The sequence below is a fragment of the Glycine max genome, chromosome 12, assembly GCF_000004515.6.
Source record: "Glycine max cultivar Williams 82 chromosome 12, Glycine_max_v4.0, whole genome shotgun sequence".
Classification (NCBI taxonomy): domain Eukaryota; kingdom Viridiplantae; phylum Streptophyta; class Magnoliopsida; order Fabales; family Fabaceae; genus Glycine; species Glycine max.
Window position 1 is genome coordinate 1,012,268 of NC_038248.2, and position 266,486 is coordinate 1,278,753.

General features: G+C 32.1%; 38 protein-coding genes and 1 non-coding gene across 70 annotated transcripts; 22 read left to right on the forward strand and 17 right to left on the reverse strand.

Moving 5' to 3' along the window:
• Positions 1-1,663: 1,663 nt before the first annotated feature.
• LOC100819480 (uncharacterized) lies at positions 1,664-5,007 on the reverse strand. Of its 2 annotated transcripts, none has more exons than XM_006591938.4 (4): positions 4,674-5,007; positions 3,854-4,091; positions 3,588-3,692; positions 1,664-2,561 (listed from the first exon to the last, which is right to left on the reverse strand). In XM_006591938.4, exons 2-4 carry the CDS (start codon positions 4,035-4,037, stop codon positions 1,819-1,821), a joined length of 1,032 nt encoding a protein of 343 aa, XP_006592001.1. In that variant the 5' UTR covers positions 4,038-4,091; positions 4,674-5,007; the 3' UTR covers positions 1,664-1,818. The 2 variants fall into 2 exon arrangements, with proteins under 2 accessions (XP_006592001.1, XP_003540017.1); XM_003539969.5 differs by having other exon boundaries at positions 3,863-4,091; positions 4,674-4,973.
• Positions 5,008-8,214: 3,207 nt separating this feature from the next.
• LOC100778509 (probable tocopherol O-methyltransferase, chloroplastic) lies at positions 8,215-11,723 on the reverse strand. Of its 2 annotated transcripts, none has more exons than XM_014764404.1 (6): positions 11,289-11,723; positions 10,596-10,765; positions 10,006-10,110; positions 9,590-9,817; positions 9,392-9,494; positions 8,215-8,641 (listed from the first exon to the last, which is right to left on the reverse strand). In XM_014764404.1, the coding sequence occupies exons 1-6, from the start codon at positions 11,491-11,493 to the stop codon at positions 8,538-8,540; spliced, it is 915 nt and encodes a 304-aa protein (XP_014619890.1). In that variant the 5' UTR covers positions 11,494-11,723; the 3' UTR covers positions 8,215-8,537.
• A 4,193-nt stretch (positions 11,724-15,916) lies between these two features.
• On the reverse strand, positions 15,917-19,678 carry LOC732543 (gamma-tocopherol methyltransferase). The gene is given in 6 exon segments (NM_001249796.2): positions 15,917-16,195; positions 17,805-17,907; positions 18,046-18,249; positions 18,648-18,752; positions 18,893-19,062; positions 19,267-19,678. Coding segments are annotated over 6 exon segments (1,053 nt in total). The 5' UTR covers positions 19,634-19,678; the 3' UTR covers positions 15,917-16,091.
• Positions 19,679-22,340: 2,662 nt separating this feature from the next.
• Positions 22,341-23,901, reverse strand: LOC100780640 (protein CDI). The gene has a single exon (XM_003539982.5). The coding sequence runs from the start codon at positions 23,422-23,424 to the stop codon at positions 22,678-22,680; it is 747 nt and encodes a 248-aa protein (XP_003540030.1). The 5' UTR covers positions 23,425-23,901; the 3' UTR covers positions 22,341-22,677.
• A 1,354-nt stretch (positions 23,902-25,255) lies between these two features.
• Positions 25,256-27,851, forward strand: LOC100780115 (protein PARTING DANCERS). 3 transcript variants are annotated; one of them, XM_041007315.1, is made up of 8 exons: positions 25,256-25,362; positions 25,466-26,374; positions 26,477-26,565; positions 26,654-26,749; positions 26,843-26,937; positions 27,008-27,048; positions 27,139-27,222; positions 27,569-27,851. In XM_041007315.1, exons 2-8 carry the CDS (start codon positions 26,141-26,143, stop codon positions 27,716-27,718), a joined length of 789 nt encoding a protein of 262 aa, XP_040863249.1. In that variant the 5' UTR covers positions 25,256-25,362; positions 25,466-26,140; the 3' UTR covers positions 27,719-27,851. The 3 variants fall into 3 exon arrangements, with proteins under 3 accessions (XP_040863249.1, XP_040863250.1, XP_040863251.1); XM_041007316.1 differs by lacking the exon at positions 25,256-25,362 and having other exon boundaries at positions 25,862-26,374; positions 27,148-27,222; XM_041007317.1 differs by lacking the exons at positions 25,256-25,362; positions 27,569-27,851 and having other exon boundaries at positions 25,862-26,374; positions 27,148-27,316.
• An 842-nt stretch (positions 27,852-28,693) lies between these two features.
• LOC100780646 (origin of replication complex subunit 3) lies at positions 28,694-42,547 on the reverse strand. 2 transcript variants are annotated; one of them, XM_041007318.1, is made up of 19 exons: positions 42,491-42,547; positions 41,831-41,878; positions 40,404-40,535; positions 39,389-39,607; positions 39,069-39,243; positions 38,701-38,870; positions 38,481-38,611; positions 37,852-38,125; positions 37,653-37,727; positions 36,969-37,036; positions 36,795-36,888; positions 35,286-35,494; positions 34,801-34,870; positions 32,658-32,743; positions 32,024-32,101; positions 31,280-31,355; positions 30,470-30,597; positions 29,451-29,627; positions 28,694-28,899 (listed from the first exon to the last, which is right to left on the reverse strand). In XM_041007318.1, exons 3-19 carry the CDS (start codon positions 40,476-40,478, stop codon positions 28,794-28,796), a joined length of 2,211 nt encoding a protein of 736 aa, XP_040863252.1. In that variant the 5' UTR covers positions 40,479-40,535; positions 41,831-41,878; positions 42,491-42,547; the 3' UTR covers positions 28,694-28,793. The 2 variants fall into 2 exon arrangements, with proteins under 2 accessions (XP_040863252.1, XP_006592003.1); XM_006591940.4 differs by lacking the exons at positions 41,831-41,878; positions 42,491-42,547 and having other exon boundaries at positions 40,404-40,595.
• Positions 42,548-43,242: 695 nt separating this feature from the next.
• On the forward strand, positions 43,243-43,321 carry LOC112998623 (small nucleolar RNA snoR117). The gene has a single exon (XR_003263717.1). It is a non-coding gene; the product is annotated as a small nucleolar RNA snoR117 (small nucleolar RNA).
• A 5,506-nt stretch (positions 43,322-48,827) lies between these two features.
• Positions 48,828-52,879, forward strand: GRF13 (growth-regulating factor). The gene is made up of 4 exons (XM_003539994.5): positions 48,828-49,228; positions 50,042-50,402; positions 52,095-52,498; positions 52,578-52,879. Exons 1-4 carry the CDS (start codon positions 49,018-49,020, stop codon positions 52,583-52,585), a joined length of 984 nt encoding a protein of 327 aa, XP_003540042.1. The 5' UTR covers positions 48,828-49,017; the 3' UTR covers positions 52,586-52,879.
• A 1,117-nt stretch (positions 52,880-53,996) lies between these two features.
• On the forward strand, positions 53,997-61,973 carry LOC100788295 (GPCR-type G protein 2). Of its 7 annotated transcripts, none has more exons than XR_417017.3 (13): positions 53,997-54,379; positions 54,475-54,683; positions 54,864-55,114; positions 55,456-55,534; positions 56,111-56,199; positions 57,063-57,155; positions 58,391-58,417; positions 58,566-58,652; positions 59,576-59,647; positions 60,554-60,684; positions 61,250-61,401; positions 61,509-61,571; positions 61,664-61,973. XR_417017.3 is itself a non-coding variant. In XM_003539996.5 (12 exons), coding segments are annotated over exons 1-12 (1,407 nt in total). In that variant the 5' UTR covers positions 53,997-54,164; the 3' UTR covers positions 61,511-61,973. The 7 variants fall into 7 exon arrangements, 4 of the variants coding, with proteins under 4 accessions (XP_003540044.1, XP_006592004.1, XP_006592005.1 ...); XR_001383708.2 differs by having other exon boundaries at positions 61,514-61,571; XR_005887531.1 differs by lacking the exons at positions 61,509-61,571; positions 61,664-61,973 and adding an exon at positions 60,461-60,485 and having other exon boundaries at positions 61,250-61,384.
• A 1,128-nt stretch (positions 61,974-63,101) lies between these two features.
• LOC100781187 (uncharacterized) lies at positions 63,102-71,497 on the forward strand. 4 transcript variants are annotated; one of them, XM_014764405.3, is made up of 12 exons: positions 63,102-63,677; positions 64,050-64,115; positions 64,676-65,524; positions 65,812-65,897; positions 65,998-66,092; positions 66,278-66,580; positions 66,756-67,268; positions 67,525-68,218; positions 68,332-68,562; positions 68,674-68,798; positions 69,439-69,809; positions 70,237-71,497. In XM_014764405.3, exons 2-12 carry the CDS (start codon positions 64,113-64,115, stop codon positions 71,269-71,271), a joined length of 4,305 nt encoding a protein of 1,434 aa, XP_014619891.1. In that variant the 5' UTR covers positions 63,102-63,677; positions 64,050-64,112; the 3' UTR covers positions 71,272-71,497. The 4 variants fall into 4 exon arrangements, with proteins under 4 accessions (XP_014619891.1, XP_014619892.1, XP_014619893.1 ...); XM_014764406.3 differs by lacking the exon at positions 63,102-63,677 and having other exon boundaries at positions 64,044-64,129; XM_014764407.2 differs by lacking the exon at positions 63,102-63,677 and having other exon boundaries at positions 64,085-64,129; positions 64,749-65,524.
• A 5,719-nt stretch (positions 71,498-77,216) lies between these two features.
• Positions 77,217-79,482, forward strand: LOC100500201 (alcohol dehydrogenase-like). Its single transcript, NM_001251466.2, is given in 7 exon segments — positions 77,217-77,319; positions 77,474-77,616; positions 77,772-77,809; positions 77,953-78,355; positions 78,460-78,696; positions 78,831-78,989; positions 79,102-79,482. Coding segments are annotated over 7 exon segments (1,128 nt in total). The 5' UTR covers positions 77,217-77,285; the 3' UTR covers positions 79,216-79,482.
• A 4,417-nt stretch (positions 79,483-83,899) lies between these two features.
• LOC100798341 (alcohol dehydrogenase-like 2-like) lies at positions 83,900-85,988 on the forward strand. Its single transcript, NM_001255479.2, is given in 7 exon segments — positions 83,900-83,979; positions 84,117-84,259; positions 84,379-84,416; positions 84,551-84,953; positions 85,075-85,311; positions 85,476-85,634; positions 85,753-85,988. Coding segments are annotated over 7 exon segments (1,131 nt in total). The 5' UTR covers positions 83,900-83,945; the 3' UTR covers positions 85,870-85,988.
• Positions 85,989-88,648: 2,660 nt separating this feature from the next.
• Positions 88,649-90,875, reverse strand: LOC100500200 (8-hydroxygeraniol oxidoreductase). The gene is made up of 7 exons (XM_006591944.4): positions 90,720-90,875; positions 90,423-90,565; positions 90,230-90,267; positions 89,685-90,087; positions 89,344-89,580; positions 89,051-89,209; positions 88,649-88,938 (listed from the first exon to the last, which is right to left on the reverse strand). The coding sequence occupies exons 1-7, from the start codon at positions 90,751-90,753 to the stop codon at positions 88,825-88,827; spliced, it is 1,128 nt and encodes a 375-aa protein (XP_006592007.1). The 5' UTR covers positions 90,754-90,875; the 3' UTR covers positions 88,649-88,824.
• A 3,710-nt stretch (positions 90,876-94,585) lies between these two features.
• LOC100801886 (8-hydroxygeraniol oxidoreductase) lies at positions 94,586-97,000 on the reverse strand. Of its 2 annotated transcripts, XM_014764410.3 has the most exons (8): positions 96,860-97,000; positions 96,354-96,496; positions 96,196-96,233; positions 96,003-96,054; positions 95,652-95,896; positions 95,317-95,553; positions 94,920-95,078; positions 94,586-94,821 (listed from the first exon to the last, which is right to left on the reverse strand). In XM_014764410.3, the coding sequence occupies exons 5-8, from the start codon at positions 95,880-95,882 to the stop codon at positions 94,708-94,710; spliced, it is 741 nt and encodes a 246-aa protein (XP_014619896.1). In that variant the 5' UTR covers positions 95,883-95,896; positions 96,003-96,054; positions 96,196-96,233; positions 96,354-96,496; positions 96,860-97,000; the 3' UTR covers positions 94,586-94,707. The 2 variants fall into 2 exon arrangements, with proteins under 2 accessions (XP_014619896.1, XP_014619894.1); XM_014764408.3 differs by having other exon boundaries at positions 95,652-96,054.
• Positions 97,001-99,978: 2,978 nt separating this feature from the next.
• LOC100305987 (molecular chaperone DnaJ) lies at positions 99,979-103,705 on the forward strand. Of its 3 annotated transcripts, XM_026124523.2 has the most exons (8): positions 99,979-100,349; positions 100,966-101,043; positions 101,152-101,227; positions 102,042-102,115; positions 102,236-102,306; positions 103,078-103,180; positions 103,249-103,292; positions 103,387-103,620. In XM_026124523.2, exons 1-7 carry the CDS (start codon positions 100,320-100,322, stop codon positions 103,264-103,266), a joined length of 450 nt encoding a protein of 149 aa, XP_025980308.1. In that variant the 5' UTR covers positions 99,979-100,319; the 3' UTR covers positions 103,267-103,292; positions 103,387-103,620. The 3 variants fall into 3 exon arrangements, with proteins under 3 accessions (XP_025980308.1, XP_025980307.1, NP_001235922.2); XM_026124522.2 differs by having other exon boundaries at positions 103,078-103,292; NM_001248993.2 differs by lacking the exon at positions 103,078-103,180 and having other exon boundaries at positions 100,046-100,349; positions 103,387-103,705.
• A 1,391-nt stretch (positions 103,706-105,096) lies between these two features.
• LOC100802936 (putative gamma-glutamylcyclotransferase At3g02910) lies at positions 105,097-106,235 on the reverse strand. Its single transcript, XM_003540023.5, has one exon. The coding sequence runs from the start codon at positions 106,008-106,010 to the stop codon at positions 105,429-105,431; it is 582 nt and encodes a 193-aa protein (XP_003540071.1). The 5' UTR covers positions 106,011-106,235; the 3' UTR covers positions 105,097-105,428.
• Positions 106,236-108,839: 2,604 nt separating this feature from the next.
• On the reverse strand, positions 108,840-114,960 carry LOC100782802 (golgin subfamily A member 6-like protein 22). Of its 2 annotated transcripts, none has more exons than XM_006591946.4 (4): positions 112,027-114,960; positions 110,212-110,688; positions 109,689-109,861; positions 108,840-109,601 (listed from the first exon to the last, which is right to left on the reverse strand). In XM_006591946.4, exons 1-4 carry the CDS (start codon positions 114,716-114,718, stop codon positions 109,050-109,052), a joined length of 3,894 nt encoding a protein of 1,297 aa, XP_006592009.1. In that variant the 5' UTR covers positions 114,719-114,960; the 3' UTR covers positions 108,840-109,049. The 2 variants fall into 2 exon arrangements, with proteins under 2 accessions (XP_006592009.1, XP_006592008.1); XM_006591945.4 differs by having other exon boundaries at positions 110,212-110,703.
• Positions 114,961-119,511: 4,551 nt separating this feature from the next.
• On the forward strand, positions 119,512-126,300 carry LOC100804529 (prohibitin-2, mitochondrial). 5 transcript variants are annotated; one of them, XM_041007322.1, is made up of 10 exons: positions 119,512-119,738; positions 120,057-120,230; positions 121,026-121,142; positions 121,890-122,060; positions 122,239-122,451; positions 122,876-125,343; positions 125,429-125,546; positions 125,712-125,762; positions 125,875-125,988; positions 126,076-126,300. In XM_041007322.1, the coding sequence occupies exons 2-6, from the start codon at positions 120,057-120,059 to the stop codon at positions 123,068-123,070; spliced, it is 870 nt and encodes a 289-aa protein (XP_040863256.1). In that variant the 5' UTR covers positions 119,512-119,738; the 3' UTR covers positions 123,071-125,343; positions 125,429-125,546; positions 125,712-125,762; positions 125,875-125,988; positions 126,076-126,300. The 5 variants fall into 5 exon arrangements, with proteins under 5 accessions (XP_040863256.1, XP_040863257.1, XP_006592010.1 ...); XM_041007323.1 differs by having other exon boundaries at positions 122,876-124,501; positions 125,247-125,343; positions 125,712-125,988; XM_006591947.4 differs by having other exon boundaries at positions 125,712-125,988.
• An 826-nt stretch (positions 126,301-127,126) lies between these two features.
• Positions 127,127-131,014, reverse strand: LOC100783872 (anaphase-promoting complex subunit 8). Of its 2 annotated transcripts, none has more exons than XM_006591949.4 (5): positions 130,807-131,014; positions 130,356-130,662; positions 128,727-129,977; positions 128,507-128,643; positions 127,127-127,471 (listed from the first exon to the last, which is right to left on the reverse strand). In XM_006591949.4, the coding sequence occupies exons 1-4, from the start codon at positions 130,926-130,928 to the stop codon at positions 128,554-128,556; spliced, it is 1,770 nt and encodes a 589-aa protein (XP_006592012.1). In that variant the 5' UTR covers positions 130,929-131,014; the 3' UTR covers positions 127,127-127,471; positions 128,507-128,553. The 2 variants fall into 2 exon arrangements, with proteins under 2 accessions (XP_006592012.1, XP_040863255.1); XM_041007321.1 differs by lacking the exon at positions 127,127-127,471 and adding an exon at positions 127,514-128,112 and having other exon boundaries at positions 130,807-131,002.
• Positions 131,015-136,140: 5,126 nt separating this feature from the next.
• On the forward strand, positions 136,141-138,641 carry LOC100810757 (protein RGF1 INDUCIBLE TRANSCRIPTION FACTOR 1). Its single transcript, XM_003540036.5, has 4 exons — positions 136,141-136,618; positions 136,835-137,053; positions 137,524-137,739; positions 138,048-138,641. The coding sequence occupies exons 1-4, from the start codon at positions 136,616-136,618 to the stop codon at positions 138,279-138,281; spliced, it is 672 nt and encodes a 223-aa protein (XP_003540084.1). The 5' UTR covers positions 136,141-136,615; the 3' UTR covers positions 138,282-138,641.
• A 6,305-nt stretch (positions 138,642-144,946) lies between these two features.
• LOC100814339 (zinc finger CCCH domain-containing protein 16) lies at positions 144,947-150,939 on the forward strand. The gene is made up of 10 exons (XM_003540042.5): positions 144,947-145,205; positions 145,508-145,745; positions 145,952-146,043; positions 146,981-147,076; positions 147,699-147,792; positions 147,991-148,208; positions 148,840-148,895; positions 148,993-149,176; positions 150,146-150,218; positions 150,566-150,939. Exons 1-10 carry the CDS (start codon positions 145,171-145,173, stop codon positions 150,602-150,604), a joined length of 1,125 nt encoding a protein of 374 aa, XP_003540090.1. The 5' UTR covers positions 144,947-145,170; the 3' UTR covers positions 150,605-150,939.
• A 1,394-nt stretch (positions 150,940-152,333) lies between these two features.
• LOC100816996 (uncharacterized sugar kinase slr0537) lies at positions 152,334-155,542 on the reverse strand. Its single transcript, XM_003540047.4, has 5 exons — positions 154,998-155,542; positions 154,174-154,436; positions 153,596-153,713; positions 153,228-153,436; positions 152,334-152,911 (listed from the first exon to the last, which is right to left on the reverse strand). Exons 1-5 carry the CDS (start codon positions 155,346-155,348, stop codon positions 152,467-152,469), a joined length of 1,386 nt encoding a protein of 461 aa, XP_003540095.1. The 5' UTR covers positions 155,349-155,542; the 3' UTR covers positions 152,334-152,466.
• Positions 155,543-157,807: 2,265 nt separating this feature from the next.
• Positions 157,808-161,644, forward strand: LOC100819127 (uncharacterized). Its single transcript, NM_001254307.3, has 5 exons — positions 157,808-158,350; positions 158,430-158,647; positions 159,386-159,484; positions 159,868-159,941; positions 161,100-161,644. The coding sequence occupies exons 1-5, from the start codon at positions 158,065-158,067 to the stop codon at positions 161,326-161,328; spliced, it is 906 nt and encodes a 301-aa protein (NP_001241236.1). The 5' UTR covers positions 157,808-158,064; the 3' UTR covers positions 161,329-161,644.
• Positions 161,645-166,566: 4,922 nt separating this feature from the next.
• On the forward strand, positions 166,567-170,117 carry LOC100775288 (uncharacterized). The gene is made up of 2 exons (XM_003540053.4): positions 166,567-166,796; positions 169,866-170,117. Exons 1-2 carry the CDS (start codon positions 166,642-166,644, stop codon positions 169,987-169,989), a joined length of 279 nt encoding a protein of 92 aa, XP_003540101.1. The 5' UTR covers positions 166,567-166,641; the 3' UTR covers positions 169,990-170,117.
• A 5,590-nt stretch (positions 170,118-175,707) lies between these two features.
• LOC100777446 (WEB family protein At3g02930, chloroplastic) lies at positions 175,708-179,794 on the forward strand. 2 transcript variants are annotated; one of them, XM_003540056.5, is made up of 3 exons: positions 175,708-176,022; positions 176,550-176,754; positions 177,142-179,794. In XM_003540056.5, exons 1-3 carry the CDS (start codon positions 176,006-176,008, stop codon positions 179,470-179,472), a joined length of 2,553 nt encoding a protein of 850 aa, XP_003540104.1. In that variant the 5' UTR covers positions 175,708-176,005; the 3' UTR covers positions 179,473-179,794. The 2 variants fall into 2 exon arrangements, with proteins under 2 accessions (XP_003540104.1, XP_014619898.1); XM_014764412.3 differs by lacking the exon at positions 175,708-176,022 and adding an exon at positions 176,038-176,146.
• A 2,529-nt stretch (positions 179,795-182,323) lies between these two features.
• On the reverse strand, positions 182,324-184,083 carry MYB101 (transcription factor MYB101). Its single transcript, NM_001361048.1, has 4 exons — positions 184,026-184,083; positions 183,655-183,926; positions 182,754-183,530; positions 182,324-182,614 (listed from the first exon to the last, which is right to left on the reverse strand). Exons 2-4 carry the CDS (start codon positions 183,918-183,920, stop codon positions 182,599-182,601), a joined length of 1,059 nt encoding a protein of 352 aa, NP_001347977.1. The 5' UTR covers positions 183,921-183,926; positions 184,026-184,083; the 3' UTR covers positions 182,324-182,598.
• Positions 184,084-189,528: 5,445 nt separating this feature from the next.
• On the reverse strand, positions 189,529-190,696 carry LOC100305838 (uncharacterized). The gene is given in 2 exon segments (NM_001250500.2): positions 189,529-190,030; positions 190,461-190,696. Coding segments are annotated over 2 exon segments (486 nt in total). The 5' UTR covers positions 190,645-190,696; the 3' UTR covers positions 189,529-189,728.
• A 4,335-nt stretch (positions 190,697-195,031) lies between these two features.
• On the reverse strand, positions 195,032-199,795 carry LOC100780110 (mitochondrial import inner membrane translocase subunit TIM22-like). Of its 2 annotated transcripts, none has more exons than NM_001255272.3 (5): positions 199,505-199,795; positions 199,040-199,233; positions 198,334-198,524; positions 198,157-198,229; positions 195,032-195,491 (listed from the first exon to the last, which is right to left on the reverse strand). In NM_001255272.3, the coding sequence occupies exons 2-5, from the start codon at positions 199,200-199,202 to the stop codon at positions 195,406-195,408; spliced, it is 513 nt and encodes a 170-aa protein (NP_001242201.2). In that variant the 5' UTR covers positions 199,203-199,233; positions 199,505-199,795; the 3' UTR covers positions 195,032-195,405. The 2 variants fall into 2 exon arrangements, with proteins under 2 accessions (NP_001242201.2, XP_025980319.1); XM_026124534.2 differs by having other exon boundaries at positions 195,190-195,491; positions 199,369-199,668.
• A 218-nt stretch (positions 199,796-200,013) lies between these two features.
• On the forward strand, positions 200,014-202,750 carry LOC100784398 (binding partner of ACD11 1). Its single transcript, XM_041007324.1, has 5 exons — positions 200,014-200,236; positions 200,973-201,073; positions 201,183-201,258; positions 201,495-201,569; positions 201,809-202,750. The coding sequence occupies exons 1-5, from the start codon at positions 200,231-200,233 to the stop codon at positions 202,427-202,429; spliced, it is 879 nt and encodes a 292-aa protein (XP_040863258.1). The 5' UTR covers positions 200,014-200,230; the 3' UTR covers positions 202,430-202,750.
• A 2,658-nt stretch (positions 202,751-205,408) lies between these two features.
• LOC100784925 (TOM1-like protein 1) lies at positions 205,409-208,023 on the forward strand. The gene is made up of 3 exons (XM_026124630.2): positions 205,409-206,323; positions 206,783-207,121; positions 207,350-208,023. Exons 1-3 carry the CDS (start codon positions 205,805-205,807, stop codon positions 207,746-207,748), a joined length of 1,257 nt encoding a protein of 418 aa, XP_025980415.1. The 5' UTR covers positions 205,409-205,804; the 3' UTR covers positions 207,749-208,023.
• Positions 208,024-208,863: 840 nt separating this feature from the next.
• Positions 208,864-213,426, forward strand: LOC100784931 (probable arabinosyltransferase ARAD1). Its single transcript, XM_003540561.5, has 9 exons — positions 208,864-209,383; positions 209,454-209,627; positions 210,077-210,234; positions 210,322-210,469; positions 210,949-211,064; positions 211,147-211,285; positions 212,180-212,290; positions 212,537-212,605; positions 213,075-213,426. Exons 1-9 carry the CDS (start codon positions 208,946-208,948, stop codon positions 213,204-213,206), a joined length of 1,485 nt encoding a protein of 494 aa, XP_003540609.1. The 5' UTR covers positions 208,864-208,945; the 3' UTR covers positions 213,207-213,426.
• Positions 213,427-215,260: 1,834 nt separating this feature from the next.
• On the forward strand, positions 215,261-220,606 carry LOC100785985 (cellulose synthase-like protein D3). Its single transcript, XM_026124590.2, has 4 exons — positions 215,261-215,502; positions 215,956-216,854; positions 217,300-218,107; positions 218,211-220,606. The coding sequence occupies exons 2-4, from the start codon at positions 215,986-215,988 to the stop codon at positions 219,957-219,959; spliced, it is 3,426 nt and encodes a 1,141-aa protein (XP_025980375.1). The 5' UTR covers positions 215,261-215,502; positions 215,956-215,985; the 3' UTR covers positions 219,960-220,606.
• On the forward strand, positions 220,044-221,406 carry LOC106795252 (4-coumarate--CoA ligase 2). Its single transcript, XM_014764632.1, is given in 6 exon segments — positions 220,044-220,058; positions 220,425-220,523; positions 220,525-220,630; positions 220,855-220,965; positions 220,968-220,999; positions 221,377-221,406. Coding segments are annotated over 6 exon segments (393 nt in total).
• Positions 221,407-222,960: 1,554 nt separating this feature from the next.
• Positions 222,961-226,947, forward strand: LOC100788478 (ATPase family AAA domain-containing protein 3-B). Its single transcript, XM_003540076.5, has 8 exons — positions 222,961-223,311; positions 223,397-223,492; positions 223,839-223,949; positions 224,029-224,338; positions 224,713-224,803; positions 225,154-225,487; positions 226,006-226,154; positions 226,335-226,947. Exons 1-8 carry the CDS (start codon positions 223,063-223,065, stop codon positions 226,846-226,848), a joined length of 1,854 nt encoding a protein of 617 aa, XP_003540124.1. The 5' UTR covers positions 222,961-223,062; the 3' UTR covers positions 226,849-226,947.
• Positions 226,948-228,428: 1,481 nt separating this feature from the next.
• LOC100305499 (uncharacterized) lies at positions 228,429-230,992 on the reverse strand. Its single transcript, NM_001249322.2, is given in 3 exon segments — positions 228,429-228,802; positions 228,944-229,028; positions 230,787-230,992. Coding segments are annotated over 3 exon segments (312 nt in total). The 5' UTR covers positions 230,904-230,992; the 3' UTR covers positions 228,429-228,692.
• A 1,152-nt stretch (positions 230,993-232,144) lies between these two features.
• On the forward strand, positions 232,145-233,606 carry LOC100794624 (protein HIGH ARSENIC CONTENT 1-like). The gene is made up of 6 exons (NM_001254954.3): positions 232,145-232,222; positions 232,497-232,577; positions 232,692-232,765; positions 232,947-233,017; positions 233,108-233,161; positions 233,282-233,606. Exons 1-6 carry the CDS (start codon positions 232,206-232,208, stop codon positions 233,420-233,422), a joined length of 438 nt encoding a protein of 145 aa, NP_001241883.2. The 5' UTR covers positions 232,145-232,205; the 3' UTR covers positions 233,423-233,606.
• A 1,869-nt stretch (positions 233,607-235,475) lies between these two features.
• LOC100798342 (transcription factor-like protein DPB-like) lies at positions 235,476-238,889 on the reverse strand. 7 transcript variants are annotated; one of them, XM_006591817.4, is made up of 10 exons: positions 238,581-238,889; positions 238,427-238,509; positions 237,941-237,984; positions 237,689-237,751; positions 237,437-237,583; positions 237,249-237,317; positions 236,984-237,082; positions 236,416-236,486; positions 235,912-236,116; positions 235,476-235,829 (listed from the first exon to the last, which is right to left on the reverse strand). In XM_006591817.4, the coding sequence occupies exons 1-10, from the start codon at positions 238,724-238,726 to the stop codon at positions 235,758-235,760; spliced, it is 999 nt and encodes a 332-aa protein (XP_006591880.1). In that variant the 5' UTR covers positions 238,727-238,889; the 3' UTR covers positions 235,476-235,757. The 7 variants fall into 7 exon arrangements, with proteins under 7 accessions (XP_006591880.1, NP_001357819.1, XP_006591883.1 ...); NM_001370890.1 differs by having other exon boundaries at positions 238,427-238,512; XM_006591820.4 differs by having other exon boundaries at positions 238,601-238,882.
• An 8,695-nt stretch (positions 238,890-247,584) lies between these two features.
• Positions 247,585-249,634, forward strand: LOC100800989 (scarecrow-like protein 4). The gene has a single exon (XM_003540097.5). The coding sequence runs from the start codon at positions 247,680-247,682 to the stop codon at positions 249,123-249,125; it is 1,446 nt and encodes a 481-aa protein (XP_003540145.1). The 5' UTR covers positions 247,585-247,679; the 3' UTR covers positions 249,126-249,634.
• A 4,016-nt stretch (positions 249,635-253,650) lies between these two features.
• On the reverse strand, positions 253,651-262,348 carry LOC100785992 (D-xylose-proton symporter-like 2). The gene is made up of 14 exons (XM_003540563.5): positions 262,082-262,348; positions 261,196-261,293; positions 260,120-260,198; positions 258,217-258,276; positions 257,988-258,054; positions 257,784-257,908; positions 256,431-256,532; positions 255,876-256,244; positions 255,739-255,786; positions 255,573-255,635; positions 254,881-254,961; positions 254,563-254,661; positions 254,263-254,400; positions 253,651-253,890 (listed from the first exon to the last, which is right to left on the reverse strand). Exons 1-14 carry the CDS (start codon positions 262,112-262,114, stop codon positions 253,759-253,761), a joined length of 1,494 nt encoding a protein of 497 aa, XP_003540611.1. The 5' UTR covers positions 262,115-262,348; the 3' UTR covers positions 253,651-253,758.
• Between the last annotated feature and the right edge of the window lie 4,138 nt (positions 262,349-266,486).

Consider the following 266,486-nt stretch of genomic DNA (forward strand, 5'->3'; position numbering starts at 1 on the left):
TTTATTTCGAGAGCTTTGCCTTTTTGAAAAATTACTATTTTTTATCATTTAGTTTCTTGTTCTTTTAATTTTAAAGCATATTATCTTTGGCACTTTATTCTTTAACATTCTTTATGTTTCTCTTATTTTACTTTTATCGAATATTTATCCGCTTTCTCTTTATCTTTTCAAGTTCATTTATTTTTAGCACTTTATTTTTACTTCGCTCTTTAATTCCTTATTAATTTAATTTCCTGGTCAACCTCTCTAGTTACCAAATATTTTGTCGTCAAACCAACAATATGATAATTTTTCAAAAGTATATAATTATCGTATAACTTGACACTACGTAACATAAATCACAAAGGTACAAAAAAAAAATCTCAATCTCTTCAACAAAACTTATCACAAACAAATTGGTAATTATTGGAAAGGTAAATTCTCGTTGACACAATTCAAAGATCCTGTGCATTTTGCGAATAAAGTAAGGTTGATAAGAATCTTAGTAGCTTATGTCATGCCCATTCCCCGATTTCCACGTGGGAGTGTGGGGAATTAAGACAGCTAAAAGTCGTATTATTGTTATAAGAATGCTTAAATGCGTGGTATAATGTATATGCATAAATGATGATACGAAGACTCAGTCAGGGATCATTGACTTGTTAGGTTTTTATATTAACTTCAACACAACCCTATGAATTGCCAGTTTCAGCCTATTCGCTAGCATGAACACTGCAGAATGAATAAGCATTTAATGTGGACTTTCCTGACCCCAGGCGAACACTTTATGTCTGGACATTATGATTTTAAAATAATCTTGGTAACATTTATATTTTTTTATTATAACTATTTATATCTTTTTAAGTCATGTAATTATGCTCAAATTGATAGAACCTCTGGTTGATAAAGTTTCTCTTTCGATTATTTAATAGAATTACACATTTAGAGTTAAAAGTTGAAATAATCTTACATATGTAACTTTTATCATATATTACTATTATATTACAACTATTAAGTGTCTGGAACAATTAACCCAAGAGAAAAAGATAAAAATTTTATTACCTGTAATGATTCTATTTAATTTAAACAATATTATTTTCTTTAGTCTCTTCAAAAGATTTTTTACTTTATAATAAATAATACCAAACAAAACCCAAATATGTTATTTTATTTTATTTATTATTTTTATATAATAACTAATTAATTAGTATCCAACATAATATAACATGATTAATATATATATATATATATATATATATATATATATATATATATATAATCTTATCTATGGTTATAAATTTGATCCTCATATATGAAAAAATATTTATTAAAAACAATTAATCTCTTAAATAGATCTTAATACCTTGAAGAAATCATGTTGACTTTTGTCCGAGACATACCTTTATTAAAAAAAAACTAATCAATTAATAACATTTTAAATATAAATAATGTGTTTGTCATGTATTAATTATTTATAGTATTCCTCTCAAAAAAATTTAAGTAGGAGTCAAAATTATTTTCTTGGTACCACAACTCTCTCCAACCGATTGCCAACCAACACAAACCCCACATGGCATGGCCAAGTTTGTCTCGAAACAACCTATTGATAAGAAAAGTTTCATTTTGTCATACATATACAGTGACAAATATAAATTTTCTATTTCTAAGACCATATGCATTCATCTCATTTCAAATACCCAGCCCTCTTTCATTCCTTAGTAGCATACATTGCACAAACTCGAAATATATTGAGCTAATTACAGAGGAAATAAAGAATGAGGAAGACAGTGAAGATTTGTCAAATGTAAAGAACCAAAGTATTCACAAACTTAATAGCTTCTACAAAATATTAGGCAGCTGAGAATCCAATCTCTGCTGCAATTCCCTGATCTTCAGAGACAGTTCTGCCTTTTGCTCCTTGTAGCTCAGGAGCAAGTATTCTTTTCCTTCTATTACCTCTTTCAACTCTCCTACTTGCCTTTTCAGCAATTCAATTCTCTCCTCCTCATCCCTTAGTTTTTCAGAGGACTCACAATTATTCTCCCCATCAAGATGCCCATTTGAAAGGCCATTTCTAATCTCAGTAGGCAAAACTGTCACCTTGGAAGATTTGTCATGGGGAACAAATCCAACACAGTGATCTGCAATTGCTTTTCGTAGCCGTTGGATCTCTCTCTTGGACTCAAATAAGTCCCGGTTTGTAGCATCAAGCTGCAATTGCAAATGAGAAGAAAGTCCCATCTGAGCATTGAGGGAATTTTGCAATTCAGCCATTTGATCTTGCATTTCTAGTATCATATCATCTCTTCTCTTCAACTGTTGCCGCAGTTTCTGTATGACTTCCCGCTTACTAAAAATATCAGAACCAGATTCTGATACACATGGTGAATCTGAGCAGTTTGAATGGTGGAATGGCTTTGAAGGCAGTTCAAGACGATCAGGAGAGCATGCCCAGACACCATTTTCCTTGCTAAATTCAGCAGCAGCAGGAACTGTCACCAAAGGGAGAGCCCCATCAAACTCATTATGCATCTGCATCTGACCATTTGGTGGGCACTTTAGCTCCATGGTACCCCCAGTTCCTGTCCAAAATATTGTCACATTGATACTCAAAATCTAATTCAGATGCAAACCAAAACAGAACAAGAAGCTTAAAAATTAGCATCCCTGTAAAACAAGCCATAAATTGAAGGAATTAGGTGAACAATATCACACAGAATGCAGAATCAGATTCACAAACTACAATCACCAATTATTTGCAAATGACTCATGTACAAAGTTGACAGCATGTCTCAGCCTGCAGTCAACTTCAAATGGAAGCCCATCAACTTGTACTCATTTAAGAACATGTAAATCCAGGTTTGCTTTAAATATCTGAGCTATTTGTGTAGTTTGCATCTCTTTGCTGGTAAAGAGAAGAAAATCTGCTGATATCAAACAAAAAGTTTTATCTCCATAACTGCAAATGTTCAGCAGCAGACAAGATCAATTATCAAGTGCCATAGGCCACTGAGCTAAAATTTGATTCAGAATGTTTGGCTCATCTGCTTAATTAGAACATTGCTGTGTCCATCCCCACCCTATCTTATGAGTGCAGGTAAATAAGCTGCATCTGCACACCACTTCATAACCTCCAACTTCATGAGGAAATTCTGTATATTATTATTATTAGCACATGTAACAATGGCATTCAATAGTAGTGCTAACCATGTAGAACTGGGAGCAGAGACAATAAATATATAAATAAGATGAGAACAAAACTAAAGAAACAAAGATGAGTAAAGAGATATTTGATGAGCAATAAACATCATAACACATCAGGTATGCAGATGAGGGGAAGATGCTCCACTAACACAGTAACACTCGGTATAGAACAAATAGACCATGATAAGGAATGCAGTTAACAAGTCTAAACAAATAATAAAATAAAACAGCATAACATCCTACAAGCAAACATTAATACACATCCAACATAATTCAAAATTCAGAAACAAAATCTAGCCAGAAAAAGAAATTTTCTAAATAAGAAAGAAAAGTACAAGAAAACATACTACAACCAGTCATCAAAACTCAGCAAATAAAAAATGTCTTGGAAGCAGATAATAAACCTGAAATGCAACCGAAGCATCCATGATTATCTTGCGCTAGGGAATATCCATTAGACTGCATAAAGCAGTCTGCGGAGTTTTTTGTGTTGGTGGATTTTCCATTTCCTGTAGTAACAAACAATATGAAGTAAGAATCCACTATAGACCAAGGCACTATACCTTTTTAAGTTAAGTTTATTTTCCCACTTAGGATAAAAAAAAATAATAACAAGGGAGGGGAAACACAGAAGGGGGAGAATGGTGTCCCCCCAAAAGTACATAAGGACCTTTCTGACCAGTAGTTGCATTTTGCTTCGGCTTCGAGTCAAGTGCCTGCTTCAACTTGTAACCAAGGCGAATGGATAGAGTACTCAACAAAGCACCAGCAGCAAAAATAAGCCAGTTAGGCCCTTCAATTTGAGTATTATTTGCCTTATGAGCTCTAGACATCCCACTGGTTTGTGGTTTCATTTCAAGAGCTAAAACAACAGAACAAATTGTTCTTCTGGGTTGTCCACGAAGAACCTACACAAACAATTACCAATATCTCATTACCTCCATAAGACACACACACAGAATATATTCTAAAAATTTCATTACTATATTACCTTCTGATACCATAAAAAACAAATTCACCTATCCATATATTAATATTGATATTTCCTCATCTGAAAATATTAATCCCACTCCTATAAAGTGGAAATCCTCCTTGCCCCCCTATTTGGGGCTCTATCTACTGCCACCGTTTCCCCCTATTAAACTTCAAAAGACTGTTGAAACAGATTATAGTTTTCTGCTAACATTAAAACATTAGATACATTGGCATATTAGAAAAACTCAAAAGACAGAACATGCAGTTCCCACAAAGATCTCAACCATTTCCGTTCCTTAAACCCTTGTCGTCTTTTTTCCTCCCATTTCCAGCCTTAGATCAAACATTATCGTCACCCAATCGAGAAACGCTCCATCGGAAAGCAGTGCCAGTTTTCCAAAAGCAAATACACAAAGAAAAAGCGATAACAAAAACAGAAACACAAAAAAAGAAGAAAAAACAAAAGAGACAAAGAGAAGGATAGATAGATAGAGAAAGAGAGAGAGAGAGAGTACCTGGGAGGTCTAAGAGCACATGGCGGTGGTTGAAGACGATGAAAACAGAGTGAGAGTGGAAGGAGCCAAAGGGAGAGGGTTTTTGCCCACAGCGGCTAACGAAATGTGTCAAGAGAGACACACACTGCAGTGGGAGAGAGAGAGAGAGAGAGAGAGAATGGGTTTCAGAAAAATAAATATTTGACTGGTAAAAAAAGAAAAAAGAAAAACAAAATAATCAGATAAATCAATACGAAGATGCGAAAAAGAAGAATATGGTTATCGCTTCCACGCTACGAACAACCTCAACACAAACATACAAACATACTTTATTCGCTGTGCCACACTAAACACATTTTCATAGTAGTAACCCTGTTTTTGTTTTAAAAAAACACTTCTATAATCTATGCAAAAAAAATTGGCCACAAATGGACCAAACAATAATTTGGCCACTGATGTAGTATCAAACAATAATGACACTTTATGTATAAAAAAACATAATGCCAGTTTTATATCCGAATAAAAATAAATGTGTGTGCTAATTTATTTAATTTTCAAAACTTTTGTGGATGGCTTGATTTCAAATTTTTGGTTTTTCCATGGAGTTTTGGATATTACTTTTTTTAAGGTGCAGAGATTATCGAAATAAATTTTATCTCTTAAATTTATTTTTTTTGCATTCCTGGAGCCAAAAATACAACGTGTTTAAATAAAATTTAATTGAATCTATCCACAAAAAGGTAATTTATTAATAGAATTTATACTTTTAATGAAAATTTAATTTTAGGAGAAATTTCATCATAAGTTAAAAAAAACACCTTTATTATACATTAAAAAAATAATAAAAAATATTTATAAAACAATCAGACGATCTTAGACAATATTCTTGCTGCAACTCCAAAAAAAGGTGAATAATAAGGGAAAAGTTAAGATAAGTTTATTTTTATTTTGAATATAAAATAAAATATTTTAAACATGCAATAGTTTATTTTAATATAAACTACCATACTACTTGCATGTCATGTATAAAATTAGCTATGGTATAACAAAGATTAACAATAAATTTTCTTTAGTATTATTTATTATTGATGAAATGTATATAAACTTTATTAAATAAAGCATAAATTAAGAATATTTAATAAAACTCATATAAAACTTTAAAACGAACATAAAAAAGCTTATTTATTTGATATGACATAATTTTATTAAATAAAGTGTAAATTAGGATTATTTTCTGATTGGAACTTGAAACAAAATTTCAACGAGAATAAAAAAACTTATTTATATTTTTGCATAAAATAAAATTTAAACAATGGGAAATTTTTGCCAGAAAAAAAAGTCTCATGCTCAAACAGAATTTCTCTACTAAGTTTTAAATAGAAGAGGAAATAAATGCAATAAGATTTTCATTCATCCAATTGAGACAGCCAAAATACTTCTGAGAACTGTCTAATAAAAGCCAACAAGAAATTGAGTCGGAAACAATCAGCCCGAACAAAAGGTATATAGGTTTTTGACATATGATATGGCTAAGGTAGGAGACTTATATTCTAGACCTTCCCTAATTGTATAGTTCTTTTTTTTAAGAAAAAAACTCAACCTACCTCTCTAATCCTTGTATCTTTTTTTTTTGTTTCTTCCTCCCTCAAACCCTTCGATTTCTTTTTCTCTTTTTCCCGCAGCACATCCGCATTCTAGCATCAAAGGTTCCATTTGAAGTGTTCTTCCAATAACGAGAAAGGTTTCAGCACTCTCCTACTCCAACCGTCCATGCCAAGTACATTTCAGCACACTGCACCTCCCTTCTTTTTTGTTTTCTAGAATGACCTTTCCGAAAAAAGGTTTCTAGAACACCTACTCCGAAAGTAACACCTTTTCCAGAATCTGGAATATTTTTCTTCCAAATAAGCCTTTCGAAACACATTTCTGGAAACCAAAAATCCTTTGAGGAAAGCCTATTCTGGAGTGCAGGTACTTCTTTTGGAGTGGGATTTCTATAAGCCCAATATTGTTTTCTAGAACATCTCTTCTGAAATATCATTCTTGACATTTACTTCCCAAATGAACGTTTTAGAAAAAGCCCGCCAAAACACCTTTTTCGAAAGCTTATTTGTTTTGAAAAGCTTTTTGCAGAATATATTTTTTGCTTTCATAAAAGTCTTTTTGGAACATCTTTTCCTACTTACGGAAATGTTATTTCAAAAGTATTTTTTGGTTATGGAATGGTCATTTATGTCTAATAAAGTTGACATGAATATAAATGATATCGTTAAAAATGAAGATTATAGCAAATTTTTTACAACTATGAAGATAACAATATCAACATTATAATTAATAGGTAGTTTGTTTAATTGTTGATGTATTTAGCACTTGAAAGGTGAACTTCGACCAAAAAAATATTGTATGTTGTTTATGTAAGTTTTTGATACTCGAGATGAACTATTGAAATGAGTTTGAAAGATTGCATTTGAGTTGAGTTTTGTTGTGTTATCTTGAAGTTTAACACAGGAAAACAACCTGAAAGGAAAACATTTGTCATCTTAGGTGGTGAAAGGGGTGACAAATATAAAAAGACACAAAAATGGTCACTAGGACTAAAAAATGTGATTATCTTTTAAGGTTGAAAGGAAGGTCACTAAAGACTGATGGAAGATGGATACATAGAATTTTGTGAGTCTCATAATCATGATGTTGTTGAGTCATTAATCAACTATCCATATGTTGATCGACTAAATCATGATAAAAAGATCATACTTACTAATATGATATCCTAGTTTTCTTTTTTTGAGAGAAGTCTTAACTTTGGTTATTGATCCTAAAAAAAATCATAGATATCCAAAAATTTCACGCATCTCAATATCAAGATGTGACTAGTGTTTGACAACAAATCACTAGGATAGGTAATTATTATTAATCCAAAGCCAAATATCTAATTTAACTATAAATATTAATTAGATTCTCGTGTCTTCTTATCCTAACATATTATTATCACAAAATTTTATCAAATTTAAACGTTAAACTCTTCATAAGTGTCATCATCTTTATAGTTGGAGTAGCAAACCACTAAAAGAATTACTCAATTTGCGTATGAGCCTATTATTTTGGACAACCTTAAATCATGTCAATAAAATGTTGATCATATTCATCTCAAGCATTCCATGACACGAAGATTGAGAATGTTAGTATCACACTAATTGAATCGAGAGAGGCTTTAAGGTAAGTAAGCAAACAACATGTACACAACTTTTCTTACATTAATAACTTTTTCAACTATTACAATAGTTTAGTATTTTTAGAAATAATTAACATTGATTTGGTGAAAAAAATACTAAGATCCTAACTCCACCTATAAACAATAAGATTAAAGGCTATAATTTTGATCAAGATGGTATAAATTAAAGAGAAAATAGGTGATGCACTTACTTCTCATCCAATAACAAATGACTGTGTATTTAAAATAAGTTTGTTAATATCATCTCAAAAATATATCAATCCTGAACTTTTTTATCAATTAATAATATAAAATTATTTTCCAATTCATATATAAATATTAAACTCTAAATTAAATAAAACACGAGGTACTATTATTGATGCCTTTGTTCAAATGGAAATTAAACAGGAATTAGCTTACATCTTCATATTGATCATACGGCCCCTTTAACGCTCAATAGGATCTTGATTATTTCTTTTCGGCTACAATATAATGTCGAAAATAAAAAACGAACAAAGACAGTACCAAAAACTCCCAGGTCCCACCCAATTGAATTCGTTTTTTTTTTTCCTCTTATTTAAACAACCGCTCATTATATATACTCTTATACATTTCCCCGTCACAGTAAAACATGCACTAGATTCTATGAAAACGCTATACTCTGCCTCCAGTTATTATTCAGGCTTTCGACATGTAATGATGGCAAACTTAATCAGATTCTTCTTGTATCCTTTTATCATCAATGGCATAGCCAAAGCTCCCTTTATGGCTTTAAGTCCTGGACCAAAAAGTATCAAATTAAAACAATCAGGTCGACAAGAAGTTCCTAGTCCAGGCCAAAAATAATACTACAAAACACATTTCAAGAAACTCTGCAAGGAAATCCGAAATCCGCCTTTGGCAGCAGATATATATAATGAAAAAGATAATTTGTATATACGAGCAATATAGTGTGAGATAGATAATCGTTATTTATAATTATAATTGTTCTTTATTAAAAGTACAAGAAAATTAAATGGAAGCTGATTCTAAGCAGGGGAGTATTTCGAGTTTTTGTTTTTTTGTTAAGCCATATAATTGGTTAGGATCTGAGGGGTCGTTAGTTAGAATTTTCTGCACTTTGAGGGACTTTTATATATAGTTGGGATAATATTGTTTTGTACCATGGGTTATTTTCTACTCATACTCATGTGCGGGGTATAAATAGTTAACCAGTGGGCTGATTAAGGGTGATTATACGTTTTCTTTTTTTATATGGGTTTTAGGTACTTCTTATACCTATTATTAATTTATATATATATCTTTCCTTGTCGATAAAAAAAAGCTAATTTACTCGTCATTTGTATTCTAATGAGATGCTTTTCTTTGTAAACATCATGCAATGAGTCATATATGTATTTTGATCTATTTCATCGAACATAACGCAAATTAGTCATGTTCTTAATTAGCTACATAAAAGTTATTGTGTATGGAAGTAATTGTTAAAAACAGTACAGGACTAGAGATAGGAGATGTAGTTTGAGCTTACCACTGCGCAAGAGTGAAGTGAGGCCATTCCATGTCAACGCGGAGCGTATCACTGCGGGCCAAAAGGGAGCAACAAAGCGAGACCAATCTTCTGACTTGATGTCCTACATAACATATATAGCAATTACTATGCATATGTTATAGTAGCAACACAACTTGAACTATGTACATAGTAATCGTATTCGATTGCAATGGGTACCTGAAGTGACAGGGATTGGAGCAATTTGACATAATCAGAAGCTGAGCACCAAGCTGGAAGGTAATATGCATCGCAAATCTTCTTCAAGAGATCTTGCTCCCATGGATGTAAGGATTGTTCATCAGGGCCAAGCTCCCTGTGGCACCATGTTACTATTATTATAGTGGCACCTGGTGCTGCTACCCGAGCTAATTCTCCAACAAACTGTCGGTTGCACCAAGTGGAAAGCTGAGATGAGATTAACAGTGTAGTACAGATCATAGAAAGAGACATTCAACTGTAAAGTAATTAATTACTACTTAATAAGTGTGTAAAGCAAATTAAGGGAATGATTAATCAGGTGTTAGAGAATAGAAATAATGGGGCCAACCACACAATTAATGAATATACACTGCAAGAGAAATTAAAATTGAAACCTTAGCTTTGTCAGGCATATGCTCTCCACTCTCCATGGACCACACCAGATCAAATTTCCCATCCGGGAATGGTTGCTTTAGAGCGTCAGCAACCTCAAAGGAAACCTGCAATTACAGACACATGAAAGCAAATGCTAGAAATTAAAAACATGTGTAAAATAGATACTAGAAATTAAAAACCTTAAAGTACTACTAGCTACATGTGCATAGATTCTGTAGCAGTTATTAAGAACGTCCGTACATGCATAAAATAGTGCTCCTTTCGTCTATAATTATAATATTTTTTTAAATATTATTTTTTATATGATTTTTTTTAAAAAAATTAGATGTATTAATTATTTTTTTCTTATAAATTTTTATTTAATTATTTTCTCTCCAAATATTAATAAAAAAACAATTAAGTTAATACATATATAAGAAAAAAAATAAAATGATAGTACAATCAAATGAAGGATAGGTTTAATATGATTAATTAAATTAATTTTTTTTCTTAAAAAACATAAATTAATTGAAAACATCTTATAATTAGTAATGAAAAAATTCCTAAATACTAGTACTAGAAATGAAAAACATGTCGAGAAAAAGAACACCTTATCATCCAATCCTTGAGCAGCAGCAAGAGCATTTGCTCTTTGAGCTTGAACAGGACTCAGAGTAATGCCTACGCTGGTTGCTCCAAATTTCTTGGCCAGGTATCTGGAGCTGCCACCTATGCCACACCCAACATCAACTATACTCTTGGGCCATTTACTACGCTCCTCTGACCATTCCAAAACAAAAAATATACTCGTCAGTTCCATCCACTTTCAAACCACTGAAAAAGAGTATATAAAATTCATATCTTAAAATCAAATTCCAAATTACAACCATTATTATTATTTAACAAATCATGACAGTATCTTCGCCGGAAAGAAAATAATCATGACAGTATACCCATACTGCATATATGTGTATGTAGACACACACTATTCCATAAAATATTTAATTTAACTATATATAGGTCATTTGCACAAAATAAAAAAAAAAAGTCCAAGAGAAGTTAGAAAAATAAATTGTATGATTTTTTTAGTTCATGAAAGAGAGAGGCCAAAAAGACTCAAGTTTTGAAGAAGTCGTCAAGATCTGATGCAAAATAATGCTACTATTCTTTAAAGATTTTAAACTATAGCAATGAGGTCGCGTGCATCATGTAGTCCATATTGCATCTGGTGGGAGTATATGTGTAAGCTCTTAAATCTAATAGAGTTTTTTTACTCAATTTCAAAAATAAAACCTAAATATACCAGAAACAGAGGCAAAGCGAAGAGACTCTTGGATCATTCGGATCTGAGCAAGACGATGATCCGAAAGCGAAACAGTGGAATCCGGGTCATAAAAGCCATGGTGCATGTGGTCGCCCCAAATGTTCTCCCATAAGCCAGAAGACTCGTCGTAGAACTCCGCGATTCCCTTCTGAAGTTTCCCCTCCTTCTCCTCCTTCCCTGCCATCTCTCCTCATATATCACAATCAACTCATCTCAACTTTTTATAGACAGCTATACTATCCTCCTCAACGTGCTTTAACTCTTATCCAATCATTACTATGTATATACTTTATCACCACTCTTCAAAATCCAATAAACTATGAGTTTAATATCTATCAACAAAACTAAAATAATTTTACCGTCATCTAATTTTACTCTACATGATTAGTATTTGTGAGTGTATATATAACTCTTCTTCTGATAAATTATTCATTCAGGTTTGTAAGAGAATTATTTACCGTCGTTATAATTAAGTAGATGAGATACTCTGCAGGTCTGGTAGAGAGGTCATGCAACAAGCAAAATAATTTTAAACTGAAGAGACTTAATTAAGATTGTCTCCTTGGAGTGAGAGTAATTAATTATCATCATTTTCTACCGATGCACTTGGATAGGAATTTTCAAGATATGCTGCAAGAAAATTTATAATCTTAATCTGTTTACCATGGTAAATATTTGTTAAGACGTGTTTTTTTTTTTATGAATGTATATAAAAAAAATTGTCAAACCATGTACTTAAATTTGTGTTTGTATTGTTTTCTCTATCCTGTACTTTATGTTGTGTTTTTCAAGTAGATGATTCTTGTGTGAGAGTTTTCTTCAATATTGATATCAGAGCTAATGATATATTTTTTTTATCAGTGAAAATAAAAAAATATCAAAATATTTACAACAATTTATATATCCTTATTTAATCAATTGAAATAGATCCCTTGACCAAGTTAATGGTATATGTAACTAAGTGGCATGGATGAGGCCAGAGTTATATATTAGAGGGAGTCGACGAGGCCAACAACTATAAGAATTAAATTTAACAAATATATAAGTATTATATTTTTAAATGATCAAATAACATGTAATAAAAAATATATTTGAAAAAAATGTCTTTTTTGTGATTTATATTAAGAGGAAAATACTATTTAACTTATCTAAAAAAGAAAAAGAATATAATTAATTTTACAATAAATATTATAAAAAAAGAATAAAATATTTTATCAAAAAACAGAGATGAGGCAAATAAAATTAAAATATCCTTATTTTGCGAAGTTGTTATGTCTTGTAATCCATAATATTCTACGCCTATGCCTGGTTTTGATTGACATTTATAGTTTACGAAATTCATGTACTCCAAAATTTAAAAATATGGCATAAGATACAGTTGTGTAATTACTGCATCTATTTTTATTGTTAAAAAAGGCCTCTGGTATGAGAAATACTAGGACATGCATCATGCATGTAGCAAAATGCGTATAGTGTTTTATGCACAAATATTGAACAATAAATTAGTAAGAAATCAAAGGGCACTCAACCTATTTTCCACATACCAAACAAAAGAAAATGTAATAAATAATGGCTGGCTAGATGAGGCAATAAGCAATAAATGAAATACGTACGTATGCTCACTTAAACAATAATAGTAATATCACAGCGGTACCCAACCAATTGCAGATCGATCCCACGTGAATCAACTGACTCTTGCATGTGCTTAACAAACTGATCCTTGCAGCAGTTACGTACTCTAAATTAATTTGGTTATTTATATTTATGTAGGTCTTGTAGCTAACTCTCTTGAGGGTTCACAACTTTACAACCTTCTTTGCACACCATTTTTCTATGCTGCCCTTTTTTCTTTTAATTTACAGGTTTTCTATGCTCTCTTAACAACCTCATATATTTCCACCTTCATTTCTCTTGCATCTCTTTTTTCACTCTTGTTAGTCTCGTTATTTCTTTTTTTTTTTTATCATATTTTTTTCCTATCGCCTTTAATACATCTCAAGTAATTGTCAATTTCTTTTTCTATTCATATTGACACCTTGTTCTATTTATTTCTCTCTTCACTTGTCTATTCATCACCAACCAAAGAATTACATAGATAAAATAATTATAATAGCTACCAAGATTTATTTTTTTGGAAAATATTTTTAGTAGTGTTAGAGAAATCTTTAGAAATAAAATAATCCGTGAAACTAAATTCAAGAATCGATTATGCGTAGAAAATGTGTTAGTGTCTCATGACATCTTTCCAAAGATAATTACTATTAATTAAATGTGCAAAATTAGATTAAATTTAAAAATAATTATTTTACTCCTTTAAATAAATAAATGACTTTAATTTATATGGTTTGATTATATATAAGTAGAACGAAAAATAAATGGCATGACAGTTTGATTCTTTTGCTCCTACGTGTCTTCTGTACATTGGAAAACTCAAAAGTCACATAAGTTCTTTAAAAAATATTTATAATTAATCTGGTTTTATTTAAGTATTATTTTTTTGAAAAAACAAAAATATAAATTTTAAAATGGTGGGAGATTGTATTGTCTTCATGATAACAAAAAGGGATCCAAAATGATTAGCAATAACATCTTTTTTTTTTTATAAAGTATTTAACGAATAGCAAGATCTTTGCAGTAACCAAACAATTAGAAGAAGATTTGAAATGGTTATCACCAACAAGTTGTTTTTTGTTTTCTAGTTTGATAGGTATAAGGATGTAAGACAGGTACCACACATTGATATAAATTTAAATGGCAGAAAGCAATTGTATTAGGATTTGATAGAAAAGTAAAATGCAATAATGTAAAGAATGTGTGTGGGGTAAGTGCCTTGATAATTGATAGAAGATTGAATTGCATACGTAACAGAAATATTTTCTGGACATCCCATGTGTTATTATCTACATCTAGTAGAAAGAAAGAAAAAATAGAAAAAAGTGATAAATATAATAAATATTTGATTTGATAGCAAAAGAGAGAGAACAAAACAAAAGAAGGGGTGTTTAAAATAGTATTTTAAAAACTGTACCAGATTAGTTGGTAAATTCGATGGAAACACTAGTTCAATTTTCTAAGAGGATCGAAAATGAATCAAAACCAGTGTGACTTGGGTTGAAATGAGTGAATCTTTGGTTGAATTAGGTATTGCTTTTTTCAGAAAAAATATGAAAATTCTGTTATTTTTTGTGAATTTTTTGATTATTTTTAAGACATTAGAGATTTGTTTGTGTTTGAAAATTACTTATGGACTTGTATTGAGATAAATATTGATTGTTATTTGAGATATTAGGTATTTTATAATAATGATCATTTTAAATATTTAGAATATTGAATGATTAAATTATGATAATTACTTTTTTTTTTTTTTTTTTTTTGATATATACTGAGTCAAACCGATTTAACTAATAAAACTCCAAGTTGCTTAGTAACTCATTAATCGTGTGTCTTGATCGGTTTGATTATCGGTCCCTTCCTTAAAACATTACTTTAAAATATTCAGGGTTTCTAAGTATAATACTCTAAATATAAAGGTGCCGAGAATAGATAAGTAAATTACAGAAACTAAATGGTGTCAAATAGGTACTAAGATTTGATAGAAAAGTTGACAAGAGTGTGAATAATTTTGTTCTTCCTTTTCTCTTTGCTTCAATATATAATAAGTGTAGTATAATTATATATATTACAACCTTTAGTGTAAGCATGATACTTGTTTTAAACAATTCTCTCCTTTTCTTTTTCTTCTGTATTTCAACGCTACCATGAGTTGAGTGGAATAGATGCAAACACTACCCTAACCTCTAACCTGGAGGTGATCCTTGTTCAGGTGCATTTGAAAAAGAAAAATCTTATTTTTAATCTAAAGAGTAAACAGGGGATATAATATGCTTAAAATGACCATACATAATTTCAAATAATTACTGCTTATTTCAAAAGTTTAATTACTGCTTTTCCTATGAGAATAAAAAAAGTAATCATACAATCATATATATACATGATCAAAATTATTTTTTTAGTAACATGATTATTTTAAAAAAATCACAACATTTTAAAAAACTTATAAGACAATGAGTCTTTATTTTGGGTTATTATTATAAATGAGAACTATAAATCTAGATCATTTGATCATATATAGATGATTAAGATTAAGTTAGATAACGATCACATAAACATTTAAATAAGTCATGTGCATTTTTCTTTTAATTTTGTTCTTTCAAATTTGATATAATGATTTATATTTACAACTCTAATTTCTGACCGGAGGAATGTTAAAAATAACAAATAACAACACACTTTTTGACATATTTCTTTTAACACACTTTTTTTAGTAGATCAAAATTTATAGTAAGATCCACACAATTTTGTAGTTTTTTTTAACAAAGTTCAACTAAACAATAGAGAGTATATTAAATAATATGCAGAAATTATTGATGCTCTTTTGCAATCACATGTGCATGAAAAAAAAAGTAGAGAATATATTAAAAAAGGCGTTAACTAACATTTCTCTTTATCACCTTTACGATGTTTTCACAAGTCACAAATATTAGTTTTCTATCTCTATATATACAATACTTCTTTTTTAATTACTTAATTATAAATACTCGTGCCACTTATTTAAGTAGATAATATATTTTCGCCAATCATAGGAGATATTGCATATGTAGAAAACTAAAATAAAAATCGAACAACCCCTTTCATTTATTTTTTCTCTTGTTTCTCAACTATCGAAATAAACGACCTGTTGGAAACTTGCTTCATTCTATAAAAGTAATCCTGCCTCTCCATTTATTCAGGTTTTCGACATGTAATGATGGCAAACTTAATTAGATCTTTCTTGTATCCCTCTATCATCAATGGCATAGCCAAAGCTCCTTTTATCGTTTTTTGTCCTGACCAAAAAGTAACAAAACCAAAATCAACAAGTTCAACAAGTCGTTTAATTTCTAGTCCAGGCCAAAATAATAACAAAGCATGCACTAACAAGAAATTCTGCAAGGAAATGCAAAAGTCCACCTTGGTAGCCGATATATAATTTTGGTTTAATTATTCATTTTTGCATGTAATTTCATCATTTATATTTTTTAATTTTTATAATTTTAAAGTAAATTTTTATAGAGATTAAAAGAGAATTAAAATACAAATTATAAGGACTAAAAATACCATTTTTAAATTATAGGAACTAAAAGAGAATTAAAATGTAAATCATAGGGACTAAAAAACCCACTTTCAATTATAGAGATTAAAAGGTACGAATCGTGAAACTATAAAGACTAAAATGTACAAATCATAAAACTATAGAGAGAAAATAAATAATTTAACATATAATTTTTCTATGATTCAAAAAGTTGATCCGTGCATATAGCAAAGTCTTAAAAGAAGATCTAAGTCCATTTTAATTTTGCCTTCATTCTTAAGAGTGAATAACTTGAACATTCTTTCCTTTTACTTAATTATTACATATTTTCTTATTTTGTAAGCTTTGTTTTGTAATTGTAAACCTTTTTTATCCCTCTTTAATTACTTATTCATTCAACGAAAGTTTTTACATGATTTCTTTAGTCAATGTTAATTTTTTTTTTTTATCAATCTTAAAGCATAATGGGATATTGAGATATTTAAAAATCACCAATAAAATAATCTTTTACCGATTAAACCAATTTTTTAAAAATTTTCAAAACTGGAAGTTTCAAATGCCTTATTTTTATTTTAATTTAGTTTTTTTTATCAACAGTAAATAGTTATCTATCATTTAAATTATTTTTTTTAATTTACATACTTTATACTTTACTGGTATTTTAAAATAGTCATACTCCCAAACTTGAATGGACTTAATTATTCAGAGAGTGACAAGCCTAAACTCTTATTAATCCTTGCGCCAGAGATGAAGACTGAGTTTTTCATTAGTCATTAGGCCTTTTTTATGCTTGCTTGATTGCTTCACTTAAGATATATTTGCGAGTGAAACTTTAGAAGAAAAAAAGGGAAAGACAATTTATTTAAAAATCAATTATGAGAATTTTATGATGTTATTAGAAATAAACCAAAAGTAAGGATATTAAATTTATGTTAATTTACTAATTTTTTAACTTTAAAAATTAAAAAATTGGCCTCCTCTTCTTTTCCCTTAAAAATTTAAACTACCAAACATACTCAAGTCAAGTAGCATAGCTAAGATGAAAGGAATATTTGACAGAAGTGGAAATAGAAGGAATGTAGGATAAAGTTTCTATGACTGTCCTCTCATTTTCACTCATAATCCTCATCAAGTAATTTGATTGAATCATTTATATATATAAAAGATATTTTCTTGTAAATATCATGCACCCTGTCTCTGACTCTGTTGCATATTTTTATCTATTTCGCTGAACATGAAGACTACGTTCTTAGTTGTAAAGGGTTATCTAGTGTGGAAATAATGATCAGTGACATAAGACTTGCAAGTTGCAATAGAAGATGGGGGGGTTTGTTTTTGAAATGCAATATAAATTCCAAGCTTACCACTGCTCAAGAGTGAAGTTAGACCCTTCCATGTGAAGGCTGAGCGTATCACTGCTGGCCAAAATGGAGCAACAAAGCGAGACCAATCTTCTGACTTGATGTCCTACATAGCAAGCAAGTTAACATAGCAACAAAACGTCAACTATCTACACACAAAAATTCAACAAAACTTAAACAATCATTATATAAATATATATATATATATATATATAATGAGACAGCACTTAGGCATATTGAATACCTGAAGTGACAGGGATTGGAGCAACTTAACATAATCAGAAGTTGAGCACCAGGCAGGGAGGTAATATGCATCGCAAATCTTCTTTAAGAGATCTTGCTCCCATGGATGTAAGGATTGTTCGTCAGGGCCAAGATCCCTGTGGCACCATGTTACTATTATTATAGTGGCACCTGGTGCTGCTACCCGAGCTAACTCTCCAACAAACTGTCATCAGTTGCACGTGTTGTGTGTGAAGCGGGAAACTGATGAGATGAGATTAAAGCGTACAAAATAGAAAGAGACATCAAAGTAAACCACACTTGAGAAAGTAAGTTTGGGTTTTAACTCAACACTACAAAATTGGTTTGTAAGTTGAAAATTGATTTCCACTTATATAGTTTATGTAGTCACTATCTATCTTTACATATGGGACTACAACATATCCAATTATTCCTCATGACTACTTTTTAAGTGGAACTTTTAATATATCCCTCTATTTAGGTGTGACCACACACAAAGGGCAATTAATAATTAATCAGGTGCTAGAATTTATTTAACTTAAAAAATGAGTCGAATCTTATCACAAGTAATTAATATTGCAATAAGAGTAATTAAATTAAAACCTTAGCTTTGTCAGGCATATGCTCTCCACTCTCCATGGACCACACCAGATCAAACTGGCCGTCAGAGAATGGTTGCTGTAGAGCGTCAGCAACCTGAAAGGAAACCTGCAATTACAGAAACATGAAAGCAAATATTATTATACTTGTATATTTATATAGTATTATATGCATAGATTCTATAGAAGTTATAAAGAACCTTGGAATGCGTAAATATAAATACTAAAAACATGTCGAGAAATGAAGACCTTATCAGCCAATCCTTGAGCAGCAGCAAGAGCATTTGCTCTTTGAGCTTGAACAGGACTCAGAGTGATGCCTACACTGGTTGCTCCAAATTTCTTGGCCAGGTATCTAGAGCTGCCACCTATGCCACACCCAACATCAACTATACTCTTGGGCCATTTACTACGCTCCTCTGACCATTCACAAACAAAAACAAAAACAGATGAGAAAGGTAGTAACCACTTTCTAATCACTATATCTTAAAATCCAAATTACAACGATTCTTACTAATTACTCAATTAATCATACATAACAGTGTAACCATTCTGTGAGCATGTAACAAAGACAGTGGAAGCTACTCGGCTAGCATGAGTGGGCTTGTAGAAAATGAAAATACCAGAAACAGAGGCAAAGCGAAGAGACTCTTGGATCATTCGGATCTGAGCAGCACGATGATCCGAAAGCGAAACAGTGGAATCCGAGTCATAAAAGCCATGGTGCATGTGGTCGCCCCAAATGTTCTCCCATAAGCCAGAAGACTCGTCGTAAAACTCTGCGATTCCCTTCTGCAGCTTCTTCTTGTCATCCTTCTTCGGCTTCTGCTCCAATACTATCTCCCCTCTCTCCGAGCTCGCTGCCGATGCCCGAATAGGAGCCCACGACCTGGGTCCGACCCGGATTCTGGCGAAAGTGCGAGGGGATTGGGAACGGAACGTGTGGATGTGGATGCATGAGATTGTTGGGATCCTCACCACGGTGGCCATGTCACTCACGGGTGCCCAACCTTCAATAGTCAATTACTAATAAAGCAACCCAAAATCCAACGGTTGCTGTCTATAGAAAGAATTTTTATTTTGGTTTCATTTTTTTTTCATATTTGATCCTCCAACTATTATAATATTATGATCTTGCTCATTCAATCAATCTTATGTTGAATATTTGTTTAACAGATTTTAAATATGATAATAAATTACTTGCTTAACACATGATACTACCATAATTTAATTATACTCTTGGTTACTCGTGAAACTTTCATGTATTTTTTTTTTATTATTACTTCAAATTTTCAATAAGAAGTGATATCTACATAATTTTATGATTTTAAATTTTTAATCAATTTCACTCAAATTAAAAAATACACTACTACTATAGTAAAAAATATTAAAAAAATGTTTAGTAACATTTTTTTTAAAGCAAAGGTTCTATTATTGTATATGCTTAGGCTGAGACGCTGAGTACAAGACCGTCAAGACGTACCTACCCACTTGAAAGTTGTCTAACTAACATTTCAAAATCATTTGTTACTGACATTTCTTAATTTTTATCATTAACTTTTCCTCTTAAGTTGTGTAAAATAGAAGTACAAAGTATGAGGTATTCCAATTCATAAATTTAACTTAATTATTTAAATCAAGTTAAGAAAAAAAAAACTTACTTAAATCAGTGATATATAAATACCACGTGCCCTTAATCACTTTCTTACTTTAAAGGTCAAAATGATGAGTGTCATAGACTGTAGTTGTAGTCATTAAATGCTAATCATTTCTCTTAAAATTGAAATCCGAATTACTGAGTTGGAGTACAGTGACAGTAGTATCATTAACCAACACAATCTATATTGCTGGGCAAGGAATCCTTCGAGCACTTGAAAACAAAACAGGAGTGAGTAATGAGTATGAGCCATTTAGTATTATAAAAAAATATTTTAGTAAAATTAAACCCAAATTCCAGATTCCAGAGTTTCTGATAACTGCAACACACGGTCATAGGATTGGACTTTGCCGCACGCAAGTAGTAGAGTCCAAATTCCAGAGTACCAGTCGGTATAAAATATACCCGAAAATAGCAAATCATTCGAAAGTGATATTTACAATTAATATAAGCTTGGGGGAGGTAAGTGCAGAGATAGGGGATGAAAGGTGTGGAATGTGGATGCATGATGGTTGGCTCCTTCCATTTCTAGTCCCTTTCATTATATCACTATGACACTATTCATAATCACCAACTTTGCTTCTTTTTTTTTTTCCAGCCTTTTTTGTCGTTTATTTATTTTGTCAATTACTAAACTGCTAAAAAGATCAAGGAAATATAAATAAAAAAATATTCAATAAAATTAAGGAAGAGTAAATGTTGCTTTGTTTTCTTCCTATTTCTAATCTTGAATCCTTATCACTATACCGCCATCTGTAGAAAATAGTTCAGAATCTTTTGCCTTAAGCGTCTCAACCATTGCCTTGCCGGTCTTAAAATGTTGAGCATTCTTTTGTCATATTACTTTTGCAAATTCTAAGAAGTAACACTAAAACACTGGTTAAGATCAGAGTCGCGATCAATGTGATTAAGATGTTGCAAAAATTGAAGTCCGTTGTTTAAATACGATATTTTAACTTTAGTTTGTTTTAGACTAAGTTAAATGAGTTATACCTACTGCTTAATGGGCCAACTAACAAATTGGAGGTTTTCTAAAAATATATAATTTCAAAATTTGTTATACTATTTTAATGTTGTCAAAATTAACTAAAAAGCTAACGGGAAGTTACAAAGTTAGTTGATAGTTGAAAATTAATTTATTAAATTATAAGTGTTTTGTAAAACTAATTATTTAAGTAGTTAAAAGTATAAAATAACAAAAAAAATAATAAAATTATGATTTTTTAAAAAGAATATTAGAAAATTAAATAAATATATTGAGAATAAAAATAAAATAAAATATAAAAATTTAAAAATTAGAAATTAGATTTAAAAAAATATTATTTTAAGTAATGTATCAAAAAATATTAAAAACTACTTAAAAACTATTAAAAGAAACTTATTTATGAAGTCGTTAATTAACAAATTTTTTAACTAGTAAAGAAAGTTAAGAAAGTTAGAAATTCACTGCAATGCATTTTCAAACATAACCTTAATTTTATAGATTGTTTTTCATATCATAATATTTATACTTTTTAACATTTTAATGTATATTTTTGGTTAAACAGGCCAACTCGTTATCTCGTGGCCGAGAATGAGTCCAATGTAAGCTACTGTTTCACGAAATAGTTTAGAGAATTACTTTTTGCACTACCTGTATTTCTCTTTTTAAAACACCCCATTCATTTCTCTCTTTTTAAAAGTAAAAAAGAAAATCCTAATGAGTGCTTGTTCTTCTTTTTTCTCTTTTTATGCTTATCTTTCCTTAATTGCCCCCTTTCTTCTACTTTCCTTTTCTTTGTTCCAAGCCTTAGGGTCGGCAGCCGCCGCGCCATGGCTCATCGGGTCTCTGCGTCGAGGGCTAATCGCTCCACCTCGAATGTTGCTGCATCGAAATGGAAGTGATAAACGAAATGCATCCATTTTACCAGAAAGAACGCTGGATTTGGTTTCAAAATATTTGACTTTTAATTGTATGGCTATATACTTGTTTAGAGACGAAAGAAGAAGTACGGTGAAGAAGTAGAGGAGAAAAAGAAAAGGGGAAGAGAGAAAGAGAAAAAAAAGGATAAAATTGGAAAAATAACATAAAAATATAAAAAAAGCAAAAAAAAAAAAAACAAAAAATGATAGTCATTGATTTTAAATCAAAGCCACGGATCCTAGCTTTGGACCAAGCCGCGCGTAAAGAGAATAGAATCGAGAATCTTGTTCTTGTGATAAGATCAATGCATTGATTGCGTACATTCCACACACCAAACCACAGCAACCCATATAAACATCCAGACCTCTCTATGAACCATATTGCCCTGGCAGAAAGATTGCTGATACGAAGTAAAAGCGAAACCATCGATCCAAGTACTTCCCAGAATGTATTTATTGCCACAATTAAGCTGATTCAATTTGTAATTGCTTTTTTGGCCTCATTGTTCAGGTATTCATCCCTTTCATTAAGCCAGAGATCAGCAAAATCACAGTTCTTCCAAGCTTCAAACCATGGGCCCCCACGAGTATAATGGATGGCCCTAGGTAAAGTACTCGGGTCACTCTCGACAACCCTGTTATGCCCCTCAAGGAAGTTCCAAACAAATGGAATGGAGCCAATTTCATCGTCTTGGAGCCACTGAAACCTGTGAAGGAAAGCACCCGTTTGTGAGTTCACAAGGTCAGGAGTTAGAACACGGTTCTTGGGATGCCCACAATTATACAGCACCATAGAAGACCAATTCTTTCTGGGGTACACGGTTTGCACTGCCCCATCCATTTTTGTGGTCTCTTTTGGAGCATAATCATGCTGAACACACATGATAGCATACTTTTCATCAACAATAAGGTCTCTCAGCTCCTTAATATCTGCTAAGTAGAGGAAGTCACAATCCACAAACATTGCCCAACCCTCGTAGTTGGCCAAATAGGGAGTCAAGAATCTCGAGAAGGAGAATTCGGTGCTCTCATATTGGCCCTTTTCGCGCCAATACAAGCCACTTTTTCTCAGATCTGATTGCTTGATTGGTATGATCTCAACGGGGATCGAAGACTTCTTCAAGATGGAGTAGCGGCATACCTCAAAGGCAACGTCTTCACGTGAATCATACCCCACGAAGATCTTGAAGGGCTTCACGGCATTCCCGTTACTCAAACTCATCTCAGCAGCACAGTTGAATTGAAATGTTCCTCCCTGTTCAAACCCCAACAATAATAAAAGAAGATAAAGTCAAATTCTTAATCTAGAATGAGATCAAAATGACAATTTCCCGGGAAAATTGTACAAAACGGAGGCTAAATCTAGTGCCTAGCTTATTTCCAATTGTGGAAAGGAGAGAGAGAAACTCCATATCATACAATATAACCAGACAAAAAATGAGCATAAAAAGAAATAAAATAACAAAGAATAATGAAAAGTCAAATAGAGTAATCCCAATTTAGAAGACAGATAAACGGGAGCGGAAGCTACTTATTTTGGATGATAAGTTATAATGTGGGTGCTTCTTATATTGTCAAAAGAAGGAAAAAAGAAAAGGAAGTTGTGGGTGATTCAGTTTGGTCAAATAATTTCATTTAGTTTTAGCCACGAGAGAGTATTTAGCTATCTCGTGATGCATGGTCATGGACAAGACATTTCAAGGTAGGAAAGAGAAAAACGTGTCAAATGAAGCACTTTGAGTATCTAGGAGGGGCCCACGTAAATCCGCTAGCAATCCGCCAGTCCAATGGTCTTCTACTACCATTTCCATATTAGCCGAAATATCTTGATAAGATGATTTGTGTCAAGAAGAATATGTTTTATGTGTTTCCAAACTAAAATTAAAGTAGGATAAACTGAGTTTCAAGTTGTTCCAATATACACAAGACCTATTTAACCTGATGCAATTCTACTTTTAACCGCTCAACATCTGAACTATGGGTTAAATCTTTGATAAGCAAAATTATCTTATTTTCACTAAATCATTTTGCTACCATTAATCTTGAGTCGGAATAGCCAACCACGATCACTAAGTATCAACCCGCCTAAACTTTTGACACCACTACTTTCTTTTGATCGATGCTATTTATTCATGTTTTTTTCTCTATTGCTAGATGTTAATAATTAGTATTATTATAGAGAATTCAAATCGGTGATTTTTTTTTATCATTAAATCAAGCTTATATTTCTACTTATGTGGTTTTATGTTACAAATTTTAATCAATTTATCAACATTTTCTCTCTCTTTTTATTTTATTTCTGTTACCAACACATACCAAATCAATTTGTAAGTTAGATTTGAATAATTTTCCTGGAGTCTAGCAAATAAGTGTGTTAAAATATTAAGAAATATTCTATACATTATATCAAATATCTTTAATTAATTAAAAATATTAAATTAATATTATAAACTTTTTATTAATATTTTTTATATTTTCTTACAATGTTAAGGTGTACTTATTATTATTTGAAGGAAGGATAAAAATAAAATTTAAGGATCAGTTAAAATAAATTAAAGCTTAAAGTAGTTATATGTAAGTATAGTTCAAGAATCACTTAAGACGAAACTAGAGTTTGAAACGTCTATTTGTAAAAGAAATAAAATTTAAGAGAATTAAATATTCTTTTTCGTCTTAAAATAATTTCTAATTAATTAATAGCATAAAATATTTATATTAGCAAAGTATAAAAAATATATTCCATTTTATTTGTGAAATGTGTTTATTACTTTTCTAAAATGCATCTAAAGACGGCTAATAACATTTTTTTTTTAAATATATAATCTATTATTAGTTAATATTTATTACAAATGATTATGAAAAAATTATTAAATAAAAATGAGAATTACATTACTTTATATTTTTTGACTAACAACAAAAAAGTATGTTTAAAAAAGTTTGATACACTAATATTTTTCAAATACACTCGTTTTGATTGAATCTGGAAATAAAAGAAATACATATTCACGACGAAAAGTATATATAAATTGGTTGATATTCTTGGCGGGAAACACCTACATTGCGTGCTGGCGATCCAACTCGTATCACCGCCTCGTTCGCTCTGATTTCTGTGGCCGTAACCATCAGGCGCTGCCGTCGCAGCAACCTTCATCCGCCGTCGGTATGAGACTCTCTTCTCCTCTCTTTCGTTCGCTATTTGAATTCGCGAGAGGGAAAGAAATCACGTTTTGAAAACAGACTAAACGCTTCTTCTCCATTCACAGTTCTCTCTGCGATTGATTCACATATGGATATATCCCTCAGAGATTCAACTCCCTCGCTTTCCACCTTCTCCGGTACCAATGTTTCTTAATTAACCGGAAACAATTTTATTGCTGCTGGTATTCTGCTTGTTAAAATTGTAAATCGCATTTATCTGTGACGCGGAATTGATCTCATTCCTTCTGATGCTGTCATACTGTGACTGTTATATACTAATTTGAAGCAGAGGTTCATGATATTGTATCTCTATTTTTCCTTTGAGATCTGCTTTCTATTTAGGGAAGAAGAAAGATGACTAAGTAGCAAAAAACTTATGTCCTCCATAGGTAGAATATTTATAAAATCATTATAGATTTTCGTTTTTGAGGGAGAGGGATCTATTGATTCTATTCCCTGTTAGACGTCGATTTTAATTCTTTGAATATGATATTCTTGTTTTCAAGTAAGATTTTGATAGGAGGATGAAGTGGTTTGAGGCTTTTTTGAGCATCTTTTAGGAAAATTGTTGTAAAGAGAACTAGTCTCATCTGATTGATCCAAGGATCTGGTATAGCATGTGGAATTTGATTCTCCACGTAAAGCCCCCACTTGAAGAAACTTAGCAGTAATGCTTTTGATTCTTATCTTGATGGGTTGACTTTTAGATATGTGGTTTTTTAACCCTGTACTACTCAATAATGATAGCTTGGTGGAGAGCTTTGTTGTGCGTTTACGTTTCTAATCACTACATAATGCATTCTCTTCTTAACTTGTTTAGAATGAGGCCATTATTAGATATTGTTGTAGGTACAGCTGGAGTCTGTTTGATGAGAAATGCATGGAAAGAGGACCAACATCCATCGTTCATCAATTTTATCTCCACTTTCCTCTCTGCAAATTCCTTTCGCCTAAATTTTGTCCCAATCGCCCCGGTAATTGGCAGTTTTTGTGTTTTTCCCCTGTTCGTTTTTTTTTTTTTTTTTGCTCCTTTCAAATAACGGTTCAACGTTGAAATATGAGGAGCTTCCTTATAGGACTTTATATTCAATTGTGGGGGTTTGTCTGTGGCCTTCATTTTTGTGACAAACTGGGACTGCAACAATGTTGCTCCAATCTTCAACAGGTAGGCTGCTGTTATGGAGTCATTGCCTGGGAGTATGTTTGAGTGGTTAGTTATGAGTTTTATGTCTGATCCTAATTTTCTCATGCAGAGTTAAGAAACTGAAGATGCAATTTGCGCGTTTTTACGTGGTCATCACATTCCCGGCAAAAGAGCAAATTGATTCATTTATTCAGTCATATTTCAAGTAAGTTTTGCTACTTGTGTTCTGATTGATATGATTTTCCATGTATGTCTTGGATAATGAAAGAATAAGGAACATGGTTATGGATGCATGAAGATTTGGGATGGTGATTGGCAAGCCTACATTTGTGTCAGTTCAGGACTTGGAGATGGGGTTTGAAAAGATAGTAAAAATAGCTCATTCTTCTGGAGGTAGAACCAGAAACTTCAAACTATAATGTGTTGTTCGAATTCATATTTCTCATTCTCTATCTAATTGCAGTATACAAGCAGGAGAGAATTGGAGAAAAATTGAAAGCTGAGGTCAGTTGATTGATTCTACATTCATTCATATATGTCCCTTCAGAAATGAAAATAACATATTGATGTACGAATTTTGTTATGTTTTTGAAGAGAAAGCAGTTAGTGCAAGGAATGAACTTTTACCTCAAGGTGGTTACATCCATCCCAGGCATTGACAATCACGATGCCAATGCGGTAAATTCCTGTATTATGAGGCAACTACTCTTCATATTAGTTTTCCTATTTTTTCGTGTTTCCACCCAAAGTTGCTAAATCCCAGGATTCTTGATCGTATAGGTGTTTAAAACTCGCTAAGGTATAACAGCCATATATATATATATATATATATATTGAGCATTCGTTTTGTATATTTACTGATGATTGCCCTCATGACAAAGTTTTAAAATTGATGCTATATTAGGCTCGTGCAACTCACTCGTCCTATTTATTGGGATAGTATACCACATTTTGTCACGTGTGAAACCATGGTAGCCATGCATATATAGCTTGAGTTATTTGTTATTCTGATCGCTCAATTCAGCTTAGTCAAGCTATTGGTTCTGTCCAAGCAATTGCCAAGGCGTCAAAAGAGCAAATTCTAGAGAACACAGATCTTTCTACTGACAAGGCAGAGATGGTTTCAAGGTTTCTCAGGGACCCGAAGTTTTACTTACGTCCCAAGATTAACTGATGGCAGAGTAACAATGGAATCTAGGTTGTAGTTGTTTTTGCCCAAATGAAATAAGCAGCTCTTTTGCACTGTTTAAATATGGGATAATTGTTAACTTCTGTACAAAATAGTTCCAATTTTTATCGACTGGCAACCATCATGAGTGAGAAAGAACCATATCATTTTGTTTTCGCTGATGACAAGTAGTCTTAGATATTTGGTTTTAAGTATAAATTGATGATAGACGGAAGGGTGGCCGAAACACTTGTAGCCAGTTAGTCTGTTCTTAAGTTATGAACTGTATTTAAAATGTCAAAAATAGCACCCAACAAAAGGAATCAACAAATGAACATCAATGTAATGACATTCAAATTCGAGCCTTGTGATCTGGTAGTTATATAAGGTTAGTTTGTTTAACCTTATTTGTTGAAATAAGCCTTTATTTTAATAAAATAAATTATTTTTTATTTTTTAAATATGTTTGTTTAAACTGTTTATACTTAAAAAAAAAAAAACATTTTTTTACGTATTTCATGCAATTTCTATGTTATTTTACACCCTATAATAATTTCTTGTAAAAAGGATATTGTTAGCTTCTACTACTATAGTTCCTAAAAATAAATTATTGGCTTTTGATCTCATTTATGAAAGTTGTGTGATCCTTATTTCTCTTTTGGTTTAGTTCAATTTTAGTTTTATTGGCACGCTAATATTGGGATATTAATTTTTATTACATTTTTTTTAGAATATCTTGATACGAAAGGGTTTAGAATATCTACGTACTAAACTGTTTGGAATGGAGCTTTTTCTCTAAATATTGCTGACAAGATAGCATGAACAACGCACTTCTGCAAAGAAATAATCTGTAAATAATAAATACCTTTTATGACACGCACATAATCTTTAGTTCATTTTTTCCGGTTACCATTTATTTATTTACCTTTTTTTTATATTATGGATCAGGTTCATCAATTAAACAATCAGCTGTATAGAGTATAGACCATAAATAATTTGGTAATATAAGAAAATACAATTATATCACATTTTAATGAGAAAACTAGGAAGACAATATGAAAGTAAAGCAGTAAATCTCGTATCAAAGTCCAAATGCTACTCTTTGAGCAAAATCCGGGCGTCTCTTGCTGGGCATTCTAACTAGTCCAGTAATCTGCAGCTCAGTAACTGCCCTACAAAAGCGTGCTCTATTGCAAACAAAAATTAAGGATTGTGACCGAGATCAATAAAATGTATTGCAATCACTGCAACTAGGGAGATGAAAATGGGAAATATACAGATACAAAATACAATAGGCATATCCTACATGCTAAAATCCTTTAAAGATCAAGACTCGAATCTGAACTACTATCATGAAGCACTGGAGTTGGCCTACAATTTAAAATCAGTTAAAGAACTCCGTACACTAGGTTCCTTTTAGTATAATATTTGTCTCTAAAGCAATTTCATGGTAGAAATCAGTTATTAAAGAATATATTTCCACTCAATATTATGCATTATGGTTCTTCAATATGGGACTTACATTTCTGGATCAATTTGAAGGATAAAGGCAGATATAGCAAAGATAAGATGGAATCATGGAAGATTGCAAGTTAAAATGCATGCGTGTATGCAATAAAAAATGACACGTGATATTATAACTTCAGAACTGCTAATTTGGGACAGACATCTAGCAAAGCACTTGAAGTAATACAGCTCATGCTGAGTGATACTGTGAAATGGAAAATATAAAGGATACTGAATCGATGCTTCGTTTTGGTCGGCAGATCCATTTATATCTTTTCTCTTCTTTGATGAGGGGGATTGCTTTGAATTTTGTTTCCGTTTATTTTTATGTTGAATAACAATTGTTCTAAAAGACTGGAACCAGTCATGAAGATTGATAAGATCTCCATGCTCTTGAGCCAGAGAATACCTGTAAATAAAGAAAAAAAGATACTAACATCAACTCACCTACAAGTAGAAACTTAAAGCTAAACGAAAGAAAAATTTCAGAGCTCCATTCTTATAGAAGCCTACTATTTATATTCAAGATTTAAGTATACATACAAGGTCGAACATGTTAATCAAATGTCAGCCACCAAGTACGAAGCAGGGCTTAGAAATATGTGTAAGAAGGAATAACATTGATTGAACTTGGAAATCTTTGTACTCCCACCCTCCCAAGAAAGAAAAGTAACAACCTTTTGGCATTTAAAATGAAGAGATAATTTCTTTTTGGGTATACAAAAGTTTAAGAGGGGGGATTGCCCCATACTGAGGTGGGCATGCTTTATAAAAGACAACTCATTGCATGAGGCTCTCACTAGGTGCGCAGTTTGGGAAAGGTAGATGTAGGCAACCTTACCCCTGCAAGCAGAGATGCTTCCAAGATTTGAACCTGTGACATCCGGTTACAAAGCAACAACCTTAATGTTGTGCCAAGGATCACCCTTGTTAGGGCATAATAGAGATAATTTATAAAAGAGGATAATACTAGAAGGATTCAGAAAGTATGCAAGTTGAGATAATTCTCACTCATCCACATTATTGAAACTGTAGAGCATATGGGAGGGGATATACTATAATTTAGGATATATTTATACTAACGAATTAGGATAAGTACAAGTCTAGTACAACTAAATACAAATCCAACCAAAAAATAGTTAAGCTATTAAAAAGATGGAAATAGCTATCTGAAAAAAAGCAAAGGAAAACATTATTGAAAAGTTGCAAGAATTGGAATGCTGTAGGCAAAGCACTCTATTAGATACTTACATAATTGAGGAGTCATGCCTGGATGGCAATAGGGCATTGCCACTCTTGCTACAACAGCTGCACCTTAAAATCTTATGGAACTCCAATAGATCAACTTGAATTCTTCTTCTTGGATCTCCAATCAAAACCTAAGAGGAGCAAGAGTTAATTAAAACTGCAGAAGAACAAAGAAAATTGTATAGAATTTAAATCTAGTGCCTTAAACTTTATACAACCTACATGCATTATAGAAATCCCACATATAAAAAAATGTATGCGGGAATGGAATCTTATTATTTGAAGTTCAAATAAATAAAGATTGGTACACAACATGCCCATTTTCAAAATGTGATAACAAACAGACATGCTGCTCCTGCATCTCATTCATGACGCATTTAACCATGCCAAAGAAAAATGAAATTTAGTCAGTGGGAAGCCCATGGGCATGTAAATTGGGATAACAAATGAACCTGGACCCAGTGGGTTACCCGCAAATGAAAGTTCATTTTGTTGAGGCTAACAACAAATATTATGAAGCTGCATTTATGAACAAACTAATTAATGATTAATGCCCTTGTCCTAGTTGTAACTTGTAAGCATAAATAGGATCTAATGAATTGGAAGTTGTGTTGTGATACAAGAGAAAGGATTTAGATCCTTAGTCAAAGTTGGGATTTAATTTGCAGCCTAATTTACTCATCTCATCAGTTAGTCAAAGTTGTGTATGAGCTGGCAGTTGCTATATCAGGCTGCAAATTAAATCGCAACTGTACATCTGTGAGTAAAGTAAATGATTCATTCAGTGGAGAAGATAATATTTGGATGTCTTACCAATTGAAGCTTCTCAACATTCTTGAAGCAGAAAATTTCATGGAAAGGCATGCCTTCAACGGGCTTCAAAAAATTTCTGTTCCATGAAAAGAATAACCAGTAGCCATACTTAAATACTACCAATGAGGAAATAAGAATATATTTCTATTTTACTTTTATACAACAATATAGCAAAGGCAACAAGTCAAGCTCTTCATATTTCCACTATAAATTTTGCCAACAAGTCGATGTAAAACACAATCTACTAGAAGTTAACTGATTGTGTTTGATACTTGATTACATTCATGCTAAACTATTGCAAGAGGCTCGGTGATTATAAATGTCACCTAGTTAGAGATATCAACTTCAAAATATAAATATTAAGGATGATAGAATCTTGCATGATTGATGGGAAAGCTGATCATGCATCAACTGTTTTATAATCTAAGACATTGATCAAACTATTGCCAAGTTTTAATTAAATTTGTTCAGGAAAAACAAAGAAAAGGGGATGCGGGAATAATGTAGGCAAACTAACAAACTCAACCAACTGCTTTTCTTTTCCAGTCAAGATTAAAACTCAAACCCCTTTTCAAAGGGACCTATTCCTTCCATTTCATATCTTTAGCATCGGTCAGGCAAGCTGAGTGCTTGACAATAGCTAGATTTAATGTATAACGCTGCTAATATCAAGTCTTCCACCATCAGTCAGCTTAAACAGGGAAAAAACGCAGTTAACGATACATAAATGAAAAAAACACTTACCTAAGTAGATAATCTAAAAATGCGATAGCTTGTAAATTTAACATTCTCGCATCCTTGTCAATGTTTACTGGATATCTCCTGGAAATATAAATAGTTGCATTCATTATCCCACAAAAAAACCAATCACATGCATTTTTTTTAAATAAAATAAAAGACTCTGTTATAACAAAAGAAGACTGGATTATATCTCAAACCTTTAGAAAAGCTTTATTTTAATATCAACCTTTACACTTTTTCATAAAATATGAATGATGGCTTCTTGTTATTTGTTAAAAAATAAAAATAAAAAAGAACAAGTTACAGTGACACCCCTTTAGTTTTACTCTAACTACACAAGCACCCCCTCTGTCTAACGGTGTTGACTTCTGTTAAATTTCTAATTAAATTAAGCACATACCCCTGAAACTCAAAATGGGGTCTCTTCACTCTCTCATTCCCCTCACACAGGTTCTGAAGGATAGGACGGATGCTTTTAGATATAACTGGAGAGGATTACATAGAATATAGAATCTATATCTATTATGTATTTGGACATGGTACCACTTGTACATATTAATGAAAGTTCTTTTTTTGGCTTATCTAAATTGTGATCTATAAGGAAATAACAAGGAACAAGAAAGAATTAGAATGTTACTTGGAATTGTCCTTGGAACTCTTGCGTGAACTCTTTCCATCTTCACATCTTACTGAAGATTGCAAGATTTTCAATTTCTCATGAATCTGCAAGAATTTGTTATTTGGAAATTATTTGCTTTGACCAGGAACCAAGTTATACAAGATTTGTGCATTTGCTATCTCGATGAATGCAATAAGAAATTGGCAAAACGATACCGATAGATGATTGATAGAGTTGTCCTTTCAAACACAACACAATAAAATCAATAGTCTGTAAATCACAAGAGTAGTTATGTACGTCACTTCTACACCAACCATCTAATATATTTTTCTCATTGAGAAACATTATCAACGAAAAAAATAAAATTATTCCACTAGGTGAGGTTGACTACATAGATCACACAATGTCTTTTAGTCATTCAACTCGGTTATCTATGAAAGCAACATTAACAAGGAAGAAACATTATCAATGAAAGCAAAATACCTAAATTACAGGAACCTTTGAAACAATTGTCAGTACTTAGTGGACCACCATATGGAAGAAAAATAAAGCAATTTGTCATATCTTACAAATTATAATGCATAAAGCATTGTTTTCCTTGTCAAGCCCACAAATCATATAATGAATCAATCATTTGTTCAAACACTTGGGAGTTGGGATGCCCCCCAATGTTTCCAAAATTCCTACACTAAATAGACCAGAAAGTTGAGCAGTGTGAGAGTGTTAAACATCCAGCCTCACGGCTTATAAAGCATATTATAAGTGCTTTGCATGGTGTCCAAATCTACGAAGAATCATTAGTAATTATTATCCAGCTAGGTGATATAACCTAGAAGCCTCAAGTTGCAACTTTTTGAGAAGAGCACCAGTTATGAATTTATTCTGATTTCAAGAATGAATTTTAAATCTCAAATTTTCAGGATCAAACATCATAAGAATCCAAATTCCAAGTTTTTTAACCCACAAGAATATTCAAGAAATAAGTCACGCAAAACCAGAATTGGTCCTAACTCCAAAAGCATGTTTTTAAAAGATGTTTTCAATGAGCAGCCATGCTCATCAGCCTAGCATCACCAATTCACTTTAATATGATATGCTCTCTTGCTAGCCTAATCCCAATGTGAGTAACTATGGGCAACTATTAACTTCCCATAGGTAAACTCTATAGCCACTTACCAATTAATACAATGATTTTAATTTTGAACCAAAACAACAACAGTAATAACAATACATGACTCTTAGATAGCTATAAAATCCTAATAGGAATCCTGAAGAAAAATAAAAACAAAAATAAAGGAGAGTAGTAAAAAGACATGGCTAAGTGAGAGTAATGTGATAAACTGATAATTCAAAGAAACAAATGCATATTACTCCCAAAGTAACTTCCAAATAAGTTGAGTTCATAGAAAAACCAGTAACTGATGCAGTATCCAAATCAGAAAGGAGTTAACTGACCATCTTAAGACCCATGGGTGGGCCTACCCACCATATTAACTAACTTGTCTATTCAATTGTTCCAAAGCTAAAAGATTTTAAGCTTTTAAACAGGGATTTATAAATTGTGATCCTCCCAAAAAAAATCCCTCTATGCAAAAACAGAGCATTTTGAGCACACGACACGGACACAGACACGTGAACACCTGTAATGTCCAAAATATAGAATGTAATACGGGTGTCGTGTCGGTGTCGGACACTGACACGGACGCGTGTCGGACACCGGACACGGCAAGGGGCTGAAGTGTCCGTGCTTCATAGCACACAACACTAATCATCTCCATTGTGATGTAATTCACTGATCTACTTAGAATTGTCTAGTTCAGAATTACATACTTGTGGGGAAATTAAAAACTAGTTTTAATTGGATATCAGTCACTACCAACTCTGCCAATATCTACTACTCCTTTATAGTGTATAATTTAATTCATTGCAGTTACTAAAATCCATCAAAGATGCCTGCGGCAGGTTGAGGTCAATGAGTACACTTAGCTTGCTGACCTTCTGTTGGAAGCCACTAAAAAGAGAGCATAAGCAATATCATCATCTAAGATGTCAACATTTAATAATTGGATCCAATTACTCCAAAACATGGTCTCAACAAGGAAAAAAGTTAATTCAGAAAAATTAACATTCCCCACAACCATATATTCAAGTTTAAACATACCTCTGAAACATCAGCAGTAAGTTTTTCCCAACTCTCAATCAACTGATATAGCATCCCTGTAGGGATATCCCTGCATAATTTCCATTTTCCCATTAAAAGTATATAAATGTATGAATAGACAAATAAAGAAGGAAGGAATATTTCAATTTAATCTCAATGATTATCAACACCAGCTATTGTGATGTTATCAAATTTTTTTGTTAGAATATTTGGTCTCCTACTCCTATTCTTTTTTGAAGTCAATAGTTTTCTATTTCTTTCCTATTAGATTCAGGCAATAGAATACTTCATAACCTGGTCTTGACCATATAAGGAGGTATCTGTATGCTTCAGATGTCATCTTATATATAACAAAATAGATTTTATGGCTTCCCTACCCATCCTTCCTCCTTTTCTGCTTAAATATGCTCTTAATTAGGAACAAATATTGCTCTACATCAACAAGTTTTTTTCTGAAAGAAGATAAGCATCAAATTCCTAGTTACCTCACTTTGCATACTATTTTGCCAATAATACCACCGCTTTTCATGATGGAATATTGTTGTCTGGGATCATTTGTTGAGGACAAATCACGATCTTTTTCATCCCCCACATGACAATCAGAAACCCTTGAAAGGTATAAATCTTGACTGAGAGCTTCACAAAACAAATCCAATAGTCGCACTCTGCTATACTTTCCAGCTTCATATAGGCACTGAACAAAAGGAAAAATCAGGATCATGAACTCCAACTTAGCCACGGCAACAACTAATTACCAAACAATTTCAAAAGAAAGAGTTTAGGCAATCACAATGAATACAATATTTTCCAAATTTTTTTATTGGCAGATGAAATCATAGCTACTTGCAAGGCAAAATACTAGAATGTCCATCTGCCATAAAAAAAAAAGGAATAATCAAGAAAAAAGCTTCATCAAAAGGAACAGGCATGGAGAATATCAAACATACAAATATAAAATTCAAGATCGTCTCATAATCCTTCCATGATAAGATATCATTAAATAACTATGATACACATTATAAATATATGGTTACCATGCTTTAGGATCCAGAAAGCACAACCTTAAAGATCAAATAATCTCCATATTTTGGTTTAGTTTTTATTTTGGGATGACTGTACTCATTCATAACCTTTACTAAAAGCTGTTAAGAGTGTTTGGCCAGATTGAAGGTTAACCTCCCTCATCTACACCCTAGTTAATGCTTCCTTCATTTGCTCTATCCCATTAAACCCCAACACTATCCCACAGGTACTACTCACAGCACCCAAATAGCCAAAATTCAACCTAAAACTACAGTCCTATTGCTCCCCTTACCTCACATAAATCTGATGAACCCCCAACTGGCCATTTACTATCTTTGATTCACCCTAGAAAATTCGAACTCTGACTTGTGAAATTCACAACAACGATAGGAAAAAGGTGAGGATGCATATCCTAACATACACAATTTCCCATATAGTTAGACAGTTGTCTGTTAGACTTCCGATATAGTTAGACAGTTGTCTGTTAGTTAAGTTTGTTGTTGCAGATAACTGTTTGTTAGATCTGTCAATAACTGTTGATGTGACAGTAACTTATCTTCTCAGCTTGTAGCACAAGCTTCCATTGTAATATAAATTCCGTACCAACATTCAGAATAACAAAATGAAAGCATTTCATATCTAATTTTGTGTTCTCTTTTCTTTGAATTCTCGATCACAAACATTAATGAAGATTCATCCAAAGGGTATGAGTATAGTTGACAACATGAATTACTTTATCAATTTAGTGTCCATATTAAAACTTCTTTTCCTACTCAGTTACGAAAATTTTCAGTAGTAACTATATAATGTACCAAAAAGCTACTTTTTGGATTGTTTGGATTTCTACGGTCATCAATTGATCAAGTTGTAATTTAGAAGATTAACAGAAGAAGTTTCAAAAGCAATAACCAATAAGACTATAAGAGTGGATGATGAGTGCACAGGATCAAAAAGCAATTGCTAAATCTTACCAGAACTGCAGTGCTCCATAGCTTCTGCACTGTCACCAATTCTGACAAACCCTCAGACATGCTTTTTTGAGTCGGATGATCAACTGTTTGATTCCTAGATTAATTTTAACCAAGGGGTAAACTCATTGTCAAGCAAATCTAAATTAGAACAAGAAAATTTTTAAACCGTAATACCTTGCACACAATGGAAGTTCATCTATGTATTTCAAGAGAGTCTCGGGTGATAGTGCAGATTTTCCCTCCTAACAACCCATTTATAGTCAACCATTAGAATAATAAAACAAACAGTAATAAGATGACAAGAATTATTTAAAAAGCTTGACAAGAACACCCAGCAGTTTGAAGCTTGGATGAAATACCCATGCCCATAGGGTGAAATGTCTAATGGATCAAACACTAAACCAACCAAAAAAATAAAATTAGACCAACTTGGGCTAAATGACACTACTTGAAATGTTTGAGAATGAAAATATGCACACAAAAAGAATCCTAGTTTGCTGAGAGATGTGTGTGTGTATATATATATATATATATATATATATATATATATATATATATATATATATAAGAATTGACAGATAGTACAAAAAAATGGTTCATGATGAAGGCTGCAGCCAAGCCAATGGTGACAGATTACAGGACAGCTTCTAAGAGCTTCTACAACAAGCTAGAAAACACTACAACTTCTACAGCAAGCTAGAAATATAAAACATTAATAAAACATAATCAAACAACAACTTTAACAACACTAAAATAAGTAATCAAAACACTAGACCCAAAAGCTATGTAATTATGAAGTCAGATTTGAAAGAGTAAACTCAGAGAAAAGATAATTCATTAGAAGAGTTCAAGACAAACTTTCTGATCTTCAGCGAGTGTTTGCCCATGTATGACACTTAGAGGTTCCATTGAGAAATGTAATAAGCAAGCTACCTGAAAGATATAGTAAAAAAATATAACATGTAAAAGACTAGGTTATATACTCGGTTACTATGTACATAATTCATACAATGAAGATACAGATAACACTCAGTAACCCAAAAACTGCATTATTAACCTTCAAAGCTCTAATAAAGGATGTCACTGTCCCATCCTGGTTGATGAAGTAGTTTCTTAGGAAGACTGCCACTTTATAACCAATACTAAACGTGGTGCAATGTTTCAGAAGAACAGCCTCAACAATTGCATCCATTCTCTCGACTGGTGTTCCAAGCATAAACCTAGAGGGACACAAACGCTCAAGAGCATGTGATGGCAGAATGTTTCTGGAGGCATCCACTGTCGTTGCAACTCCAAATATGAAGATGATTGGTACCTTGACAACCCATTCACTAGTAGAAAAAGAGGAAGAAAATGAAAACCATTTCATATCATCTAAGCAAAAGTCACCATTATACATTTAAAATAATTAAACAAATATTACAATCTCCAAATGTCAAAGAATACACAAGGAACATATAAGCAGGGAGGCCTCAACAGTTTTGGACAGTACAAAATAGCATTATTTAAACCACATAGCCAACCCCACCGAATGGGAAAAGGCTTTAGTTGTTTTATATACATGGTGAGGCCTCAACCATAGTTGACCTAAGCAAAGAATAACCAAATCAAATATTCAAGATGAACTTATCAAATCACATCACAAATATATATAAAAACGTTCTTGCAAAAGATGCTTAAGCATACCTCAACATCAAGATAAAATCAGTTAAGACTGATCCACAACATCTCTCCAAATCATTAACGATCAGCAACAGTGGTTTATTGTAGTTGACTTGTTCTCTATACCATGATGCTAAGATTGATATATCAGCTGACTGCTCACATCAGCATTAAGAAAAGGAAAAAGTAAAGGAGACAGTACAAGTAGATAGAATCAATGAATTTAAATACAAGAAGCACCCACATCAATAGCACACCCAAGAAACTCTTGCAATAAGGCTTTCAAGCAACCAGCAATCCCATTTTTTGATGAAAACTCCAGTGATGAAAGCTTAGCCACATGGCATCCATGGGATTTCAGGAAGTGACCAAGCTCTTCAAATGTCAATATATCATCAACGAACTCTATGTTTCCTGCCAATCATAATTCAACATTAATATTTTCTTTTGAAATACAAACATTGCTTTCACTCCTCATACTAGAGTATGATGACCAGAAGCAACTCAAGTAATCCACATGCTCATGGAATTGATAAGCATCTGTCTTAAATTTACCCAGTTTCCAAGAATCAAAGCATTCAGGATATTTACCAGAAATGTGAACACACTTACTGGTAGAAACGAAAGCAGTGAACATCTGCCCAGGAGTAGTATTATTTAGAGTGGGAAAAGACCGAGTTGCTTCAGCAATAGTAGGTTCTCCAAGCAACTTAGTAGCGTTGAAGCACTCCAGAACCCATTTTTGTATATCATTAAATACAATGGCATTGAGATCTCTTAAAACATCCTGCAGTAGAAAGAAGACTCTTCACTAATTTACTTGCTGGATCACTCCAGGGTAAAGAATGAAAATAAATTTTATTGCCTACGCAAATATACAGCAAAACCAATTACAGTAAGGTACAAGATTTGGGGGAAGATAAATAGAGGACCTTAATGGTAGATTCAATCTTTGCCCAAACAATGTCAAAAGCTTCAATCTGCAGTTGCTGAAACAAATGGTGATCACATTCTTCAGTCATTCTTCCTCCAAGTTTCTTTGCACCTTGTGGAAATGATGAAGATAACTCATTTCTCTTCCACAATTTTCCCTGAGCTGTTGGTTTTCTATCTTTTCTCCGGGATGAAGCTTTATGAAGAACAAAGAATGGCTATTGAACAGAATCCAAATGAAGTTTAAATCAGCACTCTGCCCACATTAGCTTGAAGGTAAAATCTAACTAAGAGTAAAACCGACTTCTACAGTTCTACATATAACACTTGTTCTTTTCTAGCTTCCCCCATATTGTAAAGAACATATTAACCAACAGGCATCACATATTTTTTTCTTAAAAAAAAAGGAAGTCTGGCAACTAGAACTACTACAATGGATTGGAGACACCGATCCATCATGAAAATATTTTTATAGAGGTCAGATTCGACATTATTCACTTGTTATGATGCGCGAATGAATTACTATCAAACAGCGACTATAATTGCATTTAAATTTTGAAATTAGTCAAATTGCTGATATACATTTCCAATCAATTTCAAATGCGAACCAAATACAAAAACGAAAAAGTAAAACCTAGTTAGGAGTTGAATAGGCGAAAACAAAAGACAAGCAGCCACGTTATTATTCTCACCGGATATAAAATCAGGAGCCAGTATAACTAACTGGAGCAGTTAAAATTAAGATCAACAAGATAAAATCGAAGAGAAAAGCGCACGCCACTCATCTATGAGATATACCTAAGGATACTATTAAGCATCATTGAGGACCGAACTTAATAATCTTATCGTGGAGAACAATCACTAGCCATTTAGAGTGAAGCAATATTCGAAATTATTAGTAAAATAAAACACTGTTAAATTGGACAAAGGCAAAGCGGAGAGATATGTACAAAATAATCAGAGTTTTGGGGGGGGGGGGGGGGGGGGGAAGCAAAGGAAAGGAGAAGAGAGAACCTGAAAATCGTTCTCTACGACTTCGGATGTTGTTGACGGAGGCGTTGAATCAGCGACACTCCGAGAAGGTGCCATCTGATGAAGATTTGGAATCTGCTATCAACACACGCGAGAGCGAAGAGAGAGAAGGCCCTGTTTGAAGAAAATGAGATCGAGTCGCCACTGTTATGGCGGGAAAAGACAAGGGTAATAATGGAAAGTACTATTCCACAGCCTCAACCCTCCCGCTAAAAACGTTTCTTATCTACGTAATTTTTTTTTTGAGCAAAACGTATTTTTTTTTTCTCTTCCGGAAACACGTGGATGTATTTGCTAGAGGGGGATAAAATAAAGTATATATAATTGCATTTTTTATTCTTAATTTTTTAATTTTTTGATGAATTTTATTTTTAATTTCTTAATTTGGCATATTATATTCCTAACTTTTAAAAAAATTATAAATTTTATCCTCCATCAGTTGTCCATTAATAAGGAAAAAAATTAAGAGTATAAATTTTTTTAAAAATAAAAAATTTAGGATAAAATTTGTCAAAAATAAAAAAATGAGTGTAAAACTTACCAAAAAATTAAAAAATAAGGAACAAATAATGTAATTATGTTAAAAGTATAATGATGGAGGGTAAAATTTATAAATTTCTAAAGTATTAGTAGTAAAATACACTAAATTAATTTATTGGAAGTGAAATTCATCAAAAATTAAAAAACAGGGATAAATGTGCAATTAAGCCAATATATAAGGGCAGAAAATAAAAAAGTTGAATTTCCTTGTAGTTTTATCAAATAATATTTTTTTATTATATCCAAATAAATTTTAAACAATTACAGTAAATTCATCTAAAATATTGATAAATATAATTTATTTTGATAAATTTATTTTTGAAATAAATTATAGACACAGATGATCATTACTATAGACTAACCATTCTATTAGCCAAGGATATGTAAAAAACAAATATTTATATAGTACCTGGATATATCAGGTAGGCTACAAAATATATTTATATAAAAAAAAATTATTAAAGTAAAAAAAATATCTTTCATAGAATAAGGATATTCTGATAATTGTATCATATATTCCTGTAAAAATATAATGTGAACCAAATAAATGTTTTGATTATCTTTGAGAAAATAAAAAAGTTTCTCAATAAATTTTAATAATTGACTAAACACAATTTTTTTAAAAAAAATACTTATTCAGGAATGTCAATTCTATCATTATATTTTTGGAAAAATTATTCTCAAAAATCGAATTAGGTATCCTAATGCCTTAAAAAAATGTGTTATGCAGGATTTAGTTTCAATTTTTTAAAAGATATTAAATGGAATAATATATATCATTTTCAAAATATCAAATTGAGATATAAAAATATTATATGTTTGGTAGTTAAGATAACTATTCTCTCCTCTTGTAATCAACCATTTCTAACCTGATCCGTATCGGTTAAGTGCTTCCATGTTATCTCCAAAGGCCGTTCCTAAAATATAAGTTCCATAACGACATGATCTCAGATTTCCTCATAAAGTTAACACATTTCTCACTATATAGTTTGTATAAACGAGGAGAAAGCCAGACCTAGAACTAAGACTTTACAATAGCAGCAAACTATACATCAGAACAATATCAAAACAAACGTACATATTTAAGAAAATTCAACTATAAGGTGTCAATTTGGTACAAGAATGCAAAAAGAGATTTTGAACCATGACACTCCCATACTAATATAAGGGCAGCAGCTCAAACCTGTACGTGAATAGGGAAATCTCAAAACACATTAGGGTTATTCACTACATCTCTAAATTAAACATATAGTTATTTTGTTTAGACCCTTGTAGATAACCTCATTCAAATTAACATTGAGAGACAAATTTTGAAGAGGAAAGCAAGAAACTGTAAAGTCCATTTTATTTTCTTCATCTTCATTGACAAGCAAGCAAGCTTTTCAATTTCTTCCTATTACTCCTAACTTACCAAGCATATATATCCTAAATAATCACATGCCAAAAGTAAAATGCTCTTCACATGATCACAAAAAGGATCATTCATAAACAAATGAATATGTACAAAAGGAATAGGGAAGGAAGGTTACCTTTCCAGCTTTTGAAGTCTCCAATATCATTCGAAGATGACGTTTTGGATTGAAGTGATAATCATGATACATCATCATTTGATATATATATATATATGTGTGTGAAAATAGAATTGTAATTTTAGTTGTTATGTTTGCATAAAAAAATATAATTTATTTGTTATTATCTTATATTTATTACTTAATTATAATTTTCAATTTTCAAATAAGTATTATTAAAAAAAACCATCTTCGTGGAAAGTTTTATCTTCTAAACTTATGTTAACTTTAAGATTTTTTTTTATTCTCCATCTAATATAAAGATATATATTAAACTAAAAAAATGGAAAAGAACAAAGACAAGACAGTCTATTTTAAAACTAACTTTTTTAACTTATATTTTAAAGTATTAACTTAAGTTAATTATATATTATTTATTTATTGTTTGGGAGGCAGTCTTGAATTGGGCTGCCAACAACGAGCTTTAACGTCAAGCCCAGTATGCTCATGTACAAATGAAGGATCTGGGCCGAAATTAAAAATGAAGGATACAACCATAATAATTACGCGCAAAAGAAAATTAGGGTTTCATACTTTCATTTCGTTGTGGCCTATTTAATCCGTAACCTAGCATTTCCAGTTCTCCACAGACCACAGCTGCGCTACTTTCTTTTCTCTTCTATTTTATGAGCTTTACCCCCCCATTGGCCATTGCGTTGTATTTCATATTTCTACTTAATTGCAAGTCTTTGTTCAATTCTACTTTTGATTTTGGCCTGTGATGCATCAATTTGTCCGTACCATCTGAGACCTTGTCTCTGATGAATGCTCAAATTCTTTAATCTGAGGCCTCCCTTGCCACTTTGCTCTCTTAATAATTGATAATCGATTTTTTTTGTATAGCGATGGCATGATTGTGGACAGTTTAATTTTGAATTTTTTAATGATATACTGATTTTTTTTCTTCATTCTTTTCTATGTTGTTTTCATTTATTTATCGAATTTTTCCTTACCATTGCTTGTTTGTGAATGTAAAGGCAACAAATTAGAGTCTCTGCGTTGCTTATTCAATAGCGATTTCAGCGCTGTACGTTGCCGATAAAATTTTTGAGCTGAGATATTGTCGTGGGTCCCTTTAGGCTCATGCATTCAGATGTTCATACACTTTCTTCCGATTGTTGTCAATGGAAATCTTTGCTGGGAAATTTACATTTTTGCACGCAGGATATAATGAACAAGTGTGGCCTGTTTGGATTACAAACATGTTTTTTTAATTTCACTTTTAATCATAATTTTGTTTAAAAAATCCTTTATATTCTTAAATGAGTTAACTCGTACCTTTTTGTTGTCATCTCCTTTAAAGAATATCCCTCCACACATTTAAACTTAATATATAGTGATAATTTTTTATTGTCACAGTTAAAAAAGAATATTTTTTTTCGTGAGCTTGTCAAGTCATTGACTTTATAGATTGATCCCTATTTAAGAGGTTAAATATTTTCCAAAATTAGAGAACTAATTTTTTCAGTGTAATGCCATAATCAAAGATCGAAACCACATTTTTCTCTTGTTATTGAGAAAGAATGTTATGCATTTGTAACTTATAAAATAAAGACTAAATGATAATATACGTAGAAAGTGAAAAAAATGTTAAAATTGCATATATACCTAAAACAAAGAAATGAAATATAACAAAATATGGGGTGTTTTTATTATCTTTTAATAAAAAAAAAAGACTCTTCCCGTAATGAGAATATTTGGCTACTAAATGTGTTGTCGATTTTATAGGTTATACAAAAATGAGTCGAGAACTCCTGATAAAAGAAAATCTGTTGGAATAGGGTTTGGGTCTGGAAAGGCCCACACAGGTCTAAAATCTGGATGATAATACTCGATGGGTTAAAGATCAATCTCAAACGTGCTTTATGTGGGCTTACGTATGATGAAATCTGTGCTCTTTGTGAAGTCACATCGAAACTGTGGAACATATTTTGAGGGATTGCAGATAGGTTAAGTTTAAGCTTGTGTGGATAAACTTGTGCAGACCTTTGTCTCATTGGAACATGGTTGGTTGTATGGCCAATCTTTGGCATGATTTTGCGGGAATTGACAATCTGCAACGTTAAAAAAAAAAAAATTCTCCCATACTTTGAGGGTCAAGTTAGTGCGTTAATGTAGGGGATGGGGAGGCATGTCTGTGAGTGTGAGGGAGGGGAAAGGTTTGTGCATAAATGGGTGTGGGAAAATTGGTGGGGGCAAGAGTGAGGGAATGACTAATGGAGAAAACGTGGAGACATATCGAAAAACTTCGTTTTCCTCTTTTTTCAAATTCCTACCGTTGGATTCTACCATTGTAGATCCTACAACAAATAAGTTAAGAATCCAAAGTGGGATTCTACTGTTAGAGTAAAAATAGAGATAAGTTCTTCCACTTTACATGGAACCCATAAAAAATGCCTAAAAATATAAAATGAATTAAGATGTTTTAATATATAATCGAGAATCCCTTTTATAAAAAAATTATGAATATTATTGTTCCAAACTTTGTTCATAGTATTTAGGTGTAATAAACCAATGTTATTCTTATACCACTAAACACAATTAGATGTCCGCAAGACCTAAATGAGATATAGGGTTGAGAACCTTATGACCCTACATCGATTATCATACAAACGCAAAGCAAAGAGTTTAACATGTATAACCTAAGTGAGAATGATGCTAAAGGTCTTGGGTATACTTTCTAACTTATGTTATATAAACTTCCTCCTCCTATAAAATATTGACTTGAGCGTAGCTCTTACAAGTATACCACTAAAATTCGATTTGTATGGATCAATATTAATTATGTTCGAATTTCCTTCTGATTATTTTAAAAAAAAATATTAATTACACAAATACATTCATGATTATTGTTTACGGGATGGTTATGTCTATAAATTACAAATTAGTGTTTTAACTATTTTAGTGATGCTTGTAAAAAAAACCATTTAGTGATCGATAATTTTATTACTTCATATAAAGTAGTAAAGTCTCTCAGTAGTATCTTAATTCTCATTACTTGGGGTTGTTTGGTCATGTGGAAAAGAAAAAAATGAAACAAAACTTATTCTTGAATATTAATTTTTTCCAGCAATCTCTTAAAACTATAGATTACAAGATTGACTTAATGATAAATAGAGAATGAAATGGATAGAGATTGTGTGTTTGAATCTTCTCACTTTACAAATATTAGTGAGTTTTCATTTGATAAATTCATCCCTTTATTTATAAGTAAAACTCACTAAAATTTGTGATTTTTAACTAGTTAAAGAAGTAAAAACAAAAAAAATCTTATTAAGATACCTAAAAATATGTTTTTATATGATTTAAAAAATAATAATTTTTAATTCTCTAATTAGTATCTTTAAGACACTATTTAGGTATTCAATAAATTTCACATAGAATCACAATCAAATTCACTTACTATTAGGTATCCAATAATACAATCATAATAATTCATCGAGAAATTTGGTACGTATTGCATAATTATTCAATAAATTAGTCTTATAGATGAAATTGTGTTAAATATTAAAAAAAAAATCTGTCAACCAAATTGAAGCAAAATTGTCTCCTGTAGTTCATATGCGTGATTTCTATGATTAAAAATTAAAATTAACTTAATTTATGACATTATTAATAAATTAATTAACATAAAGTAAAAATATTATTTTATAAGAAATAAATTAACTAATTATATTTAAATTAATTTTTAGTGAAAAATATTGAATAAAATAATTTAATATATTTATTATGTATTTCAGTAAAAAAGTAATATTATTATATACATATTAATCAACCAAATTTTAGTATATAAAATTATTAAACGTAGAGCCAAAATAACATTTTTAATAAATATATTTAGCTAATTAAATTTAAATGAATGTTCAATTTTAAAATTTGAACTTCATAATATAATTATTATTCTTATAAAATGATAAAAAAATGTAAAATAAAAAATATAATAAAAACAAAAGAAAAAAAATATAAGAATGGAAAAGTAAAAAAGAAAAAACATATAAACACAAAGAAAGAAGAGAGAAGGATAAAAAATAGTGAAAAGAAAAAAAAAAAAACAAGGAAGGAGGGTGCACTACAAAGAAAAGACAAAAAGCAAAATTACAAATTTCATCCCATTATTTGATCCAAATTTATAATTTTAGTTTCCTTATAATTTAATTCACTAGATTTCTAGTTTTTTAGAATAATGTTATTTTAGTCTTCAACCCTTGAGATTGGACGTTGACGGTTATGCCAACGTTGATTGTCACTGTTGCACGTTTATTAGACGTTAATTTTATATACTTAATTAACGTCAAACTCCAATAAAATTGTGACAAATGACAATTAAGATAAGTAATTAACCATCAACCTCTAATTCGGAATTGGAGAATAAAATAATGAAATTGTAAAAAATTAGGAGACTAAATTTGTAAATTAATTATAAGGGATCAAAATTGAATTGTGAGACAAATAAAGAGATCAAATTTATAATTTTGACAAAAAAAGAAAGAAAAAAAAGGAAAGAAGAAGAAAGAAACTCAAGGGAATGAGGGAAGGGGTATGTGGGAGAGTGAGGGTGTAGTCCATTGTACCGTTCTAGAACTTGATAGATTTAAGAAGTTTTGTTATTGTTTTTTTTCAATTTCATTTGAAATTCCAAACGTCATCTCAATCCACTCCAAATTACAAACCTGAATCCATTTCGAATTTTAAATCCCCAAAACCCCAAATTTAAGAATTATATACATACAATACAATTGACACATAGGTTTAGGGGTTTAGTTTTCTCAGATAATATGTAGAAGACAAGTGAAGCCAAAGAAACAAGATAGGGCATAGGGGTGTGGTCCTTGAATGATGAAGTATGGGTGACCAAACAATGAATAATTGAAGCATCTTTGACCATTGCTTAAGTTCGTGTCTGTTCAATAATATAGTCCCTTTGGCTAAATAGGTACAGGGTACATAGGCAATGATACAGAAACCAATAAGCCTAAAACTGGAATTGCACGCATTTTGCATTGGTTTGCTTTGGACCACATTTACAATTTTGATTTTGATTTTGTTTTTTGGCAATCTGTCTCAAAGAGAAAGAGATTGAGGCCCACATCGAATGTCACCCGCATTCCGGCAAGTAGTGGATGGTTTCCTCCAGCGGTGGCCAATTCATTCATTCTAAAATATCTGTCACTCGTCGGTGGGTGCTTTGCCTTTGGGCCACTGGGCCCGCAATTACTCCAGCCCATCACGCCTTGTTGCTGTCCGTTATAGGGTAGCATAATAAAAGTAGATCAACAAAATGAGTAAATGACAGCAAATGCTACAAAAAGAAAAGAAGAAGAAGAGAGAGTAAAAAACACTTCCTCTATTTAAATTATACTGTATATGGTTTATATATTAAATAATTATCTTTTTTTACCAAATATTAAATAATTATCAATAATTTCAGGATTTATCCATTTTAAAATATTTATTATTTCAAAAGAACATCTATTACTTAATATTTCATTAATTTAAATTAAAGTTTACTATCAAACTGAACTTAAGTATCACTTTTAAAATAATTGTTACGTGACAATAGTATGATACCATAAAAAAACTTTTATACTGAGTGAATTTTTATGATTTTTTTTTTAAATTATGTTTGTTTTAATTAAAATAATGTTTTGTTACAACAATTTGTTTTTTTTTAAAAAAAATTAGTATGTTTTCTAATTAATTTAGTGTAGTAAAATATTTTTTATAAGCTTTTATGTTTAGGAAAAAATATTTTTAATTTGTTCTCATGACCATAAGAGAAATTTTTTTCACAGTTAAAGTTATATGATTGATGTGAAAATTTGTAATTTTTTAAAATACATCTGCATTCACAATCATGTAAAATTCTAACAAGAAAGAGAATTGACTCGAATAAAAGTTAAAATTAAAAAATAGATAAATAAATAAATTTGTCTTAAAAAAAATGATATAAGATAAATTTATTTTTAAAAGATAAAAAATATAAATTTAATTTTTGATCTTCTAAAAAATATAAATTAATCTTATTATTAAATTTATGAGACTATTTTATTTTTAAATTATGATGTTCAGAGATAACTTTAATAAAAAAAAATTATATTTTTTATAATTAATTTAACATAAAATTATAAAATTTAAAAGATTAATTTATTATTAAATTATTTAGATTGTAATTTTCATATTTAAAGATTAAATTTAAATTTTTGATGAAAGAACTAATTTATCACCCATAATACTTTCAGGCAGGAATTTGGTTAGAAGCTGTAAATATTAAGGATGAGTTTTGACTTGAATGCAAGTTTACTTTAAGTATTAATTAGTTGGAGCATCACAAGCAAAGCAAACCCAAATCCAAATGGTTCCTTCCGACAAAGCTCGATCCGAGTGTGATCTCATGTTTCGGCTCTAACTATGTTTGATTTCGATACCCAACAAGAGTGTCGTGTTATTAATAGGACTAAGAGTAGCGCAAGTAGACAACAGTGGAAAACATGAACATCAGTGGCGGAGGAGGAACTGTGATGGGTTTCAGTAGTAATGGGAGGTCCCCATTCACAGTGTCTCAGTGGCAGGAACTGGAGCACCAAGCTTTGATTTTCAAGTACATGGTTGCGGGTCTTCCTGTGCCTCCCGATCTCGTCCTCCCCATTCAGAAGAGCTTCGACTCTACTCTCTCTCACGCTTTCTTTCACCATCCCACACGTGAGTTCTCTCTAATCCCGCTTCCTTTGTTTATGATAAATTAAAACTTGTTTTGGTAATGTTTACCTATTTTCCATTTTATGTGAAAGTAACTTCAATGCTTTTCCTTCAACCCTAATGACTGCATATGGCTATAATAGCCCTTTGTCCCTGAATGATCCAGTGAGCTTATTTATAGTAAGGATACGTTGATCTTGTTCGCTGGATTGCCATTTAAGAAGGTGACCTGATCCAGAACAAATTATCTTTCCATTTTTGGAGGGTTTTTTTTTTTGTAATTATTAGGCATCTTTCGTGTGGAGTTTCTTTTGCCTTTCTGGATGAAATTATTGAGACACAGATTTGTAATTGCTGATTGGGTTGTTTTCTGTTGTCAAATTGAGTAAGGAAAAGAAAAACCAGAACTTTTACTTTCTGCAGTGGCAAAGAGATTGAAAACTGCTCGCACTTGTCTATTATCCTCGGGAAACTTACAACCTTAATATAAAAGGAACTGAAATTTTGAAAAGCCTTATGACTACCCACTAAAATCATGGTTTAACATTTAAAAAATAACCAACTCCACATAACAGTAAATATTTTAAAACATTTGACTTAGTGACAACTACTCCACATCAGTAGTCCTAAACGCGTCATCTAACACTTTCCTTCTCTCCAGCTTTCTATTTCTATGCTTATGGAATTGCATATTCTGTTCTGGAGGTTTTTCCATTTTGTCTTTATTGCTGCCAAATGAATGGCTCTTGTTCGTTAAGGTGGGGGATGTGTTTGGAATGTTGGTAATAAAATAGCTGTGCATGACTAACTTTGCAGTGAGTTATTGTTCCTTCTATGGGAAGAAGGTGGACCCTGAGCCAGGACGATGCAGGAGGACTGATGGAAAAAAGTGGAGGTGCTCCAAGGAAGCATACCCAGACTCCAAGTACTGCGAGCGCCACATGCACCGTGGCCGCAACCGTTCAAGAAAGCCTGTGGAATCACAAACTATGACTCACTCGTCTTCAACTGTCACATCACTCACTGTGACTGGTGGTGGTGACAGTAATGGAACTGTAAACTTCCAAAACCTTCCCACAAATGCCTTTGGTAATCTCCAGGGTACTGATTCTGGAACTGACCGCACGAATTATCATCTAGATTCCATTCCCTATGCGATTCCAAGTAAAGAATACAGGTATAGACATTCTTATCATATTTTGCACCCATTGTTGCTTGGAGTTTGAAAAATACTTAAGCTATAAAGAATAGAATAGAAAATATATCTTTAATTAATGTCGTTTTGCTTGGCATATTCAATGGAACTGCCTATACTTCTTCACATTCTTGAGTTTTAATATTTTTATTTGAATTTGTTGCAGTTTTTTATAAATACTGTGAGTCTGCCAGGATAGATTTCTGATATGGGGATAGTGATATGCTTTTATTGTGCATTTCTAATTTTGGGACAGAGATATGCAAGCATTATAACTAATAACTAATTGTTAGAATGCTATTCACTGCAGAAGTATCTACATCTTTGTGTATATTGTCAAAAGAAAGACTAGAGCTGTTGGCTACCTTGCTTTGCTTCAGCTTCTGTATTATTTATTTTTTTCAATGTTGATGAGGGAGGAGAATTGTAGTTTTTCATTAAATCCTGAACTCTTATTTTGTTTATTTCCGGTTGCTGTTTTATGTTCTCTTTTCTAGTGTTGGGTGATGCTCTGACATGTGGAATAGGTACTAGATTTAAGAGACCTTCATCAATGAAAATTGTCTACAAGCTATGTCTTGTTGAGTACTTTGTGACAAAATTGTGAGAAAGAGAAATGATCCTTTAATTGTCTCTTTTCTAGTCTTTTTGTTTTCTGGCACTGATTTATTTCTGAATAGAAAATGCATATTGAAACTTTTTTTTTGGCAAAATGTTGAGAAACATTTTAGCATGCTAATATGCGGCTTGGTTGTCCATCTGCAGTAAGTATCTGTCATATGGGGATAATAAGAAAGGTAGGTGTACACGTCATGGACTGAATGGTTTCTAATTTTTGTTTGGGTAGAAAGGATGCATTTCCTTCAATGCTTATCAACAAAAGGGTGTCTCACACTTTCTCTTCATGCACTATTATATATAGCTGTGAATTTTGTTCTGTTCCACACAGCCATATTAATTTGTTCTTTCTTAAATAGTAAGTTGCAGATTATAAGACAAAATTATTTCTATTCCTCTGAATATTTATATGATATTACAATTAAATAAAATTGATAACACTTTGCTGATGGGTTTTCGTGAAAAAAAGACAAGCTGATAATTTATTCAAAGTTTTGACTTTTGCAGTTTTGCCAAATTTGGTAGGGAGACTGCAGTCTGTCATTGAATTCAAAGATTTTATGGCACTATGTGAAGTTTGAACTTCTAGTGTTTTTCACTTTTCAGCACCTTTCTTTTCTCCTTATGTTTCATTTCATCCAGCTTAATTAGGATTTTGATCGAGTAATTTCATCATATAATAGTATTTTTTCTATAATTCATTGTTACTGCCACCATATAATTTCAATGTTGTGATGTGAATTTATTCAAAATAATGAGACCTCAAAAGCTTTAATTTCATTGAATAATCCTAGTACATTTGTAACTAGGAGAGCATTGGTGGTGACCTTGTCTTGTCTTATGCTCTTTGCCCTTTTCTATTTGTTTCTTTTGCCAATGTCATGCAATCATTATCATGATTATTTGTTTGTACTATTCAGCTTGCCAATAAGGCATGTTGTTCTATTGTAATGATATGTTTCCTGTATAATTAAATATGACTGTGGAACATGTTAGCAGAATCAATATTAATTCCTTATCCCTTAAACTGTGGGCAATTTTACTTGAACTAAACAGGTGTCTTCAAGGACTTAAATCTGAGGGTGGTGAACACTGCTTCTTTTCTGAAGCTTCTGGAAGCAACAAGGTTCTCCAAATGGAGTCACAGCTGGAAAACACATGGCCTTCGATGTCAACCAGAGTTGCCTCTTTTTCTACATCAAAATCAAGTACTGATTCCCTGTTGCATAGTGATTATCCCCAACATTCGTTTTTATCTGGTGAATATGCATCGGGAGAACACGTGAAGGAGGAGGGCCAGCCTCTTCGACCTTTTTCTAATGAATGGCCTAAAAGCAGGGAGTCATGGTCTGGTCTGGAAGATGATATATCCAACCAAACAGCCTTCTCCACAACTCAACTCTCAATATCCATTCCTATGTCTTCCGATTTCTCTGCAACGAGCTCTCAGTCCCCACATGGTGAGAATGAGATTCAATTTAGGTAAAGTTTCAGCTTCTATGTATGGATTAGCTGAATCTTGTAATTATATTGTTGCAGATAATTAGAGCAGTCCTTCAAGATTTTCAGTGCAATGTTATGGAAGGATCAAATAAGTCTAGTAGTAGATGTGTGGTCCAAAGGAAATCCCATGTTCAAGTATTTTCATTCAAGCTGAGCTGTTGTACAACTTTATGGAACCTCAGCCATTTGTTATAAGCAAGACCATAATCTTCTTATTTGATGGTGGGTATTTGTTGAACCTTGGAACATTCTTGGTTTTGTATCTAATGAAAACATAAATACTTCGTACTGAATGAGTTTATGCTGAATAAAGTCACTAGTTTTGTTCATGAATTAATGCATCCCTTAGAAGTTGGAACTCCAGTTGTCTGTGCATTTTGCTTTGCAGAGGCCTCTCTCTCTTCGTGGTTTGGGTGCAACCTTGAAACTCATTTTTTTTTTCTTTTGCACTCAAGGGATTAAACGTATCAGAACATTGGGATTGGGATGAAAATGACGGAAATCATCTCATCCAGGAAACAATTTGTAACCAAACTTATTGCGTTTTTTTGTAAATGTTGACAAAATTGATTAATTAGTTTCTCGAGAATATTAAAAGAATAAACAATTATATCTTTAAATATAAGCATTGTAAAATATACTAAAAAAATAGTTTTAGGTTGATTAAACACACCACTAAACACGTGGATTAACTAAATAAAGTAGGATTAATTGAGACGTAGTTGGCGGTTTCAGCTTAATAGTGGTATATAGTTTTTTTTTTTAATAAAAGTAGTATTGAGTTTGAATCTTAAATACGCTGTATTAGAAGACTTAAGAGTTTTAACTCCTGTAATAATAGTTGTATATGCTTCAAGAAAAAATTGTCCACAAAAGAGGATACTTTTGGTCGATAAAAAAAGAGTAACTAGTATTCATTTCGTCTCAATGACTATTGTTAAATTGAAATTTCCATCAACGACTTATGTTATTTCAAGTCTACTTTTCTATCTCTATAAATAAATATAAATGAGAATTCAAGTAGAATATATTGAATAATTGTATATATTTTTATACTAATATCGAATTACGAATTGTCATAATAGTGAAAAAAAATTAATATATATATATATATATATATATATATTATCTAGAAACATTTAATAAAATTTAATTATTTTATAATGTTATCGTATTTATTAATGTAATGTTATAATAAAGCACATTTTTATTGGAATTTATGTAAAAATATTTTTCATTAATAATATATAAAAATGAAACTCAAATTAAAAATAGTTTATTTTTATAATTATTTAAAAACTTATATGTAAGATGATATTTTGAATTGATTAACAGTTTAAAGATCTTTTCATATTAAATTAAAATAAAATGAAACTCTAGTAAACTAGTAATTAAATGATGCATTGATAAAAAAGTAATCTGTTAAATTAGCAAAAAAATAAAAAATAATGGAAGTAGAATTGAATAAGGAGTGGAGATGAAAATGCAAATGAGCTTAGCATCAACCTTTAAAGGGGTTGTTATTGATGAATTGAAAGTTGTTGTTGGATTAGTGGATCTGGTCTGAGGGAGCGAGTGATGGTTGTTGATTGGATTGAGAAGAGAAAGTAATTGGAGTGAGAAATGGGTTGGGGAAGGGGAGTGTTGGAAGGTGTGGTGGTGTTGGGATGTCTGTGTTTATTGGGTTGGGCGGGTCTCTGGTTTTTGAACCGTCGACTCTACAAAGAGTACGAAGAGAAACGTGTCCTCGTCCAAATCATCTTCAGCGTCGTCTTTGCCTTCTCCTGCAATCTTCTCCAGCTTGTCATCTTCGAAATCATTCCCATCCTCTCCAAAGAGTAACCCTAACTCTAACCCTAACCTACCATCAATTCAATTCATTCTGATAATCTCTTGAGATTTGTTTCTCTGTTCTCTGTCTGTGTGTGTGCAGGGCAAGAGTGGTGAACTGGAAGGTGGACTTGTTCTGTTTGATCTTGTTGCTCGTGTTCCTGCTCCCTTATTACCATTGCTACTTGATGCTAAAAAACAACGGCCTCAGGACCGAGAGGGCTGCGCTTGGTGCTATTCTGTTTTTGTTTGCTTTTCTCTATGCCTTTTGGCGCATGGGCATTCACTTTCCAATGCCATCTCCTGATAAAGGTACTACTACCTACTACTTGCTCACCTCTTGGAAGCACTGCTAGTGGAATTGAATTGGGTGCAATGCAACTGATTTGTTTATTTAGGTAGTAAAGTGAAAATTGTGTAATCAACTCACTGCTGATTGGTTGCCTTAATAGACACTGCAATTAAAGAATATGGTTGATCCTCGTGTTTCAGGTTTCTTCACCATGGCTCAACTGGTGAGTAGAATTGGGGTCATCGGAGTTACTGTCATGGCTGTGCTATCTGGTTTTGGTGCTGTAAACCTCCCATACAGTTACTTGTCACTTTTCATCAGAGAGATTGAGGAAACAGAAATCAAGGCCTTGGAAAGACAGCTAATGCAATCGATTGAGACTTGTGTATCAAAGAAAAAGAAAATTATTCTTTGCCAAATGGAGATGGATAACAAGCAAGGATCTGAAGAGGTGATTAGATTTTTATGTTTTCCTTTCGGCATGTTCATGATGGTCGATGGGTTTTTCTATTGATATTGATATCTATGGCCTTAATAACAATTAATGATTTACATATATAATAAATATATTGACACTTGCTTTAGTTTCATAAATTAAAAGAATTTGATTTTGTAAATTTCATTTGATTTGAATTGGAAAAGGTGTATTTTCCTTAAAGGGGAAAGTTAGCGGTATGCTGAAATAAATAACATATAAAGGTTTGTTTGTCAAGGCATAGTGGTGTTATCCTGTTTTATTTGTCATTTTCTTTCCTATCATTTTCTTGCTTAATCTGAACTTGTTTGTTTCAGAAGTTAAATGCTAGATCTTTAATTAAACGAATTGTTGGTACGGTTGTTCGATCCGTGCAAGAGGATCAAAAAGAGCAAGGTCAGTTTTCTTTAACTCTTAAAAGGCCATTTGAACCTTCCACTTTTGAAATCTAAATTCCAGGGAGCCATAGTGTTAAGAATAGAACAAAGCAAGCAAAAGCTGTTTACTGAAGTACGACAGAGAGGCTGAAAAGCATCTATCTGTTTTTTTGAAAATTATATAATGAGGGTGAATTTATGCAGTGATTTGGAGCCTATGGTCGGAGACTAGTGCTTGAGTTTTCTTGGAAAATCTCTTACCAACCATTACAACTTCTTCGAGAAAAGTGTCTTTAGTTTCCTGGCGGTTCTTGGCTAGTGGCTATTTTATAGGGATTTCCATATTGAATATTTAGAGAAATGGAATGTCTCTGTCTTTACATTTGTAGGATAGTGTGTTTAAATCTGATTGGAATTCAGAAGCAAAATTTGCTTATTTGAGGGGTTATACGCGAAATTCTTATTTTGTTGGAATACTTATTGTGCAGTGATTTCCTTATTAGTGGTATTTCTAATTGTCTAATCCTATTTTTGTGTAATTATGTTAGAGATATTACTAATTACAAATTTTAAACTATTCTTGTCAAATTTGTAGATATTAAAGGCTTGGAAGCAGAAGTTCTGGCCTTAGAAGAGCTTTCGAAGCAATTGTTCTTAGAGATCTATGAACTTCGTCAAGCAAAGGTTTACTATATGTTAGATTTACCCTTACTTTTTAGAATTGTGTATGTAGTCATATTTAATTTCTTGCACCCCTTTGATCAATCCTCATATTATAAGCCCAGTTTACGTTAAAGTAAATTTCAGCACAAAATAGTTATGTGTTGTGCTTTTATTACGTTTCAAAACCCAAATGGCTTGTGTGTGAGAGTTTGTTAGAGATATAAATGAAACCATTATGTCTCCTTTTTGAAGAGTTTGGACTCTTGCTTCTGCTGATGATGATGTGTGTGTGCATGTGCATATCCTCCTCAGTCACTATTCCAAATTTCCAATATGAAGAAGTTTCTCCGTGTTAAACCCCTTTGGAAATGTAAAGCTTGCATGAAGGTTTAAGTTCCTCATATGAACAATGTTTCTCAACAAGGTCAATGCCAACAAGGTAATATTATGGTGCAAGGATGGAATATCCCACAAAGCTCTCTCCTGATATCTATATCATGGCAATGAAACATGTTTTGGATGTGAAATTGATGCCCAATGTTAATCCGACAGTTCTGCTGTGCATGGATTTGTAGTTTGCAATGGGGTCCTGCTTAAGGGTTCTGCAGCTGCTGGAATGAAACCCTGAGGATTGGAACCTGCTTCCAAACCATGATTATCTTCACCAAAAACTGTGGCATTGTCCTTTAAAAAAACTGAAAAGCAGTGTGACCAACTCCTTTTTTAAAAATGTAGATGTTATAGTGAACGATAAAATTATGTGTGTAAATTGTAAAAAAATGGCTGACTTCTTTTTCTATCAAAATACAATGTGATTGAACTTTGTCACACTTTCTTATATTTTCTTCTTTAATCTGATTATTGGGAAAACTGGTGCTTTGCAGGAAGCTGCTGCTTATTCTCGAACTTGGAGAGGACACATGCAGAATCTACTTGGCTATGCTTGTTCTGTATATTGTGTGTATAAAATGATCAAGGTATTGTGTTGTCAAGAATCAATATATTATAGGCTATAAATATTTATTCTTTGAAAGCTAATGGTTGTAACTGGTGGATTGGAGCTTTCTTAAGGTATAGATGGTTTGCATGATCGATTTGGAAATCTATTTACTGAATAATGCTGCTTAAACTAATTGTGAATTTGTTTGATAGCAACATTCTCCAAGATTGAGTAAATTGCTAATTATATTAGGATTTTGACTCATTAAATCTGAGCCCAGATAAGGCTTATGAAGTAGGATTCTGTGTTTTAACATCTGAATTGCAGGAGTTTGGTGAATTTACTAAGAGAGGAATGCTATAATTTTAAGTAAAGAAAAAAGAAAGCTTTCTTGTCTGTTTTTGTCTTTTAGGAAAGATTCCTTGTCCTATCTGTATATTATTTTCTTTTTAATTTAATTCAAACAATAGTAACAGTAATAAATAAGAAATAATTTCTAATAATTATAGGAAATGATTATATACATTTCTTGGAGGATCAGCCATTCAGCCTACACTAGATAATACTATTTCTAGATCATTTCTCTCTTGCAATTAATAGGTATCTAGGGAATAATGATTTTTTTCTTAATTTTTTTTGCATCTTATCAGTTATTGTGGCACACCATGCAGTTATAAGCTTATGGTTAAATTAGTTTATTAGTCCTCTAATTTATTTTTTAGGTTCTATTTGGTCCTCTAATTTTTTTTGGATTCAATTTAGTCTTCTAATTTTTAAAATCGTTTCAATTTGATCCTGCCATCTAAATTGGGGCCAACGGTGTTAAGAAACTGCACTTTGTGGCTGCTTTAAATCACTTGGTGACGGTTTTAAATCGCTACAAAACACACATTTAGACAGTAGGACCAAATTTAGACGACTTGATCACTCAAATTTAGACAGTGGGATCAAATTGAACTGATTTTAAAAATTAGAGGACCAAATTGAACTAAAAAAAAATAGAGGACCAAATCAAATGTTAAAAATAAATTAGAGGACCAAAAAACTAATTTAACCTAAGCTTACAGCTTGTATTGCTTCTCTCTATTATGGATTCTATCCTGTGTTGGAAAGTTCAATTGAGGCTGACTTAATGTATGATATTTTTTGTTGGTGGCATCTGTCTGATGATAATAGCTGTAATAATATTTTCATTTCTCTGGCAAATGAGTTTTCTTATTATTTTTTAATTTGTAGATAATGTTGCTTAATCATTTGTTTTTTTTTTGGCAGTCATTGCAAAGTGTTGTTTTCAAACAGGTAAATTGTATTCATCAATTATTCTTTGATTTGATTATATCTTTCGTTGTTATTAAAATTTTCCTTTTATAATTACTTGTTCCTAGCTTTTGGACTGACTCTTATACTGATAATGTGCTTCTTCGGTGATAATGTGTTTCTATGACAGGATGGTTCTGTTGATCCTGTGACAAGGACAATAAGTATATTTCTTCAGTTCTTTGATATAGGAATAAATGCAGCCTTATTATCACAGGTTAGAGTCCAGTTGCTTGCCATTGCTTTCTAGAATTAATTGGTGGCTTTCTAGTTTCTTCTCAATGTGTTTCCAACCTCTGATGCGTTCTGATTAAAGATCAAAATGGGCATTTTCTTATTTTGTAAATGTTATATGTACTAAGGTTGAGTTGTACTCGTCCTAAAATCATTAGGATAAATATATATATTGAGAGTCTGATTACAGTTAAGTTAGAGCACCCCATTCACTCTATTTTCTCTGTCTCAACATCCCTTAAATCTTAACAATAAATATCTTAAAGTTTCTATGAGAAGTTGCTCATTAAATTTCTATTTTGTTATAAAGTTCAAGAATTTGCTTTGGATTTGTTTATTATTGCTGCTTTTGAGATGGATAACTTTCTTTGTCCACTTTTGGTTGATCCTCCCACTAATCATTAATCAGTAATCACCACTGACCCTTTCAAAAAAAAGTAATCACCACTAACACTTTCGATGAGGAAGCAGAAATAGCTTCCAGCTTACATAATAGACTTGTTGAGAAGTAGGAAATTCATGAATTAAATTAGCTCTAATTTATACGCCATTGCATGCAGATCCCTAATAATTCTTCTTGTTCGTAATTTTTTCTGTCATTCAGAACTTTATTAATTGGATTAACTGGATTAACTAAATACATTCTAGTAAGATCATATATGTACTTTCTAGTTCTCACTAGTTACTCATCACATGTATTTGCTGTTTTTTTTTATTTGGATTTTTCCACAAAAGTTCTCTTGTTGGTATATTTTGCTAATTGTAATAAAAAATATTAAGTACTTAGCAGGATTTTAGAGTATTATATTTTGTGAATTTTCAATTCTTTGTTCTAAACTTATTCTAAAAATTGTGTACTGCATGATTTGATGTATTTCTTTCTTTTTTTCCAATTTTTTTGTGCAGTATATTTCCTTGCTATTCATCGGAATGTTGGTTGTGATATCAGTGCGTGGATTCTTAACCAACCTAATGAAGGTATTCCTGCTGCTTTCAATTGCTAATTTTTTTCCTTTGGATGTTGCTTGGATTAGTTATATTAGTAGTGTTCTTGATAATATTACAATCTGCTTTCATCCTCTTTTGTTGGGGGTGGGACAGTTGAGCTGTTGAGGAAAGAACTGACAATTTCATTGAAAGGAAGCTAATCTTATGTATAGTAGCAATATATGGCTTTGCACCATAAACACAGATGGAAAGTTGGAAGGCTGATTTTTGCTTACAATCTAGGATGATCTACCAATAGGGACAGATCCAAAAACTTATTAAAGGGGGACTGAATTTTTGTTTTTCTTCCTTTAAAATTGTTTAAATGTGTAACTTCTAATAAATAATAATTTTAAAAAAAATATTTACTACTTTTACTCATAAAATTTAAACTTTCAAGAAGCAATCATCTTATGAAGCTTGAAACACTGGAATCCACAATGGAAGAGAGCTTCTAGTTCTTCATTGAAGAACTAGATTTTTGTGTATTGGCTGTGGATAAATAATTATCATAGTAATTTCTTTTAGTAATTCTATTTGTTTATTTTTAGGTTCATTTGGAATAATTATGGTAGAACTACACCACTAAAATTATAGCAAGTTACTATATGTCATGAGTTACTGTTAGTTTAGAAGGATTTGTGCTTGGACAAGCTTTATTATTTGGTGTAAACCATGAAACGTCTTCTTTCAGTTTTGAGTGTAACTTCAAGGAAGTTTCTTCTTTTGTGGTTGATTTGAGATTTATCTTGTGTATTTAAGAGTTCGGCTATGATTATATCTAGTCCTATATCATGTGTCCAGGTACAGTTTGGCTTCACTAAATACGGTAAGAGATACAGTTTGTATTGTTGACTTGTTATAAAGCCTAACTTCCATTTTTGGGGTTGCATGCAGTTCTTTTTTGCTGTTTCAAGAGTTGGAAGTGGATCTTCAAGCAATGTAGTTCTGTTTTTGTCTGAGATAATGGGAATGTATTTTGTATCTTCTATTCTTTTAATCAGGAAAAGCTTAGCAACTGAATACAGGTATAAGTAGTAGTTTGCATTTATTATGTTTTAAGTGATTTGAATAGTAGAAAATAGAAACCTGTCCTGCATAAAATTTTAGATGTTATTAAATTTTACCTCTGGGTGGAGATAACAACACATTAATATTTGGGTAAGAAAGGTACACTGTAATGTTGAGTTTGTTGGCTAATAAAGAATTTTCTTTTACAAAATAGAAAAAAAGTTGTCAACAAAAGAAAAAGTGAGAACATGATGACATTTTTGGTTCGAAAAAACCTTTTTTAGAACCAAATAATCCCTGAGGTTTCCTGACATCCTCATAAAAATGCAAGAAAGGGAGAAGATAAATGGAAATGGAAGAATGAACAGCACCAGTACTCCTCTTAATGTCTATACTATCAGCAGACTGGTTTTTATGGTTCAAAGTAGCTGCTGACTAAAGTATGGGCCTGTCAGTTTGTGGCACTTGTCTTGATTGATGCAAATTTGGCATGCATAAACTGTTATTATTTCATCAAACTTCCCTGGTTTATCAGGTATTTGTCTTAACTCTTAATTATGTATAATCTGGATCTCTTGGCAGGATTATTATTACAGAGGTATTGGGTGGTGATATCCAGTTTGACTTTTATCACCGATGGTTTGATGCAATTTTTGTGGCTAGTGCATTCCTTTCACTGCTTTTACTTTCTGCACATTATACATCTCGCCAAATTGACAAACATCCAATTGATTGTGAGTGCAATTCTGCCACTTAAATCTGAGTTAATCTTCTTTCATGCATTATGAGTTCCACTTGATAAATGAATTACTTACCATGTTCTCTATTTATTTCAATGTAGAACAGGAAACATACTCCGTAGATGCATGTATAGTTTTTAATGCCTCGGGAGGTTTGATATCAGGCCAGTGAACATATATGTTTAAATCTTCCAGATGGATGCATTTGAATTCATTTGATAGCTGATAGAGGTCGTTCAATTTTTTTATGTGCCAGTGAATAGCTTGTTAGAACATCTGATGCTACTGGAGCTAATCACCAGTGAGAGGGTTGATATTGTTATAGTTAATATCAACAGATGCGCATTGTGCAAAATCTTTTAGTATACCCATTTGTTTTTGTTGATTTTCTGAGCAGAAATATTGTTGGACAATATGTTGAATGTAGATTTGCTTTTGCATTGTTAAGTATAGAATGAATTGGATGAGAATAGTTTTTGCACATGGGATTGGTACCATAAGAACAGATGAATAGTTATTGGCGATTGGTAATTTTGGATTATCAGTGGTTGAAATTCCCACTCAAATACTTTGGCCGTTTGTTTGTCTTGAAAATTTTCTTTTCTGGTGTCAGTATATCTCTTATCTAACTTGGTGATTGGCCATTGTATTATCTTTACTTATAGTAACGAATCTGACTTGATTTTAGTGACCAACAAGGCTTACTCCTCGTGGTATTGCTTGTGCTAGACGAAGATAGAATGAATGACAAAAACAATGCGTCTTAAGTGGCCTTAATTTCTAATTTGTCTTTGGATTTAACAAAGCCTCCATATTTTATGTATCTAATTCAACAATAATTGTTGACTCACCAACTTTTAGTAACTTCCCTTCCCATCTATGACTATGATGAAATCAAGAAAGGTGTTGCACTATTAAACCAGAAAAGGAGAAAAGAGAGTCATTAAACGAGAAAAGGTGTTGCACTAATAAATTCTAATTAATCATATAAAGATTGCTATAGAGTATCAAAGAGAATGTTAACATTTTCTTACTTTTTTTGTGTGTTTGGTCCTCTCATAATCAAATATGTTTTTTGTTTTATTAAACAAAAATCATTTAGTACCATCATACGTAACCTTCTATGATGCAATAATTTGTGAAAAATTGTATAAAGCAATAATATATTTTAACAAATTTTCCCCTAAACTATCTATTGTTTTACAATATTTAATTATGAAATGAAGCATTAAGAATATATAATGTTAAATAAGATAATTAATCTCATCGTTATTTTTAAAAAATTTATTAGTTTTTAATCTTTACGTAATATTTTAAAACGCTTAAGTATTTCACAATTAAGGAATGCTTAGTCCATCATCATCTCCCTTCAGCTTTCTTACATGTTGACCTCAATAAACTCCTATTTTGTTACTTATATGGCAAGAAAATTTGAAGATATACGCAAAAATGTGAGGCTTGCCACAGCGGCGTTACTCCCTGCCCCACGCCACCCTCCTCACGCGCACCTTTCCCACGTGTTCCCAGTGACTTCACACGCAAACTGGCAATTCGCAACACGCGTCTCACAATCCTCACACGTGCAAGCTGTACCTTTCATTTGTTTTTTATTTTAAAGTTTTTAAAACAAACAGTAACCGATAATTAAAAATAAAAAAGTAAAAAAGAATCTTACGTGGGAAAACCCGTATAGAATCTGCCAGGAAAAAAAAATGAAGGCCGAAAATGAAATTGTAGGTTTTTGCATTTACTTTTTTTTGCGCTGGTTTTAATTTTGTAAAAAAATTTCAGAGAGAGTGAAAGCAAAATTTCTGGAGCAAGAAGAGAAAACCCATCTGAAACCCACACAGAATACAAAACAGAGAGAGAGAGAGAGAGAGAGAGAGAGAGAGAGAGAGAGAGTTAGAGAGCGTTTGGTTAAATGTAATTCTCGTGAGAAAAAAAATTCCACTTCAGAGATTTATTCTTTCGCCGCTTCAGATCACAGACAGAGAAAAAATTATGTGTTGATGTGCTAATTTATTAATTATTCATAAATGCAAAAGGATTGTATCAGATCCTCTTAAATTTCATTTTGTATATCCTTGAATTCGCATTCAGTTGGTGGTCGTTACGGCTAGTCGAAGCTCTGATTTTCCTGTTAATTCCAAGAGAGGTTTTTGCGACTCGAAACGACGTCGCATAAGACACTTTGCGCTTGATTATCATAAGCAATGGCTCAACGTTAGGGAAGCCTGAGCAATGCGACCAACGTGGTTTGGAAGGAAGAGGCATGTCAATTCATTTCTTGTTAGGGTTTTTATTCTTATTATTCGGAATTTTTTCATCGATTTTTTTGTATAATTCTCTCGGATTTTTGCTTTCCGTTGCATTGATACAAGAACATTGGAGAACATGGGTTCCTTTTCTCGTAGCTAATTCAGTGTGTTTTAGGGTTTGATTTGTCAGTTGGAGGGATTTTGGGATTTGTAAGAGATTTTTGCTTTTTTGCGTCATTGGTTGACTGACTAGACCTGGCATTTTTAGTTGGTTCCAATTTTGCAATCACTGATTTAGTTTTCTGTGTTTTTACATGCTTGCTATTTATTGTTGCAAGTGATAGTTGTTAATGTGGTTTGAATTTCCTTTGTAGATGACACCAGTTTTGAGAGGAGTTTTCATATGCAAAGACCTCAATATAGAGTAATCACGATGTTCAAGAGAATATGGTGAGATATACAGGGTAATTCACAGCCTGTCCTATTTCTTCTCTTATTTCAAGCCGTTTTTGTAAATAGATCTGAAATAGTAACCTTATTTGGATCACATTATCTAATAAGTTTGTTTTCTCTCCATTATTTTCCTCTTCTTGCTTGATGGGACAATTGAATGCTTTTGATGATTGCGCAAGTTGCTTTGAGGGTCTGACTACTTTAGATGCTCAAATCTTGGTTACTCACAATTTTCTTGGAAACTGGAAAGTAGTTGCGTTCTTAAAGTTCTTCCATTAGTATTTTCTATATCTTCACTATCATACCATTATTTATGATTATGTTTTCCTCTCCTAAGTAGTAGAGCAATATAAACATTGGAAGCAACAACCAACAATCTTCCTTTTCTACTATTTTGTGACGCCGGTGTTTTAGTTAAGGTGCAAAATTTTTACAGTCGACTGGAGGGAGTCTTAGGCTTGTAAAATGAATTAGCAAGAGCTAATTTCCTTATAGTGGGAATCTGAATTGAAGGTTTTATCTTTTTTCTTTTTTAAAGCATACTTTGTTTATTTTAGGTATCACTCAAATCTGGAAAGAAATTTGTCAAACATTCTATGATTCGGAACGCTGATATGAGACTCGAATCAGGGACTTGTAATGTGTGCTCAGCTGCTTGTTCATCTTGCATGCATCTTAACCAAGCTCTCATGGGGTCTAAGGCTGAAGAATTCTCTGATGAAAACTGTCGCTTAGGGGAGGCTAATCAGTATTGTAATGAGAGTGATAGATCTTCTCTTGGGAGCAGAGCTTGTGAAAGGTTGAAGCATGGTGTCAGTGAAACCAGTCACAGGCCTAGTGTTTCTTCCACTCAAGATTCTCTATCTGAAAATGCTGAGAACAGTCAAGCCTTATCAGAGAAGTATCAGGATTCCAAGTGTTTAGAAAGTCTAGATGATAGCACTTCATGTATCAGTAGGACCAGTAATGCTAATTTAGCGAGCAGTAGCTATCAAATAAATACAGACAAAATAAATATATCTTGTAGTTCAACTTCAGTTAGTCACTTAGTGGCAGAAGGATCTGGAAATGGGCCATCTGTTGACATGTCTAGTTTGTCAGAATGTTGTATGGAAAATGTTGACTCATCATTGACCAAAGAGAGAGTACCTATTATTGTTCCTGGCGAAAAATCTCTGGCAGATAAGGAAAACCTAAATAATGGTACAGCCAAGGTTTCTATAGAAATATGTCAAAAGTCAGAAGCAGATACTGAAAATAATTTTGATGTTGCTGAAGATGTTGATCTTAAATTTTCTGCCCATGATGGACTGCATGAGAAGGTTGAGGAGCTGGTTAAATCACCTGGCAGGGCTGAACCTCAATCGGAAGATGAGAGTGATGAATCAGATGTTGTTGAGCATGATGTGAGTACATTTCCTTTCATTATTTTAGTTTGTTTTTCATCAAAATTAAACTTGATGGAGATGAAAATGGGAGAAGTAAAATGTAATAGTTTGAAATTTGGATGAAGATAGATATATGCATGCTCAATTATTTTGAGGCCTGTGGTAATGCCAAACAATCAACCCAGTTTATAAATATTCCACATACTCCTTTTCATAATCTCTTTACCATAATTGTTGTTTTTCTTCTCGTAAACTTTTCTGATGTTGCTTATTGAGTTTGTTTCCCCTAATTGACTGGGAAATAGGTAAAAGTATGTGACATCTGTGGAGATGCTGGTCGTGAGGATCTACTTGCCATATGTAGTAGGTGCAGTGATGGTGCAGAACACACGTATGTTCAAGATCCTTTTATATTACCTCTTCTTATCTTCTATCACATTTTTGCATGGTTCTTTTTAGCTAAAATGAAACTTAACATTATCTATGAATAGCTACTGCATGCGGGAAATGCTTGAGAAGGTCCCTGAAGGGGACTGGTTATGTGAAGAATGCAAGTGTGCGGAGGAGACTGCAAATCAAAAGCTAGGTAAGTTTGAGGTTGTTTCTATACAGCATTTTTTATTTTTTAAAAAATTGTGCATGATATTGAAAATGAGTGTCCTTCAATCTGTGAAATTCTGCAGCCTTTATTATTACTGTAGTTTGGGTAGCACAAGTTTTCAAGAGCCCATATCGGTGCTGACAAATTTGTGAAATTTAATTGTGGTTTAGATATTGAAGAAAAAAAAAATCATGAAGTTCGTTCAACTTCACGAATTTCTGGCAAAAGACCTTCTCAAAGCATGGAAATAGCTACAGCAGCAAAAAGGCAAGCTCTTGGATCGAGCACAGGATCACCAAAGGCATCAAGCCCCAAGAGAATAGTCCCACTGTTGCGGGAATCTTCATTCAAGAGCATGGATAAAGGAAAGATGAAATCTGGTCAACAGATCCCCATGTGTAACCACCTCGGTGGCAATGACACAGAACTTGCCCGTTCTCTATCCACTGTCCCTCGGGGTCAAAATGCAAGGAGTATGGATTTATTTGACATCTATTGAGCTTCATTACAATGTTCTACTTTATTTTCTTTGTTCCTTTGATCCTTATAAGCAGCTATGGATTCCATGGCAAACATATCTTGTCTCCTATTTCCCTGAGTTTCATCTTTTCGTTTATTTAAAGCCTGATTTTTTGTTCCTATGAATAGGTACATTGCTGAAATCTAATTCATTCAACAACTTCAATTCCAAGCCAAGAGTCAAACTTGTTGATGAAGTTATTCCCCAAAAGCAGAAAGGGGGTGTTGAACATATTTCTAAGAATATGGAGACACCTGCTGGAATGATAAGCAAATCAATGTCATTCAAATCCTCGAATTTGGGTCGTTCAATTGCTGTTGAATCAAAAGTTAAAATGATGTCTTCTAAACCTGGAACTGCTCGGGATTTGAAAGCATCAAGACATACAAAAGATTCTGCTTCATTTGACAGGAAATTTCTGTCTAAGATTGATCGACCTGTCATTTGTTCAACCATGGTTAGTTCTGTTGTTTCCACATCAAAGGGTGATCAGAAGCTTACACCGCATGGCGAAACTGCTAAACCTTCTACAGTCAACAACAATCGAGAGTTTAAGGTCAACCAAGATGGAAAATTATATTCATCATCGAAATCTATCAATAATACAAGCAGTAAAAGTCCAGAACCTCAAGTTAGTTCAGGTGTGACTGTGATCTCGATTGGAAGCATATTATTCTTGTTATATTATTTTAATTTTTCAACCTTCTTTTAAATGGTTCAGTTAGCTGCTTTTGAAATTTCAGTTTTCTATGTGGTAACAGCATTTTCTATGAATTTTTCTCATATTTTAATTTTAGTAGGAACATCTTCCAATGATGGATTTTGTGCTTGGAACTAAGTGGACTATGTTTTCTGCAAAGATGATTTCTTATTTAGTTATTGTTTTGAATTTTGCAGATAGAACATCAACAAGTGTCGATGAAACTCAACAGGATAGGCTGCCTCGATCACAAGATACAGCTAATCAGGTTGACAAAACTAAAGATAGTTCTAGTGATCATGTGACATCAGGTGTTACTAATGCTTCAAAAAGCTCATTCTGTCGTAAATGTAAGGATTTTGGCCATGCTACAGAATGTTGTACAGTTAGTGGTACGCAGGAATTTGGTGCTGAATCATCAGTCATTGCCACAAGTAGTTCAAAAGATGAGATGCATGAGGGAAATAGATTGAAAGCTGCAATCCAGGCAGCTTTGCTTAGAAGGCCTGAAATACACAAGAGGAAAGAAGCTCCTGACCAAACTAATGAGTTTCCTACATCAAGCACTGGTTTGAAACGAGAAGTCACTTCTCAAAAGCAAGTGTTGGTTTCCAGCACTTTGAAGAATGGTATATCTGCTGAAGAAAGCAATATGAAGCAGGAAATCATTGAGAATTCTACATTTGAAACCTCCAAATGTCCATCTGCCAATGATCTGAAACAACTTGAATTTTGTAGAACTGATGTTTGCTCTCAGCTGAGAAAGTCGGATTCTGCTGGTCCCACTTCTGGAAAGCCTGTAGTGAGAGACGACTTTCCCAATAATGCCATGGAAATATCAAGTATTCTTTCAAAGATGTCAGTCATTCCAGAATATGAGTGCATCTGGCAGTATGTAACATCTTACGATGAGCTAGTTTATCTTTTGTTCTGGATTGCTCTTGTTGTATTACTGTTCATGTTTTGCCATCAAGTGTGTTTTATGAGTTTTGTTGTTCATGCAGGGGTGTCTTTGTGGTGCATAGAAATGGAATGCCTCCTGACTTGTATACTGGAATTCAAGCACATTTATCTGCATGTGCTTCCCCTAAGGTTCATGAGGTAGTGAAGAAATTTTTACCTGAAGTTTCGCTAAATGAAGTTTCTCGTTTGAGCGTATGGCCTTCACAATTTCATCAAGGTGGTGCTAAGGAAGATAATATTGCTCTTTACTTCTTTGCCAGAGACATTGAAAGGCAAGAATATGAATATCACTCTTCTATTGAGAGTAGGCTTTGAAATGCAAACATATTTCTTTGTTTCCTATCTTGTAATTATTTTCCTTTTTTAACCATTTTCTATTACAGTTATGAGAGGTACTACAAGGGTCTATTGGATCACATGATTAGAAATGATTTAGCTCTTAGGGGGACTTTTGATGGTGTTGAACTTCTCATATTTGCATCTAATCAGCTTCTGGAAGATTCACAACGTAAGAAATTATTCTAGACTGTTGCTAAACAATCCCTGATAGTAGGTAGCTTGCACATGATGTGTCTGGGTTTGGTGTTGGGTTGAAGTTTATGCCTGCATTAATGTTCAAATTCTCTAGAAATTAAGTTCATATGCAATTTTGCAATGTCTTGGACAAAGACAATGGAAATTGTATCTTACAAAGAGTTGCTTACATTTGTTTTATATTGTATTTTAGATTTTTTTTTGTTATAAATGATATAGCTATTTGTGGAGACTTTTCTGTATTTATACCTGATGCTGGTTGGTAATGCCCCCATTCATTTTGAATTAGAATTCTATATGTTATTTTATAAGATGTTGGAATTCTTAACACGACTCATCTGGATGAAATACATGAAGGTCATAAAGACTGGTAGTGCTTTATACTGAATTTGGTTTTGGACTGAAGTGATGATTTGTTGTGCATCTAGTTGGCATTTGCTTGTTGATAGTGTTATGCTTTGGCCTGTGAATTTTCTCCCTTTTGGTCATTGGTGGAGTGTGCTCGCTGCTCAGTTTGGGCTGCTTGACAGTTTACTTGCATGAAATTATAAATGCTCATCTATGTAGCAAGGTTTTTCTTAATAAAAAAATCAATTGCTTAAACCGTCTTGCAGGTTGGAATATGTTATTTTTCCTATGGGGTATATTCAGAGGGAGGAGGATCAATCACTTGGATTCCACAAAAAAGATATGTATTCCCAGTTTGAATGTGATGCCAAATGAGAAAGATTTTCCAACTGCTGTAATGACTTTGTCTGAAACTCAGTGTTCACCTAAGCACATGGATAAAGAGTCCATTGACCAAGGTCACAATATGGTTAGTAGGAATTTTGATGGCAAAGAAACTATTTTTGACCAGACACATTTGGGTTTACAAGTAAACTTAGAGAGACAAGACACTAGAATCAACACCAAATCTACATTAGGGATTCCGACCATCAGTACACAAATTTGTCAAGAAGTGAATTCCACTGGTTCGTCCCTGGTAATGTTTTTATCCTTAAATATGTTGCTTGATAGATTCAAGAGTTTCTGTTTGCCATTTGATAAAGATCTGCTTACATTCTGTCAATATTGTGACCTGAACTTCTTCTGTAATAATTGAGTTAGAAATTCTATTTTGATCTTTTGGATTGTATAGAGTATAGACTATGTACAGATTAGTTTTTATAAATTGTTTTATGCTTGGATGATTCTACAATGAGGTTAAGTTGTTAATTATATAAACTTGCCCATCATTCAATTATTATACACAAGGAAAGATTAAAACATAGTAAAACAGGAAAATGCTACTATGAGATTTCATGTTAACCACTTTTTAGGAGGAGAGAAAACAAGTTATAAGTGTTTTATGAAGTGTCCTGCTGCTATTCATCTCATTGTTTTTTTTTTAATATTTTTGGTTTGTGCAGAGAGACAGTGTACCAAAGCATCGACAATACATAAAGTCTAAACCTCCTGAAGCAATGGGAACTAGTGTAAGTAGTAGGATTGTGGAAACAAAAACTAATCATGATATTTCTGTTAAGCAAGAGAACTCTTTGTCTTCGGGGATCCATTCCGTTGGTTGCCAAGAGATAGATACTGCAAGCAATATCAGTAAGGATAAAATTTTGGACAGAACAAACAATGGTGAGAATCAGCAAAGGCCTAAACGGAAACAGATGGAAGATGATCTCGATATTAACGTGGAGGCAACGTTTCAGAGAGACCTGACTGTGAAAGCCGTCAACTGTCAGCTACCTAATGATAAAAAAGTTAAGCATATAGATCTTTCAGATACAGTTGTGGAGGCTTCTGCAGTTAGTTGTCAGAAAATGCCTTGGAATGAGGTAAATGGCAAATTTGAAGACAGAGAAAGTTATAGCAGGGAGCTGCGAACAAGTTTTGGTGGAATTCACGGATGTTATGATTCTGGAGCCTGGGAATCTTTTAATGGTAGTTCTGCATCACTTGTAAATGATCTTGGTTCCTGTTCTTTAGGGGAGGACAAACGGTGTAAAGAACCTTGTGATGAGAAAATCATCCACGAGGACTTTGGAGCGATGGAAAGAACCTTCTTTCCTGTTGATACTCGTAAAAAAAATGACTTGGGGATGGTGCTGAATAGCGAGTCACTGAATGAACCTCGTGAGTACGTGGACCAAGTTCAAGTTGGGATTCCAAATCTAGAGCTTGGTTTGGGGGGTGAAACGAAACCCTCACACAAGGGTATGCTGCCTTTCTTTGTTGGTGCGGTTCACAAGAAAAATAACCAGGAAAAGATTCCAGAAATATTGACATACGAGCGAGAGGATGAGAACGTTGCTGCATCTCTTTCCCTGTCTCTATCTTTTCCATCTTCAAACAAGGAACACGTCAAACCTGTTCCAAAAGCTGAGCCTTTGCCGGGTGGGCATAATGTGAATTCGCCGTATCTTCTTTTTAGGAGATTCACGGACAAATAAATATGCTGAGTTGCTAGTTCTAAACATGTACATTATCTTGTTCCATCATGTATGTAATCGTCCAGTGAGTCCTTATACAAAGGAGACGTCCAACTGTTCATGTGCCCAGCAAAATAGTATAAGTTTTTTCTTTTTACTTCTTTGTTAAATACATGCTTTTGTACTGTCTTTTTGGTTTCAGAACGCATAGCTACGGCTATTTGTATATAGAGAGAATTTCAGCCGATATAATTTCATTAATGTTAGGACATTGCGGATGACTATTTTTTATGACAGGGTTTCCTTTGTTCCTTGCTTCATCATCGCTCTTTCCAGTTGTAATTAATGAGCACTAAGTGAATTTGTTTACTAAATTTTTCTGTTACGTTGACCGCGTAGAATCACTGCATGATATTGAAGTCTGTTGGTTCTAGGTATCATCATGTCCGACCTGAAATTAGGCTATTGTGAGCAAATTTTTGTATTCATTCTCCAACGTCACCCTATTTTTTCTAATCTCTTTATTTTTCATCACGTCTTTTATCATATCTTTCACTTGCTCTTTTTTTTGTTACCTTTCCTTTCTTATTTCTCTCTTTCCTCCTCTTATTCACTTAATTCTTTTGGTGTAGATGTTGAACTTTTTCCTATACTTTAATGCTGTCATGCTGTTCTTGGAAAGAGAGGACCAAGCATTAAACAAAAAAAAAAAGATAAGCCAACTTAATTCTGCAATTGATGATGTTTCTTCACGTTTGAGAGGTGGCAAAAACGTACCTTCTGCATAGCTCGGAAGTGATCCCGTAAGTGGAAGCTTAGCATGTGAGGTCTTTCCTGTTGATTTTTGTTTGTTGCTCTGATGTCGGTGATACTATTAAGAAATTGATGATTATCTTTTCCACACAGTTTTTATTTTATTTTATTTCAATTCTGTTTTGCCGGACTATTCTGCACTATTTCCTTCCCCTCCCCCCTCCTTTCCCCTACTTCAATTGTGAATTAGTGTGGGTGAGTAATTGGATTTGAAGAGAAATTTAGTTAGTATTTGAAAAACTTCTCTAAAAAATAAGTTTATGATCAAACTTAATATAAAACTACTAATAACGCAGGACATTTGTTTTTGTTTTACTATAACGTGCTTTTAATTCTTAAGGACACTAATAGCATGTTTAGATTCACTTTTTAGACGTGATTTTTAACATGTCAGATGTAAGAAATAGTTATAAACAAGTGCGTATTTGATTCAGTATCTCGGACCCATATTTTATGAATAATTAAGTCAATTGATACAAAAACAATTATTTATTGATCTGCTTTGGTAATGTGCGTCCAAACCGATCAGGCAGGGATTCAAACATGGGGAAAGTCACATTTGGTTGAAACCAATTACCGATGATTTTATTTATTTATTGTGCAAGGGTTTGGCCCTTTTTCTGAACAAGTTCATAAATCTTATCTATATTCTTTATGGTTCCGAAAGTAAATATTTATTTCCAGTTTTTTTTTTCTTTTCTATTTTTTAACAGCAAATTGTAGTTGTTAATATTTTTAGTTTTTATCATCAAAGAAGTTGAGTTGTTTTCTATGATTTGATAATTATTGATAACTGAGATTCGTATGATTTGTTATTTCCGTTAATCCATGCACATTTTTTTTTCTCTGTTGTCCTTCTAGACTTGTGCATTCCTAACATTGCATTTTGTATATACAGGGAACAGGGAAAACAATAGTAATTAGTGTAGGAGCTGAACCTATTTTGCCAGTAGGTCTTTTTGCCATTCTGCATGGTAGAACTTTGAAAGGTACTCTTTTTGGAGGGCTAAAAGCCGTATCAGACCTTTCAATTGTAGCTGAGAAATGCCAGAAAAAGGTTATCCTCTAGACATTTAATCGTAACGGATTCACTTGTCTATGTTTTTTAATCCTGGTGTTCAAGTGTCTAATAATGATGATGGTGGACTTTAACAGGAATTTCCTCTTCAAGAACTCTTCACCCATGAAGTCACATTGGCCGATATAAACAAAGCATTTGAGCTAGTAAAACAACCCAATTGTGTCAAAGTTGTCATCAATATGTCATAGTAGCAATTGTTTCTAGTGAAACAACCCAATGGTGTGTCTCAGTGTGAGTGTTATTTATTTCATTCTATTTTCTCTGGAGCTTTTATTTATATTTAAAATAAATGAGGTGGTGGTCCCGTAAATTTCGAGTGGGCACACGTAAGTTTCTGAATTCATCATAACTTCTTTTCAAATATAAACTTCAGTTCAATGGAACGTGAAATGTTCAAAAAGATATTTTAAATGTGGTTGCAAAATATTTATTTTCTCCTTTTCCTTTTATCTGATCGATTTGGTTAAAAACAACAACTAAAAGTATATACGATACAGTATAAGTGAGTTAGGTCTACGGCTTTATAGATGGCGTATATTTGATTCTTGTATAGATTTCAGGAAGAAAGTCAATATTTCCCTCATAACTTGAAGAGAGACAGGGGAGTTAAAAATTAAAACATTGTAATGGATTATGCTCACCTGTAAGACGAGTTCTTCTTAAATATCCATCAATATAGCTCGAAGAGAGACGGAGTACTAATTAAAGTTTATTTGTTATTTATTGTGCAACAATATAAATAAAAGTTAAAAAGTAATATAAAACAAAAAATACTCACTTTCTTAGCTTGGATCAGTACATGTTTACATTTTTGGTGTGCACCATGTTTAACGTGCTTAAGAAATTCAATTTTGTTTGCTGGTTATGGACTAGATTTAATTATTTTGAGAGAAATCATTACTTATTAAAGAGTTTTTTTTTATTTTTTTAGAAAGTTAACGAAAAAATTATTATTTTGTAGACGCGGGTTTGGACCATTCTGTCAACCTGAACTTTTCTAACCTATGAAGAAAAGTTTTTGTTATATCCACTCCCCTTTTTTTTTGCCAAGTACACTTCCCTTTCCCTTTTTCAAAAGTCAAATTACGTAAATGACCTTTTTCTTTCAAAATCTCACGCTGAGACACTCCCCTTGTATTTTATCCCATTCTTCTTCCCCAAATTTGTTTGCTCGCTCACGGCAGAGGCACTCCCCCTCTCGGTAAAGTCATTTTGTGGGTGCTGCAAGCCCTCTTAAACCCTAGCATGTTGGGTTTCAATTTGAAACCACAACCAACAAAGTTTTTGTCAATTCAGCGAGACAAATAGCTTCTTCTGCATTGGGTTCCTATCTGCACCACCCGAAGTTATTCATCCCAATTTAATTCACCATTTACGTCATCATATCGTGAATTCTCTAATTGCTCACTAAACGACACTGTGAATACTGAATAGGGAAAACTTAACTCCTTTGCCTATTCTCCCTCTTCCTCTCTGACGACCTGTGACGTCACCGTGAACATCCAATACAATGGTTTTTGGAAAATGTGTTTATTTGTAAATTACAGAATGTAGTTTTTGGAATATTATATTTTGTAATCTGGCAAGTACTTTCCAAAATAGAAAATTTGATTGACAACTCACAACTCACAACTCACAACTCACAACTCACGTTGAATTTGTGAGAAAAAAATATGAATTTGATAATGTAAAATAAGGAGATCAAACTGAAAATTAGTCTGATAGCAGGAGAGCCAAAGGGTCTAACTTAAAAAAGAAGAAAAAAACACGATTATCACGTGACATTTGTCCAGTCATTAAATATAGCCTTCAAACCTTATCTTTTTTGACGGGTTTCGTTTCAAGCCTTATCTTTATATCTTTCAAGTTGTGATCCATTTCGGTTATAATTTTCGAAGGATTTGCACAAATATTTATTTATTAGAATAAATTACAACAATATATTTTGAAATTTTGGGTAATCACACAAGTATTTTATTTTTTTAATTATTACATTCACCTCTTTTACACAAGGGTGAAGGAGTGCTAGTTTAATATTTTAAAATATATAAGAAAATGTTAGTATAATATTTTAAAATTTTAAACAAAATTAATGTAGAAAAAAAGATAAAATTATATTTAATTTCATAATAGTTTTAAAAAATATTACTGTAATTTTTTTAATTTATTAATTACTGTATTATGTAATTTATTTTATCTATTTTGTTATCTTTCTGTCTCGTACTACTGCTTTCGTCATTTCTTTCTTTTCAGGAAGGTCGGGTCACTGCTACTTGCATTATTGTTGTACCTGTATGTTACTTTTGTCGTTTGATAGGTAGATATTTTTGCTTGATTTTGAGTATATTATTAGGATTTCGATTGCTAAGTTTACATGTATTGCAGTTCAGGAGGGATATCTTCCATACAAACAAAATCATTATAAGTTTAGCTTCAAAAAAGAGTTTACATGTATAGAAAATTTTATGTTAGTAGAGATTAATATTTTTATGAATTTTTTTTTTTTTATTAAAAAATACATTAGATTCACTTAAAAAAAATATAATTTTGGTTATCTTATTTAATCTAATATGTTTTTTTGATTTTTTCATTTTAAAATAAAAATATTTAATCTTCTAATTTAGATATTCTTAATATTTATTTTTCTCCCTAATGTTTTTGAATGTGTATTTTACACATTACTTACGCAACTAGTCAAAATATTCCTTTCAAACTATTATTTTACAATATTTATTTATACATTTGATCTACTAAACAACTTATTATTTTTTATCCATATTCTAAAGAGAAAAAGATTATGCCCCATTAAATTATCACATATAATTATGTATGGTAAGTTTATATTTTTATAATAATTTTAACTAAATGATAATGTGAAATTGGTTTATAGTATCATTACATGACCATTAAATTTAAGTCTAAAATTATAACTAAAAAACAATTTAATTTGATAAGAAATATATTTATTTTAGAGCTCATTTTATTTCTTCTTTTATTAAAAATTAACTTTAAAAATAATTTTTTGGATTTCATTTATTTTTTACGGTTTTAAAGAAAATCAAAATAAAAAATATATTATACTAGTAGTTATTTGAAAGCTTGTTTAGTACGTATTTTTTTTTTTTGGAAAAAACTATAACTGTAATTAGTTGTTGTAAAAATATACAGTATTCTATAACTATAAAAACATTAAAAAATATATAAAATTGTTAGAAAATATTTTGAGTTTGATTTTCATAAAGTATTATATAAAAAAATTATATTATGAAAATTTATTTCAAATACTCCATAAATAAAAATGGCATGTAATGCCACTTAACCTGACAAAACCCTGAATTGGGCAGAAAACTTTTCGGTGGAACACACAAATATTTTTCGAATAATTGTCAAACATTTATCTTATTTTATTATAATTAATCTGAAGTTACCCAATTAATAAATAATATTATATCTTAAATATATAATTAGAGGTTTGATTCCTTCCTATCTAGAACATGTTCTAATAGTTTGATTATTACAATACCATTAAACGGTTCCGAATTCGAGACATGACACAGGTTTAATTCCTATTTTTCGTATAAAAATATATATGTTAAGAATTAACTTGTTAAATAAATTTTATTATTTTAAGAAATTAATCCTATGGACCCAAAACTTTTTATTCCGAATTATATCAAATCCGATATTTTAAGAAATTAATTCGTCGTATCCAATCCGATCCCACATAATAATATTTTATTACGAATTATATCAATTTTGGACATACCTACTACAATATTTTTTAATAATTTTGAGTATATTATTCATCTTATTTTATACATTATACCTTTTTTTAGATTATAAATAAATTATATAAATTTACGAGTTTATTTTTGATATATTCTCATTGTTTTTTTTTTACAATTTTAACCAATTAATTTTTTAAAATAATTATTAGACAAAATAACAATCTTATTGTATATAAAAATACACGACTGAATAATAAAATCAATTAAATTCTAAGTTTGTTGTAAAAATAGAATTTTTCATTTGTTATTATTTTATATATAGTTTGCTATGCTTCCTTTTTGTTATGAAAAAGGGAGTGCCTGATAACCCATAACCGACCGCACCACCGTTTTCCTTTGCTTTGCGTTCTACAATGTCGAAAACCTCAGAGATTATTACATGCAAAGGTATCAATCAACCATCAAGCATGTATTATATATGTTTAAATACTTTCATTTTTCAGTTTTGTTATACAACTTTTTCTGTAGTATATTATATATAACATATCTCCAGTTCATTTTGTATAATTATATGTATGAATTTTTGGTTTGAGTATTGTAGCTGCTATTTGCTGGGGAATAGGAAAACCTGTGACTGTGGAAGAGATACAAGTAGACCCTCCCAAAGCCACCGAAGTTCGAGTTAAGATGCTTTGTGCCAGTATATGCTCCACAGACATCTCTAGCACAAAAGGATTCCCACATGTTAGAATCCTTTCAAACTCATGCTAATTTCACTTTCAGTTTCAGTTTGTTTTCTCTAAGAAAGAAAGAAAGAAAGAAAATCTATTTTCTTCACCGTTGTTCCACTATATATATAGTCTAGATTAATTACTTACCAAAAACAATCTAATTTGCAGACCAATTTTCCTATAGCACTTGGACACGAAGGAGTTGGGTAATGAATCTCAACAAACAGTACATTTGTTGTTACATTTTCCTATAAAAAATAATTAAGAGTCTCAAAATATTTTTGTTGTTACACTAACGTATCTATATATAGTTATCTACTAATAAGATCATGTGTTGCATTAATGGCAGTATTATAGAGAGTGTCGGTGATCAAGTAACGAATCTGAAAGAAGGGGATGTGGTAATTCCAACATACATAGGCGAGTGCCAAGAATGTGAGAATTGTGTTTCAGAAAAAACCAATTTGTGTATGACATACCCAGTAAGATGGACTGGTCTAATGCCAGATAACACTTCAAGGATGTCCATCCGAGGAGAGAGGATATACCATATTTTCAGTTGTGCTACATGGTCAGAATACATGGTTAGTGATGCCAACTACGTTCTCAAAGTTGATCCAACCATTGATCGAGCTCATGCCAGTTTCATCTCATGTGGCTTTTCAACTGGATTTGGAGCTGCTTGGAAGGAAGCCAAGGTTGAAAGTGGATCCACTGTAGCTGTTTTTGGTCTTGGGGCTGTTGGATTAGGGGTATGAGTAAAATAATCTTAGATATATATGTTAGTATTTTTGTTCTAACTTTGTGGCTTCAAGTTTGATTCAGGATGAGAATGACCTTGTGGCTTGTGCTGCAGGCTGTAATTGGATCCAAAATGCAGGGAGCAAGTAGGATAATTGGAATTGACACAAACGAGAACAAGAGAGCAAAAGGAGAAGCTTTTGGAATAACTGACTTTATAAATCCGGGTGATTCTAATAAATCTGCTTCAGAATTGGTCAAGGAACTAAGTGGTGGAATGGGTGCCGACTATTCTTTTGAGTGTACTGGAGTTTCCACTTTACTCTCTGAATCCTTGGAAGCCACAAAAATTGTAAGTTTCACCTTATCAAAAACAGTTCGGTTCTTTGGTTTGGTCCAATAATTGTTGATTTATTCCATTAATACATGCACATTAGTTTTCTTTCTCGTCCAATAATTACCATTTTTTTTTGGTATATACTACAGGGAACAGGTAAAGCAATAGTAATAGGTGTAGGAATTGAAATTACTTTGCCATTGGGTCTTTTTGCCATTCTGCTTGGTAGAACTTTGAAAGGTTCTGTTTTTGGAGGACTCAGGGCCATTTCAGACCTTTCCATTTTAGCTGACAAAGGCCACAAAAAGGTTATGTATCCTCTAGACATTTAATTTAACCATAACGAATTCACTGTCTACTTTTTTCTTGGACATTTCTTATAATGGTATTGGACTATTTTTCCTTCTTTTTTTTTTACAGGAATTCCCTCTTCAAGAACTCTTCACCCATGAGGTCACATTAGCAGACATAAACAAAGCATTTGAGCTACTAAAACAACCCAATTGTGTCAAAGTTGTCATCAACATGCCATAGTCATATTAGCGCAATTGTAGGTAATCTTCGGCAAAGTTTGAAAAAGATTCACGTTTCACTCTTTATCAATTACCATTGTCTCTCTCTTTGTCCTTCTCTATGCATGTGTGTATGTGGAACCCAGATCCTCTGCCACGATCCTACCACCTACAATAGTATTTTGTCCGTTTCATTGATCCTACGACTATCCAAGTAAATCTTTCAGTAGTTGGATTAATTCAATGTCTGAGACTAATTTTACTGTATAATACGTACTGCATATGATAAGTTTACTCTTTCATTTTTTAAAAGCTAGAAGAATTAAAGGTACATATTTTAAAAGTTTGAAGATCAAATTCATCACTATGAAAACATAAAAATTTTGGTTTTATTTGACCAAAAATATAAGACTAGAAACATATTTCCTTTTTTTTCTTTTTTCGTTACAGAGGAGGGCTTAAGGTCCGAAAGCAAATAAACTAGAGGAAAGAACCATGGGGGACATGCATTGGTGGCCCTGTAAATTTCTGAACTCATCAAGACTTTTTTTAATATAAACTTCATTTCTTTTGAAAATATTACAAGAAATGTAGAATTTTCAAAGATATTTTAAGTGTGGTTAGAAAAATATTTTATTTTCTCATTTTCCTTTTTTCTACTTGAATTAGTTTCAAACAACACGTAATTAAAAGTTTACATGATATAGTTCATGGTTATCAAATTCGTTAATTCTTAGAAGTTTAAGAATTCCCTTGTTCTTTTATGAGTTGATTATTGAGTACTTTTTTTTTTATAAACTCTCATGCAAATTCTATAAACTTTAAATAAACTTGATAGACTCTCGAATTTATCATCGAATCAACGAGTTAGCAAGTTAAAAAAATTAAATAAAAATATAAGTCATTTTTTATTGTTTGCTGAATATTTAGCATTCAACATTCATTTAGTATGATATTCTTAAATATAAAATTCTTACTTTTAATAATATGAAATTCTTGTTCTCTAATAACATCAAACTCTTCATTAGAATAATCTATCACTCCTATAACTTCTATAAATTATTATTTAGTGATGATATATTATTACTAGACTTGATTATTTAAATATTTTGAACTTTATGATTTATTATTTTTTGTTAAAATATTTAATTAGTATGTTATTTATAAATATTTTATTATTTTTATATGAATATGAGTTGAATCTATGAAATTGTCTCAAATTTACATAAACTGTTTGAATTTGATAACCTTAATTCCCCGGAAGTATGCTAGGTCTAGGTCTTTCAAAGAAGATGCTGTACGTTTGATTCTTAGATTTCAAGAAAAAAAGTCATTATTTCCCTATAACTCGAAGACACGGACAAAGTTAAAAATTAAAATCTTGTACTGTATTATATCAGTTACTGATACGACAAATAAATTAGTCGTACAGATAATAATGAGTATCGTTTTCACAAGGATGTGATTTAACAACTAATATAATTAATTATCATTTTAAACGAGTGATGAAATTGAATTGTGTAACAAATGACTATCTTTTTTTAGATTTAGTTAAAGGCTAAAAATAAACAAAACAATTATAAGCAATACTAAAAATATTTATTTTAATTGGTTGAATTAACTACATGAATTTTTGTAAACTTTTTTATCTATCTTTGATTTTTACAAATAAAAAAAATTTTAAAAAATACTAAGCCAAGTCAAGAAATTAATAGGCAAAGTGGGCAGGTTCGGAGTATCTTAAATTATCTCTGACTGTGATCTTTTTGAGCCCTTAATTCCTTCTAATCATGTAGTAATTGACGTGAGTTAGGACCCTTCTATGAACCTGAACTAATCTAACCAATAAAAAAATTGGGTTACTTCAAGTTATTAGGCCGCTTTGGATTTAAATAAGCGAAATTAAAGACATTAAATTCGGTATTGAATTTCATAAATCTAACTCAATGAAGCTTGATCCTAATTGAACATGAATTTGTGAATTCTCACACCACCATCATATTCGTTGTTCTTTCCAAATTTAGTTACACTAGCTTGGTTTGTTTTAGACTTTAGTTGTCGAATGTTCGTTATTATTATTTGCATGTTTGAGTTATTATTGGAGAACTTTTTAAAATATTTTTGAAGGAAAAAAATATAAAGATTATTGTTGTATAAAAGGTTTAAATGCCTTTTTAGTCTTCAAAATATGATAATAGTTCATTTTTAATTGAGTCCTTTAATATAATATTATGATTTTAATCCGTCATGATGCAATATGCAAAAATAGAAGAAGAAACACATTTATATTTATATTTGTTAAATTATTAATTTATTGTTTAATATAATAAGAATATTATTAGAATTAATTTATCAATAATATTATTAATTATAATATATAATATAGTTTATTTCAATAGTAGCATATATATTGCCAATTTTAGTTGCTATTGCATATATATATATATATATATTCATAATTATCCGTCAAATGATTACTGTACGTTTAATTTCTTTTCTCTAATCGTAACTGAATGAAAAAAAACTCAATTATTCACCTTTCAATAAAAATATAATAGCCATGATTTTTTTTAATTGTTAAAGTTTAAGTGAGTTCAATTTCAAGAAAATAATTATGATTTATTATTAATAACATATTTACAAACTATTTAAATGTATAAAATTAATGTGATTATCAGTTTATGGTTCTATGCAAGTACGAGTCAACCTACTAATAAATAATAACAATAAAAATCATTATAAATATATTTTTGAAAATGCGATAAATAAGTTGTCACATTAATATATTTCACATTGAATTTATCAGGAACAAATTTGAATTTTTATTTTTATTCCTTTAACAATTAAATAATCTTAATCTAATATTTTTTAATTTGCAACAAAAAAAAACTACATTTAAAAGGTGATCGTTTAAATTAAATGCCATAATTCAATATTAAGATAAAAAAATTAATGTTTGTGAAGAATTATATTCTTTTGATATTTATATAAGAGTTGCAATATATATTTATACATACATAATAACAAATAAAAATGTATATCTTTATTTAAAATTCAAAATATTTTATTTTAATATACATATAAGATAATTTAATATTTGATTTAATTACCCTTTTAATCTTTATAATTTCTAAATTTATTATTTTTAGTCCCTATAATTAATAAATAATTTTTTTAAATCTTAAAATTTATATCTTAATTTTTAAAAGGTCTTTCTCATTAAATTTATTTTAACTTTGTTGGTTAAAGTTAAAGAATTTTTTATCACTAAAATATAAATTTAAAAATTAAAAAATACTCATTAATTATAAGGATTAAAAAAATAATTTTAAAACCTATAAAAAGTAAATGCGTAATTATACTTAAATATTTTCTTTACACGCTCACGAGTCCCGAGTCACGAGTATACTATCGAAAATCGTATAACAGATGAAGTATTCAATTTTGGTGGCCAGTATTCTAAGATGGGAAGTTTTTGACCGATTCGTTTCAATCTGTGGCCGGTTTGCATTTTTAAAGCAGACGAGCAATTTTTTTCATAATCTTGTAATATTTATTTCTTTAATAATTATTTTTTTATATTTTTAATTCCTATTCGAAATTAAAAAATAAAATACAATTATCAAATATAATGATTTTAATAAATAAAAAAGATTATTTGCCCATAAAGTTCTGAATATTTCGGCAATAATGACACATGCAAGAGAAACAGTGGTTGATTGGCAGATGGCAGGGTATTCAAGTGAATACTAATTAATTATAATCTATAAACATGGAATGAATAATTGAATATGTTATCTTTAAAAAAAAAATTGTGTACTGTTATATAAAAGTTAACAAACTCACGTTCATATGACAATGGTGATAATATAAAAGTTGTTTACATTCAATGCATATATATATATTTAAATATTCTGAAAACAAAATATTTATTTAAATTTAAATGTTATTGTATTTCTTGAGGAGGAATATATTGTTATATTTGAATCATGGTGCGTTTGTTTTTTATTTTAAAAATTATGATAAATGTGTATACGTTTTTCAAAAATTAAAAAATTATTGTGTTATAATATTTCTTTTTTAAAAAAATAAACAAATGGGGGCGTAATTTTGAAAGTTTTTGGTGTCAAGAAAGCTAGTTGCATAAATTCTTTACGTTAAATTACACGAGTATTATATTAATCGTGAAATTATTTTTCTGTGATGTGCATTGTAAATTTCTGAAAAATGTCTAGAAAAGTAGATAAAAACCTTGAGATTTCATTTTTATGTCAGCAGCCATGTTTTTTTTTTTTTTTATCGTATTCCATTTTGTATTCTTCGTTCTTTGATTATGAGTGACATGATATGACCCTCCTTCTTAAAAAAAGAAAAACTTGGATTTCCATATATGAATTGAAGTTATCACTAAAGTTGACAAAGAAATAAAATATAGTAGTTCAAATCATGCTAAGGAAAAAAGTCTGCATCGTGCACTTCTCATAAATTAAAAAACTTAATTTAGAAGCAGCCGTCACTACAAACACTGCTCCCACAAGTTGTAAAAGGTAATCCATTTCGGTCGTCATTTACGAAAAATGTTACGTGGAGTTTGTGCAAATATTGAATAAATCTTATTCTATATCATCCAAAAAAAAAACCTATTTTATGACATCAGTGACCAGCTATTCTTTTATAAAAAGGAGGGCAGCAGCACCCTTAGAACCATTTACACTTCGTTTGATTTAATTAAGAAACTGCATTTCTTCTACAATGCCAAACACCTCGCAGGTTATTTCATGCAAAGGTATCAACTGTCAAAAGCTTGTTTTAATTTCCATATTTCATGTGACATTGTTAATTATGCAAAGGAGGTAATTAAGTTGTCTCTGCCTTATGCATATATAATATATATGCGTTAAAATTTTGGTTTGTGTATTATAGCTGCAATATGCTGGGGGGCTGGAAAGCCTGTAACGGTGGAAGAGATACAAGTAGACCCACCAAAAGCAACAGAAGTTCGAGTTAAGATGCTATGTGCCAGTTTATGCCACACAGACATCTCAAGCATTCAAGGATTCCCATATGTTAGAGTCTTTTCAATTCTATGCTTTGAGTCTCAGTTTGTTTTCTCAAAAAAAAAAAAAAGATATATTTTCTTCATCTTTCTTCCACTAATAGATTACCACAAACAAATTAATTGCAGATCAATTTTCCTCTAGCACTTGGACACGAAGGAGTTGGGTAAGCTCCATAAATAATGCCTTTCTCTTTTTTTTTGTTCCTATGTATAAATATAATAATCAAGAGACATAGACTTTTTTGCTGTTGTTGTTGTTATGACTTAATTGTATCTTCAATCAATGTGTTAATTACAGTGTTGTAGAGAGTGTTGGTGATCAAGTGAGAAATTTGAAAGAAGGGGATGTAGTAATTCCAACATACATAGGCGAGTGCCAAGAATGTGAGAACTGTGTTTCAGGAAAAACCAATTTGTGTCTGACATACCCTATAAGATTGACTGGTCTACTACCAGATAACACTTCAAGGATGTCCATCCGAGGCCAGAGGCTACACCATGTCTTAAGTTGTGCAACATGGTCAGAGTACATGGTTAGTGATGCCAACTATACTCTCAAAGTTGATCCAACCATTGATCCAGCCCATGCCAGTTTCATCTCATGTGGGTTTTCAACTGGTTATGGAGCTGCTTGGAAGGAGGCCAAGGTTGAAAGTGGATCCAGTGTAGCTGTTTTTGGTCTTGGAGCTGTTGGATTAGGGGTATGTATAAAATGAATCTTGTATGTTTGTGTTGGACTGTCACTTATTTTTTCCTTCTGAAGTTTGAAGCTTGAATTTTGATTGTAAATGAGATTCACCTTGTGACTTGTACGTGTTGCAGGCTATAAGTGGCGCCAAAATGCTGGGAGCAACTAAGATAATTGGAATTGACAAAAATGAGATGAAGAGAGAAAAAGGAGAGGCTTTTGGAATGACTGACTTTATAAAGGCTGGTGATTCAGCTAAATCTGTTTCAGAATTGGTTAAGGAAATGAGTGGTGGGATGGGTGTGGATTATTCCTTTGAGTGCAGTGGAGTTGCCCCTTTACTTACTGAATCTGTGGAAGCCACAAAAGTGGTAAGTTTCACCTCATGGAGCAGTTTTGTTATTTGATATTTTGTTTTTTGGGTCAAATATTTTCTAATGATTGAGATTCTACACATACTATTGTGTTCCTTTTAATTTCCCTCACTCTTATAATATTTTGTGTTCCTAATTATTGCTTCCATATATACATGTAGGGAACAGGTAAAACAATAGCAATTGGTACAGGAACAGAACCTATTATCCCGTTTGGTCTTACTTCCATTATGTATGGTAGAACTTTGAAAGGTTCTGTTTTTGGGGGGCTAAAAGCCATATCTGACCTGTCCATCGTAGCTAACAAATGCCAGAAAGAGGTAACGCTCTAGACATTTAACTAATTATATAGAGTAGGTACATTTTTTAGATTATTTGTCACGTATATTTTATGTTCCTTTTAAAATTCTGATGGTTGTGGTATTTCCTACTTCACAGGAATTCCCTCTTCAAGAACTATTCACCCATGAGGTCCCATTGACAGATATAAACAAAGCATTTGAACTATTGAAAAAGCCCAATTGTGTGAAAGTTGTCATCAAGATGTCACATTGACAACAGTTTCCAGAATAAGACAAGAAAACTTCAATAGAGTGCAAAGATTCATATGCAATTATACGACTTTAGAGGATAATAATATGAGGCGTTGTTATAAAGACGTTGGTACTAAAAAATGTGTGATGATATATCAACATTACTATTTTATAAACATTCTATTATTTATTACTTTTTTCGATCTCTTTTTTTTTTTTTTTTTATCACGTCCTATATATTATATCTATATTTATCTCTTCCTCTCTTTTGAGTATAGAATTGTAAGGCGGTATTCATGAGACATTTGCCAGAAAATACGGGACATCATGTTAGTCATCCAAATATTCTGGATGTCAACTCAGTCTCTATAGTTTAAAATATGATTTTGTCCAATGTTTTTTATGTTGTTATCACTAGCATGTTTTGGAGGAGCTTTTAAAAGTATCTTTGGAGCAAAAGATACAAAAACCATTCTTATATAAAAATACGTTCATGAGGATTGAACAACAACCTAAACATGCTATACCTCTCTTCTTAAGATCACATATATAAGAAATCTTTTGAATCTTTTGTCTCAGTATTTGGGCAGACGAGTGTTTCTCTGGTCAGCTCAGCTTCAGCAGAACAGTGTGTTTGATTGTATTTATTATAAAATATTTTTTAAGAACTAAATTCTACAAAGAATGAGAAAAATATGTGAAAATGTACAAAAGAACTCGAGTAGTTGATGGAAACTGAAAGTAGAAAATAATAAGAATTAATAATATTTTAATTTTTATTTAGAAACAAAAAAAAATTAAAAACAATTTTCAAAATCTAGTCTATATCATACAAAATTTTGTTTATTTGTTTTAAAAAATACAGAAAATAATTTCAAATTATACGAGATAAAAAGATTATAAATTGAACCTTTTTGGTAGAAAATTTAAATTCTTTTTCTAAAAAATAAATTTATAATTTATGTTTATAATTTAAAAAAAAATATTGTCTTCAATTCACAATTCAAGTTGACTAACCAAAAATATTTAAATACCAATCAAACCAAACCAACCAAAAATTGGCCAAACCCTACTTGGATCTACTTCTAAAAACTGGACCATTTTTTATATAAATTACGTCAAACACAACCAACCAAAAATTGGCCAAACCCTACTCGGATCTACTTCTAAAAACTGGACCATTTTTTTTTATATAAATTACGTCAAACACTCATTTGCATTAACCAATAGCTATATATTTTCCTCCATCTCCAAATAGAGAATTAGTAGTCCCTCTATTTAAATATAGGATTTTGTTAACAAGCTTCCTAAAATTATGGGTTAAAAATAAAAGTTTAAATATATTTTTAATTCTTATAATTTAACATTTTTTTTTACTTTTCATCCATGTTATTTTATTTCATTTTTAGTTCTTACAAATTATATTTATTTTATTTTCTCTTTAAAATATTTTACATAACATTTTTCACTATTTAAAGCATAGCGCTGTCTAAAATATTTTAAGACAAAAAACAAAATAAAATAATTTACAAAGACTAATAAAATAAAATTTTACAAGGACCAAAAACATAAAACACTAAATTATAATGATTAAAAATATTAAAATTATATAAATGTACAATTAAATTATAGGAGTTGGGTAATGAATATTGAAATCTAAGAATCAAAGGTACAACATTTTTGGAAGACGTAGATCTAACATACTTCGAGTGAATTAAGATTGTCAAATTTGAGAGTTTATGTAAATGACAATTTCATAGACTCGACTCGTAGACTCAATTCATAGATTCGTAAGAATTTACTTCATATAAAAATAATAATAAAATATTTATAAATAACATACTATAGGAGTGGTATGGAGGATAATACATCACCATTAGACAATAATTTATAGAGGTTATAGGAGTGGTATGGAGGATTTGATATTACTAGAGAACAAATATTTGATATTATTAAAAGTGAGAATTTTGTATTTAAGAATAACACGCTAAATGAAGATATGTTAAATGTTAAACAGTAAGAAAATATTGTAAATGAAGATATATTGAAGGCTAAATAGTCAGCAAACAATAAAAATGACTTATATTTTTATTTAATTTTTTTAACTTGCTAACTCGTTGACTCGATGATAAATTTGAGAGTCTATTGAGTTTATTTAGAGTCTATCGAGTTTATTTAGAGTTTATAGAATTTGCATGAGAGTTTATAAAAAAAAATTTACTCAATAATCAACTCATAAAGAACTAGTGAACTCTTGAACTCGTAAGAATTAACGAGTTTGATAACCATGAACTATATCATGTAAACTTCTAATTACGTGTTGTTTGAAACTAATTCAAGTAGAAAAAAGGGAAACGAGAAAATAAAATATTTTTCTAACCACAGTTAAAATATCTTTTGAAAATTGTACATTTCTTGTAATATTTTCAAAAGAAATGAAGTTTATATTAAAAAAGTCTTGATGAGTTCAGAAATTTACAGGGCCACCAATGCATGTCCCCCATGGTTCTTTCCTCTAGTTTATTTGTTTTCGGACCTTAAGCCCTCCTCTGTAACGAAAAAAGAAAAAAAAGGAAATATGTTTCTAGTCTTATATTTTTGGTCAAATAAAACCAAAATTTTTATGTTTTCATAGTGATGAATTTGATCTTCAAACTTTTAAAATATGTACCTTTAATTCTTCTAGCTTTTAAAAAATGAAAGAGTAAACTTATCATATGCAGTACGTGTTATACAGTAAAATTAGTCTCAGTCATTGAATTAGTCCAACTACTGAAAGATTTACTTGGATAGTCGTAGGATCAATGAAACGGACAAAATACTATTGTAGGTGGTAGGATCGTGGCAGAGGATCTGGGTTCCACATACACACATGCATAGAGAAGGACAAAGAGAGAGACAATGGTAATTGATAAAGAGTGAAACGTGAATCTTTTTCAAACTTTGCCGAAGATTACCTACAATTGCGCTAATATGACTATGGCATGTTGATGACAACTTTGACACAATTGGGTTGTTTTAGTAGCTCAAATGCTTTGTTTATGTCTGCTAATGTGACCTCATGGGTGAAGAGTTCTTGAAGAGGGAATTCCTGTAAAAAAAAAAGAAGGAAAAATAGTCCAATACCATTATAAGAAATGTCCAAGAAAAAAGTAGACAGTGAATTCGTTATGGTTAAATTAAATGTCTAGAGGATACATAACCTTTTTGTGGCCTTTGTCAGCTAAAATGGAAAGGTCTGAAATGGCCCTGAGTCCTCCAAAAACAGAACCTTTCAAAGTTCTACCAAGCAGAATGGCAAAAAGACCCAATGGCAAAGTAATTTCAATTCCTACACCTATTACTATTGCTTTACCTGTTCCCTGTAGTATATACCAAAAAAAAATGGTAATTATTGGACGAGAAAGAAAACTAATGTGCATGTATTAATGGAATAAATCAACAATTATTGGACCAAACCAAAGAACCGAACTGTTTTTGATAAGGTGAAACTTACAATTTTTGTGGCTTCCAAGGATTCAGAGAGTAAAGTGGAAACTCCAGTACACTCAAAAGAATAGTCGGCACCCATTCCACCACTTAGTTCCTTGACCAATTCTGAAGCAGATTTATTAGAATCACCCGGATTTATAAAGTCAGTTATTCCAAAAGCTTCTCCTTTTGCTCTCTTGTTCTCGTTTGTGTCAATTCCAATTATCCTACTTGCTCCCTGCATTTTGGATCCAATTACAGCCTGCAGCACAAGCCACAAGGTCATTCTCATCCTGAATCAAACTTGAAGCCACAAAGTTAGAACAAAAATACTAACATATATATCTAAGATTATTTTACTCATACCCCTAATCCAACAGCCCCAAGACCAAAAACAGCTACAGTGGATCCACTTTCAACCTTGGCTTCCTTCCAAGCAGCTCCAAATCCAGTTGAAAAGCCACATGAGATGAAACTGGCATGAGCTCGATCAATGGTTGGATCAACTTTGAGAACGTAGTTGGCATCACTAACCATGTATTCTGACCATGTAGCACAACTGAAAATATGGTATATCCTCTCTCCTCGGATGGACATCCTTGAAGTGTTATCTGGCATTAGACCAGTCCATCTTACTGGGTATGTCATACACAAATTGGTTTTTTCTGAAACACAATTCTCACATTCTTGGCACTCGCCTATGTATGTTGGAATTACCACATCCCCTTCTTTCAGATTCGTTACTTGATCACCGACACTCTCTATAATACTGCCATTAATGCAACACATGATCTTATTAGTAGATAACTATATATAGATACGTTAGTGTAACAACAAAAATATTTGAGACTCTTAATTATTTTTTATAGGAAAATGTAACAACAAATGTACTGTTTGTTGAGATTCATTACCCAACTCCTTCGTGTCCAAGTGCTATAGGAAAATTGGTCTGCAAATTAGATTGTTTTTGGTAAGTAATTAATCTAGACTATATATATAGTGGAACAACGGTGAAGAAAATAGATTTTCTTTCTTTCTTTCTTTCTTAGAGAAAACAAACTGAAACTGAAAGTGAAATTAGCATGAGTTTGAAAGGATTCTAACATGTGGGAATCCTTTTGTGCTAGAGATGTCTGTGGAGCATATACTGGCACAAAGCATCTTAACTCGAACTTCGGTGGCTTTGGGAGGGTCTACTTGTATCTCTTCCACAGTCACAGGTTTTCCTATTCCCCAGCAAATAGCAGCTACAATACTCAAACCAAAAATTCATACATATAATTATACAAAATGAACTGGAGATATGTTATATATAATATACTACAGAAAAAGTTGTATAACAAAACTGAAAAATGAAAGTATTTAAACATATATAATACATGCTTGATGGTTGATTGATACCTTTGCATGTAATAATCTCTGAGGTTTTCGACATTGTAGAACGCAAAGCAAAGGAAAACGGTGGTGCGGTCGGTTATGGGTTATCAGGCACTCCCTTTTTCATAACAAAAAGGAAGCATAGCAAACTATATATAAAATAATAACAAATGAAAAATTCTATTTTTACAACAAACTTAGAATTTAATTGATTTTATTATTCAGTCGTGTATTTTTATATACAATAAGATTGTTATTTTGTCTAATAATTATTTTAAAAAATTAATTGGTTAAAATTGTAAAAAAAAAACAATGAGAATATATCAAAAATAAACTCGTAAATTTATATAATTTATTTATAATCTAAAAAAAGGTATAATGTATAAAATAAGATGAATAATATACTCAAAATTATTAAAAAATATTGTAGTAGGTATGTCCAAAATTGATATAATTCGTAATAAAATATTATTATGTGGGATCGGATTGGATACGACGAATTAATTTCTTAAAATATCGGATTTGATATAATTCGGAATAAAAAGTTTTGGGTCCATAGGATTAATTTCTTAAAATAATAAAATTTATTTAACAAGTTAATTCTTAACATATATATTTTTATACGAAAAATAGGAATTAAACCTGTGTCATGTCTCGAATTCGGAACCGTTTAATGGTATTGTAATAATCAAACTATTAGAACATGTTCTAGATAGGAAGGAATCAAACCTCTAATTATATATTTAAGATATAATATTATTTATTAATTGGGTAACTTCAGATTAATTATAATAAAATAAGATAAATGTTTGACAATTATTCGAAAAATATTTGTGTGTTCCACCGAAAAGTTTTCTGCCCAATTCAGGGTTTTGTCAGGTTAAGTGGCATTACATGCCATTTTTATTTATGGAGTATTTGAAATAAATTTTCATAATATAATTTTTTTATATAATACTTTATGAAAATCAAACTCAAAATATTTTCTAACAATTTTATATATTTTTTAATGTTTTTATAGTTATAGAATACTGTATATTTTTACAACAACTAATTACAGTTATAGTTTTTTCCAAAAAAAAAAAAATACGTACTAAACAAGCTTTCAAATAACTACTAGTATAATATATTTTTTATTTTGATTTTCTTTAAAACCGTAAAAAATAAATGAAATCCAAAAAATTATTTTTAAAGTTAATTTTTAATAAAAGAAGAAATAAAATGAGCTCTAAAATAAATATATTTCTTATCAAATTAAATTGTTTTTTAGTTATAATTTTAGACTTAAATTTAATGGTCATGTAATGATACTATAAACCAATTTCACATTATCATTTAGTTAAAATTATTATAAAAATATAAACTTACCATACATAATTATATGTGATAATTTAATGGGGCATAATCTTTTTCTCTTTAGAATATGGATAAAAAATAATAAGTTGTTTAGTAGATCAAATGTATAAATAAATATTGTAAAATAATAGTTTGAAAGGAATATTTTGACTAGTTGCGTAAGTAATGTGTAAAATACACATTCAAAAACATTAGGGAGAAAAATAAATATTAAGAATATCTAAATTAGAAGATTAAATATTTTTATTTTAAAATGAAAAAATCAAAAAAACATATTAGATTAAATAAGATAACCAAAATTATATTTTTTTTAAGTGAATCTAATGTATTTTTTAATAAAAAAAAAAAAATTCATAAAAATATTAATCTCTACTAACATAAAATTTTCTATACATGTAAACTCTTTTTTGAAGCTAAACTTATAATGATTTTGTTTGTATGGAAGATATCCCTCCTGAACTGCAATACATGTAAACTTAGCAATCGAAATCCTAATAATATACTCAAAATCAAGCAAAAATATCTACCTATCAAACGACAAAAGTAACATACAGGTACAACAATAATGCAAGTAGCAGTGACCCGACCTTCCTGAAAAGAAAGAAATGACGAAAGCAGTAGTACGAGACAGAAAGATAACAAAATAGATAAAATAAATTACATAATACAGTAATTAATAAATTAAAAAAATTACAGTAATATTTTTTAAAACTATTATGAAATTAAATATAATTTTATCTTTTTTTCTACATTAATTTTGTTTAAAATTTTAAAATATTATACTAACATTTTCTTATATATTTTAAAATATTAAACTAGCACTCCTTCACCCTTGTGTAAAAGAGGTGAATGTAATAATTAAAAAAATAAAATACTTGTGTGATTACCCAAAATTTCAAAATATATTGTTGTAATTTATTCTAATAAATAAATATTTGTGCAAATCCTTCGAAAATTATAACCGAAATGGATCACAACTTGAAAGATATAAAGATAAGGCTTGAAACGAAACCCGTCAAAAAAGATAAGGTTTGAAGGCTATATTTAATGACTGGACAAATGTCACGTGATAATCGTGTTTTTTTCTTCTTTTTTAAGTTAGACCCTTTGGCTCTCCTGCTATCAGACTAATTTTCAGTTTGATCTCCTTATTTTACATTATCAAATTCATATTTTTTTCTCACAAATTCAACGTGAGTTGTGAGTTGTGAGTTGTGAGTTGTGAGTTGTCAATCAAATTTTCTATTTTGGAAAGTACTTGCCAGATTACAAAATATAATATTCCAAAAACTACATTCTGTAATTTACAAATAAACACATTTTCCAAAAACCATTGTATTGGATGTTCACGGTGACGTCACAGGTCGTCAGAGAGGAAGAGGGAGAATAGGCAAAGGAGTTAAGTTTTCCCTATTCAGTATTCACAGTGTCGTTTAGTGAGCAATTAGAGAATTCACGATATGATGACGTAAATGGTGAATTAAATTGGGATGAATAACTTCGGGTGGTGCAGATAGGAACCCAATGCAGAAGAAGCTATTTGTCTCGCTGAATTGACAAAAACTTTGTTGGTTGTGGTTTCAAATTGAAACCCAACATGCTAGGGTTTAAGAGGGCTTGCAGCACCCACAAAATGACTTTACCGAGAGGGGGAGTGCCTCTGCCGTGAGCGAGCAAACAAATTTGGGGAAGAAGAATGGGATAAAATACAAGGGGAGTGTCTCAGCGTGAGATTTTGAAAGAAAAAGGTCATTTACGTAATTTGACTTTTGAAAAAGGGAAAGGGAAGTGTACTTGGCAAAAAAAAAGGGGAGTGGATATAACAAAAACTTTTCTTCATAGGTTAGAAAAGTTCAGGTTGACAGAATGGTCCAAACCCGCGTCTACAAAATAATAATTTTTTCGTTAACTTTCTAAAAAAATAAAAAAAAACTCTTTAATAAGTAATGATTTCTCTCAAAATAATTAAATCTAGTCCATAACCAGCAAACAAAATTGAATTTCTTAAGCACGTTAAACATGGTGCACACCAAAAATGTAAACATGTACTGATCCAAGCTAAGAAAGTGAGTATTTTTTGTTTTATATTACTTTTTAACTTTTATTTATATTGTTGCACAATAAATAACAAATAAACTTTAATTAGTACTCCGTCTCTCTTCGAGCTATATTGATGGATATTTAAGAAGAACTCGTCTTACAGGTGAGCATAATCCATTACAATGTTTTAATTTTTAACTCCCCTGTCTCTCTTCAAGTTATGAGGGAAATATTGACTTTCTTCCTGAAATCTATACAAGAATCAAATATACGCCATCTATAAAGCCGTAGACCTAACTCACTTATACTGTATCGTATATACTTTTAGTTGTTGTTTTTAACCAAATCGATCAGATAAAAGGAAAAGGAGAAAATAAATATTTTGCAACCACATTTAAAATATCTTTTTGAACATTTCACGTTCCATTGAACTGAAGTTTATATTTGAAAAGAAGTTATGATGAATTCAGAAACTTACGTGTGCCCACTCGAAATTTACGGGACCACCACCTCATTTATTTTAAATATAAATAAAAGCTCCAGAGAAAATAGAATGAAATAAATAACACTCACACTGAGACACACCATTGGGTTGTTTCACTAGAAACAATTGCTACTATGACATATTGATGACAACTTTGACACAATTGGGTTGTTTTACTAGCTCAAATGCTTTGTTTATATCGGCCAATGTGACTTCATGGGTGAAGAGTTCTTGAAGAGGAAATTCCTGTTAAAGTCCACCATCATCATTATTAGACACTTGAACACCAGGATTAAAAAACATAGACAAGTGAATCCGTTACGATTAAATGTCTAGAGGATAACCTTTTTCTGGCATTTCTCAGCTACAATTGAAAGGTCTGATACGGCTTTTAGCCCTCCAAAAAGAGTACCTTTCAAAGTTCTACCATGCAGAATGGCAAAAAGACCTACTGGCAAAATAGGTTCAGCTCCTACACTAATTACTATTGTTTTCCCTGTTCCCTGTATATACAAAATGCAATGTTAGGAATGCACAAGTCTAGAAGGACAACAGAGAAAAAAAAATGTGCATGGATTAACGGAAATAACAAATCATACGAATCTCAGTTATCAATAATTATCAAATCATAGAAAACAACTCAACTTCTTTGATGATAAAAACTAAAAATATTAACAACTACAATTTGCTGTTAAAAAATAGAAAAGAAAAAAAAAACTTCTTTGATGCTATAAAACTTACAATTTTTGTGGCTTCCAAGGATTCAGTGAGTACAGTGGAAACTCCAGTACACTCAAAGGAATAGTCCACACCCATTCCACCAGTTAGTTCCTTAACCAATTCTGAAGCAGAATTATCAGAATCACCCGGATTTATAAAGTCAGTTATTCCAAAAGCTTCTCCTTTTTCTCTCTTGTTCTCATTTGTGTCAATTCCAATTATCCTACTTGCTCCCTGCAATTTGGCTCCAATTACAGCCTGCAACTCAAGGTAATTCTCATCATGAATCAAATTCCAAAAATTAGAAGAAAAAAAAAACCGACATAAACATACAAGATTATTTTATGCATATATACCCCTAATCCAACAGCACCAAGACCGAAAACAGCTACAGTGGATCCACTTTCAACATTGGCTTCCTTCCAAGCAGCTCCAAAGCCAGTTGAAAAGCCACATGAGATGAAACTGGCATGGGCTCGATCAATGGTTGGATCAACTTTGAGAATATAGTTGGCATCACTAACCATGTACTCTGACCATGTAGCACAACTTGTAATATGGTATATCCTCTCTCCTCGGATGGACATTCTTGAAGTGTTATCTGGCATTAGACCGGTCCACATTACAGGATATTTCAGACACAAATTGGTTTTTTCTGAAACACAGTTCTCACATTCTTAACACTGGCCTAGGAATGTTGGAATTACCACATCCCCTTCTTTCAGATTCTTGACTTGATCACCAACACTCTCTATAACTCTGTCATTAATGCAATACATGAATTTATTAGTAGATATAGATTCCGTTTATGTGACAACAACAAAAAAAAAAGTCTGAGACTCTTGATTATATTTGTACGAAAATGTAAAGATAAAGGTACTATTTGTTGGGATTCATTACCCAACTCCTTCGTGTCCAAGTGCTAGAGGAAACTTGCCCTGCAATTAATTAGTTTATTTGTGGCAATCCATTAGTAGAAGAAAGATAAAGAAAATGGTTTTTTTTTTTATTGAGAAAATAAATTGAGACTCAAAGCATAGGATTGAAAGCATTCTAACATGTGGGAATCCTTCGGTGCTTGAGATATCTGTGTGGCATATACTGGCACAGAGCATCTTAACACGAACTTCGGTTGCTTTTGGTGGGTCTACTTGTATCTCTTCCACCGTTATAGGCTTTCCAATCCCCCAGCATATCGTAGCTACAATAACCAAACCAAAATGCTTACATATAATATAAATGAAGCGGAAAATGAGATGTCTTATCTATTACGGAAAAGTTGCTTAAGAGTATCTTTAATGTTGGATCTTGGGATAGATCTTAAGTTGAACATCTAATTTTTCTCAAAACCAGCAATAAAAGATCCCTTAAAATCTTCATGTTGAAGATCCAGTTCTTGAGAAAGAACTCTATAGATCCTCATAGTTTTTTTTAAAAAAAATGTATTGCTTATCTGATAAATAATAAAATGCGGAGAGAAAAATGATAGGAAAAAAAAAACAGTTGAAATGAAGAAGAACAAAAAAAAAAGTAATAAACATAAAACATGTTTGACGGTTAATACCTTTGCATGTAATAACTTTTGAGGTTTTCGGCATTGTATTGTAGATATAAAGCAGTTTCCTAATCAAAGCATAAATCAGACGTTGAACTGCAAAGCAAAGGAAAGCAATGGTGCTTGCATTTTTCAGGTGCTGCCGTCCTCCCTTTTATAACAAAAGAAAACCTAACTGCAATTTTTATTGTTTTTATAATAAATTTATAATGTAATTAGAACATGTGAGACAAGTCTCTTGATTTATAATGCCCATTATTAACTAATTGCAATTATGATCTCATATTTTTATATCTACACATGTTTTAGAGTATGGAAAGAAGATTCTAAAGTCATAAGAACATTAAATTATGCTCACATAATTGAACATGATAATATTAATAAGCCAACAAATTTGTTTTATTTACTTATGTTGACTCATACTCTTAGCGGCGCCGGCACTAAAACCCGTTTTAACGTTTTATAAATTAATATTCGGAATAATTATAATTATTGGCCAAAAAAAAGCTTTGGTTCCACCAAAAAATTTCTCCCCACTTCTTTGCTGTCATGCCTGTTTGATTTTTTCTATCTTCGATACTGGAATCTTCTTTTATCTAAAAATAATTTTTATTATAAATTACTTTTTTGTTAGCAAATGTTGAATGGTAAAATAGTACATTTTTCATTGTTGTGTTTGATTTTATCTCTCTACGAATCGAATATTCTTTTATCCAAAAATCACTTGTTATTAAAAATCTTTTTTTTTTCAAATATGTTAAAAACACTAATTTAATTAAAATACATTAAGAATATAAAAGGTATTTTCCACTATAATTCAATCATATATCGTGAATATGAAAAAATATTCATTTTTATAATAATTATCTTAAAATCATATCTAAAATATTTTTTATTGGTCGATTATATGAAAATATTTGTATAAAAAAATTGGGAAAATTAAATTTGGAAATACTTTAATATCAAAATACTATTTTTAGTAATTTTAAAAATATTTTTTTATTATAAAACTAAATTGCACTTATAAATTTTTCAAAAAAAAACTATAAAAAATTATAAAGAAGCTTAAAAAAATATTTTTAACTTTGATTTCCTTTAAAATGTTAAACAACAAAAATTAAAGGTTTAACTAATATGCAAGACCTTACAGTTGCGTCTCATTTTTATTTAAGTTTCCATATATAGTTCATAATCTTTTAAAAAAATTCTTTACAATTTTTTTTAATCAAATCCTTAATTGTTAAACCCTCTGTTCCTTTTTAATTTTTGGGTTTTTGTAAAAAATAGTTTGGTGCAAGGCTTTTGGAAAAAATTTGTTTCTACTAATTTATTATTTACAAAATTTAAGATCACATTAATTACATTAATTCACAACCATTTCATTAGAATCAACAAAATTTATTGTATTTTTTTTATACATAAGAACCTTAAAAGACAAATAAAAAGAAAATAATCATACCGTTAACATGGTTAAAAAGAGATATTAAGTAGACACAAATTCAACACTTCAAATTTATACTCAATCAATAATAAATTACAAATGCAAAATAAAAACAAAAATTTGTCATCTTGTACAATAATGAGGGAAAAAAATATTCATGCACAAGATCATCACTGACGAGTTTTTTTTTTCAGCATCCTATCGTGCGGAATATCTACCTTTGATAGTGAATAGAGTTATCAAATGAGTCTGGCCCAATCAGCCCACAAATAAGGCCAGGCTGGACTCTGAAAAATACAGTCCAAAATGAGACTTTTTCGACTAGGCCACTTAGTCCAGAGGATTAATTGGGCCCAGGCCTGGGTAGGGTTTCAGGCTAGGGGTGTGTAAAGAAATGGTTCGAATTGAATCGGATGGTAATTAAACCTAAATTGAATTGATTTTTTTTTTTGAATTAGTTCAAAAAAATGAGTGCACTATTTTATAAAACCACTTCTTTAACCAAATTATTTTTACAAAATCAATCCAGTTAACCGAATTGATTTTCATTTAAATATTTTTTTTTTGAAAGAAATAGTTCAAAAACTAATTTGAAAATCAATTCAAAACTGATTCGACTCTTATAATCAATTTAAAATTGGTCAAAAACTAGTTCAGTTTAAAATCAATTTTTTAAAATTCGATATTAAACTAATTTCTAAATCAGTTTGACTAATTGGATATAAAATTGAATTAGTTAAAACAATTCAAAACTAGTTCAGTTTGATTTTTTTATGGAACTAGTTTTTGCACACCATTGAGCACTACTAATGTAAAAAAAGAAATAGTGAATCAAATATGGTATCGTGAAACTTAGCCTTTCTTTCAATTCATTTGTTTTTTATACTTTTGTGATCCTTGATGTGATGGCCCTAATTCATTCCTTTTACTTTTGTGTGTTGGGGGTGATTACACAATGCACCCAATTTATTGCTAGGTGCACCCTTAAAAATTTTATATTTCCTTTTTTACCCTTTCTTCATAAGCAAACCCTACTTGCCTCTCCCCCAAACCTCCATGACCACTGTGCCTAACTACCCAACACTGCTACCTCACCCAAACACTACCACCCAACTCCGCCTCCACCCCACACGGTCACCCACCATCGCCACACCCAAAAAGAAAATATTTCATCCATCATTCATTAAATTTTTTTGCTTAAATAATTTTTTGGTCCTTATAAAATACTCTCTTTAGTTCTTATTATAAGTCACTTACCAACTAAAGTCTGACAACTATTAATCAATGATTGATTCTTAATGATCGATAAAGTAAGTTGTTTATGGAATAAAAAATAAAAGATATTTTAATAATAGGAATCAAGGATGCAAATGCAACATTTAAGGATTGATTTAGTGATTTTCTAGATGACTAATTGTGGCCCAACATAAATAAATCTAAGGTGGTCTGCAACTCTAATTAATTTGCAAGAAGCGTGAACTAAAATTTGAATATAAGATGACCTACAACTTGATTTATATTTACTCAGATCTTAAAATAAGTAAAAACAAATAAATTGTGTAGGTTGATAAGTTTATGTTATTAAAATTATGTCCAAAATATCCTATGTTTAATTGAAAATTTATTTTCAATTATTCTATTTTATTTTTTATATCAGATTTCCATTTCCTTGAGAATTTTACCATGGTGAACATGTGCGACGCATAACATTAGAAAGAGTCATACCAAAAGGAAAAAATACAGAAAAGGGAAAAAAAATCCCTAAACGCCATCCGAATTTCCCAATTGTGGCATAGGAATGTCCTCCTGTTTTGTCTTTCACCACACAATTTCCCAATTCTAATTTTGTTTTCTCTCACACACACACTCCTTCCAATCTCCAACTAAATACTATTCTTCAATTTGAAGCGTGTCTGTAGTTGGTTGAAGCACTGTGGTATTGTTCTGGTTTTGGTCTCCGAGGTTTGTATCGGAATCCGATGTATTATGCAAAAGAAGCTGCGCATGTCGACCCCATTTTCGTAGCACATGGCTGCCGCTGATAACACCAACCCAAAGGTATTACAAGTAATCTCGGATTTTCAATCTTCCTCTCATGTGATTACTCTATTTGATTGCTTGGGAATTTTTTAGACTTAATTTTTACCCGAATTCATTGCGATTATTGAAGTTGACATTTTTATTTGAATCCAATTATCTCTTCTTCTTTTTCCTACCCCACCCTTTCCTGCATTCTTTTCTGCTGAGTAAATCATAACCCTTTGGGACTGGGTAAAAGGAATGTCATGTATTTGAGTAGAATGTAGTTGGAGTTGAGAGGAAGACAAAATATTGAATAAAATTGCTGAAGTGAGTAATTTAAGTGTCTGGCAGATTGCAGTAGTAGGTTTATCTGTTAATTTGATTAGTTGATACTGCTTTGGAGAATTTTCTGAATCCTATCTCTGATATTGTTCAACACACTCTTTCTGCAACTAGAGATGGTTTGATTTTGTTTGCTATCTTGAAACTGAAAAACTCTGCAACTTTCCTATTGGCGCTTGAAACTATCTTACTCTGACTATGCCATCATCACTGCATGTAGTAAAAATGTTAATTGATGAGCAGGAAATGTCTGTGACTCTTTGCTGTTGTTTTCGTGTGCTCATGATGGGTCTTTTTACTCTATTTCAAGGATTATTACAAAGTGCTGGAGGTTGAATATGATGCAACCGATGAAAATATCAAATTAAATTACCGAAGACTCGCGTTGGTTGGTAACCTACCTTTTTATTAGTAGCACAATTTTTCAAACTGGAAATTTTCTTTTCTACAAGTTTGATTTACTACCGTGTACACATTGGTTCTATACATTTGATAGAAATGGCATCCTGACAAGCACGGAGGTGATAGTGCTGTTACTGCAAAATTTCAAGAGATTATTGAAGCTTACAATGGTAAAAAAATTCCATACTTTTGCTTTTTTCTTGTAAGCACATAATTTAACAAGCTGCATTCTTCTGTCTTCCTCCAACTTCCTTATCATTAGAATTCCTGAAAATGGAATGTTCTTTTCTATCTTCAACACAATCACAATATACAAATGGTTATAGTAAAAGGACAAGTGTTAGTAAGCACAAAGATTGTGGTCCTTCATTAGTTTGGATATGAACTTTCACCTTGTTGTCAAGCTTTCTGCTTCTCAGTTCTACTTGTTCTGATACTTCTTAAATACTTCATTTCATTAGTTATACACTTCTGTATCCAGATGCCAACGTAACTTTGTAAGCATGTGAACTTGATTGCACTCCTTGTGGTGACGGGAAAGTTTAGAAGATTGAACATGATGATAACAAAATTCAATTCCAAAAAAAAATTGAGGAAAACCCAAGTAATATATAATATGTTATATATACTTAAATCTGTATACCATTAACATACAATAAATGATAATGAGTTTTTATATGTATGATAAATCAACTATCAACTAGTTAAATTTAGGAAAATATACTTACAGGATTGTCGACTTGCCTACTTGAGCATTGCTGGCAAACTCAAAATTGATTCTGTAATGGAAATTACTTTAAACTTTATAAATAGGTCTGTAAGTGGTACTTCTTGTGGATTATTTTACTCCTTAGCACCACAAGGTTTGACCTAGAGCTGTGTTTCTCCTGCATATGGTTATGATTTAGAAAACAGTTAGCTGCTGCTTGTAAATGATTATAATGATTTTCTTGTTGACCATTGTCTTTCTTTGTTATGTAACAGTATTAAGTGATCCTGCCAAGCGTTTGGACTATGATTTAACTGGGATATGTGAGATTGAAAAATATAGCTTGCAGGTATGCAGCGTAAATCTCAATTAATGTTTGTTATCATTTAATTAGATTTGCTATTGATCTATCATCTTGGTTGATAACTCCTGTACTTGCCTTTGGTGGGCTTTTCCCTTTGTAACACAGGAATATCTTGCCAGATTTAAAAGCATGATTCTTACCTGCAATGGACTTGGTATCAATCAGACAGACAGATGGTATTTATTTTGATTTTTTTTTCCTGTCTTTCTGTGCACTGTTGTTCAATGGCAGAGGTGGGATTCACCTGCTATAAAGTCTTGAATGTAACCATCTATAATGTCTTGAATGTAACCATAACAAATCCTGTCGATCTATGAGGAATTTCAAAATGAACAGGACTAAAATCTGTTTCTAGTGAAAACTTGCATTACCGTATAGAGAACTATATAATTGGTTCTTTCCACGCAACCACTTGAACTTTATTTTCTCTAAAGCCCAACATTTACTTCAAGGGCTCTAAAGTCAAAACTATATTTTGGATGTCAATAAAGGTTTTAGCCATTATGTGGGGGAATGTGTTGTGTTATTTTTAAGTGAGCTAACACAATTAACTAAAAACTGGCATAGGATGCAACTCGACGTAGATGTGCTCAAGGAGTATGATAATTTTGGTCGCCACAGCTTTGATGTGATACTTTGTAATCAATCTCAGATCCGAACCACCTTGAACAGTTGAACAACAGATTTAATATTGTAACAAGTATTTCTACGTAGTGCTTTGAATATTTAATAACATTTGGAGAATTTAGGAGACACTGGTCTTCTGTTGGATTCTTTCATTCCATTATGTCTTAAGGCCAAAACACTTTGAAACCCAAGCTTCTGTTTTTTTACTTCTGGTCTTCCTATATTTCCTAACCTAAGTAATAAACCCAAAATCCCTCATGATTTATTGATAAGCCTTGAAAACATCAATTCATTGATATTGGATTACTTTTTTGCATAAGCTGTTCACCGCCTCGAAAAGCCTTAATTTCGGCCCTTGACTGCCTCTCTCGAGATCCCCAACTGAACATCTATTTTTGTAAATGGATCTGCGGTATATCTGATGTAAGTTTTATTTCTTATTCAACTCTAATCTTACCTAACCAAAATTTAAATCTTGTGCTATAATGCAGGTCACAACAATTGATTGAAAATTTTGAGTCCCTAGATAAATAAGGTTTGTCCTTTACTCTCTTTCAATTTATATTCCCTTGATTTTGATCTCTGCACTAGTATGCCATTATAAATTAATCGACAAACATTTCTTACAGGCATCTAAATCTCAATTTTGGCCAGTGGAGAGTGATGAATAAGGACATCTAAGCGTGTCTTTTTCCTTTAACATGCTCTTAAATTCCACCCCACTCGATTTCAATGAGATTTGAAACCTCCATAATTGACCATGCAACCTGGTCTGATTGAATCATACATACTGTAACATTATGCTACTCCAATGTGTACGTTTAGAATGATCTGTTGTGATAAACCTTTAAGTCCTTGTACAAGTTTTCTTTCATGCATCTTCCCTCTTAGTTTGTTGACTAGTGGGTTTTACCTGTATATTTAATCAATTAATCCACTTACCAGGCTCTAATAATTGAATTGGTATAGTCAGGTTCAGAATTCTGAACACGTGCCCATACTAAACACTAGCGTTTGACCTTGAATGGTTGAATGCTCTTCTTATGGCCAGCAATAATACCAGTAAACAAAAGCGACTATTAAATATTTATACAAAGATAACGACATTCAACCTTGAAAAATGTAACCCATAATATTAAAATAAGTTTCTGATTGGAGGTTCTTCACTTACAATAGCCCTTTTTTTTCATCTTATTGGGTGCCATTGTCACTATGTTGTCCGCTCCTACTACGATGCATGGATACTGGAAAAAAAATGCTGCCTGGTGCGTAGGACCCTTTAACCTTTGCTGTATCGTGTTGTATTACAGCACGCGTGTTGTTAATTGCGTTGGATCCATATTGTGTATGATCACATCACAAGTATAGTACTTTTGTTTCTTTTATTAAGTCCACAGTTTGAAAACTACATTAATAAATGACAATCTCCTCCGGTTTTACTAGCCCACCGCAAATTTTTTTAAAAGAAAAAATATCGGCCAAATTTGCTCAATAATTGAGGCTTGCTGTTGTCATGCTCATGCACAATTGTTTAAGAGTACTAGTTAAAATAATAAATAGGTGAGTATTTATCGTTGTAGTTATTGATTGCTTAGTCAAGATTCCATTGAAATCAATGATACCATATTTATATTTACCGAATAAACAATTTAATTTTAAAACAATAAAATATTGAGATTGGGGGATTCACTAACTCAATAATTGCCAAAGTTTTTTATTATTATTATTGGACTGCTAGTTTATTTGTATTACTCAATCTTACCATCTTCATTTTTTTAATCCTTCGGTTCATCAAACGATAAAAATCTTAATTAATTTAAAATTCAATCAAAATGAAATTAAAGTCTAATTAAAAATTATTTTAATTAATGATTAAACTTGAGTATTACCTAAAAAAATTGACCTTAACTTTAATCCATTAATCATTTATATTCAATTACTTGGTTCATTATCATGTTCATTTGTTATTATATAAATTAATTATAAATCAATTTTATAAAAGAGAATCTGCTTTTGGAAGGGTACTGTATAAAATAAGAGGTTAAAAATATTCGCCACATCTTTCAAAACCAATTCAAAAGGCGACGAAAAAAGATCTTACATAGAAGGGAAAAGCCGAAAAAGAAGACAAAATACAAAATATATAGTATACAATATACGTATAACAAGTAATCAATTAACGCTGATACTTGTAGAAAAAGGATGAAGTAGATTGACGATACTTTTTTTTTAATTTTAAAATCTTTAATTAATATCAGTTCCTTTAGATCACCTCAATAAAGCTGGTACATGGAACTAGTCTTAAAAACCTTCAGGTTTCTTGAGAAAAATCGCTTAGATGTTGAAAATTAGGAGTATATTCTCAAAAGTTTCTCCATATAGAAAGTTAGTTGTACATAAATTCCTCTCTGTTCCACTCAAAACTTTCAAAAGACATATTAAGTACCCTCTCTTAAAATATAAAATTAATTTCAAACTTTGACCAAAAAAATAAAAATAGCAAGGTTTGTTTTTTCACGTCGTACAGAACTAAACAAAAGAGTAAGAGACAGAGATCCTGGTGATCATGAATTGGTCTTGGCAAAATACAAAGTAGTGCATAACATAAGCTAAGAAGAAAAAAAGGGCAGGAAGCAGGAATGGATTGGAGTAACCTAATTAACGAGAAAGGCTAATTAGAGGAAAGGAAGAAGCGAATGTGATCCAGGAAGGTCAAATGCTGAGGCCTATCCTTGCGCTTCACATAACCAATTGTCTCTTTCTGCGAATAACACCTCAACCCACGCTTCCCGTTTTTCTTCCACAGCTCCATCGCGTAGTTCCCATGCGCATAATACGCCTCGGCGCACGTTAGCCCCGCCGCCGCCTCCTCCTCCCCATCAAACCCGTCGTCGTCCTCTTCCTCGGCCGCAGGAACCACCTTGATCGGGAGACGCTCGTAGTGGGCGCGTGAGGTTCCCTCGAGCTCGTCCATGCGCTCGAGGCCGCGCGTGGAGACCGAGTAAAGCTCCCCATGGACCCCATGACCCGACCCGGGAATGTTGAGGAGGAAGGGGACCTTGTAGGGCCCACAGACCAGAGGATATTTGGCGGCGGTGCGGTAGGTTCCGACGAAGGAGGCGTCGCCGGAGCGAATGAGGTCTTGGAGAAGGGGGTGGTTGGAGAAGCCTCGCTTCAGGGTTCCGTAGGTGAATATTAGCGTTGTTCTTCCCTCTCCGACGCCGTTACCGTTAACCTCTCTCTCGGCTACCATATTTTCAGGGTAGGGCGTTGGGCATGGAATCACAAATATTTTGAGAGAAGATTTAATGGCTCTGTTAGTGGAAGAACCAAAAATGCTGAACGACTTTCCCTTTTTATAGCGCCAAAACGTAGATGATTTTTTTTTTCTTTTCGCTTTTTCAATTTATCTTTTGAGTTTGGATTTTTTATACCCATATATTATATCTTATTTTCTTTTTTATCAAATCATATTACTTATTATATTTACATTTATTTATTTTTTCGGTGCCAAATAGTATAGAGTTTTCTATGTATCTTTATTCTTTTTTTTATATTTTATTGTGGTGCCTTTTAAATAAAGGTTTCCTTTTTAAATCTTCAAGAGAGAATAAAAATAATCCTTTTGGGGGAGTCATAACGTAAGTCATGGCTAATACGCACCCTGAATTTTGATCTCTGCCGTGAAATAAAACGTGATCCGTCTAGACTCAAAAGCATGGTTCATATGAATTATAATTAAAGTTACAGTATGGTTTTCCCTATTTAAAATTCGAAAAGTTTGGCGACATTAAACACTTGAAGAAGGAAAAAAGAGAGAGAGAGAAAACTGATAAGTGTAGTTATATATGGGATTTGATAAAGGATATAATATGATAAGAAAAATAAAATAAAAAGATATAATAAGTATTAATAGAGTATAAGTTTAATTACTTAATACGATTCTTCAAAATTTACTCCAGATCAGATAAATTAAAGGTTTAACTACTTGTATGATTCTTACCTGCATAATTTTTAAATATAAGTTTTAATACATATTTTTTTAACTCGTTTTAGTTCTTAAGATTTTGAACTACAAATAGAGATTAAAATGAATTCGAAAAAAAGTATGTATAGAAACTAAAACAAATAGTATCTAAACATAAGAACTAAGATGTAAATATCATGCAAGTGGAAGGATCGAATGAACAGTTAAACTTAAATTAAAGTTAGAATAATAAATTAACTAAAAGAGAAGAAAAAAATGATCAACACTAATGGAAAACATTCAAAATTTTTAATCGAAAATCTTAGCAAGCATCGATTGTTTGACTTTAACCCATGTAGCATTAACCAACAAAAAAGAACTATTTTTTCACGATAAGATGAATAAAGATTAAAGTTCTATTAGTAATGTAATAAAAAAAAAAGTTTCTGTTAGTAAAAAAATATTGTTCACATTAAATGTTAAACTATTTTGAAAAAGATTGTTTCTAAAAGAGAATATTACGAAGAAAAACATAAAAACATGTAGTTTGAGTTTAAGCTTGACTAACATATATATAATTTAAAACTGATGTCTTTTAGACAGTGTTTTTACTGATGCATTAGACAAAATCAAAAGAAAGAATGAATAAAGTATGCAGTATGGTATTGGTGATGACTTCAAATTACTTTACATTTGGTTTTGGTCTGGGTACTACACCGTACCCAAAAATCGAAAGCATAATGATGAAAAAGAGAAAAGGAATCCCGTAGGCGTAGCGAATTACACAAGAACCATACACGTGTGACTCAATGAGGGACCATCCGTACTTGTACTTTTCCGCATGTACCATATACGCCAAAATGCACTCCTCCCTAGGATGCCAATTTGCCATACATGGATGATATTGTATATTGGATTCTGTACTTTACTTTGCACTTTGGCATCAATTGCCATGCTAACACGGCACACGGCACACGGCACATACACGGAAGGTTGCTTTGTCAGTGTCCGCACTTGGCACATCATTACAATACAATTCTTTTTTTCTTTCATAAGTTAATGGTTTATTTAAACTTAAAACAATATATTTTTTTTAATAAATAGATATGATTTATTTTTAAATTAAGTAGAAAATATTTTTTAAAATAAAAACACTGCCTAGACAAACATGTTAAAAAACAAAAAATTACTTATTTTATTAAAATAAATGTTTTCTAAGAAATAAATTTAAATAAACTCACTCATTACTACAAAGTACAAAATTACTTTTTATCCCTTGTACAAAATTTTCTTTATAATTAAAATGGGACCTTTCATCCTTTTTCATCTTTAGGAGTGTATTATTTATACTCCATATAAAGAGAATGCTTTTAAAATGCGAGTATAAAAAATAAAGAGTAAAAAAAATATGGAATTAATATGAGAAAAAGATCTCTTGATTTTCATGAAAAAAATGGTGTCCATTGATGTTATGTATAGATTAGATTGAAGAAATATTGCATGTACTAAGTAATATATATCAACACATATAATGCATACTATAATTTCAAATAATGTTTATATTTTTTAAATATATCTTCAAAATGGAATTTAAGTAAGAGTTTAGTAACTCAACACTCTTCAATATCAAAACCAATCATCCGGAAAGGGCTGTAATTGTAGCACGTACTTTTACCAATTCCATGCTGAGCCTCCATATATTAAATTATTACAATGATCGTATATTTGAAGTTGAAACACATTAGCAACAAGGTAAGCAGTAACTTGTTGCTAACCTACCTTGTTGCACATTAGAGTTTAGTTCTGCTTTGCTTTATTTTTTCTACTGTATAAAAAAAAACACATTAGCAACAAGGGAAAATGTGGAAACAATCTTTCTAGCTTGAGAGTAAAGATGAATATCTATGCCGACAAGAACACGCTATAGTACTTTTGCTATAAAATATTTTCTATTTAACAGATTTTATTTCCTCAGCATATATTCAATGAGAATTGATTACGGGTTCTTAGAACTTAAGAATCAATATAATTTCACCATTAGAGTAATTGACATGACCTTATATAAGTAAGCAATCATTCTTAACAATTCTTAAGAACTGTAAAACTCGGTGTAAGTTGTAAAAAGTTGTAACATTAGAGAGAAAGCTTGTCAAGGTTCTTAAATCCCATGCAACAAGAATGTAGAGTCTACTAAAAATGATTTAAGCAAACTCCACCATGAGATAAGCACGGTTGGAGATGCTTCCGATAAATGAATTCCATATGCACAGCTTTGCAGCAAAAACTACCAAAATTACAGAAAGTAATGAACATATTCAAAGGAGGTCATCTAAAAGGAGGATATGGCCTAGAGTTACCACAGTAATGTGTTCCAGTGTTTCCAGACCGAGCCACACCCATAGAATTAGCAGGAACAAAGTAGGCTGCGGGTAAACCAAACTGCGGGGCACCGGGCACAGGCATAAACACACGCTGGTATTGGGGAGAAGGAGTGAACCGAGGGTGAGTTACAGCTGTCCGAGGACGTTTGCTGATGTTGCCCCACTGATTATTAATGGGGAGGAGTACCCCAGTATCACGTTTCTTTTCTTCAGGTTTGTGCACGGTTACGGTCACTGCTTCCTTGTCACATTGCTTTTCTCCAGCCTTTTGCAATTGGGTGACTGCTTCTCCAGCACATGTCTTTTCTTCAGGTTGCTGCACTTCAACTTTGGAGGAAGGTCCTGAGGCTGAACGAACAATATTTTCCTTCTGCTGCTCTAGATCAACAATGCGTTCATTAATCTCTTTAACTAGATCCTGAGATTCTAGGTTGTTCTCTGAAATGCACTTTAGAACAGTTCCCAGACTAGCAATTTCTTCATCCCTGGCCTTAAGCTGCATTCACGTTCAACATATAACTACTATGCAACTATATGAAGACTGATAAGTTAATGAAATGGAATTTGAAAAGGGAAAAATAACCTTTTGTTCGATGGACTTTTTTTTGCAAACAAACCTCTTGGTGACCGACTTTACTTTCTCCATATGTTGTCGCAAGAGATCAACTGGTTGGATCTTGTCGGCCAACTTATATGCACAAATGAATCTAACAGCTACTATGTGCTGCTGCTTCATAATAAGATTCTGAACAAAATCTGCAAGACACAAAGGTAATTTGACTTCATCAAATCAATTCAGAAAAGTCCTTTGGAATTAAAGTTCATTCCAAGCACTAACCAGGATGTCAATTTGTTAACTAAAGAAAGAGGGATGTTAGGGTAAGCAATATAAAAAATCTGTGAAGACAACTACAGTTGCAAGAAAATATGGATTCAATTTCCCTCAAACAGCTAATACTTTAGTCTTACTATATGTGTAGAGCATGTTTCATGTACAATGTGTTGTCTTACCAATGTATTATAAAAAAATAAAAAATAAAAAACTATATTATTTCCACCCAAAAAAAAAAAACACAAAATAGCTATGGTGATTAAATAAGACATACCAAAGATTTTATCCACAAAACCAAGAGTCCGAAACAGCTCTACAGCTTGCTTGTGCTGAGCAGCAGATTCAAAGAGCTTTAAGAGTCCATCTTTGTTAAAATGAGAAACCAATCCATAAATGGACAATAGATATAGAAAGCCCAGAATTGTCAAAGAGTTTTCAGCACTTTCTCTGATGTTCGCTTCCAAATTGAATGCTATCTTCTGCGCCTCCTCTCTTACATGGGGTTTGACCCGTGGTGAGATTCTCATCAACTGTTCCAACAGAAAGATGTGGCTCTCATCAATGATAATAACACCTTCGCCTCCCTTTTTCTCTGAACCAATAGGGATCTGAATCATATCCAAAACAACTTTTGCTGGATCTGATGATGGATGGAGATCAACTAACATGTTGGCGCTAATAAACTCATTTGTGTGCTCAATATAGGGAAACTGCAAATTTCTTCCATCAATGGTGGGACTCGATTGATTATCTGTGTAAGATAAAACTATGAAAGCGTCAGAAAATCAAGTTGACAAATAGTAAAATGGTGATCATAGAATGCAATACAAAAGTCAGCAATAAAGCAAAGCAGCTCTCCAAACTTGATTTGCATGGGTGACAGAAAGAAAGCCACTCTATACTAATATTTAGAAGCAACATCATCATAGTGCTATAACACTAGAAGAAACTGAAATGAGAGGATAATATACGAATAAGTGAAAGAATATTCTCCGAAAAGAACAGATCATGAACATTATTAAAACAGAACAATGTAACACAAGACGATGGTAGAATAAATGCAGAACCAAACACTTAGTTACACCTTTTCTCTTTTCAGGGATAAATGTATCAGAGCTAGTAACAGATTAGACAGATATATGCTATTGCATCATAAACTTGATTTTACCTGAATGAGGTCCATTTAGCATTAGATAGTTATAAAAGTATTTAGGATAACGTTAATCAATATGTGGTGCTATAGTATATACACAGTAAAATATAAGATAATTCCATATGGACGGAGTATGCATCATTATTTAGCATTTTGGCATGTGAACAACAATTGACAAGACATTTTTGTGTTTGAACAATTGGCCAATAGATATGAATCATATGATCACTATCATGAATGATGTTCTAAATTCTAATATGAAGAAAATACAAATGCAAAATAGCTTGTGTAATGGCTAGTATGCTGCAAATAAGTTCTAGCAGAAAAAAAATGGTGAAAATAAGTTTCTAACTTAATAAACTGAAAGACATGACATATGTATATGTATCAGATACATACATAAGGCTTGTAAGGATTGAATTCAACCAAACAAAAGAAGTAACAAAATGTTTTTTGTCTTCATTGCAGACTACTCTAATCTCTAGAGAGAAAACAGGTGATTTAAAGGTGCTTTTTGTATTGCTAACCAGTTAGAGATTACACTTCTTGTTTCTTCCCTTTGATCTTAAAGATCAAGTGCTCCAATGGTTTGTCAGGAAATTGAATCAGTATTGTACCGCATACACCATGCACCATTTGGAAATATTTGAAAAAAACAAAACTACATTAATCTATAATAAGCCACTTGATGAAAGGATGCCAAGAGATTCTAAAAAATATATAATTCTAGTCAGTTCAACAGCATATTACTACAAGATATTTATCTATCTTCAAGAAAATTATGGAGATCTGTCAATTTGATTAAGATATACAACATTGACCTGACTAGAGAGGTAATATACAGATCAGGTGAATAAAAAAAACATCAATATGATTAAAGAAAACAGTTGAGGTGAAAATTGTTTCGACAAAGTAGAGAGAGGCGCATGCATTTACCTGGAGGTTCTTCAGTTTTACCAAGGGCATGCAGAGTTTGATATTGCAGGGAAATTATATCTAGAAGCCTCTGAAGCTCAATTGCATCGAAAGATGAACCAATCTCATAAGTAGCAACAAACTTAAAAAAGTCCAGAACCTCCAAACAATCCTTATCACCCACAACTAAGTTTGCCTTCCAGTGACTTGCCAATTTCTTTGCTTCTTGCTTAACACGAATCCCAATCACTGGCGAAGATTTCTTTAATTCATCCATTAAAAGATTACAGATTCTCCTTGAGATACTGGCACCATATTCAATAAGTTCTTGCCTTGAATGAGAAGCGTAAAAACCTTTTATTGTATCTAGCACCAGCTTAGTAGGGTTAGCAAATGTTTGGAGAGCATTAGAGACTTGACTACACATCAACTCATACTTTTCCAAAAGATTAATGAACAAAAGTAAATTCTTGCTATTATCTGCATCTGTAAGATGTTGTTGGTTAAAGAGATTTGCACTGTTGTTTGAACTGTTGGCATCTGTGAACTGTTGTTGGTCATTGGACTTCTGTTTCGACACTTGTTCCTCTTCAAATGATTTTCTTAATGATTCAGATTGATTCTGTTTTGACTCAGAATCCTTTACTTTTCCTTCAAACGGCTTCTCATTTTGCTTGAGCTCCTTCAGTTGCTTTTTAAACTGTATCTCTTTTAACTCAAACTCCTTCACTAGTCCTTCAAATTGATTCTTTTTGGACTCAAGATCCTTCATTTGCCCTGCAATCTGCTTCTGTATTGACTCGAGCTCCTCATGTAGCACTTTATACCGTGCTTCTTTTGACTCAAGCTCCTTCACTTGTCCTTCATATTGATCCTTTTTGGACTCAAGATCCATCGTTTGTCCTTCAATTTGCTTCTCTTTTGACTCGAGCCCCTTCACTTGTATTTCAAACCGTTTCTCATTTGATTTGAGCTCAAGCACTCTTTTTTCATATTGCTTCTCATTTGAAACAAGTTCTTTCACTTTTGTTTCATATTGCTTCTCATTTGACTCAACCTCTTTCAGTCTTCTTTCACACTGCTTCTCATTTGACTCAAGCTCTTTTACTCTTCTTTCATATTGTTTCTCTCTACAACCAAGCTCCCTGACTTTTCTTTCATACAGCTTCTCATTTGACTCGAGCTCTTTTACTCTTCTTTCATATTGTTTCTCTCTAGAACCAAGCTCCCTGACTTTTCTTTCATACAGCTTCTCATTTGACTCAAGCTCTTTCAGTCTTCCTTCACATTGCTTCTCTCTAGAACCAAGCTCCCAGACTTCTCCTTTAAATTGCTTCTCTTTCAACTCATGTGCACGTACCAGTCCTTCAAATTGGTTCTGTTTTGATTGGAGTTCCTTTACCTGGCCTTCATAACGCTTCTGTTTTGATTCAAGCTCCTTTGCTTGACCTTCAAATTGCTTCTCTTTTGACTCAAGATTCATCACTCGTTCCTCAAACCCCTTCTCTTTAGACTCAAGCTCCTTCACTTGCCCTTCAAACCGTGCCTCTTTCAGTTCAAACACCTTCTGTTTCCCTACAAATTCCTTCATTTTGAATTCAAGAACCTTCATTTGTTCTTCAAACTGCTTCTCTTTTGACTTGAGCTCCTTCACCTGCCCTTCAAACTGTGCCTCTTTCAATTCAAGCTCCTTCTGTTTCCCTTCAAATTGCTTCCTTTTGAACTCAAGATCCTTCATTTGTTCTTCAACCCACTTCTCTTTTGACTTGAGCTCCTTCACCTGCCCTTCAAACCGTGCCTCTTTCCATTCAAATTGCTTCATTTTGAACCCAAGATCCTTCATTTGTCCTTCAAAGCGCTTCTCTTTAGACTCAAAATCCTTCAATTGCACTTTAAACCGTGCCTCTTTTAACTCAAGCTCCTTCCCTGTTACTTCATATTGCTTATCTTTTGACTGCAACTCCCTGACTATCTCCTCAAACTTATTCCTGGTTGCCTCGAAATCCTTCTCTTTCTTTTCAAACTCCAGACTTCTTTTCTCCATGAAGCAGTTGAGAGAAACAATCTCTTCCCTGCTAGATCGAACCTCGCGAAGAAGCTGATTAATCCTCGCACGCATGGACTTGACGGTGTCACTGCCTTGCTCGTTAATCAACCTCCGCACCACATCAAGCTCTTCCTCTTTGGTCCTAAGCTCCTCGTTGCGTTCAGCGACTTTGTTGGTAAGAGTCCTGACATCGTCTTGCATCATGTGAACTCTGTCGTAAAGCTGATGGAACTCGGCGTCCTTGGCCCTCAACTCTTGCTCTCGCTCTCTAATCAAGTCCACGATCAAACAGAGGCGCGCGTCCTTCTCGGCGAGTTCACGGTCAGTATCCTGAATGTCCCTCTGCGTTTTCTGGTAAAGCTCTTGGCGCTCAGTGATCACGCGGTGCATCCTGTCGAGTTTCCAGTTGCATTCTTCCTCCTTCAGCCTCAGTTCCCTGTCGCATTCGCTGATCCTCCTCTGTACGGACTCCAACTGGTTGGTCTTGGCTTCCAACTCTCGGTTCCGTTCTTCGACACTCCTCCGAACGACGTCGTATTCCCTCTCTTTGGCGTCGATTTCGCGGCCGAGTTGGCGTTTAACGGAGCCGAGTTGCTTCTCCTTCTCCTCAATGCGACGCTCAAGGGACTGTAGTCTCTGTTCGCTGTTGATGCTTCCCCTCTCCATGCCAATGCAAATGCTCGTGCTCGGACTCGGATTACATGGATTTCCCTCACTCGCCTTCCAGTGTTTTAGAGATTGGGGTTTCACAGTGATGTGGGATGATTTTGACCTTTGTCAACATAAAAGAGGGAAAACGGATCGGGAGCAGTTATAAACGGATATGCATCTGCATTCAAAAACAAACCGCATGTACGCAAAAACAAAAAACGCGTGTATGGATAAAAAAAACATACAAAACGGCATGCATGTTTGTTAGTCTTGCTATTCAATTTTAATTATTATCTTAAAAAAAATCATCATGTGACTAAAACCATTCTTATAAAAATCGGACCTATCCATACGAACCGGTTCAATCAGGATGTTTTGGGTGGTCCGATTATTATGATAAAGGACCAAAAATACATTTAATTCAATTTGATCAAATTCGGTGACACATACGAAGTTGGCTCACTTGAGTTTTCTATTTTTTTTTTAAGCTCCTATATTACATTAAATTATTAATAATTAATTATTGAATAATATATAATATTTTTTATAATATTTTTTTTATCTTGATAGCAATATATAATAACTAATTATCATCATATTGATCATGATATAATTCAATATTTATGTGTTTTATATATGTTTAACATACTTGATTATGGTCATTTAACAACTTTTGCATTAAGTCTTAAAAAATAAGAGTTTTCTTTGTAATTTAATAATAATATCCCACAAAATAATAGTAATAAACGACTATATAATACTTTACAATTTGATCATGACAATGAATTTAATTTTGAAATATAAAAATTCGAATTAACTGTCTAAAACTATCTATGTATAAATAAATAAAAAGTCTAAATTATCTCAACACGACCACATCGAGTAGAGATCCTTCTTGTCATTGAATGTTCATGATAAACTTTTAGCATTTTTCTATTTATCACAAAAATTATATGTTAATATTTTTTTGTTAATCTTTATTTTATGTGCAAATATTTATAGTTTGGGAAAATCAAAATCACACCACAACAATGAGAAAAATTAGCTGATTTTGTGAGCAACTGAAAGAAATTGATAACGATTTGAGGTAGTTGAGAACGACGAATGAAAAATGATTGACATGAGACTAGGAATTGGGGTTTGTGATACCAAAATTATGTGAATGAGGAAAGGAATTACGGTTTGTGATATTGAAAGTCTATGAATGAGGAGAATAGTTAGGTTTTGTGAGATTTGTGAATGGAAAAAGGAATCATTGTTTGTGAAATTTTTGAACGATGAATGTGATTTATGGTTTGCTGTGTATGGGATTTTGTGAACAAGTAATGAAACTAGGGTTGTGATATTGATTTTTTGTGAATGGTGAATGGAATTAGGGTTTGTGATATTGAAATTGTGTGAATGAAGAAGGGAATCAGAGGTTGTGATAACAAGATTTTTTGAATGGAGACGGGGAACCAAGGTTCATGATACCAGGAATTTGTGAATGAAAAAAGGGTCTAGGGTTTGTGATATCAGGATTTTGTGAATGGGGAAGGGAAATAGGGATCGTGATATTGTGATTGATGAAAGGAATAAAGGTTTATGTTGTGAGTTTGTGATGGCGATCTGAGGATTATAGATAAGCAATTCAACGAGGAAGGAGCTATGATGAAATTAGTTTGGACTTATGAATGAAGACATGTAGAGCTATTGTTATTGGATAGGTGACAGGGATGTGACTATGAATTTAGATTTTGGTTTTTATATCTAAAATTCATATGCAAATAGGTATAAAATTGGCAGAAAGTCAACTCGTTAAATTGAAATTTAAATAAACAAAAATATAGTTTTGAAAAAAAAATGAAAATCCATTAAATAAAAAATTTAAAAGGATTTAGGTTGAATCATTTATGGATTGGTGTGGTCTAATGGGATATTTTACCCTTTTTTTACATGACAGGATGGAATAAAGTGAGTTGACTTCTTTTATCAATTTATAATTTGTAATACCAAACAAAACTTGTTTTAGTTTAAAAAAATAAATAAAAACTGAAAATTATGAATCATTTTGAAAGAGACATTTATTAATATAAGTTCTTATAAGACATTTTAGATTTTGACTTCAAAGTAAATAAAAAACTGTATTAGAAAATTAGGAAAGAAAATAATTTTTATATGTTGTGAATTACATTTTTAGAATTATATTGTTAATTAGTTAAAAATTATGACTTTTAAAATAATTATTATAAAATTAATAAATCTACATTTCTCTTGAGTGAGAAATCAACAAACAACAAATAGAAACCAAAAGTCAAATCACATATAAACTAAATCCTAACTCGAGAAACACCTCAAACATCATCAAATAATAGATGATTCATCTGATTAGGACAAGAGTCTAAAACGATAAAAAGAGTCATGAAAGAAAAGCATTGTTTCGCAAAACAATCCACACAATAATCTATGATTAAAAATATAAGTGTATTATTTTGTTCACAAAGTACACATTATTAATATATTTTCTTTTGTGCTTCTTTTAGTTTCACATTGTATATCATATTTGAATTGAGATTTGATTATAATACACTAGTAGTCATATGCTATCTTCATATTTATAATGGGAACAATGGGGTTCAAATTTGAATTGAAATGTAATTGTAATAGGTTAATAAAAGTTTACTTATTTTTTCATTTTGTGACGAGGTCTAAGCTGATAAGGTTTATTGTGTATACTTTATATAACAAGATACAACCACTTTGTGATAGGTGAAATTTCTTCCTAAACTTAAAAGTGTTTTTAACAAATGAAACTTACAAGTGTTAAGATAATGATAGTTTCTTTATATAATAAAAATACACTTTTAGCCTTTAATTCAATCACATAATGTTATATTTTTGCATGTTATCATTAAAAATGGGACTTGAGCAATATTAAACCTAGATTCTCTTTATTATTACTATTTTGCAAATATAGTCCCCTATTTCTTTTTTGTGAAATCAATTAATTCACTGAATTAATTGTACTCTGTTAAAAAATTTGTACACTTTTGATCTTTCTATTGACTTGATATTCAATACCTAATATGAGTCTTGACATGAGAGTACAATAAAATATCACTTCATTATGAATGCTTGACTTGATAGCTTGATAGAGTGCTACATCAAGATTCTTATTAACTATTGTAAATCAAATTAATCCATGAACAAAAATTATATAAGAAATAGTAAAAAAATCAAATTCACAAAAAATAGAGGAATTTGTAAAATGATAAAAGTAAGAGAACTAAAAGTGCAAATTAAAAATGTGTCAAATTAGTTTTTGAAAAAAATTAATCCAAATTAATACCCAAAAGTACTAACTAGAACATATATAAAATAATTACAATTGTATATTTCAAAGACTATTCGATATATTTTTCCATAAAATAAATTATGTTAAGTGTTTTTTTTAAAATTGAATTGAGCATTTAGGTCATTTTTTTTTTTACCTGTTTTAGTCATTTTTAAAAGGAAAAGTTAAACTAAACACATTTAAAGAAAAAAAGTTCTTAAAAATGAATGAACTTGACTTTATATATATATATATATAATAATTAACTGAAATAAATTTTAGAAATAAATTGCAGATCTTAATATATCTCTTTCATTCTCAATTGATTAATATATAGAGTTGACAATTTGAATTTAGTCAGATGGGTCACCCCAACAACTCATAGTCAAGCTTTCGTCTGTTTCAAATTTTTCTCAAAAAATGTGTTTTTTTATAATAAAATAAATAGCTTTATGTTTTTTTTATTTGAATTTTTTTATCCTTTTTTTACAATTTTGTTATTTTTTAAGAAATAAATCTTTTTTGAAAAAAAATGTTTTTTTCACAATTTTTTTTAAAGTTAAAACAAGTGCACCTAAGACTAAACTGCTAAATTGGAGACAAAAGTTAGATTCTTTAAAACCAGGTTCACAAAAACTATACCTATTTAGCTCAACCAACTAGATATTTTAATTTATATATTTTTGGATTTTATATATTAAAAATCTTTTAATTTTATAGTTGGATCAAATATTAACCCATTAATTTGTAGTCTAAAATATATTTTAATCTGACCTAATTTCATACTATATTTGGACAAGACCAAGCTGAACAAATCAATTTATTGGTCACATCTATATCTTTTATGATTTGCACCAATGATATTTTTCAATGAATTGTTGGAAATCAATTTCTTTTGAGACTTAAAAATTAAAAATTACGTAATGGATTTTATCTTTTTTAACAAAATTTTCTTTATATACATATTCAAAGAATAAAATCATTGTGAACATGCTCTAAAAACTCAATTATTTATCAATTGTATTAGATTTTATTGATAGTGTACATCTATATCATGACAAAATTCAAAAAAATTGACTTTTATTTTACTTTATCTTGAACTAAGTTTCTACGAGAGAGAGTTAGATTGAGAATCTTAATTTCTCCCTTGGGTTTTCATTTTAAAAATTAACATACCTCATGATATTTTTTCAAGAATGTTTTTTATAAACATTTTCTCATAGAAACTTATTCATGGGATGAAATTTTATTTTCTTTAGTTTATTTTTTTTATTACAATAAAATATTATGTTATTCTTATTACATTAAAATAAGTGATAAAAAGACCACATAATTATTTGATTACTGGGAAGCTAATTTATATATTTTGAACATACAATCAAACAAGCTTTATTTATTTAGAAGAAACATGATTACAGGAATCATGATTTTCGGTATGAAAAAATTTATGCCTGACACCTCCTTAAGTTAAAAGAGTTACTTACTCAGCCTAAAATTTATGTAACCATTGAAGAGTTGCTTAAAAAAAACGATTACTGGTATGATCCATTGTAAGAAAAGAAGGATAGAAGAAAGTGAGCAATTTTCGGGTACCCGACCCAGACAAGTCAAACCGTGCCCACAGACACGGGAAGTTGTCTCCTTCTCTTAAGCCCTAAAACCCTGTAAGCAATTACTTCAACTCGCCACTTGGAAGAAACCTCACCAAACATTGCCTCCAAGGTGCGTGCGCGTTACATAGTATCGTTTCCTCTGTAATTCAACGTTTTTCTTTCTCGTTTATTTGCACAGTTTAGGGTTTTTGAAGCTTTTTTTGCCAGCGGAAGGACCCAACATTTGGGTCACAGACTCAGACTAGGTTCCCTCACACAACTACTTGAAAATCCTTGCGCGTTTATTTACGATGATCTTATTGTTGTGCAATTTCTATACCCGTAACTATGTCTGTTACTTGTGTGTGCTTCATGCTGGCTAAATCTGTACTATTGTTTAGTAAGTATACCCTTTGATGCTTAATGGAGCTTTATTAATGGCTGGCAGATGAATTTTAACAATGTGAATGTCCCAAAGGTTCCTGGTGGCGGAGTCGCTGCTTTGCTTAAAGTTAGCATTATTGGTGGGCTTGTTGTTTATGGGGCTGCAAACAGCTTGTACAATGTTGAGGGAGGTCATCGAGCCATTGTCTTCAATCGTGTTGTCGGTGTCAAGGATAAGGTTATTCCATTGTCCATGACTGTTAAATGAATGATTTCCTTTAATTTAACTTGCAACTCTTTTTGCATCATCTTTAGTTGAAGTCTGTACTCAAATGAAAGTCTTCTGTTCCAAAGTTTTGGTATGGTGTCAATTGTCAACATTGGTAATGAACTTAGAAGCTCTTGCTTGTCTTTCCAAGGATTTTGTAATGATCTCCACCTCCAGGGTCATTTGAATTCAAGGAAAATATATAACCTGGGACTGATCTAGCTAAATATTTGTATTAAGTTTCAATTAATGTTGTTTTTGGGTCAGGGATGGAAGTATTTGGCTAAGTTGGTCCTTGGGCGTGCTTTTTCCTTGAGTTAAGTAGCCTTGCTTCTATGAGGACTTTTTATCTTTTGCAAACAAGATAATTCTTCTCCAAAGTAAAGCATAAACTTTTGTTGAGATGAAACCCCGTGATTTAGTCATATTATGTATTTAGGTTTTCATGTCACACGCTAACACTTATAGTATAAAAGGGCTTCAGCCATATGGTTGACTAATAATAATCTTGATATTAAACACGAGATAAACATACGGTGTCTATAATTGTGTACTCTTAAGGTCTTCATATTTTGACAGTTAAAGAGTTGGTGTGTGTTTTTTAACTTATTTTGAACAAATAATCATTTTTTGTCTTGGAAATGTTTTTGAAAAAAAAGTGGTTATTTTCCCAAACGAATCACTTCCCAAACCCACAGCTAGAGACCTATATTGACTAGTAATCTTATTGCAATTATATCAATATAGTATGCCTTTTGAATGAAGGTTTATCCTGAAGGGACACATATTATGATTCCTTTGTTCGAGAGGCCTGTGATCTACGACGTACGTGCACGACCTCATTTAGTAGAGAGTACATCAGGGAGCCGTGATCTCCAAATGGTAAAACTTTTTGTTTGTCCTATTTCTTTTCTTATTCTTAAGACCTGATATTGCAGTATGCTTGAATTTGTGGCTGCAAGGAGTCAAACAGGTTATTCATTATCCTTTTTCTATTCAATTTTGTTATAGCAACATGCCTTTTTGCTTTGAAGCTGGATTACCTACCCTCAGTCCCTCACCTTGCCCTTTCCTGCCTAAAAGAAAAAATATGGGGGTAAGGAAAAAGTAGGGTAGGGCTTTTCCATCCCAATTCTTGAATTTTCTCCACCTTTTCTTTTAATCCATTGCAGCTGTTGTACTGGCTCATTTTTAGTATAAGCATAGTTCTATGGCCTGATTATATATAAATCATGACTCCTTCTGATAAAAGCTGCTGAATTAAATAAGAGCTATGTCTTGTGTTATTCATTGCTTTCATTGGATACCTTACCATTTTTTCATTTTCTTAATTTGTGTTTGAAAGTCTCAGCTCTAGGTTGTTCATATATTTCAATCATTTTCCCCTTCCATGTTTTGCACTTTGCTTAGTTCCATTGTATTTGAACTATTACAATCTATGACCACGATATTATAGATTTATGATGGAAGAGTTAATACCAATTTATTAGGATCATGTAAAGATAGTCAGTGCTTGCTTTATTGCTGTATGGATAGTTCTTTCTGTTCTTTTATCTCCATATATTTTGTTGACACAGCATACAATTTGTACTACAATTTCCATTTATTATGGATTTATGTTTGGTGTAGGTGAAAATTGGACTCAGAGTCCTTACGCGCCCTGTTCCTGACCAGTTACCGACAGTTTATCGAACCCTGGGTGAGAATTATAATGAAAGGGTCCTGCCTTCTATTATACACGAAACTCTCAAAGCTGTAGTTGCACAGTATAATGCCAGCCAGCTCATTACTCAGAGAGAGGTAAATATTTACCAGATTCTTCCCTATCTTTTGTACAGCTCATTACTCTGTAGTTCTCACTTGGAGTTTGTATCATATTCTTAGGAATCTAATAAAATCACTTTTTGGACGAGTACTAAAAGTGAAATTACAACCGTATAAGTGGGACTAATTGTTTCTAGAGCATACTGTTTAACAGAATGTTAGTCGAGAAATAAGGAAGATATTGACTCAGAGGGCGTCCCAATTTAACATTGCTTTGGATGATGTGTCAATCACAAGTTTGACGTTTGGGAAGGAATTTACAGCAGCTATTGAAGCCAAGCAGGTTGCTGCTCAAGAAGCTGAGAGAGCTAAATTTGTTGTAGAAAAAGCTGAACAAGACAAACAAAGTGCTGTTATTAGAGCTCAGGTAAAAATAGTTGTCCCATTTTACATTTAAGATGATTCTTAATATTTCTACAAGTGGCTATGGGCTACCATACTTTTATTATTTCTGAATTGCTACCAAACCATTCAAATAAATTAAAAAGAAAATTGATATCACGAATGTTACTTATAACTAGTTTTGAACTTCATCAACACCAAAAAATAATAATGGTTTTTCTTCTACTCTCTGCTACCCTCCCCCCAGTCCCCCCGCCTCCCCTCTTGAATGGCCCTCTCTGGTGAGACTGGTTATGCATGGATTGGCCATCATGAAATTTCCTTCTTAGAAGTAATTCCTTTCAATATGATCCATAGTACTTTTATCTACAAAAGAATACAGAGGGCTGTTTTTACAACTCTATTGTTTATGTATATAACCTATTCCTTCCCTTCTTTTTAACAAACAGGGTGAAGCTAAGAGTGCCCAGTTGATTGGTCAAGCTATTGCCAATAATCCTGCGTTTATCACCTTAAGGAAAATTGAAGCTGCAAGGGAAATCGCTCAGACGATTTCAAATTCTGCCAACAAGGTTTACTTGAATTCAAATGATCTCTTGCTGAATCTTCAGGAGTTAAATTTGGAGCCCAGTGGGAAGAGATAGTTGTGAGGCTGAATGTACTTAATTACTTCAACCTCTTTTTCCTAGTATCATTCATTTTCACCTGCATGTGCGTTTTATCACCTGTTCAAATATGAGATTCAGCGTCACATACTGATGGTCATTATCATTAAATGGAGCACCTGAGATAAGGGAGGTTCAATCAGGGTTTATCCATTTTCAGCGGTTCTGATCTTGAATAGTCTCTAACTTTGTCGGATGTCAAGGATTTGATATTGATATGTTGTGGCTCAATTATGTTGCACTGTTGACTCGATTTGTTGACTCCACCTCCATAAGTTGCATATACTTGTCCTAATTGTGGTGCTATATACCCTGTTAAAATAAAATTATCCTAAATTGTATTAAGGGTGTAACTTATGTCGATTACTTATGGCACAAATGATGAGAACGAGCCCAATACATTTCAAGGAAAACCAAGAAATATTAAGAGGGTGTTTTGCTTTCACTTTTGTTTTTGGAAGTAAATGACCATTGATTTATTAAACAGAAACTGAGGCTGACCAAGTCCTCTTTTCATAGTCTACACACTCTACAACGAGAAGCACTCCTCTATTCAAACACCTTGGGGAACATCAAAAGCTAAATAGGCTAGGCTGTCAGCTACTCTGTTTCCTGACCTTCCTAGCTGGGCCTTACACTCCTGGACAATATCCGATAAGTAAAAACATTGTTCCACTACCTTTTTCTCCCAAGCCATACATGTTCCTGGCAAATCAGATTCAAAGTTAGCCTCATGAAGAAGCAAGTCCTGGCTACTTGAATACTCCACCACAGTAAAAGAAGTAATGATTTATATATATTTTTTTCAATTTACTTTTATTCTATTTTATTTCATTCTACCAATCTTTAATCTCATCCGGTCTTAGTGGTTTGCGTGTGTTTCTCTATTTTGTTCATGTCCAATTCTGTATTTACGCAGAAATTACTATCCGTGTGTTTGGAAATGCAGTGGGGACATGAAAAATCATTTCTAGCCTGAAGCAATATATAACACTTCTACGTGGGGCTGATCCGAAGAAAACCGAACCATTTCGGTCGGGTATCGGATACCATAAACTTAAAAACAGGATAGAAGCGGTTTGTTCGGACGGATTCGGGTGATATAATTTTGTTTCGTCGATACCCGAACCCGTCCGAGGTGTTTCTTGGTTTTCAAATTTCAATATCTGTCGTCTGATATTATGCTTATATCCAAGAAGAGAGTCATTTGTCATGTCATTGTCAGTGTCTCGGTGCACGTACTGGTTAAGAAGTGTTAAAAACTATTATTTTATAAAATTAAAATTTAACAAAAAATCATGATTGCAGGATTTGCCGTTTGAAGTTTTGATTTGCACAGACTACAATCATTTCATTAAAACGGTGGTGCTGCTAAGCTAATATTAAAAGGAAAAAAAATAGAAAATAAAGGTGAGATTATAAACTGTGTTTCTTCTTCTGGAACACTACTTCTAGTTCCGACCTTGAGATTTCTATTCTCTGCTACTTGTTCGAGCCTTTTCTTTTTAACAGATAGATTATAATCACAAAAGTGTGTCACTCCCCAATCCATCAAACTCGACCTCTGTCATTATTGAGATTTGAGTATTTAAATTCCATGTCAATGTAGATAAAGCTCCACAACACATGGAATGGAAGGGAAGGGATGTGGATATAGAACATTGATCCATGTTCCAAAATCTCTAGAATCTTTGTTTGGAGTTTTTAAGTGGGTATACTTTTATACATAATTCATTTTTTTAAAACTTAAGCACTTCATAAATATCCAATGCTTCTAATCTAACACCTCCAAATGTTTTTACTAAACGGGGCCACCAATAAGTGAAAGTTGAGGATTTGAAATGTGAGTAGAAAAAAATGGATGAAATTGAACTTTTAGATAACGTGTAAAAAAGACAGAAATGTGATTATGAAGAAAAAAGAGGAATTTGAAAAAATTAGTTGTGTAAAAAAGTTTCATATTAATCATGTTTATATACATGAATTTACCATCCAACTGCTACAACTATTAATGCTCAAATTTTCAATGTTTTCTCATGATACCCAATATTTTTAAACGCTACTACTTGGGTTGCTGCAAGTTAGTATTTATTTATTTTAATCACAAAAGCTTGATTGATATCGATATGGGAGCCCACATATTTATCTTTTGTAGAAGCACTCGGTCCTCCTTGACCGAAGCTAAACGACGTCGTGGTGGAGATGTTCTTCTGGAGGGGAAGCAGTAACCAGCTTCAATCTACTCCTTCTTGGTATTTCTTCTCTCTCTTTCTCTTTCTATGAATATGACATTACTTGTTTCATTCCAATTCTTAATGAATAAATGTTGCGTTACAGTGGGAAGACTTGTCTTCTTTTCCAATTTGTATTCAATGTAGCACTCCACTCCAATAACAACGTCATCTTCATTTGCTACCGCCTTAGGTTGGATTCCAAACCCCCTTTTCTTTCTCAGGTATCTCTCTCCCTCTTACATTTTCCCTTCTTTTTTCTTAATTTCAGGGTATTGATCCTTCTTCTCATGTATTCCACCGTATACAAATGAAGTATCTCCCTTAACATAATAACCCTTCTACTCACTGTATCATTCACTACAAATTTGTTCACTCTTTGTTTTCAGGTACGTGAATGATGATCAAGACATTCGCAAGTACTTTGCTGCCTTCCACCTGTATGATGCATTGCCTGCAGCTGTTCTTATTGATGATTTCGGAGATTTCTTTGACGACAAGTGAATGAATGGTAATTAATTGGCTTCATTTCATTTCTAAATTCTGTGGCAGTCAAAAAGGGTCTTGCAAGGGTTCTCTTGTCAGATACTCATACTCACCAGAGAGACTCCCCAAGGTTTCACTTCATCTATAAGAAATGGATACAAACCACTTTTACTATTAAAGGTTACCTCAGCTACCTCCCATATCAATTAATTAATAAGTTTTTTCTTGAATGATATTTGTTAATTGTCATAGTATCCGGTGTTGCAGAGGGGGACGTACCTGGATCATTTATAGTCAAAGATAGGAGTCATTCACCAACTGATCACACAACTACTATTAAAGCTGCAAAGTACTCCATAGCTCTTCAATATCTGGTTTTTCATGGAATTGTCGAAGATCAATTACAATAGACATTTACATGTAACTGAGACATATATTCTCTCGTTCCATTTAACAATTATTAATCAACAATATACTGAATTCCGATGCCCAGCATTATTAGTGTCAAATCTTGGGTTATGTGACATGCAGTGTAGAACAACCTGACCAGGTATCCCTGCTGCGAGTGTATCTACTACTTCTATACTTTATAAACAAAAAACATCTGCGGACACTAAAATTTATTTGATATCTATTATGAGAATAATGGATTATATGATGTGATAGATAGGAAAATAAAAGGTTATAAGAATTAACAAGGTGCTTGGTGAGAAAGAATGTTAGTGTATTATAACCTTTAAAACATCCTGCGGCAAAATGCAAAACTTAAAAGAAGAATCATTGGCCACAAGAACCGGATTATGGTAACAAAAATGCTTTTGTTAACATCAGCTTTAGAGTAGTCTTAAGCAATTAATTTCTTTCATTTAAAAATACTTGTTATACTATTATATTAATATTTCTAAGGTAGTAATTAATTTTTCCTACTATTTTTTTAATTACTTAAAATCACTTTTAAAGATTAATAACAATAAAACCCGTAAAAAATACCACATCCCATCCCACATCAAAATATCACGTCTCTCCAAATTGATAATTTGCCAGTCAAAATGGCAACGGTACAAAGGCTACAACCATACAATTGAGTGGAAAATGTAACCAATCAACCAATAGAGTTGGCGAAATAATTATATGCAGGAGGTGCAATGTGAATTGGTCTTTTCTATCTCTGGTCGATGTAAGTGCAACAGTTATACTCTCTTAATTTCATATCACACGAGACAAAGAGCTTGATCCTCAAATACAAATAGTTTAGGCCAAAAGCATCTACTAGTCTGGAAAATGTTACTACATTTCAAAGAGAATACTAAATCTCATCTGTGAAAAATTTGGTTTAATCAATCAATAGTGTAGTATTGTCTGGACAGAACCATGGACACTCATTGCTTAAATAAACACGCATCAAGTGATAAAAAAGGGATCAAACATGGACAAAACAGCAACCAGTTCATAGTGAACTTAAAGAAATATATTCATAATAATTCGAGATGTGCAAATTATCCATTTCCTTTGCTCCTTGTGAACCCTGGTGTCGATTTGTTCTAAGGTTTTCTGGCTAAAGTCTCTCCTCTTAGAGGGAAACAAAGCGGTCATGGGTATCCTCCTTCCGCTGTAGCTCCCCTAGGTATTCTGCCAGTCTCTCTTTATCGATCTGCCCCATCATCTGATACATAATTAAAGCAACTAGATTGTTAGGACTTTCACCAAAGGAAGTAAATCACCTCAAACAAACCTGACTACTTAATTCAACTTAATAAGTTATTTAACCTCTTAAGATAAACTGGTCTTCTATTCCAATCAAAGCCCAATCTTGTTGGTTACAGATGTAGGTTTAAAGTGATCATGCTGAAATAAAGGAATTAAAGACAATATCTATATATATATATATATATATATATATATATACACACACACACACAAACACACAAATATACAAATCCTACACAAATAATTCGAAGGAAAGTTGAATCTCAAATCATGTACAATGTGGGATCAATGTTAGTACCAAATAGTACACCATGAATGAAGTTGCATCCTAATGGTTACTAACAACTGCTGGTTCATTTTCCATAACCCTCTCAGGTAATTTCCCTTTGCCACCTCTCTCACCCCTTCTATTTCACAGTTCACACATGTTTATTAGGTTTCCCTTTGTGTTTAAACTGTGATCCACAACCACAAATCTGCAATAATAACAGCAAGATCAAGGTTTCTGGGGATTCCGTAACTGCATCCCAACTGCAATTGCAGCTGTATCTACCACATTTATCCACAATTTTGCGCAATATTAAGGTCCACAATTAACTGCAACAGCAACCACAAAAATGGGGGTCTATCAAATAATGCCTCCCAACAGAGCCAACTTAGAAATCAGGAAACAGCACATGGATTGAATCAAATAATTGCAGACAACACAGAGCAGTTCATAACCCTCCCTGTGTACATGCTAAACAAATCCCCCTGCTTTAGGCTTATTAATCACATCTCACATAGGTTAAGGACCTTCTCCTAAGAACAAAGTAATCAATGGCATATAGTAGCACAGAGTGGCATATAGCAGTGTAGCGGATCAAGAATCAGCCAGCAGCCGCAAAAAATACTGAATTTAAAGTAGTTAATAAAACAAACTTAATGATCCTAATCCAGATAGTTTTAAGCTTTATACATAAACAAATAAATAATAATAAAAAGTTATTACCAAAACTGATAAATGCGGCATAGAACACCAATCTCCATCAAGAGAAATTAGGGAGGAAAGTGCTCAACATCCATGGAAGGGAAACTTGATTGTGTTAATTGCATTCCTCTAAGTAAACTTTTTGCTGTTTCTCTCTCCTGTAAGAATAATTTAAATGATTAAATGATTTGGAGAACCATGTTGTTTCAAACTGAAAGTTGAGTTGAATATTTAGACTCACCGGGCCAGTATAGTCCACAAGACGTGTACAGTAAACATCCGCTTCTTCAAATTTTTGCTGTTCTCTGTAATATTTTGCAAGATAGAGCAAAGCCTCAATCATTGTAGGTTCTTCTCTATCTTCAGATTCCATCCTCTCTAAATCCTTTTTGTAGTAAAATGCAGCCTCTTCAGTGTGCCCTAGCTCCGAGTGCAGCTTTGCTAGCTGATGCAGAGCAATTGCTTCTCTGTCATTACAATTTACTGCCCTTTTGTAACACTTTATTGCATCATCAAGCATGCGAAGTTGATCAGTTTCATAACACTGAGCCATTGCAATCCACAGCCGAGAATCATTTTGCTGCAATAATACAGATTTTTTGAAGTAATGAAGTGCATAAAAAGGCATGCCCATCATCTCATAGGCCTGTCCAAGTCCATACCAAGCACGGTAATCACACGAATCTATATCTACAGCTCGACGATAGGCATCCACAGCAGCAGGAGTGTTTTTCATCTCAACAAACTCATGACCCATGAGTGTCCAAGCAGTTAAATAATTTTTGTCCAATTTAAGGGCTCTCCTGAAATACACAACTGACTTCTCATGCTGCCCCTTTAAACTGTAATAATTCCCAATAATACAACAAGACTCAGGTTTGTATTTATCAGTCATGAATACTCTATGGGCAAGATAACTCAAACTAGCAGAACATTCCTTAGCATATAGCACATTGGAATACATGTCCATGTCTTCCACTCTATAAGGATCATTCTTCAACAGTTCTTCAAATATTGCTTCAACTTGATCAAATTCCCTCAAACTGTACTGGGCTTTGGCAATTTGTGCCTGTATGTAATTACTATAACCAAAGGTTCCTAGTAGATATTCATACTTGGACAGAGAGTCATTATACATCCTTAATTCTTGGTAAACACTGGCAAGGAAAAAGTCCTTCATCCAATGACTATTGAGATTAAGACTATTCAAGGTATCAACTTTTTTGCACAAGGATTGCAGCTCCGTCCAGGCATTCCAGTTCCAAGGGTAGCTATTCACAGATTCTACAAGAACAACACGTGCAAGGCTCTCATTGCCTTTCTGTTTGAGCACAAGACCATATAAATACAAACAAAAAGGATCGGCTTGGCCATTCTTGTGAAGTGTTGACAACTCTCTCTCCAAAGAAACCAATTCATGATTGATAGCATCACTCTTACCCAAAGGCCCCTCAAGTTCTATCGTCTCTTCGTCTTTTCGCTTTTCTCCAGCCTATAGAAATTAAAAAAAGTATCGGAAAATATTAACATGTAGCAATTTAAAATGTTTTTTTTTTGCTGTTGCACTAAAGTAAAAAGTGACAAGTAAGGCAGTAACATATATTGCTCTATCTCTGTCTCTCCATAGACAAGTAATTGCCCTAATTAAAAGATAATCATCAATGGTGACTCGTAAGACACAGATACACCCAAGTGAATGAACAATCAAATTCTCCATAATACCACATTAATACAAATGATGGGGGAAAAGAACATTCAACTCAAGAATGCATCCAAACTCAAAAGTCCAAGTTCCACTACCATTAACACGCAAAATCCCACTAATGAAAGTGCACATTCAATACAAAGCAGGAAACATTAAACTACTGACCAGATAGAGAGCATAACAGCGCAAGAACACCGATTTCCTTCCCATTTGATCGCGAAGAACATGAGCAGCTCTCTTATACTCACGGCAATCGAAATAGGACTTTGCCAGAAGGTAAAAATCACCATCTACAAGTTCATCCTCCTCCAACACAGGTGTGGCATCATAGGAAACACCCACGACCGGGGTAACCGCGGTCTCGTGTGTCCTGTACTTGCGGCGAATGCTTGAACTCCCACGATGGAACCTCGTATTCGAAGGAGTGAACTTAGCATTGTCTGCCTCAATACCCACCAACTGTTCTGCTGCCCTGAAACCACATTTTCGTGTCAGAATCAAACTACCCATTTGCGGAAATGGCACAGAAAAGCAAAGGGCAACTTCAAAGTCAAAACTTAAAGCTCAGGTTGAAAACCCCAAATTTTTCGAATTAGAGTTTTTGTGTTGTGTGTACCATTTAGAAGCAGAGTAGAGGCATCGATCGCCGAGTTGGCGAATGGCAATGCGAAGCTCGCTTCTGCAACTGTCTTTGGAACTCATTGCCTTCGCTTCCAATTGCTCTCTCCAGTCTCCCATGTCTTTCCCGCTCTCCTATTTCATTCCCTTCTACTGTCTCTTCTCTATTCCCACTTCTATCCGTTCCAGAAAAATTAAAAATAAAAGGAAATGTAAAGAAATATTTTTTTTTAAGAGAATAGTTTATAGATTTGTATCAATAATGAAAAAGTTATCCTATAGGATAATTCAACTAACTAATAATCAATCAATTAAAAATTATTATTAACACAACTTTTAATACAATTCTTGTTAAAATTAATAAATTTATCATTATTAGAAAATAGTTTATAGATTTGTATCAATAATGAATTTTGTCTTACAACAAAAAGTTCTCATTGCCTTACTTTTTTAGCACAAGCAAGGCCGTTTTAAAATTATCTTTCGATGCAAACGAGAGGCTCAAATGACTAAAGCAAACCAAAAAAAAGAAATATATTTTATAGCGTGAGAAGAAAAAAAATCATTGTCTTTTAACGATAACTTCTACAAAAACACCTTTAATTTTGTTGGCTTTTTTAAAATGCATTTAATTTTTAAATTTTGATTTTTTTCAGGCATTAAAGCTAACAAAATTTCAATTTCTAAAAAAAAGTAAATGTTTATTTGCATGTAATATTTTATATTTACATGTATTTATGAGTAGAGAAAATATTTTGTATGTAATGAAATATAAGTTTAATGGTCATACATTAATATTATAAAATAATTTTATATTATCATTCAATCATATCTTTTTTATATGACTTTTAAGATAATTATTATAAAAATCAATAAATTTATTATATATGATAAATTTATATTATTAGTGCATAACTTATTTTCTCATAAAATATATTATTTTTACTGAAATTGAGTGTCTATTTTCTTATGAAATATATTTTATCATATGTGCATTTGTCTATTATTTTGTCATGAGTCCATAAAATGTTAGAATGGATCTTGAGCAAGAGCATCTAAATACAAATCTATCATTTTTAATTAATTGATTATGTAAAAAGTACACTAACTTTTTTTCACAACGAGAAATAATTAATTAAATTCTTTGTTGCTTAATTTTGATTCCCTCAAAATTTAAATGAATTAGAGGGAATGATAATTTATACATTAATTGTAGGGAAGAAAGCATATATAAACTATCGATTAAAATATATTTATAACACACATTTTTAAAATACCATTTAATTATAAACTATCTTATGATGCAGTATTATTAACTTTTATAATATTTGTTTCAAAAGTTACATTTAAAATCACTTTTAATTGGTTGATATTTATTTTGTACAATTTAAATATATTTACGTGGACAATAAACGAAATTTAAACTAAATTAATTAAGTTAAAATATCTTTGATAATTTTATAATCACTGTAAGTATATAATAGTAAATTTAGTCTTTTATTTACTATAACTATTCTTAAATATTTACTTAATATCTATTTTATCATTCAACTTTTACGGTATCTCAAATAATTATTTTATAAAGATAAAAAATACTTTTATATAATTTAATATTAGAGAGATTTTATATTTTGACAGAATTAGAGAGATTATTTAATATCATAAAAAATTAGAAAGCTAGATCAATATCAAATATTTTTTTTTAAAAAAATATATTGTTAATTTAGTTTTTTTTTTAAATATAAATATATGCTTTTTTTTTACATAATATACTTTTTTTTTTATTTCATCTTATTTTTATATTATTTTCTTTCTATTTCTCTCTTTCTTTTCCATCACATTTTCCATTTATCTCTATTTTTTTCCTTTATTATTTGTTTTTAGATTTAAATACATTTTTGTCCTTTATTTTATCAAATTTATAATTTTAATTCTCATATTTTAGAACAGAAATATTTTATCATCCTATTTTTTAAAAATTGTAATTTTGATCCAATATTTAATTTTGTCTATATTTTTTTATTTCTTAAATTTTTAATTAATTAAGTCATTTTTTAATGATATCTTAATTGAATACTTTAAGTCTAGGGGTCAAATTGACTAGAATAAAAAAAAATATATAACCAAAATTGAAATTTGGATCAAAACTACTGATTGAATAAAATAAAATAACTAAAATTCATATCTCTCCTTTATCTTCTGTTCACCTCGTTAGGCCGAAGAGGGGGAGGCAATGCCCCTCTTAGGATTATATGAAGAAATTAAAAATTAAAAATATTAATAAAAAATATATAACGAAAAATAAGTTTTTGAGTTGAAATTTACTTTAAAAAAAATAGTAGTAGATCATATCTTTAATTTTATCCATAAAATTAGTAATAATTTTTAAAAACTTATGACTAAATTTAAAGTTCTATAGATGTTTGGTTATTGTCAAAAAGAATAATTTAAAGTGTTACAAACTGTTCAGCTAAACTTATGACCCAATAAACTTTTTTTGAAAATAAGTTCTATGGATGTTTGGTTATTGTCAATAACGCTGTCGACTTCAAATTTAATGATAGCTGAAAGTTTGTAACACTTAAAATCATATGAAAAAGAATAATCCTTCCGTTCTATTATAAATAATTTTCATGTAAGAAAAAATATATCTCAAAATAATTATTATTTTAGTTTGTTAATATAACATTAATTATTTTTTTTCTTATATTTTTTATAATATTAATGATACACTATAAAACCTATAAATATATTAATAATAATATAAGATTAATTTGTAAAAAAAATTTGTCTGCGTAAAATAACTTATGACAATAATTATTTTAAGATACTAAGAATATAATACTTCATAGTTAATATCTCCCCAAAAAATTACAATACCAAAGTTATAAGTTTTTGTCTACCGAGCTTGAACTCAATTCCTAGTGATCATTGACTCGTTGTGATATGACAATTAACATATATACTAAGGTTAGAGGTTTTGTTTTGTTAATGAGGTTACGAGGTTTTAGCCAAGTTAAGTAGACAATTTGTTATTATAACAATTCTTATATGATTCTAAAATAATACAATTTAATAGGTTCTATGAACAAATTATTCAATTTTCTCCTCCGCTCGTCCTGTACGCACGTTAGTCTTCAAAAAAAGGAGAACTATCTGTGTTCATATTTCATGGATATCATGATTTCAACCCAAAAAAAAAAACACTATTCGACTAAATTTGAAAATAAGGTGAATCGAGTCGAGTCTGACCAGAATCCACCTAACAACATGATTTATTAATACGATTATATTTGAAATTTAAATTAAATCAAAATGGTTTAATTTTTGGATCAATACATTTCCGTTATATCACTGCAATCATAATATTCAAAGGAATTAAATTTATGAGTCTAAAATTAAAACACAAATATTCAAGATATGTTACACACTTCTCATCACCGAATTAAATGAAATTGTTGATAAAATATGGTTGAAAGATAATGACAGTAAATTAAAAATAGATCATGATTGAATTAGATAAACTTCAATAGCAATCAAGCATGAGATTCCCACACAGTCTATTAAAAAATATACAATGATAGTATCAAAATCACACGAGAGAAATAATTTAAATTTATAATTTTAATTCTATAAGATATTGTTCAAATTTGAAATAATATTATCTTATCTCAATAACATTATTTATATTTAAGGGTATTATTTATAAATTAGAGACTTATTTATTCTTTTAAGATTAAGATCTAGATCTAGATTTATAAATAGATAATCTTGAAATATAAAGAATCACCTAGGTGATCACTCATCACTCTAGATGAGAGAGGGACATGTAAAGGAAGAATTCATAAATTTTTTTAGAAAATTTGTTATTAAGATGAATAAAATATTGACGAAATTTCTTTACATTTCTTTTATGAATACATGTCTACCCAAAACACAAAAAAGAGTAATTATGTTAAAAAAAATGTTTGAAACTAATCCTTCAAAAAAAAATTAAAATTTGAAAATTAAATTGATTCATTTAGTCTTAAAATTTGATTTTACAAAGAATATGTTTAAAACTAACTAGTTTAGTTTTCCTTGTCTTACACTGATATCAAATTTACATTTTATAATTTACAGAAATAGTTTTTATGTTATTTGAATTTTTAATATATTATTAATTATTTAGTTTAAATTTTAATAAATATATCTTAATAAATATATCAATAAATATTTAAATATATTTTTATATACACACATATTTCAAAAAATTGTTGTTATTACTTTAGTAATATTTTTCATGTTATTTTTCTATTTTCTTTTTTAAAAAATTAATTTTGTTCAATTTTTTCATTTGTATTCATGATCTGGGATAATACAAATTGATTGAAGCCATTTTAGTAGCAATAAAATTAGTACCTTGTTAACTAAATATATTTATTATGATTTGCATGTATATTTTTTTATATTTTACACGTGTATATGATTTAGTTGATTGCATGATTTTAATGTTTTAAATATATCACAATTAATAAATAAAATATTTTATTTATTATTTTGACCGCATAATAATTGATTATTATAATTACATAAACTATTCCATAAAAACTAATAAATAATTAAGGTATTATATAAAATAAAAATTCATATAAAATTTAAGGATTTAATTAAATAAAAAATATATATTCACGGTAATTTTCTTAATCGTTTATATATTTTTTTCAAATTTTCTATAGATATTTTTTTGTTGTAAAGTAATTGAACTGAAAAATAAAAGGAGAAAAAATCATAAGTAGAATGATAATTTTTTTTATTTAACTAACCTAAAAAAATGGTAGTATGTATTTTATTAAATAAATTTTGAAACTAAATATACTTAATAAACCAATTAATTATCAATCAAACACTATTAAAGTAGACATTATATCTAATTAAAACAATCAAATATTTAATATATCAACCAACTTTTAATAAACTATAATTAACATAAAAATTAGTATTTAATGACATATTTATATTTTGATATCAATCTTTTATTCTAACTACATACATTAAAATAATTTTATTATATATTACTATTTTTTGAAACTTAAATTTTTAAACTAAACTTATTAAATCCTTCTTATTTTGAATTAGACTTTTCAAAATAAAGTTTAAAACTTATTGAAAATCGAACTTATTGAGCATAATTGGTTAGATGATTTTTTGTTTAGTATTATATTATTATAAACTCTAATTGATTAATTCATTTTAAAAAATTGTTATAAAATATTAATAAAAAAAAAGCTTCCAAATAAACAAAAGCCCCATAATAATTGACTTCAAATTAAGAAAATAGTATGATGATATTGCCAAATATATAAAAAAAGCTAGTTCACAAAAAAATGCTGTAGCCATGAGAGGAAATGCAGATATTAAGAAAATAGGGAAACAAATAAATTAACGAATAAAACGGAAGGTGACCACATGACACCCGGCGAGTTCCCTGAAGAAAACGCATCCTCGTCGTAGGTTTGGGTTCGGAGCGAGGTTTGGTTTGGACTTTGAAGAGCAACACAATAAGCACTTGGCACTCACTGGCACTTGCTTCGCTTTACCCTCCATCACCCGCCACTACAAAACTATACCCCCACTTCCTTCTTCCAACCTTTTTCTCTTCTCTCTCTCTCAACTCAACTAGTTTCACCACTTATTACAGAAAGTTCTCTTTTTTTTATCTTCTTCTTTCTGCCTCCGAATTACCACTCTCTTGCTTTGCTATCTTACAGGAAGAGGATCAAAATACCCCACCATAAGACAAATCCAAAGGAACAGCAACATCAATTATGGTTAGTAATAATACGATACCACTCAATCAATGCATATATCAAATATCCAACCACCCTCTCATATACAACACACATGATGTTGTTCTTTTTTTTTTTATAAAAAAAACCTCAATCAACCCTTTTGGTGTTTATTTTTATTATTCTGTGCTTGTCTTCAATTATTTACCAATTGACAATTTTGTGTGTTTTTTTTTGTTTCTGGGTCTATGGGATCAGGGAGGTTTCAATGGAGAAGAAGGTGTTGTGAGAGAAAAAGAAGAAGAAAACAAGTGGCCTTCATGGCTGCAGCCACTTCTCAAGACACGTTTCTTTGTTCAATGCAAAGTCCACGCAGATTCCCACAAGAGTGAATGCAATATGTATTGCTTGGACTGTGTGAATGGAGCCCTTTGCTCTGCATGTCTCGCTTCCCACAAAGAACACAGAATAATTCAGGTACCATATTTAACAGAAAAAAAAAAAAAGGAATTGTGCTTTGATGTTCCATTTTCTATCACTCAATTTGATCCAATTCTGCAGGGATTTGAATCCAAACGGTCAAAAATCAAGGATTTGGTTGTGTATAATCATATTTTGTAGCTTGTTCCTACATTTTTAGGACTTTGGATCCAAACCCTTTTGATCGGTCCAAAAAAAATTGTCTCTTGTATTGGTTTTATCGGTTACACGTGCCATTTAATGCTGAATCTGCAGTCTTCCCAAGTCAGAGTTGAATAGTGTTTTTTTTTATCATTGAAAAATTGTTTATCACTCAATTATATGATCAGTTGGTTCTGCCTAGATAGATAATTTTGTTGATTTTATTAATTTCGGTATTTTCTTCCAGCTAGAATAAATAATGTGGTTATTATCATCTGATGACGATTTTTTTCTATTTTCTTTTAAAATTTTATTAATTTTCAAAGATAAGGAGGTCTTCGTACCATGATGTGATAAGGGTGTCTGAGATACAGAAATTTCTGGACATAACAGGGGTCCAAACTTACATTATAAACAGTGCCAAGATTGTGTTCTTAAATGAAAGGCCCCAACCTAGACCTGGAAAAGGGGTCACCAATACCTGCCAAGTCTGTGAACGCAGCCTCCTTGATTCCTTCAACTTCTGCTCTCTTGGTTGCAAGGTATATTTATTTATGGATAAACTCAATTTTTTATCTATGTAAATGGAAATCCTAATCTTAACTACATCTTTGAATTACATTAGTTGTAACAAAATATGATGTATAGATTTCCTATTTTTTTAAGAAATGTTGTATGTTGTAAAGTATAACCTTTGTAAATTGTAACTACCTCCTACTTTTTTGCTGTATAAAGTATGTAACATTATAGTTGTACTTTTTATGCCCGCTTTGAAAAAGTAAGAAAAATGATGATGAGAACAGTTGGATACGAATGAGTGATCTCTTCAACTTTTGAATTTTCTTCTCAGATTGTTGGAACCTCCAAAAAGTTCCGGAAGAAGAAAATGTTAAGTGAGGCAGATGGGTCTGATGGTGAAGAATCAGTAAATGGCATAATAAGCAATGCAAGTGCCAGAAACAAAATCCATAGCTTTACACCCTCAACACCACCACCAACAGTGGTTAATTACAGAACTGCCAAGAGAAGAAAAGGAATTCCACATAGAGCTCCAATGGGTGGAGGGCTTATTATAGAATACTAATGTTGTATAGTGGTTTTCTGTCACTTACCAATCAATATTTATGCCAAAAAGATACAGCAGTTGTTACCACTTCCTTGGGTGGCACCCTCAGAAAAAAAAAAAAAAAAACTATGCTCCATATATATTTTATGTAGTTGCAATACCTGTGCCCTGTCACTGAGGCCGGTGTTGGGAACTACTGCTTTATCTTGTATAAGACAAAAAAATAGGATGAAAAATGTGTCAAAAAGTAAGTAATAATATAACAGAGTGGGGAGTACTTTATGTTGATATGTGATGCTAAATGTACATAGTGGCTTGTAGAAAGGAATTGTAGAGCAATAGAATCAAATTAGACAATAAAAAAATATTATGAACTCATGATGGGTATTAATTATATTCTCTTGGTTTGGTACATGATCGTGTCCTTGTCCTTTCAAAGTTGAAAGTGCATGTCTTGTTTGGCTGGTGGACAAGAGGTTAAACTTTAAAGTGCCAAAATTAAATGGCTTTTGCTTCTCTTTTAGTATGCTTTTGGAACTTGGCTTCTTATGAAAAACAGTATACTGCTGAACTGTATAGCAACAACAAACACACGAAATGTATTGGTGTGTTTGTTGCTTCACGGCTCCTCATTCTTAATATTCAGATTTTATACTATGATATTTTTACATTTTTATTTTCTTTTTAAAATGTTAAAAATACACAGAGCATGTTGTATTATCAGAAAAATAAAACACTCAGAATCAACTGTACATGCTTGGTGTGTTGCTGTTTTTCGCACATAGATCCTCAATTTAACTCCAAATGTTGCAACAGTAAGTATTTAATTTCCTTTGTTAAGTTTTCTGTTGTAGCTGCAAGAGTTTGGCAAGACCACGCAAGAGATGAACAATTCAAGATTGTATAATTCTTTAACAATAGTCGTTACATAACCGTGGCCAAACACAACATTAAATGCTAATACAACGAGATTATTTGTAAAGCTATAGTTGAAATGTTGTAATTTAATTAATAAAGTTACACGATATGTAAAAAAAGTGCACAATTTGTAATATACTTCGTGCATTTCCTTTAATTCCTCCTTTTAACTCCTTAAAAAAATAAAGTACTACATATGCGTGTAAATTTCATGTCAATCTCTACGCTTTCGATCGATTCACTACTTTATGAGATTCTTTCATCGAAATAGCAAGATGCCCGTATCGAAACTGCTTCAATAAATATCACATGATTCATAAAGTGACACGTGGTGAATACGTACAGCACCAATACACTATCATGAATTCACAGTTGAAAAAAATATAAAGATTTTTATAAGTAAGGATGTATTTAGAAAAGGGTAAAATGAGTTAAAATAATATTAATTTATTATTTCATATAAAATACACAAGGCTTATTTAAAATACAAGCTTAATGATTATATATTAACAATGTAAAATAATATTATCTAATTATAAATTATTATTGATATAATTTTTAAGATAATTATTTAAAATTTAATGAACTTGTTATATATAGATTAGATGATTGTGTGAAACTATTTTATATTTTCAATGTATACTAATTTTTTTCTCTTAAAAGATTGCATGGATGATTCATCCATTTTATTTTCTATAAAGAATTCTTTTAAATTAAGTAGAATATGTGTCTATGAAGTAAATAAACAAATTTATATATTTTTAATTAAATTTAGCTATAATAAGTTTTTTACGCATTAAAGTTTTTTTTACGGATAGTGGTATTTATACAAGCAATTATTAATAACATACTACTGTAATTAGTTACACCACCCAATTGTTTTTCTTAAACAAATCTTTTTATTTATTTAAGAATATGAAAAATTAGGCATATATATATATATATATTTGTTCGTATGGTCTGATTGATTTTTTTTGAATGCAAAGAGCTTAACTCATTTCATTAATAACCAAATTAAACGATGAATACAAAATGAGACATAGTATCAAGAGAATATGAACTAATATGAAATATAGACACCCTGACAAGATTGTGTCAACTAAATTAGCTTGTGTACGTATCAAACTCGCAGACTAGTTATGATCTGATTGTTGTGAATAGATTTACATACAGTTTTTTTTAGTAAAATGGATGCTGAATTATCCTGAATTTCTATTAATGTTTCAAAAGGTATATTTATGAATAATAATGTATTTATAGACATTTTTTAGCATCTTCATTATTTGAATATAATTGATCTCTTTATTTGAATATATTCAATATATATAAATTTTGATATTATCACTTTAATAAATGTGGGAGATATATGGGTAAGCATGTAGCATACAACAAGAATTATTATTAATTATCAATAAGAACATTAATATACTTCTTAAAAAAAAAGAACATTAATATACTTGTGTTGAAATATTTTATAGTATTATTTTACATTTACATTAGAATGCCTCTGGATTATCGAAGCTGAATGTGATGGAGATGTTGACGTCTGAAAATCTTACCGGTAATACCGGTAAGAGAAACTAATCTACAATCTAGCATAGCATCCTTTTCCTAACTCCTACGTGGAATGTTACCCCACGTACATGTTGCTCCGTGTTAGGATTTCTTATTATTTTTGGAATATTATACATTTCTACTACCCACAAAAATATTACATTTAATACCCATGTGGAGATTTAGAATAAAAATAAATTACAACAAAATAACATAATCTGAAATAGAATAATTATTTTCATGTATATTATGCTTAACAAAATATTTTAGTTAATTTTTAATTTTTAATTAATAAAAAAATTGTTTGATTATTTAATAAATAAACTATTTAGCAGTTTTTAAATTTTTTAAAGGTTACTTTACTCTATAATTTGGCTGTTTTCAAGAGTATAATAAATTAAATGTAAAAAGAAAATTTAAGTTAGTTAAATAACATAATTATTGCTATAAAAAATAAGAGTATTATTGTTATTATTATATTTGTATTGGATATTTCTTATAAATTGATAACGAAATATCATTGGTGAAAAATCACAAACACTGTTTAAAATTGTGTGAAAAATTGTTATATGAATAGTGTTTAGGATAAAATATACATACTTCATTTTTTTGTATTTTTTTTCTTAATAATGACTCAGAAAACATTTTTGTATATCATTACATACTTTTTTAAAATATTTTTTCACATACATTTATAAATATTGCGCATTAAAAAATTGTGCGAATATTTAAAAATAATTTTATACTTAAAGGATAAGATGAAAATAAAATTAAAATTACGATTATATATATTATCACGATCATGTAATTGTTTGACATATTTACCAAAATTTATTACATTAATTATAAAACACTAATTTTAATTAAATTAAAACTTCACTAAAATACTTAACAAAGTGTTGTTAAATTTTATTTTCTTTTTCAAGCCGTCTTATTGAAAAGTAAGCACACCATTATTGCCCAACACTTTCATTTGTGCTTCGGTACTTCTCACTTCCAATTGTTTTCTGCTACGTGCCTCCAATTATTGGATATTCCTTTGTTTTTTCAACCATGAATTTATTTCTTAATGAATAAAAACCTATTTGCGCCGTACTTTGTTCAAAGCAAAATAGAACAACAATAATAATATAGATGAATACAAGAATGTGATGCTGAATTGCTGGTTATATGAATTGGGATTTTACATTTTTTATTATTTAAAATATAAGTTTGATTTGGTTGTATATATTGTACAGTAAAAGTTAAGTTTTTAATTCAATTAACCGTTTTCATATTTGTTTTTACTTTTTAGCCTATTCTTAAAAGAGGTGCGAGTTGTTATAGGTGAAGTTATTATAGGATCAATGCCATTTATTTTTTTTATGTGAAAGAATAATTTCAAAATAAATGAATATATATATATATATATATATATATATATATATATATATCCGTATTATTTTATTTTTATATTTATGAAAGTATTCTATTATTTTATTATTTTTTAACTAAATTTTATTTAAATTGTTTTAATTGTATAATTATCAATTATTGATACCGTAAACTGTCCAAAACAATTTGATTATAATTTAATTCATGGTAATGATAAGTTAAAAGTTGATATTCTTTAGTGATTGATCATGAGATAATTATTTTAATTTTTTTTTATTTAGATTACGAGTATTTTTTGCTGGAGACTATTCAATATTTAAATTTGAAATTTCTAGTTAAATTAAAATAATCACAATCAGTTGATCATTGTGCTTGTTGATTTTAGTTTATATATTCAAATGAATGATAATCCATGATTAAATTTAAAAGTTTAAATGAGACAAGTGACTACACTTGATATTTTGAGGGATCAAAATTTAAAAGGTGATTTTTCGACTGTATACATTAAGATAAGACATGTTCTGGGCTGAAATGCAAGAGTTGTTGGGATGCTCTAAAATAACCCCACAATGTATCAAATCTAGTACGTGTCGACTGTCGAGTAACAAATCAAAATTAAAAAAATGAGACCTCCCAAGGATCAAAATTTCCCCTATGCATTCATCTTTCGATTATCTGTTATATTATATTATTTTGATCTTAAATATATTTACAGGTAGATAGACCTTTAAAAGCCTCTCAGCAATTACTTGAAACTACTCGAAGATTCGATTCATTGGATTGATCATTGATCAATATTAATTATTAAAATATTTGTTTGTCTTTTTTATTGTTTTAAAATATTGCACTTTATTACATTATCGTATCATTGCAAGAGTATACGACAATAGATGGTACTAAATTTAAATTCCAAGTCAGCCAAAAAATATCTTAAAGATTGTATATTGATCAAGTTATTTGTGGCATCTGTTATATAATTTTTTATAATTATTATTATAATAAAATTTCACATTTTTTCTGTAATTCTCGCTTTTAAATAAGCCGATAGACTTAACAATATTTCATAAAAGTGCCCCAAACTTTTTTTTACAAGATAATGACAATTGCTTTCAAAATTCTGTATTAGAAAATCAATCATGTGGAACTGTTTTAATGAATATTACAAATTTATTTTGCTACTCGGTAAGCGTAAAGTAAAATCGGTAATAACTAATAAAAATTGACATAACTAACAAATAGTTAAGCCATTTGAATATGTTACTTAGGATTTTTATTTTTTTTATCTAATGCCATGCGTATAAAAAAATATATTAAAAGAAAATACATTCCGTTAGATTGTTTTCTTATCTCGAAATAAATTATTAGTTGATTGTCGACTAGGACATATGTTATGATAAAAAAATTGAAGATGGTGGTGGTGGGTAACTAGTGTGGGGACAGAGAATACGACCGAGGCCTATGTGATAAGAGATATTGGAATACAACTTGGATTATTGTTTATCAACTTTGTAGTCAACTAGACGTGGAAGGGAAAAACAAACTTATCATTTAAACTAAGCTATTGGTATTGCAATTATGATGGAGAAAGGATAATGGAACAGACAAGAACAATCTTTTTTTTTTAAATGTAAGGCGTTGTTTGATCGAATTGGCAATTTTAAGTTTTATTTTTAAAAAATTAAAAATAATTTTCAGTTTTATAATATTTTGATATTTATTTTATTGCTTTTATTTTTTCATTGTTGCATGCTTGATGATCAGGATAAAAATTATAAATAGGATAGGAAAAATATAAGTAGAATAAGTTCTGATTTTTTCAAAAATTTGGTACATATTAAATAATTTAGTGAATATTAATATAAATGCAAGTTATTTTGATCATTTGATGTGTAAGGAGGCATTTATTTCAAGTCATGAGGTATTTTCAGGAATCACAAAAATATTATAACTGGGAATAGTATTTTTGGATATATCTAATTTAAAAGTAAGTTGTTAACTTTTAATATTTATGAGAATACCCGTATCAAAAAATAATATATCTATGAGAATATTTAAAAATAAAAATAAAAAAATGAAAGTTATAAGTGAAATTAGAAAATAACTTCCCACATTTCTATAAAAATAACTTTTTCACCCTTAGCACGAGAATAAAAAATTGTATAAAGATGCAAATGCGCTTTTTTGAGAATAAAAAATATCCAAAAATAATTTTTTTGAAAATCTCGTAATAAACATAAACATGTGTGTATGAATATTCCCATCATCATATTTCCAAGAATGTAAAAAAATTTCCCGAATCAAATACTTATAATATTTTAAATTCACTTAAAAATTATATTTTCCCCCTAAAATTTTCCATCTAAACACATTATTATAACGGTAGAATAAAAGCAATAAAAGTTAAAAAAAATTGGAGGATGCAAATAGGACTTAATAATCTTATATCACCCATATTATATTAAAAATTCATTTTACAAAATAATTTAAAATTAATAATTCACACAGATTTTAAAGTGTTACTTTTACATTATTATTAATATAACATTCTAACTAATTGAATTAATCGATTAATTATATTAAAAATAATTAATAACACTATACATAATATTAAAAATTTTAATATATATTTAATATACATATAAGTTTATATAGTAAATTTTATAATAATTAATTTTGATTTAATAATATATTATTTTTTATTAAATTCATGGATCCATTGGGATTAACCTTAGCCCATATAGGTTATAGGAAGAAAAGAAAAAAAAATAATGAAGAAGCAATAAAAAAAATTAAAGTTGAAATTTTTTAAGATATGTTAAACGCAAGAAATTTGAATGATGTTGAAAGAATAATCAAAAAATTGTTATGGACCAAAGAAAAAAGAACAAAAACCACGAATTTTTATTTATTCAACGATAGAGTGGAAGCAGAAGTGAATGGGAAATTGAATTTCCATGAGCGGTGGGGTTGTGGTTAGAAGAGAAGAGAACTTGAGAAGATAACATTCTCGGGTTTTGTTTTGTTGAGAATTCTGAGCGTTTGATTTGATGATCATAACACAATGAGGGATATTTGTAGGAACTTCCAGCGAGGCAGGTTATTCTCTTCTTCTTCTTCGCTGTTTCAATTTCAAATGCCAAACTTATTGTTGCGTTGTTTCTATGCCATTATTCCCCTGCGCAATTATTTCTTTTGATTCCTCACTGTTTCTCAACCATTAGTATATAACAATATAAATCTTTGCATTTACATATTATATTTGTTGTTGGCTCGCCCTTTCAAGTCGTGCTATCATATAAATGTGAACAAAACTGCTATTTGATCTTTAATCTTGAATTGAATTTATTCATCACAAGTTTTGAAAATGTGTTTTAAATTGCTGTGGTTCATCTTTTTAGCTGTCAATATGGAGAAAGGTGTAGATATTTACATGTTCAGCAACAGCGGAAACCTAATGTTAATGGGTTTGGAGGACAGAGCAGTTCTCATCAACAGCAAAATACAAATCCCTTTGGATTTGGGTCTGGCTCTGGCTCACAACAACAGCAGAAGGGTAATCCTTTTGGTTTTGGCAAGCATAACAGCTCCCAGTTGAATGGGGGGCCTCATTCTGAGAACAAACCCAACCAATACAAGGTTCTCACTCTTTCCTATGCATATACATGACGTGAAGGTTTATTTTAATTATATCGTTTTAATTGTTAGGTATTATAATAGATGAATACATCATTATTTATGGTCTATTTTTGAGGGGTTTTCATTGCTATGTCTGCTTCATATTCACTTTTCGAAAAATAATCTGATTATTAGCTCTTAGTATTGATGATTTACTTCTGAATCAGCCTTTTGAAAACAAATGGAATCGACAGTCATCCAAACCCCAGCAGAACGGCGTGAAATCTGAAAACAACCCCAAACAATCAGAACATCATATGTAAGTATTTATCAATCTTTTCTCCATCTGTCAAGAATCATGGACATTCTTTGTAATTTTACTCCCTCCAGTCTTAAATATAAGAAGAAAAAAAAACTTTTTTTTTCTTGGTCTCAAATATAAGCAAGACTCAACTAACTTTGCCTTATTTAACGAGACCATTCCCAAAATATCCTTCATTTAATTGAGTTTTTGTTTTCAATTGATACCAAGTTCCAATGAAGGGTAGTTTAGAAAAATGGTCTATGTTCTAAATGAAATTGGTACTATTAAATGATTCTAACCAACTTTCTTAATAAGCATAAGTTAGTTTTTCCCCCCCTTATATTTGAGACCAGAGGGAGTATATCAAGTCAATGTATAGAACAGATATGTCATAATTGCTACATGTTGCACATACACCCTTGTACTTCAGAACAAGAAACATAAAATACACAGGTCTAAATGTCTACAAAGTGCATAAACACTGACTAATGGTGCCTAGAAGGCCCAAACAAATTGGATAATTGGAGGGCTCTGCCTTTAATCAATTTTGGAGATACAAAATTTGATATCTTTAAGCTTTGTTACATATATACTGGCTTTCCTTTTCAGCTGAAGTGTATGCTCCTCTACATATTTGTCTTTATAGAACTTGTTAAATGAATATCTGTCATGTGTTACATCGCCTTTCAATTAAATAAACTAGCAAAAGAAAATTTTAGTGTCATTATTTTGTTTTCGTTTGGCTTTGTGGTTTCTTTGGGAGAATACCTGATTATCTCTTGTATTTTTCCTTCCTATATAATTATTATTTTTCTATAAAAAGGGTCTGATGATGGTGATTTTGCATCCATGTTTCCTATAAATGTTTGTGGCTTGTGCCTTATTTTTAACTATTGTGTTTCGTGTAAGTTTAATTGATATACTATATTTAACTTGGTTGATGTAATTAAAGATGCACAGATCCTGAGAACTGCAAGCGCCAGATTGCAGTAGATTTTGAGCAAGAGAAACCACTTTGGATACTTACATGCTACAGTCATTGCAAAGGGTATATTTCTTTTTAGACATGATGGTTTGAAAACATTAATCAAACTTGTTATTGTAAATAACATATTGTTTAATCATGTTGGAAGGTACTACTTTAGCACCTAATGCAGACAATGGATCATATAGAACATATCCATTTTCCTCCAAACCCATGCAATTGGACTATGTTGCAAAAGATTGTTGACTATTTTTCCATTCATCTTTCACATGCAACACTGATAAACTGACCAGTAATCAATACACAATTCCTCATGTTATCTTTGAAAATCCTTCCCGAAGCTGCTGTCCAAAAGACGAACAAGATCTTAATAGGAACAATTTTCATTTGAATTACAAAACTTAAGATGATAGCAATTCACATGCATGATCTCACTTATTATTTAAATTTCAGTAAACTGCAGCTGAATCTTCTTTAGTTACTAATGAGTTATGTCACTGTCCACCTGGAATACACCAGCTAAATAAACGTGAAAACATTGCCTTAAGAAAATTGCAGATCAAATTTTATACTTGAAAGAGATCCTAGTCTACTTGCCACTCTTGAAAGAGAAATTGCTTTGAAGAATCCTAACCATTCCACTGATAAGAAAACTAAATGTAGATTTTGACTTCCTCTTATGCAGTGCTCCTTGTGACATTGTTGGTGATATTAGCTATGAAGAATTGCGGGCATCAGCTTACGAGGATGCTAATCGTGGTATGAGCTTGCAATCAATAGTAAGAAACCTGGTTTAACATGCCTACATTTTTTTAGCCCCTTTGTATCGTCAATCCCCCCCCTCCCCCCTCTGGAAGTGACCCTATTCTCGATCTAATTGTAATTACTTCATTTTTCTTTAATGAAATTTCAACTTCTAGGTTACAGTTGTGCTCAACCATGTATTCTGTGTTTAACCTTATAATATGATGGTGCAGGTTGAGAAAGAGAGAAATATACTAAAATCCAAGTTGGTTGAGTTTGACAAACTACTTTCTGAACCTTACAAAATACCAATAAGTTCTTCTCTTGGCAGTCAAACACCCCAATCTATTGGAGCCAATGCAAATCCGTTTTCAACATCTCAAAGTAATGGTCCATTGTCAGTCTCAAGCTTTAGCCAATTGAGTACTCCATTGAACATGGGTTTTGAAAGGTAATAATGACCTGCTCTGCTTGAAACATTTTCTCTATTTTCAGTTGCTTGGGTTTGGAAAATGACTTAAGGAAAATCCAAAAAATTTAACCAACAGAGTTCTGTGAGCTCCAGTGGAGTATGGTTTGTACCCTATAATGTATTGATGAGGCCTGAATGCCTGATAGTTTGTGCATTGCATTTGACCTCTACTGACACCCCTTTTTCTAGAATTCCTATCTACTGTTTGTTTTTGTTTAGGATTGTGGTGTAATTGTCAAGAGAATAGAGAAAAGCACAAGAGCTTTTATTATTGCCATTTAAGATTACAGTTTTGTAGATGCTAATACAGACTAGTTGGATATCAGTTTTAAGTGCTGTAGAATGATCTGGGTCTTGAGAATTTGGTGTCTGAAAACATTCCTATAGTGGCCTAATGGTTACATTGGTGGTATCCCTTGGAGCCCTGTTTCCTTTGGAATTTGGTGATTAGAAGTATGGTGTGTTCTAGAATGGATAAGATGCAGGTCTGCAATCATTGCTTCCTACGCTATGATTGTCCTTCATGCTGTACTTTCCTTGTCTATACTCTGCTAATAAATTATTTTTTATGCCTGCTTTTGGTCTAATCTGTTTGGAACTCTCTTGTTAGGCCATCTGCACCACTAACAAACACTCCGACGAAGCCTGGTTTCTTTGGAAGTGGAGGTATATATTTGGTGTAATTTGGGTAGCATTATGACTATTTATCTTCTGTTTTTCCTGCTTATATATGCCTGACTGTCAATGTTGTAATAAATACTAGGAAACTCTTTGGCATCCAACACAGCAAACCTAAACAGCAATGGTGTCTTCGGTGTTCAAAGCGGCCCATATTCTACACCATTGGATTTGAAAATGTTTCCAGGTTCAACTCAGGAAACATCGACTGCTTTCAGTAACTCTGGTCCCACTTCAATGTTTCAAACAACACCAGATGTCCAGTTGTTGTAAGTTCATAGTCACATTAGTTTAAAATTCAAGAAGGCAGTTGTTGCAATTTAATCAATTTCTGATCTCTTTCACTGAAAAGTATGACATAGAATCATAGATTGATTATAACCCAGCCAGTTAATCTTTATTGTTTTCACTGAAAACTTCAGCTTGTTGCATCTTCAGTTTAGTTATGCATTTTCAGTTTAAAGAAAATCTCGAGCTTGAAATTTTCAATTTTATTCATGTCCATTTAACTGTTCTTATTCCATTTGATTCAATAAAGTGGTAGAACAGTAAATTTTTGTGACAAGAGTCCCACAATGTAAGCTAATTGTAAATTTTGAAATGATTATGATAAATTTTTGTGAATTAAGTAAAACTATTCAAGATTTATCTGGCAGTATACGTTCTACTTTTATTTCTATTTTTATGTAGAGATGGACTAGAAGTCTTTTAAGTTTTATACCTTTACACTTGATAATTCTCAAAATAAGTTTTTGGGTTCAACGAAGGAGTAAGAAACAAAAGGGAAGAAATGATGAATGCAGCAAGCACTCAATTGCCTCAGGTGGTCACTTCAACTCACTGGGCAAAATTAATTAGAGCCCAAAAATCATTCTAATTTTTCTTGAAAGTAACAGACCAACTTGCCTCTATTGTAATTGTTATAATTTGGATGAAGTTGGCTACATAATTCAGTGATAAAATCTATTTTGCTAAGCTATATGTTTCAGTTCATAGATTAGAAAGATTTTAATGTCAGTAGTGGTGCTTGTAGCAGTTTGATCTTCTGTTTCCTTTAGTTTTATTTAACAATGCCCTAGTTTATACTAGTAATTGAATCTGCTTGGAAACTTAACCTTTGTTAATGCAATTTTCTGAGGTTATCTTTATATAGAATTTGAAGAAATTTCATTTCAGCTTTGCATGCGAGTTACAAATACTTTTGTTTGAATTTTTATGGTCATCTATTATTCCTGCAGAAGTCAGTCCCAAGTGGAGAAAGTGTCGGTAGATCCGAGTATTTGGTTAAAAGAGAAATGGAATCCGGGAGAGGTAATAGCCTTCTGCAATGCTCTATCTGTTAAAAATTGTCCATTCAGGCTTTTCTCGAAGACATTTATGTTTTAATTTCCAATACCAGAACAAAATCCTCCTTAGGACAGATATGCAATCAATCATATATATTGGATAAAATTTGCAATTAAGATCCCTTGGCTCTTGCTTGTGTTAAAATTACACAAATATCTTTGTCTTGGAGCACTAAGATTTGACAGATTTAGATTTACTTTTTGCTCACTATATTAATGCGAGAGTCAGGGAAATGTTGACAAGTGCTTTATGTGATATAAGCTAACATTTGTTTGTTTTCATTTTATTTTTGTGCTGTGTCTGTTTGGCAGATTCCAGAAGAAGCTCCTCCTGATACATTTGTACGGTAGACATTTGTGTATTGGCATCTGAAACACGGCACTCAATACTAGTAGTGTTAGCAAGATTTTGGGCCCTTCGTGGTTGAATTATGATCAATAGCATATTTTAGATCACTTCAGTGCTTATCTGGATAGTTTTATATCAATTACTGAAACGCATGAGCTAAGGAGGCAAAAGTAAATCCATGTTGTAGTTCTTTCATTTGGGCGAAATATTGTAATGCCTTCTTGGAGCTATTTTGACAAAATAGTCCCATTTCCAAAATTATTTGACTGCTCGCTCGCTGCTGCACTATCAGGAATTCATTTGATATGGATTTCACTCTAGTTATGTAACCTTTTAATGCATTAGTGCATTACCATAACTTTTTTTTTTTTTTTAAATGGCAGTAATCATGCGCTTCTCGAAAGGGAAAAAAAAATCCAAATGCTTTGTTTTTTTTTTTTTTTACAAATTCAGATCCACGTGATACAAGTTTTGAAATATTGGTGATTTTTTTTTCTTCTTATTATGTTGAGATGGAAGAAATTACTATTTTTATATTTACATTTACATGCCTATGTACATTGTTTATACTTCATATATAAGTAAATTTCGAGTAATATAAAAAATAATAAGAGTTTAATATCTATTTATTAACTTTGTAAAACAGTTTTATATTATTATCTATTCACACATCATTATATGAATTATTTTTAAAAATAATAAATTTATCATATATGAAGAATTATGATTGAATGATTGTGTAAATTTTTTTACATTGTCGGTGCATATTTTTTTCTCAAATAATAAATGCTAGTTAATTCTAAGGAAAGTTTAAATTACTGTCCAAATTTTATAAACTAGAAAATTTTAAACTGTTATATTAATTATGACAATTAGGTCTAAGTTATTATTTTAATTACAATAATTAAGAAAGTTAATAAGTTATGAGAAAAATTGTTCAGATAATATTTAAATTTGATCCTTAATAAAAATATTATTTTTTAGGTTTTATTTATCTTTTAGTCGAATTTTGAATTAGTTAGAATCTATTTTTTCTGATAAACAGAGAAAAAAAATTAGACAAATTATGTACCAAAAATTATGAAAGCAAATGGCTACTTATTACTAATGAACTTAGGAATAAAAGTATAATTAAGAATCATTCATTGTAACTAGAAAAGTCTAAAATATTAGTTAATGATTAAGACAAATCATGAAAATAAAATATTACCCATGTAGATAGTGATTTCAAGAATAAAGATTATTAAAATTGTCATTTCGAAAGCACGGTGCTTCTGTATATAAAGTTTTTAGCTGCTACAACTGATTTCACCACCAACAAATTGAAAACAGAGATAGTTTGAGCTGATAATGCGAACAATAGCCACAGATTAAAGACCCCAAGGACCCAATGCATATTAGCTAACTATCAGAACATTAAACCTAATCTCAAAGACCCAAAATTCTACTGTCTCTCCCCACACCACTCCCTTAGGCGACGACTAACACCTCCGCTACCGTCCATGTCCAGCAGAATCTCGGTAGCAATCTTCAAATGAACAAACAAGATTAGTAATGAGATTAATCTACTGATTCGGTTAGGGAGAGTGAATGATATTCTGTTGTAAAAGACATTCTAGAAGGGCGTGCATGTTAATTGAATTTTCATTACCAATAATTTTTACAAGTGACGATGATGATAGAATATATCGATGTGCCTAGCATAGTAATAACCATGATGAAGACTGGACGTAGGCCTAAGCAATTGAATTCTTTTTACAATGAGAGTATTTACAAGGCTATTCTTTTGAAACATAATATTAATCAAGGAATACATTGATCTTATGGAAAAAAAATGTAATTCAATTCAAAGTGCAATCTCTGATTAGACGCTGGAAATATTATGATCAGTGCCAACAGAGGAGGAATCAAGTTGAAATTCAAAAGATTCAGCCAATTTGACTGCATCTGAAATCCTAAGCCGAGTTCCCTGTTGTCCAACAACAGTGGCAGCAACCTTAGCTGCTAATGAGCCTATGCTTCTCAAATCTGATATGCCTCTTAAAAGACCATAGAGTATGCCAGATGCATATGCATCCCCAGCACCACAAGTATCAACTGGAACACATGGAGAAGGAGGGATATATACAGCTTCTCCTTTTACACCAATGTAAGAGCCTGTAGGACCATCTGTAACGGATACTAGAGGAACAAAGTGGCTCAGATACCTTGCAGCTGAAGCAGCACTTTCCTTTGCTTCAAAATTACAAAGAGCTCTGGCCTCATTTCCATTTGCAAAGACTAAATCCACACAATTCCCAATAATTTCCCTGATGAATGAAAAAAATACAAATCAGTTATAAAAAATAAAAAACATACATGTGCGTGATCTAACACATGCAAATATCATTTGTAGGAACCATCTTTACTTTGGTTAATTGCATTTAAGTGGTTCTTACAGGTTTGATGAGGCAATCTGCCAAATTGCCCTTAAAATATGTCAATATGTTCATGTTATTGTGGATACCACCAGATCAGGATTAATGGGATGGAAATTACACAATACGTGAGAATGTAATCATTTTGACATCAAGTGAAAATGAACCAATTATTATGTTAAAAACTAAACTCAAGTAATAATGTTACCAGAAATCATCAAAGTGTCTCTCAATGCAGGAGACATCTGAAGCTGTTATTGCAACCAAGGCACCGTTCGACCGTGCTTTCTCACATGCTTTGGTTATTGTTTTAATGGTATCAGGAAGTTCAAATAGATACCCTTCGACGACAAGTATGTTTGTCTTGGAAACTGCATTAGCTAAGGATGCATCATAGTTAACAGTTGAAGATGTGCCCTGACACCAGAGTACAGAAATATTAGCATCTTCACTATTCATAGAGCTCATGGTATTAGCCAATAAAGGTAAAAGAAACTTCAAAATGCCTAAAATATCCTGAAATAGCATATAAAGACTGAATAGATACTGAAAGATGCCATTTATAGCATATTAAACCTGATATGCAAGCATTGTGCGCTGGGCATCTGGAGTTGTGAGAACTATAACTGTTCCAGTAGTCCCATCCTTGATTGGTGCAGAAAGAAATTGCACATTTGCTCGGCGTAATTTTTCCCTAATTTTTTTTTAAAAAAATAATACAAACAAGCAATATAAGTATTCATCAAACCTCACTTGCCCAAAACAAAATTGATGGAATTATTAAATAACATAGAAATCTATGTCCCGAAGATGAGTAAACAGTACAGTGGTGCTGTGTGCGAGACTAGATAACTGGCTTTGATCAAAATTTAAGTACTTTATAGATATTAACACAACAGATCTATGCTTTTCCATGCACTATAGCAACCAAATGTAGATAATAGGTAAGGGTCTTGCTAACTAGTGCCCTAAGGACACCAGTTAAGGAGTTCAAAATAGAAAGTTTTATTGGAATTCACATTGTAAATGTATTCTATCTAGAGACTAGAACTGGAGTGATACAGGATTAGACTTTGAAGTTTCAAAGTTAAGTAACCAAGATAATTTGATCAAACAAGTAAATAATAAGAACAGTGCATATAATAAAGATAAACCTGTAGAAGCCCCCTAATAGATCACTCCCTACACTACCGGTCATTGCCACATTTATAGCAGGAACTTTTTCGGAGCGACTTCCAAGCCTTGCGAGGGCAACTAAGGTATTAGAAAGAGATCCACCAGCTGCAGCTTTATAGCTGCACCCATCCATGGCCTGCAAAACTCTACCTCTTTCCTCATGATTTACTACTTTCCGTGTTCCCTTCTCTAATCCCAAATTCTTCAGGAAATTATCATCAACCATGCCAGAGAAGTCTACCTAAAAGAATTTCCAAAAAAACAAAAAAAGCCTTTAAGATTCATAGCTATTCTCGGACAACAGAAAAAGAGAAAAACATGTCCATAGCAACATGATGAAGGTATACATGACATGGGACAAAACTTATGTACAGTTTTTGGGTGTCATTTTCCTAATAGAATTGGAGTTTCACCTCATTAACCTATGGCTGACTTTCAATGCAAATGTTGATTATGCTGATTATTGAGATGAAAATTTAATCCTGATTAGACAACGATGCTCAAACTCAAAGCACCTAGGAACTGCATCTAAATTACAACCTCCGACATACCACTCAGCATAACTCGAGAAACTCATCAGAAAACAGGAATAAGGAGGGATTTAAAATGTTAGCAGATTCAAAGGGAAAAAAACGAGTATATTCTTACAAGGGAGCTAAAAACAGCGGCATACATGCAGCAATTGTTAAATGCATATGTGTTAACAAGAGCAATGCATACAGGGTGTACAAGTTTTCTTCACTTATGCATAGCAATTCGAAACACAGAAAAAATATTGGCTAAGGAAAAGGGAATGAATTACCATGGCTTGACCGAGACCCAATACATCCCATCTTTCAGGAAAAACTAAGGAGCTAAGAGCTCCTTCTTCTTCGTCTTCGTCGTCGTCGTAACTGGCCCTCATGGGTTGTTCAACAGCATCATCATCTTCTTCGCTCCCACTGTCACGTTCTGCACCTTCAGGGACTCCGAGGTGACCTTGCTTCGAAGCTGAGGCGTCCCTGTGGCATAAAACAATGAGGGGAGAGGGGGCATTTGGTAATTTGGAAAGGAAAGAAGGGCAGAGGGAAGAAAGAGTTGGAGTTGGAAAGAAGAGAGAGGTGGAAAGGTGGGGCGAAGAGAAGATACGAAGAAGAGACAGAGACATGGACATGGAAAGTGTTGCTTTGTGTCCGAAGAGAGAGACAGACACAAAGGATGGAACCACGAGCGATGCGGTGTGGATGTTCTGCTAATGCTGTAACGGAAGAGAAGAGAGACACGACACAAAGATAAGGAAAACTGGGAGGGGATATAACTCAAATTACGGAACCACCCCTCTATGTCTCACCTCTCACAAGGGAAACGATATCAGATACACTCTTTTTCATTTTTCATATTTATTAAAAATGATAAAATTTAGTGGTCTTATATTATATTTAATAATTATAACTTTTAATAAATTAAAGAAAATATATTTAAAAGAGTATGTTAAAAAATATTCCTAATAGGATAAGAGTTAGCAGTGACAATTCGTATATTGAAGTTTAACACCAAAAAAATAACATGATCATTAAGATAATTTTGTTAAAAAATAATGATAAATTTTTTAAAACTAAGTTATTTCAGAAATAATTTTGGGTAAATTACTTCGTTCAATGACTTATTATATTAAATTTCAATAATTTAATCATTAACTATTTTTAATAGTATGTAAATAATCGTAAATATTATTTTTTTAAAATAAATTTACTGACATTTTGAAAAAATATTATACGTGGAATTCAATTTATTAAATGAAATTAAAATTTTAAAAATTAGTTTATTCAATCTTTTATTAAATTGTTAAAATTAAATATATAAAAATATTAAATGAAATAATTCTACCAAAAAATAGTGTTGAAATGGCCTAATCTTCATCCATAGAAAAATACTTATTAGTTATTACAGTCCGCAAAAATTGTGTCCTTGATATTGTCGATCGATAGCAGACACCGTCTTTGAACGGCCAGGACCAGCACACGTCCTATGTTTTTTTCCCTTCTGTGAATCGTTAGTCCCTATTGTCTTGTCAAAATTATTCATTCGGGACCACTGAACATAACTAATAAGAGGAGGTTTTAAGGCAAAATTAATTGAAAAACGGCCTATACATTTTGGTGTCGTTGACCAAAGTATTACATGAATATACAATAATATGTTAATAAAATTAATATATCTTAAATTTTTTTAAAATCGTGCAAGAAACAGAAAGTATTTAACTAATTACTGACATTGTCTAGCATGTGTAATGCACCTTCCTTTTTATACCCTCAAGAGATTCTTATTATTTTAAATTTTAAAAACCATTTTTTTAAAAAATGTATTATTAAATGTAAAAGAATATTTGACATTATTTAATTAGAGAATTTAATAATATTTATATAAATAATTTAAGTTAGGATTTATCTTTTTAGGTTTCATACTATTTGTTTGATATCACAAATATTATAAACAATATGAATTAATCAAAAGGAACAAAATCAAAATCCTTTTTATTTTACAATGAACTAACGAAATATAATGACTGCATCTTAAATCCTAATCTTATGTACAATACTATAAGCACACAAAAATTCAAATAAAATCATATATAAATTTGATTTTTTCTTTATTATTTCATAAATAAACAAATTAGAAACCAAAGCAAATCACCTAAACATTGAGATCTTGAATAAGTAATACATCATGCACATATCAAAGCATAAAATGGAACAAATATTAAAAAAAGAATAAAAGATAAAAAAAGAAGAGAAAAAACTTAAAACTAAAAATAGTCTTCCTAATATCCCTTTTTCTACTCCTATGTACATAAGCAAATAATGCCACATTAGAGCCACTGATCCACATCATGTTACATATATGAACAAAATGAATTGAATAATGGTAAAAAAAAAATCGAAAGTTGGACATAGAGCTTTGATTACTAAAACATAAACTTAATAAAAATAAAGGAAACAAAAAGAGTGAGAGAATAATGTATCTTATATTTATCAACAAATATCATATACATTTCTATTTTTAAGTATTACAGAAGAAAAAAATGATAAAATAAATGAAATTATGCAAAACTTTCAAAAATGGCTTTCCACTTGTTTAGAGCATATGGAGTTTTGCAAATGGCAAGTTTGTGCAAAAGTAATTTTTGCTCCGGTTGTTAAAATATTTTTTCTTGTTACCTTTCTAAGTGTTAGTGGGTCTTTTTTATAATTGATCTTCAAATAACTAATAACTAACTTATGCAATTCCATTATATTATGATTTTCTTATCTTTAGGCTTGCAGTTGCATGACCTTATTTTCATCATATCATAATCTTCTTAGTTTTAGGTTTGTGGTTTCATGACCTTATCTTTTAATAATCACTTTATTTCTTCGATTGTCATTTTAGTGTAATTAAAATATCTTCTTATAGTTAAGTCTTCTTGTAATTATCACATTTTCTATAATTTTTCTTTTTTTCTTTTCAAAAATATTTTATATACTTTTTTATTTAAAATATCCTTTTAATTATAATTAGAAACTGCACTTTAATTTTATAAATAATAATAGTTATTAATTTTATTTGTAAAAAAAAATTCAACTAGAGAATGGAGATGGTAAAAAACGGGGTAAGCAATGAGCCATGGAAATTACGCGAGCAAACAGTTTCTGAGTTTCTTCTATTTTCTGTTCCCAATTTGTTTCGGATCTCTGTTCACGAACCCTAAATCTGACGTTAATTCACCATGATCTGAACACAACGTGGTTCCCATCTGATCCACTGCATCGTCTTTCTCAATTGTCGAAAGATGAGTACAAGTGGTTAATGAGATTGAGGAACTTGCGTTGTTTGAGCGAAACAAAGCAGAGATGTACCTGAAGGAGCCGCTATGGAGTGAAACAGGGAAAGGCGATGGAAGTGCAAAAACAGAGGATTATGGTGCAGTGAGTGAGGTCGTGAAGTCACTGCAGCAACAGAGAGTGTATAGAGAAGTCACTCTCGCGCTCAGAACGGGACTCAGAGACGCGCGTGCAGAGTTCTCGTTTCTCCGTGTCCGTGCTCTCCGTTCCATTCTCAAGTTCCTGCGTTCCGTTGCGGAGTCTGATTCAACCATTGACCTCTTTAACCAAATCCAATCCATTCCCCAACTCCAAGGTCTGTTCTGTTCTGTTCTGCTGTGCATTCTGTTATGTTAAATCTGTGTTTGTTCATTGTTATACGGTGCTGTTTGCAGTGGTTCCGGTTCTGTTTCAGCACTCGCTCAAAGAGAGTGGGGATGAATACAGCGAGAATAGGGTAGGAGATTTGAGTCATATATTCGGGGTTGAACCGATGAAGTTGACGAGTCCATCCACCGATGCTGAAGTTGCGCTTGCCCTTAGAGTCTTGGAAGGGTGTTGTTTGCTTCACCCTCATAGTACGGCTCTCGCCCATCAACACAACGCTATTCAGGTGGCCATTATTATTATTTTTAGATTCTTTAGAGCTTTTCATGTTTTCCATATGATGATAAGTGACTTTACCACTATAGTTTTATATTTTAGAGCTTTCGGTTCTCTTATTTATTGAAGAAAGGCTGAATACAGAGATGGCAGATGCGATGTTTGCCTCAATGAAAGGCATGCATAATCTGAAAAGAGAATAGCAACCAAATTGATACAATAATCTCTCTTGCTTGCTTATGGACGGTCTTGTGCTGATTAGTTATTACACCAGCGCATAACATAAACATAAGCTACACTTACCATTGCTACCGTGCTTTTTTATGTGTTTCAATGTCTATATTAGAGAAACACCTATTCCTTGTGTCAAATATATTGTAATTCCTACTTATATCTTAACCCTCATTTGTTTTTAAAAGAACAATAAACCCTTCCAATATCTTTGCACGTTCATTGATACCCCCCTTCATATCATGAGTGGAAGTGGAATGCCAAATAAGAAATAGGAACAACTCTTGCTCATATAGAATCCTAAGGCAAATAAAGTTTATCCTATGATGCACAGATACAATAGAGTTTATCCTTTGATTTGAGCATTGCACTGCAATCATGTGCAACGAATAGTGGCACATAAGTAGCATACAAGCCCAAGGCGATCCCCCTCCCGCCTACCAAAGCCTCTAAATGTAAACAAAACGAACTGTTGGATACTAAGTTGTTTATGTAAAAATTGCTGCCCCCCTTGCAGGTTTTAATGAATATATTATCCACTCGTGGAGTGCTTGAGCAAGGTGCATGCTTAGATGCTCTAATCTCATTGATGGTGGATTCATCATTCAATCAAATGGTATCCTGACTCTTGACTTTACATCATTTGCAAATATGTTTGTTTTTTCTATCATTCTAGTTTAAACATCTAGTTTCTTTTGTCTTCCATTTATGCTTTAAGAATCGAGTTTATTGCTTCTTCAATATTTGTTTTTCAGTGAGAAATTGAAAAATAATTTGTCAGTTGTCATTGCCAATAAAAAGGAAAAGAGTTTTGCTCCATCCTTTTCTCTTCCATTCTCTTCTGTTTTAAAAAACTTTAGATATCTTAGGGTCTTGGCTTAGCTGATGGGATGTATTGATTGATGCTTACCAGATAGTTTGTCTAAGGTTTGCTGCTAAAGAACATTTTCTTTGTCCGATAATTTTTTTCAAATTTTTCTCTTGATAATTATTTATCAGGATTTCGAGAAATGTAGTGGTATTATGGAAGTTGCTGACCTTCTAAGAGACCAAGAACTGGATGAAGATCTCAGGTACTGCTGCTTTTTACAATCAGTCTCATTCATTTTAATGCTCTATACTTGTCTTACATGGATCTTTGGCTCTCTTCTGTAGATAACTAGTCTGTAGGTACTCTATTCTTATATGTCGTGCTTTGTTAGTCCTGTAAAATTGTATTAGCTTCTCATTTCTTCAAAATATTATGTAGAGACTTTTTATATGGTATTAGATTAGAAGAGAGCATCAGAATTTCAAATTTGGCAAGCTCTGATCATTTGATTATTTATCTTATTTCGTTTCTGAAATGTGAAACAAAATGTGAGTGGTTATGACATAAAAGGTAAGATTGCTGGAGTAGAGCAGTTTAGCAGTTAGAAAAGAAAACAAGCTTGCCACATAGAAGAGATGAAGGGAGAATCTGCTTAGTAAACATTTTGGCCTTAATTCCATTGAAATGCCCTAAACCTTTGTCAAACTAAAAGGACAACTCCAGAGCACCTTTTTATCCATTTAATTCTCAAAACCTCAGATAAGTTAGCAAAGTATACCTTCAAATTTCATTGTTCCAAAAACAGACCAAGCATGTTACTCAAAACTGCCAAACTACCTCACAAGGAAGAAGAGATGACTATTGGACTATTGGTTATACAGTCTTGCAGACATTTATGGCTCCTACTAGAATGTCATGGAAAGGACCTTGTGAGGTCTCCGCACTTGTAACAAGTCATTATTGTTTAAGTATTGTAGTCCAAATAGAAGCTGTAGCCCAAACATTGCTCAACAATTGGAACTCAGGGAGGAAGGTTGCCAATAAGAGATTGGGAAAAACATTTACCGATGAAAAGACCTGAAGGACCTAACGTCCAAGTGCAGGCATCTAGAGTATTATAGGTATGGAAGGAATTAAGAATCAAGAATGCCATACAAAGATGTCACCACACGTCAAATTAGAAGTCTTTTTCTTCTCTTTTGATTGCCTAGTCTATATAAAGGAATTTCTGTAAGTTGGAATGTGTTGTAAATTTGTAAACCTTGAGGTTATTAAGCATGTTGTGCCGAATTTTTGCCATAGGAAAAGATGAAAAATTGTTTGTTTTTTAATTCTTATTTCAAGCACTTTGTTTGTCATGTGATAGCTCGCTATCTTGAGGTAACTCAAATATAATAATAAAGGACATGTTGTATCTTAGGTTAAAATGTGGAGAGTTTTTGCTGCTGCTCATTGGACATGTCAATGGAAGAGATACGCCTCCTTTAGCAACTATACACGAAGATACAAGGCGCCTTCTTGGGGAGAAATCAGCCTCCTTGATATGGGCAGCCAGTCGTCAGTTCGATTCAACACTAGATACTGAGCAGAGGCTAACAGCTCTTCAGATCCAGGCTCGCAGGGTCCTTGAATCATTGGACTTGTACTGAATTTTATGGTCCGTTTGGAAGAGAAAATACTAGATGGAAAAAAAACATGGATCACGATGTCTGATGTCGTTTCTTTTATTTGATTTGATAGAAAAACTGAAAGAAATACTAAAGGAATAGTTGACTTCATGAGACAAAAATTTTAATTTTTCTTTCTTTCTATTTCCTCTTCAATTTAATTTCAATTTTTTTTTCTTTCTTATTTTCTTTTCTATCTGCCAAACATAGGGATAAGGAATAACACCTTCAATTTTAGGCAATTGTCTTCATTGATTTGAAAATACTTGCAGAGAATGTGATCCTTTTTGTTTTCAAATTTTGTATGTATATTGTCGTTTCTTAGCTACAATATTGTTTTTGCAATCTGGTTAAGCTTTTTACTGTTTTTATTTTAAAGTTATGATTTTCTTCTATAGCAACAATTGATGAAGGAAAGAAGGTGTGAATTCGACTAAATTCTTAACATATCAATATGCACCTTCCAAAATGACGGTGTCTAGGGTGGGAAATTCGTTTTCCCACCGTGCGAAAGTAACACCAACCATCGGATACATCAATTTTAAATTAGATGGCTGAGATTTACTTTTTTCATTCTTCATTTATCTTTACTGATTTACCCTTACTCCCATTTCTTTTTCTTTTCCTCCTCCTTCATCACCGCCGCTGCCTACGACGACACTCCACCTTGTTCAAGAACCACATCCTCATTGCTCCCAAACACACCTCATCCTCGTTCCTCACCAATTTGCACATACACGTGAATCCTCACCAACACAACCAAACCAATCCCCACAACATAAACATCGAAAAAGAAATTGAATCTGGTCACAAAGATCAAAGACACCCAAAAATTCATTTCAAAGAATAAGGCTCCACGGGCACAATGAAACAGCAAGCACCATGCAGAGATTGTTACAGAATAAAAAAAGGAATGGGGAAGAAGAAAACAAAACACCAAACATTGAACAAAAAATCCAATATCGATAAAGCTATGAAGATAATGTTAAATTTTCCTGAGATTTAAGAACTGATACAAAAACCACCAACAAAAATTTACAATACAAGTCTCTAATAATTAAATTTAAACCACTGCGAACCAAAGTGAAACACACCACGAATCACCGCACAATGCATCACAGAAGCAGTGAAGCCGCCGAATCCACCATGCCTTTGCACCCATCAAAACTGTCAAACTTGAATGCACCACCGTAGATTGTTTCCTTCCCTCTCTTGTTGTGCGCCTTGTATTCCTATCAACGAAAAAGATCGACCATCACAACGGCAACTACAAAGCCACCGCCTTGTAGTGTGGGTGTGACGGAGGTGCGGTGGTTCAAAGGATTTGATTTTAGGAGATGGTAGGCACTGATGGAGAGGGTTAATTTTGGAAAGAAAAATAAAAAGAAGAAAGATATCTAAACCGTAGATTTAAAATTGAAATGATCTAACGGTGTAGAAATACTCTTGCACGATACGAAAGTTTTGCTTTCTCACACTAGAAACCTTCTCCAAACATAATTTATCCTTATGATGCCCCACGAGACAACTTTATTTACCAACCTCACCTGAAATGCATAAGCATCTCGGTTACTAAATCATAATCTACCTCTCTTAATCAAATTTGAAATCTCTATATATTGTTTTTGCTAATAATTGTCCAGTAGTAATGACTGAAAGAGATAAAAATTAGAATTTTTTTAATTCAAAAACTTAATATTTAATGAGGTTCGTATATTTCATATCGACATATCGTAATCTTTAATAAAAAAGTTTTTATTTATTATTTTTTAAGAATTGTATCATTGGCTTTAATAATGGTAATAATTAGCAAAATTAATGAAATCTATATCTATATTTTTAAGATAAAAACTGTCTCATTTATTATAACCAATTTTGTACAATAAATTAAAAACAAAACGATTAGTTGAATGTGCATGATTTGGTGAGATGAAATAATAATGTTTAGTCTCTGGATAATCTTTGAATGTGTTTGCTTCTGCCTATCCTCCACCAAATGTGCATATTTGACTTGAAATTACTTACTTTTGTGTTGGATGAAGAACTAAACACAATGTTTTAAAAGTTTACTTTAAAATTTGTTTATTTGTGCAAGTATTTTCATTTCATTTTATTAGAAATGCTATAAATAAAATATATCCGCATGTTTTATTTTTTCTTTTGTATTTTCCCCAATTAATCTTAACTGCAACATTTGGCAGCACAATCATGTGAAGAGAAATAAAAAAAAAAGGTGGGGCGGGGTAGACAAAGAATCTGGGATTTTTAAATTCTTCCTTTGGTGGCTTGAAACATTGAGTTTAATTTTTCAATAAGGAAGGTTTCTGTAAGAACTCAAGTGTTACTTGAATAATACACACCCACACACAAATCAATCATCAATTTCTTTTCACATTAATATCCATTTTCTTTTTACATTCATATACAGAGCTTTGCATTCCATTCAACTGCTAAAACATTGAATTATTAACAAGTGAATTTTCTTTTAAGCAAGCAAAAGAGATCCTGTATTGAAGCATTTGCTGAATAGGGATACTGATACATGGGTTGATATCAGAGCAATCTTGTCTTTCTTCTATGCTAGTCTGATTATAGTTTGGTTTAATACAGCTATGATTGAAGAGAGGGCAAGTTTGCCCATAATTTCTTTTGCAACCTGCTGTTGCTGGAGAAGCTAGAAAGAGCTTGTTGAACATCATTTCAGGATATGATGATGACGTAACTTACATGTGATAAATCTGACGAGTCAGTTAAAATGATTCTACTGTTCCCTTTGCTCAATGCTCACGACCCAAATATAGTGTAGGAGGAGGATACTGTAAATTTAACCGTAAATTATGAGAAAATTTGAATATCTTATGTCGTAATTGTGACAAAATTTGATCTTTTTACACACGACTTACTAATATGAGGACTACTACATAAAGGTGAGGTTATAATTGCACTCAGTTGGCATTTACAAACGCATGCCATACTCATTGTCTTGCTGGCAAATGATTTTGTAGTACTAGTACAGAGATGTCAGGTTTATTTTGGAAGCATTTAATATGAAGTTTATTTAATCCCCAGTAAATTTTCTGGTAAAAGAAAATCCCCATTAAATTTTAAGAACATGGTATCTAAATAAGTAATTACATTGTTTAATTGAAGAATATTTTGAAAAATTATTAGAATTTTTATAAAGAGAAAATCACGTTTGCAAATTTGATTATTTTTTCTAAATTGATTATTAACTTCATACTAAAACAAACCATTGCACAATTTTTTTAATGAAATTTATGGAAAAAATCACACTATAAAATTTTTCACATTTTAAAGTTTTTTTTTTCTTTTCATTTTGTGATAGTTATTTTTTTTTCTCTCCCCATACTCACATTCTATTTTTCCACCTTAGATTCTCATCTAATCCAATCTCTAAATAAGCCCGTTGCTTCCTCCAACAATCACCATAAGATTGGAGAAAAAATAATACTAATGGTTGAATGATGCAGGAGTCAAACATGGAAGCATAGGGTGGATTCCAAAACGACAATAAAATGAATAAATAATAAAGGACAAATAATTATTTTTGTTTTCTCAATGTGTAATTTACTGATAAATGTGTTTCTGAATGATAAAAATACAAATTTTAGTCTCTGAAAGTGTAAAAAGTGCGACAACTATACCAGGCCATTAACTTCCGTTCATCACCATTAATAAAATAGCATACGTGATATGGAAGGATAAGTTTATCACTGAAATAATTGTCCATGGATTGCCAACATAAAGATATATTTGTCATAATATTTTTTTTACTTTTCATCGTCCCACTCCGGTGACAAATGTGTTCCTTCCCAGATGAAAATGCAAAATTTAATCCTGAAAGTATAAAAATTACAACAAATACATCCAGACATTAATAATAGATTGTGACTAATTATTATTATTATTATTATTATTATTATGTGTTTGTAATTTACTATTCCATTTCCTTTACTATTTATGTAATATATTTTTTAAATTGTCTTTTAATATATATTTTTATTATTTTGATTTCCTTGTCAAACCTTAATCTTTGTTGTTAAAAAAAACTTTATTTTATATCTTATAATTTTATCAAATTTCTACTAAATTTATCACTTTTAATCTTTAAAATTATTCCATATCCCAATTTCAATTTAAGTACTCTTATATTAAAATTGAAAATAATATGTCAAAAGTTTTGAATAGAAAAAATATTACCAATCGCGAGACAAATTTTATTTATTTATTTTAAAAAAATAATTTAATCTACTATTTTTTTAAAAAAAAAAGTCTTACAAGATTTAAACTAGATAAAACTAAAGTGAAATTATAAGTTTTTTTCCTTAATCAATAAAATCTGTATATATACCTCAAATATTAAAAAATTTATTAGATAAACTTTATGTGCTTTCACTCGAGACAACACTTATTATACATAATATGAATGAAATAAAAATAGTTATTAACAAATAAAAAATCCTATTTAGCATACTATGAAAAAGTACGTAATAAAAATTAATAATTAATTGAAAAAACAAAATTTGATAGATGGATAAATAAATAAATAATCAAAGTATAAAAATTCAAATCTTAAACTTTATTTTACTATTTTTTTAATCCTTTTTTCATAAATTCTCTCATATACAATTCATTATTAATATTTGAATATATTTATCGCACTTTTTTATATTTTGGGAACTAAATTTTACATTTTCATCTTTTAGGGACGCATTTGTCAGTAGAGTTGGAAAGATGAAAAATAAAAAAATATCATGATAAATATGCCTCTACGCTGACAATTCATGTTGACAATTATTTTAGTGACAAATTTGTTCTTTCGTGTCACGCAAGCTATTAGAATAACGATGACGCACGAAAGTTAATAGTCGGATATATTTGTCACATCTTTTACACTTTGAGGGATTAAATTTTGCATTTTCATCGTTCAGACATGCATTTGTTAGCGGAGTGAAAAAATGAAGTCAAAAAGATATTATGACAAATATGCCCGATAAGAAGTAAAAAAAAAACATTATAACAAATATGCTTCTATGCTGATCATCCACGTTCACAAATTTATCCTTTCGTGTGTCATGCAAGTTAACGATTAAATATACTTATCAAACATTTTTTATATTTTCAGAGACTAAATTCTACATTTTTATATCTGAGAACCATAGTCTTCTAATAAACTTTTTTCTTTTTTACTTTCGGTGATAAGAAAGGTTTTATTGTTAACCTTGTAAAGTGAGTGAGAGCTGAGGAAGAGAGTATTGTCGGGGTGGGAGGAAGATGGAGAACGAGAAAGAGAAAGAGAAGCAATGGATGTCAAATTCAAAGGTGTGTAAAAGGTGCAAGCAAAACTACGATCCCTCTTCCAACACTTCGACCTCTTGCCGTTTCCACACTTCCTTCTTCGTTTGTCGCCGTCACGACGATCAAAAGAGGTCAGTGACTCTGCCCTACCTTCTTTCATCTACCAATTTTGTAGAGGATTCACATTTCAGACTTGTAATTTTTAATTTAATTGATCATTGTGTCCAGCAGGGTTAGATCCCCCCCTTTTTTTATAACTTCTTTCTCTGTTTTGAAAGGTTATGTTCCCGTATGCTATATGGCCCATGACCATAGTTTATTAATCTTGTTCTTACTTCTTATATGAGTGTTTTAGTTTAGCTCGTGTTCTGCTGCCTATATTTTTAGGAATTTCATTTATGTCATGGCATTATCTTTGTATGGCTTGTTTTTTTGTCATCTATACATGGGATGCCATATTGCCTTTAGTGCAACTTGTGGTCTTCTTCCCAACACAGGACGAGCACAAACTTCACTGGCCACCACTTTTTTTTTCCTTCTTGTTTTTGAGCAAGCATACTTCATTTAACTTCATGTCACTCACTTGTTTTAGTTTTTCAATGTTTTCCCACACCCTTTGGGTGTTAGATTAATCCTCACTTGGGATAGGGATTGCAATTGGACTTAGATTCAATGGTTACCTATAAAAATTATCTGCAATGGCCAATGGGTATTAGGATATTACCCATCAAATGGCCTTGAGTCCAGGTCTCAGTAATTACTTGCAAAAATTATAATAGATGTTATGCTTCTACCTATCTTTCCTTGTTCCTTCAAATATATATGATTGTATATTTGCTATGTTTTATAACAAGATTTGAAAGATCTTTGAATTTCTTTTTGTATTGAGTTAGATGTTGTTCTTTTAGTTACTGTTTTTACTTTATTGTTTTTTATTAGTGTTAAAATAGTGCTCTTGTTTTACTAGTTTGTCATAAAGAAATCACACATAAAGAAATCCCATTTAATATATAATGAGTTTAGGTCTTGTTAATATAGGTAAAGTACCCATCAGATAAGGGTATAAATTGGGTATGGTATGGATCTGGGTACATTTTTTTTAAAGGATAAAACTTAAAATTAATAATATCTCTGAAACTTTGATTTTTAACCGTGTCAATGGTGTCATGTTTTTTTTGGTCAGCAAATCAAATATGTATTTATATATAAAAAGACAGGCACCAGAAGTACCCGTTAAACAACAATAAATCGGTAACAAATGGCGTTGTGTGATTCATTTAGCTGACCTCACCTAGTGGGATATGGCTTTGTTGTTGTTAAAGGATAAAACTTATGTACAGTACCTTAAGTATTTTTGGTACTCTTCTCTAATCAAAATTGAAGTTTTGCCTCATTAAGTTGTGCAACAAAGGTTGGCATTAAAATTGACATTGGTTATTGAGATAAAACTCTAATTTTAATTGGATGACAACACTTGTCCAAATTTTTATTGAGAAAGAAATTACATTGAAAATACAAAAGTCATTTATTTCCTTTCTTTTCCCATAAAAACTCTCTATTTCTGTTTCCCTAACATCAAAGCAGGTATATTCTCTACCCCCTTCCATGGGCTGAAACGCTTGACATTGCAATGTCCCCTCAAGTTTGCTTACCACTTGAACAACCTCTTGATGGTTATTTCACTCATTTTTAAAATAAAATACTAGTAGGAAGAAAAAAGAAGAAAAAACTAGTTCTACAAAAAATAGGTTGATAAGCTAATCATGCAGTGTTCACAACTTGCATAGTATTTTAAAAAGAAAAACTCTGGGCAGAGTAATGGTCATAAGCCACAACTTGAACAAAATAATATATAATGGAAATTTCTTGATTAACTTGTGGTTCTAGATGATGATTTACATAAAACATATATTTTTTAAAGTGTCGTAGCCTCATTGTTGTAACCATTAATTGTAAGAATGATGGAATATGTACCCCTGTGGCTGTCACATTTTTTGTTAGAAGGAACTTTTTGGCTTCTGCCAGTGGCTTGATGATGGATATATTGTTTGTATGATCCCCTGATGCCATGTTAAAAACATTTTATTTGTTATGTATTAGAAATTACTAAGGCTTTAACATGGTAGAATCTTACCTATAAGTGGTTTACATGGGTGCTGAGAGAGAAGACTGGTAGAAAACCCCAGTTAGGAGAGTAGCTTAGATGTAGAAGGAGATTAATTAGGCAAAACCTTGAAACTATTAAGAAGGATTTGGAGGTAAAGGGTTTGTCTATGAACATGATTCATAATAAAACTCTATGGCATTGCTTGATACATGTCACTGACTCCATCTAGTAGGAAAAGGATTAGATGTTGTTGTTGTACCAAGACTTTAAGATTTCATTTAACTGTAAGAAACTAAACTAAGAATTCCTAGTTCTCTAGCTACTTTCCTTTTATTACAATTGTCAATACTGAGTTTGACTGAAATCTTCTAACACTGACTAAGTTTCTGATATATTTTCCTTTCTTGATTATTTTAACATAGTCACATTGCTGTATTCACTATCCAAAAGTCTTAACAAATTCCCTGACATAAAGGACAATTTGTCCAAGAACATATCTGTTCTCTAACTATTTCTTGGATCCAGTTTGTTGTTGGAGCTCCAGGTGCTATGTGCCTTTGTGTAAGGTTTTTCTTCAGTTGTCAAAATCTGTTTATCTAAAAGAAACTCACTTATAGCCTGAAATTTCTACTAGAAACCTGGAGGATTAATATGTCACTATGTCAGACATGCCATGTTCAGTACAACTTTTTATTGGTAATTTGCAAAACATACTGAGTAGGATTAAGCTATGTGAATACTTGTTCCTTCTCTGTTCCAAAGGGTGCAATTCTTAAATAAAGCAAAGCATAATAGGCCAATGTTTAATGCTTGGACAACTAAATTGGAGGATGCTTACGTGAATGTTACATAGAAGTAACATAAATATGGAACTGTGGATATTATAAATGTTTGTCCTTAAAAGGCAACGGGATAGACAGCCTGCTGCCTATTATTTAAGGAATGAAGTATTAAGTTGACCAGGTCTTGGGGTTAGCTTGACCACCGTATCAGGTGTAAGCCAGGCTGGTGATTTGGAATTTTCTTATTTTTGTTCAAGTTGAATTATCTATCTATTCCCATATTCTGTCATTTTTTTTTGTTAATTATGAAGGTACTATGAATTGGGCCCGGATGATCCACCTTATGCTGCAAAGTTCTATGACTGTTGTGGGGCTGAAGACCCTGAAGCTTCTGGCTGCACAACCAATTTTCATGTCTCTTATGATGAAGACTGATGTAATATCTCATCTTACTATTAGTATTGGACAATTTACCATCATAGTTGTCTCATTTTTACCCTTGTATATGTTTCCAGATTCTTCATCTGCACCTTGTTTTGTTATGCACAAACTGAGTTTGATGATCAGGTTTTCTTAATTTCTAATTTTCCATCTGCACGTATTCCTTGTAAATGATTTTCATATTATTTCTAAACATCACTAGTGGCCATCTCTCATGGGATGCAATTGGGACTGGGAACACTGCCATGCCTTGCCTTTTAGGAATTATTTTTTCCGGTGCTCTACATTTTTTTTAGGGTACTGCGGTCGAGTAATAATATGTGTATATCATTTTATTCCAAACAAACCTATTAACACTTATTATTTTCTTCTATTTTTCTATCACATTATATCATCTATTACACTTCTCTCTCTTGATGCAATATAATATTTAGGTGTCCACCTACAATTTTTCTTGGGGTTAGATGTTCAGGCTGGCCTCTCTTTCAACTATTCCAGTTTACCTATAGTTGCCCATCTACACGGGTAGGTGTTCTGCATTCTTTAGTTAGTTTAATTTGTTACTAATATTTGGAAGGGGAGACATGAGGAAGCATATTGGCTTTAGACCTTATATATATAAGGAGATATTTTAAAAGTTATCTCTATCTAAATTATTTTAAAATTCATGCAATCATATTGCACTTTTTATTACTATCACGACCAATCACTTAAGTTATATTTAGATAAAAGTCTGAAACATGTTTCTTTGGGAATTTTAATGCACATTCTAAAATTTTTAAGACAAGATAAAAAAAAGAGAATTTATTGCTTTAAAAGTATTTTTGACTTCTCTCAACTGTATGCAAACATGAAATTTTTATTTGTTATCATGTTATTGGTATGAAGTATTTACTGACGATTAGTCCTAACTGATCACTTTTAGTGAGATTTTTTCTCTTAATCACACTTTTTCATTCACAAGTCTTTGTTTAAGAGAATTGAATTCAGTATTACCCGGATTAATGACTTATTAGTTAAAGTGATTTTTTTCTTCACAAAATTTAGTGAATGCAAGAAGAATAAAACGGGAATTGGTCTGACATATTTTGCATGTGACAAAATCTTTGGGGGCGATTATTAATGAAAGGAATTGCAGGTGCAGCAAAACAATCAACTAACGTGTTTGTTTGTCATGAGTGGCGTTGGCGTGGTCTAGTTAATTGAAGTAAAATTGTGAGTGGTTTGAGAAATGAGGCAAAAGGGTAAGAGATACTCATTGACTATTATTGTGTGTGTGATTAATTCAATTCATTAAAAGGATTTGAGAGGGAGAAAGAAAGAAACCGAATCTGAAAACAAACAATACAACATGCTCCCCACCTCAGGATGATGATGTTACGTGTTTGCTGTCTGTACTTGTGCCAATCTGAATCTGCAATTGCAAATTAAACCTGATGAATTTTTTTGCCATTTTTATTTTGATACCTCTTCCCATGTGCATGCCAGTTGTCTCAAACTTCTCAGCTTTGTATTCTCACACTATATTTATATATACACATAAATATTTATATCACTTGCACCAACCATAAATTTGTCCATGCTAATGATGTCTAACTAGACTTGCTGGCCAAATATAGGATGTTGTAGTTTTCATAGATTTATGTCATTTTATTGAGTAATGTTAAATAATAATTGCGTTGCTTTTATCAGTTTATGATGGGGTCAACTAGGCAGAAGACAGAAGTTACTACATAACGCAATTAACATTATTGGTTGAGGCATGTCATGTGAGTGATCATGTGGATGGTATGCAAACAATCACTAGCAACCTAATATCTCAATATTTATTTTTTTATCGACTACGCACGAGTCAATCAGTAAATTAGTGTGTGCTATTTGGGAAATCAGCAAAACCTGCTGGACAACTGGGGGTTGTACAAGTTCAATTTCTTACGGATCACTAAAAAGAGGGCAAAGAAATAATGATATAAGGGGAAACAGAATATCAATTAATAATATAATAAATATATTTATAGTATAAAAATTTTATACACGGTCGTTCAACTATAAATTGTCACATAAGTGAAAGTAGTTTGAGTTTTTAAGCATATGTAAGATTAGATCATTAACTATAATCATATATAGATTATAGAGTAGTGTATTTTTCCTATATTCGTATACTGAGAGCAGTAGAATTTAATTTTACACGACATAAATCAAAATCAATCATCTACTTAGAGTTGTCTATTGATTTATACACAAATACAACAAATTGTGTGGCAATTCAAGGAAATTATGTGGGGGGAGGTGTTAGGTTCTCACTTCTAGATAGGGGGCGAACTATCTGTTCCCTAAAGGGGCTATGGCCCCATAAATTTTTTTGTTTACTTTATTTTACATGTGACGTTTTTAAAAAATATATTATATTATAAATATTTTTTAAAAATAATGTTTTACTTTTTAATTACTGTCCATTTGATTCGTAAAAAATATGATATTAGACGGAACAACATTAAACAAACACACCTAATTATGTTTTAGTAATTTTAAAAATTAATATTAAGAAAATGGTAAGCAAATACACCTGATGTAGATTACTTATGTTAAATCATGGGAGAACTCTAAAATCTCAATATTGCATTTAAAACAATTTAGTTCTGCCCTTGCTTCTTGAACATTTATACATAAAACTATTATAGAATATAGAGTTGTGTTATCTATACAATAATATTTTTTCCATCTCTCCTTCATATTTGCATAACAAAGTTTACAAGAGATGGAGAGAAACATAATGTATAATAAATAATGTGATGAAGAGAGTTTTTTTAATATGTGAATTTTTTTTATTAGGGGAAGACATTCCCCTTGCAAGACTAGGGAATACTACCAAACTTACTAGGAAGGAATTTACAGTGAAATTTATATTTAATTTGTCTATCAATGGGAGAAATCTGATAATAAAATTCGACCAAATGTATCAACCTCTATTGAAATGTAATGAAGACAATAGAGAAAAAAATGTTGTACAAATTGTTTTTTTTAACTGTTCCACAAATTGCTTATATGAATAACACGTTTCATAATTACATCTCATATTTTTCTCTTATTTTAGCAACATGAAAATCCATTTATAAAATTTAAAAGAAAGTATGATTTTACCATTTTGTACTGTAAAAAAACGAAATTTTAAATGTAAAGAAAGAAAGATTAATTGTGATTCAAACTTATTAGCGCTCTCGTCTTACATGGAAAATCAATCCTCTGAAATATTGAAGTTAAGGTAAGAACAAGGGAAGGGAGAAGGCGACAAATTGAATTCCAGTTTTCATCCATCATTCTTACGGAATATGTCCCAAATGAATTTAATTTGTATGCAAAACGTACGTTTACAATTAAAAGCAGGCATGAATAAATAGTTGTCCATATTTGTCGAGTGAAGTTGTACCTAATTTTTAATGTCACAAATTCCAATCAGTTTTGGTTTGCCATATCCACAAGATAAACGATTGTTGGTTGTTAGTCAGCTTCTTACCGTCCATACCAAAGTTGATCCCTTGGCAACTTCACGTGTAGTATTAAACTAATCTTCTTTATTGCGCCATTTGCTTAAAGCAGCTATTCAAAAGACAACACCTTGCAGAAAAATAAAATAAAAAAGTACAAAACCGACGATAACAAGAAACTTGCGTTTCATTTTTTGGTGAATTGAGTTGAAAACAAGAGAGAGATAAAAAAAGAAACAAAAAAAGTATAGATAAGAAATGATAGATATGTTAAAGTGATGTGATGAAAAATAATGAAAGTAACAAGAAAATGAAGTAAAAATTGATTCAAATCCTCATGTGTGAGTAGAGAGGAAGAGGAAATGATTGACCTTAGCTAAGTTTTAGAGAAAGAAATTAAGTTTGTAAATAAAGAGAAATTTGAGAGAGGGGAGAGAGGATGAAAAAAATTAATTTCTAATTTATATAAAAATTAAGTTACTAAAACAATTTTATTAACTATCTTTTAAGTAAAAATAAGTAATCTCATTGAGTTTTTATTTATCTCTCGTATAGTGTTTGAACATTGGAGGGAAATGAAGGGAAGGAAGGGGAGGGGAGATTTTTTTTTAAACTTTTATTGTTTGGATTAATTTTTGGAAGAAGAGAAAAGGGGAATTGAAGGGAGCAAAATTTCGCTCATTGAATTTTTGTTCTCCTCCAATATTGGAAGGATTGAGAGGAGAGAAAAGAGGGATTTAAAATATTTCAAATATATAACTAAAAAATATTTTTATTTATGTTTTGAAATTTAAAATTATAAAGAATGATTTAATTTTTAGAAGGGGAGGGGAGGGAAGAGGGATATAAAAAATCTCTTTATATCTTTATTTCTTTGCCCTCTACTTACATCCAAAGGTTTAAGAGCAATTATTTGGAAAAAAAAAGGTATTCTAAAAATGACTTTCTATACTTGCGTACAACTGCTCTCAACCATTTTAGCAAATTAAAATCATAGATATTGTTCGTTTCCAAGCCATTGCTCCCTTGAGCTTGTAGATGTACTCCAATTCTTACTTGTACCCTTTTTGCTATGTTCTAACTATGTAAATGGTCTTAACTACACAATATCATTGCCACTGTGTTGTTCTTCTTTAAATTTTGTTTTTTAGATTCTAGAGTTATAAGGATTTTTGAACAAAAAGAGAAAGAAAGAAGATAAACCTAGAAAAGATAGTATCAAAATGACCTCATCAATTGAAATGTTACATGTAGATTTAACATGTGAGCTAGCATGAAGTTTAACATGTCACACCAAATATATGTAGTGTTATTAGTTGCTTATGGTTGACTACTAAATTAACTTAACATACAAAATTTTTAAGACTATTTTGAAATACTTTTTAGTTATTAAGTTGTCAATATCCTTTTATTTGGATGATTAACATGGTGTGATGTATTGTGACTGTATTATCATGTGTGAGTTAACACGAGCAAGGAATAATACTGAACAATTTAAATACAAAGTCACATTAATATGTTTAACATCATTAATATATTGAAGATAAATGAAAAAAACTAATTTAACTTTTCATTTTCAATAATTTCATAAGCTAAATTTAAACCATCCTACAATTTCAGAAACAATAGTAATTAACTCTTTTTAAAAGCATTTTAAAAATGCCATTATAATTGAACATGTAAAGAAGAATTTGAACGGTTTATAGAAACTTACAAATTTAAAATTGTATTTTACTTTTTTTATTAAAAATATAATAAAAAAGAAAAAAGCAAAGTTAGTAAAAGAAAATTCATGCATGCACATGTAAACTTGAAGATAATGTAAAGGATTCACGTCATAATATAAGTTTAATAGTTTTTATATGTAAAAAAAATTATTTAACGGGTAAAAATGTTTGACTCATGGGTCCCCATTGAAAGACACATGTAAAGTGTAAACTAAACTTAAAGTAAGGTAACTCAAAATGTAAACAGTAAAAAAGTAAAAACTATTATTATTTTTCAAATTGACGTAGCCGTTTTCTTTTTGGAATTCATTGGATGAATTTTGATCTAATAAAAATGTGAGATGGGTGGAGGGAGGGAGTCACAGGTGTTTACTTTGCCTCTGAAAAAGTTACTCATGCCATTGACAGATTGGGAAAAAGAGAGTCCATGATAGGGTTACTTTTGTCCATTCATGATTGCACCCACATCAGGAAGATCAGACGATAGAAGAAAAAACGGTTAACAATAAATGAATAAGAGAGAGAGAGAGAATAATGTGTATGTGTATGTAGTGTGGCCACTCTGGAAGAGAAGAGAACCAACTCAACTCAAAACTCAAATTATTTGGTTTCTGCTCTGTAAATTCCCTCTGCTGCTTAACAACATCCATCTTCTCCAAAACAAAAACAAAGAAATATCTAAAATCTGGAACTTACGCTGATCCATAATTTGTTGCTTTTCTTCCTTCGTACAATGTCAGAACTTTAGCATCACCTTTTTGCCTTTCCTTCTTACTAACTCAGATAACTACCGCCACCATGACTTCAAAATCTAGGTCAGTCAACTTTGTCGGTGTCACTTCTGAAGATCTGATTTCGGTTTTTGCCCCTGCTTTGTTTTTTTTTTTTTTTCCGTGTGTGAGAATTGTAATTGCTTTCTGCTTGATGAAGTTTGATCTGGTAATTGTGACTTGCTATTATTGGGTTTTCTCCAATTTTGTAATCTAACTTTCATATTTATGTGCGTTCTTCTGTTGAAATTTCAGTGTTTCTCTATCTACTTTCTACTTGCAACTCACAACTGGATTTCGCTTCTTTTTCGTCTCGATTTTGTACAATTATGTTAGTTCAGGCTTATTATACATCATTGATTGCATCAGTATCTGCTGTTCTCGCCCTAATTTTCGTATGAGTTTGGCTTTGTAATGATTCTGGACGCTTAATTTGGCGTAAGAGTTGCTTTTTGTGGCTTAGATCTGTCTATCTGATTGGATGTAACTATTGCATTTTGTTTATTTTATCATGTAATGTATGTTCCATTAAATGCATTATTGATCTGGTGTTCTCATTATGAATTTGATAGACCCAATCTATCTGAAAATTCCAACAAAGGATCGATGGCAACTCCTAGAGCCAGTAAAGCTAGCAAAGTTGTATCCAAATCAGAATCTGAGTCACCATCACCACTGCAAAATTCGCGACTTTCTGTGGAACGATCACCACGATCTGTGAATTCAAAGCCCGCTGTTGAGCGGAAATCACCAAGACCCTCTGCCACCCCACTTGATGTAAGTTACAGATTGCACTTAAGGTCCCATCTTTCTTTGAGATTTCAGTCATTTTTCTATATTATCAAATGGCTGTACTTGAACTGTTATCTTTATTTTCATTTCTAATTTTTTGATGAAGCATTTGAATTTCCTAACATCTCAAGTTTCCTTTAAACTTTTTGCTTGAGGATGCATCACTCAGCCAATTAGTGCTAATTATTTGAAATTAATGCATGACTTCTTACCATTTATTCTGAGATATCCAGTATTTGGTTGGAAATTGCTGGAGATGTTTCTTTCATTATTCCTTATAGTTGATTTACAAAAATATTTTAATTAATGTTGCTTTCCTTTTAAGGGTGTCTGCACTCTGATCTGTGGGTATATATTCCTTGGTTTTGTCAGAAACAACCCCCTAGAGCTGCAAAGGGTTCTGATTTGCAGAACCAATTGAATCTTGCTCAAGAAGACCTAAAGAAAGCAAAGGAGCTGCTTATTCAGGCTGAGAAGGAGAAGCTAAAAGCAATTGATGACTTGAAAGAAGCACAAAGAGTGGCTGAGGAAGCAAATGAGAAACTCCGGGAAGCATTGGTTGCTCAAAAACTCGCTGAGGAGAATTCTGAGATTGAGAAGTTCCGAGCTGTGGAATTGGAACAGGCTGGAATTGAAACTGTGAAGACGAAGGAAGAAGAATGGCAGAAAGAGATTGAAAGTGTGAGGAACCAACATGCTTTGGACATGGCTGCTCTTCTCTCCACCACTCAGGAGCTTCAGCAGGTTAAACAAGAACTCGCCATGACTTGTGATGCAAAGAACCAGGCATTGAATCATGCTGATGATGCAACTAAAATTGCCGAGATTCATGCAGAGAAAGCAGAGTTTTTATCAGCTGAGTTGATGCGATTGAAGGCCTTACTGGATTCAAAACTGGAAACAGAGGCCAGTGAAAATCAGGTTATATTTAAACTGAAAACAGAGATAGAAGCTCTCAAGGAAGAACTTGAAAAGGCAAAGGATTACGATGATAAGTTGTCAGAGAAAGAAACTTTTATTGAACAGCTTAATGTGGAGCTTGAAGCTTCAAAGATGGCTGAATCTTATTCACGTAGCCTGCTAGAGGAGTGGCATAAGAAGGTTGAGGAACTAGAAATGAGGATTGAAGAAGCAAACAAGCTGGAGAGATCTGCATCAGAGTCTTTGGAATCTGTAATGAAACAGCTTGAAGGAAACAATGATTTGTTGCAAGAAGCAGAATCTGAAGTTGCTACTCTTGAAGAGAAGGTGGGATTATTAGAAATGACAATTGGTAGACAGAGAGCAGATGTTGAGGATTCAGAACGCCAACTTCGTCTGGCTAAGGAAGAAAGTCTTGAAAAGTCAAAGGAAGTTGAGGCTCTGAAATCTGAACTTGAGAAGGTCAAGGAAGAGAAAGCACAGGCTTTGAACGATGAAAAGCTTGCTGCTTCTAGTGTGCAGGCCTTATTAGAAGAGAAAAACAAACTTATCAGTGAATTGGAGAATTCTCGGGATGAAGAAGAAAAAAGTAAAAAGGCAATGGAAAGCTTAGCTTCTGCATTACATGAAGTATCTGCAGAAGCTAGAGAAGCCAAAGAAAATCTACTAAACATCCAAGCTGAACGTGAAAGCTATGATGCCCAGATTGAAGACTTAAAGTTAGTCTTAAAAGCTACTAATGAAAAATATGAGTCCATGCTTAATGAGGCACGGCATGAGATTGATGTTCTTGTATGTAGTATTGAAAATTCTAAGAGTGCCTTTGAGAACTCCAAGGCTGAGTGGGAGCATAGAGAGCTTCAACTAGTCAGCTGCATAAAGAAAAATGAAGAAGAGAAGGTGTCCCTGGAAAAAGAAATAAAAAGATTGCTTTATTTGCTTAAAGAAACTGAGGAAGAAGCTAATGCCAACAGGGAGGAAGAAGATCAATTGAAGGAAAATCTGAAGGAAGTTGAGGCTGAGGCAATCCAACTGCAGGAAGCTCTTAAGGAAACAACAGCGGAGAACATGAAATTGAAGGAAAATTTATTGGATAAAGAAAATGAGTTGCAGAGTATGTTTCAAGAAAACGATGAACTCCGAAGTAGGGAAGCTGAATCTATCAAGAAGTTGGAGGAGTTATCTAAGTTGCTGGAAGAAGCTACAACCAGAAACCACACTGAGGAAAATGGGGATCTTACTGACAGTGAGAAGGACTATGATTTGCTTCCTAAAGTAGTTGAATTTTCTGAAGAGAATGGACTTGTAGGAGAGGACATTTCAAAGGTAGAGCTTTCAGTGAATCAGGAGGAACTCAAACAAAACAATATGCAGGAAGATAGCATTCTGTCCAACGACAAGGCTGAAAAAATTGAATCTCCCAAACATGAGGAAGTGAGTGGAAAACGGAAGGAAGATGAGACCAAAGAAAAGGAGGAGAGCAAAGAAAAGGATGATTCAGTAGAAGTTGAATATAAAATGTGGGAGAGCTGCAAGATAGAGAAAAAGGAGTTCTCGCCAGAGAGAGAAGCAGAGCCTGAATCATTTGAAGAGGAAGTTAACTCAAAAATAGAAAAAGGTGGCGAGAGCTTTGACAAGATAAATGGAAATGCTGTAACAGAGAACATTGATGAGAGTGGGAGTCCACCATCAAAACAAGAACAATTGAAGAAGAAGAAGAAGCCTTTGCTTGGCAAGTTCGGAAGCCTGCTCAAGAAGAAGGGTGCTAGCAACCAGAAATAGAACAATTGTATGAGAGGTAAATTGAACATTCAATTGTTTGCACGTGTTTACTTTTGTGATTTTTGCTTCTCAGAATAGGATTTTTATGGTATCACGAGGCTTGTAATATTGTTTAGGATTTTTCGCTAGTGCTTCTTTTGGATTGTGGTTCTCCATGTTAGTGGCAAATTGTATGTGATGCAGATGCAGATTCCCTCCTTTTTTCTCCCATCTTTGTTCGTCCCTTGCCCTCCTATCTAGATTTGACGACAGAAGTGGCAAGTTGGATTGTATTTTTCGTCATCCCAAATTCAAATGAAAGTTCAGAAAGTTTGATGTTTCAGTTCTGAGGCTTACTTGACATTTTTGACATAATGATAATTTAATGTACCGCGTTGCTGTTAGAGGACGTTATTTCCATCTCTTTCCCATTAAATGTAGATTCAACTTGTAATTGGTTCTATCAATATATTTACCTTAATATAGAATTTTGATATTTCCACTTCAACATCTGTTGTTGGTTGTAGCAAATGGATTACTAATCTCACGAAACTTTTTTTGTGAAGCAACCAATCTCACAAAACATAGATATATATAATTGGTACTGTTTTTTTAATCAAAATTGACAATGCCTATCTTAGTAACCGAAATTGGCAGCGATAATATCAATTTTGATTCATGTATGTAGTGTAAGTAACCCTTCTCTTTTAGCTGTGTTTTCTAGTATCTCCGATTTCTATTTCCGTTGGTTGCTTTCTCTTTACAATTTTTTTATGAATTTAGTTTCTTCATGCATATATATTTACTATCATTTTTTTAACATAATAATAATAATAATAATAATAAGTATTCCATTACAATAATGATATTTGTAATTAATTAATTAAATACTGATGATATTTTATTAAAAAAAATTATATCTGCTAACAAATTATATAAGAATAAATAATATATGTATAATGTGAATACTTTTTTACATTTATCGAATTAATTACAAATTGTCTATATATAATAAGTTTAATAAATTTTATAATAATTATTTGTCTATAAAATAAGTTTAATAATTTTTATAATAACTTGAGTCATATTAATGATATTTAATTGATTAACAATATGTAAAATCTTTTATATATGATGTATGCCTGTTAAAGTCTTTATATAATTTGAGCGAACCTTCCATTGTATAATGAACGAAGTAATACGATTTATGAATTGTTTTACTTTGCTTGTTAGATCAAAATCAGTATAAATAGTCTTACCTAACGGATAACAAAAACTCGTCTTTTTGCCAAATGGTAGATTAAAAGGTATCAAGTTATAAGAAAGATTTTCCATGATGCTTTCTAAGTCTCAGTGTCAGCAGAATTATTGCATAAGTAACTCGGTGTTTGGGCAACGTTTTCGTTAAGGTTTTGAGAAGTTTGACTTTAATTTATATTCTCTTTATGTTTTAAAACCTCTTTCTGCTCCAAAACTAAATGGGTCATTTTCACAGTTTTATATTTTGCGTTTGTCTCCATAACAATTCGTCTTTAATTAGTATTCAATTATTTTTTGCCATTCTTCAAGTTTCAAAGTCTCCATGCTGTTCTATTAATTTGTTTCCCTCTTTTGACTCTTGTTTCTAAGGTGTTCATAAGACAGACAACTAGAGCACATATCATTCTCATTAAAGATGAAAAATGAGTTAGTTTAGGTTAGATTTTACAAAGTTTAACTTTGGTATATTTTTCAAGTTTAAGACACCTATTTATCATTTTTTTAACAAGAGATAAAGAAAGCAAAGAGACAGAAAAGGAAATTACACCATAGAGAAAAACAAGAACATACATCCTATTTTTCTAATTTAAATCCTTCTTAAGACTTTACCTGTAAAAAAGTTTATTTTGATTTGAAAACTTATTTAGGCTTATTTTGTAATATGATATTTTAAACATGTTTAAAAACCTACTTATGAATAGATTAATGAGTTTAAATATTTAAATGAATTTTAAGAGAAAATATTTTATGTATAATTTTATATTATCATTTCATCATAAATCATTATACATTATAAATTATAAATTTGTTAACTTATATAATGACTATTTTAAAAGTCATACTAAAGATAATTTCTTATTATTATTTCACAATGTTAAAGTATTTGATACCGATAAAGCATGAACATTAAATTCATAGTTATATTGTTTATTCTCAATAAATTAATTACAGTATTAAGATTAATTATTTTTATGTCTTTAATTTTTTTTTAAAATTCACTTTTACTTTTAGTTCTTCAATAATTTTTTAACTTTTTTGATCTTATTCTCTCTATTAATAATTTTAGTTCATGTTATCAAATAAGAACCTTAACCAATAAAGTGAAAATCTTGTTGACAGCGTGTGTAACTTTCTTTTTTTCAAACTATTTTTAATTTCTTGTCAATAATATAATAAGTCACTGATTGTCAATAATGTAACAAGTTATGTCATTATCAAATGTAAAATCACTTTATTTATTAACTTTGTTATATAATGACAGAGACTAAAACTGCTAATAGAAAAAATATAAGCCATTTTTAAAAAAAAAAGAATTAAAAGTGAATTTTGCAAAAAAAAAAGAGACAAAATATTATTAATTAATACTATTTTGAATATGTCAACTTATTAGCCTTAAAAAATATTTTAAATATTGGTGTAAAACCTATTTTTTATAAATAAGTTGAATTTGGCATAAAGCTGATGTGAGTTACGTCATAAACCACGATTGGTCACCCTTATTTCTCAGTTTGTTTTATTTTCAACCATTCTAACTTTAGAGACTCTAGCATCCATCACAAATAATATTATTTAAGAAAGAAGCCGCATATATCGATTGAGTCGGACTTATGTGCTGCAATTAATGGACGAGGATGAAAAGAGAGGATTTGAATTATTCTGTACAATCTCAATGTTGCATGGTTCGTCTATACAATGGAAGCTTATATATATAATGATTGAATCCAAAATTTAATCCATCTTCAAATACACACGAACCAACCAATTAACTATTCTAAATGAAACATTATGTGTTGATCCTAGAGATCAATGATAATTCCTGTCATCGCAATGATAAACCTTGAATGCCGTTGTCTTTAAAAGAAACTGTCGACTACGGCTAGTTACTGGTTAATTAGTCTCTTTGCTGCAAAAATAGATAGATAGAGAAAAATAAGTATATGTCGTGCCATAAATAAATAAATTTATAAGAGAAAATAAAATAATCACAAGTGGATGTGCTAAAAAAAAAACAGTGCAATAATATAATCATAAAGGTTACTTACTCTATGAGATCTTTCCAATAAGCATCGCTTACTTCCTCATACATGAAATCTCCCCACATTTCAAAGTTGGTTGAAGTGGAAGAAGAAGGGTCGGAGCACTCATTTGGCATTACCTTGTTTTCCATTTGCATGAGTACATGAGTGGAACATTCAGGTGAAGCTGAAACTAGATTTGGAAGAGAATTGAACGGTGTTGAAGAAGAATAAGGGACATCAAGTTGTTCATCACCCTTTTCAGGTTTCATGCAACTACTATCAATGCTTCCTCCATCCATATGCTGATTCCCAGTTGGTAGAACTTGCTGCTGATGAGGGGGTTCAAAGCTTTGGAGATTTGGCTGATTCTGAGCTGAATAGCCATTATAAAGGTTTTGAAGCTTAGACTGATTCAATCCTAAAACTTCATTTAGAAAACCATCTGGCAGTGAAGATGATGATGGTCCAAATGGATTGAGTAGGTCCAAGTTTGAAGTAGGAGTAGTGTCCCCAAGGACATGAAGTATGTTCTGCAGCAATTGGAGTTTGGCTAGTTGTGTGGCATCTGATTGTAGCCTTAGAGCATTATTAGTGTCCCAAGTGTTTGTGAGATTACTCACAATGTTTGTAGCAGCAAGCAATTGTTGGAGATTGGATAGAAGATTAAGGTGATCTGATCTTGGACGATGAGTCACCGGATCTAACCCCATTTGCAGAAGCTTTTTCTTTAAATGAGTGTTCCAGAAATTCTTAATTTCATTATCAGTCCTACCTGGCAGATGACCTGCTATAGCAGACCACCTAATATTGGAAATAAAGCATATACAAATAAAAAATCATTTAATTTATATAGTACGGTATTAGTATTATGAAAAATATTAAGCTTGCCATTTAGTAATGAAATCGAATGAATATAGTAACTTACTTATTCCCAAGAACTGCATGTAAATTGATGATGAGTTGCTCTTCTTCCTCAGAGAATTTTCCTCTTTTGATATCAGGCCTCAAATAGTTAGTCCATCTTAGCCTGCAACTCTTCCCACACCTGTTCAACCCTGCATGTTTTGGAAGTGCTCTCCAACTCCCATGCCCATGTTTCTGAATATAATCCACCAATATTCTATCCTCTTCTGGGGTCCAAGGCCCCTTCTTCAAACCATTTTCATCACTGCATGGAGTTCTCCCCATCATCACTCACTGCATAAACATGTTAGAAATTAAATACTTCTAGTATAATAAGAATTAGTTTGATTCAGGGTGCAGCATGACAACAAAAGAGGGCAAAAGAATTCATACCTTGGATTGAGTGTTATGAAGTGGAGAATGAAGATATATATATAGACTTAGAAGATACTCTGTTGGAAGTTGGATATTTAACCGAGAGATGATTGCTATATATAGCATGGTGATGTTTGGAATAGCAATGCTTTCAAGACTTGTTTACTATGCTATGATAGAAAATTCCAAGTTTGTCCTGTATTATACATAAGGATAACGACCCTGAAAGACACTCCTTAGAGTAATAATGTTTTATTTTCAAAGGATGGATGTAAACATGATTATAGCAATTAGGTTTCATTCAACAACTAATTGTCTAGGCATTAGGTTTCATAATTATAGCAATTGTTATTAATTTTTCAAAATGGAGAATGTACATGTGTTTAGGAAAACATATATATGAGGTATGCAATATGCACTTAATTTCATCCATCTATATACCATGTATAAGTTGCCAAAACAAAGTGCATTAATAGCTTCTTCTATGTCTTTATCTAGTTTGTATTAAATTTTCTGTCTTAATACTTTTACATTGACGAGCATGAAAGTAGCCACGTCAAGTGTCAACGTTAACTCCATCTCCATGACATATTGCTCATATACAGAAAGTACGTAAATGAAACACGAAATTGAAGGAATAATAAATGGACAAATTTCTAAGGTGAAGATATGCATATTTTCAACGTGAGTTTGGCTAGCTTGTCCAACAAGAACAAGGCACATACGTATAACAATGGCCACCTTGTGTTGTGCGTACTTTACACCAAGATGGGAAGCAACACATCAGCAACAAATTTAAACTACCAACAAGGGTAGGTTTCCACGTGGCAACCGCTTAGCAAGTTTGAAACTCACTTTTCATGGCCCATATGGAGAAGAAACCTCCCTCTCTGAAAATATCGACTATATATGTATAATAACATCGTCCTGTTCATCTTGTATGCAAATCAAATTAAACCAATGTACGCAAAACTGAATAGTCCCCTCCGAGGGACCCTCAACAAAGCCCTAACGAATTCATATATTTTTTTTTATATATAAATGAATTCATAATTTCGTATCACTGCAAAGTATCACGTATATTATTATATATAAACGGAAAAAAATATAAACCTTAGGATTGTTTACATTGTTTTTTATTTATTTAAAAGAAATTAAATCAGTATTATATATTGATATTGTGAACCTACATTAATAATATGATATATTAACTATATAAAGGTATATATTAATAATTTATAGTGATGAAACTATTTAATACTACATAATGAATTATACTATTAATATTATATAGTCATAATATTTGTATTAATAATCTTAATTTCCATAAGATAAAAGGTTATACCTACGATACCATTAGTATATATGAGACATTTTTAAATAGTGTAAGTACTCATCGAATACATGTATAGTACGTATAGTGAAGTCATGTTCAATGAAAAATTAATTATTAGGTAATTCAAAATAATTATAATTCTCACTAATTTTTACATGACAATAATTAAGTGTGTTATTAATTTTTGTTATAAATTTTTTTTTAGTATAATCTTTTATATATGCACCATGGTGTAAAGATTTTTCTTTATATTTTATACTATCATTCCACCATAAAATTATCATGTATATTAATAGATTTTGTTGATATTTACAATAATTATCTTAAAATCATAATTTTTCTATTTGTTAATAGTATAAAAACTCTAAATATAATTTATTAGACTTTAAAAGAAAGAGATTAATTACTATGCATTGATAATGTAATTTTTTTTATATTATCAATCAATCCAAAATCATGGTAAATCTATATCATTAGATAATTTTCAAATCTATATCATGGCTATTTTTTTTAAATGATCATATATTTAAAATAAATGATAAGATGTTTTAATAATTGATTACTATAGACTTATGTATATTAATTAAAAATATCTAACGAAATATCCAACTAATCTACATTAGAAAAAAAAATCTAACCTACATTTATTTAAGTATGTTTTAAAAATATCTAACCTACATTAGAAAAAAAATATAAACCTTAGGATTGTTGGTATTTTTAATTAACTAACTTGTAATCTTGATTATTCAAGTATAATTGTACTTTTCTTTATTAATGATTCAAGTATAATTGTATGATTTAAATTTATAATTTTCATTTCTTATACTATTAACCAAGTGTTCTCACCACATATAATTTAAATAAATGATAAGATTAAAATTAATTAAAATAATCTTAATTATCTTTCTACAATTATATGATTAAGATTAACTTCTTTGTATATAACGGGACGCATAATCACCCCTCCTTACCTAATAATTTCCACGTACGTATATAGAGACATTGTGAATAAGATTGCAAAATGAAGATTAAAAGTGCCTGCCTGCTTTTGAATCGATGAAATTTAGCCAAAGATAAGCTAGCAAATGCTAGATGCGGCTGCTTCTTATTCAATCTTATAAGGTACGTGCAAGTGAATATATATTGCGTACGTATGTTCATTCCACCACCAATTTCATAGCAAACAATCATGACAAGCAGTCACGGTCAACTCCTAATTAAAAAAGGGTTATGCCTATATTATGTAAATTCAAAGAAATAATGGTAAATTAATGCTATTTTCCTTTGTCTAACATATCGTTTAGTTTTAAATTAGTTGACGAACCCCTCAACCTTTCTAAGATTAGGTGAGTGCGAGAATAAAACAATAACTTAAGAATGCAGTATAGCGTCCCCAATTGCAACTACTTAGAAATTCGATCACAACAATTCTTAAAGGTAGAAGAATTATAATATAGACTACAATACCATTGATACTTAATTTGCTGTTTAATATTCGACCAAATTCCCGATCTCATACTCTACCCATTGGTCTAAACCGTCTAACTCGTCGTCTTTACATCTGTATTACCAAAATGTTTCTCAACATCATGTATAAGTCTGAATTTCATCAATCTTTTCAACAACAAAAAAAAAAAAAGAAAGAAAAAAATGTCCGAATCATCAAAATCCTAATGCAACAGAAATTTTGGCACCATTGTATTTTTTTATATTGAAATTGTATACAACGAAATCTCCAACTAATCTTGAGTGCTTCCATTGCAACGGTTCATCTCCCTTTTACCAAACAAAGGGTTTTAATAATTGCATCCGGTTTTAGAGCATTGAACCAGATGCATATGATACTCCCTGTGGGGAAACAATTAATGATAAATAATGAGAGGAAGCAACTAATTAATCAATCATGTACAATATCTCATGCATGCACATGATATTTAGTTGGATCATAGTTTTTATATAAGGAGCATCCAGATGTACATATATCACTGCTCATGTCCCTGCCATCTGTGAATTGCCAATATTATTAACAATTCAACAACTTAAAGAGAAATTAGTTAGCATCTTTAAGTAAAAATGCTTAGTAAATCTTAGTCCCGAAAAAGGAAATGGTTGGATACATCGTGTGGGACTGTGGGGTATCGCATAATTTGCTTTTATAAAATTATATATGTTATATCCTTTTAGAAGATAAGAAGAAATAAACTCAAAAATAAAACCGAACAAATCTTGCCTAAAATGTGTAGCTATTCCAATATTTGTCTTTATAGTGCAGGCAAATAACGAGATAATATGTTAGAGCACTTTCCTCTAATTCCGAAGAATATTGCTTCTCTTATTCTTTCTACTTCTAGATACATTACACAGTGTTTTTATGATATCTCACCATTAGAGAAGTGACATCATGGATGCAATAGTCAATTTGGGGGGTTAAAAGGATGGTAGACCTTGCCGGGGATTTTCTCCGAGCGTTACCTCATCATTATCCACTTTTACAAGCCATCTAGTTTTTTGGTTTAATTTGCATGTTTAATAATATTTTATCTCGTTCAAATAACTAATTAGCCAATGCGAATCCGTTTTTCTAAAAGATTTCGTCTAAATAGAAAAAACTTGACAACAACAATAACAATATCTGTTACTTGTTGAACTTGATTTCCTTGAGACTTCGTGTATACTTGCTCCCTTTGTACGCGTTTGCCACATATAGACTAATTTCGTTGAATTAAAAATACATTATATTTTTTGGTTTTAGGAAAAGTAAATACTTTAATCTGTTAACTGGATTAGTAGAAGGGATTGGTCGCTGTTTAGTTGTTCAACTTATTAGCACAAGAAAATCTTGTCCCAACAGTTGAGTATCATAACCATTGATTATTGTAAGAGTCGGTAAAAGAAACAATTTGTTTAAGGAAATGACTTTCCTAGAGTAAGTCAAATCGAGAGGCAATTTCAAGTTAGACTCTTGAATAGTATTTACGTTAAGTTTGCCGTAAATTCCTAAGTTGTTTTGACAATTTTTTTTCCCATTAATTGAATCCCTAAATTTATATTTATTTTTTAATTGAATTACTTTTGTTTAACTATCGTTACAAAAAAACTTATTGTTTGAATTAGTTATGTAAGATTGCAACAAGGTGGTTGTAGGATGAAGCCTGATAGAATACTTACAATGAATGGACCTATAGAGGTGATAATATATTGGTTGAAAAACATGGTTAAAAATACAATGTTCAAAACCTGTAGAGCTGACAATAATGAATCCAAAAACTAATTAGGTCTCATGGTTAACTTATCTTTTGTAACAACACAATGATTCAATTAAAAAATAAATAAAAATTCAAGGACTTAATTGAAGAATAAAAAAGAATAACTAACTCTTAACTGACTCTCAACTAACTCTACTAATTGTAGTTACATGAGATTGATCAATTAATCAACAACTCTAGTTACAATGTTCTATGCTAAGAAGGTTGGTTTCTTTCCATGTGAGGGCTAAATTGCAAAAAGTGAACTATTATCCTTCTTTTCTACCGCTTTTCTTCTTTGAAAATCAACCTATGATGATACAAAATAAATAAATAAAACAAAAAATTCAATCTCTTCTTCCCAATCATTCCTTAAATCATCCCCTATATACAATATATCAATCTTAATGATGATAACGAGGATGGACCACTTATTTTTTGTTTTAATTATGTTTTTGTTTTAATTATGTGAAACATAATGCGCTGAGAAAGGTGATCTAATTGATTAGTAATATCCAACACTAATTGATCACACAAAGAAAGCAAAAGGAAACTAACAAACATGCTAGCTTCTTGATGTCGATAGAATTAAGAAGAGAATAGCCCAATAAATAAACACGGTGGCCCATGATAGTATACATATGGCAAACTCAGTGAGAAGAAACCCAAGGCACTGAGACTATTGACTCATAAAAGCAAAAGCCAAATATCAATTGTGATTTGCGTGACACTATTGACTCATAAGTCAACTCTCCCATGAGACGCTTCTTCATTTCTTTTTTTTGATTCTTTTGGACCTTGCTAAAGTAATAAGTTGCATTCATAGTTTCAATGAACGCCTACTTTGAAGCTCGATCAAAGTGCTGCTTTATCTCGAGTAACAATCAAATTATAATTCATTCAATATGATCCAACCAGCTAGCTAGGTTGCATGTTCTGATAATTAAATTGATGAATGTACTGATCAACAAAATGTATATGGTATTACTACCACCCAATTCTCATTTCATAGCATAGATGTTTCTCAAGATAAATGCAAATCATCTGAGAAAGAAAACATTGTGATATGAATTGATGAAACAAAGCATGTAATTAAGTTGGTATCTTTATTCATGAACTATATAGGCAAATGATTACTACTTAATTTGCTTCTTTTGCAGCCTTGTTTTTGTTGAGATAATTCTTGGCAAGTTCAGCAATGGTTGCCACTGGCTGGATAGTAACAAGTGAGGCATTGGCCGCGTTCTCTTCCTTGACTTCATACTCGATTGTAGATTTGATTATGCTGGACTCTTCACCTTTCTCTATCACTTCCAAACGAACTCTAAATAGAGTGAATCCTAACTCCAAGTACCCTCCTTCAACTACCTCTGTTTCTTTTATGCGCTTCTCATTATCAATCTTAGTGAACTTCTCTTTGTAACCAGCTGGCCCAGGTACACCTAATAATTAAATTTCAACTTAAACAAATCAGTGTGAGATTAAAGCTTAATTAACATTTTCATATCTTAACAAAGTGGAGGATCATGTTGAAAACTAACGGATGTTTTTCAATCGATGGAAGTAAATAATTACTTGTAAATTCCCATATTAAGATTAGTAAAACTCGTTTTCTTTTCAGAGCTTATCTGAAAATTAAATCTCTGTATAGTGGTAGCAGACTCAGATAATGAATCATTAGGGTTGACCTGCCGACCAATTAGGTAATATGTATAAAGTCATAAGTTCTAATTACATTATAAATTATTATAAAAATGAAGACCTAGAGCAAAAGTTATAATCTTTTAGTTATACTAAAATTTGTTTCTTATAAAAAAAATAATTACAGTAATATCATTTGTATCTGGCAGATCAGATAATAATAAATGAGACCTGGAGCAAAAGTTAGTTTGAGGACAGTCCCAACCCCTCCATCTCCTTCTGTTAGCTCCACCTTTTGAAACAATTCCGGCAGCTCTTGGGCAACAAGTTTTCCTATTTCAAGGGCACCAAACAGATCCCATGCCTCACTCGCCGGCACGTGCAGCTCTAGCTCATGCTCAAGTTGGCCAAACATCTTCTATCTTCTGGAGAAAAGCCTACCTTGAAAATCACAATGTTTCTGGTGTGCGTGTGAAGTATGAAACTCGCTTAAAACATATAGGGCAGTAAGTGCGTACCAAGACAAAATCTTGCAGGCTTAGTGCATACTTTGATTTTGGCGTATGTATTTATGTCACTCGCTGTCACCGCATAATATAGGATGGGTGCCAGCATTTTATAAAAATGTCAGAACTTAATATGTGTTTTCTTCGTATTTATGATGAGGGTCCACGAGGATGATTCGTAAATCGTACAAATCAAGTTGATATTTAAGATTGATACGGTTCAACTTGATCTATATTACGAATTAAGTTGATTGATATATTAATATTAAATGCATACAGATCAAGTTAATCTATAAAAGATTTACTAATTAAAGGTATTTTACTCTTTTCTTCTTAAGTGTTGGATGTATCAATAATAATACTAAGTGCACCTAACAACCCCATATAAGATATAAATAAAATATATGTGGCCAGGAAGTCTTGCAGGCTAATGAGAATCTGTGCCTATTTTGAATCTCTAAGATGCCTATCATGTCACGACAATAATAATGCCATAGATTTTGTTTTTAACCATTAATTATTTTTTTCTGATTAAGAAAGTTGCAGGCCTAAAAGATAAGACTTTTGTTTAAAATGGAAAAATTTAGTAAGAGTGCTTTTCAAATTCTTAAAAATAAATCAATTTAGTCTCAAAATTTTTAAGAACTTGAAGATCAAATTAAATCATTTAAAATAATTTGAGAACCAAAAAAAATCATTTTTTAAAACTTAGTATCAAATAGAACATTTTAAATATTTTAGGACTAAATTGATTAATTTTTTAAAATTTGAAATTCAAATTGAAATTTTTTAAAATTTGGGAATCAAATTGAACCATTTAAAATAATTTGAGTATCAAATTGATAATTAAGCAAAAACAGAAAAAGAAAATTAACAATAAGAGGACAAGGAAATGCAGTCTACATATATGAAATTGTATTTCGATAAATAATTTAATTAAGCATTAAAATATACTTATTTTAATGTTTTCAAATTTACTAAAACAAATTTAAAGTTTATAAAAAATAATAAATTATTTGAAATAGTACATTGGTAACCTACGTCCAGCTATATTTTAAGATTAATCATAATTATAATTTATTAACATATTTTTTATAAAAAATAATGAATTTATGTTAGCAAACTTCACAGATATTTATTAATGCATATTAGTTTTTTTAGAATAACTATATTAACAAACTACACGAGGATGTATTCCAAGATTAGTTTAATTGTTTGATACATTAAGATTAGTTTAATTTGATGAACCGGTAATAATACCCATTAATATTGTCAGTATTATAATAACATATAAATTCCACACAATTAACCTCGTTTACTTGAACGTTATGTTGGCCTTTGCTCATGCAATTGCTCACTTTCTTGGTGGGTGCAATTACATGCGGTGCTATCTTTTATTGGTATTAATATTTTAATTAGCTTTTTTTTTTAAGAATTTTTAAACTTCTTGTTATGTTGTAGTTTTTATTGGTATTACAGAATCAAAATCATAACTGGATATAAGCGTTTACACAAATATGATAATGGGGTAAAATATCATATTTATCTCTTTTTTTCTTTTATAATATATAATTATAAGCAAATTAATTTTAATGTATTCTTTTCTGGTATGTATCGGAGAATACCGTCACATAATGTCCAAGATTTTAATGATTTTATTAGACGATTACAACATTAAATATAATAATAATTATATTTATGATGTTGTTTTATTATGCCTTATGTTTGAATAACTTAAAGGTTATGTTTGATTGCTTTTAATGTTATATTTAAATATTTTTTTATGTTATGTGCAAATGTTTTGAATATTATATTTAAAATTTCTGACGTAAAACATGCTAATGTGTAATTAGGGATAAAATGTACAGAATTTTGAATGTAGAGTGATAAAATATACAAAATTTTGAAAGTAAAGGAAAAAAAGTTGGGAAAATAATAAATAATAAAAATGTTATAGGTGTGATGAAAACTCTCGTCTTCTTATTTGTAGTTTCAAAGTCACTAAGCCGTTTGAGTCATTTAGTTAATAAATAAAAATTATCTTGTATATTACTAATTACAAATTTGATCTCAAAGTTATCTTTCCAAAATAATATATATATATATATATATATATATATATATATATATATATATATATATATATATATATATATATATATATATATATCGGTATAAAATTACCATTTTGTATGCTCACGTTCATACACATTTTGTATAATTTTTTTGTTGCAATTTATTTATTTATATCATATCATCCACACTTTTGTAATATTTTTATAATCAATTTATATTATATCACTTATTTTATTTCACATTTTTTTAACTTTAAAAGTGACAGCAAGTTAATGATTAAATAAATAAACCTTTTCCATTTAAAAATGGTTATATTGGATAACTGAAGTGGAACTTATTAAAATCAATCATGGAGTATGAGTAAATGCTTGTTTGGTATTATGTTAAAAAAAATTATTTGAAATTTAAACGTGTGGGCTATCGGCAGAAACTCAAGAATTTGGAAAAATGCAAAAGTGTTTTCACCCGAGAGGTTCTTTGATGAATTGGGATATTGATGTCAAAGGTCACAGCTATGAGCTTACACCGTTCGGTGCTGCGTGTTGAATGCTGTATTTGATGTTGGGTTCGCTACCCAACTGTTATAACTGGAAACTTGAAGATGATGATATCAACATGGAAGATAGCTTTGGGATAGCTTAGCAAAGACTCAATTCCTGAAAAAGTAGTGGTGTCATCATGTCATGAATGGATAATGATGCACATGTACATCAAATAATAAAATAATAAGAGGAGTAAAATTTAATACAAATTTAGGATGTAGACACGTAATGCTGAATGCAATGCATGTTTGCTGAGTAATTTGGCAGATTCATGCTAGTTTCAAGTAATTTAAGCTAAATTAAAGTTTGTTCATTAAGTGCTACTGCTATTGATTTATAGTCTCATTAGGTGTTTCGCATTATAATTAAAGATCTAAAAGACATTTCATTATGTCAGAGTTATTGCGAAAGTCTCTCTTCTCAATTTGATATTTTCGTTGGTATCAGATATTTTGCTGATATGCTTATCTCACGTTATGTCAACCTAAATTTATATGTCGTAACTTAATAAATAGATTTGATAATCAAAAGGAGGAAAAAGAAAACAGAAAAAATTAATGTCATTTATTTTTAATTTCTAACATTTTGAATGAGGTTTTCGATTTCTTTCTGAGTTTTGCGCGACTTGATTTAATGTTTTTCCGTCTTTCGTTGTGGAAATTCTCATTCATTTGATTGTATAAACGGTAAAATTGGACATAGTCGCCACTCTCATATATATATATATATATATATATATATATATATATATATATATATATATATATATTGTTGTTGTTCGTGAAGCGTATTTGAGAGCAGAAAATAGAAAACTGAAAACAAGAGGAGGCCTGTATGGTATTTGTTCTTTTCATAATTTCCTCCACAAAACTTGGAAATCAGAAAACGTGAGGAGAGCATGTCATTTTTATAATTATTAGTTAAATTAAAAAAATAAATACATTTTTTTAAACAAAACATACTTCAATAATAGAGATATACTTGTCATGAAAACATAAGTTAGGAAGATCTACGAAATGATGTGGTATGTGAACATCAAGAAAATACTTTTTTTGACAATTGAAATTGCTAATCTACTTCTTTGTCTAACAGATATCGGTGAAAGTCGGCAACATCTCTTCAACTGCAACCGAGCAAGATTTTAGGGAATTTCTTACCTTTTCGAGAAAAATCGTATAAGGTTTGTCTATATTATAGTATTAGCTCCATTATCTGTATTTCATTTGCCATGTTATGAGGCCATTAGATGGCACTCTACTAACTAACTTTCGGATGGAACATGTAGTATATAATTGCTCTCATTTTTCAGTGATAAGGGAAATTATGAGTGAGTCTTATTAAATAAAGAAGTGTTACTACAAAATTGTGATTTTTAATAAACTTCGGTCAATAATAAAGAATGTATTGTTATAATTAGTCTTTCTGATTTTGTAATTATATGATGTTGGCAACCACATTTGACAATTTGTAGTTTAATTATCATGATCAGGCAACACAGACTAGTAATGCTGAGGGTGGCGAATCTGGTTTGAGAAAGGCAGAGGATGTTGTAAGAACTAAGAAGAAATGAATGCAACATTTTTGCAACTTTTAAGACAAAATTAAAACCAATAAAACCTGTGAAGCAAAATTGAAGTCTTGAGTAATAGTGAAGACATGGATAACGGAACTGAAAGGATTTTCAATATAAAAAATAAACGATAAATTATTGCATATCACTTGCATAGCCACATTCAATTTTTACCTAACAGCCAAATTATGTTTTTTTCACCAAAATAGATAATGACAGCGGTGAATAATGAATACACCATAGAATTATTCAGACATACGAATACATAAAGAAAACAACTATATTTCAATTACTTAGTACTAAATCAAATCATTACATCAGCTTTCTCCAGATTAGAACTGCATTTGTCAATGACATCGTATACAACAAAATTATTGATATAACTACCGCAATATGTGTGCTCCCCAATCGCGTCCCGTATCAAATGGGCAAAAGGACTTCACCAAGAACTCAAAAAATATGTTAGGCTAATATCAATTCCCTTACTGATGTCTCTCCAAAAACTTCTCAATTACGACGGAGAATGCCGCAAAGCCAGCACAACCAGCACAAGCTGCTTTTGGGCCACCTAGAATCATGTGACAACAGGGAAAACATTAATGGACATCGTGGAGGAAAAAAAAGGCAGAGTAAGATTCATAAAAGGAGTAACATTGGGAATTTCAATTCTTGGTTGCCGATTCATTATCATTTTATTATACCTCTCTCAACTTCTTCATATGTATCATTTTTTTTCATGTCCCGCCCAAGGTACTACTGTCAAAAACCTCATGAAAACTGGTGCTTACTCAACTTTATTATCTGATTTTCAGTTTTTATCTACAGCACGAAAGAACATTCAAATATAAAACTACTTTGAAAAGGAATAACAGAATAATTTTAAAAACAACCTTGTGTTTTGGAGTAAAATATACCAAGGTTATTGTAGCTAAGGCACCCGGAAGAACAAAAACCTCTCATGTGCACTTGGTCAGGGACACCACATTCTGCTCTCCAAGGACACCATGCTCCCTGTACCGCACTCCTCTATGGGGAAACAGCACTCCGGTAGGATTCTTTCAGTGGGTTGGTATGCTTTTTAAGTTAGGGTACTCCATCAAGGCTTTAACACCTTGGTAAGGAATCCTAAATAAGAATAAGGTATAAGTAGTTCCAGCTTGGACTCGCTTAAAAGCTGTAGGTAGGGAGCACTCTCTTTTCCAAATGCACACATGCAAGTATCAGAGTGCACAAGTACTTGCATGCATTACATCACCCTTGACCTGGTCAACCCATCAACATCACTCACAACTTCCATCTTTCTTAGCCATTAACACAGACAGCCTATGTCTCCTCGAGTATGCACAGCGAAGACAATGATGGGCTGCGGTGCAATGTGCTCTCTGTTAACATGTTTTTAATGTCCAACAGAGATGTTTCCTAAAAGAGAAAAATCCAGCTTCACACCCACAAGCACCAAATACTCTTCTTTACAACCATTCTCTTCACCATCATCCTTCAAGTCATGGTCTTTGCCATCAGCAACCAGCAAGCAAAACATGCTGCAACATCTCAAACTTCAAATATTAAAGTCACTAATTTACAGCTACCTTAGATGGTCCTACCTAAAGTTAAAAATGGGTGCCTCACTTGTTCTCTCGCCTAATAGTTGGGGGCTTGGGGCTCAATTTTCATCATGTTATGTCTCATAAGAACACCAGAACCCATTCATCAAATCTCATCCTAAACAGCTTCGACAACGACCTTCTAACTTGCAGCTAACATTTCAGTTGAGTTGAGCAAGAAATAATTGTTTTCCAAATTTAAAGTTCTGACCAATGGATTCGAACTTCAAAGAACCAGAACCAATTCTAATCATCTATGTTTAAGATCTGATCAGAATATTCATTTTATGCTTTATTTTTATCATTGTTATATATAATTACTTTTATCTTCATAAATGGATTTAAATTGAAATATCTAAATACAACAAAATCATTTTTCTAGGGTTATAATCATTAAATTCTGTTGTAAAACAAAAGTATACTGGCAATAAAATGTTGAGGTTGTGTGCCCTTTCACAAATAGAGCCTAGATGCAAAGCAGAGAGCATAGCAATGAACTTACTTTTGTTGTAAGTTTATCATTTTCCCAAACAGGATTACAGGACTAGAGCATAAAGCTCTTGAAAATCAATGATACACTCTTCAACAACCAACCCTTTCCCCACTAGATGGAGTCAACTACATGGATCTGATCAAAGGATGCCATAATATTTTTTCATAAATCATTTCTATAGACAAATTATTGACTTCTAAATTCTTCATAATGGCTACGCCTATAAATTTTTTTGTCTGTCTCTTGCAGTCAAGCCATCCTCCATCTGATCTACTCTCCTTACTGGGGCTTCTACGTGTCATCTGCAACATGCCTGAACCACCAAAGGTTGGTTTCTCATTTTTTCTACAATAGGAGTTAGCCTAACTTTTTTTTCTGATGCATTCATTCTAATTTTCTAAATCCAGTTTTGTCTAATACATCTGCCTATCCAACATAGCATTTTTCATCTCTGTTACATTAAATTTATTCTCTTGTTGGATTTTTACCACCTAATATTCAGTTTCATACAACATTGCACGTCTTATAAATTCTCCTTTAAGCTTGAGTGGTACCTTTATGGTCACAGTCCACAGATAACACCTGAAGCGCCTCCATTTCATCCAAATCACTTTAATAATATGATTTACATCTTCCTCTTTATAAAAAACACACTCTTAAACATATAGCCAAAATTTAGTTTCAATGGTTATCAATTGCCCTAGTCCTTACCACCCAAGTATAAGGATCCCATAGGCATGTCACTTATGGTCATCCTGCATTAGTTTTATAAAAATTATATGATTAGCCTAGAATACAATAACTAGCTATATTTGAAAAGCGTTATACTCTTCACTCTTTAGAGATGAGCATAAGCACATTCCAACGAGTATGAAAATACAAGCAACTAAAATTTTGATTTCTTAACATCTGCAAAAGATGAACCACTTCCCAAAGTGCATCCTTTTTTTTAAGAACCCAAAGAAACCAAACATACAATAGCAAAGTGGAATCTTGAAGTATCACAGTTCTGGATATAAGGTTTCTAAGTCTATTCTATACATGCCTTGAAAGGTCATGTATGCATGTCATTTGTAACATATAAGAGAAAGAAAAACATGATAAAAATGACAGAAAATGAAAGAAAAAAGAGTTACCTTTTGCTGATATTGCACCTCCAGTTGCACATCCAGCAACAACGGTATTTGTTATGTCATGTTTTGCTCGAGCCTGTGAAAAAAAATCAAGGACCTAGATGGTAAGAAGAAGAATGAACCTTACATGCTTAATGTAAATATAAATTTTCATTCCTCAAATGATCAAATCCAATAGACCTTCTCAACAACACACTCGGCAGCTGAGAATATGAAACCCATAACAGCAAATGCTTTAGCCGAACTCCAACTCCTTCGCCCCATCTGCTTTGCTTGATATATAAATTGTTGTCTGCCAGTCATTTCCTCCTGCATCAATGGGTTGTCCAGTGCTCCAAGAAATAAACCCATGAAGATGCCAAGCCCACCACCTAAAAAAAATCACATAAATCCCAAGAAACACATTTTTTACAATATACATCTCAACAGGCAACAGCTGTCAAAATCTAGGGAAAAAAAAAGCTCAAGTTCATTCAATGACATATTTGATATGGAGGTACCCCCTCGGTTTGAATCTGTTGAAGGTAAAGTACATGAGCTTAAAAAGGCTCTAAATGGAATGAATGAAACAGTCCCTAAAAAAAACTAGTGGGAATATTAATGTACTCGTCTCACAAGCATGATAAAGTTTCAGCAGTAAGGAGGGTGAGTCAAATTATGCATGATCTTAAAAATCCCATCTTATAGCTGTCCATCATACTAATTAACTAAAAGGTACTTGTGGAAAGAACATTCACAGGCTCTACACTGTCAAACAATACTAACTACTAAGTAAAGCTTGGCTCATATGACCTCTGCATCATTAAGCAGAGGTGAAATATGTGCTAAAATCTATCAGGAAAACAGGAAAAAAAAAAAAAAAAGAAGTGAGGATTGAATGGCATACCCATGACTCCACTGACAACACTGCGCACTGCACAATTGTTCCAAATGTCTTGACCACGGATTTCCTCTACTGAGGGCAGTCTTATGGGCTCAATCTGAGGGTTCTCTAGTTGTGTTGAGTTCAAAGAAGCATTTTCAATTCCTTTAGCAGAGTCATCAGCCATTGGTAAAGCTCAAATCCAGGATATGCTAGAGCTGTGTAATGAAGAAAGAATAGTTATTACAAAGCACAAATACTCAAAATATCTATCAATACAGATACAAGAGAGTCAGTTCTCAAGTATTAAAATGAAAATCAAGGAATCCAATTGAGATAAAAAGATTCATAACATTATAATGAATCATATGAGAGGTAAGGCAAAGCAGAGGGAGATAGAGAATGTGGTTGGCACGAGTAGCACATGGAAACAGGTAAAAAGCAAATTTCTTCAAAAGCACTAATAACAGATGATAAAGTAAGCTAAACCTAATGATTGAAACTCGTTGAAGGTGAGATAAGACGAGAGGGAAGAACGGTGGAGGGTGGCTGGAAGTAGAAGAATGTAATCGGGGACGCTAGGGTACTCGATTCAACTACTCATGTCATGTGCTATTCACATATTTTTTCCATTTTCACTTTTATTTTACGGTGGGTCAATTTTTGTATGCTACAGGTTCTAGTAAAACATCTAAAAAAATTAGTATTTAATCCAACAAATTATGCAAATAAAATAAGGGTTTATGACTATACGCTCTATCTTTCTGTACACAATTTTTTTCTCAAAAAATATTTTTTATTTGAAAATAAATATAAGCATACCGTTATAAACTCTCGTGGTCTTATTCATAATCAACATATTTATTTTAGTTATCTTTCAAGCATGGGTTCATGAATTGACGTGTAGTTCCTAAGAAGATGTCTGCTACAGCTGGTTGCCAAGAGGGAACAAATTCGAAACAACTTACGTGGCATTTTGAGAGAGTACATACAGAATTGATGATATGCTTTTCTCACATCATGTCATCCTATATTTATATATCCTAAATTAATAAATAGATTTGATCATCAAAAGGAGAATAAAGGAAAATAGAAAAAAGATTCACGTACTCTCACGCAAATAACCATTATTAATTCCGTTAGCAAAACTTCAAACCCCATCTTCTTCTCTAGAGAAAGATTGATCTCTGGCATAGGCTCAAATAACCAGATATAATGGCGGTTAGTTGCATACATCTTCGATCATTACTTTCTTTTCTAGCATGATTTTGTTTATAATTAAGAAAAACATATTTAATTAAGGCCATCTTGTTGTAAGGTACATGATTCCGTGTTTTTGAATTCTTATATGTTGTGGATCTGGTATGGATTTCTAATCAATTTATGTTAGCTTATAAAAATTCATGTCATTTTTTTTTTAAATTTCTAACATTTTGAATGAGGTTTTCAATTTCTGTCTGAGTTTTGCGCGACTTGATTTAATGTTTTTCCGTCTTTCTTTGTGGGAATTCTCTCATTCATCTGATTGTATAAACGGTAAAATTTGACATAGCTGGCTTTCTCATATATTTATATTTTGTTGTATGAGAGCAGAAAATAGAAAACTGAAAACAAGATGAGGCCTATATGGTATTTGTTCTTTCCATAATTTCCTCCATAAATCTTTGAAATCAGAAAAAGAAAGAGCATTACATTTTTACAGTTATTAGTGAAATTAAAAAATAAAAACAAAAAATGTTTTTTTTGAAACAAAACATACTTGAATAATAGAAATATAATTGTGTTGTTTATAGTATAAGTTAGGAAAATCTACGAAGTGAAGAGGATACCAAAGCCACTGTACACATTTCTTAACTTGCAAGTTTCAATCATGATATGGTATATGAACATCAAGAAAATACATTTTCTGACAATAGAAATAGCTAATGTATTTGTCTTTTTTTTCTTTGTTTAACAGGTATCGGTGAAAGTCAGCAACATCTCTTCAACTGCAACCGAGCAAGATTTGAGGGAATTTCTTGCGTTTCCGGGAAAAATCGAATATATTGAAATGCAAAGGTTTGTCTGTATTATATAATTTCCATTTTATTTGCCATGTCATTAGATGGCACTCCACTCAACAACTTTCGGATAGAACATGTAGTAAATAATTGCTCTCATTTTTCAGTGATAAGGGAAATTCCCAAGTTGCGTATGTTACCTTCAGTAATCCAGAGGGGGCAGAAACTGCAGTTCTTCTCTCGGTAGATTCATTTCTCAGAGCCTTTTATCCAATTTCGTTGTTAACAAGTGTTCTCTATTTGCCAAACACTCACTGTTTAATGCAACATGCACCTCTTTCTTTTTTTGAGAAAGCATTCATTATAACACAACGTGTAATGTATCACTTTCATTATTAATGTAGAGGACTAGAGGTGGCACAATTAAATTAATGTTTTTTATAGCAGAAATGAAACTTGTCTTATGTTGATGTCTCCAGGGGGCGGTGGTGTGTGGACAGTCTCTAACCATAGCTTTGGCTCCGGATCATGCTCTGCCTGCCTCTGCTGCATCTGTAGTATCCATTTCCTCTTATTTCCCAACATACTCTTCATTATTAGTTAAAATCAATTCAAAGCTATAAATTATGAGTGAGACTAGTTAAATAAAGAAGGGTGACCACAAAATTTTGTGACTTTTAATAAACTTAAGTTAATAATAAAGAGTGTGTTGTTATAATTAGTCTTTCTGATTTTGTAATTGTATGATGTTGGCAACCACGTTTGACAATTATAGTTTAATTATCATGATCAGGCAACACAGACTAGTAATGCTGAGAGTGGCGAATCTGGTTTGAGAAAGGCAGAGGATGTTGTAACCGGCTTGCTAGCAAAGGGCTTCATTTTGGGTAAAGATGCATTGAATCGAGCAAAATCCTTTGATGAAAGGCACCAGCTAACTTCCACGGCAACAGCAAAAGTTGTTTCTTTGGACCAGAAGGTTGGTTTCACTGAAAAGATCAGTGCCGGTACGGTTATAGTGAATGACAAAATGAAAGAAATGGATGAGAAATTTCAAGTGTCGGAGAAGACTAAATCTGCAATTTCAGTAGCTGAGCAGTCAGTGTCTAGTGCTGGATCTGCCATAATGAAGAATCGTTATGTGTTGACTGGGGCTACATGGGTAACGGGTGCTTACAGCAGGGTTGCTAAGGCAGCTGAGGAGGTGGGACAGAAAACTAAGGAGAAGGTTTTGGCCCAGGACAATCAAGGAAAAACTGAAGAAGGTGCTCATGTCCACACATCCATTTCTGAACCTAATCAACCATCCAAAACTGAACCTCAACAGGCAACCACAGCTAATCAGCCTTCCAAACCTGAACAACAGGCCACCAAGGATGGTCAACCTTCCAATTCTGCAACAACTAAGGATTGATCCTCTGATTTATATTATACAAGCATATTAGTGGATTTATGAGAAGTTAGAATGGCATATGTGGAATAACTAAATAGAAATAAAATAAAACTGAAGAGCCTCAGTGTATTGATTCTTTTCTGAGACTTCATGCAGTCAAATATATACCCTATCTTGTTTTTATTACTCTAGTTATTATTAGTTGCATATATCTCCCACCGGGATAACTCATCTTGGAGAGTTTTGAGATATGTATTGGGTATGAGTTTATTCAAATTTTCCTTAATCATTCCCTCATCAGGGTCTATTGTGAACAATTTTCCTTTATTAAATATGTATTTGTTAACCAAGATATGTACTTGAACAGTGAGCACGTAAACAACTAGATCTTCCGAGTATGAAAGCAGAAATCTTGTCAGCTAGTTGGTGAAGTTATGTAAAAAGAAATGAATGCAACATTTTTGCAACTTTTAAGACAAAATTAAAACAAATAAAACCTGTGAAGCAAGATTGAAGTCTTAAGTTTTGTCACCTAAATAGATAATGAGTGCGGTGAATAATGAATCAGCTTTCTCCATATTAGAAATTAATGCATTTACCAATGACATCGTATACAAAAAAATTATTGATATAACTACCGCAATATGCGTGCTCCCCAATCGCGTTCCGTATCAAATGGGCAAAAAGAATTCACCAAGAACTCAAAAAATGTGTTAGGCTAACGTCAATTCCCTTACTGATGTCTCTCCAAAAACTTCTCAATTACGACGGAGAATGCCGCAAAGCCAGCACAACCAGCACACGCTGCTTTTGGGCCACCTAGAACCATGTGACAACAGGGAAAACATTAATGGACATCATGGAGAAAAAAAAAAAGGCAGAGAAAGATTCATAAAAGGAGTAACATTGTGGATTTCAATTCTTGGTTTGCCGATTCATTACCATTCTATTTTACCTCTCTCAACCTCTTCCTATGTATCATTTTTTTTCATGTCCCGCCCAAGGTACTACTGTCAAAAACCCCATGAAAACGGGTGCTTACTCAACTTTATTCTCTGATTTTCAGTTTTTATCTACAGCACAAAAGAACATTTAAATATAAAACTACTTTGAAAAGGAATAACAGAATAATTTTAAAAACAACCCTGTGTATTGGAGTAAAATATACCAAGGTTATTGTTGCCTAGGAATCTCAAGAAGAACTAATAAAACGCTAAATCTATGTGTACGACATTACAAATAAAATAAGATACCACCTCAAAACATGAAAATTAACTAAGAATTGCACTCCATGCATTTTGTGTTGATAAATACTATGGATCCTATGCACCATACTATAACAAGGATGTGAAAGAACAACAACCTCCTTTAGTCAACAAATTTGAAGTTTCTTGAGGACCAGAATACACTTTTATCCGACAAAAACCTCTCCTCCATGTTAATTTCATCCCATTCGTGATACTCAAATAAAAATCACAAATAAAAATACCGTTATCATCCCTTAAAACTCCACCATAAGAAGCCACCCTCTACATACATCACAATTCAGATTTATGGAGTTACGTACCTAACTTGTCCCAAGTAAAAATGAGGTTAAACAGCCCATCACATTTGATTGGTATAATTCTCTTACACCTTAAATATGTAATTAACTTTTTATATCGGATCATTCTGTCTAATTATCCTCAAGAGAAATTGAGCACAAGGACCTAATTAGTTTCTAATCTAATACTGTCAACTCTGCAAGTCTATACTAAGTATTTTTTTCAACCAATATTTTCCCATCTACAAATCCAAGTATTTTTTTCACAAATTTCACTAGGCTTTAATTTATCCTACAACAACCATGTTATAAACTCATACAATTGACTAAAACAATTAACTTTTCATAACGATACTTAGGCAGAAGAATCCAATTAAAAAAATATATAAATTTAAGAATCTAATTAAAAAAATAATTCAATAGCCTAATTAAAAATAATTAAATAACATAAACAAGTTTTGATTTTTGTTTGAATAATGAATATTTCGAACTGGGACCTGACCTTGTTTTATTGCATTTATGTAATAGAGGCAATGATGGTAACCCTCATCTAACACTCACTTAGCCACCTAGTCAGGATAATACTATAAACCTGAACCTTAGTGTTGCTAACAGACACCTTAATTTGAAGAGAACCGCAAGCCTACCATGGTAGACATCAGACAGATTCCATTTTTTTTTTATCTTGTAAGAATAAAAAATAATATAAAAAAAGTTATAATAACTCATGATATGTAATCAAATGAGTTAGATTCTCTCATCCAGTCCATCATCCATTTAAAAACATATCTTACCCAAATCAGAATTTACCGTATTACTAAAGAAAAAAAAAACTGAATAACGTATCATTTAATAAGATAAGTGTTATTAAATGCAATTGTTTATCTTTAATAGACAATTTAAATTTCGTTCCATTAATTCTTCAATTGGCTTTTGTTTATTGTTATTCACTTTATTGGCTTTTGTGCAAAACTAGTTAGTTTTATAATTTTCGTTTTTTTTTAGTCAGTTTTATAACATTTGTACCAAACTAGTTAAATCTATCAGGACAGTACTGTGGTGGTGCAAACAGTTGGTTGTCATCTCTGCCTGCCTTCAACAACACAGTGGGCTGAATTTCATCTGTAAGTATACAATGAGGCTCTGGCCCAAAATACAAGCAGCACCATTACGTACGAATGAGAAAACAGTTTATAAAGTTACAAGTTCATTATGTGTTTATATTCTAATTAAAATTAGAGTTTTATCTTGTTAATTAACACGTATACTAAAAATTTAGGTTGAAAATTAACATAAATTATTAAAATGGAACTTCAATTTTAATTAAAAAAGGCTAAAATTACATATATATATATATATATATATATATATATATATATATATATATATATATATATATATATATATATATATATATCAGGAACTGTATTGTGTGCTTTACAAAGAACATACAATAGTCGAACTAAAGAACTGTATAATGCACTAATGCCTAGACGATTGTAGCTTTCGCTAAAAAAACAAAAACAAAAGACGATTGAAGGTTGTTTTATCTGTTGTGACTTTATGTAACGTAACGTACGAGGAATTCAAATTGAGAAGAAAAAAGACATATAGGAAAGGTGTTGGGACTTTGGACTTATATAGCAGAAGGCTGAAACTCCAAGGAACATGGGCGTCCTTCTTGTCTTCTCCAACACCAACAAATTAATTAACAAGTGGAAGCGCTTCTCTTCTTGTTCAAACCTATTTCATCTTAGCAATCCAAAAATACATATATGGTAAATTAATTAAGTTCAGTAATTTGTTTCTGCAGATTTTCTGGCCATTCGTGGGGTCAAACTGGGTGAGGAAAAATGAGTGACAATTTGATGGGAAAAGTCAACGCTTTGGGGGAGCGTCTCAAAATTGGTGGGGCTGAGGTGGGTCGGAAGATGAGTGCTGGCATGAGTTCTGTGAGCTTCAAGGTCAAGGAATTTTTCCAAGATTCAAGCCATGCTGGTAAACTCGTTGGGGAAGCTACCTCTGAGGCCCTACATGAGCCTGATTGGGCTACAATTCTTCATATATGTGACTTGATCAATGCTGATCAACTTAACACTGCTGAATTGGTACGTGCAATTAAGAAAAGGGTCGTGGCCAAGAGTCCTAGAGGTCAGTATCTGGCTTTGGTTTTGCTTGAAGCGTTGGTCAAGAACTGTGACAAGGCTTTCTTGGAGGTGGCAACTGAGAGAGTCCTTGATGAGATGGTCAAGCTCATTGATGACCCTCAGACTATTCTTAATAACCGGAATAAGGCTTTGATAATGATTGAGGCATGGGGAGAGTCAACCATTGAGCTTCGCTATCTGCCTGTCTATGCAGAAACTTACAAGGTACCTTTACAACTTCCAATGCTTGTCAGCTAAATAAGAGAGCAAAATATGCTAATAGTGTCACGAAGTCAAGATTTGTTTGGACCATTTCAGCCAATAGCTAATAAGATGCCAAAATACTTGTACATGTATACAGTTTTATTTAGGAATTAGATAAAGTACTTGTTAATAAAATTAGATCACCTTAATTAATGGAATTCCTGGGCTTGCTAATTAACAATTATATTAGTGTGATATTTAATTTTTGCTTTTGAACTTTCCTTGTCTATCACTTTTTGTCATGAATCAACTCTACCTTATAAACTTAAGCTGTTAGGAGTGGACAAGAATTGAGGCAGCCATGATGGTATCATAGATTACTTGGTCATAATTCAAAAGCTCTAATAGGTTGTTATATGAACCAACAACTCTTTGAAGGCTCAAAATGGTTTTTTATCCAACACTACTTTTCTGGTCCAGAGTTTGAAATCAAGGGGTATTCGATTCCCTGGCCGTGACAACGAAAGCTTGGCTCCTATATTTACTCCTCCTCACTCTGCCATTACTCCAGAGGCTGATGTCAGTTTTGCAGATCTTATTCAGTATGATATTCATGGGCAAAGCTTAACCTCTGTTACTCCTCCTCGTTCTGCCACTACTCCAGAGGCTGATGTCAGTCTTGCACATCTTATGCCGCAAGATATTCATATGCAAAGTTTTAAGTCTGAACAAATAAAGGAAACATTTGATGTCGCGAGAAATAGCATTGAGCTTCTTTCTACTGTGTTGTCTTCTACAATGCAGCAGAATGTGTTGAAGGTAATTTACTTTTTGTCTAGTTGCATTTGTATGTTCCTTTTTGGTTGCTCTCATTTGAGTTGACATCGATAAATTTTGAACTAAAATATTCTATTTATGGATACAATTTCATTTGTTTTAGCCATGCCAATGACTTAGCTGCTGCGTGTCAATTTCTGCTCGATAAGTTATAATGTTAAAATTATATTTTTGTATGATGTTATTCATACGAACATCTACTTCTCACAGGATGAGTTGACCACCACATTAGTACAACAGTGCCGTCAGTCCCAGACTAGTGTCCATAGAATCGTTGAGACTGCTTGGGATAATGAAGCAGTGCTTGTTGAGGCCTTGAATGTTAACGATGAGATTCAGAAGGTTTTCTCCAAATATGAAGAGCTGAAGAAGGAGCAGAAGGAGCCTACCGTTGTTCCATTTGAAGCTGAACCGGTTGTTACCAAAGAGGAAGCACTGATTAGAAAGCCAGGTTCAAGAATTGGAGTCCATGGAGGGAGCCACGATGACATGTTGGATGATCTTGATGAGATGATTTTTGGGAAAAAGGGTAGGGATGATGCATTTGAAGGAGGGCAACATCCAAAGAAACAACAATCATCATCAAAAGATGACCTCATCTCCTTCTAAGTTGCCACAGCAACAAAAACAAAGCCTGTCTATATATTAGACTACTAGGACAGTGTCTTTGACTTGATTGCTTGCTGCTTTCATTTCTATATGTTGATTATATGTATAAACTAATTAAGTTCTGATACCACTTTCCATTATTATTACAACGTGAAAAAAACTCAGAGAACTTTAGCACGTCTAAGAATTAGTTGAAAGTCCTACCTGGAACATATGTTTGAACTTTGAATATACCATAGAAATGTAATAAGCCAATCAAGCTATTGCAATGCAAACATATTATTCCTTCAATTTCAACCTAAAGTAAGGTTCTAGATTTTATTTTTTTGGCTTTTTTCTTAAAGATTAAGAAAAATAATAAATATTTTAACGACTAGAACAATTTTATTAAATTTATCCTTATTCTTTATTACTTATGTAAGACTGTTTGTGTCTCATTAATTATTTATTAGGGACAAAATTGAAGTAAAGAAAAATACAAAATGTAATGCTTCATATGATTTTTTATTTATTATAACGTCACTTATTTTAAAATAAAAGAAGTAAAACCAAGTTGGAAAACTGAAAATAAATCATAAATTGAGAAAAATGATTTTTTTCACAATTGGATTAGAATTACTATTATAGCATGTTTGTTACATTATGGATGCTCAAGTTTTTCAAAAGATTACTTTTCAGTTATTTACTTTTATTTTTTAAGAGATTAGTGATTTTTTTAATAACTACAACAACTCAATCTCTTAAATTTTAATCATACATAAATCATCTTTTATTTTAAACATTAATCAAGTTTTTTTGTTTTTTTTCTATCTCTGGGTGTTAGATATCATTGGATGTCTATCAAATATTTTTCTATATTTTACAATGTATATAGATAAAAATTAATCAAGGAAGCTAAGATAAATAAATATATTAAAAATTATACCTCATAGGATGTGTTTGGAAAAAAGGAAAAAAATAATATTAGAGTTATATTTTTTAAAACTCACACTTTTTATCATCAACTTTGATTAAAAAAAATTCTTTTATTTTCATTCTCTAAACCAAAATCACATGTTAATATTTGAAGAAGTAGTATAGCCACCCATTTAGGAAGAAGGTAAGATAAGTGCATCGAAAAAGATTAATTTGTTGTAATTATTGGGGGCATTTATTTATTTTCTTCTTCTTCTGGGCAGTGGAAGTTGTTGATTCAGAATGGCAGGAAAGAACAACCAGCGATCCAATTCGCGAATCTTCCTCTTCTTCTTCCTCCTCGCTTTCTCTCTCCTCCTTTTCCTCTTCTCTCTCTCTCCTCTCCGCACCCCTTCTTCTCCTTCCCCCACCCATTTCCACGTTCCCATTGCCGAAACCTCGTTCGTGGCCTCCCTCGACCACTTCCTCGCCCACGCTCAAACGTCCCTCAAAGACCACACAGCGCGCGACGTCACGAAGCTCGACGACGCCGTTTTTCGCTCCGAGACGGACAGGCTGTACTCAGATCCTTACTACCCGGTGTCCCTTCCCCTTAGGGTTTACGTCTACGACATGCCCCCCAAATTCACCCACGATTTGCTCTGGCTCTTCAAAAACACCTACAGAGACACCTCCAATCTCACCTCTAATGGAAGTCCCGTTCACCGTCTCATTGAACAGGTTTCTTCCTTCTCCTTCTCCTCTCGCCGTCGTTTGTTTGTTGTATTGATCTGTGAAATTGCGAATGCAGCACTCCATTGATTACTGGCTCTGGGCGGACCTCATTGCTCCCCAATCGGAAAGGCTATTGACCAGCGTTGTTAGGGTTCATCGGCAGGAGGAGGCTGACTTGTTCTACATACCCTTCTTCACCACTATCAGCTTCTTCCTCATGGAAAAACAACAATGCAAGGCCCTTTATAGGGTGTGAGTGCTCGCTCTTCTAACCCTCACTGTTCTTTGCTTCTCTCCGTTTTCTACTTTTACTTCTAAATTAACTACCAATTTAGTCCTTCAACTATTACCCTCTCTCGTCACTAGACCTTCAAGTAATAAAACTATGTAATTAATTCCCCGAAGTATTAGATATCCTTCTGTTTAATGCCTAAGTTGATATGTTTTACTAACAGTTTGGGGACCAATTTGAAGGTTTTTTTCAATATTTTGAAGGCTTCTTAACATGATTTTTATTAGTACTAAGGAGATTACTTTTATATATTTTTTCTTTTTTTATTTCAAGGACCATTTAGGTGAGAGGGTAAATGAAATTGAGGGTTTGTTCTTTAATTAGTAACAACAATTGAACCTTGTTTTTCTGTTTTTCAATGACTGCTGTAATGTGGACAATTATGCCTTATGTTGTTGTGGGTGTAGGAAGCTTTGAAGTGGATCACTGATCAGCCTGCTTGGAAGCGCTCTGGTGGCAGAGATCACATACTCCCCGTGCATCATCCCTGGTCTTTTAAGTCCGTTCGAAGATATGTGAAGAATGCAATATGGCTCTTGCCTGATATGGATTCCACAGGGAACTGGTTATTTTTCTAACCTGCACACAACTTTGTCAATGCAATGCTATTATTTGTTGGAATTGGCATTGAGTGGTCTTTTTCTTCTTTCAGGTACAAGCCTGGACAGGTTTATCTAGAGAAAGACCTGATTCTCCCTTATGTTCCCAATGTTGATTTATGTGATGCCAAGTGTTTATCTGAGACGAATCCAAAGAGAAGCACACTGCTTTTCTTCCGGGGCCGGCTCAAGAGAAATGCGGTAAGCAATATTGTGTGATAGCTGATTACTTGATAGACTGGCAGGTGGAAGATTTGAAAGGTCTATTTGCATACGATGTCACTTGAAATCAAGAAATATTCTTTTTATGAACTTTTCTGTTCAATCTCATGTTGGAGTTGCAACTATTGTCAATGGTGGAGAGCATCTATTTAGTAGTACATTTTTCTGGGCTTTGTCAACATCAGCCCTTAGGAGTTAGAACTGACTTAAGCAACTAAAATCAGAATACTTTTGTTGAACCCATTAACTATATAAGGAAGGCCTTGTGCCATTTGGGGGTAGAACTGTGACTGGCTATTGGCTTTTTATTGTTTGGTTGTATGATCTTATAGTTTCTGGACAGAGGTCTCATCTTGTTTTTCCCTACTTGTGTACGTGGCATTCTCAATTTTATTTTGTCAACTGCATGTTCTATTATTCTGAGTTTAGTTGCTCTTTTTGTGATCTATCCATTTCAGGGAGGGAAGATACGCTCTAAACTTGGAGCTGAGTTAAGTGGGGCTGATGGTGTGGTTATAGAAGAGGGAACAGCTGGAGAGGGAGGAAAAGAAGCTGCTCAGAGGGGCATGCGCAAGTAATATAAATTCAGCACTTGAATTAATGTACACTGGCTACTTATTTTGTTGTATTTATTTGCTTGCCTTGCACATCATCAGGTCTCTATTTTGCTTAAGCCCAGCTGGTGACACTCCCTCCTCTGCTAGATTATTTGATGCAATTGTCAGTGGATGCATTCCGGTTATAATAAGTGATGAGCTGGAGCTTCCTTTCGAAGGAATTCTTGATTACAGGAAGGTGTGTATATTTATATCATGTAACTGATTACATTAAGAACAACATTGAGAGTTAACGGTATAATTGCAATAAAATAGTGGTGAAAATAACTCACTAGCTTTGGATGGTTTTATTTTGGTGTGGACAGTGTAGGCAAGTTGCTATTGGGGATTATATGTTGGTTTATAAATCTTTACAGGAGTATATAATGCCTAATGTCTTTATACATCATACCTACTATCTCAGATGATTAATATTGACTTTTTTTGAGAGAGAGAAGAGAGACTGGGGGGTACAATATAAAGATTTGAATACTGTCTTGGAGCCTATTTTCTTCTTTTGGGTACATAGAGAGGAACAAATTAAGTGATAGCAGGACATGATCATGTCATTAGCTTAGTTTGTTTGTTTTAATGACTCATTTTCTGAAAATGGAGTAGATTTGTATAGAAAAAGAATTTTTTCTGGAGAAATATAATGAGGCCGAGGTAAAGGTATCCTCAACTATTTGTTAAAAATGCAAAAGAAAGCAGGAATCCAAAAAAAATCAGCAGGGCTATCCAGTCCTATCCATGGCAATAATTACGACATAGCCATGGCCCATGGGCATAACACCAAAGAGAAACTAAAAGCATAGTCCTATCCCGAAGATTTAAGTGCAGGGAGACCAAGGTACATGCATTCGATTTCAACTAAATGCGCCAAAGAACAACATAGACTGCACACTGTTGCAGAATTTGGGCCTCTTATTATTACCAAAACCTTAAAAAAAACACTCTAAGGTAGGATAGATCCAGTGACCAAAATTGCATTGACTAGTATTCTATATGGTTATCTGATAAGTCAGAGCTTTATGAATTCTTAATTTCTATTTTTTAATGGTAAGTTGCTATTTACTTTTTGCCATACATGCAGATAGCGGTGTTCATTTCTTCTAATGACGCTGTAAAGCCAGGCTGGCTTTTGAAATATTTAAAAGGCATTAGACCTGCTCATATCAAAGAAATGCAACAAAATCTTGCCAAGGTTTGTAATCAGGGTCATGTAGAATTTTACTTCACTTCTGCCCCCCACCCCCTTGTGTTATTTGATTCTTTTGTGGTCAATCTTGCTAGAACTTTCTACTAATGCATATGCCAAGCTGAAAAATATTGTGCCCTTTGAAAATGTTTGTAGCAATAATTAACTTGGTTATTTTCATTTTTCTAAAATTGATTTGTGCATTGTCTTGTTTGCTTGTGTGGTGTTTAATGTTTTCTTTTTTCTTTTCAGTACTCAAGGCATTTCTTGTATTCTAGTCCTGCTCTACCATTGGGTCCTGAAGACTTGGTTTGGAAAATGGTTTGTTACTATTTGTTTTGCTATTTAAGTTTGTGTTCCTAATATTATTTGTAGACACTTTGTTCACTTGATGAAATTTTAAAGCTTGCCCATTGAATGGTTTCTTGTTAGCCAAGCCACTATTAGTTGTTCTGATTTTGATTTACTTGTGTTACTGTAGATTTTGTCAATGATTGGATAATATTTCTAAATGATTCCTAAAAAACATTGATGTTATTCTTTTCTGGAGAACTTAGTATTATATGTACATTTAATTTATGTTGAAACCATAAGAAATATCTCTTGGGGAATCATCGAAATTTACTTTCTATTGACAATCCTCAACTATTTGAAGATGGTTCAGTAGGCATCTTATATTTTGTGATGTTTCCTTGACCTTTTCTGGGGTGTATTTTGGAGTTTTTTTTTAAAGGAATGATGGTAGGCGTGTCTCCTTTACTATTGTTTTCTGGATGTTATGGTGCTACAGATGGCTGGCAAGGTGGTGAACATCAAGCTTCACACCAGAAGATCCCAACGTGTAGTGGAAGGATCAAGAAGTCAGTGTACTTGTGAATGCAGGCCTGGCAACATCACTAATACGGCTTCAATAATTTCTTGAATCACTTTGTTTTCTTTGTAATTGTATTATCTGCGGTTTTGCTCATCGCCCCCCGTTGTATACTTGTATTTGTCGGCTGCAATTTATTTTGTATTCTTTGGTGGGCTAGTTTGTTGTAAAACTTCAATACTACTTGACGGGAAAATGAATTTAAATGTTGTGTAGGAGGATGATCAGCCTTGGATGAAAGCTAATGGCAATGAAATATCATAATTGCTTATAAGTTCTTTATGACCGAGGCCATGCTGGGTTTCTGGAAGATAAAATGATGGAAAACTAGATTTTAATAGGCAAAGTCCAATGCTTACATTTTATTTTCATTTAGGGAATAACAATACATAAAAAATAATGGAGTCATAACTTATTTATCCGACTTTTTGGTTCAGAGGTGGTGATTGATTGTTAGGCTCATATTGAGTTTTATTATTTTTATGCACGCATGACAATTGTCTGGAGACTTTCTGGGGAAGCCTAGTGCGAATAGTTTGGTGTATGTATAGGTTAATCATTAAAATGATCTCTTGATTATTTTAGAATGCCCAATTAGTTCTCTTAATTTTTGAAAAGTTGAATTAGGACTTCTAATTTTTAAAAAGTCTCAATCAAGTCTTTTTTGCCCGATTGAATTTGACGTTACTGATGCAAATTTGAAAGTTCAATTTGGCTCTCTATTTATTTATTTATTTCAATTTGATTTCTTAATTTTTAAAAAATTTAATTTGATTAGTCTATTATTAAAAAGTTTAATTTTGTTTCCTCATTTTTCAAAATTGTCCGAATCTTGCCCTTTGAATTAATGTCATTACTTTTGCAAATATCACTGATTTAGATTTGTGAATATAGTTTTGAAACACCACTATTTAAAATTGAAATGATTAGATTTTAACCATTTATAATATTAAATTGTTATAAAATTATAATACTATTAAGTTGTTACATAAGTTAATATTATTGTGAATTATTATAAATTTTAAATTATTATTTTTTATCATTATGGTGGTCGACTGTCATTATATTTATATTATATTTTTTTAATTTTATATTTGTTTACCATTGCGGTGGTTTATACCCACTACTATCATTGATTAGTTATGGCTAGTGAATTTTCAAGCTTTCCGTTGAGCGGAGCACGCTTTTGTAGCCACGGAAAAGCGTTGAGCTTTACTAATGCACTGGTTTCAACATGTCATATAATACAAATGTTTATAATTTTACATAAACATATATTACTGATGTTTATATTACATATGTCAACCTATAATTTTACATATACTAGAAGCCAATGAGATTACCAGAATAAATAATCTTTCATCATATAATTTAATCTAATCTATCTATTTAATAATAATAAATTTCTAAATCCATTCAGAGATTCCTAAATATTAGATCCTATTACATACCAGATTTATTTTCTATACAATTTTTCATTAATAGAACAATAAATAAATAAAAAATCAATCAACATTAATAACACGAGAAAATTATCAATAAGCATTAATAAGAAATTTTTACAAATCAATCCATTATCAATAATTAATTTGGCAATTACACAATCACTGTTTACTTATTTTGATTTTGTTCACCATTTAATTGTGTAATTGCCAAGTTACCATTTATGTATTGTAATAACACAGTTAAGCAAACACAATTTACATACTAAGCATTAGGCATGGTCGTCCATCATTCTATATAAAAAGTTACACATACGAACTCCAAACTTTAAGAGTTACTCTTAAAGTATCACATGGATTTTATATGTGTGAAATGATTCACAAATTTATTATTATTAGATAGATTGGATTTAATTAGATTAGATAGCCAAGAACCTTCATATATAATTTTAAAATACAAAAATAAAACAAGAAAATGCTAGTATATTTTAATCAGTAAGATTTTAGTATATATATATGATAGACTTCAAATTCAATCATGGACCGCTAGTGCTTAGTTTTGCTCACGACTAACTACCTCTCCTCTCTCTCTGTCAGTCACTAAGCGTGTACAGGCTATAGTACTATATAAGGTAGCAATTTGAGAACATGCCTTAAACTCTTTCAAACATTCTATAGACTATGACACCAAAAAAAAAAAAACATTCTGTAATATGTTGCTGTCATGACTTTCTTATAAAGATCAGACACAACACAACAAGGATATCAGATCTCAATCTGAGTGAGATTTAGTTTTTCAAGCAACAGGCATGCATGCTATCTTTTCCATCTTGTGATCACTCTCTGCTTCATCTCTTTTTCTGAGATATGCATTCATTCATGGGGTGTTTTTTTTCCTAGTTAAGGTATGATCTTTTATGTGAATGTGATAGCTTTCATGCATATGTAACAGCCGACTGATTGCCTAGAATAAAGGTGAAAGTGGGAAAATTTAATTTTCCTGAAATTTTAGACTTTTGATGATTAGTAGGTTAAGCAATGTAGGAAAGTCAAAGGGGTTTTCCAACTCGGCATTGATTTGATGTGACTGTCTCTCTTAACGGTTTAACACTACACTCGTTCGTTTATTTGTTTTTCTGTTTTTGTTTTTCTCTATTTTCTTCTCCTCGGATGATGAAGGATTGAACCTTTTTTCATCAGAATCGTAGTCCTAATGTGAACTCTTGTCTGGAGTTCTCAGAAGAGTTTTGGATCTTGTACTTCGATTTCAGTCTCTATACCACAGTTTTGTTTCTAGTGGGTGGAATTAAATACAATGCTGATGAAGATCTGATTTGCTAAAGTTCTGAATTTTGCAGGATTCTTAAGATTGGTCTTTGTCTTCAAATATGTCATCAAAACCATTCAAGCCAAGTCGGTTATCTCATTCTCAGTTAGCAACTTATGAGGCACCTGATTGCGAGAAGCCTCCTTTGCCTCCAACTATAACGTTTGGGCGAAGAACTCCCTCAGGTCGCTACATCAGCTACTCCAGAGATGATCTTGACAGTGAACTAGGTAGTGTTGACTTCACGAGTTACAGGGTGGACTTGCCACTAACCCCCGATAACCAACCTATGAATCCATCAATTTCACAGAAACTTGAGCAATATGTGTCAAGTTCACTTTTCACAGGAGGATACAACAGTGTTACTCACGCCCATCTAATGGATAAGGTGATAGAATCCCAAGCAAACCATTCACAGATGGCTGGTGCAAAAGGATCTTCATGTGCAATTCGTGGCTGTGATTGTAAGGTGATGAGTGATGAACATGGTGAGGATATTCTTCCTTGTGAGTGTGACTTTAAGATATGTAGAGACTGCTATAAAGATGCTGCAAAAGCAGGAGATGGAATCTGCCCGGGATGCAAAGAGCCCTATAAGAACACAGAGCTAGATGAAGTTGCTGTGGAAGATCTAAATGGAATGCCACTTCCACTTCCTCCCTCAGGTGGATGGTCTCAAATGGAGAGTGGAATGTCAGTGGTGGAGCCAACAAAGTCAGTGCTACTGAGAAGCCAGACTGGTGATTTTGATCACAATCGGTGGCTCTTTGAAACAAAGGGTACCTATGGCTATGGCAGTGCCATTTGGAAAAAGGGAGGAAATGGGAAAGAGGATGATGATGTTGTTGAGCCAACTGAGTTTATGAACAGACCCTGGAGGCCACTTACACGGAAACTGAAGATATCTGCTGCTGTTCTCAGCCCATATCGGTAAAAAAGACTTGTTTTTTTGTCTTAGATTTTTATAGTAAACATAAAAATTAAATAAGAGTTAATAATAATAACCACAACTGCAGAAGTTTTTTCTACTAATCAAAACCATGTTTTATTCTGAATGCCCATTTGGCTTGCTTCATTATATTTTGACTCTATTTGAATGTGCAACGTCATGATTGGTAAGTCCACACAAAAATAGATATTAGTTTATAATATGTTTGAGTCTGTATGTTTTTTTTGTGGGATTTAATTTAAATATTCGGCTTAGAAATTACCAGTATTTTTTAATCATTTCACGTCTGTAGTCATGATTAAGATTTTACCTCAATGCCAATCTTAAAATGTATTTGTATCGCTTTTTTAATTACTGCCTATAGTAGTCTAATGAAGAACTTGAAAACTAACAGCTGCCTTTTTTCTGCTGCATCTAATTTTACAGTCTCATAATTTTGATTCGCATGGTTGTCCTGATACTGTTCCTGGCTTGGAGGGTCAAGCACAAAAACACTGATGCAATCTGGCTATGGGGCATGTCTGTGGTTTGTGAGATATGGTTTGCCTTTTCTTGGCTTCTGGATCAACTGCCCAAGTTATGCCCAATAAACCGTTCCACAGATCTTAATGTTCTGAGGGAAAAATTAGAAATGCCAAGCCCTACCAACCCTACTGGAAAGTCTGATCTACCAGGCATAGATGTCTTTGTCTCTACTGCTGATCCTGAGAAAGAACCACCTCTTGTCACTGCAAACACCATCTTATCTATTTTAGCTGCAGACTATCCAGTTGAGAAACTTTCTTGCTATGTTTCTGATGATGGAGGTGCACTTCTAACATTTGAGGCAATGGCTGAAGCTGCCAGTTTTGCTAATGTATGGGTTCCATTCTGCCGTAAGCATAATATAGAGCCTAGGAATCCTGAATCATATTTCAACTTAAAGAGAGATCCCTACAAAAACAAAGTGAAACCAGATTTTGTCAAGGATCGCAGACGGGTGAAGCGTGAGTATGATGAGTTCAAGGTCAGGATCAATGGTTTGCCTGACTCTATCCGTCGTCGGTCAGATGCCTTTCATGCAAGAGAGGAAATCAAGGCCATGAAACTTCAGAGACAGCACAACGAAGATGAACTTGTACAACCTGTAAAGATTCCGAAAGCAACATGGATGGCTGATGATGCTCATTGGCCAGGGACTTGGTTGAACCCTTCACCTGAGCATTCTAGGGGTGATCATGCCGGTATAATTCAGGTACTAAATATATTGCATCGGTTCTAGTGGAGTTATATCCCAAGTGTCGAGTTTATTCTTGGAGAGATGAGAATGAATGATTCATACTTGATGAATGATGCAGGTGATGTTGAAACCTCCCAGTGATGAACCTCTTTTTGGAAGTGTTGATGATACAAAGCTCATTGAACTGACTGATGTTGATATTCGTCTTCCCCTACTTGTTTATGTTTCTAGAGAGAAACGTCCAGGCTATGATCACAACAAAAAAGCCGGGGCCATGAATGCCTTGGTTCGAGCCTCAGCCATCATGTCCAATGGTCCTTTTATACTCAATCTTGACTGTGACCACTACATATACAACTCCAAGGCAATGAGGGAAGGCATGTGCTTTATGATGGATCGTGGTGGTGACCGCATTTGCTATGTTCAGTTCCCACAGAGATTTGAGGGGATTGACCCTTCTGACAGATATGCCAATCATAACACTGTCTTCTTTGATGTCAACATGAGAGCACTGGATGGACTTCAAGGGCCAGTCTACGTAGGAACTGGTTGTCTTTTTAGAAGAGTAGCCCTTTATGGTTTTGATCCTCCCCGCTCTAAAGAACGACACCCTGGTTGCTGTAGTTGCTACTTTGGCAGTAGGAAGAAGAATGATAAAATCTCTGAGGAGAACAGGGCACTAAGGATGGATGACTCTGATGAAGAAGAAATGAATTTATCAGTGTTCCCTAAAATGTTTGGAAACTCAACTTTCCTCATTGACTCAATCCCAGTGGCAGAGTTCCAAGGCAGGCCACTTGCTGATCACCCTGCAGTGAAGAATGGACGCCCTCCAGGCGCCCTCACTGTACTGCGAGAGCTTCTTGATGCATCAACTGTGGCAGAGGCTATCAGTGTGATCTCTTGTTGCTACGAGGACAAGACTCAGTGGGGACAGCGTGTTGGATGGATCTATGGATCAGTTACTGAGGATGTGGTTACTGGCTATAGGATGCACAATAGAGGATGGAAATCAGTTTACTGTGTTACCAAGCGCGACGCATTCCGTGGAACTGCTCCAATCAATCTCACTGACAGGCTGCATCAGGTCCTTAGATGGGCAACTGGCTCAGTTGAAATATTCTTCTCAAGAAACAATGCACTTCTGGCTAGCCCACGAATGAAGTTTCTTCAACGGATTGCATACCTTAATGTTGGAATCTATCCATTCACTTCCATATTCCTTATTGTCTACTGCTTCCTTCCTGCACTTTCCCTCTTCTCTGGCCAGTTCATTGTTCAAACTCTCAATGTCACATTTCTTGTTTATCTCTTGACCATCACCGTGACTTTGTGCGTGCTCGCGGTGCTTGAAATCAAGTGGTCTGGCATCGAGCTGGAAGAATGGTGGAGAAATGAGCAGTTTTGGTTGATTGGAGGGACTAGTGCACACCTAGCTGCTGTGCTGCAGGGTTTGCTCAAAGTCATAGCAGGGACTGAAATCCCATTCGCCTTGACATCAAAATCTGCTGGGGATGTTGTAGATGATGAGTTTGCTGATCTCTATATTGTCAAGTGGACATCCATTATGATACCACCAATCACAATTATGATGGTTAACTTAATAGCAATAGCAGTTGGAGTTAGCAGGACCATATACAGTGTCATACCTCAGTGGAGCCGTCTACTAGGTGGTGTTTTCTTCAGTTTTTGGGTCTTGACTCATCTCTACCCTTTTGCCAAAGGTTTGATGGGAAGAAGAGGGACGACACCTACCATTGTTTTTGTATGGTCAGGTCTCATAGCAATCACTATATCACTCCTTTGGGTGGCAATCAATCCACCTGCTGGTACCAACCAAATTGGTGGTTCATTCCAGTTCCCATGATAGCTCATTCTTTTTGTCAGAGTACATTTTTTTGTTGTTTATAATTCTTTTTCCCTCGAGTCAATAACTGAATGATAACAGTAAATGGACTTAATTGCTGTTTATTGCGCTTATGAATTTTGTTACAAAAATTAATGAAATCGGAAATGTTTGATAGTGAATGGAGATTATTAAGCCATGTCTTTTTTATTTAATCAGTGTTCTGTACTGCATTATCTTAACATAAATCTGCCTCTATCTTGCTCCCTTCATTGGGTGATCTTACATGAAAATATCAAATTCTTGACTCTGAAATGAGTTTATTTTTTGAAATAACATAACTTTTTTCCTTAAAACCTTGAGAATTAATTGCCCATTTATATCTCCCAAAAGTGATGCTTTGTAGTGCTCCAATGATCGTGTAATTTAAAAAAAAATAATAAAAAAAGTTGAAGTCAAAGAATGACAATATATATGTAAATTAAGGGGTGCGGGAAGACAGAGGCTGGACCGGTGTTGGCGATGTGTTTGGGGTTTGCAAAGTATCCATTCCGGACGAAGACAGGGTCTTGCGGAACTGTAGTGAGAACTGAGAAATGCTGAGATCAAAGTCATTGACCCTCAAACTGGTTTTTCTCTTCCCCTTAACCACCCTGGCGAAATTTGCATCCGTGGCCAACAGATCATGAAAGGTATATTTATTTAAATAAATAGATATATTAACCTGCATCTGCATGCATGTTAAACGTAGAAAAACATTTTAAATATTTATTATATATGTTTTATGAATTTGTATACATATCTAGCTACATATGTATTTTAAACACATCGTATTTTATGCCTGTATACCTTAAGTAATGTTTTGATTGTAGGTTGTTATGTATAACTCATAATATAAGCACACTAAAATTTTCAGATTACCTGAATGACGAGAAGGCCACTGAAGCAACCACTGATGTAGATGGTTGGCTTCATACAGGCGATATTGGCTATGTCGATGATGATGGTGAGATTTTCCTCGTTGACAGGGCAAGGAAATCATCAAATTCAAAGGCTTTCAGGTATGTCTTCTTAATTTGACTTGCAAAATTTACACACCAAACTTAAAATAAATTTTATCACTCTCATACTTAATTATTCATTCCTTTACGTATTGATCTATATTAGGTGCCGCCAGCAGAACTTGAAGACCTTCTTATGAGCCATCCTTCCATTGGAGATGCTTTAAGAAAAATTAGTGTTCATAACACATATAGTGAAATAAAAAAGGAATTTATGTTGGGTTTAAAATATACTACTGCAAAAATCAAATTAACTCATTCCATGTGTATCTACATCAAGATTAATCTTTGTTATTAATTTTTTAATGAATGAAACACTAAAGAACAAAACTCTCTTTTTACTTTTTAGGTCTAAAATTATATTTGAACTTTTTTAGTTTTTGTTTGTTACACTTATTCTCAAGTAGATGTTTCTATTTATAATAGTAAAAAAATATAGATTTGAGTGTTTTTTCAAAGAGAAAAAAAAGAAAAATTTTATCTAAAATAATTTCATATCATGTCTTCTAAGAAGCTTCCTAATAAAAGACAATGATAATTCATAGTTAAGCACTAAGTATGATAACTAATCGCATCCTCATATAGTAATAAAATCTTATTTTTAATTTATGGACAACTTTTATATTTATAAAATAATGTTCTCTCTTATGTATGTTAGTATGTTAGTTGTTTAATTAAATATAGTAATATTTCACTAAAATATTTATTTAATTGAATTAAATTCTTTAATTTAATTATAAAATAAATTATTTTATTTTGTAAAAATTGTAACACTCGTTTATGTGTTATCCACGTTCAATGAGACTTATTTCTCATTTTTTTTAACATCTATTATGATAACAAATTTTTAATATCAAAGACTTTATCAAATTAACTATTTTATTAAATAGTATAAAAATGATAAAAAAAAATAAAAATACTTTATTATTAAAATTAGAATTAATTACATAATATTACATTTAGATATATACTATTATTCTCAACCGTCTCCCATTTGATTAGAGTCAGTTACTCATGTACTTTATCTCTACTTTCCACTTGTGCTGGTCAAACTCCTTTATGCCAAGTGGCTTGGGAATGGGTATGTTGCCTTCTTCGTTTGAAAATGATTTGCATTTGTGTAAGTTGTGTACAATTTTGGTGAAAAGGAGGCACCAGTTCAATACTTGTAAAAGTAATGGGTGAGCAAACACACCATAAAATGAAATATGCTCACACAAGACTGTCAATACAAATCAGAGCCATTTTAGTGTATATAGTCTTTCTTGTAGAATTTTTATTGACTTGAATATTAGGTTAACTTCTGGTTGTATATATTTGTTTTTCACCTCTCATCCGTATTGAAATATCAGTCGAGCTTAAAATAACTTAAACATTAGTTCGTTATAGTACATTAGAGCCAACACTCTTCAAGAGTTCAGGTTCAACTCAACAATTCATTTTAAATGTGGGTGGTTTATCTTAAATAAACATCTATATCCACATCAAATAGATCAAAATTATATTTTGAAAGTTTAAAATTTTTAGGTTTAATTTTGTGGAACCTTAATTGGAAACATAGCGACTCTATAAATATTTGTTACACTATGATTGAACCATGAGTGAATTTCCATATAATTTTAATTGAAATTATTAATTTTTTAATAATTATTTTAAAAATTATATTTAAGGCAATTTCTAATTAGTTAAGAATGTAAAACAAATTTAGACTCCAATATATCAAAATATACTCCTATAATTTTCTCCACTGTTTAAAAAAATCAATATTCTTTTTCTTTTGATTGACAACATAAAAATTGTTTATTAAATAAATAAATAAAAATAAATATATATTTATTTATTTTAGTTATAGTATAATTTATATATTAAAAATATTTTTAATTATATAAAATAAATATTTATTTAATCTGGTGTATAATAATATTTTAGTTTTATAATGGTACCCATTACTAAAGTGAGTCGGATCGGGGCTCCAAAGAGTTGGATCCATCTGGTGGGAAACCCTACCAAAACCTCTGAAGAGAGAGGATTTTGGTTAAGACCTCTTTCTCGTCCTTCCTTCAATGGCGAAAACGTCCGCAGCGGGATTTTTGTCGGCCATAGCTGCCGCCACTGCTGCATCTCTGAATCAGAACAATGCTTATGCAGATGGGGTTTTACCACCGAATCCTTCCGAAGTTCAACCTTCTCCGGCGCCGCCTAAGGTTCGAAACGATCATCCAAGGACCACTTCTGCAGGATTTGATCCAGAGGCCCTCGAGAGAGGGGTCAAGGCTCTCAGGGAAATTTCTAAATCACCCCATGGCAAAAAGGTTTCAGCTTTATGCCCACTTTCCCATTCCATTCGACCCCAATATTCCTATTCTGCGTCGTTTTAACTTGGCTCTTATAGTATAGGTCTTTGAAGTTATAAAAAAGCAAGAGGAGACAAAACAAACTGAACTTGCTGCTAAGGTTGCTGAGTTTAGGCAAATGAAAGCACAGCATGAGACTGTAAGTTCCTTTGATCCTCTTTGCTTTTATGCAATGACAAATATTGAATTTTACTCTCTTGGTTGTCCATCATGCCTGTTTTGCTTGGGATTGTCAATATTTGAATATTATAATGTAAGTTGAAGTCGTTTAATAGTATAAGAAATCATGTCCGCTGCTTGGTAAGTTTAAGCTGTTGCATGATGAAATTCATGTCATCCGAATCCTATTTCATTGTAATTATGGCCTTACACAATTGAATACTCGCATGAAACCTTTTTTACATTGTGGTGTTGTGTACTACTTCAGGATGTTTTTGTGTGTGTTGTGATTTGTTTTCTGGCGTATCAATTGGTTCACCTGGCAGGAAAGACAAAGGATTATATACGACGAACAAAAAAAGCTGGCTCAGCATCAGGCACAAACAAAATCCCAAATGGCCAAATATGAGGATGAGTTGGCGAGGAAGAGGATGCAGGTATTAAGCCTTTTGAAGCTCAGGGTTTTTGTTTTGTCATTTTATGAGTGTTTCTCAATCTTGCATTATTATTTGTCAGGCAGAAAATGAATACCATCGAGCCAGGAATCAAGAACTAGTGAAACTGCAAGAGGAATCATCAATCAGACAGGAGCAAGCTCGACGTGCGACAGAAGAACAAATTCAAGCTCAAAGAAGGCAAACTGAAAGAGAGAAGGCTGAGATTGAACGTGAAACAATCAGAGTAAGGGCTATGGCAGAAGCCGAAGGAAGAGCACACGAAGCAAAGCTAGCAGAAGATGTTAACAGGCGAATGCTGGTTGATCGTGCTAATGCTGAACGAGAAAAATGGGTTGCTGCCATAAATACTACTTTTGAACATATCGGAGGTACATTTCTACCAGATGCACAATATGCAAAGACTTATATTGACAATCTAAGAAGATAACGGATGCCTTTACATATATGCATTTGTGGTTTAAGAGTGTGGAGTGAATCATTCCATATATACTATACTGATTCTAAAAAGTCATTGACATGTTATTTGACCTTCATAATTTTGTGTACTCAGTGAACCATTTGGCTTTGATCTATTGCCTATAACTAAACGTTATTAATCAAAATATTGTAATTTGTGGGATGCACTTTTTATTCACTTTCCCCTCCATTACTTACTGACATCAGTATTTTTGCTTGACTGGGTTAGATGAAACTCCATTCTATAACAATCTGCGAGTTAAAAACCTTTATCTATATGTTGCAGGGGGGTTAAGAGCCATTCTAACAGATCAAAATAAGTTGGTTGTAGCAGTTGGTGGAGTGACTGCTCTGGCAGCAGGGGTCTACACTACAAGGTATACATTAACTATGCAAATTATTGGTTATTGATGACATTTTTTTAATCATGCCTTTGTTTTAAAATGAGGACAATTGGGCAATGTAGTAGTAATGAAATATATCATGTACTATTTTTCCAGCCTTACTCACTTTTAGAAATTTTAAACTAGAAGAACCTTGTTTTTTCCCCTTTCTTCATCGGATATTTCTTATCACATGGAAAAATTCCACTTTGGTGTCATTTTCATGCTAGAGTTGCATAATTTTGTTCATACTGGACCTTTGGTGTTATGCTCATCAGTTGCTGTGAGTGAAATCATGGCTTGTGCTGTTTTATATTCACATTGATCTTTTTGGTCTAATCCAGGGAAGGTGCTCGGGTAATTTGGGGATATATTGATAGAATATTGGGACAACCATCATTGATCCGAGAGTCCTCCAGAGGGAAATACCCCTGGTCTGGCATGTTTTCTCGTGCCATGGGCTCCCTATCACGACGTACTGATCCAGGATCTTCTTCGAAAAATGGAAATGGTTTTGGTGATGTGATTTTGCATCCTTCTCTTCAAAAAAGAATTCAGCAGCTGTCATCTGCAACTGCAAATACAAAAGCACATCAAGCGCCATTCAGAAACATGCTTTTTTATGGCCCTCCTGGAACAGGAAAGACAATGGCTGCTAGGGAGTTAGCTCGTAAATCTGTATGATTTTTGACTTATCTGTTGATCTACTTATTCTAAATTTCAAGTATTTCATACTATCTACCTTTCTTGTTCTTGGGTCAAATAAGTAGGTGTATTGTTCAAATTTTGGTTTTTCCTATTTAATGAAGAAGTTTTGAATTTATGTTATCCTTTTGTATTAATTGGTGTGAATACATCAAAATAGAGCAAATGCTTTATAACTATCTTCTCATTTTTATGATTTTGTATTGTTTCATAACTTTTGCTGGCAATTTAGGGCATATAATTAATATATCCAAAAGTATGTTTTAACATCTCTATAAATTTATGTTTCCCCATACTTTTCTAAAATACATAATTTTTATGTTTGCGTGGAATTCAGTACTTCAAAAAGTTATTCAGTACCATGTTTCTGGTTATTGCATGTTTTATGAAACACTAAATTTCATCATCATCAGTTGACTCATTATGGTCTTTGATTTTTTTTCCAGATAAGTTGATAATTTACTTAACTTGTGTGTTTTAATTTAATGCAGGGATTAGATTATGCATTAATGACTGGAGGTGATGTTGCTCCACTGGGATCACAGGCTGTAACAAAGATACACCAGTTGTTCGATTGGGCTAAGAAATCAAATAAGGGCTTATTGCTTTTCATTGACGAAGCTGATGCATTTCTGTGCGAGTAAGCAATACTTCTTCCTTGCTTTTCATTTATTATGCTTCTCTTAATTGCAACATAAGATGATCACGAGCAGCTAGATGCAGCCTACTCAGGATGTTGTTTGTTTTAAATGAAACTAACATTCTTTGCATTAAAATTGTTTGAATGGATTCATTTCATTGCATTGGATGGATTTTGCAGGCGGAACAAGACTTACATGAGTGAAGCTCAAAGAAGTGCATTAAATGCCCTTCTCTACCGAACTGGTGACCAGTCTAAAGACATAGTCCTTGCTCTTGCCACAAATCGTCCTGGTGATCTTGATTCAGCTGTTGCAGACAGAATCGATGAAGTCCTAGAATTTCCCTTGCCTGGGGAAGAGGAGCGTTTCAAACTTCTTAAGCTCTATCTGGATAAGTACATAGCCCAAGCTGGATCAGGAAAATCTGGTTTTGTTAAAGATTTGTTCAAAGAAAAACCTCAACAAATAGAAATTAAGGGATTGACTGATGATATCATAAAGGAAGCAGCTGCTAAAACTGAGGGATTTTCTGGAAGAGAAATAGCAAAACTGATGGCAAGTGTCCAAGCTGCTGTATATGGAAGTGAAAATTGTGTGCTTGATCCAAGCTTGTTCCGTGAAGTGGTAGATTATAAAGTTGCAGAGCATCAACAGAGAAGAAAATTGGCAGCTGGTGATAAACCTATGGCATGAGGATTTTTATAGATTTTGTCAGGAACCCTTATAATGTAGGGCGGGCCCATTGCATTCTGTTATTTATTGATTTCCCTAATTGATGGGAAGATTTTGGAATTTGAATTTAGTAGTGTTTCATTTACGGCTGATAATCACTATTCAATATTCATCACTAAATGTAGCAGCTAATTGAGGGTTTTCTATCACGTTGAATATTCCTTTTTCCCTTGACCACTGACAATAAACTAGAGTTCCATGCTATCATTGGAACTCACGTGCTGTATTTCTTGAAAAACCATATCAGACTACCCTACTGTGGTCGAGGAGAGGCTCTATTTTCCTGTGTAGTTTGTTTATATAGTACTAATTACAATAATATATTTTGTGGGTTTCAATATTATGGTTATTTTTATTGTTGACCATGTATGTACATGAGTGGAGAATTGGGGTACTTAATTTAGTGGAGGATTAACCACCAATATCATCGCCACCAAACTAAGACTATAGCTGCTATCATTTGTAACTCGTTAGTTGGTTGTTGGTTGTATAAATAGTAGCATTTGTAATTTGTGTGATTTAAGATCAAGTGTGCACGAAGAGTAACAAGCTTTGTAATTCAGACCCGAGTCTCCAAAAATGAAAATGTAGTTTACAATTTACGAGACGGGGTTTACTTCAATTAATCTGTAAAAGAGGTCTATTCTGTCATACGTTATCATATGATTACTTGGGTATAAAAATATTGCCTAGGTTTTAAAAAAGAAAGAAACTAAAATATATCATTGAAGTTTAATTCTAACAAATACATCTAGGTGAGGGTTAAATCTAATTAAATACTCTAAAAAATTTATCATCTAATTCATAAGTCACAAGGAAAAAGAAACTCTGATTCATCTAAAATTTGATTAGAAAGTAAGTAAAATCTAATAGAAAAATTATTTGTTAAAAATTAAATTCAGGTATTACCTAAATAATTTTACCTTCCTTGAACACATTAATCACGCGTACTCAACTACTTTATTTACATTACATTTAATTTAATTACACTTTTTCATTCTGATACTTTAGTCATTAAACAATTTGGTCCCTTAGTTCTAATTTATAATATTCAATTCTCATAATTTTCAATTATTAAAAATAATTAACGAAGATTTGACAAAAATGTGACATTATTATTATTTGTATGAAATGACAAAGGAAAAAGTGTATATACTAGTTAAATAAAATAAATAAATCAGAACTTTATTTAGTTATTTTGTATATCAATAGAAACTGATACATCATATCCTTACAATATTTCCATTAAATTATTGGATAAAATTTAAAACCAAATACAACTTTTTTTTTCGATAACTAAACCAATTATAATTTTAATAATTACAAAACCACGAAGATTAAATATGATGGGAATACCAAAATCTCTTGGCAAGCCAAAATATGAAAATTAAAGACTATAAATTAAATCTTTACTTGATTAGGATCTCGAAGAGAGAAAAAAGGAAACTTTAAATGAGCTAGCCGTCTACCCCATTTAAGGTTGCATCTAACATTCACTACCCTGGCTCGTGAGAAGTAGTGTTATCGGGATTCAGGAGCTTGCATTGTAAATTAGGAATATAAAATAGATCGTTCAATGAAGCAGCACCTCCAGTCTCACAATTACATACAGCAGTTTGCACAATGCACATAACAATGTAACCCAACACCAACAGCATATGGTACATAAACATCTTATTTAGCAAATTGTAACAAAGAAGTATATTTGTTACACCATGATCTCGTCGGAAAACATTGTAACCAAAAACATTGATGTTCAGCAGAAATTCCGTACATGCACACCAGAATACTTGTAGAAAGCAGTCCTAATGGTGATGATCCTGAACATAACGTAGGCCACAATATTTGCAAACAGCTGGCTCGGGCAAGTCAAGGCATATAAATTCAATCGGGTGGCCAAGGGCAGAATTGGTATCTGAAACCACCGACAGCAATATCCAGATTAGTTATACTCCTAAATAATTAAAAATGTATGACCGCGGAAACTATATAAGGTTTGTATCTCTCCTAAATCTTGTTCATGTTCGAAGGGAAAAGAATTTTGAAAAAGCTGTACCTCCTTCACAAGCAACTATCCTGCTTTCAACCTTAATTGGAGGAACTTCATTAATCAGCTCCATCGGAGATTTCTTGCTTGTATCCTATTACAACAGTAGAAACAAACTTAAGTTTCACATCTTCCTAAGCACAATTCTGTAAGCAGGAATTCGATAAGATTCCAGTCCATGAAACCAACTCCTATAACCTAAGCTTGCTAACAAAGTACATACATGATAATGAAGTTGGAGCCACTGAAAAGAAAGTACTTAGCCACTGTCCACTTTATAAAATAAAGAAAACAAAAGCCAAAACAAACTAAATAGTCACAAACACAGCAGGGCAAAGCATCCGAATAGGGGTAAGCAAGAAAAAAAAATTCCAATTGTTAAACTGACCCAAACTGAACCAGGAAAAAAAATTATAATAAACCAATTTCATTTCAATTCTGTTCTTTAGTAATGAAGCAGTTCAATTTAATCACCTATGGTTGACCAAACTGTATCCAGTTAATTATTAAAAAGACATCTATTAGAGATGTAGAATACAAATTTTTAACACCTCTCTTCATCTCGTTACAAGAAGTTTCTACTCGGTATATCAATGGATCAAAGCTGGGTTGACATAGATATCATTCAGTAGAACAAAATTTTTACTCTTCTCTTTGTTCCTCCTCAAAGCTGATACTGCCAGTCTGCTGCGTTCATCTGTTTATATCAACTGTCACTTGGTTGAATTATTTAAAGTTATTGCCATCATTGAACCATTTGAAGTCACTTTTGTTGCTGATCAACTGTTCAAAGTTTCCATTGTTGATGATCAACTGTTCAAAGTTTCCATTGTGAACTGATCGTTGAATCAAGCAGGGTCGTCATTTATATATCATTGTGTTCTTGAGTCGTATTGCATTCAGCCGTACATCCCTATTCATCCATTTAGTCTTAAAAGGAACACACCAATCATATTTTTATGATTATATAAAGTTAATAGCTGCATTCTTTCAGATTTTTATTACTGAAGTTGGGTTTTGCTGCAATTTAATTGTTGTTCAAATTCCATCTATTACATACTCTTGAAAAGGTGATTGTATCAAGTTTTATAGGTTGAACCAAATAAAATATGGAAAACCAAACCAAAATAAACAGAAACGGTTTGTCTTCAATCTAAAGTACTGAACCCAATTTTGTTTTTCATCAAAACTGCACCATGCTCACCCTTGGGGATAGATCTGAAGGGAGTGTAATCCATTTCCTAATTCCTAAACAAGAAAACTTACCTACCCACTTGGATCCCTTCCCTCACGTTATGTTCAGACTTTACTGCCCACTTTTTGCTTCTTCAACTTTTCCTCCCTCAGAATGCATATGTTCAGAATTTACTAGCATTCTCCCCCCAGATGCATACATGATCTTTGATTAAGCTACCCTGATGTTTCTTTTTATTCTCTAATTCCACCAAGTTGTAAGATAGGCGTTGATAAGGCACAAAGAGGCTACTTCAAAGGGAAGAGAAATTTATATAGTGGATATCCACGAGATTTTCATAGGCCAGAAAATATCAGAAAAAACCTAACACACTAATGAAAGAAAAAGGGGATCCGCCAGCGTCTAAATATGAATAAACCTTGCCAATGACAATGTCCGACAACATTTCACAACATTCTATCAAATAAATTATGTAACTAATTCCCAATAAATAAGAGGTAACAGATACACACAAGTGATAATCCTAATTTGATTCCAGAGCTAGTTTAATCAAACACAACAAGTTTTGTTCGGGATATGCGAGCTATAAACGCGTGTTTTTGCAATGACATAAAATGATATTTGGTTGAGTTAGATGACAACCGGGAAGAAATGTACCTGCATCCACTTGGCAGTGTGGTTGCTGATTTGAGAGGTCACGAGACAGAAACTTCTGGTGGTCGTGTTCCTCGATGACGAAAATCTCATGAGACTCTTCAACACACTCGACGCCATTTCCCAAACACACAACGCAACTCGATTATCAGATCGGTGGTGAATCACACGGGAAATGAAGGAATCGCAGCGTATCGTTTTGTTCGTTCGTTCGTTGGTTCTGAATTGAAACCCACACAAAACGACACAAGCTAGAGATGAAAGGTCGGGCCTGCTCCCACTATTCAATTAGGCCGGCCCATGTTCTATTGGCCCACCAAATGGAGCAACGAAGGTTAGGCAATAATAAAAAGCATATCATCGTTACCACGCATAAAAGATATAAAACAGTTAAAACTTGCGTTACTGCGCGTTTGGTTTAGATATAAGATTTTTTAATTATAAACTATGCCGGATAAAAGAAAAATTAAATGCACATCAAAGATGAAACTTTACTGTGATTAATTAAAATTCTCTTCTTCTCTACGAGAGATAATGTTAATTTCAAATCATGCAACAGTGTGGTAAACGCTAAATAAAATTTTAAAATTCAAATAAAACAAATTTAAATTATTCTCTAAAACTGAAGTTTTATCTTATAGCTTCAACAGCTAATTGATATTTCTCATAAGAAAAAAAACTAATAATGTTTTATCATAGAATAAAGTTTATACCAAACCTATTTAATAGGAAGTCAATTCACATTAATTTCACTAAATAATATATAAAAGGATAAAAATGTGTTTTAAAGAGGATGATACTAACAATTATATGCTCATTTAACAAGTCAAACATCTTGAATGATATATGCAAGTTATTTGGCAATGGAATAAACTAAATCCTATCTTGCTTGACTGAAATATATAGTACAAATTGCTTAAGTATTAAAAGTAAAAAAACACGTCTAGTGTCAAAAGCTAAAGATTTAGAACAACTTCTGAAAGAGAGTATCAAATTTGAGCCCTGTATGATTGGCGTAACCAAAAAACAAAAAAAAAAATAGTCAACGGCTATTTTCGTTCTATTGTGGTGGGAAAATAAATTAGTCAACTGCTATTCTCTTAAATTATGGTGGGATCAAATACTATAACACAATTATTGGGTGTATAATTTTAAAAAAAAATGGAAACTATGAGCATATTGCCATTTTTCTATAATACTTATTTGCATAGGAGGTGGCTTGCACGCCACATGCTGCTCATGGCTATGTCGATGTATAATTGACAATACTCGTAAATAAACCAAAGTATATCAATCAAAAAGTCAACGTAGCGACACCACAGGCCTTAACAAAGCTATTTTTCTCAGCATAAATAGACTTCATACAAGTATCTGGCATTGATTGACTTCCCGAGTGCTAAACTTTGTTCCATAGAGAAAGGAATGGATTCCCCCAAGGAGTAAGTTTCAAAATATGAACCACTTTAGATAAACTTTTCAGTAAGTATTTATAAAGAGAAGAAAACAAGATGAATGAAATTTCTTTCAAGAGATTAAAATCAACTTATGCACTTCTTAAACAAGAGATGCATGGGTTGATTTTTTTTACCTCCTTAATTCAATTTATTTTCTTGTCTTACAAGTACCTGTTGAAAAGCTTATTCCAACTAGTTATATATTTTTCATTCTATGCTTGTAATATGCTCACACTCGCATTCTGATCCCTGTTTGCAGTCATCAAAATGTTGTAACCATAGATGTCCATGCTGCCAAAGATCTGCTCAATTCATCTGGTTATCGTTATCTGGATGTTAGGTAGCAAAGGGTTTGAATTTCTCCAATTTCCTTCTCTATTTTAAATTGTTTGGAAAAGACTCATTAGAAAAAAAGGGAAACTAAACTTCTTAATTTGTTTTGCCCCCAAAATAGGTCAGTTGAGGAATTCAACAAAAGCCATGTTGAGAATGCTCATAATGTCCCCTATGTCTTCATCACAGAAGCAGGTAAAGTCATGACAGCTTGTCTTTTGATTCAAGTTTCTAGTGCTTAAAGGGGCAGCCATAAAGTATCAAAAATCTGAGATTACCTCGTCAAGTATTTAACACCCTCTAAACCTACATTTTGTATGATTTCACTCAGCAAACAATTCTTGAGTGACACTTGTTTTATTTTGCAAATGAACAGGACGGGTGAAAAATCCAGATTTTGTTGACCAGGTGGCAGCAATATGCAAGACTGAGGATCATTTGATTGTGGTGAAAAATCTTTAGCCTTTAATTCTCTAAAACAACAACAAATCTAGATGCTGAATACTGATGTATGATAATAATGGATCACAATTTCAGGCTTGCAATAGTGGAGGAAGATCACTCCGAGCCTCCGTTGATCTGCTTGATTCAGTAAGTTTTTTAACTAATCTCAAATTCTCAACCTTGATTTATGGTACTTTACTAAATGAACATTACGGGTTTTAGTAAAAGAAATTCAACAACACATAACATATAATGTTGTGAACACAGGGATTTAAGAATATTGTTAACATGGGGGGAGGCTACTCTGCGTGGGTGGATGCTGGATTTGCCGGGAACAAGCCAGGAGAAGACCTCAAAACTAGCTGCAAGTTCCGTCCTAACATCGCAAAACCCACTGCACAACCATAGTAGCATTCTTTCCTTCTCCAATTTTATGAATAAAGCTCAATGCTTTTTTTTATTATTTTAATAAGAAAATGTTGAAACGATTTGTATTTTCTAACTTCCTTTGTATAAAATAAAAAACGGTACTTATGATGGAGAATTGGAGATGACCTCTGGATTTTTCATCCAATGGTGGAAAACAAGACAACTCGTTGTTGCACACCCAGATAGAAAAACGACTCAAATTACCTATAACATTTTTTAGCTTCGAAGAAGAAAAACAATACGTTCTTAACTTCGTTTTGAGCTTTAAAACGAATTATTTATATCTTATTACATTATGGGACGTGGGATTATTAACTTACTGTGCAAGTTTGAGGATGTTAGCGAGTTTCTTTTTTGTATTTTCTTTCATTTATGTCATTCTAGTTGATCCGTTAGGCCTAAACAATCCAATCATAAGAGTCCAGCAATTAAATATGATAATTTTCATCAGCAAGAAGAGTGTTTCTTCTTGCACTCCATAAAAATCAAGCAGCACCCTCTTATATATTCCAGAAAGATTAGCCTTTTCGAAGTATTAAGAGGGAGGGCACTGCTTAGTTTTTATAGGTCCAGAAAGCTTTAGCCCATCAGTAAATGCGATGGCGAACTTTTCGAGATATGACATCCAATCAACCACCCTAATGGACATTCTAACAGCATTTTGGTTACTTGTTTTACCGTTATTTTCTCCGTCTTCATTCGAAGAACCTATTCACAGTGTGTTTAGTTTCTCATAGGGTGTGTTATCTTATGCTCATCAAATTGAAGTAAAGTAAACAAAATTGATTATAAAGTAACATGAATTTTATTTGAATAACAAATATCAGAAATTGATTTTTTAACAATGATATTTTTGGATACTTTTAATCAAAAGTGATTTTGAACATATAATTACTAAAATGGGTTTTAACTATTTGTACATATCTAATGCATTTAGTTTTTACACTCTAAAATATTTTTTTCTCTTTCTCTTTCCCGTATGCTATTTCTTTAAAAAAGATTATTTCCTGTTGACAAAAGTGATTTCTTTTAATCAAAAGTGATTTTGAACATATAATTAGCTCAGACTGCACCACCGCCTTCTCTTCAACCAGAAGCCTCACGCACCTTGCCTGTTGCCCTTATAGATTATCCTCCGTAGATAAACTAAAAGCACCATAAATGACAAAAAAGGCAAATAAGAGAACATATTTTTCCCAAAGGTAAAATCGAATTTCCTGAGATCCAGAAGCTACCCAGAGTAGCGTCAACTTTGACTCGCGCATTCACTCTTCAAACTCACGCCTCCACCATTTTTCCAAACATCTCCATAAGGGTTGACTCGTGTTTGACCATAGGAGAACGCACGTTTAATGATCGTAAACATAAATCCAAACACACTCTAAATCATTTAATATCTTGACCATATAATTATACTGTATGTGAGTGCCAAATCAATTGCAATCCCCCAAAAACGTTGGAATTAGAGACATTAAGTAACACCTTATCAAAGAGTGTTAAACTTTCCACCAGCAAAATCGTATTCAAGTTTTGTACGTCTCACATGAAAGACATTAAAAAAGCCTCATTTAATGTTGATAAACACAATTTGAATATAGCCATCATGTATATAAGAATATACATTACCCGTATTTAGTACATTTTTTTCTGTTGATATAAACTCAAAAAGACGTTCATCCAAACATATCAAGACACTTCTCCATTTACATATACAGAAACACTAGCAAATGGAAAACGAAACAACCTATTAATGTCTATCAAGATACAGATAGACATTATTTTAACATGACTTGTATACACAAGAAATCGTTTTCATCCAATAAGCATTCCCAATAACTAAAGCATTCTCCGTTAATTTTTTAGTTACTCTTAATAAAACCGCTACAACACAGCACATGAATAAGCTTCTAGAACACTCGTTTAAATAAGAAATAAATAAATTATTTTGCTAATTTCCTTCTAAAACAGTATCATACCTAACACGTAAATTTCCATCTAAGTTATTTTGAAATAGCAAAAGTACCCTAGTAAATGCTACAAAACAAACAAGATGCATTAGTCAGATACCAGCTAAGCTGGAAAACTGTACACTACAGATCAGTCACTTCCAAAAATTAATCCTATGCTTCTGGATTCCGTTCCATGATCTATTAACTATCACAAACCGATTTCTTTCACTACAAAGGGGGGGAAAGTTACAGTGAAAATATGTGGGAAAACAAAAAATTAAAAATTTTACGGTAATAAATGACGGATGATAGGCAAAGAATGTGCCAAAGTCTACCCCTAACAAAGAAGATATACCGATCTGCTTCTAACCTACAGAATGACTTGGCTGAACTGATGAATAACTATTATGACGGTCTATCAACTGCAGCAAATTTCTCTACAAAATATACAAACATGCTTTTACATAAGACAACATAATATGATAACCTTACAGATTAATGCTCTTGCTTAACTCTTGCCTTTAGTATGCCAGGGAGAGGAGGTGATGTTGGAGGCCTGTTTGACACATTTAGAATTGTAGGAGCCTGCGGCTGACACAAGCCTGACATGCTAGAACCTTCACCTCCATCAGTAAGATTATGTGTCATATTATCTTCCAGTGGTCTCTCACCAAATTTCATTGCCTTGAGAACATAATTGTCGTCATGCAGCTCAAAAGGAGTGCTACAGAGAGAGAAAAAATAGCATAAGTAGGAAGTGGCAGATATATTTCCCAACATCGGGACAAAAGCTTTGCACCTCAACCACCAAAACTGCCTCCCCAACTTCTCTACTTGAAAATTCTTTTAGTGGCCTTGGTGTTGGACTGTTTAACCAAAAAATAGTATACACTAGTTTGACTTTCTTAACTTATGACACTACTATATTAGGCAACTGCAAATTAAGACAGCGTATGTGCTAAAAAAGATACTTGTGTCGTCACTTGAAAAGAATGACAAGTGAAGCAATAGTAGTTTTCTTACCTATTGAAATCAAAATGAACAAGCTGCATATCTTCTGATATTTCCACTTCCACAGTTGCATGAGGACGTGTCTACAGTTTAAAAAGGCCAGAAATATGAGATTGATTAAGTTGCAATACCATCAAGAGCCAAAAAAACAGCTGTTCATTAAAATTAATGTTAGCAACTTATTAAAAACCGTGATATAGACCCATAAAAGGCTTGAGTAGGTATAATGCCTAAAGGCAACCTGCGTAAGATGAACTTAACAATAAGCATTAATAATATCCTTCTAGTTCTAGCATATAGTTTGGTAGAAGTTACATTCGTTGACAAATTCAAATGAACATCCATACATAAAGTGAAAAGATGTTTCTAGCAAATTAAGCAGCTGCAGTGAGATCGGGTTCCATAATAGGATATTTTATAATTCAAAATCCAACCAGCTGATTAAGTACATGCCAACTAGGGAGTTGATACCAATAAAATATAAGAATTATCATACAAATTTAAGAGTCAAGGAAAAATGGAGCAACATTTTCTACTGGACAAAATAACTGAAACAGAAGGCAATGGAATGATGGTGTACCTGTACCAAAATAAAAGGTAAAGATACACCTCCACTGGGAGGATTTCCTGAGCTATATAACTGCTCATTTCGTTGAATAAGGTTCTGAAGACCTACGAACTTGACATAATAATACAAGCAATTAGCAATTAGCAAATAGAAGCTAAACATAACAAAAGATAAGTAATTTGTCAGGTTCTTCAACAAGTCCAAATTTCAAATGGAGAGAACCAACTCCACAATTTCATTCCCAAATTAAATATTTTAGACAGTGGACAGGACTTACTTGCTCCTCAAGCTCCTGCAGATAGGCTGTTTTCTTTTCAATTCTATTCCTGAGCCCAAGACGCTCTGTCTGTTGGAATCAAATACATTTACAGAGTTATAATGGTTCTTCATTGTATTTTTGGATTTGCTCAAAACATCACTGCAAGGAAAGAATAAGCCACAAGGAGAAACATTAACTATTCAAACCTTTAGTTCTTCAATATCATTCACAGTAGTACGAGGAAGGCCCCTCCATTGAATTTCTTTTTTGTCCTTAGAAATAATATCCATTGCCATGAGAACGTTCAGAGCATCATAGACCCTTCGGCGGATGTTTTTCTCATCATATTGTTGCTGACAATGTTCACCCCCCAAAAGTAAGTCCACAATACTCATGTTACATCTTCAATTTGTGAATTGCAGATAATATTGGAATTGTTTATATGAAGGAGGGAAAACCTGATCAGGGGGCAATTCACTATTGCTTGGTTCAGAAAATTCGGCAACAAGCTCATCTGCCACCTATAATATGAAAATAATCACACTAAATTCAAGAAATAAATTATGAAATAAGGAATAATAACAATTAGTTGAAGGACACAAGTTCAATTTTATGATATACAATAAGTATGAGCATACACTTTATCATAGAAACAAAAGCAAGCGATCAATTTAAATGAAGCAAAAACTGAGTCAAAGAAACCACCTAACCTCATTGTATGTTGTTCTTCCCCTGCTTTCTACCTTCTCACACACTGAAGACAAGCAACAGTAAACAAGAAGCAAAGCCAGAACGAAAATTATCAGCACGACCTATGAAACATGATGTCTACCTAAGAAGCAAAAGAATACAAGCGTGTGTTTGAATGAGCTTTGGAAAAAATGATTTTGTTAGAATGTTTTTATTATAAAAGCAAGTTAGTGGTAAAACTAAGTATAAATTTATTAATCCAATGCAAATGCTACTTAAAGTTGTTTCAATTGAGAACGGATTCTTCTGAACCCGAAATCAATCTTTGTATGTGAAACCAAACAAATGAAAAGCTAACAAACTAAAATCAAGTTAAATGGTATTTCAATGTAAGTGATTCTGAATTAATTCAACGGGAAACCAAACACGCATTAATTCTAAACAGCGCTGCTGCAAAATTCACAGTCAATACTCTGCACACTAAAAGTTAACAACTAAAAAAATACCTTTCATACTAAATTGGCGGAGACCTCTTCCACTCTTATCAGGTCCAACAGCCCGTTGGCCGCCTCTCTTTTTCTTCTTGGCACTGCTGGTCGGTTTGATTTTACATTAGAGAAAATAGAAAAATAGAGAAAAGAGAATGGAGAGAACACTAACGCAAGAGAAGCGTGTGATACAGCATCATCAGCATGTATGTCGAGATGGTTCAATTTGAGGAGTGTGCTATCAGCGGGAGGTGGCAAGCTGTTGGTGGAGGCTGATTGACCCGAACCGAGCACCTCCTCCTCTTCTTCGTCTCCCATGGCCAGGCCTAGGGCACGCTAATTGCACAGAGAAAGGGGCAGATCTGATCCCAGTCACACCACACAACACAACAATACGTAATGGGGTTTCGCTCCAAAATTCATTTTCACGCTCACGCCTATGTTACTTGTTTCAACTCTGCCTAAGGCTGCCTTTTATCAATTTTCTCAGTGCTTGTGTTCCAGTAATAGGTTTTAATTCGATAAATCTATTTAAATTATAGTTTATTTGGTGAATTTTTTATAATCAAAAAATATTTCGACAATATTTTCATTAAAATAAAGAATTTTATTTTTATGCATTGAGTATAACATTTTTACACATAATATCTAATAAGAATTTATCATGTTGCCAAATTACAGTTTAATTCTCGCTAGATCTATGTGTAAAAATAATTCGCATAATAATATATATAAACTAAATCAACTCCTATAATATAAATATTTTTTGAAAGGCCCTATAATGTAAATAGGAATCATCATTTGTAAATAATAGTGATTTTATAAATTATTTTTGAATGAGAGTGTCATGCATTATTTTTGAATGAGTGTTTTTAAGAGTTTTTTTTTTTTTATAATGACACTCATTGAATTACATGTCTTATCCCAATATTGTATTGAATATTTAATTTTATTTTAATTTTTTATTTCTTTTAAAGATATTTCTTAATTTTAATTTTAATTTGATGACACGTGAGAAATTATGAGAATATCATATAATCCAAAATTGATACCATTAGTAAAAAAAAAAACTAATGGAAGAATAATTTGGTTTAAAACTAAAGAATAGAAAGAAAAAATATCCAAACAAATAAAAACAGATAAAATAAAAACTGTCATTTTATAATGCATAGTTAAAACTAAAAATAAAACAAAAAAAATAGAATCTCACTTGTAAAAAAATGAGACTAACCCTATTACTTTTAGTTTTTTTTAGAGGAACACTATTACCTTTAGTTAAGGAATATGATTTCACATGATATGAAAATGTCATATGAAGATACTTTTCCTATTCAGAGCTATGTAGTTCACCCAAAGCATTTTTATTAAAAGATCTCATTTTAAGATTTTATTTTATTATATATATATATTTTATTTCATCAAAAATTAATTTTACGGGTATAGACATTTATGATCTCTTCCTTTATGTTTTGAGGTAATGATTTTTTTTTATTATGGTCTTCATCACATCGATACAATTAGATTCATTAGTGTTACGCCATTTTTAAAATATTTTCTATTTTTTACTCTAATACTATATCTTATTTTGATATCTTAAATTATTTTTTATAGATCTTACGAGAATTTAATGTAAATTAATTTTCTGAAAAGAGTGAGTAAAAAATCAATTTTTTAAGGGACACAGCTCTTTAGCGAATTTTCACATAGAGATCCATGATTATGTTCCAATAACATATTTTAGCAATATCTCTATATATATATACATATGGGCACCCGTGCTCCGGTCAAATTTGCAGTGAAGCGCTTTCTTGAACAAATAACATAGTTGCACAAAATAATGGAAACAGGTAGGGGACACAAGCTGTTTTTAGTTGGACTTTTGGAAGGAGATAAAGACGTTGTCATATGATGGTGGAAGGCACCATGAGTTTCACATAATTCGATCAGATACTCATTAGTTTCTTTCAAAGTTTACCTATCTTCTGTTTGTTTTTTTTTTAAAAAAAAAAGTGAAAAACAAATATTTCCCTCCATTGTATGTTGTTATTTGTTCAAGTCTCCTTCGGAGTAATTGTAAACTTTTGGTTTTCATGACAATAGTTAAAAAAAATTGAATTATGGATACAAGAATCCAAATTCAATATATAATTTTAGTATTTAAAGAATTTTCTTTTAAAATCTTATTTTTCAGTGATTAAATTCCTTTTTACCAAGTTCAATATTAACAAGATTATTAAATATTTAAATATTAGTAAATAAAAATATAACTTTAAAATAAAAGCGTGCACAGCAAAAATGAAATTGAATTGCTTTTTAATTGATTTTCAAAATAGTTTATATTTATTATCAAAACCAAAAAAGTTGTGAATTTTAATTTTAATTTTAAAAATCATATTTTAACTATCACCACCATAACATTATTAATTTGTCTGTATCACCATTATTATTATCATTATCATTGTGTGACCTTTATCATTGTCATTATCATTATCATTCCACATTATTATCGTCATTATCATCATTAGTATAATCATCATCATTATTTCGCTTTCTATTATCATTATTACTATTTCATTTTACCATAATTCATAATTTTTAAAACTGAATTGAATGGAAGAATGGAGATTATGTTAGATATCACAATTGTGTAAGTATTTGGGATTTATATTCCAGAGTCACGAGAGATCGGTTGCAAAATATGTAAGTTATATAATTCAAGTTGCTTTAATGAAATACATAAATATTCCTCAAGTTATTTGATGTATTAAGTTCAAACAAAAATCTATCCGAGCATTCGTTAGTTTTTACGGTACCCAATGTTTGACAACAAACAAGAATATAAACGAAGAGTACCGACAACCAATTGATAAATGACTATTTATTTAAGAAAAAAATAATTTTATTAAAATAAGTTGAATCAACCGTAGCAATTGAGCAAGCGTGAAAATAATTGATCGAGTAACTAAAATAAGGATCGATCATCGGCAAGAAAAATATATATGAATCACAAGGAGAAAAAATATTATAAAAACTACAAAGTTGAGAAAATCATTAACCGATGGATACTGGTGCTTGGTTCTTCTGTTGATGTTTTTTTAAGTGATTTTCATAATTAATGATGAAGAGTAAGAAAGACAAAGAACGTCAAACCACAAAGATAGGTCGGCTTGGTGCTTCCAAAGAATTTACTTATGATATTTCACACATACAGCTTTGATGGTCACAAATGATGTTTTTCTTAGGCATTTGTAATATATCTCACACAATTCCCCCATGATACAACAAGAATTTCTGTCACAGAACTTAAGATGGTGAAAATTTGAACCCAAGAACAGAGAAAGAAACTCTAGAAGAGAAGTTTTTTTGTGTGTCTGAAACAATGGCTAGTGGGTGGTATTTATAGGATGAGATGGGAGCACGAAAAAGGAAAAATGAATCACAGAGTTAAACCGACAATTAAACTCATTAGTAAAAATAGTAACACAATTTCAAATATCACAGCAAATGATAGCAAGGATTAAAATCGGTCAAAATAAATAAAATGATGAAAACAAAAAAATCCCACAATTTTTGTGATTGATCCAATCAATTTTTGTCATATTAAAATCAAGATATTTCAAATAAGTTCAAAAAGTTTATTTAAAAGAATTTAATTAAATAAAACGTAAAAAACTTTGTATGGCCTATTATCGCGGTCCAAGGGTGACAAATCAATAGATTTGCACTACAGCAAGTCCATTGGCCCAAACTCATGAGCTTGAGACTTTCATCTCTTGCTAACCACTTTAAAAGTTTATATCACAAAATAAATATTACACTTGAGCCCAAAAATATCCCAAAAACTTAATTTTTTATGATATCCTTCAACCTACAACAATTCTAACATCCGATGAGTGAAGATATGAAAATGGTTATTCCGATGTCATAGTATGCACAAGAGGAAGTACATAATATATATGTAAATGGGCACAAAACAGAAGTGTCATATTACATAGGAAAAAAATGATGAAGACATGGATGTGGTGATAGTGTGTCTTATATGCCGGCTTTAATTTGTTTGCAAAGCATTAACAAAAACAAGAGCTAAGCTTGACTTGTCAATTCCTTCTTCACATCTATCATTTTCTATGCAGTCATGCTACTATTACCATCCGGAGAAGGCAACCCTTTCTATGTTTTTTTATCATAAGAATTCATATACCTGCGAACGAAACCTTGACACCATTGGGAGAGTCATTTTTGCAAAAATTAAGGAGTGCAGGTAATTAATTGGCACTTCTATATGTATACTTAGATGAAATGTGCTCCATTTTAGCAAGAATTCGAAAATGAAACTGTTTTAGCAAAAAATAAAGGTAAGAAAGTGTTTTTTATAATTAAATACAAGCTAAAATATATTTTTTATCTTTGTAAAATAAATTATTCATTTTTCATCATTAAAAAAATTAAAATATGTAATTTTTACTCGAAATTAGGTTGAACGAATACAAATTTACATGACATTTTTATAATTGAAATAATTAAAATGCAATTTTGTGGTGATTTTATAGAAAAACAATAAAAATTACAAAGAGAGAAAAAGAGAAAGGGTTTTTATCAACACTCAATAAATTTCTTTCAAATCAAAACTCAACATTCAATAAATTTTTATCAACACTCAAATCATATTGACACACCAAATTTGTAGTATGATTTTTCCCAGTATTAATTAAAAAATAAAAAAAAGAAAGGTATTTGGTTTTGCAAGAGACATCATTCCAACAATTTAGAAGGAAAAGGTGTTGTTGTCTATTCTACGAGAAAGAACTCATTTGTTCAAATCTCTAAGCTTTCTCTAGTTGATCATTGCGGGTAATTAGTTGCACCATAATAGCGAAATGTTCCTTAGATGCTTCAATTTTATATCTAGGCATCGAATTGAAGTTTCTACAAGCATCATCAACAAATCCAACTTTGTCATATAGATAGAGTACTACAAATTAGAAGAGTAAACAACCCACGAATTTCGATCTACAAAGTTGAATTGAAACAAAAATTAGAAATGGTGGTTTGACGAAAATTGGAAAAGTTGAATTAAAACAAAGGCTTAATTATAAAATATAGGTTTAATTATGTTTAAATAATTTAAAATTCAAATTTGATGTATTTTTTATAGAATTATTCAAAACTTATTTTATATAATAAAAGTATAATATATAAATAAAAATAAAACTTATATAAATATAAATATTTTAATTTATGTGAAAATAGAATTTAATTTTATATATTATATTTTAAAAGATAACATGTAAGATTGTAAAAATATAATAAATTAAAAAAAACAAAGTTTAAAATTTAAATTATATTCATATAAAATCTATATTAATATTATATTTTACACTAAATATTTAATTAAGCACTTAGATGTAATGATAAAAAAATGTATTTCTTATTATGAGGATCATGATTCTAAAATTTGAAATTTAAAATATAAAAAATTTAATAATAAGATTTGAAAGGTAAAAAACTATAATGAATTAAAAAATAAAGAAATGATTTGATAGAATAGACAAAATAAGAATGACAGATTTTACTATTAAACTTAAAAAAAAGTAAAAATGAATTGAAATTGAAAAAAGGAAAGGAATTAAAAAAATAGCAAAACAACACCTACCAATTGCGATATAGGGTCCACGAAAATGATGTTCTTTGCCTTTGGAGTTCATTGCCCTCCCTTCCCTTGTGCTGCCACACTTACCAAATCCGTTGTGCGCATGCAGCACGTGCCACCACCACCATCAACCTTTGTTTGCCATGAGACACCCAAACCGCTGCACTTACTAGATCCACCGTAACAACACCCAAACCTACGATAAAGAATAGGAGAAGATGGATGAGGCAGCAGAGGGAGTCACACGTGAAAAAAATCCTTGATAGGTCTTGCATAACCCCACCACGTAGCTTTGATTAAAACCGAGTTAAACTTTAGGTTAAAAAGTTATACAATTTAATTTTGCAAGAAAAAAAAAATCTTACAGGAATAGAAAATGAACTTTAAATATTTTATAGGAAAAAAAATATTTTAATGTTAAAGACATTATCCACTTTTTAACTTGAAGGGAAAAGTGTGGATAATTAAGGCGAATTTTGTGGACCTATTAGGTTTTAAAGATAAGCATGGTATGGCTGGCTTTGATTTCTTGTCTAATCACCCTACCATTGACTCAGATTGTGACGTTTAATTTTGCCTGCTTATAGTTTCCGACGATCAATTTTAATCAAAGACGCCGTTTATTATTTTCCAACTCTATCAACCTCAAGTATTAATGGCCGCCGTTCAAACTTTACAACGCCGAAAAGACTTTATACTTTATTTGTGTGTGTGGGGATGGATTTTACTTTTTTTTAGAATGCTGTGTGTACTCTACGGTGATTCACACACACAAATAAAATTACTATGTTTTTTTTTTTTTATATATATATACTGCTCGTACTCTGTAATTTAAGTGAGAGTGATGTTGCTTTCTAAGTCACTAGCTCCATTTAACAACAACAAATATGACAATTCAAACAAGGACAGTTGTTAGGGGCCGGGATATGTCATTGTTGTAATTGGCAACTGTCCATGTAATTAGAACGAATATGCACGCGTAGGGTATTTGTTAATGTTAAAACAAGTTACTTAAATTGATGGTGGATGATGTTGCAATAGGTTAAGGATGTAAGCATGGCGTAATTAGCAGACACTTGAATCAACAATTAAGATGTATAAAATTGTACACATGTATTAAAATAAAATATAGTCGTGTAGATGTGGATTTTGAAATTGAGAGTTACTATAAGAAATGATGATTTTATAAGACTTACTATAGGGAGTTGACTGCATGGTGACGTGTGATGAGTGGATTACACGCAGAATGAAAATGGATGAACGTTGAATGTGAGTGTGATGATGTCGAAAGCGATAGCGATTATCCCGTCAAAATATCCTGCACCGCTGCTTTTCCATTCCGTTTCTTTCACCATTTGCATTTCCGTTGGTCCAAGATCGCCCCCCCACAACCCTGGGCCCCACCCCCCCTCAAAAACAACACTCTACACTCCCTACTAACCCCTTCACCCTTTTTCTCTTTTTCTACTCTTTTTTTTTTTTTATTTATTGAATTTTACATTATCGTAAACAAATAATCCATCACGTAAAAAGAAATCACTTCGAGATGGGTCATGCTTAATCTAAACTTGGGTTTGTATTATAAAATATTAGGTTGCGTTTAATCGTTTACTCATTACCATAAGTTTTTTAATTAATCATCTTATAAAAATACTCTTGCTTCATCTTTTTTGGGCTTCCACGATGACCCTGGTGTGTCCCTTTTTGTTTTTTAATTATTTTTATTTGATTTAATTAAAATAATAGAAAGCAATGTGACAAAACATTAATGGTTGTCTGTCAAACAAATATTTTACACTAATGGTGCACAATCTTTTTTTCCTCTATATATGATTTACTAATCAGTTTTAGTTATTATTAGTGCATTGAATGAGTGATTCCTACTGTGTGAAATATAAATAAATTTTTTTTTGTTGAATGGGGAAATATAAATAATTGAAGACGGGAAAGAGTGGTTCATAATGGTCTCTTTTTAATTTTGAACCGTTAAATATTTTTTTACATAATTTTATTATATGTACCTATATCTATTTAGTTCAGTAAAAATCAAGTTACCAATATACTCAGTGCATTGTTGTGTCGTTACTGTTTATCCGAATAACTTTTTTTATGAGCATTTCTTATTCTTATTTAAGATCTTAATTGTGCCAATAAATTAAATAAATTAGGCGAATTTTTATCTGAATATGATCCTTTGTATTATTTACGCTTTGGTATAATAAATTCTTGCAGTGTAATACTGTTATTATGACACTATTTTGCTGTTGTAAGCTGACATGTGTACTGTACCGTGGCAGCTGGAGCTAATCATTTAGAGTAATATTGTTTTTGTGTGTGTGTTTTTTTTTTTACATTTTTTAATATATATCATCCTTAAATAATATACGCATTGATAATACAATTTTTTTTAATAATGTTATCCAATTTAAATTATTATATATTATAAGTTTATTTACTTTGAAAAATCTTACTTTAAAAGATATAAAAATGAAATTTGATTACTTAAAATATAACAATATATAAAAAATGTATATCTATTAAACTGTAAAGTATATGTATAAAAATATAATCGCTAAATAATAATATTCAAGCACTCACATGATTAAATATGCAATGCATTTTCCCCTTGTGTGTGTTATGGAGTTTGTTAGTGATACGAAATTGCACTGTACGAATAATGCATTGCATTTGGACAAGATGGAATGGATTCGGATAATCAGAAATGAACTCACATGCGGGATCACGTGAGTTTCCATAAATAATAGTATTTTGCCAAGCAATTAAGGAAATATTAATATGACAGTAATAATGAACTGTTTAATTTACCAAATTACCACAAAGATTCGAATAAATAAATAAATAAAAATTGTAAATTTGGTAAGGTTCAAAAACAGAAACACGGCTGAAAAGTATGTGAAATAAAGTAATGAAAATGAAGTTACTCTAAACAGCTTAAGGGAAAAAAGTTGTATGAAGTCACGAATTTGATTTTTAATAGTAGCACCATTGTTCAGTTCAAGAATAATTCATAAAATAGATATAACCTTGAAGAAAAAGGGGACATAAGGAAGCATTATGTTGGACTTATGAAGTACCAACAGTGATACAGTAAAATGCAATAATAAACGGTACTCTATATCGATATGTGAAATTACCCTATACATATAATAGTAGTTTTTTTTAATAACGTAGTAGTAGTTGTTTTTACTTAGGGAGGAGTATTTGATAAAATATTTTGACGGAGAAATATATATATACTTATATATTATAAACAAATAGTTTAATTGTTCTCAGGTAGATAAGGGTTAGAAAAATTTATTTATAATTTAATATCAAATTAATCTTAAAAAAATAAAAAATATTATTAAATTAATTTTTTAATATTATATTAATTTTGTTATGTTAAAAAATTTAAATTTAAATTTTTTATTGATGAAACATTGTGAATTTGATTATTAAAATGAAAGGTGGGACCAAGGGGATGGCGTCTTTTTGAAATGGTTATTGGCTTCAACGGTTGAATGAATAAACTCTTGATCCTTCCCTTTATATCCTCCTTAGTTGAGTCTCCGTTTTCGCTGGCGCTGGCGCTGTGATGTGATTTGCAGAGGAGAAGAGGCAATGGCTTACATGTGTGCAGACAGTGGCAACCTGATGGCGATTGCGCAACAAGTGATTAAGCAGAAGCAGCAGCAAGAGCAGCAGAAGCAGCAGCAGCAGCAGCAGACCAATCCAATTCCATGGAACAGCACTCCTCCTCTCCCTCCCACCGATTTCCCCGACCCCTTCCAATCCGATCCCCCCTTCCACTTCCAACCCTTCCGCTTCTCCGACTTCGACTCCGACGACTGGATGGACTCCCTCATCGCCACCCCCTCCTCCTACACCACCGATTTCCCCTTCCCCTCCTCCGATCTCAACCGCCTCATCTTCCCGCCCCAATCCCCCGACTCGGACTCCCCACAGCAGCCTCTCCTAAAAGCCCTGTCGGAGTGCGCCTCCCTCTCCGAAACCGAACCGGATCAAGCCGCCGAATCCCTAAGCCGTTTGCGGAAATCCGTCTCCCAGCACGGAAACCCCACCGAGCGGGTGGGCTTTTACTTCTGGCAGGCCCTGAGCCGTAAGATGTGGGGAGACAAAGAAAAGATGGAGCCCAGTAGTTGGGAGGAGTTAACACTCTCTTACAAGGCCCTTAACGACGCCTGCCCTTACTCCAAGTTCGCCCACCTAACCGCCAACCAAGCCATCCTCGAAGCCACCGAAAACGCCTCCAACATCCACATCCTCGACTTCGGCATCGTCCAGGGGATCCAGTGGGCCGCGCTCTTGCAAGCTTTCGCCACTCGTGCCTCTGGAAAGCCCAACAAGATCACCATCTCCGGAATCCCCGCCGTCTCCCTTGGTCCCTCTCCCGGCCCTTCTCTCTCCGCCACCGGCAACCGCCTCTCTGACTTCGCCAGGCTCCTCGACTTGAACTTCGTGTTCACGCCCATTCTCACTCCCATTCACCAGCTCGACCACAACAGCTTCTGCATTGACCCAAACGAGGTCTTGGCCGTTAACTTCATGCTTCAGTTGTATAACCTCTTGGACGAGCCTCCCTCCGCGGTTGACACTGCGCTCAGGTTGGCCAAGTCTCTCAACCCTAGAATTGTCACCCTTGGCGAGTATGAAGCAAGTGTCACACGTGTCGGGTTTGTCAACCGGTTCAGGACTGCGTTCAAGTACTTCTCTGCTGTGTTTGAGTCTCTGGAGCCTAATTTGGCCGCGGACTCGCCGGAGAGGTTTCAGGTGGAGAGTCTTCTGCTCGGGCGGCGTATTGCCGCTGTTATTGGGCCGGGGCCGGTGAGGGAGAGTATGGAGGACAAGGAGCAGTGGAGGGTTCTGATGGAGCGTGCTGGTTTTGAATCGGTGAGTCTCAGCCATTATGCAATCAGTCAAGCTAAGATACTTCTCTGGAATTACAGCTACAGTTCTCTGTTTTCGCTTGTTGAGTCTAAACCACCGGGGTTTTTGTCTCTGGCTTGGAAGGATGTTCCTCTCTTGACTGTGTCCTCTTGGCGTTAATGCTTCGTTCTTTATTGGAAAGGGTTTCCACCTGGTCCTTTTTTCTCTGGTGTGGAACAACTAATTATTAATTATTATTATTATTATTTGGCGATATGTCATGGATGATCGATCATGCTATGCGAAGCTAGCCTCTTCAATTTCGTGAAATTATGCAGATTTGACATGTGTGAATTGGCAGGCACTGCAAGAAGAATTTGAGGTTTTTGGGAGAATTGTCACGTTTAGCAGTTTGGTCCGTCCTGTACTAGTTCCACACCCCTTACTTTCTTATTTTGTTTTCAATTGATTTTTCTTTTTCTTGGCAGCGTCTTTTTTTTTTTTTTTTTAATGTGGCAATGGTGTTATATTAGCTTCAAGACTTGACTAGGCAAACTGTGACAATGGAAGAAATGGGATGGAGAGAAGCTTTCTTTCTCATTGCTTCTAGTCATTGTAACTCTGTAAATTGGATTTTGTTGTATGGATTTAAATTGGTCTGAATGAATATCATAGGATTTTTATCTTTACTTTCCTCTCACTCTAGATAGAGTCTGAACTCTGAACTGTTGGGTGTTATAAATAAATGATTTCCATCAGTTTCGCACTCTTGTTTATTTACCTTGTCTGTGCAAAATGGACTATTCATTTTCGTCCAATGTAGTAATTTGTGCCAAACTTTATTGCTATAGCTGAAACGCAGTGATTATTGTTGAGGAAAATGCCTGTATACTTACTCAATGAAAGATTCTTTTTAACTATTTGCGTGTGACTGGGGTGTTGCATGGAAATTGGTGTGTGATGACTGATGACACACTCTTTTTCTCTGCCATGCACAGTCAACTGTGTGTGCGAAAAAATGTTATTACTATTTTGTGGGGAGAAGCTTTACCTACCTGGCTTGGGGGAGGGAGGGGAGCCATTATTTTGGTTCACACATCATCTGATCTGAATAAAGCTTGTTTTCTTTTTGTGTTTTTTAATGAAAGCTTAGCCAGCACCAGCAATAGCATAATAGCTTTGTTGCTAGTGGTGTTGATCTATGGGCCATATGGGGTGCCTTTGTTATCTGTCTCTTTCGTGCTGCAATCAAGCTCCTTGTCTTCCTAGCACAGCAGAGACGGGGAAGATGAATCAACCTCTTTATGAGCCCAGAGCGTGACAAGGGAGACTGCCACTGCTGTTTCTGGACTTGTGTGATTGCGACTAGTCAAGGTCGTGACTTGTGAATAAGACGTTCTCTAATTGAACTTGATTTGGCAAAAGGGTCCCATAAACGTAGACTACACTTTGTGAAGCTGGGTATTGCGTCCTATTCCCCCACTTTATATGGTGCTTCATAACTCACCCACACCCACTAGTACCTTACCTTATCTAGGACGCCATGCCCCACTACTCAAAAAATGAAACCCAATTGTTTCTATAACAGAAAACTAACTGTCATCCCACATGCTTTATTATTCTTTTTTATTATTATTTTATTCATCTATGAAAATTTTGCCAATGAACAAAGATTGGACTACTCGGGAGTTGTAAAATTGAACCAAGGAAAACATTACTTTGAACCACTGGTTGCTATATGGCCATTGGCCACACGTTCTTTCTAGTTTCCAGGTCACAGAAATATCATGAGCAATCCAATCAAACCATGGGTGTGCCACTGCCAGCCGTGGATATTAAAGGAAAAACCATTGGTCGTTCAGGCAAAAATGAAAGAAAAAGAAAAACAGCTCTTCTAAAAGATAAAACTTTTCAAGTTTACTACTAATATTCAGTTATTTAAAATAAAACATTTCGTGAGTTTAATATACTTTAATCCCAAGGCAGAAACACGTTCATTTATGCACTTTAATCCCTGTTCTGAGCTGTAAAGACTGTCTTTTTTCAAGTTTTAGGAAGGCACCAAAACCTAAAACATGGTTACTATTAGTTTACAGTTCTACTTTTCTAGGCTTCAAACTCTGGTTTCTATATATTAATTGAAGTTGTTAATGTAATCACTTGGTATAAGATGTAAGATATACAGCCAATCGCATGTCATTTTCATTTAGCATAAGTTTCTGAGACAGTTGTATCATTAATTTGGACCGCTGTTGCAATTTGGCTTTATCTAATCAAACATAGTTTGCAACTGCTGCGTATACCACTAGCAGTTTGCTTCTACAAAATCTGGATTTTCATTACCTCTTTCGTTAAGTTTAAGTTTTACACCACTAGTGTCTGTACATGCGTTAAACTATGGTTCTTTGAAATGCTAACAACGTTTAGAAACATGTAACTACGTAAGCTATATTTAGTTTTCTATTTGGGGTGTTTTAAATTCAGTTCGAAAAGTAAACTCAATTTTATGCCACGTATGGTTGCTTTCAATATTATATGTTTGCACATTAAATCTTTTGCTTGAAAACCCAAATAAGCTTGCAAATTTTAATTCAAAGATGCACTAAATCTCTAGTACCTTTGAGGGTTATGAAAGGATGTGAATTGTGGCATTTGGCAGCATAGTAAAATCTCTATTCCAGTGATTTGGTGATACCTATGAAGCACCAACACCGACACGGACACCAAACACGACACGGACACGTGAACACCTGTAATGTCCAAAATATAGAACGTTGTACGGGTGTCGTGTCGGTGTCGGACACTGACACGGACGCATGTCGGACACCGGACACGACAAGGGACTGGAGTGTCCGTGCTTCATAGGGTGATACAATGAGCATAGGATTCTGGAGGGAGCTGGTCGACAACTTGATCAGATCACATTTTTTTTTCTTGGGGTTAAATGCCATATATATAACAGCTCCCGGACCCATAAAGTTGTAGCCCATCGACTTCTTCGTTGGAGGGAATATCAAAATATAAAAAAACACTTATGCCAATAAGGAAAATGTATTCAAGTAGTATTGGATCAATTTCTTTGTCATGCAACAAGTCGCTTATCTTTATGGCAGTTATCCCTGATTGGTTGAGGTGTCTTGCAGTGGCACTCTGTTGGGCACTATAATTAATTCTCTAAGTAAAATATCTCGGGTTTGTGCTGTCTCTTGTGTGTGCAAGTGTTTAATTAATTTCGTGCAATTTTGGCCGTGTAATAATTCAGATTATGACACTTCATGAGGACCTTTATGAATATCTTGATTTTCACAATTTTATCACCTTATTAATGAAGTACTTAAATTGCTTTGAAGATTGATGTTGAGTATACCAAAATTTTGCTAACTTCTTGGAGAACCGAAGTGACAGTGGCAATCATTTTCACTAAACGGTCATCTCATTGGCTCATACTGTACTATGACCCTTTTCTTGTTGTCCTATGCGTTTGTGAGGAAAGGAACTGTCACTGTTTGACGAAGTAGATCTCTATATATAATTAGCAAATACTATACAATAGTTAAAAACTGATTAACGAATACACTAGCAATAATTAAGTTAATCGTGTCTTAAATTTGTGGCCAGGCTCAATGCATTTACATTCTAGTATTCTCTGACCAACTTGTGTGGCCTCTGAGAAAGTAAATTCAGCATGATCAATATATACTACAGAAGGTTCCAATTGACATCATTGAATAGCGTATTTGGATTCGCATTCACACAACTCTAACATGGACCACAGAAGTAACTTTTAATTGCTTTTGGTGCATTTTGACGTAAAAATTTGATCAAATGTAGATCATGGATGCTAATCCTAACACACACCAAGTCTAGGATAGGAAGTTCCTAAGCAACTCAGGTTTTCACATCATCCCATTATGTCAGCTCTAACTATTCTACCTGCTTTCTCACACCTCTTCTTGGTCACTTCCATTCCCAATTTGGATGAAATAAGTAATTCAATTAACAAAGATTTTCTCCCTATCCTGGATTAGTGGATTAGTTTCTGTTCCGAATTATTTAATTTTCTTACGTAATTAAAGATCACCTCACATTAGCCCAAAGATTCCCGTGAAAACTTCCCTCTTAATAATCATTTGCTGCTCCTTTATTTTTGAAGAAGGCCATCAACATTTTATCCAACACATATTTTTTAATTTCAAGTGAAATCCTATCATGATTCTACTAAATAACCCGGGGTCATTTTCTGTTAATAGAGTCTACTTAGAGTTTTACCTAATAATAAAATGTTGAAAAGGAAATGCCAAATGAGTATGCTATAAGCATTTTCCATTTCAAATATAGTTTGATTGAACCTCTCTGACTCACTCATTCTCACTCTGTGTCAGTCTCTTGTTTGAATCCACAACACTTTGTGGCTGTATAGTTATTGATTATTTTGTTTGAAAAAAATATTAAAATTTAAGTTAAAACTAAAGATATTGAAAATGATAGACCTAAAGATATAAGAAAATAAGTTAAATCATCCTACTAATATTAAATGCATAAAATAATATATCATACATGTTAGAAACACGTTTAAATTTTGATGATAATATATATATATATATATATATATATATATATATATATATATATATATATATATATTTGAGATTAGTACAAGTTATAACTTTTTAAACCATTTAATTGATAAATAAATAAACCTATATTCATCATTACATATTTTTATTAATATAATATGTGTCATTACAATATTCAAGACAAGTTGCAACAGAGTACTAAAAACAGATATTTATAGAGGCAACAAGGTGACTGATTAGAGGCATTTGGCCTCAATCTCCTCTAGTGTAAGCCCCTTGGTTTCTGGTATAACAAGGTATATGAATACAAGAGATGTCACCGCTATTACACCAAATGTGTAAAACAAAATTCCTGCTCCCAATAATGCCTGAGAAGAAAACAAAAACAAAGTGTCAGGCAGGAAATTTTAATGAAATCAATGGGTCCACCGAATAGGAAGTTCAAGATGATGTTTCTGAAACAGCCAAGCACAGTAACGAAAACAAAATTCTTTTCACTGCACAGCCTAATCTACCAAATAGAATGTGAGGAAAAGAAAGAGAAAAAGATCCTCAATACATTCAATTGAACACCAATTTAAATCGACAAACAAGGTCGATGCAATTTATATCACATGCTTATGAATGATGATGAGACCAGATTTTGGTGAAATATGGCAATCATATGATTGATGATGGTGAAGATGACACATTCAAAATATATGGCGATTTTATGATCTCCTGTTCAAGATCTTCATCACCTTCAGTGGGGAAAAAGCAAATGTCACCAGGGCATTTGCACCAAAATTGACGAGTACAGCTATACTTAGTCCTCGACCTCTTAGGCGCAAGGGGAAAATCTCTGCTATCATTAGCCAACCAATTGGACCAAAGGAAATCTGAAAAAAGATAATGAAGAACCATTTAAATAACACTGCATGGTATAAGAATGATACTGGATGTAAGCATTACGATAAGAAAGAATGGTACTCCTTATCTCAGGCTCTAAGTGAGACTCCAATATATTTGATCTAACGAATGCTATAAAAAAGCATATTCACCTGATAACTGCCTACGTACAACAGCAGACCAACTACAGCAACAACTGGTGTATTATCCAAGAAAATGTAATATGAACCCAGAAAGAATAAAGAGATCACCTGTGATACAAATAAACACGAGTTCTTAAATTTTTAACAATGATCAACCATGTCACAATCATTCCTCTCTTGTAAATTAGCTAAGCTGAATGACCATCCGTGCAGCACTGATTAGCAGATTGGCATAACCCTCTCAATTTGAGATAGAAATGAGGAACTGAGGAAGTTTTCTCTTCTCAGGATATTACTACACAATCAAAGAAACAAGAAGGAACTTACTATCCCTGAAACTCCCCCAAGTAGTAAAGGCCTTCTTCCAAGTTTATCAACAACGACAACAGCAACTCCAGTCATAATCAACTAGAACAGAAAAAGATGGTTAAACATTTCGCAAAAAGAAAAAAGAGAAGGAAGGGGTGGGGGGAAGACAACGACAATGGGAAAATAGACGATTCAGAAGTAATGGTATCACAGAACTTGCTCTGTTTTTAACAAAGACTTGTTTCAGAACTAATGATCAAGAACTTTTGCATAAACATTGGAACTCACAAACATGATTCCTCCTTTGAAAAAGTGAAATTATTTCAAAATGAAAATACAGAAGGTAGTGTCAACAAATGTTTAATATTCTAATCTATTAAAAGTTACCAAAAAGAAAAAGGAATTTTCTCCTCGTTTTGATAAAAGGATTTATTAAGACACACATATACTTACATGCATAGAATTTGCAGATACAGCATGTATATACACTAAGCTCATTGCACTTTATAAGAACAACGGAAAGAGTTGGATGAAATCACATTTCAAAGCTTGAACAATAACATCATAAGGACAACCCATAATTCAAATTTGTATGTTGTAGAATACCTTGAGCTATACATAACTAATGAAACAGACAAAAAACTACTGTAGTACTGCTTTGTTTTAACACAAATTCACAATTACTAAGAATGTGAGGAAATAAGATCTACCTTAAAAACCCCAAGGAGAATAGAGACTCGGGTTGCATCAGATGCTCCAGAGAATCCTGCACTCTACCAAATGGATTCAATTGCAATGTTATTTTACTTCACCAGTACAACATAATAGATTATATGAATCTGCAATAATTTTCCTTGACTAAAATTAATATAATACCTGAAAGATTGATCCAGCATAGTAGAGCACACTAGGTTGCCCTGTGATCTGTCATAATTTGCAGCCTATAGTATAAGTATACTGAAATGCTGGCAGCTCTGATAGTTTTTACCATTTTATTGGAGTGATTGCAATACCTGCTGAAACAAGACCAATCCTGCACCAATCCAGAGGGCTTTCAAGCATTTTCCTTGGAACAGTTCTCCAAAGGTAGCTTCTTTTTCTTCACCTAGATAAGAAAGTTCTGCCAGAATCTCATCTACTTGCCAAGGAATGGAATCATTAAAAGCTTGACCTTGAAGCTGGCACAAACTACGAATTACTATGTCTTTTGAATTCTGAACATCCCCTTTTCCTTGTATAGCACGTAAAAGTAACCATCTAGGAGAAGCTGGGAGCCACCACATTCCAAGTCCCATGATTATTGCCATAGGACTACTAACTCCATACATATACCGCCACCCAGCTACAGTTTCAACGAACAAGCTACCAATTCCATATCCTGCCTGGATAAATGATATGTAGTCATTTTTCGTAATACCAAGACGTTCAGAACTGAAAGCAATTAGATAGAATATTATTTCAGAGGAGGCTATACAGTGTTAGAAGGAAAAATTCAAAAAATTTATTCACTTATTGCATTTATAGAACACACAAGAAAATTTAAGGTCATCCCAGACTGAAGAACTTACAACCATCCCAAGTACTATAAAGAACTCTTTTAGAGATATTAGTTGTCCACGTATTGGTGTTGGAGCTGTCTCTGCAATGTACATTGGAGCAGCATGCATTGCCTAAAATAGATAAAATTAAAATCATTTATCTTGCTTGAGAGTTAATAATAGACAAAATATACAGCACATTATTTAAGTCATATCAATTCACAGATTCTTCAACTAACAATTCCTTTTACATAGGAGATATAAGGTGGGTCGGATGGTTAAGGGAGAAGGAAAGAGAGAAAAGGTCACGGGTTTGATCTCCTTTGCTAACAAAACTAACATTCCAACAAACTAATATTTGCCGATAAAAAAAAATTCATTTACATGCAAAATAGTTCATTTTTTCTTTTCCCCTTTCCTTTTGTTAAAGTTTTATTCCATTGTAAAAATTTCAAAAATTATTTTCTTAACTGTACATGATGATATGTCCCATAAAATAGAAGAGTCAACCTCATAACCCAGTGAATTGGCTTTCATTGTTTAGATAATATTGATAAAACAACACTTTTGGATGTGTAAGTACCAATAAAATGGTGTTTGATTTAAATTGCAAAAAATTAACGGTCTTTCTGTAAAACATTCTCCGCTCTCCAAATGTGATTTTCTACCAGTGAAACAACAAATGTTTCCTTCCAATTGTCAGACATAATATCATTATTGTTTAATAGCATGTCTAAAATTATCTCTTAGGATTAGGAGTCTAGTATTAGTATAAGTGCCTTGTCTTTTGTAACACATTTACAACCATATATTTATATTATGTTCTAGTATTCAAGGTTTATTTTCTCTTTTCTTCATTAGTGTTACAGGGGTCAAACATATATAATATGAAAGGATTTTTTAAATTTATTTCTTTTCCTTTTACTTGCTTTTAACTTTTTTTCCTTTATTTTGTACAGTTAAATCTTGTCTGAATAGTAAAATTATTTCATTTAAACAAAACTTTCCATTAAATAATGAGTACATGGGAGTTTCATGGCATACCCATGTCCCACCTCCTTCTACCTCTGGCCCCTTTGGGTTGAACCCGCCGTTCCTTGTGTTCAAATTCAATTACAAAGAATGAAGGGAAGCAATAAATTCCTAAGGACTTGGGCATAGAAGTTCTAATATCAAGTCAAAAACCAACTCTCCTAAAAGCTTCAGCCGTTAGGTGCACACCCACAAATCATTATTTGTTACAAGACAAAAGACTGAACTACATCATCAATTGTCTACCTTAACCAACCAGAAATTAACATATACAAGCTTAGAAGTAGCTTTCGGGAGAAAAAGAGCATGCCAACAAGCTTAGATGTAATATTTGGGAGAAAAAGAGAATACCAGTCCAATTCCTGTGCCAAATACAAGTCTCCCAAGCACCAATACAGGAAAATTAGGAGCTAATGCTGTTACAAGGGCTCCAACAAGATAAACTACTGCAGATCCAATCAGCTCCTTTCTTCTACCTAAAAAATCAAATTTGTCACACCAGTTTCACCCGGGAAGGAAATAGCAAAAATGATAGCTGACAAAAGGGGAAATTACCTAAGAAGTCAGCAACATTGAAGGCCAACACAGAGCCAATTAAGGCACCATACAATGATCCACTAGTCTGCAAAAGACAGTAAATGCCATTGCCCCAGTTTATATTCAAGATCAATATATATATGGAGTAATTTCAATTGTGAACAAATGTGTCTAATCATAAGAATGACAATAAGACAATGTAGCCATGACCAAAGAAAAAACAACCAATAATTGAATTTAAACTTACAAGAAGACCAATTTCAACAGAAGACAACTTGTACCAAGATACTCCACTTAATGTTGGTGACTGCAAAGTACACAAGCAAACCATTGAAAATATACAACTGAATATTAGCTTCCAAAGAAAATGTTGAGTATGACAGCTAGTTCTCAAAGTAACAAAAAATAGATGTCAGCATAAGAATCTGTATTTCTGTATATTATACTAGAATTAGGAATACATACATTTTAATTTGAATAAATGAAAAGACAATTATACCATAAGTCAGTTCTGTTATACAATGAAAAGGCCTACACTATTATTGTTGCCAGTGAGTAGACTTCCCAAAAGCTCCATTCTGAGATACTACTAACTCATGGGGAGAATGAAATCCTTATGTCTTTTTTTTTTTTTTCATTTGGGGAAAATGAAATCCTTCAAGTCTTTTTCTATTAAGAATGAATTACACACTAGAAGACCGTGACCCATACGAATAGCAATGGTAACAAGGAATCTACTTAACAGAGACCTGTTTCTGCCAGCAGTTTTCCACTATGAAAAACGACAGACTATACTGAAAAAATAATTTGTAAGAGACATAAGTACATAGCAATAGATTCCTTAACAGGTATAAAACCTATTACATGTCCAGAATATTTAACTACAGAAAAATTGTGCTTATGTAAGATTTTATCATGAGTATTTTACTTACTGATTATGAGAGACTTATTTGTTTTAGTATACTTGCTATAAAAAATTGGAACTAGAGTGGATGAAACATGAAGCCCTACCACATATGATACAGTAATAGGAATCTAAATTGCTAAGAGCAATAATGGGAAATATCTACAGTCAGCCTGTTTACTATCAATAAGTTTTTGGAACTAGATATAAATTAACTAAATTAAATACTCGAGCATTGGAGAGAATTGTGTTTTACTACACACATAAAACTTGATACATAGAGATACATAGAGTTACAATACATTAAGAGAGTACCTACAGGATAATACATCCTTCAATTAGAGATATTATTTTGCTAACTATAACAGTTGACAACTAACCATTACATGTTTAACATATGGTAAATCTAACAGATCCAAAAATGAACAAGTGGATTGTCTAAGGATAGCATGCCACCTCAATAAAATTCATCCATAACTGAGTGGAAATGTATAATTAAAATAAACTTATGTCTAAAACTGATGGTTGCAATAAAGATCATGACAAGGTATGAAAAGCAGGATGCATAATGTCCATTCTTAAACTGTTTCCTAGATATTTAACCTTTTGAGACTTATGGCAGTAAGGCAGGATTAACACCAATCAAGTAAGTATCAAACAATATTTCAAAATTTCGATACGTCTTATAACAATGATGATCACACCAAGGAAATAGATTTAAGGTTACAAACTACAAAGTAAAAAAATCATTCGTAATATAAAGCTGTAATCATATATTTTTTTCTCATATAAATCTTGTCCATCATATCTCTTGAGCCAGCCTTGTTGTACTGCTCTTGCACCTGTATCTCTCCCTATGACTTTTATAGGGCGGAAAATATATCTAAACAATATAGTCACTGTAAAAACCCAATTAAAGAGATCAAGTAACTATTAGAACTGAAAATGCATTACTGGTTGAGCCTCTGTGATATGGATCTAGATAATGCAATATATGGATTATGATTTATACAACTAATCACCATACCCATATCTAATGAAGTATATGGAAAGCATTACAGATATACTATTATGAAAAACTACTATACTATAAGATTATACTTCAAACAGACGAAAAGTAACTAGTGATAATACAGCAGAAAAATCTGGAATTTTTAATATCAGGAAATTATTAAGGGTGTTACGCCACCAAATGAATATTATAAAAATGTTGAGTCAGTACCAAAATTATAGTAGAAGGGTGTACCTCAATGGAAATGGTTGCCGAAGATGTGGCACCAATATCATAGCCAAATAGTAGGCCACCCAAAGCTGGGAAGAGAAATCTGAGATTTTTAAAACGTATTTTAGGTAAGACTACAGGCATAGACATCTTTTATTCTTCTTCTTTTCCACTCAAGGAAAATGAATCACACTATCAATTCAAGACTCATAATCAGAAAATCAATGGGGGCATAACGTGAAATAATGCCATTTTTCTTAATTGAAGTTGTCAAATTGTTTCATCAATGTCAAGCAGAAAAATTATAAAGAAAGACAAAAAAATTACAAGATATATTCACAAAATTCAATCCTATAGCAAGTTATGCAGCTAATTTATTATTTTGATAAGGCATGAGGGTAACTAAAAGCTCAAAGTGGAATAGGTATGTGGACATCAAATGATTTCCAAGAAAAAGAACTATTCAAAAGGTATATACTATTTGCTCTATTCAAGAATTTGAATTCCACGAGAATCAATTTTCTTTAAAATGAAGGAAACTAATCCTCATCTATTATAACCTTGGGAGCAATTCATTGTCATGCTGCCTACACCTTCACCCTCACCACCACAACAATAGTTAAAAATAAAATATTAGTATTTCATGGAAATTTACTAAGAAACCAAATATGACAAGCTTCTTTATCTAAATATGTAGCTAAATATTTCCAAAAGGACATAGGACTCTACAAATCAAACAGCTCTAATGGTGGATGAGACATAAATCTGTGATGTAAAAAAAAAGAGTAATCACACCTTCCCTAGCAAAATGCAACGTGCAACAGCCATCCTCAGCCTAACCTTCAAGAGTAACATCTAACACATTTTTCTACCCAGTAAACATGCTCAACATGACATCAATCAAGAAATTATAGTCCTCAACATAACACAACTTACAGTCTACAAAAATTAAAGTCCTTTAACAGAGCTAGTCCAAGCTAAAAGCTTGTCTTTATGTAGGTATCTATTGTATTTGTATGTTTTGAAATACAACGAAGACTGATAGATTTCCTAAGCAATGCATTAAATTAACAAAAAAATAATTAAAAGCTAATACTCACGGGAGAATTGCAGCAGAGACGGAATAGCTTTCAGAGTCATGAACCCCATTAAGCAGAGGCTCTCTTGCACTCACAATCTCACCACCTGACCTTGCTTTCTAGTGAAAGTCAATGTGTTTCAAGCGTTATGAAAGGGAAAATAAACACCAAAAGATAGCAACAAATTAGTTTGGTTGCCAGTAAAACAACACACAGCTCTGCATGTGTTAGTGTGACAGTATCTGACTGCAAGCATTCAGCCTATTCTTATTTCATTTTTTTATAGAGACAAAATAAATAAATAATCAAGAGCTAAATGCGCATAATTCTCTGATTTCATTAAAAAAAATTAGCTGATAGGCAAGCAAGTACAATTATAAAAAAAATTGATAATTTCAATTCTGTTATTTCTATTGACGCTCTCTCAACAAAATATTCAGCGAAAAAAGAACAATGGAAAACAACAGCAAAACTGCTTTGTAATGTGCTTGCGGTAATCCAAGACTTGACAAATCGTATACTTTAGAGTTCAGAGACAACGGGTGTCCCTCAATGGTCATAGATTAATCCTGCTCGTGGTGTGTGGTTATCGTTGGTCCAAGGAAATTGGCATACGGACGGAATCGAACACCAAGTGTATGCCAATTTGAGAGCATGAATGCCAGAACCCCTAATGTTCAGCTTGTTTTCTTTTAGCTCATTTTTTCAGCCCTTTTTCTTTTCTTTCTGAATTTCATCAGTTTCCTTCCCTCCCAATAGTTTTTTTTTCCTCTCAGAAACCAAACAAAGTCTACACATACTAAAAGGATATATATTCATATAATTCAAATTCAGGGTAGATGCTGATCAATTCCAGCCCAAAGAAGAAGAAGATATAATAAAAAAAAAAAAGTGATAAGAAAAGAACCTTTGCGACGGGTTGCACGGGATCAAATGCCATTGCTTTTGAGTTTGAAGCTTTGAAGGTTGAGAGAGAGAGTAGTAGTTGAAGAAGAAGAAGCGTATAAAATATGAAGGAAGAAAGAAACAGTAAACAGAAAATTAAGATTAGAATTAGCAGACAGCAGTAAGAGAAGATGAAAGAAATGAGAAAAGGGATTATTCATAGTTTGCAGTAGAAACTAGAAAATTGAATTTGATCAACAAACAAGTTGGCTGGCTGGTAGGACGCACGTGTCTAAATTCTTTCCACAGAACATCACATATATGTACGTAATAATTATTAATTAACTATTGACATAATAAAAAGATGTCTAATATTCACTTTGTATTCGCAATAATTATTAATTAACTATTTGGTGATCAGTTTTTACATTGTCTTTTTTATTATATATACAATGACTACTGTAACAGTTTTGAGCTAAAAACTTTATATAAACTACTCAAATCTCTTACCATTAGCTCAGCATAGCTATTGGGGTTTTTATTTATTTTCTTTTTAATCCTTTTAGAATAAACAGGTAAGTGATATTTTTTTTTGTCTTTAACTCTCTGATACATCAAACGAAATAGATTTTGATAACTAATCTGAAATTTAATCAAAAAATAAATAAAATCTAATTAAAAATTACTTTTGTTAAACGTTAAATTTAAATACTATTTGAACAATTGAACATTTAAAATTAATATATGTCACATATAATACGTGGGAGGATTCAACCTTTAAAATTAATATATATGTTACATATAATATGGGGGAGGAATCATTGAAGTATAGGATATCGAAAAGCAATGTAAAAGCCTGAAAGGAATGCTCATGATCTCATTTTATTTTATTTTCGCTCTTTTCGTCGATGGTGTTTGTTAATCTCCATGGATTTTTCTCTCTTTTTTTTTTTATGTAAAAAGCACTTTCCATGTGACAATAGTAGGTTATAAAAATATTGAAGTGCAAGTAGTATTATAGTAGTTTTTGGTTATGGAAAGAAGAAATTAAAATTTAATGGGTACTATTAAACCAGCAGGACTATGGCATGGGTGTCTGTTTTTGCTTCATTTCTTTGCAAACTGGAATTGTCACTATATATATATATATATATATATATATATATATATATTCAGTCTTTTTTTCACTATAGTCCACTATTTATATACGGTCACGAAGCTGGCAACGTTCATCCAGTGATCTCGAAACCTAACAAATTTTGGTTCATTTAATATTCATAATTGATAACGTGATAGATACACCACGTGAGCATGTGAATGGTGGATAGTAATGTATATGAGTAATATTAATGCTAATGTATATGAGTAATTTAAATATAGTCCTATTAGTGACGATACATGCAGTAATTAACTTCAGAAACGCGTCAAAATTTTAATTCAAGGATAGGCATCTTACTAGCTTGGTACTTGGTAGGTAGTATATATACAGGAATGTTTTGTTGTTGTTAATATGGTTGAGTATATCATATTGAACACCAGAAATCCACTTTCAAATACAAACTTATATAGAGTAGTTGACTGACGAGTGACGGATACAAAAGTGATGGAAATGAAATTTATATGAGAGGGTAGCTTTTGGGTACACTTGTTGATTCTCACTGTATCATATGGATTAGAAGATTATGTCTCTTGCCTAAGTTCTGACTAGTTCGTAATATAATGATGTTTTAAGCGATAATAGTGATGAGATAACTATTAGAAAAGGGTAGCAGCTTGAAGCCCTGATTTTTAAGTACTGGCTAGCTGTGGCAATCATAACAACTACTCCATATATATATTAATTTGACACTTAATTATTTATAATTAGAAATTAGAAATAGAGAAAGATCGAGTAATATATGGGCCTCAATATGCAGATATAGGATTATATATAGTTTCAGTGATTGTGTTGTAGTGGATGTCACATCCACTTGTTAAAAGTACAAGGAAACTAAACTACTGATAAAGCACATAACTAATAGAAATATCTTCCATTACCCAACCCCCAGATGTTAAAATTAGAGATTAGAGATGTTATACGATCATCAAAACCATGCCCGAACTAACTACCAGCACCAACAGAATACAACCACATCACATCGTGACTTGTGATATAGTCAACTACGTACGTTGAGCATCACCTTGTGTTCCCAAAGCGTGGACATCACATAGAGCTAGTCTTGGCTCTGAGATTTGACGCTAAGAGACAATATGCTAGTTGTTGTTTGAGAAGAAATATTTGAATTAAAATAATGTGATAGAAGTTTGGAGTCTATGCTAATTTTTTAAGTTTTCCTTTCCTTTTTCTGCTACAGTACTGTTTGTTGCAAACTGGGTATTTGCATGTGAGCGCTAGCTAAGTGTGTGGCCCGTGGATAAAAGTGTTGTTTATCTGACTTTTTTGATTGAGGACCCTAAATAAGATTGTTGTTAATGTGACTTTTATGAATGATAAATGTTATTCCATCCCTTATATGAATATGTTGCAGGGTGAATGTATATGATTGAGTGTTCTATGAATGTATCTATAACACTAAGTCACCCTAGTAGTGGTAAATAAGATTATGTAACTCTTTGATAAGAAAGGGTATCGGATTCCTTTACAATCAAAAGAGTGGTGATAGGTCCTTTGATACAAAAGGACAATATGTGGCAAAAATGACATCTCTTCAAAAATATGAGTTTTAAATCTACCATAAAAGGCTGGGGAATTGTTTGGGACACCTAGCAATTTTTCAAAATGCCAAAAATATCATTTGGTCGGTTTTCATTGTCCAAAAATGAGAGGTAAGCAAAAAAAATGATATACACATACCAATCAACAATCCGTATGACCCATACAGATTGACAATCCGTATTATATCTACGCATTGTCAATCCGCATAGGATTTTTTTTATTTTTTTTCAAAAATATAATTTACCTACATTGACACTCAAACCAAACTAATAGACATTATGATATAAATAAATAATATTGTTATATATAACACTAAAAATTTTAATTTATATTTAATGTATATGTAAATTTACATAATAAATTTTGTGATGATTATTTTTTATATAATAATTAATTTATTTATATATATAAATTATAAATAAAAATGAGATTTAATAAATATTTATAGATGTAAGAAAATATCAAATTTATTTAATTATCAATTGCTATAAAAAAACATCTAAATACATCATTCAATTAAATATCATATTTATTTAATTTTTAATCATTATAATAAACATCTAAATACATCATTCAATTAAATATCAAATTTGTTTAATTATCAAATTTTCTTATAACTAACAAATTTAATATTTTTTAAATTTGATTTCAATCATTATCTTAAACTAACAATCTTATCATATTTTAAATTTTAAATATTGGTTTCAATATCTTTTATAACTACAAAATCAAATATATTTTTAAATTTAATTTCAATCGTTATCTTAAACTAACAATTTTATCATATTTTAAATTTTGGTTTTCATATTTCTTATAACTAACCAATTTAATATATTTTTAAATTTAATTCCAATCATTATCTTAAACTATCAATCTTATCATATTTTAAATTTTAAATTTTGGTTTCAATGTATTTTATAACTACTAAATCAAATATATTTTTAAATTTGATTTCAATCGTTATCTTAAACTAACAATCTTATAATATTTTAAATGTTGGTTTCAATATTTTTTATAACTATTAAATCAAATATATTTTTAAATTTGATTTCAATCATTATCTTAAACTAAAAATCTTATCATATTTTAAATTTTAAATTTTGGTTTCATAATTTTTATAGCTAACAGATTTATTGTACAATTAAAAATTATGTTTCAATATTTTTATAGCACAAGGATCATAGAGACACGGGAAGCGGAGGAAGAAGAAGAACCACAAGGAACAATTATGAACACGGACGGTGACATGAAGAAGAAGCACCGTAGGAAGAGGAAGACGAACAAGAAGTGGCAGAAGAAGACCGTAGGAAGAGGAAGAAGTAGATGAATGGGTCAGTGGTGGTCGTAGGAATAGGAACAAGAAGAAGAAGGATGCATGCGATGACCGCAGAAACAAGAACAACAAGAAGAAGGTCGTATGGACAAAATTGTAATTTTATTTATATTATTAGGATGAAGGACATTTTTACCATTTCATCCTACGTGTTGGGTGTCCCAGCAAAAATGCTGAGTACACCAAGTAACAGTATGATGTACTAATGTAAAAATGTGTTGTGTTTGACAATGGGACCAGAGCCCAAACTTACTACCCTGATCAAAGCTACATAAGAAGGAAATTGCTATTTGCACCATTTAGTTTCCTAAGTACACCCCATCCCTTCCCTTTAGTTTTTAATTATATTCGCTGTATCGTTATTCCTTCAAAATAAAA

Bases quoted from the DNA above. Each gene is read 5' to 3' on its own strand.
- LOC100819480 (XM_006591938.4), bottom strand. From the start codon at position 4,037: ATGAAACCACAAACCAGTGGGATGTCTAGAGCTCATAAGGCAAATAAT. The intron at 3,693-3,853 runs GTCCTTATGTAC...TTGTTACTACAG, and splicing joins TGCAACTACTGGTCAGAAAG to GAAATGGAAAATCCACCAAC. The intron at 2,562-3,587 runs GTTTATTATCTG...TATTTTGGACAG, and splicing joins ATGCTTCGGTTGCATTTCAG to GAACTGGGGGTACCATGGAG.
- LOC100778509 (XM_014764404.1), bottom strand. From the start codon at position 11,493: ATGGCAGGGAAGGAGGAGAAGGAGGGGAAACTTCAGAAGGGAATCGCG. The intron at 10,111-10,595 runs GTGTTCTTTTTC...CTGTAATTGCAG, and splicing joins CTCAAGGATTGGATGATAAG to GTTTCCTTTGAGGTTGCTGA. The intron at 8,642-9,391 runs GTAAGCTCAAAC...TTTTTGGTCCAG, and splicing joins CACTTCACTCTTGCGCAGTG to GACTTAAAGCCATAAAGGGA.
- LOC100780640 (XM_003539982.5), bottom strand. From the start codon at position 23,424: ATGAGTTTGAGTAACGGGAATGCCGTGAAGCCCTTCAAGATCTTCGTG.
- LOC100780115 (XM_041007315.1), top strand. From the start codon at position 26,141: ATGATAGCTTGGTGGAGAGCTTTGTTGTGCGTTTACGTTTCTAATCAC. The intron at 26,750-26,842 runs GTAAGTTTTGCT...GGATGCATGAAG, and splicing joins TTTATTCAGTCATATTTCAA to ATTTGGGATGGTGATTGGCA. The intron at 26,938-27,007 runs GTAGAACCAGAA...ATCTAATTGCAG, and splicing joins AATAGCTCATTCTTCTGGAG to TATACAAGCAGGAGAGAATT.
- LOC100780646 (XM_041007318.1), bottom strand. From the start codon at position 40,478: ATGGCACCTTCTCGGAGTGTCGCTGATTCAACGCCTCCGTCAACAACA. The intron at 38,612-38,700 runs GTGGGTGCTTCT...TGATGTGAGCAG, and splicing joins TTCTTGGGTGTGCTATTGAT to TCAGCTGATATATCAATCTT. The intron at 32,102-32,657 runs GTAACATTCTAA...TTATATTTCCAG, and splicing joins AGTTCCAAGGACAATTCCAA to GAGATATCCAGTAAACATTG.
- GRF13 (XM_003539994.5), top strand. From the start codon at position 49,018: ATGAACATCAGTGGCGGAGGAGGAACTGTGATGGGTTTCAGTAGTAAT. The intron at 49,229-50,041 runs GTGAGTTCTCTC...CTAACTTTGCAG, and splicing joins TTTCTTTCACCATCCCACAC to TGAGTTATTGTTCCTTCTAT. The intron at 50,403-52,094 runs GTATAGACATTC...TGAACTAAACAG, and splicing joins ATTCCAAGTAAAGAATACAG to GTGTCTTCAAGGACTTAAAT.
- LOC100788295 (XM_003539996.5), top strand. From the start codon at position 54,165: ATGGGTTGGGGAAGGGGAGTGTTGGAAGGTGTGGTGGTGTTGGGATGT. The intron at 54,380-54,474 runs GTAACCCTAACT...GTGTGTGTGCAG, and splicing joins ATTCCCATCCTCTCCAAAGA to GGCAAGAGTGGTGAACTGGA. The intron at 55,535-56,110 runs GTCAGTTTTCTT...TCAAATTTGTAG, and splicing joins AGAGGATCAAAAAGAGCAAG to ATATTAAAGGCTTGGAAGCA.
- LOC100781187 (XM_014764405.3), top strand. The intron at 66,093-66,277 runs GTAAGTTTGAGG...ATTGTGGTTTAG, and splicing joins GACTGCAAATCAAAAGCTAG to ATATTGAAGAAAAAAAAAAT. The intron at 68,799-69,438 runs GTAAGAAATTAT...ACCGTCTTGCAG, and splicing joins GCTTCTGGAAGATTCACAAC to GTTGGAATATGTTATTTTTC.
- LOC100500200 (XM_006591944.4), bottom strand. From the start codon at position 90,753: ATGTCGAAAACCTCAGAGATTATTACATGCAAAG. The intron at 90,566-90,719 runs GTATCAATCAAC...TGAGTATTGTAG, and splicing joins AGAGATTATTACATGCAAAG to CTGCTATTTGCTGGGGAATA. The intron at 90,088-90,229 runs GTAATGAATCTC...CATTAATGGCAG, and splicing joins CTTGGACACGAAGGAGTTGG to TATTATAGAGAGTGTCGGTG.
- LOC100801886 (XM_014764408.3), bottom strand. From the start codon at position 95,918: ATGTGGACCGGTCTAATGCCAGATAACACTTCAAGAATGTCCATCCGA. The intron at 95,554-95,651 runs GTATATATGCAT...CTTGAGTTGCAG, and splicing joins TTGGTGCTGTTGGATTAGGG to GCTGTAATTGGAGCCAAATT. The intron at 94,822-94,919 runs GTTATCCTCTAG...GGACTTTAACAG, and splicing joins CTGAGAAATGCCAGAAAAAG to GAATTTCCTCTTCAAGAACT.
- LOC100305987 (XM_026124522.2), top strand. From the start codon at position 100,320: ATGGCTGCCGCTGATAACACCAACCCAAAG. The intron at 100,350-100,965 runs GTATTACAAGTA...CTCTATTTCAAG, and splicing joins CTGATAACACCAACCCAAAG to GATTATTACAAAGTGCTGGA. The intron at 101,228-102,041 runs GTAAAAAAATTC...GTTATGTAACAG, and splicing joins GATTATTGAAGCTTACAATG to TATTAAGTGATCCTGCCAAG.
- LOC100802936 (XM_003540023.5), bottom strand. From the start codon at position 106,010: ATGGTAGCCGAGAGAGAGGTTAACGGTAACGGCGTCGGAGAGGGAAGA.
- LOC100782802 (XM_006591945.4), bottom strand. From the start codon at position 114,718: ATGGAGAGGGGAAGCATCAACAGCGAACAGAGACTACAGTCCCTTGAG. The intron at 110,704-112,026 runs GTAAATGCATGC...ACGCTTTCATAG, and splicing joins TAAAACTGAAGAACCTCCAG to TTTTATCTTACACAGATAAT. The intron at 109,862-110,211 runs GTATGTCTTATT...TGTGTCTTGCAG, and splicing joins TTTTGTGGATAAAATCTTTG to ATTTTGTTCAGAATCTTATT.
- LOC100804529 (XM_006591947.4), top strand. From the start codon at position 120,057: ATGAATTTTAACAATGTGAATGTCCCAAAGGTTCCTGGTGGCGGAGTC. The intron at 121,143-121,889 runs GTAAAACTTTTT...TGTTTGGTGTAG, and splicing joins GGAGCCGTGATCTCCAAATG to GTGAAAATTGGACTCAGAGT. The intron at 122,452-122,875 runs GTAAAAATAGTT...TTTAACAAACAG, and splicing joins GTGCTGTTATTAGAGCTCAG to GGTGAAGCTAAGAGTGCCCA.
- LOC100783872 (XM_006591949.4), bottom strand. From the start codon at position 130,928: ATGGGAGACTGGAGAGAGCAATTGGAAGCGAAGGCAATGAGTTCCAAA. The intron at 129,978-130,355 runs GTCAGTAGTTTA...TAATTTCTATAG, and splicing joins GCTGTTATGCTCTCTATCTG to GCTGGAGAAAAGCGAAAAGA. The intron at 128,644-128,726 runs GTGAGTCTAAAT...TTATTCTTACAG, and splicing joins TTGTGGACTATACTGGCCCG to GAGAGAGAAACAGCAAAAAG.
- LOC100810757 (XM_003540036.5), top strand. The intron at 137,054-137,523 runs GTACCATATTTA...TAATTTTCAAAG, and splicing joins AAGAACACAGAATAATTCAG to ATAAGGAGGTCTTCGTACCA. The intron at 137,740-138,047 runs GTATATTTATTT...TTTTCTTCTCAG, and splicing joins TCTGCTCTCTTGGTTGCAAG to ATTGTTGGAACCTCCAAAAA.
- LOC100814339 (XM_003540042.5), top strand. From the start codon at position 145,171: ATGAGGGATATTTGTAGGAACTTCCAGCGAGGCAG. The intron at 146,044-146,980 runs GTAAGTATTTAT...ATGTAATTAAAG, and splicing joins AAACAATCAGAACATCATAT to ATGCACAGATCCTGAGAACT. The intron at 147,077-147,698 runs GTATATTTCTTT...CCTCTTATGCAG, and splicing joins TGCTACAGTCATTGCAAAGG to TGCTCCTTGTGACATTGTTG.
- LOC100816996 (XM_003540047.4), bottom strand. From the start codon at position 155,348: ATGTCCATGTCTCTGTCTCTTCTTCGTATCTTCTCTTCGCCCCACCTT. The intron at 153,437-153,595 runs GTTTAATATGCT...CTCTGGTGTCAG, and splicing joins GCACAATGCTTGCATATCAG to GGCACATCTTCAACTGTTAA. The intron at 152,912-153,227 runs GTAACATTATTA...TTCATTCATCAG, and splicing joins AGACACTTTGATGATTTCTG to GGAAATTATTGGGAATTGTG.
- LOC100819127 (NM_001254307.3), top strand. From the start codon at position 158,065: ATGTACCTGAAGGAGCCGCTATGGAGTGAAACAGGGAAAGGCGATGGA. The intron at 158,351-158,429 runs GTCTGTTCTGTT...TGCTGTTTGCAG, and splicing joins ATCCATTCCCCAACTCCAAG to TGGTTCCGGTTCTGTTTCAG. The intron at 158,648-159,385 runs GTGGCCATTATT...CCCCCCTTGCAG, and splicing joins ATCAACACAACGCTATTCAG to GTTTTAATGAATATATTATC.
- LOC100775288 (XM_003540053.4), top strand. From the start codon at position 166,642: ATGGAGAACGAGAAAGAGAAAGAGAAGCAATGGATGTCAAATTCAAAG. The intron at 166,797-169,865 runs GTCAGTGACTCT...TTAATTATGAAG, and splicing joins CGTCACGACGATCAAAAGAG to GTACTATGAATTGGGCCCGG.
- LOC100777446 (XM_003540056.5), top strand. The intron at 176,755-177,141 runs GTAAGTTACAGA...TGGTTTTGTCAG, and splicing joins CCTCTGCCACCCCACTTGAT to AAACAACCCCCTAGAGCTGC.
- MYB101 (NM_001361048.1), bottom strand. From the start codon at position 183,920: ATGATGGGGAGAACTCCATGCAGTGATGAAAATGGTTTGAAGAAGGGG. The intron at 183,531-183,654 runs GTAAGTTACTAT...TTCCAATATTAG, and splicing joins CATGCAGTTCTTGGGAATAA to GTGGTCTGCTATAGCAGGTC.
- LOC100780110 (NM_001255272.3), bottom strand. From the start codon at position 199,202: ATGGCTGATGACTCTGCTAAAGGAATTGAAAATGCTTCTTTGAACTCA. The intron at 198,230-198,333 runs GTCTATTGGATT...TTTTTTTCACAG, and splicing joins CCGAGTGTGTTGTTGAGAAG to GCTCGAGCAAAACATGACAT. The intron at 195,492-198,156 runs GTAACTCTTTTT...ACATGATTCTAG, and splicing joins AGGTGCAATATCAGCAAAAG to GTGGCCCAAAAGCAGCTTGT.
- LOC100784398 (XM_041007324.1), top strand. The intron at 201,259-201,494 runs GTAGATTCATTT...TGATGTCTCCAG, and splicing joins AAACTGCAGTTCTTCTCTCG to GGGGCGGTGGTGTGTGGACA. The intron at 201,570-201,808 runs GTAGTATCCATT...TATCATGATCAG, and splicing joins TGCCTGCCTCTGCTGCATCT to GCAACACAGACTAGTAATGC.
- LOC100784925 (XM_026124630.2), top strand. From the start codon at position 205,805: ATGAGTGACAATTTGATGGGAAAAGTCAACGCTTTGGGGGAGCGTCTC. The intron at 206,324-206,782 runs GTACCTTTACAA...TTTCTGGTCCAG, and splicing joins TCTATGCAGAAACTTACAAG to AGTTTGAAATCAAGGGGTAT. The intron at 207,122-207,349 runs GTAATTTACTTT...TACTTCTCACAG, and splicing joins TGCAGCAGAATGTGTTGAAG to GATGAGTTGACCACCACATT.
- LOC100784931 (XM_003540561.5), top strand. From the start codon at position 208,946: ATGGCAGGAAAGAACAACCAGCGATCCAATTCGCGAATCTTCCTCTTC. The intron at 210,470-210,948 runs GTAAGCAATATT...TATCCATTTCAG, and splicing joins GCCGGCTCAAGAGAAATGCG to GGAGGGAAGATACGCTCTAA. The intron at 212,291-212,536 runs GTTTGTAATCAG...TTTTCTTTTCAG, and splicing joins TGCAACAAAATCTTGCCAAG to TACTCAAGGCATTTCTTGTA.
- LOC100785985 (XM_026124590.2), top strand. From the start codon at position 215,986: ATGTCATCAAAACCATTCAAGCCAAGTCGGTTATCTCATTCTCAGTTA. The intron at 216,855-217,299 runs GTAAAAAAGACT...CTAATTTTACAG, and splicing joins GCTGTTCTCAGCCCATATCG to TCTCATAATTTTGATTCGCA. The intron at 218,108-218,210 runs GTACTAAATATA...TGAATGATGCAG, and splicing joins ATCATGCCGGTATAATTCAG to GTGATGTTGAAACCTCCCAG.
- LOC100788478 (XM_003540076.5), top strand. From the start codon at position 223,063: ATGGCGAAAACGTCCGCAGCGGGATTTTTGTCGGCCATAGCTGCCGCC. The intron at 223,493-223,838 runs GTAAGTTCCTTT...TTCACCTGGCAG, and splicing joins TGAAAGCACAGCATGAGACT to GAAAGACAAAGGATTATATA. The intron at 224,804-225,153 runs GTATACATTAAC...GGTCTAATCCAG, and splicing joins GCAGGGGTCTACACTACAAG to GGAAGGTGCTCGGGTAATTT.
- LOC100794624 (NM_001254954.3), top strand. The intron at 233,018-233,107 runs GTGAAAAATCTT...TCACAATTTCAG, and splicing joins CTGAGGATCATTTGATTGTG to GCTTGCAATAGTGGAGGAAG. The intron at 233,162-233,281 runs GTAAGTTTTTTA...TTGTGAACACAG, and splicing joins CCGTTGATCTGCTTGATTCA to GGATTTAAGAATATTGTTAA.
- LOC100798342 (NM_001370890.1), bottom strand. From the start codon at position 238,726: ATGGGAGACGAAGAAGAGGAGGAGGTGCTCGGTTCGGGTCAATCAGCC. The intron at 238,513-238,580 runs GTTAGTGTTCTC...CAAACCGACCAG, and splicing joins GTATCACACGCTTCTCTTGC to CAGTGCCAAGAAGAAAAAGA. The intron at 237,083-237,248 runs GTAAGTCCTGTC...TATTATGTCAAG, and splicing joins TGCAGGAGCTTGAGGAGCAA to TTCGTAGGTCTTCAGAACCT.
- LOC100800989 (XM_003540097.5), top strand. From the start codon at position 247,680: ATGGCTTACATGTGTGCAGACAGTGGCAACCTGATGGCGATTGCGCAA.
- LOC100785992 (XM_003540563.5), bottom strand. From the start codon at position 262,114: ATGGCATTTGATCCCGTGCAACCCGTCGCAAAG. The intron at 256,245-256,430 runs GTAAGTTCTTCA...TCATTTATCCAG, and splicing joins TTATAGTACTTGGGATGGTT to GCAGGATATGGAATTGGTAG. The intron at 254,662-254,880 runs GTAAGTTCCTTC...TTTGTATCACAG, and splicing joins TTGGGGGAGTTTCAGGGATA to GTGATCTCTTTATTCTTTCT.